The sequence below is a fragment of the Sorex fumeus genome, unplaced genomic scaffold (genome assembly GCF_029834395.1).
Source record: "Sorex fumeus unplaced genomic scaffold, SorFum_2.1 ptg000109l, whole genome shotgun sequence".
In the NCBI taxonomy this organism is placed as follows: domain Eukaryota; kingdom Metazoa; phylum Chordata; class Mammalia; order Eulipotyphla; family Soricidae; genus Sorex; species Sorex fumeus.
In genome coordinates, this window is record NW_026606166.1 from 18,100 (window position 1) to 235,319 (window position 217,220).

The following is a 217,220-nucleotide window of genomic DNA, read 5'->3' on the forward strand; positions in this document are numbered from 1 at the left end:
AGGGGGGAGGGGCACAGCCTCTTCCCTGACCCCACCCAGGCCTCCCCTGGAAACGGGCTGCAGGAAGGAAAAAACAGCCAAGGGTGGGCAAGGCCCTGAGAACCAGCAGTTCTAACTGGCTCCCGCATTCCGTGGGGAGAAGCTGAGCCTGGGAAACAGGTCCTGGTCCCTCTTTCTCCGAGAATTTACTGGAACCTTGGCGGGCCCATTTCCCTTGAGGCAGCTACTGGGGTGCCCTCTGTTTTCCAGAGGAAACCCGGGTTGAGGGGTCAGGAGGCCCGCCCAGGCCATTAAGCTGGTCGTTGGCCAGGCCGAGTCTAACTGCACCTGTGGCACGGCTGTGGGGAGGGGGTGGACAGAGAAACCCCCAGAATAAGAACTCCCAGCAGGTGCAGGCAGGGGAAGGAGAGAGGACAAAGCAGCAGGCAGCTGGGGCAGGAGGAGGCAAGGGGTGGACACAGTGCCCCGACCCCTGAGGGACCTGAAAATCTTGGAGGTTTCCTGCCAGCCCCGGAGTGAGCAGAAAGTCTGTGAATCCAGCAAGACCCTCACAGACAAGGGTGGATGGGCTGTGAGACCCAGTCTTGGCAACGTGTTCTTGCCACAGGAGCACGCAGAAGACTGGGATGATGCCCAGAGGAGGCACTGGCTGGGGTGGAACAGGAAGGGGGGGCGAAGGTCTGGGGAGCTACGGCTTGAAGGCGGGGGAGTGGCCTGAAAAGCATCTCAGAGGTCCTGAGGAGGCCCTCTGGGAGTTTGGGGGGGTTCTTCAAAACCACCATTGTCACCCCCTTGCCCGTCCAACTGTCTGGGACTCAACATAGAGCTGAGTCCCGCAGATCTCGTGAGGAGTTCTGGCCAAGGAGCTGGAGGAGGGTGTGAGTCACTGCTCGGAACCCTCAAGCTGGATGCTCCCAAAGCCCAGTTCCCCTCCTCCCAGCCCCTCCCCAGGAGGAGACTTGGGAGATGGTGGGGACAGGCAGGAGGTGCTGTTCTGGTCCTGACTGCCTTGCAGGTGCTGGGTGAAACTGGACAAACCCTGTCCCTGTCCCCCCCGCCTCAGTTTCTCAGATGTGCCAGGAGTCATTCCAGGGGACACCTAGAACTTGTCAACTGTCCTAATACTTGCCCCAACTAGATATGGGATGAGTCGCAGTTTTGTTTTTCTTTTGAGGACCCGGTAGTACTCAGGGATCACTCCTAGTGGCGCCTGGGGACCGTATGGGGTGCCAAGGAAAAAACTCAGGCCAAGCATCCTACCAGCTGTACTATCTCTCTGGCTCAAACCTCAGCTCTTCTGACTGAAAGGCTTTAAGCAAGGGCCCTTCACCCTTGGGGCCTGAGTTACTCCCTCTGTAAAACGGACACCGAAAGCAAGTCCGATTCCTTCCCATTTCACCTTCAATTCTCTAGCATGGTTCTTTGGGGGCCACACCCAGTGGTGTGGAGCTGGGGACTGAACCCTGCCTCACACCCAGTTCTGGGAGCCTTCCCCAGACTCCGACAAGAACGTGACAGCACCTCAAGGGTCCTTCTGTGGCCTCCATCCAACAGTGCAGCCAGAGCATTCAAGTTTCAGTGACCCCCCCCTTTTTTTTTTGCCACACTGGCTATGATCGGGCTCACTCCTGGTGGGGATCTGGGGACTTTATGGGGAGCCAGGGATTGACTCTGGCTTGGCCAAAGGTAAGTGCCCTATCTGCTTTAATGCCCTCTGTTCACACCCAGGGATGCTCAGAGGTTGCTCCTGGCTCTGCACTCAGGAATTACTCCTGGCCGTGTTCGGGTGGCCATATGGGATGCTGGGGATTGAACCCAGGTCCGCCGCCTGCAAGGCAAACGCCCTACACGCTGTGCTATGGCTCCATCCCCTTGACAGCCCTCTTAAACCTCATCCTGGCCGCTCTGGAGGGGAGATGCCTTGGTTCTAGGTGCTCTTGGGGGACCTGCCGAGTGGAAGGTACCTTGCGTGGTGTCTGGCCACTGCAGACAAACCCAACCCTTGCAGGCTTCCCGCGCGGGCCCGGCGCGCCCCCTGGTGGCCAAGCGCGCCCCGCCCCGGCTGCCATGGAGACCGCGGTACACACTTCCCTTCCCGGGGCCGAGGGCGTCCGCGGGGCACGCAGGCCCATGAACATCAGGGCCTGCAAGGGGCTGGCGGTGGGGCGAGTGAAAGTCTTCAGCCGCCACAAAGGGGAGGTGAGGCTGGGGCTCCGCCACTGTGCGGTGGAGCTGCTGCAGTCCGCTGGGCTCCGGGTTCTAAGCTCTGGTTCCAGCGGGGGTTCGCGGCTCCTGCTCGGGGCACCCGGGTTTAGGGAATGGCCACGGGAGGGGGCGCTCTTCTGGGCTCTGCTCTCCTCCCAGGTCAACTGCTCGGCCTTCTCTCCCAACGGCCACACGCTGCTCACGGCCTCCGAGGACGGCTGCCTGTACGGCTGGGCCACCAACAGCGGCAAGCTGCTCTGGAGGCTGGGCGGACACACAGGTGCGATGGGCGTCAGCGGGCTTGGGCTTCCTGCAGAGCCGCCACACTGGCAACGCCCCTCATCCCCCAAGCCGGGTATCATGCGTGACAGAGGCCAGTTCCTTAGGGACAAACCCAGGAACAGACACACCCCTACCAGGGAACTTTTTTTGTCCTGGATGGCTGGCTTTGGACCACGAATATACCATTCTAATGACCGTCAATCTGGAACTCAAGGGCCAGGGAGCCCAGAGATGCTTTAAGCCTGTGAAGGCCTTTCCTTGCTTCTTCCTAGCTCAAGCGTGGCCAGTGCAGTGGCTGCTTCTGGTTGCTGCCTCCACATGCACAGTACTCAGAAACAGGCCTACGCATGGACCTGCCAGCCAAGCTGGGGTCTGAAAGCCGAGTCTCTTCTTTCATCGGCTATTACACCAACCCCAAGACCTCTCAGGACTCAACTCTTTCCCATAATCCTTCCTGCTGTCTCTGACAGCCCGATTTCCTCTGGCATGTTTGCCATGCTACAGGATGTCAGGGGGACCTAGCATAGGCAAGTCTCATTAAGACACAAAAGAAAGCACATCATCAAGGGTGATGTCCAGGGAGGGAGCAGCTGGCTAGGACCCTAAGGTCGGGTTTGAGGTGCCTGCAAGATGAGGGTGTTTATTTCCCCACATGGGCAAGTGGGGTAGTTTTGGACCAGGTGAGGGTGGGTGAGCGGGGCTGTGGGCTGTCCTTGCTCCCTGACTGGTGTCAGCCCCTGCTCCAGGCCCCGTGAAGTTCTGCCGTTTCTCCCCGGATGGCCGCCTCTTTGCCAGCACCTCTGGTGATTGTACTGTTCGCCTGTGGGACACAGCCGAGGCCAAGTGTCTGCAGGTCCTAAATGGTGAGTGGGCTGGGGTGTCGGAGCTGAGCACTGGCCTGGCTCCTTGGAGACTTGTGTTCTCTGTACCTGTCCCACCCGGTCTGCAGGTCATCAGCGGAGCGTGGAGACCGTCAGCTTCAGCCCCGATTCCAAGCTGCTGGCATCAGGGGGTTGGGACAAGCGGGTGATCCTTTGGGAGGTACAGGTATGTGGAGGGGCAGAGCTCCCCCTTTTGCTCATGCCCACACCGACAGCCAAGAGCTCTGCCATCACCCATGAACCCTCTTGCCCAGTAGGTCCCATGCAGGGCCTGGCCAGTCTCAGGGCTTTCTCCCTCAGTCTGGCCAGGCCCTGCGACACTTGGCAGGGCACAGAGACTCTATCCAGAGCAGTGACTTCGCACCCAGCTCTGACTGCCTGGTGAGCCTCCCTGTTCTCCCGGGACTGCTCATGGGGCTCTGGCTGGCCAGCCCAGGCTCATGGCAACTGTCCACAGGCCACAGGCTCCTGGGACTCCACCATCTGCATCTGGGACCTGCGAGGCAGAGCAGTCATGGCTCAAGAGCTGGAGGGCCACCAAGGCAACATCAGCTGCCTGAGCTACTCCTCCTCTGGCCTCCTGGTGAGCGGTGCTGCCCTGGGCGGCCAAGACTGTGCAAGTCTCATACCCCGTGGTCTAAGAGATCTCTGCCACGCAGGCTTCCGGTTCCTGGGATAAGACCATCTCTATCTGGAAAACTTTCACCTCAAGCCCGCCTATTCAGCTCAAGGGTCACATATCCTGGGTGAAGAGCATAGCTTTCTTTCCCGACGGGCTGCAGCTGGCCAGTGCTGACTACTCCCCCATGGTAACCCACCCCGTGGGACTTTCCTGCCCATCCTTTCCCTCAAATACTCCCCGCAGAGCCCACAGCCTGTCCAGAAACACCTGCTACTGCACCCTCCTAAACTGGAAGGGGAGGAGGGGGCCTAGCGCACAGCCTAAGGTCTTTTATGACCTGGACGGCCCGAAGGAAAGTGTACTGCACTCAGTCTCCCCTGATGAGAAGTGGAGAGCCAGACCCAACAGGTGGGCAGGACCGCACTGCCTTTCTGCTCATTTGCTTCCAGATCAAAGTATGGGACTGCAATACAGGAATGTGCCTTGAGACAGTGAAGGTAAGGCTGCCGGCCACTTCCCGCGGCAGGGGAGGAAGGGCTTCTGGGCAGGATGCAAGGCCCTGGAACCTGATGCCGCACTTCTGCGCAGGGAGTACTGGACGAGGCCCACGCCTTTGCCTTTACCCCAGACAAGAAACTCCTCGTGTCTGGCTCTGTTGATGGCTGATCAGGCAAGTCATCACGTCCACTGCACCACCCACTCACATCAGGTGCCGGGGCAGAGCGAGCGAAGGCCGAGAGGGCAGTTCAAGGCCACCGGCTCAAAGTCACCACCTGAGAGAGCCCGAGGCCCCTGTAACCAAGACACCCCAACCCCACCAGCAACACCCTTGCCCCCACAAACACTGACGAACACCTGCCAAGCCAGTGAGTGTGCTTTATTGTGACCGCGGCTCAAGCCTTGACTGCGTACTTCCGCAGTGGGTAGAGCCGCTCCTTCCGTTGCTGCTTCTTGGTCTTCAGGCTCTCCTCATGCTTGTTGAGTCGGCGGCGCATGGCACGAGTCTTCTTGGGCCGCAAATCAAGGGGCTTGTACTTCTTGCCCTGGGTGAACAAAGGAGAACCTGAGCATGGGGTTTAGGGGTGTCTGCAGTAGCTGAGGGGAAGACCCCTAGGGAGGCGTGGGGCGACAGGGGGAGGGAACTTGATCTCTAGATATGCGAGGACTGTTAAGTCACCAAGCAGGAGACTATCTACAGACACCTTGTTCAAGTTCCCTAAATTCAAGATGGGGGCAGTGACCTGTCCATGCGTGTGGGTTCCCCAAGGAGGACTTTTTGCCAACCTGGCCCCCAGGACCACTCCCAGTCCCGCGGCTGACTAGTCACCGGGCCCAGCTTACACAGATGTGCTACAGGGGAGGTAGTGGGGGGCCCACCAGTCCCAAGGTATTGTCAGGGGCTCGAAGGGACAGTGGTGCGGCCAAGGCAATAGTTTCACTTAAGGGGGAGTGCAGCGCAGGAGTTCTTGCCTTGGACTCCTGCCGACACGGAGCAGTCACCTGATCCACTGCCCTCTCGCATGAACAGATGTGGACCAAGGCAGCTCCTGTGGTCATGCCAGTGCCACAGGTGCAGAGGGAAGGGGATAAGGAAGGCCCCACCCACGGACTGTCAATAGCCCTGAAAGCCAAAACGGACACTTCAAACGGAAAACACCAAGGCCTGGAGTATCAGCTCCAGGCTTCTAGAATTAGCCTGAAACAGAGAATTGCAGAAAAATATCTAAGCAGGCAGGTCCCCCCTGGGGGACAAGCTGGCAGCACAGATGCTGCTGTCCACCTGTGCCTGGAGGGCCTGTCCACCTGTACCCCTAGCCTTGTACTACAGCCCAGGGATACAGGGCTCTTTACAGCATGGGACAAAGCCTGTCACCACAAGCCTCAGGCCAGGCCATGGGAGGCCATGGCTGAGACCTCACTTCTAAGAGTGGTGCCACAACTGTCCCCCCTCACGCTGCCAGGCAGCAGATGAGGTGAACTCTTCCAGCACAGTCAGTCCAGGCACTGTGACAGATACTCTAGCATGGCAAAACCTTCTGGCATTCAAGTGCTAATCTGGATAACAAGGAACCATTTTCCAGGACCAAACCAAACCAAAAAACCAAAACCCTCCAGTTTAAAAATTTATCCTATCGGGGCTAGAGCAATAGCACAGCGGGTAGGGCGTTTGCCTTGCACACAGCCGACCTAGGCTCAATTCCCAGCATCCCATATGGTCCCCCGAGAGTGCATGAACCAGGAGTAACTCCTGTGCATCTCCGGGTGTGACCCCAAAAAAGCAAAAAAAAAAAAAAAAAAAATCCCACCGTCAGACAGCACTGGAGTAAGCATTTGCCTTGCTTGCAACTGACTCTGGTTCCATCTTGGGCACCACATGTGCCCCAAAGTATGGCCAAAGCCAATCCCTCCCGACACAGAACAGGCTACAGAGAGTAACCCCATGCAGGTGTGTCCCCCAGTAAATAAGTGATAAAAACAAGGGGTGAGGAAAGAGCAACAGCACAGCAGGTACGGTGCTTGCCTTGCATGCAGCCAACTCGGAGTGAGGTCCCAGAACCTCATCCGGTCCCCCAAGCACTCCAAATATGGCCCCCAAACCAAAATAAAATTCAAAACGGGGGAAAAATTATCCTGGAAAACCTGTGTGAATCTGATCCACTAACTTAAAAGGCCTAAAGGCAGAGGCCCAAAGCAGCTTCTACCTGTGTGCCAGCCCACCCACAGCTTCCTTTTCAACACCTGCCCTGACTCAGGGCCTTCAGATGAGCCAGCTCCTAGTCATGTAACCTATTCCTAGTAATAAGTCAAGAATATAAACATCTGCTTATACACAGAGGAAAGCCTTCTTGTGCTTATGCGTGTAAGCTAGTGCTCGAACCCCAACTACACTTTTGGGGGAGATCCACACCCAGGGCTCCTGCATGCAAGGCACACCCTCCAGCCTGTTTAGCTCTTCCCTCCCACTTATATACAGACTTAGAAAAAAAAAAAAACCACCAGGAGTGATCCCTGATTGCAGAGCCAGGAGTGTAAGCCCTGGGCACTCTTTTCCAACAAGACTGGAAATGAGACTTTAAATCCTAGGATGAAGGGGCCAGAGCGATGGTAGGGCATTTGCCTTGCACAAAGCAGATGTGGGTTTGATCTCCAGCACTCCACATGGTGCCCCAGGAGCAGTAGGAGTACTTCCCGAGTGCAGAGCCAGGAGTAACCTCTGAGAATCACTGGCGGTGACCAAAACACAAAAAAATCCTAGCCAGAACTAGACACCCGAGAAAATCCCCCCAGTAGCCCTCAATTTGGTCCTGTCACACCTACCATCTCCCACCAATTTGGAATCTACACACATGGTGGTTCATTTGTAGGTGGTCATGAGTAAAGCTGGTAAGTCCAAGGCCTCAGCTCAGCAACATGCTAAGGAGCCGAACCTTAGTCCTCAGTGCCCTCAGCTTGGGAGTCTGGATCAAACCCCAGAGTCCAGTCAGACCCGCACCGCACCTCTTTGATGTCTTACTGCAGCTCGAGAAAACACTCACAGCCCAAACCTAAGAGGGAAAATCCAGACCCACACATCAAGCTGTGAAGCGCTGCCTGCTGCCAAGAGAAAGGCTGAACACTGTACCCTCTGGCCAAACCCTCACTGGAGACCTACCTTGTAGAATTTTCTGAGGTTTTCTTTCTGAGTCTGGTTAATGACGGTGAGAACACGGGCGATGGATTTGCGGACAACTCGGCTACAAAACAAGAGGTATCAGGCAAACTGGGTAAGACACACACACAGGCAAGGAGGACTGATTCCCAGGTGTAGAGACGAGGAACACCCCAAGGCAGCCTGAATCAGCTGACTGGTGGGAATGATGGACCCGGGACCCGGTGGGGTGACCAGGCCAAGCCTACCCCACAGGACACTAGGATATAAGGAAATACAGGGCTGACACTAGCTGCAGGCTGGGTCTAAGTGCCAAGTTGAAAAGGAGGCATATTGGGAATGAAGACCTCCCTCACTGTGGGGCTGGTAAAGGTAGTCTTGGGGCTTTGGCGTGCAGCCTGCCCCAGCGCCCCCCAAATCACCCAATTCTCTACCAACATGGTAAGTTAGGTGACTGTTGAATATGAGTGAAAGGTACTTTGTGGAACAGGAAAGATCCCGAGAGGCACCTTTGAACGTGGATACCGGGCCAGGTAGGGGGCTTGCCTTGTATATATGAAGCCCTGAGTTTGAGCCCGGGGGACCACAAACACACACAGCAGAATACAACAAAAAGACCCAAAACTAAAGAGAACGTGGGAGAAAGGGAACTTGTACCTTCCACAGTATTTTTTTTTTTTTGGGGGGGGAGGTTGTGGCCACACCAGGCAGTGTTCACAGCTATTTTCCCAAGCTCAGTGCTCTGGCGGCTGCAATCAAACCAAACCTGGCCCTCCAGCCCTTTTGCCATCTCCCGTCTGTCCCACAAACCGTAATTTATTCTCGGGCATTTAAAAAAAAAGGTGTCGCTTCGGGCAAGCACTTGGATGAGGCCTTTGAAGGTCTCCGGGGCTAGTTTTTCCCCCGCGAGAATGCAATCAGGGCAAAGCACGTGGGGGCTGGAGGCGCGTGAACAGAAAACACGCCCCAGGAAGAGAAGCAGCGCGCGGCAGCGTTTGCCTGGCGCCCCCTCGAGGCTTCCCCCGGTCCTGCCCGGTGTGCGCCGAACCCCGCACGGCGGGCACCCACGGGGCGCCCCGGGTCCGAGTCACTCACATCTTGGAGAGCTTGGACGCCGCGCCGCCCGTCACTTTGGCGACGCGCAGCTGCGACAGCTCCACCTTCAGGTCGTCCAGCTGCTTGAGCAGCTCCTCCTTCTTCTTGCCACGAAGGTCCCGGGCCTTAATCTTGGCCTGCGCGCGAGAGAAGGTCTGGCTAGGGCCGGGGCTGCTTTCCCGTCAGCCGCTCGCCAGGGTCGCGACGGCGACCCTCGGCCCCGCGTCCAGGCCCACCCCATTATATACACCGGCGGCGCCCGCGCGCTCACCGGCCCACGGTCTTCGGGGCGGAGGGTGCTTGCAAGGGATGCGGGCGTCAGGCCATCCCGCAGGGGGCCTCACGGGCTCGGTGGGCAAAGGGGACCCCCGGCCTCACCCCGCGCCTCCCACCCCAGCCCTCGAACCCCCCTGCAAGGCGGATGGCCCCCGATTTCCCGGCCTCACCATGTCTGATGAAGCCGCCGCCGCCGAGGCCTGCTCCGAGGGAAAGAGGAAGGGGGTGGGGTTGACCTCGGTAATTACTGCCGGGTGATGGCGGCAACAGCCAATGGCGCCACGAATCGCGCTCTGGCTCCGCCCCCGCTACCTGCCCTCTCCTCGCGAGGCGCTCCGGGGTCCGTCCCGCTCGGTCCCGCCCTCCTAGTCCCGCCCCTGGCATAGCCCCGCCTCTGCCATAGCCCAGGCCCCGCCCCTTCCTCTCGTGGCTTCTCTGCAGGTAGTTGCACTTGCTCGCTTAGGTGAGCCTGGCGCCTAGAGCAGCGCCAGTGGGTAACCGAGAGGCCTGGGGAGGATCTGAAGACGTCCGCTCAGTTATTCGTTCATTCATTCACTAACACGCGGCAGGTCTGGTTCGGGGCGGCAGTGTTGCGTGGGGGTGAGGGCAGGGGGAGGATTTTCCAAGATAATCAGTGATCCTGCCTTGGGGAAAATTCAAGGAGGGTGGGGAGAGGTGGAAGCCGACTTCTTAAACGTTCTGCTGGAGGCTGCGTGGAGCATGCAGGGCCAGGCTGTATTTTTACTTTTTTTTTAGTGAAACAAAATAGTTTTTATTGAAAGAAATTTACAGAGAGAGAGCGCAAGCTGGATAGAAAGACAGAGAATAGCAGGTTTCTCCAGAGTGGAAAGAGCAGCACCGACTTTAAAATTCTTATTCCGTTGCCTGGTGCTAGCTTGGCAAATCCTACTCGGAGTCTGTTTTCCTCATAAATGCCCCAATGGTTTTGGAAGATAATGCTTTGGAAGATCATGTAATGCTTTGGAAGATATCTTCCAAAGATAATGCTTTGGAAGATCATGTAAAGCTCTTAACTCAAGACCGCATGTGTAATTGCTCAAAGCATCATCTTTCCCATGGGAAAGGATGGGGGGGGGGGGGGAAGTTGTTGGAGGGTTGTACAGCCAGTAGTGCACTTGAACCCAGGTGGCCCAGGTCCGCTCTCTGGAGCTCCTGATGATTTCCGGGTAGGAGTGATTTTTGAGCTAAGAACCAGGAATTAGCCCCTAAGTATTGCCAGGTATGACCCCAAAACAAGCCCCCCCCAAAAAACCCCACAACAACTTTGGGTGCCGGAAACATAACTAAAAGGACTAGAGTGGATTTGATCCTTTAATACCTGACCTTGCATGGTCCCCTGAGTACCACTAGGAGGAAAATCCTACCCCCAGCCCCCCAGGAAAAGAAACAGGAGTGGGAGCCTGAGAATTAAATGGGAAATTTACATACACAAAGTGTTGTAGGCTGTATATATATATATATATATATATATATATATTATATATAAAAGTACGGTCTTGAACCTAAAGCAACCAAAGGCATGAAGGCCTTTATGACACAGGAACTGTCTTAGGAGACCCAGAAAAACTGGTGAGATGCAGAATTCCAGGCCCAGAGCATGGCTGGATACCCCCTGGAAGGAGAGGCTCCACTGCTGGAACTAAGACCATGCTAAAAATAATCACAAAAAAAGATCAACTGTCCCAAGCTTTCCTCTTTGACAACCACCCTAGCAAGGGTCTGTGGGGGAGGGGAGAGTTTGGGGAAGCTACATAAACTAAATTGGTAGCAGAAAAGGCACACATTTGCCTGTGTCTCTGCCTGAGTTGTTTTCATATAGCACAGTGGGTAGGGCGTTTGCCTTGCATGCAGCCAACATGGCCGACCCGAGTTCGATTCCTCCGCCCCGCTCGGAGAGCCCGGCAAGCTACCGAGAGTATTGGATATGCCAGACACAGTAACAACAAAGTCTCCAATGGAGACGTTACTGGGCCCGCTCGAGCAAATCGATGATCAACGGGAGGGCCTTAGTCTATAGCTTCTTTGGCCCTCATCTGTCTGAGATGTGAACTTTCTTAGGCCCCACTTCCTCATTCTAGAGAAACGGTCTGCACAACCTTGCCTGAGATCCATATTGTGTACTTTCTGCTCTGGAGAAGCCTCTGTTCCGTCATGCACAAATCTCTCATTTTCTAAATAAATTTGTTTTGCTTATTCATCTCTTCCCGCAATTCACGGGAGTGAAGGTGATAACTGTAGAAAACCAGGGTAAGATTTAGGACTGCTCCTTTCCTGTCAAAAGCAATTCCTGGGCCCAAAGATAGCAGGCAGGGTGCTTGTCTCGTACACGGCTGAGCCGGGTTTGATCTCTGGCATCCCAGATTGTTCCCTGAGACCAGTAGGAGTGATTCCTGAGTGCAGAGCCAGGAGTAACCCCTAAGCACTGCCAGGTGTGTCCCCCAAACAAGCAATTCCTTGCTCCTGCCTGGTTCCAGGCTCCTCAAGACATCAGGTGGCAGGGATCATTTCCCATGCCAGACAGAACATGAAATCCAGGTGCAGTTTGCCAACCTCATGGAGCTGGTGAGACAAACTTCAGGTCCTTGTTCAGTGGCACATCCTCAGGGACTCTTCTGTCATCTATTTCAAGGCACTCCCAGGCACTTACCTGAGGACTTAGAATATGGAGTTTTAAACTCTGCCTCTCTCACTGAATGGTAATCCACATTCATGAGCAAGGACTCAACTTCCTTTACCAGTTTACCTAGGGTCATTTCCTCAATTGTCAAGTGAGTATTGCTGATTTAAAGTTAATACAAAAGATCATACAGCAGGGGCCAGAAACATATAGCAGGAAGGGTGCTTGCCTTGCACTGGCACTTGTGGTCCCCCAACCATGGTCAAAACTTATTCCTAAGTGTAAAGCAGAAGTAAGCCCTGATCACAGTCAACACTGAGTATGAGCCCAAAACAGAAACAAATATTCGGGGGGTTGGATAGTACGGGAAAAGGAGTAAAGCATTTGCCTTTTAGCTAATCTGGGTTTGGTCCTAGGCACTGCATATGGTCCCCTCAGCACTGCTAGGAGTGACCCTGAGCACAGAGCTAGGAGCAAACCAGGTGTGTCCCATAAAACATAAGAAAAAAAGAACACGCCCCACCCTAAATTGTTTATTATCTGCAACCTGCCAGGGTCACAGATTCATTCCAAAGTATGTAGCCTTTCAAGGCAGATGGGTTTGCCTGTTTCTCGGATCTGTGGGTGCTCTATCTCTAACATATAAGATCAAGGTAGAGTAAGTAATCTTGTCACATTCATGAAAAATTCTTTATTCATCACTGTATCACTGTCATCCCGAATTATTCGAGCAGGCACCAGTAACGTCTCTATTCCTCCAAGCCCTGAGATTTTAGCAGTCTCTTCTTACTCGTCTTTTCCCAACGATTGGAGGCTCTTTCAGGGTCAGGGGAATGAAACCTGTTGTCGTTACTGGTTTTGGCATATCAAGAACGCCACTGGGAGCTTGCCAGGCTCTACCCGTGCTGCGGGCGGGATACTCTCGGTAGCTTGCCAGGCTCTCCGCCAGGCAGCTTCCAGGAAACCAAAGTCTTTGGGTTCCGGGGGGAGTATGGTTGCAAAGCTGAAACTTTATTAATGAATTTTTGTGTGTTTTGGCCACATCTAGTGGAGGGGGCAATGATAACCATGCAGTGGACGTAATCAAACCCATACTCGGTCCAAACCTTTGCATCATTTCCTAGGCTTTACTTGCATTTATTAAAGAGTACCTTTATTTTTTTTTTTTTGCCACACCCTCCGGTACTCAGCCCGGAAGTGGACTCTGCTTAGGAATCACTCCTGGTGGAACCTGGGAGCCATATCGGTGCTCAGGATTGAGGCCATGAGCTAGGCTAGCGACCTATCAGCTGTACTCTCTCCTGCCCCTAAAAAGGGGCAGTGTGAAAGCAATGATCCATTTTCATCTAAAGCCCATTAACAGAACCCCTCCAAGAGCAGCCCAGACACCTAATCCAGCCCGAGTCCTTGGCTCTGCCCTACCCCCTTACACCCCATCTTTGCCCATCTGACTCAGGGGGTTCTGAATCCGGCCTGGACCTGCCTCTCCAGTTCGGCTGGGTGTGACTTCTCAGCTGCAGGACCTTGTTCTTCCTGTTGGGGTAGTGGCTCATCTCCCCTGCCCCCCAGAGGGACTGCACCCCAGGCCACCTAGAGTCCAGATATTCACTACCTTCTCAGTCCTTGGCACACTCGTTTCCCACATTTAAACTCCCCAGTCTGGGGGGCCAGAGCGACAGTCGGACGGGCAGGACGTTTGCCTTGCAGGTGACCCACTGGGTTCAATCCCCGGCCTCCCATTTGGTCCCCGCACCCTTCCAAGGTGCGCACCGCCGGGTGTGCCTCCCTAAACAGGAAGGGTGCTTGCCTTGCACTGGCACACATGGTTGTGGTCCCCCAACCATGGTCAAAACAAACACTCTCCAGTCTTCAAACAGGGAGATGCTGCTTTGCACGCAGGGGTTTCACCTCTGCACAGAGCACAGAGGCGGAAGCAGCCCCCGAGCGTCGCCGTGTATCGCCCCCAAGCAGGTGTCCCCGTCCCCCGCGCCCTCAGGCCTCTCCCTGCCCTGGGCTCCGTGTCCCCCGGCGCCCCTCAACCCCACGCTCGTCCGCTCTCAGCCAGGCCGACAGCCGCGCGCGGACAGGGTCCCGGCGCCCGCCGAGCCGCCCCTCCCGCCCCGCGCGGCCGCCCGCACTTCCGGTTCCGGCGCGGCCCGGAAGTGGGCGGACAGCGGCGGCGGCGGCGGCGGCGGCGCGCGGAGGAGGTGGAGGAGGCGCCCAGCGGCCGCTTCCCGCCCCGGAGCCCGAGCCGGTGCGGAGCGGAGCGGTGCGGCGGACGGGCGCCGAGCCCCCGCCATGGCCCGGAACACGCTGTCCTCGCGCTTCCGTCGGGTGGACATCGACGAGTTCGACGAGAATAAATTCGTGGACGAGCAGGAGGAGGCGGCGGCGGCGGCGGGGGAGCCAGGCCCGGACCCCGGCGAGGTGGACGGGCTCCTGCGGCAATATCCTTCTCGGACACGGCGGCCCGGCCTTCGCCGGCTCGCACCCCTGGCCCCCGACCCCGGCCCCTCGGAGCCACTGCCCCGGGGGGCTGTCCCCTCCCGCCCGTGGCCCGCCTCCCCGCACCCCTTCCCGCGGCCCCGGCCCCCCACGAGGGCAGCCCCCGGCCGTCCCGCTACCCCCCCCCCCCGGGCTGAGCCCCTGGGCCGCCCCGCTTCGCTCCGCGGGGAAACGGGGTCACCCCGAGCTCGCTCGGCCGGGGCGGGGGCGGGGGCCGGGGCGAGCCGCCTCTGAGTAATGCAGCGGCCGGGCCGGCTCCGGGGCACGGTCCTGCCGGGGCGAGCGCCGTCACCCCCTAGTCACCCTGCAGCCTCGGGCTTCCTGGGAACCCCACCCCCACCCCATCCACCTCCCTGGCCGGGTTTGAGCGCGTCCAACAAGTTGGGTCTGGCTCTCGCGACCCCCCTCCCGCTGTCCCCCCCCGCCCCCCCCACGCCCATAGACTCTTGTGCAGGCAAACCCCTAGAGCTAAGGGAATGCAGAGCGTCCCGTGAAAGGGCCATGTGGGGCCTGGCCGCCGCCGGTGACAGCGCGGGTGGCCACAGAAGACCAGCCTTTCGAGAAGCAGGATTAAAAATAGAGGCGACTGTCACAAATAGAGGTGACTGTCACAGCCTGCTGGGCCCTCTGCAGTTGCCTTTGCACAGGAAACCGACCTCACAGGAAGGCGTTTTCCCTACCGACACGGTGCGGCAGGAAGCGCGCGCCCCTCCCCCTCGCCGGCGGGCTATAAATCAGGTTTTGGGGGTTGAGTCAGCCCCGCCCGGGAGGAGACCGGTGCCGTCTTCTGGGTGGACCCCACCTGGGGTCAGGAGACGGACTTGGGTGGGGCATGGGCGCTGCTCCCTGGGTGGGGAGTGAGACCTGGGTTGCCTACTGGGGTCTGCCTCCTGGCTGCGTCCCCCACTCTGGGCCCCTTGGGGAAGGTGGGTTCTGCCCACCTGGTTGTGGCCTTTGGGTTGGGTACTTGGCGGGGGAGGCGCGGTGTGAAGGTCATTTCCTACTAGGCTCCTTGAGACTAGGCTTACCCGCAGGGCTGCTGGGGTTGCTCCTCGAAGGTGCCAGAAACTGGTTGTCATGGAGAGCCCAGGCACCTCTTGGGATTGGGGAAAGGGAGGTTAGCAGGTGAGAGCCCCAGAGGGAAGAGCGGGGCGTTCAGTGACTCCCCGCCATTGCAGCGCCTGGATTTGATTATTGCCCCAGCTTAGGCTCCAACAGGCCTGTCGGGTCCTGGGGCAGAGTGGAGGGAAGAAGGGGTTGTCAGCTGTTTGGTTGGAGGCAGGAAAGGGGACCTGTCCCAGTGCTGTGAAATGAGTCAGGTGGTAGGGAATGGCACAGTGAAGGAGAGAAAGCGCTAGTTCACACCCTCTGAACCTCGGCCCTTCTCTGGTGGAGGAAGCAGCTGCATCTGCGGACAGTCCCCTGGAAGGCTCCTGCCCGCCACTGTCACCAGGTTGGCTTTGGTTCAGGCCCTGGCTTAGTAACCTTGAGCAGGTCATTCCCATCTCAGCCTCGGGTTCGTTGTCTTTCAGTCTTTTTAGTCCTGTGGGTTGAATCCGGGGGTTCATACATACAAGTCATGCACTTGACTGTAAAGCAAGTGCATCTTTGGTTCCCTCATTTCATTGGCTTTGTAAAGAATAACTCATCACCAGAGTAGGTAGCAGAAATGAGATGTGGAAACTTGTGGCTCGGTGGCTGAGCCGTTTCTCTGTTCAAAGTATTTGTTCTCTGCCCTCACTGAGGCGGTTGGTGGGAGCCAGGAGCAGTGGTTTGGGGTCTTTTTGCATTCTCTCCTCCCCTGAGGAAATCTGCCATTGTTTGGATGTTTTATTGTCAACTTCTGGGTGCTGCTGAACTCCGTGGAGAAGCCGGGAGTGCTATGTCCGTAAAGCATCTGGTCTGAAGTGTCCATAGTGCTGTGGCCAAAAAACCCTGATCTGGGGGAGCCCCAAGGCTGGGGGGTCGCTGGCTACACAGTTGGTCTGCCCTATGAAAGGCGCAGCAGCCAGCCTGCCACACTGTCTGATGCGGGGCCCCCTGTTAGCGTCTGTGCTGTAGGGGAACCTTCCTGCTAATGCATGCCCGCGTGAAGGTCTGGGAGGATGGAGATGGCTCTGAGCAGGGACTTGGCGCCCAGAGACTAGTTACTGGGCGCTCTTCCTGTCCAGAAAGCTGGCCCTGAGTGGAGAGTGTGCCAGCCTTTTCCTCGACACTTTGGGCTCTGCCGCTTGCTGTGGGATATCAAATTATCCAGAGCTGTGAGATAGACATTGCTGGTGGCTGACGCCCGCCTGGGACAAGGCCGAAGCTAGAGGGTGTGGGCTGCTTCTCTGATGGCGCAGGTGGGGCCGGGGCTGGTACTGTGGGCTCCGCTGTGGGAACAGGAGACACCTGATTGGCAGGAGCCCTTCCTTGTTCTATTTTTGAAGCCTTTTGGCTGAAGCCAGTGTTTGAGATGGGGAAATGAAAGTCAGATGATGTAACAGTTTAAAATAGGTGTCACCTTTGGGGACCTAACCCAGATTGTAACTATTTAGAATGTGGTGTCAGAATGACAGCAAAGTCCAGGGTATGTGTGTAGAGGGAGGAGGGCTCGGATCAGCTCAGGGAGTTCTTTTAGATGACTAACCCCCCCTCCGGAAGCAGTGGGGGGCTCACTGGCGTGGGTAGGATTTGTTGCCTGACAGCATTGTTTCTTTAGCAGTCGAACTGAGAGAACATGGGCGGCAAGTTAGACGGCCTCTTTGCCCTTGTCCCCTGGAGAGGCTGAGGATACCACCTGACCTGGTGGCTCAGTGGGGCAGGGGATGCCCGGCAGTGGTGGGCAGCGCTGGTCTGGTTCTGCTGCCAGCTGCCTGTGGTAGGTTTGCTCTTGCCTTTCAGGGAAAGAAGGGGTGACAGGAAGATGAACTTGCAAGCTTGGCAGAGGTGCCCTCCCCTCTCTGTACCTCAGGAAAACACTAGGCTGCCATTTGAACAGCCTTGCCCACCTAGAAGCTGCTGGTGGGCAGTGGGTGGAAGTGGGCAAGGTTCTGACTGCTTCTGAGCACGCGCAGACTGGAGCCAAGTCATCCTTAACTGGTGGTGATGCACAGGGGACATGCTTCGGGCATTCCACGCGGCTCTGCGGAACTCTCCCATCAACACCAAGAATCAAGCTGTGAAGGTAAAGGGGTCTTGTGGCCACCACTGACAGTGTTGGGGCCAGGCTCGGGCTGTCTGTCTCCTCACTGAGCACAAGCTCCCTGGGACGCTGGACCGCAGCTGCTGCTTCTCTCCACCAGTGACTAGCTGCCAGGGAAGGGAATTGGCACTGGGCAGTGCCACAGCCATTGAAGCTGTCAGTGTTGATAGCAAAAGCTCCCTAAGGAACCCACTGCTCCTCCCCAAGGCCGCCGGGTGAGAAGTCTGCCAAGCCTGCGATTGATTCTCAGATCTAGAAATGAGCTGGCCTTGGGGGACTTCCCGAGGTTCTGCTTTCTTAGGCTACTGAATAGATTTGCTCTACACAAGGATTATCAGTGCTACCAGATAATTTGCCCTCAAGGTCTGCTGAGGGCCGAGTATGTGCTTTGCATGTGGGGGTCTGGGTTTGATTCCCAGCACTGCATGGTCCCCCAGCACTTCCACTGTATCCTTCAAAATCTGGGAGGAGAGATGTGTCCAGCTGTACTTAACTGCTTCCGGGCAGGAGTCTCTGTGAAGCTGGAGTTTGTTTCTGTTTTTTAACATCTCTTGATGGAATCACAGACTGCCCCCAAATGTGGACAAGAAGGCACCCCCCCCCCCCCCACCACCCCATTCTGGGTGTGAATACAGAGGGAGGCTGTAGCCCAAACCAGCCTCGTTTTGATTTTTTTTTGAGGGTGTTGGGAGGGAGTCGTGCTACCCGGGTACTCAGGCTCTGCTCTTGGTGCCGCTCAGGGATCACTCCTGGCGGTGCTTTGGGGAATGAGATGTGTCGGAGATCAAACTGGGGTAGGCCGCATGCAAGGCAAGTGCTCTACCTGCTGGACTAGACTCACTCCAACCTTCCAATCTCTTTTTGTAAATCAAAAAGCCCCCCCAGTTGTGCTTTACACAGGGGCTGCCTGGTAGTATCCGGAAACTGCTGCTGAACTGGGAAGGTGGCTCGAAGGGCCAAGTGCAGGCTTTGCATACCCGGGGCTCAGGCTTCACTGCACTGCAGGTTCCTGGTGCACTACCAGGTGTCACCCCCACCTTTCCCCCAAAAAAACTATTGCTGCCTCTCCCCTTTCCCAGTAAACCACATCTTTCACTGTAGAATAATTTGAGTAATAAGGGACACTTTCAGTTTTAAATCAGTAAGAATTTTGACCCATTTTTCTAATTAAAATGGTTTTTAAATTGAACAGTGTTCTCGAATGATCAGTGTTCTGACCCTTTGGCTTGATGTGTTGGGGAGACAAAGTTCCTGAGGTGTTCAGGGGCTTCAGGCAGCCTGGGTCACCCAGACCAGGTGGTTCATTGCTAGGGCCTGAGGACGTGGGGCTGTGAGGACTACAGGGTGCGGGGGACGAGCAGGTCATCCCTGCAGTGCTTTGGGGGAAGAGGGGGTAGTGCTGGGGGACCACGTGGTTTGGGGCTTTGACCTCCACCTCACTGCTGTGGTGTTTGTACCCACCCCAGGGGTGCAGGTGTGCCTGGCCTGACGGCTTTCTTTTCTCTGTAGGAGCGAGCCCAGGGCGTGGTGCTGAAGGTGCTTACAAATTTTAAGAGCAGTGAAATTGAGCAGGCTGTGCAGTCGCTGGACAGAAATGGCATTGACCTGTTAATGAAGTACATTTATAAAGGGTTTGAGAAGCCCACAGAAAATAGCAGTGCAGTGTTACTCCAGTGGCACGAAAAGGTACGTGGACATAACCACTGCACACTGGCTCAGCCCAACCTAGGGGTCAAATCCACAGGCCAGACTCGCCTGGAAGGAAACAGTGGGTGGCTTGGGAGACTTTAGAGGGGACATGGGGCCGGTGGTGTGTAAGGTAGGTCAACAGGCTATTACTTTTTCACACTACTTTGAATTGGTTATGGGTGTCTTAGCAATACAAGGGGGCAGAGACAGAACTCTTTAAACTCTTTAAACAGGTCACTTAAAAGGCTCTCCACTCACTGGAAGCAGGAAAAGCCATGTCCATTCTTTATCTCAATCGGCCCATAAGTAAGGCCAAGCTTGCAGCCTGTATGCCAGTGTCCTGTAGCTGGCACTGCCTTCAAGGAGACTAAGTGGCCTTTTGGAAAGGCTTCTGCACTTGACGGGCCTGGTTGCCTGAGGGGACAGCCACTGGGCAGCCTTAGTCTGACTGGTGGGTTTGTGCTCTGCCTGCCCACTCAGAACATGGACTCCAGCAGTGCTCCGGGGAACAGAGGCAAGCAAGCCCTCTGCATGGTGGGCCAGCAGCCAGGCCCAGTGGCCCCTTAAAGGCACCCTAAGAAGTTAGATCTAATAGACCAGGGCCTGTAGGCTGGAAACTGAGTCTTTTGGAGGGAAAAACTAGGGCCCTTTGTGTGCTTGGTGATAAGTGGTTCTGACAGCCCTGGCTCTTGGACAGGACACTGTCCTGGAACAGGGCCGTCTCCTAAGTGGTGTTGGGTGGCCCATTTTCAGGGGGCCTGTGATACGGCAGGACCTTGGTCAGCGAGTACATGTCCCGGGCCAGCCGGCCAGGTCTCATTTGTTTCTTTTCCTGCCCCACAGGCATTAGCAGTAGGAGGACTAGGATCCATTATAAGAGTTCTTACTGCGAGAAAGACTGTTTAAACAACAAAAAGACTCATGTTACCTGGAGAATTTTGGATGCGCAGGCTGGTGAAGAAGGAACTGACAACCAACCGTCTTCCTAGTAACTTCTAACTGATCTGTTTCAGGACATGCATCTGAAGTGTATTTTATTTTCAAGGTGGAGGGAGAAATCGTCTGTTTCCTAATCCTTTACAGGACCTGATAGTCTATGCCTATGTCCGCAAGTCCTGCAAAACTGACATTGTGACTCTACTGGAGTGACAGCCAGCACCAGTCGGGGCACCTGCGTGCACTGCCTATTGAAAGGGGACTGAGATGAGCAGGGCAGGCGCAAAGCCAAGGGCTGTGGGGAAAGGGAAGCTTGCTTTTTGGGAGTGGAGAAACTTGAGGGTTTTTTAACAGTGCCCTGGCCTCCCAGAGTAGGCGGGCTCTCATGGGTTCATTGTAAAGTGCCTGCTGCATCAATAAAGCTCTTGGCTTATTAGTTCATGTGTGCATCATGTCGTGTCATGTCTGTATATAAGGTGGACAGTGAATGGGATGACGACGCCAGTGGGAAGTTGGGAGAGGGTGGACACGTCCCCCTTTAGCCACCTCCAGAAGCTAATGTCAGTGACACTGTCCTGCCCCAGTAGGAGCTCAGGCCTGGGTTGCAGTGTTAACAGTTGCTTCAGAGAAACGTTTCACTTTTGATTCTGTGGAATTTTGGAGTTAAAGTGCCAAACACTGACTTCGTTTTTCCAATTTTCCCGTTTGTGTGACTGTACTTGGAGTGGAGTAGACCTTGGCCTGCTCCTCATCTGACACTGGGTATAATGATGTGGGCACTCTTACTTGAGACGTGGACAAGTTTTCATTTTTGGTTTTGGGCCACACCCGGCAGTGCTCAGGGCTTACTCCTGGCTGTGCTCAGGGATCATTCCTGGTGGTGGTCAGGGGACCTTACATGGTTCCAGGGATAAAACCTGGGTTGGCTGTGTGCAAGGCCAGCACCTTACCTGCTGCACTCTTTGCCCCTCCCCTCCCCCACCCCCCAAGGCTAATGGGGCCTCCCTCCCACGTGTTTGAGTCTCAGCATCACCCAAATATGCACCTTTAGATGCCACAACCAATGAGCCCCTTGACACTATCAAAAGGGCCAAAAGCCCATCTGTTGCTAGCAATTGGTTTATACATATAAAAACGCAAGGTTTTATTCTCGGAACCAATACTAAGCAGAGCATAGTTTCTTGTTTCAGCACATGGAGCTGCATGCAGTTTGACAAGTCCATCGGGTGATGCCTTCTGAAAGACGTATCCTTTAAGTTAGCTTTTAGTTATGAAATATGTAATGGGCCGGAGAGAGCTCAATGGGCTGGGTGCTTGCTTTAAATGCAGGAGGTCCAGGTTTAATCCCTGGCACAGCATGGTTGTCTGAGCACTGCTGATGTGATCCAAAACCAACAAAAAGACAATTCTAAATTTAACATGTGAAATAAATATACACCAAGCTATCAAGTAAAACCCACTGTAGTTACATCTGGATTGAAGAGCTTTAATCAAAAAGTTATTGCACCACAAATGAAGTTTCTACAGCAGGTTTAGATAGTACAATTGCTATGTACAACAGGGTGGGAGTTCAAGGTCTGACGCCATGGCAAGTTATATATACTGTCACAGAACAATTTGTACAAGTAAAAGTGCATTCAATCACTTTGTATATTTATTTCACGCTTCCTCTTAAAGCTGAAGGAATTTCACCATGCGGGAAGAAAGCCTAATCAGCATGGCTCCTCCCTAAGCAAGTACAATCTTAGTGGGGGCCCCTAAACAGCACGGAGAACTGCCAGGGACGTGGGAGTGTATGAAACCAGCTCAGTGGCTGGAGGAGCCAGAGGCGGTGGCTGGCGCTCCCACAGCTGTGCTGTGCTGCTGCGGCTCTGCCAGCTCCTGAATTCTGAAGCTCGTGGGGGTCTGTCCTGGAAGGCGGAAGTCCTAGTTTATAAATAAAGTCACCTTTCTGTCCAAAGAACAGAACAGAACACCTGGTTCATGACCCCATGAGGGAAATGGGAATGGAAACTAGTATTCTGAACCTGGACTATGCTGCAGGGAGGAACCACGGGAAGAGGTAGGTCACTGAAAGAAAGATCTGAGCCCTAAGCACATTGAGAATTGTCACTTATATCATGGGAAAACTGACAAATTTAGTTCCAATTACTAATTCAGTTTTTCTTAACCGTGAAAATTGTATCAAATATAAACCAGTAAATGGTTTCTCTCTAGGTTTGATACTGTGACTTATCCAGGGCAAACATGTTCCTTTATCTTAAAAATAATGGATACATATTATGTCTCCATAATCCCACTTTCTACAGCCATATATAAATGTAGTGTAATCTGAAGTGCTGAGGCAGGGGGGTCCAGATCAAGGGAGACTGCCTCTAATGTGGCCAAGGCTGCGGGGAAGAACAGTAGTCTGTCCTGAATAGCAGAGAGTGTGATTAGCATTTGCTCTGGGTTACAGCACAGAATTAAGAGCAAAGCAAATGAAATCCCACAGAGTTTCAGCAAAATTACAAGGGGCACAGCCATTCCCATCTCAGAAATAATTTCCATTTCCTCTTGATGCTCTGATTTTCCTTTAAGAACACCATTTAGTTTTATAATACAGAAGACGTTTATAATAGTGAAGAGCTTCAGCTATAAAAAATAGTTTAAAATGGTTTACCAGCAACCTATCCAAGACAAGTACATTCAGTGAAAAGGCAATTGAGTGTATTTGGTACTATTACGATTTTTACACATCTGCTACTTTCCTTCCATAAAATGGGCTTCTGTCACGGAGTTGCATATTTGTTAATCCACACTGGCCCCAGAGAACCTTCACCATAGACACACTGAAGGTTCTCGGTGGTTGGGGAGATAAGGTGAAATAGTATTTTCTTGACAGGAAGGGTTAAGAAGCCTCTTTTACCTCATCGAAAGCCAAACATGCTCCCTGGTAGGGGATCAGAAAAGCTGCCTGTGCTGAGCGGGTTCTCTGTGGCAGCAGCAGGTCTGGCTGCTGGGTTTGGTTCCCAAGGCTGCTGTGCTGTGTTGTGTCATGCCCAGCGTCGCACTACCTGGCAGCTGTGCCTCCTGACAGCCGCTGATGGCTTCTGCTTTAAATGCCAACATGAGAAGTCAGTAGGCTTGGGTGCGAGGGCCCCCTCCAGCCAGCGCTGGCATCTTAACAGCATAGTGGAAATGGGCGGTGTGGCAGGACCCCGCTGGGTGATTAGAATGACACAGGATCCGCTACCTCCTGAGGTTTCTACCAGCCTGCAGGGAAGTGGGCCTCAAGTCTTGTAAACAATGTTTAGACGCTTGTACAAAATACTGCAGTTACAGTGATTAAAAACCCACCCTGCCTATTGTGTCAGTGTTCTTTTCACAGAAAAAGTGTCCGTCCGTGGAGCCCCTGCCTGGGCTTGCTTCCCCTAGGACCACGGGATCCGAGGGCTGGAGATGGAGGGCCGAACGCTGCCCTTGGGAGCTGGCTTGGACCCGAACCATGACATCTGGGTTTGAAAGAGAAAAGACCTTGAGTGAGGAAATTGGGAGTCAGGGGCAGATAGCATAAAGGGTCCCCTAATGCCAGCCTTCCTGGAGATGAGTGGGCAGCTGACACCAAGGCTGGACCTGCCAGGCTGCAGGCAGAGTTGGGAAGGGAAGCAGGAGAGAAAACAGTGGACAGGAATAAGTGGAACTGGAGGCCATTTTACTAAAGTTTTTCTTGTTATGCAAGTAGTTCCGGAGTACTTTTGTTTTTACTTTTCACAGTGCTGGGACTGAACCCAGGGCCTCACACACGCAAAGCATATAATACCTAGTCATCGAATGTTTTACTTGGCTTCTTGAGCACACCCAGCTGTGCTCAGGGCTTACTCCTGGCAGTGCTCAGGGGACCTGATGTTGTGATAAGAGGAATCAAACCAGGGCTACTATGTGCAAGGCAAGCACCTTAACCTCTCTATCACCTCTCTGGTCCCAGAATAATTTCATATTTAAAAACTTTTTTTTTTTTAAAGTCCTGGTCAAGCTGAGGCTCCTGACAAGTGGGATTGGTGAAAAGTGCTCTGAAAAGCATGGTCAGTTCAGTACAGACCTGGGCACAGAGCAGCCCTCAGACAATTCTGCCACAGGTCAGTGGCGAGACAAAAGCTGCACAGGGCATGCTCCCGGAGCGCTGTGGGCGCTGTGCTCCAGCACAGCAGGGCCTACCTTATACTCCAGGGTCTCCTTGAGCATGCTCTCTTCCTCCTGTGAAAAGTTCAGCAACACCGACACGGCTTTTATAAGCTGGAATGCCTGCAACACAGAGGTCAGGCTGCCGTGGGCCTGGGGCAGAGTCTCAGAGGCAGCCTCTGAGTCCGCCTGTGATTCGAGCAAGGCCCTGTGTAGGCAGGAGGGGCCTGCAGAGGCCTCCAGCGACCACCAGTCTTTTATTCCTTACCACCTCTGGCTGGGCCAGCAGCAGGAGCAGGACGCAAGTGCTGGTGACTGGGCCCTGCGCCCTGGGCCCTGGCACACCCCCCAGCTCACTCCAAGGCCCCACCAACTGCCACCACTCAATCAGTGAGGCCAGCAAGAGAAGGGAGCTTGCTCAGGTCAAGTCAGAACATGGGGGTGGAAGACACAGACTTGAGAGAAGGTCCAACAGGCTCAGTTCCTCCAGCCAGGTTCCCCCAACAACCCCTAAGCGCCTTACCTCAGATTCGCGACAGGACATGAACTTTAAAACCACGTGCTTCAGGTACTCGAAGTTGATCTCCCGGGAGTCAGTCAGGTCAGCATTATTGGTCATGACAGGAGCCAGGCTTGGCATCTCGGGTCCGGGCTTCTCCCGGACTTCAAAGAGCTCGTTGTCAGGTCGAATTTTCTGAAAAACCAACATAAAGAAGCTGCATCAATGCTTCAAGGCAGGTCAGGGGTCCCATGAGAGTCTCAGCTGCCTCCCACATGGGCAGGCCCGTACTCCCTCAATCCCCTGCCATAGGAAGCACCAACACCGGGAAATCTTGGCTCTTCCCCGAGTCTATGCTGAGGTGCTAGTACCCCAGCATGTGGCCTAGAGCTCCGCCACCTTCCTGAACCTTGGACAATGGACAGGCCGGGGGCAAGAGAGCACAGGCCCAAGGTTGGGGCCTCTTCATCAGAGCTTGCTCACTCTGCAAAGTCATCTGCAACCGGGGAACCCTGCATTCACCTGACCCGGAGGCACTCACCAGCTCCTTCTGCAGTGTCTTTCGGAGTTCCAGCATCCTCTGTTGCATCTGCTTTATGGTCTGAGACAAAACCCCCACCCCCCGAAAAGAAGACCATTTGTTAAAGGCACATTTAACCACCTTTAAGTTGCAAGGGAGACAAAATGGTTCCCCCGCCACACACACCTGTGAGGGTACCTGCTTCATCCCAAGGTCACCCTGTGCCTGCTGCCCTAATCTGGCCCGACATGGATGGCACTTACTTGCTTTCCTGCCCATAAACCCCTGGACCTAGCTGAGCATGGGGACCTGCACTGGCCAGGCTCAGCTTTGTGCTGGGTGTCCTGTCCCACTGGGATTACCATCGAGGAGCTCCCACCCGCCACCATGTCTACACTGCCAGCCCACTCTGGCTGGTCCTAGCTGGGGAGGAAGATTCGGCCCCTAAGACTCACCATGATGGACTCCAGCTATTCCCTTGGCAGTAAGCTCAGTTAGCGCCTTGGACCTTGGGTGGCATGGGTCTTGGGGTCTTGGGCAGGGATCTCTTTCAAATTAGGGATTTCTCAACCCTAGTCCCTAAAGCAACAGAAACTCAGGGGCTCCCCCAGGCCTTACTGAGTGGCGAAGGTTCACTTCTGTTTTCAGCTTTTGGGCCACACCCGATGGTTCTCAGGGTTTACTCCTCACTCCATGCTCAGGAATCATACCTGATGGTGCTGGGGGATCATATGGGGTGCTGGGAATGAAATATGGGTCCGCTGCATGCAGGGCAAGCACCCTAACCACTGTACTATTGCTTGGCCGCTGAGGTTAAACCCAGCTCAACGAGTCCTCAAGCACTTCTGGTCTCTGAAGTCCAGAAGTACTGGGCTGAACAAGGGCCACATGGTTTGGATTTGTATCCTCAAGCCCAGAGGCTGTACACTCCCCCTGAAAGCACATCTGCTACTTTATCTTGTCTCATTTGATTTTCTAGGTTTTAGGCTCATTAATGAACTCCACAAAGCATACTGAGTCCTCACTATGCCAAGTATCCCTGTCCCAAGGGGCTGGAGAAGAGAGGGAGACAAATAACTGGCCTCAGAGGGCAAGTGGTGTCCCACATACAGAGTATCAGAGGCCTTGACAAGAGGCTTCACTGGCCACATGACACTAAAGAAAGTGAGGGTGATGGGGGGAGGGCCTCAGCTGGGGTCTTCAGTGCAAAAGTCCAGTGGTAGGAGTGGGGCGCTGAAACACACTGAGGGCAGACATGTGTGTGTGGGTGCGCAGGACCTGGGCAAGTGAGAAGGACAAGCCAGAGCAGTGGTGGGGACACAGCTGAGGTGACAGCCAGCCAGAACCATGAGGACCCCAGCTGCCCCCAGGAGTGCTCCAGGGATGAGGTAGGGGTACGGGACTGGCCTTGCTGGGTTTGATTCCTGGCATCCCATTTCGTCCCCTGAACACCTCCGGGAGTGATCCTTGAGTGCAGAGCCAGGAGTAAGCCCTGAACCCTGTTGGGTGTGGCGCCAAACAAACAACAACCCCCCAGAAGAAGTGCTCCAGGGAAGAGCAGGTACTGCAGGATGCGGAGTGCTAGGATATTGCTGTGAGAGGAACAGAGGAGCAGACAAGGACACTGGGACAAGAGCGGATGAGACAAGCCAGGGCATGGGGCTTGGGGATGTCTGGTTTCTGGGTCACACCTGGTGGTGCTTAGGAGTTACTTTTGGTCCTGTGTACAGGGGTGGTTCCCAGCATTGTTTGAGGGACCTTGGAATGCTAGGGATCACAATCAGTCTCTCTCTCTATCTCCCTCTCCCAACCTTCTCTGTCTTATTTTTGGGTCAAGCTTACTCCTGGCTCTGTGCTCAGGAATCACTCCTGATCTTACAGAACGCAGGGGACTGAACCCAGGTTGGCTGCGTGCGAAGCAAGCACCCTCCCTGCTGTACTAATGCTCCAAACCACCCCCCTCTTTGCTTTTCCCTCCTTCTATTCCTCTCTTTCTTCTCCCCTCCCTTCTCTTTCTAGTTTTTTGGCCACACCCAGCTGTGCTCAGGGCTTACTCTTGACTCTGTGCTCAGCCATCACTCCTACAGGCTCAGGGGACCACATGTGGTTCCGGGGATCCAGATTGACCCCGTGCAAAGCAAGTGCCCCACCGTCTGCACTGTTAGTCCAGTCCCTCTTGGATTTTTTAATAGAGGCCACACCCTCTGGTGCTAGAGGTGGTGAGGGCATGTGGTGACAGGATCAAACTCGGCCTGGAATATGCTGAGATGAGTTCTGCCTGGACCTAGCTGGATGGGTGCAGTTTCTGATGCCCTCTAGACACTGGTGCAGAGCTGAAAGTGCAGAGTTCAAGGGTGGAGACTTAGAGTGGGACTGTGCAGGGACAGGAGGGCAGTCTTGGATGCCAGCAGGCTCTCCTGTAGGACTTTCCTGCCTATTGTTTCTATTTCAGTCAGATTATGTGGAGGGAGGGAATCGAGGGAAGGGAGAATACTTTCCCTTCCCCTCCTTAAATGACTGAAGTACCCATGAGCACGTGTGCACACACAAATACACATACACACCACACAATGACACAGACAGACACAGACACACACACAGACACAGACACACACACAGACACACACACAGACACACACACACACACACACACACCCACACACACACACAACGTGGGGCCTGGGGTTGCTTTCCAGCCTGCAGCCTTCACAGGGCTCAAATACTGACGCCAAGGCAGCAGTCTGTGTGTGGTGATGTCCAAGTGTGAGCCACAGGGAAGAGCACTGGCGGCAGTGTTCCAGACCCAGGAGCTAAGTCAAGGCTCTGTGCATCCGGAGCAGAGTCCACGTGGAAGCCAGGCCCTCGGGCAGCACCTGCATGGGCCAGCCAACTGCCCTGCCCTCTGTCAGAGCCTAAGGGGGGTGGGGATGTTGGGGGTGGCTGCAGAGAGCAGGGGAGGGAGCCAGACGCACAACTCTGCGGCTCCGGCCCCGCACCTGGCATCCTGGCGTTCCCTCAAGGAGTGCGGCAGTAGCACAACACAGGCAGGTACAGAAGCCCAGGAAAACCCTGGTTGCTGTAGGGTCAGGGTGCTACTCTGTGAGGGAGAGACAGAGGGTGTGGGCGGGGAAAAGTGAAAAGTGGAGGGAAGGAGGCCACACCTTGTTTTTTTCCAGGAGTTGTTGCTCCAAGTCCCGCTTCTCCTGCTGCAGCTGCCCGAGGTCCGTGATGCCCAGCTCACCGTTGGGTATTTCTGCTGCTGATGGGAGCTGGTCTACTGGATCCTGCAGGGCCTCCGAGGTACCCTACAGGGAGGGGTGGCAAGATGGGCACTGAAACAGCACTGGTGACACGTGCTGCCACAGCTCCTGGGCTCTGTGAGCCTCATGACCACCCAGTCCATTGAGCGTCCCCACTTTTAGGAAAGCAAAAGCCCCTGGGCATTGGCCCGTCCCAGAGCTAGAGATCCCCTCACTGGGCGTCTGCACCCCCTTCCTGCCCTCAGTGCTTCCAGAGTCCCTGAAGGCTGTACCTGAGGTGCCACCCCCTGCTCCTGAGCCTGCAGCCCCAGCAGGTCATCCTGGACCTCCTCTGCCCGCAAACTCTGAAGCGCCTCCAGTTCCCCCTGCAGCCGGTGCATCTGCAGCAGGACCGCTTCGTGACCTGGGCCAAGAGGGACATGCATGTGAGCTTGAGCTGTGGGGGCTGTTTGGCAGCATGTGCACCGCTCCCCCCCGCCCCCCGCACCAGCCCCTCACCTTGCTGCAGCTGCTGGAGCTCCTGCTCCTTCCGGAGCACTGCTTCTGTCTTCTCATACAGACTCTGCTCCTTCTCGCTGATGACAGTGGTCAGGTGAGCCACCTTGGCAAGAGAGACCAAAGCAAGAGGCAGTTGGCAGCAGTAGCTCTCTGCCCAAGGACTTGGCCCTTTCCTCTGACCCATAATCCCTGTGAACTCAAGCACTCAGTGGGCACCTGGTAGTTCCTGTGAACAGCCCCCCAAACCACACCTTGGCAGGGTGTGGTGTCAGCCTGCCCACCATAGCCTGTGCCCCACAGGGTGCGCATCTGAGGCAGTACCATCCCACTCCCAGAACCCAGGGTCTGTTGAGAGGCCGTCTGAGGTTCAGACTCAGTGAGATGGATCAAAGCCGAGAGCCCATCACCGGAGTGTCTGGGCCTGACACCATGTCCTCAAAGGCAGGACTGGTCCAGCTCTGAGAACTGCAGCCCCCGTGTTATTTGACTGTGACCCTGATCCAGGGTCTGTGACTGTGACTCGCTGACTCTCACACTGAATCCGGCACTGTGAGGGTCGGGGCTGCTTTATCCCCCTTCCAGTGCTCGCTAGGGTCTCAGAGCCCTGTGTGGGCCCACCTGCTGCTGGAGCTCTTCCCGCTGCTTCTGCACCTCGTCCAGGGCTTGGGCCACGGCCAGGCTCACCCGTTCCTTCTGGCTCCATTCTTCCTACACCCAGAAAACAAGGAGGAGATGGAGCCCCGCAATTCAGTTCCCTGTGGGGACATACTGCAGGAGTAGAGGGAACAGTGTCCTACAGGGCAGGCAGCATCCCCTGCAGCGGCCTCTGTGACGAGAACCAGTGACTACATTGGCTGTTCAGGAAAGAGATGAGACCCAGGGGAACGCCCAGCATCCGGGAGCCATGTCAGGGCTGAGGAATTCCGGGAAGATTTTCACACATTGTCAAGACGGAATCTTTGCTGCATGAGCGAGGGGTGGAGCCAGGAATAAGCCCTGAGTAGCACCAGGTGTGGCCCCCAAATCAAAGCCGGGAAAAAAAAGAGAGAGAGATCAAGAACCAGTCATGAGAAGAGAGACAAGCAAAGGTAGGAAGCAGCACTCAGAACCCCCCCTCCCCCCCACTGGGAAGAGCATCCCCAGCCCCCAGACCTGGGGCTGATCTGCAGGTGAGCCACTGTAAGTCAAGGGCAATTTGCTTTAGTATAACGGAACTGGATTTCTGCAAAAACCAACTAGTGTGGAAAAGCTGACTTAGATAGTCCTGCAGCACCCAAGAGTGTGCCAATGCCACAGAACCATGCTGGACCTGGCATTCTGCCTGACAGACACAGCTCAGTTTTGCTGCTGAAGCCATCAGGCCACCAAGCTGGTATGCAGAGGGGCTCATGAAATACTTTTTTTTTCTTTTTTGGTCACACCCAGAGATGCTCAGGGGTTACTCCTGGCTTTGTGCTCAGGAATTAATCCTAATGGTGCTCGGGGGATCATTTAGGATGCTGGGGATTGAACCCGGGTCAGCCGCGTGCAGGGCAAATGCCCTACCTGCTATCACGGTATATTGCTCCGGCCCCAAGGAAATACTTATTTTGAAAAAACATGAATACCACTAATTCTAAATGTCTCTACCTAAAAAATACACGTTTCCAAACATGTGCTGCCGAGACTGTTGGGGATGGAGGGAGAAAGGAAAAGTCCATGGTCCCAGCCAAAGGGCTAATGCAGCCCTCCAGGAAGAGATGCAACCAGCACTGCATAGGAGATTTGCAGAGATGGTACCAGGGACCCCAAAACTCTACCTTACCAGCGTGTGCAAACACCTTTTCACCAGCCTCAGACTATATGCTGATGCAGACAGCCAAGGCCTGGGCATAGGAGAAATCTCAATCAACAGACCAGGGGCCAGAGAACAGCAGGTACTCTGTACAGCACTTGCCTTGCACACGACTGACCTGGGTTTGAACCCAGCACCCCAGCTGGTTCCCTGAGGCCCACCAGGAATAACCCCTGAGCATCACTGGGTGGGGCTCAAAAAAACCAACCAAACAAAAAAGCCCAGGTGGAATTATTTAGTATATTTGTTCGCCATCGTGGCATTAATACAGAACCCCAAAATACTGAGAAAATTCCCTCTAGGCTTGGAAATGAACTGCACCTTAGGCGCAGCTGCAGCATCTTGGCCACACCCAGCTTCATACTTGACGAGGAGCCTGCAAGTGCTCTACAGTGCTCTCTGCCCATGTGAGACAAGAAGGGGACGGGAGGGAGAATGAAGACTGGCACTCCTGATATCAGACTCTGCCAGCAACAGGGGCTCTGCTGGCAGCAACATCATCCTGAAGAAACAGCTGCACCCACTGTGCAGTTGAACCTACTCACTGCCCCACCCCCCTGACAATGACTGTGCTGAGAGTCAAATCTGCGGGGCTTCCTCCCCTTAATTTCTACATTTAGAAACTCCCACTTCCTCCGTGGTCCCTTAGCTCCTGCTTGCTGCAGCTGCTCCCTCTCAACGCTTCTCATGCTGTCTGCCCTGGCCACGAAATAGGCACAGGAACCTAAGGCTCTTTCCCAGGCCTGAACCCCGAGTGACCCTGGGGGTGCATCCATGTTGCTGCTTCTGTGCTCGCACCTGCCATCATCTCTTCTCCTCCCTGTGTTTCCCTCCTTACATCTGGAACTTACATCTAGGAATTTATGTTTCCATCTAAAATTTTCCTTTACCCCCAAGATATTCTTGACTGCTTTCTTCAATTGAAATCTAGTGGGGCCGACTGCTGTTGCTTTATTGATTTTCTTTATTCTACTACTCTAGGATTTCTGGGCAACGATTTACTTTCCTGTTCCAGTCTGTAAGGACAGGGACTTCTATATCTTAAGTCAGTGGCTTTTAACTGTTTGGGAAATTTCAACCTTTTCTCTCCTCAATAATTTCTCTTTCTTTACTCTAGGCCTCCCACTGACACAATGTAACATCTTATAGGATCCTCTTTGTCTTTAGTTTGAATTTCTGCATTCAATTCTACTTTCTTCTATGTCACCAATTCTTGTTTTAATGAATTATGCTCACTGCTTTTAAGAACAGTCTTAATGAAGTATAACTGATGAGCTAGCTGCATCATTCTAAAGTGATGTGACGGGGCTCCAGAGCGACAGTATAATGTGCTCAGGCAACACTCCTGACAGGACTCAGGAGACCATATGTGGTGCAGGGATCAAACCTGGGCCAACAAGCACCCTACCTGCTGTGTTATAACTCTGGCTCCATCTTATTTATTTATTTATTTTGGCTTTTGGGGTCACACCCAGCAATGCTCAGAGGTTACTCCTGGCTCTGCACTCAGGAATTATTCCTGGGAATGCTCAGGGGACCATATGGGATGCTGAGGATCGAACCCAGATCGGCTGCATGCAAGGCGAATGCCCTACCCACTGTACTATCACTCCTGTCCCTCTGGTTCCATCTTTAAGCACTTCTGAGATCTGCATTAGCAATTTCAAAATTATATTTGGGATTCTACTTCCTGACCCATGTCTTTTATCTCTTTTAAACATGATAAACATAGTATTTTGTGAATCTTTTTTCTGTCCATGTTGTTTTGTAATTTACCTGATCATTGATTTTGTGCTTGAATTAAATGTTTAGAGGTCCTGGATGGTTTCTTCAGGGAATTTTCGTTTTCTGTTTTTTTTTTCCCCCTTTGAGCCTGGACACCAATCATTTCCAATCAACTTAGTTCAACATTAACTAAGTGAATTTTTGGCCACTCTATCTTCAAGCTAGTACAGTAAAACAGGGCAGGGAAGGGTGTGGCAGGGCGGGGCAGGTCACGGGTCACTTCTGGTGCACACTATGGTCTCGGTCTCCTGTGTAGTCCTTGGAAGCTCCAAATCAACGCTCTTAAGGCTGTCCCAGGCAATTTTTTTTTTTGGTGGGGGGGCATATGCAGCTGTGCTCAGGGGTTGGTTATTCCCCAGTGATATGCCCTAAGAATCACTAGAGCAGTGGCCAGAAGCACGGAGTCATGTAAATCAAACAGGAGATGAGTGCCATTCCCTCCTCTCACTCCTTCTGTCTGATCCACGGCAGTGCTACAGCCCCAGCTCGAAAACTGACCCTAGGCCCTCTTCCCACAGCCCAGTGTCAGAAGTGGACAGGCCTGCTTGCCTGCCTCCAGCTTCTGTCCTGGCCTCCTAACAGCATGCCCATAGAGCCAACTACTCAGGCAAGGAGGAGGCTTATGGGCTGAGTCAACTAAGCCTATTCCTGCCCCAGGCCTTCTGTTTGCTATTTCCTCTCTTCTCATCCTCAGTTGGATCCAGACTCTAAATGTTACCAAAGCTCTTCCCACCAAATAAATTTTCACAGGCTTCTCTCCCTACTCCATTCCTCATCCTGCTTAACTTTCTGCATCTCATTTACCACTTAACACTAGCTTCACAAAGGAAAAACTGCATCTGTTTTTTGTTCACCCTCACAGCATCTTCAGAGGTGCCCTGTACTTACAGAAACTCCAAGGACTATTCAAGTAAACATGAAGAAATGATCTGGGCCTAGAAGATGTCTCAAAGGGCTAGAACACACACTTTGCATGCAGGAAGCCCAGGTTTGATCCCTAGCAACACACATGGTTCCCTGAGCACCCCTGGGAGCTGCCCCCAAACCCTGCCAGAGCTGGGGATGTGGCCTGAATGTCAAAACACATGCATGCAAGAACTTGGATTAGATCTGTAGCCACTGGGCGTGGCTGCCACCCAAGTAAGAAATCCTGACCCCAAAGTACATATTTCCCACAGGGCTTCCAAGGACGTGGCAGGCCAGTCCGGAAAGCTCACTCTGCACAAGCCCTGGACTTTCCCATGGCACGTCAGTCCCCCAAAGAGCCTGGTTTAAGGCTCAGGGGAGCCCAGGGCCTAGGGAAAGTGGCAGTCTCTTTCCTCTTCATCGATTATATACAGGGAATGAAGGGGCAGCATGGACTGAGCACCAGGCTCTTGGAATGGGGATGGGGGGACCAGCAGGACATAGTCCGAGTAAAGGTCCCCTCTGAGCTTTGCTCTGCAGCTCTCTCTGGAGACACCAGCATGGGGAAAGCACAGGTTTCAGGCACTGGGGACAACGATATGGAGGAAAGGCTGGGCCTCAGAGGGAACATGAAAAATCAGACCAAGCACCAACTCCAGCGATGGAACATGGACAATGACTTATGTTCAGAGACCCCAAAACATTTTAATGATCAAATGAGCAAAAGTCTCCCTATTGTTCTGGACCACTGAAAGGCTACAATGACAATTTCTAGCCAGTGCCCAGAAGCATCGAACACACGCTAGGCTCACTCCTTTCCCACTATAGCAGAGAACTGCCACTTGGCCACGGGCAACGTGCAAGTGAAAGACATGGATGCTTGAGAACGGGCCCAATGAAATACATACCTTTAGCTTCTTCAGTTCAAGTTGGTGCTGGTGAAAAGAAAGTTCACATTCATTTTTACTTTCTCTAAGGGCTGCATTTTCTTGCTCCAGTTCTCTCTGCAAATTGAGAAAACAATACAGATAAAGGAAAGTCTTAGGATGGGGGTACAATTCAAGAGGCATAGCACGTTCCTGGCATGTGTGAGGCTCTGAATTCAATCCTCAGTACCACACAGTCCCAACCCACAACCTGTTGGTCCCTGAGCCCCAAATATTTAGGCCTGCACAGCCTCACTATGGTGTGGAAGTGGTCCTGTCCCCACCTCAGCAACACTGGGTGTGATCCCCAAAAGAAATTAATTTGGGAAGGGAGAGACACTGGGGGTTGGAGAGCGAGGACGGCATGGCCTTGCATGCAGCTGACCCCAGATTGGTCCCCCACAACATATGGTCCTTGAGCACTGCTCCCTAAGCACAGAGCTGGGAGTAGCCCCAAAGCACTGCCAGATAGAGACTCAGCCCTCCCATCAAGTAACTGAAAAATAAAGCTACAAGGCCAGAAAGAGTACAGGGCTTAAGGCGCTTGCTTTACACACAGTAGACCTAGTTTAAATCGTGTAGCACTGCATATGATTCCTAGAGCACTTTCAGGTGTGATCTCTGAGCACAAAGCCAAGAGTAGCCCTTGGGCAATGTTGGGGTATTGCAAAAAGTCCCAAAATTTTGAACAAAAAGAAAAAATTAAGCAAAGGGTTAGAGAGCATGCTTTACAAGTGGGAGCCCCAGCTTTGAGATGCAGTATCATAAACACCACCTGAATACTCAGTTCCCCTACTACCAGGCATGATCCCCGAGTACTGAGAATGAAAGAGTCCCCAAGCACTACAAGATGTGGCTCTATGAGGCTGAGGTGCCATCCCTGGTGCAATCATCCATGCAGACCATGATCCTGATGGCTGTGCTGAGCCCAGTAGCACAGGGCCACCGGCTGCACTGCAAGTCCCGTGATGGAAAAAGGATGTGCTAGTACTGTGCCAAGAAATACCAACCTCAGTGAGCACTGTTACGAGCGCCAGAACTAGAGAAGCAAAACCCCTGGTAAATAGCATGATCTGATATGTGAACTTGGCAGAGGTATGTCTGTGACTCCCCCTCTCTGGTGATGACAACAGAGGGGAAGGGAAAGAGGCAGAAACTCATGACAAAGGAATTTGGAAAATAGGTCACAGGACTGGAGACCCAGGGTTCAGAATTTGACCCCCAGCATTGCGTGGTCTGAATTATTATCACGTAGAGAGCCCTGTTGGCCCCCAGGAGGCACCAGTGAGACCCAGCATTCCTGGGTCCAAGCAGTGTTTCCCAGTCAAGCTGAAGCCCTGCACTCACTGGGCCTGCACAGCTGGGATCAGTAGTGCCAGGAGTAGACCGAACCTCCTGAGCACTGCTTGGGAACCCTGCCCAAAACATTAACTGATCCCCAGCACCTCAAAAAAAATTTTTGAGGGCCAGGGTGATAGAGCAAAGGGGTGGAGTGAGTGCCCTCAAATTAACACCCTGAGCATTGCCAGGTGGTTTTGGAGGTCTCCACACAGCTGGGCCTGAGCACAGCTGGGCCTGAGCACCCCTGGGCCGCAAAGCATCTCTGGGGAGGTCACTATATATAAAAAAAAGGGAGAATGAAAGGAAGGAAGGAACAAAGAAAGAAAGAGTGAGCCAAGTCTTTACCACATTTGGTCACAGGAACCTATGTCTTTGATTCTCCCCAACTGGCCGAGCAGGTGGGCATGAGAACGGGACTGGACAGGAAGGACAGGTACTGGACAAAGGTCTCAAAATACAGAAGCACTTTATTCCAGAGGCCAGGAAGCAGCTGGTGGGAGGCACGGTGGCTAGAGGAGCACAGCAGTTGAGAGGCGGCGGGTGGGTCTGAGCATGCCAGCAGTTTCTATGCACCCGAGGAGGGAAAGCTCTTCACCTGGCTCGGTGGAAGGAGACTTTCCGGACAGTTTTGTAAAGAGGCATCTCAGAGGGAAGAGAGACAAGGTCCCCCAGAGTGGCTGCCTGCTCTTGAGCCACGCCACAGGCAGCACAGCTTGTCCCCAACAGCTCCTCCCTTACTCACCATGCCCTGCTCGGCGGCAGTGTGCTCAGCCTCCCGTGCTCGCTTCAGGGCTGAGAGCTGGGCCTCCAGCGCCTGGGTGCGTTCGGTGCACTGTCGCTCCAGAGTCAGGAACTGCTGCTGTGCGTGGCTGCTCTCCTGGTGGGCGCTAGCCTGCGGGCAGAGGGCACCAGTTGGCAGAGTGGTCTGCTTTGGTCCTCAGTAAGTCAAGGATGGGTGTCTAACAGAAACCATGCTCCTTCCTGTCCCTCCTGGCCTGGCTGCTGCTGCTATCCTCGCCTGCAGCAGCTCTGCTTAGCCCCTGGTCTAAGGGTTAACCTGGGCGGGTGTGGATGCTGGGGGAACAGCACTGGGCACAGTCCCGCCACAGGTCACACTGGAGCCTGAGACAGCACTAGAGAACCAAAGCTCTACTGAAGACGGTGTGTTCAGCCATTTACTAATGGGAGAGCAAGGGTGAGTGCCCCAGTTTTCCCAAATAAGGCACCAGTCCTGACCCCCGAGATCTGCTGCAGAGGTGCCAGCGAACCACGTGCAAGTATGCAGCTCAGCGAACTTTGTTTTTTTTCCTTTTTGGGTCACACCTGGCAATGCTCAGGGGTTACTCCTGGCTTTGCACTCAGGAATTACTCCTGGTAGTGCTCATGGGACCATATAAGATGCTGGGAATTGAACCTGGGTCGGCCATGTGCAAGGCAAACGCCCTACTCATTGTGCTATCACTCCAGCCCTCAGCGAACTTTTTATGATTCTGTTTCTGGCCCTGGCTGGGGCCTCTTTTCCCTCTCGCAAGTGGCCTGCCACCTTCTCCCCAGAGCCTGGCACTGTTCCCAGCATCCTGTGTGCAAGCTGCCATCTGACCACTAGTGGAGCTCATCCTTGAACAGTTTCAGGACTAGATCAGTTCTAGTGGAGGTCAGCAGGTGACAGCCCTTCCACAGGTCTGACTTTCAGGGGCCCACCGACCTGCACCCAGCACAGCTGCAGCCCAGGTCAGGTCCAAAGCCCACACCCCAGAAGCTAGGAGTGATTAGCCAAGGCCTGAAGGGAAAGTGATATGGGCTAAGAACCACGTACCAGTTCCAGGATCTGAGCCTCTTGCGTCGCTACCAGCTCGCGGCTCTCCTTCAGCTTTTCCTCAGATACCTGCAGATTCTGTTCCAGCTCCTTCACCTGAGAGGGGAACAGAAGCACTCTGTGTTTAAAAACATCTTGGTACATCTTATGCCAGGGTAGGGAAAACCTGGCCTTAAAGAACAGACCCACTTAAATCATGAAACAGGTACGTTATGAATTTAAATGAGAAAAAAAAAGATACTGTAAATCTACTATGGTAAAACAGGATCATTATAAGCTGGAGAGAGTGCAAGGATTAGGGCTGTTTGCATCGTGGCACCACATATGGTTATATGATCCCCTGAACACTGCCAGCGCTTGTCACTCCTAAGCACAAAGCCAGTAATAGGGGACAAAGCAACAGTACAGCAGGCAGGGCATTTGCATTGCACGCAGTGGACTCGGGCTCAATCCCTTATACTCAGTATGTCCCCAAGCTCTGCCAGGAATGATCCCTGAGCAGAGGGCCAGGAGTATGCCCTGATCACTGCCGGGTATGGCCCCCAAACCAAACAAACAAACAAACAAAAGCCAAGAATAACCCCTAAGCTAAACTTTCCTCAATAAATAATTAGTGGGGCTGGAGCGATAGTACAGCGGGTAGGGCGTTTGCCTTGCATATGACCTGCTCAGGTTCGATTCCCAGCATCACATATGGTCCTCCTAGCACTGACAGGAGTAATTCCTGAGTGCAGAGCCAGGAATAACCAACCCCTGTGCATTGCCAGTTGTGACCCAAAAAAGAAAAAAAAAGTCTTATACTAATGTATTTTCTTCTAGACTACTTTATACACAATTCTAGGAAAACATTGCCCTTTTCTTCTTCACTTAAGTTTTCTTCTGTGTTTCCATGTAGCCTTCAGACCTCGGATTATTTCTTCAAGAATATTTTGTAATTCGTTTTGTAAAACATTTTGAGCCAAGAGCTACTGTGGGGCACTTGGGTATTTTTCTTTTTCCATGTCAAAACATGGGGTGGCTGACACCTTCCCACATCAGTGCCCTGAGGAGTGTCAGCCCTGATGGCAGGCCCCCAGGCATGGAACTATTGCCAACACAAGCCTGGCTTCGCAAGTCCATGAAACCACTGCAATGAGGCTGGCGTTGTTGTCAGGACTGCACAGATGTGCAGCAGTCAGCCAGCCCTGGAGCTCGGCCTGCCAATCTCTTTCGAAGTATGACCTTCGTAAGCTTTACTATACTATGAAAACGGAATCACACGAGGGCTGGATTCTGTGAGGAGAGGTCGGGACTCAATGACAGAAGAATACTTTTAGGTTTCATGGTTCCTCTGGCGAATTCACATTTTTGATACACAGAAAGTGGGAGTGAGAGCCATAGAGCAGCGCCTTTGTGCAGCAGGTAGGGAGCTTGCCCTGCATGCATGCAGTGACCCGGGTTCAATCTCTGGTACCATATATGGTCTCCCGCCAGGAGTGATTCGGAGTACAGAGCCAGGAGTAAGCCCTGAGCACCAGCAGGTGTAGCCCCAAAACCAAAAAAACAACAACAAAAAGAGAGCGCCAGAAAGGGGCCAGGGCTAGTTCAATGGGAAAACATCTGCCTTGCGGGCCTGGGACCATGAATTCAACTCCTGGCACTGTCCCCCATGCTGAGGGGATCCTGGAGGCACTGCTGCCTGTGCTCCCCAATGCCACAGTCGAGTATGCAATCTCTAGATAACTGCAGCAAACTAAACATGCAAGAACACTGCAAAGGGAGGGAAACAGCTCAGAGGAGCCACCACAAGAAGGAATGTGAACACTTCCAGAGAGAATAGGAATGTTACCTGTCCACAATGACTAGTTCCACTTGTGGGAGAATCAGAACTAAAATCCAATGGATCCATATCCCAAAAAGGTTACACAGAATCAGTGCATGGCCTAGCAATCCCCTCCTGGGGAACACCCCGAGGAAAGGAAGGGATGTACCTATGCAAACTCTTGCAAATTAATTTTTATAGTAGCACTATCTATAACACTTTGTGTTGGAGGTGTACAACAAATACAAATCTGCATGTACAAATGAATGGATTAAAAAATATATGGCACAGACATATGATGCAATATTATTCAGCCTTACAAAAATGCAAATTCTGATAAATGCAACAATACAGATAACCTTTGGGACATGTTCTAAAAGAAATAAGTTATGGTAAAAGCACAAATTGCTTTTGTGCCACACCTTGATGTGCTCAGGAGTCACTCTTAGCTGCACTCACTGGCCGATATGTAGTGCTGGGGATGGAATTGAGGCCAGCAAAGTCCAGGGCAAGTGTTTTACCTGTTGCAGTATCTCTCCAGCCCCAAAGCACAAATACTGTATGATTTCATTTATATAAGTGTCGAGAGTCAACAAGTTCAGAGAAACAGAAAACTGATTTAAGATTGCAGAGACTGGGGGATATGGAATAAAAACTTTTTGTTTTTATTTTTTTGGCCACACCCAGCAGTATTCAGGGCTTACTACTGGCTCTGTGCTCAGGGATCATTCCTAGTGGGCTCAGGGGACCATATGGAATGCCAAGTATTAAACTCAGGTTTCCTGTGTGCAAGGCAAGTGCCTTACCTGATGTACTATTGCTCCCACTATTTTAACAGGTACAGAGTTTTGATTTGAGAAAATCTAAAGAGGGATGGTGGTAAATATTGCACAAGAATCTATATACTTAATGAGACTTAATTAAACACTTAGGTAGGCAGGGCTAAAATGGTCACTTTTTGTTATACTTTTATTTTTCTACAATAAAAATATTATAAGGAATATTCAGAAGTAGAAATGATTAAAACAAAGCTTCATCTAGAAAAAAGCATAATTTTTGAACAGATTTAATCAGAAAATAAGAAAGATTTAAAAAGAATTTGTGGAATCAGAGTGATAGAGATTAAGATGTTTGCCTTACACACAGCCTATCTGGGTTTGATCCCTGGCATCTCACAGGGTTTCCCTAATCTCTCCAGAAGTGATCCCTGAGAGCAGAGCCAGGAGTAAGCCCTGAGCACTGCCAAGTGTGGTTCAAAAATAAAAAAAAAAAAAAAAAAGAAGCAATTTCGATGATTTGAGTATCTGTGTGTTGCTCCTCCCTATATTTTGCATTGAAATTCTAATGTCTAGTGTGATGGTATGTGTGGAGAAGGGTCTTGGGGATGAAGCCTTCAGAAGCAGAATTAGGGTTCTTAGAATTAAAAACTCCAGAGATCTCTTGGTTCCTCCACCACACAAAGGACACAGCACAGCGGTGTGAGCTCTGACTCAGGAGGGCTCATCCAGCCAATCTGAAATGTCTCTAAGTTCAGAATGAAAGAACACCATCCTGGCTAGGGCATTTTTTGAGAGCAGCTGAATGTATAAAGGGGAATTCAGCTTAACCAATCTGAAAAAGAACAGAGCAAACTGTAGGAAATATAAAGGGCCGGAGACATATCTCAGTGGGAGAGGACACGTCAAGCGCTGCATGTTGCATTTACGCCCCTGAGCTGCTCTGTGTCCCCGCACCCTTGAATACTGCTTGGTATGGCCCCTATTAAAAATAAATAAATATGAAGTAAAAAATAATAAAGGACACAGGTTGCAGGGGCAGTACAGCAGGTAGGGCTCTTGCCCGGAATTCCATATGGTCCCTTGAGCTGCATCAGGAGTGATGCCCAAGAGCAGATCCAGGAATACGCCCTGAGTACTGGCAGGTGTGGTTCAAAAACAAAACAAACAAACAAACAAAAAACCAGCTAACCAAAGTCAAGCTTATTAAATTAAAAAAAATATATATATATTGTAGTGGACTGGAGAGATAGTAGAGAAGGTAGGCCTTGCACTCAGCCAACCCGGGTTCCCAGGTTCAATCCCCAGCACCCCATATGGTTCCTTGAACCCTGCCAGGAGTGATCCCTGAGCACAGCCTGGTGTGGCCCAAGTTTCCTTGTCCCACCCCCACAAAATTTGCTGGTTCTTACTTTAAAATAAAGGAATAGAACATAATAAATAATAATAATAATAATAATAATAATAATAATAGGTAGATGGTCCAGAATTGCAAGGAAATGACTGTTTTATATAGAATAGGTGTTAATACAATTCACCATACTTAAGAGACTAAAGAAAACTCAATTACTGTTTTTTGCCCCCCAGTCCATGAAAAACTTAAGTTTTTTTCTCTCTTATCTGCAGTGCTGGCTGAAAATCAAACCTAGGGCCTCACATATGCAAGTAAGTCACAATCTTATACAAAACACTGTCCTCCTGTTGTTCATCGATTTGCTCGAGCAGGCCCAGTAACGTCTCCATTTTGAGACTTGTTACTGTGTTTGGCATATTGAATATGTCACGGGTAGCTTGCCAGGCTTTGCTGTGCGGGCGAGATACTCTCAGTAGCTTGCTGGGCTCTCCGAGAGGGGCAGAGGAATTGAACCCGGCTCGGCCAGGCTGGCTGCGTGCAAGACAAATGCCTTACCACTGTGCTATCGCTCCAGCCCAACCTTATACAAAATAGAACCAATTTGTAGTTTATGGGATCAAAACTTGCTACATGCAAAATATGTGTTCCAGCCCCTTAAACCATCTCTTTGGATCCCTAAATTAAAAATCTTTATAAAGTCCTACATATTTATGATTTTAAAAAGCCAACTAAAATATCTTTGGCAACGGGAAAGGGCTTTCCTTAATTCAATAAATATCATATATACCAAAACCTACTGTTTTGTTTTCTCTACACATGCAGAGTGGAATCAGCCAGTAAGCACAGCTACAGGTCCACTGAAGGCCTTGGGAAGCTTGTTACATCACTTAGAATCGCTTATTTGTTCATCTCTCTATTCTTTCTGCAGTGCCAAAGTCTGAATCCAGGGCACACACCTGCTTGAAGGCAGGTACTCCATCACTCAGCCACAGTTCTACACCCTAGAGATGGTTTTGATTTAAGGGCAGAGAAGGTCCTTGAGACTGAGAAGAGGTTCTTGTCCCAGTCTCAGTCCTTTGCCCTTTCTTGATAGATGCAATCCCTGCTCCCCTATTTGTGCAAGAATGCAGTGGTGGAGCTCCCACCCACGGGCCAGTTCATCAAGGAACAGGTCTGCCTTGTCTGAAAAAAAACAAACAAACAAACAAACAGTATTTCACTCTGAAAGTGAACAGAGGCAGCTTCCCTCCTTGTTAGGGGAAGTTTCCCCAGATTCCTGATGTCACAGGAAGCAATACCCCTGGTTTGCCCCACTAGAGTTTATAACCAAGTAAATTCTCCGTGGACATGACATTAAATTGACCCTTCCTTCGAAAACCCTTTGATTGCTTAGATGACTCATTCGGTAGGAAAAGAACCCAGAGGGGGGTGGCCTCCCTGGCACTCTGACATCTGCTCTGCTCGTGGAGTTCTAGAGGCCCTTGCCAATTCTCTAAGGACAGAAAAAAGAACCCAAAGTGTAAAGACCCAAAAGGACAAGATAAAGCTATCATTACTCACAGATGTCTGACTACTTGCCTAGGAAAGTGGAAGAAATGATCCAATACTAGAGACAAGAGTTCAGCAGGCGTATAGTACCTAATATCAACTGAAGAATAAAAGAAGACATTTCTCTATAGCAATGGATAAGATAGACTCACAATATCAATACATAACTCTGAAATTTGTAGGTAAATAAAACGTCTACTGGGAAAAATGTTACCTTCCAATACAGGATGAAAAATAGTAATTTGAGTAAATTAAATTCACTTAAAAGTCTTAGAAGGAAGAAGGTACTTAATATGGACTGGAAAATGACAAATGTTTAGGCACTAAATATATAATGAAATCCTATAAGCCAAACAACCCCCCCAAGAAAAACAAGCCAAAGATATAAATGGGCAATTCCAAAAGTAGAAACCCAAAAGACTAACAGGCATATGAAGAGATGGTCAAACTCATTAGTAACTATAGCAATGCAAATTAAAACATTTAAATATCACTTCACACTCATTAAACTGGCAAGAAAATTACAGGGTTGGGAAAATAACAATGCTGGAAATGGCAGAGCGCAGACACAGGAGCCTCCAGCATGCCGGGTTAGGGGGGGAGGGAGGAGGGCCAGGTGCAGCCCTTCAGGGAACATTCGTGTCCTACTTAGCCCCATTAAGTCAGATGCAGTCTCTCTCCAGAAGGTGATGGGGCACGGGTGCTCACTGCAGTGGACCCTGTGGACAGGAAGGAGGCTTTCCAGAGTCTGGCTTGTCGCAGACAATTAAAGTAGAGAGGTGCACACAGATCTGAGACAGGGCAGTTGAAAGTAACCAAGCAGACAAAGGCAGTTTCATCATTTACCTAAATCAACACATGCACACAAACCACACCCACCAGTTTAAGGTCACCCCACTCTATTAACCACACTGGAATGATTGCCAGGGGAGGAAGGGCAATAGGCGCAAAGGGAATGAATAAGAGAGCAACTTCGTATGGAACAGTGCTGTAACATGGCAAGAATGAAGAAACACACAAACTTAGCTGAGGCGATGGCTCGAAGGGATGATTGCCCCTGAGAACCACCAGGTATGGTCTAAGTTCAAATCCCTCCCCTCAAATTTGGAAATAAACTAAAGGCTAGCGTGCATCTTCTGCACTATGATCCAGAACATAGCTGGTAACTGCCAGGAGTGCCGAGCTAGAAGTAAGCCCTGAGCACTGCTGGTGTGGCCCCAAAACAAAACAAACGGAAGACAGCTGGCAGTTGCCTCTCTATATCTACCCCAACCATACCCCTCATCCTGCTAAAAAGAAGATGACAAATGACTACAGCAACCTTGCCGAGGTTAAGATCCAAAAACATAGTCACTGCAATGGAAAACCTCAGGGGTCAGAGTGAATATAGGGTTAAGGTGCCTGCTTTCCATGCAGCTGACCTTGTTTCTATCCCAAACACACCCAACAAAAGCCCCAGATCAATGCCAGTCACAGCCCCTCCCAACCCCCAATATCCTAAAAGAAAAACTCAGGCCTATGAAGCAGATTCTCAGTCACAACCATGTCATCCTACCAGTTTGTTCACTTTGTTCCACCTCACCCCTGTGTCCCGAAACTCAGAATCTCCAGAAGCAACGTCAGTACCCTTGTCTCCAAGAGGTTGATGGTCCTGGTCTGGCTGCTTCTGGCTGCCGAGAGTTGCTGTCTGGTATCTTCCAAATTCTGCTCAGCAATTGATTTCTAGAAATTGAAAGATGGGTAAACTAAAATAACCATTTCTTCATTAAGCTGTTACTGCTATACTGAAAATATACTAGGACTTGTACTGGAACTAGGTATAGAATAATTACATGCTTTGAAAAGCAGCAAACTGAAAGGCAGGGGAGAGCACTCCAGGTCTGGAGCTCATGCTCTGCATGTGTGGGAGGCCTGTAGATTCTTGGCATTCCCTGGTTCCACCACCTGCCTCCACAGACCCGCCAGGAGTGATCTCCAAGCAATGAGCCAGAAGAACCCCTTGCACTGCTGGGTGTGGCTCCTGTCACGAACACAATTCCGGAATAAATACACTCCATTCTGGAGTGACCATGGCCTCTCCTCTGGGTGAGTAATCTTCTCCCTCTCCTTACAGTGCAACCCAGTGGTCTGGCCCACATCCCTACTCGGCGCATACTTGATTTTACTTTATAAGGTTCTCTTTCCCTTCTCTCTCACATGTACTAAGTAAAACTATTTTGCTTGCAAATTGTATGATCTTGTTTTTGTATAGCAAGTTTCCACCAAGAAGCAGCACAGAATAGAGCCACTTGTCCCTCCGGGAAGCAGGAAGCACAGGGGGAACCCAAGCAAGTCAGGGGAGAGGTCCAGGCAACTACAAACTGCCAAAAGCTAAAGTGACAATACACTCAGGACAAGAAACAAGGTGGCAGGGTCTGGGGATGGCTCAGTGTCAAGTGGCAAAAGCACCTGCTTTGCAAGCATGAGGCTATGAACTTCATTTCTAGTACCACTCAGCATATGCTGAGCTTGGTTTGAGAGGCTCTGTACGTGGGACCACCAGCACTCTGCTGCCGAGTGCAAACAGAGCCAGAGTCATTATATTTTAGTTATTCATTTAATTATTATTGTTACCATCCTTATAGCATGATTCTACTAGAAGCTCTAACATAATTATGAAGATGCTTTAGGGAACGAGGGAGTTAGAAACGCTGTTTAGGAAGATCAATTTGGCAGTGAACACAGCAGACATTCAAAGGATGAAGAGACTAATGTTGGGTCAGCCAGTCACAAACCAGGCTAGAGAACAGTCCAATGGTACAATGGTGGCCGTGGAGATACCCAGCTAACGCTGACTACAGACAGAGTGATGGTTTGATCTAGCCAAGGCCTTGGCTTGGTCACTGCTGCCACAGGGACACAACCAAGAAGGGGGCCAGAATGACAGCAAAGGAGTTTGGGACTTCCTCATTCCCTAAAGCATCTTCATAAATATGTTAGAGCTTGTAGTAGAATCATGCTATAAGGATAGTAACAATAATAATTAAATGAATAACTGAAATATAATGACTCTTGCTCTGTTTGCACTTGGCAGCAGAGTGCTGGTGGTCCCACATACAGAGCACATGAAAAAGCCAAGTGTGTTACCCCTCCTCTTGGTCCCTACTACTCTCACCACAGGCAAAAGACCAGTACATGCAATGGCCTCTATTCACTTAGGAGATATGGGGACTATCTCAGGAAGCTCCTGCCCATACCCAAGGCAGATGTGATTCTTTCCTCAGTCAACTTTCTTTTCTCAGGGGAGGTGAGCAGTGCAGGGTGCTGAGAAAGCCCACAAGGTGTAAAGCACTTGGTGGGGCTTCTCAAGATCCAGGATGGGCTGTCCACCTGCATCTCTGCATAGGCTCCCCCTTTACTAGGAGAGGGTCTCACCCAGGGGACAAGAGGCTGCTTCAGCTGCAGGCAGGACTCCATGAAGCTGGAGCGTGTGCGTGCCTCACCACTGTCTGCAGACTCTGTGGTTCTCAAACTCTAGAACTGAGGAAATTGCCACAGTCACCACTGCCTTCCCCAGCCCAGACGGCCCAAGAAAGCCACTCACCTCTCTCAGGAGCTCCTGCACGTGCTCTTCTCCTGAGAAATTCTGCTCCAGTCTCTTCTCCAAGGATGAGACTTTCTCTTGCAAACGGGTGATGAGTTGCTCTTTCTCCTGAGCTTCAGCAGTGATCTGCAGGTGAAAGCAGGTTTCATGAGAAACTTCTCCCCTGTCTTCCTACCACTTTGGGTCATCCTATATCACTGAAATTTCATTTTCAACTCTATCCTAGATGAATGAGCAGAGAATTGTCCCTGACTATAAAAGATGCAAGATCAGAAGCCAGAGCACACAGCTATCTTTTCAGAACACTGGGGTAGGAGACAAACGGTCATCTTGATTTAAGTAAGTGCCAATCTGAGAAGAACAATGCCAAAACTTCTATGGAATCTGGCAAGCAAAGGAATGGTATTCGTCTTCCTTAAAATAATGGAATAGGGGCTGGAGCAATAGCACAGCGGGTAGGGCGTTTGCCTTGCATGCGGCCGACCCAGGTTCGATTCCCAGCAACCCATATGGTCCCCTGAGTACTGCCAGGAGTAACTCCTGAGTGCAGAGCCAGGAGTAACCCCTGTGCATCACCGGGTGTGACCCAAAAAGAAAAAAAAAAAGGGATAGGGGCTGGAATCTGGCTCAAGTGGCAGGACATATGGTGAGCATGCACATGGCCCTGAGTTTGATCCCTGGCATTGCATGGTCCTCCAGGTAATGCTGGAGGCCCCAAGCACCACTGGGAGTGGCTCTGTCTTCCTTACTCCCAGTACTTCTGGGCAAAGCCCCTATAAAAATATAACCAGACTGTACTGTCATGATCTAGTGGTTCCAGGAATGTTCTTCTTCCCATTTCCATTAAGCAAATGTTTAATCCTATTAAGAAGAGTACTCGGGACATACATCATTACTTCAGATGCCAAAAACCATTACCAGCAACTCCACTTAGGCTGACCTGGGTTTGATTTCCAGTACCCCATAAGTTTCCCCGAGCCCACCAGGAGTGATTCCTGAGTGCAGAGTCAGAAGTAAGCCCTGAGCATCACCAGGTTTGGCCCCAAAATAAAAATAAAAACAAACAGTAGGAACTGTAATAGCAGAATACAGCAAAAATAGCATTTTGCAAAATATATGAAAACACTTTCAATGATCTCCAGTCTTCATAACCATTCTTTGTGTCCCTTCACAAAAATTAAAGTTTAGGACTAGCACAAAAGCACATACCTATGTGATCCTACAAACTGATTCAAAATTTACATGAAGAATCCAAAGACTCAGAACAGGACTTAAAAAATAGCTCAAAAAATGGAAACACGTTTTACAGACGGCCAAAATTTGGTCCCTAGAACTCAAGAGTCCCCAGAGTACCTACTGAACCGATCTTCCAGCACTGAGCTGGGAGTGTCCCTTAAACACGGCCAGATCTGGCCTCCAAACAGGAACAAGCAACAAAAAATGGCAGAACATCTAAAACAACACTGAAGAAAAGAGAACAACTGTGGAAGACTGACACTATTTGATTTCAAAACCTAGGTAAGGTGCTTGTCTTTCACACAGCTGGCTTGTGTTTGATCACCAACATCACACATGATCCTCAGAGCCCTGCAAAGAATGATCTCTGAGCCAGAAAAGTTATAAGCCTGAGCACAGCTGGGTGCAGCCACAAAACCAAAAATCAAAAACCAAACTGTCATACTGGTGAAGGAAAAGAAAAATAGATCAATGGAACAAATCAGGGAGCACAGAAATAACCCTCTAAAAAAGCAACTGATCTTTAACAAAAGAGCAAAGACAGCTTCTTCAATAAGGATGTAGCCTGGCTAGACGAGGAACTAGCGCGATGTGGACTGTAGGCTGACATTTCTGGCGAAATTAGTTTCTATCTCTTCACAAATACCAGGAACCTAGGCCACTTCCCAGTACTCTCCGTACCTTTTGCAAATCAGTGGAAAGCTGCTGAATAAATGCTTGTAGCTCTTGTTCTTTTTGCTCCAGAGCCGTGATTTTATTTTCCGCACCTATGTTTGAAGCAGTCATGTGGTCTCTTCACAGAAAGCAAGCAGAGAATGCACACATTTGAATATCTCATCTAAGATACGCTCTTTCCATAGGAAAATTGCTCATGGTTTCTCTATGTCATGGCTGCAAACATTAGTCATGTGAAATTTATCAATGGAGAAGACTCCTTGGCTCTCACTGAGCAGAAGCCCATGGGGGTGTGGTGGTGATGGTGGGGAGAGTTTTACCCTGGTAAAGCAAAAAATCCTGAACTGCCTTTGGTGACTCAATAGCTTAGAAATAAAACCAGAGAAATGCTTGGGAGGGGCAGGAGTGGTTCTGAGTCTGAGCAGGTGAAGAGGAGTGAGAGGTGGAGGAGGATGGTCATCAGCCCTAGTTAGGACAGGACAAGCCTGGAAGCCTTTGCCAGGACTGAGATCAGAAAGTGCTGCAAAGAGCAGGGGGGAAAGGCAATCAGGCAGAGCCAGAATTACACTAGTATCACTTCCCATGGGCCCCACAGACCAAGCAAGAACCTCTGTTCTTCCAGCGTTGAGCAGTGTCTCTGCAATTCTTCAAGCTTCTGGCTTAAGTCTACAGACTGCTGATTGGACGTCATCAACTCTGCCTGTGTGTGACTCAGTTCTATGGTTCGTGCCTCCAACTCTTGTTCCATTTTCCCCAGAGTTTCTTCTTTTTTTAATAGCTGATACAAAGATAAAAAGCTTTACTAATAAGAAATACACAAAAAATCTGGACCTGTACATCAAACTTTTTACAAAATTTTAGAGTGTTTCAGGAGCTTCATATGCTGAGTTGTTTAAAAATAAAAATGGAAGAATTCACACAGGGCATTTCCATTTAATAAACTGAAAACATACGAGTATAATTAATATCAAAGACTACTAGGGTATTTTTGCCATTTATTAGAGCGATGACAGAATCAGAGTAATGACTCATCATTCAGCTTCTGAATTAAAGATGCGTACCATATGCTTTACTTTACTTAGTTCCTGCTGCTGGAATCCTTCTAATTCATCCATTTCATCTCTCTTTTGGAAAAGATTCAAACTCTGGTTTTTCATTTCCTGTAACTGAGCTGTCAGAAGCCTTTTTTCCTAGGTGGAAGAAGATATTAATGGAGACAACTGTGACATTAGAAATCATTATTTTCACTGTGACATTAGAAATCATTATTTTCACAGAATTGTTTCCTCTTTGTTGTGGGGTGGGGGGAAGCTGGGGTCCCCGGCATGTGAAGCATGTGCTCCACCACTGAGAAAACCCTTGGTCTGTTCTTTGCTTCTCTAAACCCAGCTAGTTCAGGGCACCATGCTGCAGCAGGACTCAGACCTCGGTTTCCTGCAAGCACATTAGGCACTCCAGCCCTAGGACCTATCTACTTGGTTCAAGCTATATGGTAGTTCCCCCCCACCCTCCAATGCCAGAAATTAACCCAGGGTTTCATATATCTGAGGCATGTGCTCTACCACTGATCCATAGCCCCGGTCCTATACAAATGCTTTATGTTGAGAAAAAAAAAAGAAAATGTGAGCTGCTCTTCAAGGTCATGTTCTCCCTTGAACACTATCTTTTTTCTTGTTGTTTGTTTTTGGGTTTTTTGGGAGATACCTGGAGATGCTCAGGGCTTACTCCCTGCTCTGCACTCAGGGTTCACTCCTTGTAGGCTCAACGGTTGGTTGGGCTGTGTACAGTGGTAAGTATCTGACCCAGTGTACGACTGCTCTGGCCACCCTTGTTTCTATGTTTCTTTGACTGCGTATTTCCACTGTGGAGGAGACCATATTTTCTCTCACCTCTTTCTAGGCAAGTTTTGTTGGATAAAAACTACCTTGTTTCACTAAAGAAAAAAAAAAGAAAAAGACATGGGATCTCAGAGAAATAACTCAATTGGCTAAATGTCTGCTGTGCATGCAGGAGGTCCAGGTTTGATCCCAGGCACCTCATTTGTGCCCAAGCAGAGTGCCTAGAGTGGTTCTAAAGCACCACCATGTATGGCTCCCAAACAAACAAAAGTAAAAATAAATAAATTTTAGTTTTGAATAAGAGAACAGAGCACAAACTACTCAACATCTAGAAGTTCTTAATAAAAAACTGCAGATATTCAGGGGATGGAATGATAGTACAGCGGGTAGGGCATTTGCCTTGCACGAGGTTCAATCCCCTAGCATCCTATGTGGTCCCTCAAGCACTGCCAGGAGTAATTCCTGACTGAAGAGCCACTGAGCACTGCTGGGTGTGATTTCCCCCTCCAAAAAAAAAAAAAAATTTAGAGGTCAGAGTGGTAAACTACCACTATTTAAACTGATACTCTATCAAAGACTAGAGCAATAATGAAACTCATTTGTTCAATAAACAGCAAATAATATATTTCATAACTAAACATATCCAAGGAATAAATTTTCTACCATGAAGAGTTACTTATGAGATCACTAATGAAAACACAGATTAGGTAGCAGCATATAATGCAGGCTAACCTATTACTTCATATTAAAAAGTTTTTCTTAATTTTAGGCTTCAAGTTCCATCTTGCTATTCATGTCTGTTAGGCAAGTGTATATTATAAAAGTATGTTTGCTGTGCTATGCAAACTAGTGAAAAGTATTAGTAAATTAATCAATTTTCCTCATCTATGTCTAGCCAAAAAGATTCTTTTTTTACTGGCCCAGAACTGAGCCTTAAGAAATGCACTCCCATATAGACCGAACATGATTGCCATTCAATGTCTCTTTTGCAAACCACAGCACCCAAAAAGAGAGAGAGAACAAAAGGGAATGCCCTGCCACAGAGGCAGGGTGGGATAGGGGGATGGGAGGTGGGAGGGACACTGGGATCAGTGGTGGTGGAGAATGGGCACTGGTGGAGGGATGGGTATTCGATCATTGTATAACTGAAATCCAAGCACAAAAATGTGTAAGTCTACAACTGTACCTCATGGTGTTTCACTAATAAAAATTTAAGGGGGGCAAAAAAAAAGAAATGCACTCCCAGAGCTGGAGCTGTGGCTGATCGGGTTCAATTCCTGGCATCCCATATGGTCCAGACATCAGATGCAAAGGAAGTACTTAAAAGAAAATTTGATAAAATGACTTAAAGCAAGAAAGCAGGCAGGGAAGAAAACCCAAAGGAGTGGCTGGAGAGCATGTTTACAGGTAAGAAGTCAGGTTTGATCCTCAGTATTGCATGTATGGTTGTGGTCTAAGAATCAAACCAAACCAAACCAATCAACATATAATGTACTAGTAAATAAGTGGGCATGATGGGGCAGAGATGAAGTTGTTATAGGAAATCCAAGGAGTCAGAAACTATGTCAGAGGATGAACCAAAGGTCCAACAGAAGCTTCGGTTAAAAGATCCCATGGGGAAGGGCCAAGAGATAGTTCAGAGAGTAGTATAGGGCGTTTGCCTTGTATGATGTTCACACCAGCATCCCATATGGTCCCTGAACCATTGCCAGGAGTGATTCCGGAGGGCAGAGCCAGTAGTAATCTCTGAGCCTTGCTAGGTGTGGTCCCAAAGCAAACAAATAAAACAAGCTCCCACAGAGAGAAGGCTCTTACTCTTCAAGTGTTTCCCCTTTGGTGAAACCCAGTCAGAGGATGGGTAACAGAACCTGGCTAATGCAGGAGTGGGGCCAACAGTAGACGCAACCTGCCCAGGAGGAAGGGGAAAACAATGGCCATGCCAAGTCAGCGTCTAGTTCAACTAATTCAGTTTCCAAGAGATGGCATAGCAATCGTGATTTTCCAAGCTCCACAAGAGGTCAGCATTAATAATAAAGCAAAAATGAAGACAGTAAGATGATGAACTAACCTTTTCAAGCTGCTCCATCTTTTCTGACCATTCCTAAAATGAAACAATAACAAAAATAGAGTTTCCAAGAAAAGTATCAGTAACACCAGGATTTTCAGAAAACAAAATCAACTTACTCTTTGCCCAAAAGCAACAAGTCATAAAAATGGATTATGAGACTGGGAAAAATCTGACTTTCCACAAAGAATTGGCTCACTATTAAGGAAGTTCATAACACTATCAGGAGAAAATGAACTTTAGAAACAATTCTAAACACAAATACAAGTCTATAGACTGTACTGAGTGGAATACCCCATGTAAGTTGTATGTGTTAGTCTTATGTAGCATTGGCAGATCCTCAGTGCTGCCCCAAATGGGCTGGGATTATTTTCTAAGAGTGCATAGATGGGATCAGCCAAACCTGGAACTCTCAACTGATGGTTAGATGGTTAAAAGTGGGCAGAGGGAGGGTCAGTCTTCAGGAGTCTCTGATAATTATTTTCCTCTTCACCTTCACTTTACCCATATGCTTTGTGCTACCTGGTATAAATGAACGGAAAAGGGATTATATCCTTTTTCTTTGGTACAAAAGGCTATAGAACAATTGCCCAGAATCAGAATCTACCAATTTGAGATCCTTTCTTCATTTAGATACATTAAGGCTTATAACTCTAAGGTTTCTTGTTATTTTTCCCCCCACTAGGTTGTACATATTTTTGTGTAGGCTTATAGATTTCTTGAAATTGTGTCACTAGGTGGAATCTTTCCATCAGTCTTGGGCTGGGTCACATATTGAATACCTGGTCCTTTCTGGCTAATGCCAAAGTCAGTCCTTCTGCCATTTTGGCTCTGCTGGCTTGGAATGTCTCATTCTGCTCTTGAAATTTCCGCATGGAAGCTGTTAACAAAGAGGCTCTATTTGAGATATAGAAAAACTTCAAAATAGCATGACAAATAGCCTATGTTGTTACTTTACAAATATAAGGTCAAGGTCATAAAAATGGATTATGAGACTGGGAAAAATCTGACTTTCCACAAAGAATTTTTTGGCTTTAGTACTAGTCCATACTTTTTTTTGTTTCTGTTGTGTTCATTTTTCTGTAGTTGTTAAAAGTATACTTTCACCAAAACACATAAAGGTAATTTTTAAAATAGTATAATAGAGCACTGAGTTATCTTACTAAAACAAATCAATGCTATCACTGTGCTGCTATTACAACTTTATCAGAATTAAAACAAAAATCAAAACAAAGAAAAACAAAAACCTTTTTTCACTTGTTTTCTTTAAAAATTTATATATATATATATACACACAGAAAACAACTTTCTACTTATGTTAACATCTTTCTTGAATTGAGCCCGAAAGAAAACATAAGGTTCAGGGCAGACTAATCCAAGGTTTGTTCTATTTTTGGAGAATTGACAGAGATATCACCCCCCAATTACAAACATAGCAGCAAGGAAGCTGTGGTCAGAACCAGAGTGTCCTGAGCTAGGCTCCAGGACCAGGCACTATATGTTACCAGATTCTAAGAGTGGCCAAGAAACTGGTTAACTGAATGGAGACAAACTGATACATATAACGACACTCTGCTAAGAAACAAGCCCATAGAGCAACATAAATATGAGTTATATGCTTCTAACTATCAGACAAATGCACTCCTGACTAGAGTAAGAAGAAGACTACTTATAGACTAGAGCTCTTGGAAGGAACAATCTTAACCATACACTATTAATTAAAAAACAAACAATAAACCCTAAACCCTAAGACGATTGAAATAAGCAGGAGAAAAATACGTACAATCCTGGTGTTTTTCTAACGCAATTTCAAGCTTCTCTTTTATCTTCTGCAAGTTTCGGACCTGTTCAGCATAGTCTTGGGTGAGGAGGGTGATGCACATACCAGGAATGGACAAACATCAGGAAAGGAAGTTAAACAAAAAAATGAGTGAAAATGATGATGATTTCTCAACCTGAAAACCATTCCTGTTAAGGAAAGCTAGGCAGACAGCCTCTCATTAACAACAAACAAGACGGGCAAACAGGTATATTACAAACTGTCCATGGTCAATGGAGAAAACAAACAGTCACATTTTCTTAGCCCTGGCAGAGAGTAAGAATTGGTCGTCTGATGATCAGAAATGCCCCACTATGAATACCAGAATCATTACTATTTTTTTACATTTCAATTTTATTGTATGTGAGCGTGAACGTGTGTGTGTGTGTGTGTGTGTGTGTGTGTGACGATCTACTCCTAGCAGTACTCAGGGAACCATGCAGAGCCATAGTTCAAACTGGGGTTACTGCATGCAAGTAAAGCACCTAACACCTTTATTGTCTCTCTGGTCCTTATTTAAATTTTGTGTGTTGGACGATGAAAAGGAATCAGTAAACAGCTTCCTTACAGTACACAGAACTGAATAACACTTTAATTATGGTACGGTTTTTATGAAAAGTACACTTAATTCTCTAGAAAAGTTTGATTTGCCAGTGACATATTAAAGATGAATGTCATGTCAGAATTAATTACCTGGCTGGCCAAAGAAGACTGTGTGGTTTAGTGGAAAATTAGACATATTTTAATTCAAACTCCTATTTGTCCTTAGCTGGAAGACCTTAAGCAAACTATTGATCTTAAGTACTGGTTTCTTCATTTATCAAATGATGATCTAAATACCTACATGAAAGGACTCACTGACAAGTAAGAATCTTGTGCCTTAAGAGCCTGTCACACAGTGCTCTACTGAAGGGAGCTCCCAGGGGCTGAGGAGACATTTTAAAGGGCCGAAGTGCAAGTCTTGCATGTGGAGATCCTGAATTTTGCACAGAGCACTGCCGGAAAGGCAAGCCTCTCACCAAAAAAGGGGTCATGATGGAGGGAAATGACCAAAACATACAAGGGATAAATACATGTGCATTCTCTTCCCTATCCTTTTTCTAACATAAGGCAAATTCAAACTATCTTTTCTCTGTATTAGGAACGGTTCATATTATTTTATAATCTCTCCAACATCAAATAAAGTTTTCACGACTGATTACTGATACCACCTACATACAGAGCAAGAGTACAGCAACAAATTAAACTTTCTGGGGGTGGGAGTTGGACCACATCCAACTTACTTCTGGCTCTGTGCTCAGGGATAACTCCTGGTGGGGCTCAGGGATAGAACCAGAGTCACGTGCAAGGCAAGCGCCTTACCCCATCCTATCTCTCTGGCCCCCAACAATTGTGCCGGGGGCAGACTGTTGCTCAGAGCATGAATTTGTACCTAAAAAGTCTAGCTTTGAATCGCATCTTCTACTAATGTAATCTTATCTTTGCTAAACCTAAAAGTGATTGGGAGGACAAAATAAGGACTATCTAGGAGCTGTGAGCTACCTGTGATTCCTTGGATAGCAACATTAACAAAAATGGTTCACAAAGAATTTGGTCAATTTTGTCCTTTACATTTCGGTATTGGCATAAGTAACAGCAAAGGCCAAGGGACAAAAAGAAACAAATAATCAACTGACCACTTCACAGTATGATGCTTCCATAAAGTATCTAAGGACAGAAACCTAGGTGAGGACTCAGGACTGTTCAGTAACAAACCCAGTCCAGGCAAAGGCTATCATGGGAGTCTCCTGTCAGTTATAATTGCACACAAAAGACAAAAAATAAGATACAGCTTCTATATTGAAGCTGATGCTAGAAGTACTATTGGAAAGTGGTGCTGAGACCCAGAGTCCCAGAGTGATTCCAAAAACGTTAGCTGTAACAAGTGGCAATGTACCATTACCCTTCCTGGTTAACATCTGGGAGCCACTCCCCAAAATGCAGTTCCTTTGCCAGCTCCCATGAATGCAAGTTCTGCTGGTAGATGGCAGGTGGTCAAATTTACTCTATCTAGAGTTTCTTTGTTTTGGACCACATCCAGCAGTACTTAGGGCTTATTCTTGTCTCAGTGCTCAGGGATCACTACTGGTGATACTCAAGGGATGATATGTAGTGCCAAGGATTCAAACCAGGGTTGGCCGCATACAAGGAAAAGCACCTTAACTCCTGCATCATTTCTCTGTTTCTCTATGTAGTTTAAACTTTTTATATCCATGGCTAGAAATCTCAGGAGCACAAAGACAGAAGCTGCTTATTTTTGGTGATGGTGGTAGTGATTTGAGCTAAGTCCAGTGGTGCTCAGGTACTTGTACTCAGGAATCTTGTCTGATGGCACTTTGGGGATCAAACCCAGGTCAACCACCTACAAGAAAACACCTTACCCTCTGTACTGTCTCTCTTGCCCCAGAAGGTTCTTTTAAAGAAGTTGCTTTTTGGGGGGTGGAGGGAGTGGGGGCAGGGAGGGGGAAAGGGGTTGGGGGTGGGCATGTGCACAACTGGTGGTGCTCCGGTTGTGCTTACTCTTTTTTTTTTTTCTTTTTGGGTCACACCCGGCAAAGCACAGGGGTCACTCCTGGTTCTGCACTCAGGAATCTCTCCTGGTAGTGCTTGGGGGACCATATGGGATGCTGGGAATCGAACCCAGGTCGGCTGCGTGCAAGGCAAACGCCCTACCCGCTGTGCTATCGTTCCAGCCCTGTGCTTACTCTTGACTCTGCACTCAGGGATCACCCCTGGTGGACCTAGGGGACCATATGGGACCCCAGGGATCGAATCTGGCTCACATGCAAGGCAAGTGCCCTACCTGCTACCTTATCACTCTGGCCCCTAGACATTGCTTAAAACCCGAGTTTTGAATTTATATTACTTATTGTACTAACAGAATAATGAGGGCATAGTGCTCTATTTACCCCCCATTCCCATCTTTTGGGGGAGGCACACACAGTGATGCTCAGAAGTTATTCCTGGCTCTACACTCAGGAATTACTCCTGGCAGTGCTTGGGGGACCATACGGAGTGCTTGGGATCCAGGTCAGCAAGTGCCCTACCTGCTGTACAATCTCTCTAGCCCCTATTGGTCCATTTTTGAATCAAAAGATAAAAAAATGCCAAAATTATTATAACATTTAGCTCTGTGACTGCTTTATGGGGAGAGAGGGCCAGGAAAGTTTCTCTTGTTGTTTTTCTATGAGTTCTTAGACATACCAGAAAGCCTGGCTTCTAATTTCCGTATCTGTTCATTTCTTCTCAAAAGCTGGGATGAAAGATCTTCTCTGGAGCTGCTTCCATCGGAAGCCTATTGAGACAGACATAAGAGATCAGATTCAAACAAGGGTTTTTGACTGTGTGAGACACACTATTAAACCAAAGTGACAACCTGCATTAGACATTTGGTTACATTTTAATGAATTTTGATCATTAAAAAGCTGCTTAACAAATCTGGATCTTAGCATCTTTATGGCAAAGTGTAAGTAACACTACCTCTGTCTACAATGTGAAGGGGGTATACAAAGGTAAAGAGATAATTACATGTGTAGACACACTATTATAATAAATAGTGTGTATTTATTACAATAGTGGCATTCAAATCCATTATAATCACATTATATCAAGTGCATAATACAAAAAAAGTTCTTATAGGGAACAAAGAAAACGGCTTCATTTTTCCAAAGGTAAAGCCCTAGGAAGTTCCTTAGCAAAGGAGCAAAGGCTGTTCTTGATGAAGACTCTGTTACTGATATAGACAAAGTTTTAGTATCTTCATCTATAAAACAATCAAAGCATAAAAAGGCAGAGCTTGGTTGTTAAGCACATGCCTCACATATATGAATGAGTTTGATCCCCAGAACCACCCATACCCAAGCTCTATAATGCATCAAAGATAACTTCATTTCAATAAATCAATATATAAGACATCAATTTTCTCCAACAGGCTAGACTATCTTAAAACATATGGGTATTACTATTGCTTAGGCATAGCATACTATTGTTAATATACAACTTCCCTTTTTTTATGGGGGAAGGGTTTGGGCTCCATGCAACAGTGCTCAGGGGCTTAGGGATACTCCCAGTAGTCCTCTGGGGATCACAAAATGGGTCACATCAAACCCAAGGCACGCACACTAGTCCTCTGAGCTATCCCTTGCTACTTTTTAAAAACTATGACCATAAAATTCATTTACTTTTAAATTTAATTTTTTAATTTTTGTTTTTTTTTGGGCTACACCCGGTGGTACACAGGGTTTACTCCTGGCTGTGCTCAGGGATCACTTCTGGTAAGCTTAGGGGACTAAATATGAGGTACCAGAGATGCAACTTGGGTCAGCAACATTCAAGGCATGTACCCTAGCCACTGCACTTATCATTCCAGCCCTGACTATAATTTTTTTTAAAAAAAATACAGACTGTTTTGAGAATGGCTTAGTGAACATTCCCCATAACAAATGCCGATAATTTCCTGTATTTGGTCAATTTTCATTTTACAGAAAAACTCTAGCAGATATTATAACATTTTATCCCAAAAACTTGAGAAAATATAAGGACACTGTCCTTATAATAATAAAGCATTATACAGAAATAAATTAAAAATATATATTTTTTGCATTTTTTTCCTTTTTTGGGGGGAGGGCTACACCTGGTGGTGTTCAGGACTTACTCCTGGCTCTGCATTCATGGCTCACTCCTGGCAGAGCTTGGGGGACCTTATGAGATGCAGGGGACAGAATTAAAGTGGGCTGCGTGCAAGGCAAGAGCCTTACTCATTTACTGTTTCGTCCTCTAATATCTAATTGTTAGTGATGTTTCTTCTTCATCGTAATCCCTAAATGACTTTAGACGTGGTGAATAATTCATATAAATGTTCAGTTAGCCCTCTAATCACTTGCCCATCTAATATTTACCAAGACATAGGAAGGTATACAGTTAAGAGGTAGTTTCTGTAGGCAGAGGCTTGGGTTAAAATCCCATCCTTATCACTTATGAACCATATGAATTTAGTCATTGAGGGGTGGGGGGGGGAGAGTGCAGCATGTAGGGTACTTGTCTTGTATGTAGCTGACATGGTTTTGATCCCTGCTACCAGATATGGCCTCCAAGCCCTGCCAGGAGATATCCCTGAGTGTAGAGCCAGGAGTAAACTCTGAGGAACACTGGGTGTGGCCAAAAACAAAAAGAAAACACAGCAAACAAAAACAGGTGTAGCTTCACAGAGACTGGCACACATCTGGAGCAGATGTGGGGAGAAAGGGACTCTCCTTCGTTGTTGGTGGGAATGCCAACTGGTTCAGTGTTTTTGGGAAACAATATGAATATTCCTTAAAAAACTAAAAACTAGAAACTGAGCTTCCATATGACCCAGCAATAGAACTTCTGGGAATACATCCTGAGGGTACAAAAAAGCACAGTAGAAATGACATCTGCACCTCTATATTCATTGCAACACTGTTCACAATAGCCAGAATCTGGAAACAATAGCCAGAATCTTGAAACAGTTCCAGTGCCTGAGAACAGGACTGGTTAAAGAAACTTTGGTACATCTACACAATGGAGCTGTTAGGAAAGATGTTAGGAAAGATGAAGTCATGAAATCTGTTTATAAGTGGATGGTCATGGAGAGTACCATGCTAAGTGAAATGAGTCAGAAAGGGCAGAACAAACATTGAATGACTGCACTCATTTGTGGAATATAAAATAATATGAGACTAACACCAAGTAGAGACAAGGGCTAGGAAGATTCTCCATGGATGGAAGCCTGCCTTATAAGCTGGGGGAGAAGGCAGCTGGGATAGAGAAGGGACCAATAAGTCAGTGATGGTTGGAGGGATTACTCGGGATAGGAGATGTGTGTTGAAAGTAGATAAAGGACCAAACATGATGGCCTCTCATTATTTGTATTGCAAACCATAATGCCTGTAAGGAGAGAGAGAGAGAGAGAGAGAGAGAGAGAGAGAGAGAGAGAGAGAGGGAAACTGCCTGCCAAAGAGGCAGGGGGAGGGATACTGAGGACATTGATAGTGCAAAATGTGCAGTGGTGGAGGGATGGGTGTTTGATCATTGTATGACTGAAAATCAAACATGAAAGTTTTTTAAGTATAGTTCACAGCGATTCAATTAAAAAAAGGTAACAACAAAAAAAACAGTGTAGCTACTTCTGTGTATACTGGTATACCTTGTAACTTGGTATCCTTACACAGGATTTATCTCATGATCTACCTCACAGAGCTGACTAGAATGAAATAAAACAGTGCTCGTTGCAATGCTAACGCATAGCCTCATACATGGTTTTAACCCATAACATCTATTAGCAGTAGAAGTCATGATTATTACTGCAAGACATCCTATTCGCAGCATAAACTAAGCACACAAGCCTTGGTGAATCAAGGAGTCCCCACCTAAAACAGCAGCTGCAGCAGAAGCAACTATTAATTATGAAGTGCTGTGGAGAGCCAAGAGCTCTGTGAAGTATTTTACACACACTCAGGAAAGAGTTAACATTTCAGTCCAAGACTACAATTCTTAGCAAGGGCTCTTTTTAGAGATGTAGCTAGCCCACAGCAACTGAGAGCAAGCATTCCCACTATTCCTGGCAAGTATGGCTCACTGTACTGAAAGAGCAGAAAAGACAGGGTGCACACTAAACACCTGCTTTCCTGCAGGGTCTGGAATTTTGCTAAGTGCTAGGCAGAGGCAGTCTACATGATTAACTGTTGAATTACAGGCCCAAGCATTTTACGAAATAACATTGGTTTATCCTTTCTTCTCAACCCTGCTCTCCCTCCCTCCCCTGCAGGGAGTATAGGTTTACTGAGTTACTCCCACTACAGTGCTCCCGAGGCACACCCAATTCCATCTGCACTCCTCGCGGTTGCGGTCCTCCCGTTATTCATCGATTTGCTCAAGCGGGCCCAGTAACGTCTCCATTGTAAGACTTGTTGTTACTGTGTTTGGCATATTGAATACGTCACGGGGAGCTTGCCAGGCTCTGCTGTGTGGGTGAGATACACTCGGTAGCTTGCCGGGCTCTCTGAGAGGGGCAGAGGAATCGAACTCGGGTCGGCCATATTGGCCGCTTGCAAAGCAAACGCCTTACCCGCTGTGCTATCGCTCCAGCCATATGCATGGCTCTCCACTCCTAATCCTGTGTTTATCTTTAACGACTCCTTTGTACTCTTTTCCCTTCTTAATCACTTTTATCCCTAAATCAGACCTGTAACTTATAAAAGTCAAATTCTTCTAAGGGCTCAGGATTTTGCACGTGTAAGTGAAATATTGCTTTTCTCCTCTTTTATGTTCTTTGCATAATTTTAGTGCAGTGTCTTTTTTGTATAGACACAGGAAAGCAGTTAATGCTATGCCTTGTAACTTGGAAGATAATTTACTCCAAATATTTACTCCTGGGCATCAGTCATATTGATTTGACTTAAGCCTCAGTTGCCCATAGTTCCTAACACCCCCCAAAGAGGGGTCCCAGCGAGGGACAAGGATGTACCTAGGGATGCAAAAAAGCACAGTAGAAATACCATCTGCACCTGGATATTTATTGTAGCACCATTCACAAAAATCAGAATCTGGAAACAACCCGAATGCCCGAGAACAGATGACTGGTTAAAGAAACTTTGGTACATCTAAACAATGGAATACTATGCAGCAGTTAGAAAAGATGAAGTTGTGAAATTTTCTTATAGGTGGATGGACATGGAGAGCATCATGCTAAGTGAAATGAGTCAGAAAGAATGGGACAGACATAGAATGACTGCACTCATTTGTGGAATATGAAATAACATGAGACTAACACCCAAGGACAGTGGAGACAAGGGCCAGGAAGATTGCTCCATGGTTTGGAAGCCTGTCTCAAGTGCTGGGGGAGAAGGCAGCTGGGACAGAGAAGATGATGGTTGAAGAGATTACTCGGGATGGGAGATATGTGCTGAAAGTAGATAAAGAACCAAATATGATGGCCTCTCAGTATCTGTATTGCAAACTATGATGCCCAAAAGTAAAGCTAGAGTAAGAAAGGAAGGTGCCTGCCATAGAGGCAGGGGTTGGGATGGAGTGGGGGTTGTGGGAGGGATACTCGGGACATTGGTGGTGGAAAATGTACACTGGTGGAGGGATGGGTGTTTGATCATTGTATGACTGAAACTCAATTGTGACAGCTTTGTAACTGTATCTCATGGTGATTCAATTACAAAACATTTAAAAAATTTTTTTAAAAAAGGATGGACCTAGGGCAAGCCATAAATTACCTGGCATTGAAATCAACAGGTTAAGTGCCATAAAAAGTATAATAAGAGCACAATTATGGAACAAACTCTGTCATGACTCAAAAAGAAGTAACTGAATAAGAACCCAACTGGGTTAGAAAAGACTAACCTGGCCTGAGGACTGTAGTCTGGGATATATGGCGAGATATCTCCAGAAGCTTAATATATCTTTTTCTGTGTCCATACAAAATGGCTAAAATATTATTAAGAAGTAAACTTACGATTATTGTTTAAATGTATACTGGCTAAGAAAAGGAGAAAGCAATACATCCTTACATGGAATTCCACCCTTGGTAGATCTCTCAGCAGGAATCTAGCGTGCTGAGCACTTAGTTGAGATTTTTGTCCTTGAGTATCTCCTAGAAGAACTTCTCCTGAAGGAAGGGCTTTACATCTGCTCATTGTTTACGATAATGTTAGACCATACCTATATGTAATTGCTACCCACAACCCTTCATGATTTCTCTATAACTAATGCTACAAGACTTGAATAAATGACCACTGATTACCAACTAGCCTGGTAGCCCCAGTTTCTTTGGTCATCTTCTGCCATTAGCCGGCCGGGGAGACAGTGATAGGCCCCAAACGTACCAGGTGACACTTGGTTACCATAGGAGAGCCAGTGACCACCTGCCAGAACAGTGACAACCTCCAAAAAAATCTCTGTGTACTGGCATTGGAGAATAACACAGGGATTAAAGCCCTTGCCTAGCATGCAGTAGACACCGGATCTATCTCTAGTACCATATATCCTCAGCACCCAGAAAACAAAAGTCAGGAGTAGCCCCTGAGTACTGTCAGCGTAGCCCCCAAAGCAAAACACAAATAAAATTTTAAAAAATTACTTAGGCAATGGGCCTCAGCGAGAGTGCCTAGTTGTAACACTTCACCATGCTGTCATAGTTCCCTGTAGAGGGAATGACACAGGTCTGTGTAGCTCACTAGGAGCAGATACTTGAAAGCTGATCCTGTTCCCCTCCAGGCTTTGCCCCATGCAATAGTTTCCTTTCAGTTTAGTAATGAGACAGTGAGTAAACCTAAACGCAGAGTCCTATGAATCCTCCCACTGAATAACAGCACTTAGGGAGTGAGCCCTGAATATCCCACTTCAACATACTAATAACGCCAGGTACAATTCCTTTTCCATTCTGTAGATGTATGAATTAAGCTGTAGGAAAGTGAAAAAAACTTGCACCAAGTCACACAGAAATAAGAGAGCAGGGAAACAAATCAGGTCTGACCCATGATCTGAGTTCCTAACTTAGACCCATGATCTGAGTTCCTAACTGCCACACTCAGATCAGCGTGTGAAACGGGTTGAAACTTCCCTTTCAAAAGATAAACAAGGAAATACCAACAATGAAGCAGAATAGGTGCTATGAGGAAAAATGAGAAGAGATAAAAGTCAGGAGGGATTCAGTGCAGAAAGGAAGAGAGGAGCAAGTTGGGTCACTGATGGTGTCCTGGAAGAAACATATGAGCAGTCTTGATGTACAGGAGACTGTCAGAGAAACATGGAGTGAAAGGAGAATAGAGGGGACATTCCAGAAAAGGGGAAAAGGGGCAAAGGAGACAGTACAGTGGGTAAAGCACTTGACTTGCATATAGCAAACCTGGGTTTGGTCCCCTGCACCACATAAAGTTTCTCAAAACCAACCACGAATGATCCCTCAGCTCAGTGCAAGGAGTAAGTTTTTTTTTTCCCTTTTTTGGATCACACCCAGTGATGCTCTGAGGTTACTCCTGGCTCTGCACTCAGGGATCACTCCTGGCTGTGTTTGGAGGACCATATGGGATGCCAGGGATCAAACCTGGGCTGCCCATATACAAGGTAAACGCCCTACCCGCTATACTATTGCTCCAGCCTCAGGAGTAAGTTCTGAGCACTACTGGGTATGGACCCCAAAACCAAAACAAATGAACAAACAAAAAACAAAGAAGAGAAATGGCATATAGGAACATTTGTAAAAGGAAGGAATGTATTTAATTCCAGAAAGTTAAGTAAGTTCAAGATGGCTAGAGTACAAGAGTGTAGGAAACTATAGTGAGATGAGAAGCTGGATGGATAAGCTGGGATAAGACCATAAGAGCTGAACATCATACTATAAAAATAAACTTGTATTCCACCCTGAAGAAGATGTGGAGCCACTGAGGCAGTTTAAAAACTGAAGAAGAAATATGAACACATCTGTTTAGGGGGCAACTGGAAGCAGGGAGCCCTGCCAGATTACTATCCTGGTCCAAGAGACAAAGACTAAAACAAAATGGAAATAAATAATAGTAAATGGGGTACAGAGGGCAAGTTTGAGACATTTAGGAGCTGGAAGTCAAAAATACTTGGTGACAAACTAGATATAAGTGTAGGAAAAAGTGAGAAAATATATACAAGGTTTCTCAGAGGTACACATCTGAAAAGAAAGCCCATGAATTCAGTTTTGTATATTTCAAAATTTGAGTTGTCGGGTAAAGACATCTGGTTAGAGAAATACATGCAGTGGGATAAAAATATCTTGAGATAGCGTGTGAACTGAGATTCAGAATCAAATTATATACAGCAAGTTCAAGAGATACTTTAGATGTCTCAAAGGAAAGTATTTCCCGAATGCGGCCAATTTCTCTATCTTGAATATATTAATGATGAGAGACTGCATTAGGAATGTCAGCATAAAGACAAAGCATTAAAACTACATACTTTAGCCAGGTGATCAAATAATCATTTTATATCATTTAAAATAGAGCAGTCAATGCTAATTTAGATCTGATATTCTTACTGTTCCACTCCAATAACCTTATAGCTTCTGCCAAGTAATCCGACCAGGACAAACAGTGTAAAAGGAGGAGCCAAACTCATCTGACATTGAAATAATTCAAGGATCTGTCACCAGGAGAAGACAGAAATGGTGGCCTTTTCAAATGCTGGAATCTTAGCAATGAAATAAATGAGCCATGGCTTTGTGGAGCACAGATGAGAAATAAAAATATGTTGAATTGAAAATTAAAAAAAAAAGTCCCAGGTTTCCCTGATTATTGTATACTATCTTTTTTTAGAGTTTTGGGTCACACCTGTCAATACACAAGAGTTACTCCTGGCTCTGCACTCAGGAATTACTCCTGGCAGTGCTCGGGGGACCATATGGGATGCTGGGAATCATCCAACCTGGGTCGGCCTCCTATAAGGCAAATACTCTATCTGCTGTGCTATCGCTCCAGCCCCTGTATCCCTGTATACCATTTTTGTGAAGTTAAAAACTAAGCAAAATTAAACAAACTTTTTATATAGACATATATAGAGAGAGAAAGAGAGAGAGAGAGAGAGAGAGAGAGAGAGAGAGAGAGAGAGACCGCGTGCGATCTATTTTAGAGGGCCAGTGACATAGTACAAGGGTTTAGGTGCTGACCTTGCATGTAGCCCACCCTAGCACAGCATATGATCCCTTGCGCACATCTGTGAGCACTCAGGAAGGAACTCCTGAGCACAGATCCAAAAGTTGACCCTCAGCACTACTGGGCATGGCCCAAACTAAAACCCCACCCACTACCCAATTTCTTTTTTTTTTTTAAATAATAAGACAATGATGAATATAAGATGTAGAACAGTGGTTAGCTGGAGGGAAGAGAGGGAGAAAGGGAATGGAGAAGGAGCATGAAACTACCTTCTATAGTATCAATGATATTTTAGTTCTTTTTTTTTTTTTAAAGTTTCATATCTGTCTGTGCTCTGGGGCAAGGGGTTGCTTCCAGGAATGCTGGGGAATGAGTCATGGCCTCCTGCATGCAAAATATGTCCATGCCGCCATAGTGGAGGGGCAAGGGGGACAGTTAGGTTGGAGAAGGGACCACTAAGAGTGTTGGAAATGATCACTCTGAACAAGAACTGAGTGCTGAAAGGAGGTAAAGAGATATACATGATAACCTGTCAGTACCTGTAGTACCTGTATTGTAAACCAAAATGCCCAGGAAGGGGTGGAGGAGGGATGAGGGGGAGGGATGGGAGAGGGAGAGGAAGAGGGGGATAGGGAAAAGGAGGGGGGGAGAGAGAGTGAGAGAGAGAATATGCCTGCTGTAGAGGCAGGCTGAGGTGGGGATGGGGGAATGGGAGGGAAACTGGGGACATTGGTGGTGGGAAATGTACACTGGTGGAGGGATAGGTATTGGAACATTCTATGAATGAAATCCAATCATGAACTACTTTGTAACTATGTATCTCATAGTGATTCAATAAAAAATTTTTTTAAAATAAAAAATGAAACCAAAACAAAATATGTTCGCGTCCTAATTCTTTGGGAAGAAAATGCATGAAGCAGCATTCATTTTATTTATTTTAGGTTTGGCATCAAACCAGGCAATGCTTGGGACTACTCCTGAATCTGTACTTGGGGTAACTTCTGGGTGGTAGGAACTAAACTGGGCCTCCTACATGTAAAGCACAGTCAGTCTGTTGAACTATCTTGCTGGCCCTGCAATTATTCTATACTTTATATTTTACATTTACACCATATATATCTCAAATATTGGAAATCATCTTTGAAAAAAGGTCAACTGACTTTTAAGAGGATATGTCATATGCAAAGACATTCTTTTAATTCTGGCATTAACACTCACTTAACAGAGTAACAGCCTCACATTTGGAAATATTTCCAAACCCAAAGGTACTTTTTAAAACAAAGAACATAACGCAGTTATTACTGACATCTTCCAACAACAATCTCAGTAAATAATATGCATTTACTCCACAATGCAGCTTATACTTTGTGAAGCAACGACGACTTAAAAAGTATATCCATGGAGATGAATGAAACAAAATGTACAGGGCATGTAGAAGGGAAAAAATATAGGAAAAGACTGTGAAGAACACAGGAACTCACAGAAAGAAAAGAAAAAAAAGAGAATAGCTCATCAGAGGAGAATGCTTGCATGCAGTCAACACAGGTTCAATTCCTGGTACCCAATAAGGCTCCCCAAGCCCACCAGTAGTGATCCCTGAACGCAGAGTCATGAGTAACCCATGAGCACAGTCGAGTGTGGCCCAAAAACCAAAACAAAACAATAAAAAGGGAAAGCACCTCAGAGTAGAAAGGATCAGTTATAAACTGTAAGTAAACTTCTAATTTTATTTGATTTTAAAATTTGTATTTAAAAATATTTTGGGGGGAGCCAGAGTCCTGAGCCCTACTGGGTATGGCACACCCTGTCCACCGAAAAAAGTTTCTGTTTTTAGTTTTTGAGCCATACCCAGCAGTGCTTAGGGACCATGTGCTGCTCGAAGTGAATCCAGGCCTGCAGTATGCGAAGTATATGTTTAGTCCATTGAGACATCTCTCTGGCCCCTATAAGTTTATTATTATTTGGGTTTGGGGGCTATATCCAGTGGTGTTCAGGGGTTTCTTCTGCTGGGGAGTGGAGGACTGTATGTGGTCCCAGGGATCAACCTGGGTCAGCAACATGCAAAGCAACTGCTGTACTATTTCTATAATCCCTTATAAATTTTTTTTTAAAAAGAAAATCCTTAGGCATTCCTAAAGCTCTGAGCCGGGAATAAATCTAGCACTGTTGGTGTGGCCCCAAAACAAAATAAAAAGCAAACAAAAATTACTGTATGGATTCCCTGAAATACTACATAAAAATATAAAGACCGTACCAAATATTAAAGACCTGGAAAGATATTGGGAGTACAGCCCCCAGTGTATGCCTAGTAAGCACAAGGCCCTGAGTCTGATCCCCTGTACCACAGGGTGTAGCCCCTACTCAAAAAAATAAGACAAAACAAAAGACGTAAGCAACCACCACTATAAAGATACTTACAAAGTCATCTCCAGAGTCAGCTCCCATAGAGGCAACCGATTCCTTGCTCACTGACCGTGGGATCCTAGTAGTACCTCCAGGCCTCTGGGCAACAGCTGTCTCTTCTGCAATTTTCTTCTTTAGTTTTGCAAACATTTTTGCTGTGTGAATATCAGGGACCAAACACCAGCTCTTGAACTAGGAGACCTTTGGCCAGGAATCAGGAATTCAGAGACAGGTGCCTAAAAAGTTCCAGACATCCACACTTGATGCATTCATTCCCAATTTAATGTAGGCCAAGGGATGGTAGAAACACACAATCTATAAATTAGAAGACAGAGTTATATTAAACACTAGAGAGATTCACATCTGAGTCACTGCATTAAATTTCAGGTTTCAAAAATGGTTTCATTACTGTGTATGTACCTTTAATAGGACACAATTACTGACATTCAACAAGCTCTCAGGTGTTCCCTATGCATATACAAGTAAAGCAATTCAGGCTACAGAAGGTGATGTAACCTGCCAAATTTGTGCAGGGAAATGGCAGGTTTGGACTCTGACTCAACAGTTCCTCCATCTTTCTGTGACACATTAGTAAGGCATAGGCACATTTACTAAAATTTTCCAAAGCAAACATTACCATTACAGATTACTTCTGAATCCTTGTCCCAAGAATACCATTTAATTACTGCTGAGCAATTTTGTAATAATGAAAACAAAACCATGTAACTCAATATGGGGAAAGGGCTAATGCTCTGGACCAGTGGTTTGCAACCAGCTGATCAGAAAAAAAATTTGAACACGCTGGAGACTTGGGAGGCTTTGCAAATGTGAGGCCCAGGAGTCAATGCCTGGCACCGCCTAGTGGAAAAAAAAAACCAAACTGACAATGAGAAAAAAAAAAGCAGGCAGATCAGAACACAAGATATGGGCTAACCTTATATGTTTCTTGGAGATGCTGTGGTTCTGTGGAAGGGTGGGTAAAATGACCTTAAGCCGGTTTCCTCAGAAAGGGTGAGAAGTCGATACTTTTGTGCCTTTTCCCCCCAAAGAGGCGGGGGACACTAACCATCTAATCTCGACTCTTAACTTTCCATATGTGGACGATACCTAAGCTCTGCTCTAAAGATCGACAAAGGCCTTTTTACCTTCTTACACTCATCTAAGTCTGCACAAATTCTCCCCCAGATTCTCTACTTTCCGTGGCTGCGAACCACCGACTCACCTGTCCTAGTCATGAGACTTAAAACAGCTTGGCCGGCCAAAGCATTCTGACCTGCATGAAGACAAACATGAGATGCAGAGGGTGTCTGCTTTCCGGCGAAGGCCAAAATGCTGACAGAGGGAAGGGGGTGAGGAGAGGCGGGAGGCCGGGGCCGACCTGTCACCGCGACCACGCCGCTGGGGCGCCACCCCCACCCAGCCCGCCCCCGAGTCGCCTCCGCATCTGTGATTTGCCCAAGAGTTCCCCTTCCACACGCTCCAGAACACCGACTCCTGTCTGGAGAAGGCGCCGAAATTCACTCCGTTGAGGTGGCGGCGAGGGGAGCCCCGAGCCGAACCAACCTGCAGGAGACCAAGGTTTCTGGGCCAGTTGTGTATTTCTCGGTTGCTTCCGACAGTCACACACTGCTGACCCGGCCAGGCGCGGGGCTGGCGAGCCCTGAGGAAAAGGGGGCGCCGAGTCGGGTCAGAGACAGCTGCCTGGGCGAGGAAGTTTGGGTCCCACTCACTCCGGTGCCTTCCAGCTCCGCCCCTGCTCGGACTGTCAAGGAAGGGAAGGACCCAACGTCTCTCGCATCTGACAGCCGAGGAACTGCGCCGCGGACCCGAGGGGCGCCTGACTGGCCCAAGGTCGCGCGGGGAGGAGGAATCCAGACGCCGCGGGGCGGGAGCGTCAGGCCGGCCGCTCCGCCCGCGCCCCCGCCACAGCCCTCTCAGCGCCGCGGCACCGCCCTCAGCTGGGGGGCTCGGGCGCCCCGTCCCGGCCGCTCTGGGGGCCGACAGCGGCTCCCCGGAGAATGAGGGGCCCGCTCGCGTCTCCGCGCACCTGCCGCTCTCGGGCCGGTCGGCGGGGCCCCGCCTCCGGGCCCTCTCGTGAGCGCCGGCCCGCGCGCGTCACCAGCCCCCGCGGCCGGCCGGCGAGCAGAGCGGCGACCCGGAACCGCACTGGCCCCGGCGCGCCGGAAGTGGCTGCACGCTGGGGCCGGCGCGCCGCACGCATGCGCTCCGGCGGCCCCGGCGCGGCGGCGGTTGGAGCCGGAGCGGCCGCCGGTTGCGGGCGCAGGTCCTGTCGCTGCCGCGGCCGGTTCGCCACGTCAGCTCGCGGTCCGACCCGGGGATGACGACCGACGGGGCGGCCCAAGTCTGTCTTTCTTGATTTTTTTTTCTTTTTAAAGGGACGGCGCGGAGCTGCGTGGTCTAAGGGAACGATCCCAGCTGGTGCCGTGGGGGCCTGCGTGCGCCGTGCGGGGTGGAGGCTCCGGGCGTGGCCGCCACGGGCCACCTGGGGATCTCGACCCCCCCCCCCCCCCGCCCGCCCTGTCGCTCTGGAATCTGGTCCCGGGACCTCGCGCCCGGTGACTTGGGCTTGGCTCAGGTGGCCTCTGTGGCTCGATTTTAGGTCCGAGGTCAGGACAGGACAGGCCAGAAGTCCCCCTCTTGGAACCTCACGGGCCACTCTTGGGAGCTGAAGCAAGCCCAGCGGGGCAGAAGTGCCAAGTTCAAAGCTACCGGGTGAATCAGGATCTCGTGAGTGGTTCTTGGTCCAGCCCGAGGGTCAGCCCAACGCCCCCTCCCCAGCCCTACCCTAGGCGTGGTCCAGTTGTGACACTCAGGAGAGGGGGCGGGGGAGAAGCCGGAGAAGAGATATACAGCCAAAGACTACCTACAATCCCGTCTGCGGAAAGGATGCAAACCACCACAGCCCACACCACGGCAGTGGCCAACGATTCCGCGGAGCTATCAAAAACTTTAAGCAAATAATGTTTATTTTATATTGGTGATACACATAATATATACGTGGATTCAAGATACAAAATTCATTTACAAGAGTTCACACCTGATGGATGTAGTCACATTCCTAGAGAACAATGCAAAGATGTCTTCGATACACTGACAACAAAAATCAAATGTTCTGTAACCATGTAATTCAATAAACACCAAAACAACGCTTAACTGTCATCCTCTAGTATTAAGTGCCCTCAAGGTGGTAGTACCGTGTAACAGAAGAAGAAAACATTGGAAAGACAAGGGCCTATTGATCTCTGCAGAATCACAGTGTTTACTCTTAAGTTCATTTAAGTGAAGTAGTGGAAAGCTTGCTATCCTTTAGGACAAATCACATACAAAAGTCAGAAATGATGAACTCAAGAGAAATGTTTCAATAATTTCTCAATTTCTAAAATCTAAAGAACCATAACAAAGCAGGAGAAGGCTGCTGAAAGAAGGAACAAAACAAGAAAACATCCTTAAGACTATGGCTTCAGCAATTTAGAAACACAACAGACGAGACTTTTACAATACCACAAATGTTCAAGCCAAATCATAGTGACGATATAATTTTCCCCCTTAGTCATTGGTAGTAAATAGCCCCTTCAAGATTTATTCTACTGATAACATATACAAAACTAATGAATCCAAATGGTTTGCTGTCTCACAGAGTTGGGTTGATGGGTTCTTTTCTAGTATTAACCCACAATACCCGAAATTTAACACAAATGAGCAACAAGACTACGTTTCAAGGATTACAGTGATTTGTGAGTAGCTAGATAGGCAACCAAATAGCTTCATCATTTGCACGACAGGTTAGCAGCACTTGGATAAGAACTGTCACATGAAAATTATTGTGCTTCAATCTCTTGAGGAGAGCTAATAGATAGAACTCTATAATCCCTATAGTATTACAATTCTATAACATTTCAGTTACAGACAAGCACAATTTTTAAAAAGCATTTCACATCACGAGAAACTCAAGTAATTAAAATCTCCAAATGCAATTTTTGCTATGATTGAAACAAGTGCATTTCTGCCTAATACCCATAATATAGACAATAGGTTCACCATTATTTTCAGGGAAAAAAGTCAAACTTACTTTAACTCCTATTTGATTATCTTAACTGTTAGTAATGATTTGAATGAAGGTAAAAGCTATCCAACCTTACAATGGAAACTACTCATAGAAAAGAATCTGGCTTGAAATTATAAATAATCCTTAGAGCAAAATAAATGATTTATAACTGCTTCATCTGATTTAATTGAAACCACTATGTATACTGGTGCTACACAAAGAGGATAACCTATTGAGATAACTTCCTTCACTTGTAAGTTCTTCTATGAAAATATTAGGACATTGTATCTGCCTCTTCTATTATCTAAGACCTTTCTACCTCACTGGAGGAAGTCCCCACATACAACTATCTGGCTGTTGAATGTCACGGTTTATTTGCACAATGAAGAAACCAGGAATGTGGCCCATCTTTAGAGTACAGGCCTCTCATGAGTGAGACTCTGGGTCTGATTTCCAGCACTATAAAACCAAACCAATCTAGAGGATAAAGGACCAGATCCAAGGCTGGCCAAGAGGACAAAAGGAATGTCTTCAGGTAACTACTGAAAAAAGTCATAAACGCAAAGTCCTAAAATATCTTACTGAACCTTTAAAAGTTCTTTCAAAATAGGATAAACGAGTTAAAAATGAAAGACTTCAGAAAAATAATAAAACTTCTTATTACCTTAAACATCTTAACTTTTTCCTGTAGATTTTTAATCATCACAATACATACTTACACTCTATTAAAAAAACACCCAGTAATATGCAAAGGAAGGTAAAAATATTTTCTTCATTTCTCTATGGTTTGAAAATACTTATGAATCAAATTGTAACTTTACAAATGTTAACTTTTAGTCATAACTAGATGGTCATGACAACCTCAAAAGAAAAGAGAATATTGATGATATGACATGCAATTTCAATTATTTGCTGTAGACCTATAGGAAGGCTAGCTATCATTCCCTTTTTCTGAAAGTGATAGTATCACTCAGTCTATTTTTTCATTTCAGAAGGCTATCAGAAAAGTAAAAACCCAAACCCTGAAATTACCAATATCTTATAAACATACTACACCTAAAAATGATTGTCTTAGGATATTTATAGACTGGAATTATCCAATAAAATACGGAAATATTCCCAATTTATAGTCTGTTCTGTGACCAAATTCAGGTTTGACTAAATGAATGTGCAGTACAAAATTAATATATTTTAAACAATTTTTTAAAAATTGTTCAAATATGCTTAAAATCACACTGCTTAATTTGACAGCTAATTTGAAAAATAATCTTTAGAAACAAACAAAAATATTTACAAATTAAAGATGGTGCGTCAGTGATTAACAATGTTATGCAGAATTGTAATTCTCAAAAATCAGTACTACAGCAAGTGAAAAAGTCTTAACTTTTGCTTAAGAAAACTTATCTATAGAACTCCAAAAGAAATATTTCTAAGGTATCGAATACAATTTAGTACACTAAATTTAATTCATTATTTTACCCATTTAAGAGCATGGTCCCTAACATCAGCCTGGCACCCCTCTATTTATGGGTAATCGAGCTCTTTCACAGTCAATTATTTTTCCTTGAACACAAAGGGATTTAGTTTAAATAATCTCTGTGTTAAATAAAATCAGCAACACTGGGAGACAATGCAGTATGTTTTGACATTCTAGTTTCAAGAAGCTGAATTGCCCTTTTTTATTGTTCAGGTAAAGTAGTCACAGTGTCCAGGGAAGTACAGGTTGAATAGGTAGGAAGTATCAATGCACAAGAGCAAAGGAGAACAGAGAGAAAGGGCTTGGTTTTCTAAGCAAGTCCTATCTTTACTGCACTGTAACTTGCTGACAACTGTGAAGAGTTGGAGGTCATAGTCACAAAGCCACTCTCGTCTACTGCACTTTTTATTGCTGCTATTTGGCTCAAATGAATGTCTACAGTAATCCTGAGCCATGTCATGAATTTCAAATAAGCATACCCCAATTGCTCAGCTATACTCCAGTTGTAATAAATGATTGTTACTTAAAGAGAACATCAGACACTATGAGACACTATATTTTCATGATTTTTTTTTAACTTTTCAGTTTTTGAGTCACACCTGGTGGTGCTCAGGGTTATTTCTGTTGTGTTATGGATCACTCTTGGTGGGGCTCAGGGGACCCATATGAACCGGGGTTGGCTGCACGCAAGGCAAGTGCTTTACCCACAGTATAATTGCTCCAGCCCCATTTCATTATTAAAAAAATATATACTATGTTACCACATTTTAATATTTAAGAAAAAGGCTAGTATAACTTTATTTTAAATTTAACGCTACGAATGGTTGACTGCAATGAAAAGGTCAATGTAGTATTTTGGGGCGTGGTACTATTGGCTCCTGACTCATCTCTTTCAACTTCTCTCTTTAAAATAATAAGTGATCGGATAAATATAATCATCTTAATAACAGTGGGGTAAAATGTTGCTTTGCAGTTATACTTATCATGCAGTTATTCTACCTGATTTTGGTGGTGAACGTATTCAAGGTATCTCAAATGTCTCTTATACTCTTTCATGCACATAATCATTCCAAGTCGGACAGGAGCAACACGCTGTAAAACTCTTTGACCCCAGTGTGATAGTCTGTGACCCCAAGGATCTACAGATGTACAGTGTCCATGTACTCTGATCCTTCCCACACTGTCAGCCTTGGGAGAAGTTTGAAGGCCCAGATTTCATAGCATGCCATGCACCTAAAATTAAGAACCCTACTTCATGTGTGAATATATCAATTTGCAGAACACAAGTGTCTCATAGAGACAAAGAAATACAACTGGAGGCATTTCATTCACTGGGTGCATTTTCTCAGATGAGCAAACTCATCCTTGATATGTAATTCCAGTAAGAAAAGTCTAGAATTGGAAATGCCATGAGCTGCTGCAAATATACAGATTAACAACATTTCTTTCCTCATTCGATCCCACCCCACCTGGGTAAAGACTTCCCTTAGCAATGTCCCCTTTTCTGCCTCACAGAGACAGATGCAAAATGAGACATACAGTGAAAAAAGGTGTTCCAAAGTTAAAACTTAATATTAGGTACAAAACTGGCAACTAGGAATATATTTCCTTACTTTAGAAGGATATTTTGTCTATTTTGAAATGCAAAATCAAAGTAATTTTTTTCCAGAGCCCCTTGATTCTCAATATAAACACTTTATGATTCAGTAATAATAGTTAACTATGGGTCAAGAAAATAAAGGACTACTAATATAGCTTAAGAACCTGCTGGTGTCTCAGTTTCACATACTTTTTTCAGGTTTATATATTTACCATTAGTTTAAATGGAAATTGGCAGATGGTTTTAAAGCTAAGAATATGCAGCTTTCTGTTCAAATCTTTATATCCTAATTTCAACTCCAAATTAGCCCATTTTACTCAAACACAAGCCCCTCAAAATAGAGGCTCGTGAATGAGATGCACCTTAACCTAATAACAGCAGCATGAACAATGCCACTAGGATGTCCTCACAGAACTTAAATAAATTCAGCCCACAATGGGTATGGGTATATAATATACACATACTGTATCATTGCATACCAATATATTTACAAATATGTACATATATACAAATGTATACACAGAGATTGCATTTAGCTTCACAAAAATATACACATGCCATTACAAATAAAATAAGAATTTCAAATAAATAAGGTCAACGAAAGAGCCCTCAATGTAAATATCCCTTATACTGTCCAAACACACAGGAACAAATATACTCCAAATAGCATTCATTCGATTCATATTCATATCATATCTTTTTACTCACTTAGGGGTAGGAGGTGGTTCTGAATCAGTGGCAAAAACCAAATTTGCAGACCTTGGCAACTTACTCTATTTCCACTTCAGAATGTTCTCTGTATATCAGACTGACTACAGGTCACTGTGGATTAACTAAGTACAAGATTTTTCAAGTGAGTTACAAAGCTCTTCTAAGAGACAAAAAGTTACTAAGTCACACAGGTCAGAGATGAAATTTGGAGAATGCTCAAGAAAGCTCCATAACTGGTACAAAATCAGATTTGTTGCTTATCCCTTTGCCTCAACAAAGTTCAATAATCTGAATTAACTCAGAATTTAACCTAATCAGTTTCAGAGAATTTATTGCCAAGAAGAAAATAAAGGACAGTAGCCACAGTGAAAAAAGGAAAAATTGAAATCCAGATCTGAAATCAGGAAAATTTAGTCAGGATTAGATTACACTTTGCTTTATAATCTCAAAACTTTTCATCTTGGTAAAAATAGAAAGCATACAATAAATTCTTATGTGCTTTTAAAGTTTTTTGAGAGCACCACATCTTAGGAGGAACACAAAATAGATAAACAATACATGCTGGGAAAAAATAAAGACAAAACATTTGCTTAACTTTTTTTTTATAATTAAAATTTTGTCAGGGCAGATTGCTTCACTGGGTTTCATTATTTGATATACTAAAAAAATACCATAGCCTTTTGTGCCAAAAAATAGATTTTTAATTATTTCCTTCTTGCTCATTATAGAAAGCTACCTGAGCTACTAGAAAGACAGGGATGAGATTAGAAGATGTAAGCTTTAGTTCGAGCTCTAACATTATGGATACACAGTTTTGTTTTTATTTGGTCTCAGCTTTCTCTTCTGTAAAATAAGAAGATAGTTGCTTTACCAACTTCACACGTAAGTGGGTAAAAGAAAACATTTCCATTGTGCTTAGTTTTGTTTTGGGTACAAAACAAACCGAAATTGTGCAAAGTTGTACTTTTCATTTAATTAACCATAATTCCTATGGGAAGCCAGAGACTATATCAGAATCTCCAGGGGGAGAGTTTGTGCAATTTGATACCAAAGAAGTGCCATTGCTTTGCTCTTTCCCAATATTTAAATTTCTATGAATCTAAAAACAAATAAGTACAGGGCTTAAAGGGATGGTGTGCATTAAAAAACTGGGATTCCTTGCCATTGCAATCATGAGCCCATCAGGTGATTGTCCTTTTACAGTTCTTCCTCGATTAATGCCTTCATGTTTTAAAATAAATTATGCATTAGATAGAAGCTGGTTGATAGGTATAAGTGGACATTTTAGACCCTGTGTATATTTAAAACTAGCACAAAGGTATCTGCCTCAATAAGGTCTATTCTGATCTTCATCTAAAAATCACATTTTGTCCAAAAGCAAAAGCAAGATTTCCTTGCCATAGTCTAAATTTTCTTCATGCTAGTTATAACTTTCTACTATAAATTTACTTATTTTCTTTATTGTCAGTCACCTACTAGAATGCAAACTTCATAAAGACATTGAGTTATAAGTCTATTTGATTAGATCTAGAATAAAATATGTACTATTTTAGAAGTTTGTTTTATTCTTGTTTCAGGGCCACATCTGGCAGTGCCCAGAGCATATTCCTGACTCTTTTATCAGGGGTTGCTCCGTGCAGGGCTCAGGGGACCTCATGGGGTGCCAGGGATCAAATCCAGGTTGGCTGCATATAAGGCAAATGCCCCACTTTCTGTACTATTGCTCTGGCCCCAGTACGATCTTAGAATTTTAAGCAACATTTTTGAAGGCATGAAAAAGACAACAGTTTAGAAATTTCATATATCCTTTCACTAAAGACTTCAGTTCACTTTTGATTTTTAACTACAAAGAATTTTTAACTAAAATATTTTGATATTATACTACAACTGGATTAAGTGGCCTTGTTATCATCTAAACCCTAGCAGTGATTTCTAAATTCTCATGCACTTGAACAAGAATGCTTCTAGTCTCAAAGTTCTCATTTCTCAGGGAGATTCTCCCTCTGATCTAGTTTCAAAGATTAGATGGGAATCCAGATATTATCTTCAACAAAAACTAGGAATAGGAAAATCACATTCAGAAAAGAGAATTGTTTGTACATTAAAAATCAAGTTTGATAAGTGGCATGAATGGAAAAATCTCTATCTTTTGGAACCAAGAGTTCAAATTATAGAACCAAAGAACTGGAAAAAATTGGGCCAACAACTTCCTTTTACAGTTGAGAGAATTAAAAAGCAGAGACCTGAAGACACCTGTCAGCAGGTAAAGCTAGTTACCAGGAGAGCCTGAATCAGAACTCAGATCTCCTAGTTCTCAGATCCCTGTTCTTTATGCCAAACTTGTGAGTCTAAAGCTCAGGATAATAAATATTATTTTAAGCATCAGAGAGCAGGAAAATACATGATTTTTTTTATTAGAAGCATTTCTGGCACAGAACTGAAGTGGACTTGAAACAAGAGGTCAGGCAACTAAGGCTAATCTACTGCTATAAAGGGAAAGCTATCCAAAAAAGGGTAGACTTTAATACTGAAAAATCAACCCACTAGCAGGAGAAATCTCTCTCCGGGGTAAATTTTCCAAAGCTTTCTGAAATAATAAAAAAGGACAGACAAAAAGAATTTAATATTGAAACACCACAAAGTCCCCCAAACCCAGGAAACAAGAGCCTTGAGACTTCAGATGAAAAATCAGCAAATTAGAATGGGCAGATGAATAACTCAGACCCAAATAACTTTCTATGCCAGAAATGAAAGCTGAGTTAAAAATACTACAGTAAAATTCACTTAGGGACACAGGAAAGAGGCACCAAAAGCAATTACCTCATTTCCCCTGGGACTGTGAGAGGTAGAAGAGCCTATATAGAAAATTAGGAAGAAGGAATTTTGATTCATAGATTTTTGAACTTGAAAGCTGTGGAGTCTTTTAAGGGAGAAATAAAATCACAGATAACTGCCTGTAAAATATGAAGGAGATGATGGGAAGGGGGGCTGGGGGGGAAACATGAAAATCTTTATATTTTATATATCAAGTCCTATTTAAAATAATTAAAAAAAACCTATGCATGAGTATAAAATAGTAAATACAAGGAGTTAAAAAATCTTATTTTGAAATTGTCAATGCAAAAACGACTTCCATTTTTGGTCAAATAACAAATCTGTTACCCCCAACTGAAATGAATGACCTCTCTGACCTCTGGGTAAAAGGATGCCAAGCCCTGCACCGTGCGCCATGGACTTCCGTCCTGACAGCTTCGACGCCTACTGGCAGGAACTGAAGTCCTAGGAAACACTGATTATACTATGAAACCAACCATCTGATTTTTCAGCTGTGATATTTAAAAGCCGTTCTTTCATATTTCCAGCATTCACAGACTACAGAGAAAGAGAATATGCCAATGTTATCTCATGATAACACACGACTCCCACACTCCAAATTAAATTTATCATCTCAAGGCCCCAATGAAAAAAATTAGCTTTCAGGTTCTCAAAATGAGTTCCGTACAGTTTCTGATATGTTGACAGTGTTATAAATGAAGGAAAATGATCTCAAGAACTGTCTTGATTATGCTTCAAGGAATCACACAACGTTCTGTCTACTTTCTTGGAATGAAAAAGAAAAAACTATGGAAAGACTGTTCTTGATCTTAGTAGTCCATGCTGTCTAGGGTCATCTTTGCAAACAATTACATTTTTTTCCAAATCCACACATTTAAGGTCCAAGTACAAGAGCTGGATTTTCCTCTTTATACAAAAATAAATGATTTACTCTTCTCAGGGTGAGAATAGTGATTATTTTGAGTGTAGGATTAATGTTGGAAGTAATCCATACCTCAAAACCAAAAAATAAAAATTCCAAGATTGAGTTATTTTTTAAAAGACCTGAAATACTGTATTTTTAAAACAGTTATCCTAAAAGTGTGAGCATTTATTTTTTCAGTTTGTTTTTAAAATGGTGGTCTTAAATTAAAAAATAAAAACTAAGTAACACCACTATGTGTCTGTCATCACATTAGAAAACGGCACCATTTATAATCTGTGGCAAATGAAAAACTGTTTAAACAAGAGGATGCGAGTTTCAATAGTCATCTATGGCATTCTCAAGGAACACATTTCGCACATCCAGGATGGACGCCAATTCCAAAATATGCTTCTGTAGATGAGGATTCTCCACTGTTTCATCCCTTGGCAGTTGTGGATAGGATTCTGGGTAATTTCGTGTTTCCTGGGAGGCAAAAAAAAAAATGAGAAAGGAGGTATTTTATAGGTTAATGAAAGAAAATTATAGACAGCCTTAATAAGGATATTGTTAGCATGAGAGCTAGAGCAGGCTGGAGCGATAGCATAGCGGGTAGGGTGTTTGCCTTGCACACGGCCAACCTGGGTTCGATTCTTTCGTCCCTCTTGGAGAGCCCGGCAAGCTACTGAGAGTATCCCGCCTGCACGGCAGAGCGTGACAAGCTCCCCGTGGCATATTGATATGCCAAAAACAGTAACAACAAGTTTCACAATGGAGACGTTACTGGTACCCGCTCGAGCAAATCAATGAACAACAGGAGGACAGTGCTATAGTGCTAGCATGAGAGCATAAAGGAGTAATCAGATGTACTTTTCATCTTCAGACTGGTTTGACCCTTACTAACAATAGAGTTGCAGAACATACAAAATCCTTCACATTTGACTATTTTAAAAATTTTAATTGGAGGACGATGTGGGACATACCCAATGGTGCTCAGGGGAGTCATACCCTGACTGTGCTCAGGAGAAAACTCAGGCAGAACTTAGGGATCATATATGGCTCTGGGAATTTAAGCTGGGATCAACATGAGGAGAAGCCTTAACCCCAACACTACCCCTCCAGGTAGGCCTGGGCATAGCAAGAAGGATTCCCACATCTCCAAGGTACCACTGAGTTTTGGCCCTATGACACAGTGGAAACTTGATCAAGTCACTTACTAGTTATTTCACAAGTATTTACTGGGATCTCTCACTTCTGGATGCTAGTGTTATGCTAAGTGGAAACTATGTAAATCCTACTTTCTGCAGGGAAAAAAAATCATAGCATATACAGAATTTCAACAAGTATTTGTAAAATTACTGAACAAACAGATGTTATAACAGAAATTTTAAAATACCCAAGAAGCTCTGCAAAGTCCAAGTATTAGAACCTACTAATTCCAGAAATAACGGCTGGAGCAATAGGGCTGGGTAGGACATTTGCTTTGCATGTGGGTTCAATTCCTGTTATCCTGTGTGGTCCTCCGAGCACTGCCAGGAGTGATTCCTGAGTGAAGAGCCAGCGGTAACCCCTGAGCATTGCTAAGTGTGACCCAAACAGCAATTTAAAAAAAAAAAAATCCAGGAGTGAGAGGCGTCAAAGGGGACTGAGAATGCAGGATTAAAAAAAAATAATAATAAAGTTTATTTTTATTTATTTTGGTTTTGGCATTTGACCCAGCAGTAATCAGGAATTATTACTCCAAGTGGTGCTCGGGAACCCATGGGATCCTGGGGATCAAACCTGGGTCAGCACTGCTGCAAGTGCCCTCCCTGCTGTACTTTGCTTCAGCACCCACCAAATACTGTTAAAGTTCAGTCTTCAAAAGTTAATTGAGAAAATGAAAAGGCAACTCTAGGACTGGAAAAAAAAATAGGGAGTACATTGAAAAGACTATTAACATTATTCACAGGTGAAATGTAAATTGAGATAGCACTGTATAGCACTGTCCTCCCGTTGTTCATTGATTTGCTCGAGCGGGCACCAGTAACGTCTCACAACAAATTGTGAGGCTTATTGTTACTGTTTTTGGCATATCGAATACATCACGGGTAGCTTGCCAGGTTTTGCCGTGCGGGCGCAATACTCTCAGTAGCTTGCCGGGTTCTCCAAGAGGGGCAGAAGAATAGAACGGGGGTTGGCCAAGGTCGGCTATGTGCAAGGCAAGCGCCCTACCTGCTTGTGCTATCGCTCCAGCCCAAAGTTTGAAATTTTGTGCCTTTTTTCAATTTGCCTAACTATGACTCTTAAGGTAAATTGAATAAAGGCACAAAATTTCAAACTTTGGTAACACCAAGTATGATACAGGCTACTTGTGGGAATATGAAACATTTTAACTAGGCTGGGGAGAGAGTTCAACAGGCTGGAGCACATGCTTGCATGTAGGAAGCAAGGGTTTTATCACAGATACGACCTGGTCCCCTGAGCGCCACAAGCAGTGATCCCTGAGGACTGTTCCAGGAGTTGTTCTGAGTATCCCCCACAAAAACCCACAAAATGCTACACCTACTTTGAGAAAAGCTTTGGCAGTATCTTATATGGCCTCTTCAGTATTATCAGGAGTGATTCCTGAACATGAAGTCAGGAATAAGCCCAGAAAACAAATAAAAATGGAATAAGTCCAAAGCACAGCCTGGTATGACCCCAAACCCAAATACATACACACATACATGCACTGTAGCACTGTCGTCCCACTGTTCATTGATTTGCTCAAGCGGGCACCAGTAACATCTCACAACAAATTGTGAGACTTGTTGTTACTATTTTTGGCATAGCGAATACGTCATGGGTAGCTTGCCAGGCTTTGCTGTGCGGGCATGATACTCTTGGTAGCTTGCCAGGCTCTCCGAGAGGGGCAGAGGAATCAAACCCGGGTTGGTCATGTCAGCCACGTGCAAGACAAATGCCTTACCCGCTGTGCTATCACTCCAGCCCACATACATACATAACATATTTATGAAGTATGAGTGCAACAAGTAAAGGCACAGTATTTATGGAAAAAGCAACTCTTACATACTCCTGGTGTGCAACTGGCACGACTTTGCAAATTATTTGGCATTACCCCCCAAAAACGGAATATGCCTAAATCCACTGACTTTACATTCCACTATTAGATTACTATCAAAGACATAAGGTCTCAGAAGAAACTTAACAAAAGATTTCAGCATAGCATTGTTTAATAAAAATCTGAAAAAGTAACCTGAATACCCTTTACCAGCAGAATGGATAACTAGTTTATATATATATGCATGCATTTCATAAAGGCATTTGGGTCCATGACACACTCATTACATGAAAGTGATTCCCTTACTCTGTCCCATACAGACCAAGTGTGGAGCAGATGCAGCCATCTCGGTCTGTATATTTACATTCCAGGATGTCCACACAACAAAATGGCCTAAATATGCCTTTCTCAGAATATATCCTTACCATTAAGTGATGCCTGGTCCAAAGTGGAGCCCTCTATGGTAGTTAAAATAAATTCATGAAAGCTATAAAGTCACTAACATGTTTCAATCTTAGAAATAATACCACAATGAGTGGAAAAAATCAGACCTAAAATACGGACCCATAGATATGCTCTCTGAAAACACAAATGAATGTGGTAAAACTATTGAGGAAAGTGAAAGAAAATTCCAAATTTCTGGGGCTGGAGTAACAGAACAGGGGATAGGGAGCTTGCCTTGCTTGTGGCAGACCTGGGTTCGATCCCCAACACCCTATATGGGCTTCAAGCACCAACAGTGATCCCTGAGTGATCCCTGAGTGTAGAGCTCGAATAAGCCCTGAGCACTGCTGTGTATGGACAAAAAACAAAAAAATTCCAAATTTTATTTTCATCTGGAATGGAAAGAATATCAGAGAGGATCCACACAGAACCTAGAGGAATAAAATGCGTCTCTTAGAGAGGGGTAGGTATTCGTATGTGCTTTATATAATTCACAATTTTACCATTTACAATACATATTTTACCTAAACCTACTCATATTTTACTTAATACAGGTAAAACATAAAACATGATTCTTAAAACATACACCTTAAATACCTAAGATGTAAAACTTTTTCCTTATTAAGTAAATTTTGGCCTACCCGAAAAATCTTGTGCATCCTCATGGTGGCTGAACAAAAGATAAATCTTGTGAGAAGCAAGCGAAGAAATTCATCCCCAAAAAACTGGAGAAATGCCTGATCTGCAAAGAGAAGAAAGGTGACAGTAAAAGGATGTTTACATGGAAAATACTTTTTCAAAGGGGAAAATTTTGGGGAAACCTTTTAAACTTTCCTGTTGGGGATAAACACCTTAAAAACTTCAAACAATTTAAACAGTTTTAAACCTGAATGACACAGTCTATTAAGTGTTCTGTGAGATTAGCAGGGTACCTATTGAACGGGAATGGGTCAGTAGCTGCGCAATATCACGGTTGATTTTTCGAAGATAGTCTTGGCACTTTTCCCATAGGCCTCTACGCATGCTTGACAATCCAGAGACAAATAGGAAGGCCATTAGCGGATTGTTCAAAAAGAGAGTGAAGAGGCTGCCTCTTTGAGATTGATCTGTAATAACAAATATATTTATGTAGAGAGAGACAACATTTTTACAGAAGAGATATATTTGAAGAACACTTTAATATAATGGTAATATATAAAATCAAAGATATGTTGTTAATCATAATTCAACAAAGAAGATTCTGCGTGGAACATTAAAACCATATCCCAGACACAACAGTTGCTGGTGAACAAACTCTGAATTCACCAAGTTTTAGAGTCAACTTCCAAGAAGATAAAAAGCTATTTCCTTGTTTGTTTAGTTTTTCTGGGGGGTTCCCACAGCAGTCCAGGGGCCATAAGGGATATACCAGTCAGTGCTCGAGATGTCCTGAGTCTGGGAATTGAACCCAGGACTGGGTGTACTTCAGGCATTTAGAGCTATCCCCTTGGCCCTGAATATCCTTTTATTGGGGGGCTGGGGGGGAGGAAACGATACTATACCCAGCATGTGTTCCTGGCAGGCTTGGGGTACCATTTTGGGGAGTGGGGGATCAAATCCGGTGTGCTGCATACAAAGCAAACACCCTACCATTGTACTATTGCTCCAGGGCCCCCTGAATATCTTTCATCATCTTTTCCTCTCTCACAAATTTCCTCTGCACTTGACAAGTTGTGGATCATGGACAGTTCAATAGTTCTTGATAGATTTCTTTTCATTTCCCTTTGTTGGTTGTTTCTGTTCTGCCTCTCCTTTAAATATCACTATTTTCTCTGGCTCTACATATTACTTATTTCACCTAGTCTCACGGTACTAGTTATGCTGATTCCCAATTCACCATCTGTAGCTTAGATCGACTTCCTGATGTCCGGAAATCCACTGCTCTGTGGTATGACTGGGGACTCTCACTGGTCCACACTGGGACATGCTGTGAACTGTAAAATATACATGAGATTTCGTAGCTTCACTATAAAAAAGACATATTGCTAACACTAACCTTACACATTTCCACTTGTTTAAACGTGGCAGTCAGAATACTAAAATTACACTTGTGAATACAATTAAATTATTTTATAAGAGAGTTGCTTTAGATTAATAGGCAACCTTACTCTCAACACAAATGTCAGAAACTGAAAAAAAAAATCCCCCACCCCTTTTTAAAAATAAAACTGCTTCTTATCCAACACCGTAGTTGGACCCTTGAAGTGCATCTCTGCTCCTCCCTGAGCGTCCACTGTCAGTTCACGGCTCTGGGTTTGGCATCTCTTGAAGCCAGCTCCCTGGCCGCTGTTGGCACTTTGGCCACCACCACTTCCTTGGTTTCATTAACAATCTTTTCCATGTCATTCTTCATAAGAAAGGCCTTCCATGTATACCCTTCCTTGATTACCTCTGTCATGAAGTCCTGTGAAAGTACTTTATTCCATTTAATCTCTTGACAAATCTTACATGCTTCTCATAATTCAGCCACATAATCTCAACATTACTTTAGTTTCTCTCAAAGTTCATAAACTCTTACCACAGTGTTTCTAGACTAGTCCTTTGTGCGAATACTCTTGTTGAATCATTTTCCATCCCCATCTCATTCAATGTCTTTCAAGTCCACCTATATCACTTCACCCCCTTCTTTGCTTAAGTGCTAGTTAGGAGTTCCTGTGTGTGTTTCCTGGGCTTCCTCCTCTCAGAGTCTCAGCTAGTCACTGCCAGCTCTCTATACCTTCTGCTAAACAACGGGCTATGTGAGAAACTCAACCACGTTTGTCAAGTCAGAGCCTTATCTCCAGTGCCTAGCGCATAACATGATATACATATATAGAACAAATGTTTGTTGAGTGAATAAAGTAACTGTTGGTGAAAGAGAGAACTCTAGGCTTTAGATAGCAAAACTTAATGGAACCTAATCTGACATACTAAATACTAGAGTTATCGGCTAGTTTTGTGTACAGAGAGGACTTAAGAAGCCTGAGTGTATAAGAGGCCTTGAGCCCCAAAATATTAAAGATGTGTATTACATAATAAGGGAATGTTAATAACAATGATAGTGACAGCACATATTGCTTACTAAATACCCAGCATTATTTAGTGAGGTAGATACTATTATTATCTCCATTTAATAAGGAAACTGAAACACAGGATAGCAAAGTAACTTCCCAAGTCACATACTAGTAAATGGCTGAGTTAGGGTTTAAATTCTGTCAATTTCGTCATTTTATTTTTTTGGCTTTTAGGGTCAAAACCGGCGGTGCTCAGGGTTTACTCCTGACTCTATGCTCAAAGATCACATTTGGTGGTGCTCAGGAGCCCATATAAGGTGCTGGGGATCGAACCCAGGATGGCTGTGTACAAGGCAAGTGCACTACCCACTGTCCTATTGCTCTGGCCCCCAGTTTCCCTGCAACCTGCATTTTAACCTCTACACAAAAATGTCTTCCAGAGCAACATAATCTTGACATTAACTCATTAGGCCACACAATTTGAATGAAGTTCTTCATAGAGAAATGGATGGCAAAAGTGTTCTTGGGTAATTGGAAGGGGTTACATTTCTCCAGAAATGAAAAGAAATGGGGTATCAGAGTCCTCAAAGCAGGAGAATTTTACCGTTGTTTGAAGGTAAGTTCTATCCCTTTAGTAACTTGACTTTGGGTATAACAGCTTAATAATTCCGTATGTTTTTCTCTGTGAAATAGCAGAACTTACCTTAAAACAACGGTGAAAAGTCTCCAGCTTCTCTCAGGCATTCAAATGCTGACCATCACTTCCTGTGTCAAACTATGTCAGCAGACAGGACTTCTGGCTGGGAAGTAGCAGTAAAAAGCCCTCTCCCACAGAGACATCCGCACTATTCACAGTCAGGGAGATAGTGAGACAGTGACGGTTGGTTTAGTAGTTTACCTAGCTCAAGGACTGGGACTTAGAATACATTGTCTGTGTTGTTCCTCAAGGACAAATTATTAGGGACAAAAGTGAGTTCACAGCCACCAAAGAAAGGCAAAACACTGACCTGTTCTCTGGCAGACCGAGAAGAGATTCTTTTATTTTAAAAATTACAACCAGGTAAAAAGTGAATAAAAGAAATCCTTTCAGTCGTGCCTAGCAGTTTATCCTCATCCATAGGCATAAAAGCTGAGAAGTTATCTAGACCAGAATTCTTAGGATCTTAAAAGATCCCTACAGTATGGAGCCAGAGATACAGGAAGATGACAAACACACCAAAACTAACACCTGGAAACAAATTTTATTCACAAATCTGGAGTTCCCCAAGAAACCAAATTCACCCTTGGGATATCACTCTGGGATAATGTATCATTCCTATTCGAATGAGCTCAAAACCTGAGGGTAGCACCATTAAGGGAGTCTCGTGTTGGTAAGACTTCCGGGTAAATCTCAGATTGGCACCTGCCACATTAAACGCTATAGATCCATAAGCGACCACCACAGGTGGGGGAGATGAAGAGCAGTATTATTAAAAATGTAGACAGTGTTTAATCGCCATTTATGGACTTAACAGGTAATGACAGAACATACCTTGCAAAGCTTTTGGATATGCTGTAGGAGAAAGCAAGCAGACTAGTGGCTGTCCAAATAAGTTTGTGAAATTCTGTAATATATAAGAATCAGAAATTTTTTTCATTAAAGATTTGACCAAAGATGCTTCTGTAGTAATTAAAAAAACAACAAACATATCAGTAGTGCCTGGATTGGGTCTTATGCTCATAAGCAGATGCAGAAACATCAACAGCTGAAGATACTGCCATTCTTATTTCCTTACCACTCATGATAAGCTGATAAGCTTTCTTAAAACAAGTTTATTAAGTGGACAATTGATTTTACAAATCAAAGCACGCACAGGGCTGCAGTGTTCCAGAGAGAGGTCACCTAGCTATCGGCCAAGAGGCCACTCTGCCTGGAAACACATGCCAGTACTTACAAGAGCAAAATTTTAAAGGCCTGTGGATCTGGGCCTCAGTCCCAGGGACCCTAAAATCTGACTAACTAGTATCGACAGTTATGAATCTTTCCTCACACAGAAAGATGTATAAAACCCAAATGTCAATGTGTTTATTGTGACAATTAAACAGAAAAGCTAGAAATACCCTCGCTCTAAAGGCGGATCAGTTTGGTGCGTAAAATCATGAATGGTCTGGTAATGCCACAAGAAAAATGAAACGCGGAGGAGTTCATTTGAAAAATCAAGAGAAAAAATGAACTTTAGAAGAACCCACTATTCTTGAAAGATAAAAATGAAGACTTGAGCAGAGGGAGAGAGAGATAAAGTTCTTAACAAGGCGCCACTTCTTCAGAAACCACTATACTCATTCACAAACCTTTAAACTGAGGGCCCTGAACCAATACAGCCTTACTGCCCCCTTTTAAGGCAAAAGAAAAATCACTCAATGGTCTCACGGAAATTCTACCTTTTCTAGGTGAACACGAAGAAGAGCCCCGGAATTGCTCTCTAAGTTACTATTGGCCCCCTGAAATATTACAGAGTCCCCCCCAGGGAGGAAGTATCACCCACTTGGAAGACAATGACATAAACTAATGTCAATGAAAAAGGTCACATTTTTCCCTCCCCCTTGAAATGAAAAAAAAAAATTGTTTTATTTACAATTTTTTGGGTCACACCAGTGGTACTCAGACTGCGAGTCTGCGCTCAGAGATTACTCCTGGCAGTGTGAGGGCTGGTATGGGGTGCCAGTGCTGCGGAGCAAGCACTGTCCACTCTACCATCTTTCTGGCTCCCTGGAAACAGTCTCAAATTCATATAGAAAAAAATCGTAAATACTCTGAAAACGAAGTGTGAAGAAGGGGAATAAAGTTCATCAGATAATTTATTTCTCTAGTGGGGGTTTTGGGGTCACCCCCAGCATTGCTCAAGGGTTACTTTCGGCTCTGTGCTCCGAGTGACTGCTGGCAGTGCTGGGGGCCATTGTGCCACTGGGGAATAATGGGTTTGGCTACACTGCTAGGCAAGCACCTTAACCACTCCATTATTCCTCTGGTCCCAGATAAACATACTTTAAGGGCTTAGTGATAAAAACTGAAGACCACTGAACTCAACAAAGCATATGGAATCATCCCCCCAAACAGTTCAAATGGGTGGAAAACTGAGAGGCCCTTGAGAAAAAGTCAACTCTACTTCACACCAAATACAGGAAAAATTCCAAATTAAATCAGAGTTAAATGCAAACAATCAGCAAGAAAATATAGTAAGAGTTTATCTTATAACCTAGAAGATCTTCCTACCCATTATGATTAACTAAGATTTATAAACCCAGTTATTAAAAAAAATCAAAGAATTGTCTATACTGGGAGCCAAGAGATAGTTCAGTGGGTAAGGCACTTGCTATGCACACAGCAAACCCGGGTTCAATTCTATGCATCCCATATGTGGCAGATCCAGGAGTAAACCCTGGTTCTATTCGCTTGTATATGCATTTAAGAAAAAATTTCAAAGATAAGAGACAATGGGATCACTGACACAGAGACAGTAACTGATGGGATGCATAGTTAGAGAGAGCTTAGAGGTCTCACATACTCCATTTTGAAGCATTTTTGGGGTGACTGTGTGATTCTCAGTTAAAAATTAAATACTGAGCTTATTATTCCAACCTAGAGAGGTAGCTCAAAGGGCTGGAGCACCTTCTTGCATGCAGGTGTCTGCAGGGTCCTGCCACACAGCTACGAGCCACCCCGGAGCACTGAGCTCAAAGCAGCCCTCAAGAACTGCTGGGTGTAGTGCAAAAATGGAAGGAAGAAAGGAAGGAGGGAAAGAGAGGAGGGAAGGAGAGGAGAGAAGGAGAGAAGGGAAGGAAAGAGGGAAGGAGGGAAGAAGGAAAAGAAGGAGGGAAGGAGGGAGGGAAGGAGGGAAGGAAGGAGAGAGAGAAGGAGGGAAGAAGGTAGAGAAGGAAGGTTGGTTTTCTGTGATCAATACAGAAGGGATAAGCCAAATGAATCTTAAGAATCTTCCTCAGAGAAGAATTCAGGTAGCTACACCTGAAACAGAACCCACCTGCAATAAATGGCAGCTTCTGGGTCCTTTCCTCATACCCTGGCTCTGGGACTGCGCTAAAATAGACACTGCTGTTATTTATATCACAAAATTTCTTATTTGGTAGCATCTCTTGCTGGCCAACCTCTCTCTTTTGGTGTGTGTTTCAAACTTCTGCATAGAAGGAGCATCAACAGGCCTTCCTGCTGTCCTCCAGGAGCCTCTTACAAGGCTTGGGTTGGTTCTGGAAGCAGAGCTGGGGAGGGTTTTCCCCAGGAGCAGATGAGAGGGGCTCCTGGTTCCCAGACTATGCAAACAAGAAGGCTTCTGCTGACCACGTGCTCCCCGCCTCTGGCCCCAGAGAGAGTGCGGCATTTTGGAATGTGCCATGCAGAAAATGCCTCTGGGACGAGACCCCAGTCCTGGGCCCTGAGTCCTTACCGAGCTTCCCTAGAGGACGTCCCCCCGTCCCGCGTCTTCTCCATCCTGGTTGGGTGACATGCCTCTGTCCTGAATGCAGGGGAGGGGCTCACGGAAGATTGCCCCTGCCTTGCCCTGGCCTGATACTTTTCAGTAGTGAGTATGGTTCTATGCTGGGAACTCTCGAGTCCCCACTGTGACCCGAATCTGGCAGGGCTGGTGGGGAAGGGTGACCTTGGGGATCTTTGACAAATATTTAATAACGACACCTTTTATCAGAGTATACTTTAAATTTTAGACCTAAAGGGCCAGAGAGAGAGTGCAGGGCTTAAGGCACCTGCCTAGCATACAGCAGCCCCGGGTCCAATCCCCAGTGCTATGCGGTCCTCAGAGCCTGTCAGGAGTGATCCCGAGCACAGAGCCAGGAGCAATTCCTGAGCAATGCTGGGCGTGGTCCAAGAATGGGTACCAAATCTCTATGCTTTACAAAATACCAGTGAGATAGATTCAGTTTTTCTTGAAACACAGTAAGCAGGTAAAACGCTTGCTTTGCATGCAGCAGACCCCAGTTCGAATCCCTGGCACCCCCAGCCCTGCCAGCAGCGATCCCTGAGCACAGAACCAAGAATAAACTTGAAATATTGCCAGGTGTGGGTTAAATTTCCCTTGCACGGAATACAAATAAAAATCCACTTTTTCCTTATTATCAACTGACACAATACACAATATTGTCTGATTTTCAAATATTTAACATGACTCAGATCAACCCTTTTGATTCACATCACTAGATATGTTTACTTGTATTTTTCTTTAGAGCTTTCATTTGCATGTGCTTTTCTAGTTTTGTCTCTACTGTTCTTTAGCGTTTACTGAGTGACTGAGTACTTCCTGGTGACTGTCTAAGGCTTCTTAGATCCTGACCTGCACTTGTAGCAATCCTCTAAGACAAGTATTGCCACCCCATCCTACAGAGAATGCAACAAGAGGCTCAGGAATAAGTGAGAACATGCTTGAAGAACACAGAACTATGACTTAAATTGAGTAGGGGACCATTTCCTCCCATTCCTCTGGAACTGTGTATTCCATTCTAAACATTTAAAAATACTTATGAGTAAACCTAGGAAATTTAGACTCTTATGGGAAATGTAAGACAACTCTGAAAATCTTCCTTTATTTCAACCCCAGTGTCTAGGCCTTCCAGATTTCCAATGCTTAGGATAATTTGAATTTCCAATCGGAAATTATGTAACTGAGACTTGAAAACATACAGTCCTTATAAAACAACACACAGTATGCTTTTTTTTTTTAAAGATCTCTTTGCAGCCAGATACTTGCCTTGCTTGTGGCCAGCCCAGAATCAATCCCAGGTTCCCCTAAACACTACCAGGTTCGCCTTGCAGTGTCCCGGCCCCCCTCCCCTGCACCAGTAAAAAAAGATCTCTTTTCTTTAAGAAGCATTCAGTAACCTATGGACGGGGTTCTATTCTGGGCCAAGGAACAGAGTGCCAAGAGAGCCAGAAACAACAGCCACCTGGCACCCTGGAGCTGCCTTAGAAGCAGGTGCATGAGGCAGGTAGAGACCCAAAATAAAGACATTATGTAACATCTTGGCAGGTGACAAGGGCTACATATGGAAACACAGCGCAGGGGACAGCCAGCAGCACAGACTTTCAGATCACACTGCGCTGGAATCCCGGCCAAGCCACACTCGAGCTGCAGGTGGGACCGAAGACGAGTGACTTAGGTGTTCCATGTCCTGTTTCTCTTCTCTGTAACACGGGGACATTGTGGACTTGCAGGAGGATTAAGCGCCCGAATATCTGTAAAGTGCATGGAGTGGTACCATGGTGATGTGTAAAAATTAACTCCTGAAAATCAAGGAAAAATGAAGCAAGAAAGGGCAGAGAAAAAGAGTGGTGGGAAGGTAGGTCTTTTGAAATAAGGCAACGGAAGAGGGAACCAAACATGCAAAGAACGCTGTGGGCATCTCTCCAGGAGGATTTAGAAACCCACCAGGTGGGGGTGAGGACCAGAAGGTGATGGGCGTGCAGGCCAGAACCATGGCTGGGACCCTGAGAAGATCCGGGGAGATGCTCGGTGACAGTGATGGGATCTGACACACAGGCATGCTCCTAGGGGAGCACAGACAGCTAGCCTGGAAGTGATTAAGACCATGTGACACAAGCTGTTGGACTGGGGGGCGTGACGGGGGAGTGGAGCAGGTGAAAGGCTCTGAACATCAATGGGAGTCAAAGGGTTTCTAGAAAGAGGCCGAGTGAGGGAAGGGAGTTGAATGTGAGACCAAGAACTTGGGGGGCTGCTAGAGCAATGGGCTGAGTTGCAGGCCTTGCCTGCAGGAGGCCTGAATTTGACCCTGGTACCACACGGTCCCCTGAGCACCACTGGGGGTAACCCACCACTCCCTATGGTGCTGGGAGTATCTCCCGGACACAACCAGTGTGACGAACAAAAACAATAAATGATGAGCAACTACACAAACACAACCTTTATGACCTGACCTGGTGAAAGCTATGGGTGGAAGAGGGCGAACGCCTCTGTGTGCGGCACGTTTGGGTGGAGAGATAACGAAGAGGCTAAGGCATCTGCCTTGTATGCAGCTGACCCAACTCAATCCCCAGCACCACGGACGCTCCCCCAAGCATGGCCAGGAGTGAGACCTGAGCACAGATACAGGAGTCAACCCTGAGCAGTGCCAGCTGTGACCTAAACCTTTGCTCCACCCAAAATAAGCAGGGAGGAAAGATGAGAGAGGATGGAAGGAAGAAAGAAGGAAGGAAGGGAAGGAGGAAGGGAGGAAGGGAGGATGGGGGGAGGGACTTGTCAAGTGAAAGAGAGAGCAAATGGAATTTACAAGCTAGAATAACAAAAACATGGAAAACGGGCACAAGAGAGCACAGTGACAGGGTGTTTGCCTTGCATTCAGTCGCCCAAGTTTGATCCCTGGCACATATATGGACCCCCAGTACAGAGCCAGGAGTAAGACCTCCGCAAGGCCGGATGTGCCCTGCTCCCCAATCCAGAAACACAGGAAACAAAGGAGAAGTCAGGAGCAGTGAGGCCCTGCTGTGTAAACCATCCAAATTGCAGGGAGGGCCAAGCTAAGGGGGCTGGCACGCATACCTTGCCTGCACAGGGTTCCATCCTTGGCCCTACATGGTCTCCATCTGGGTGTGACCCTGTTCGTCCCCACTAGTGCTGGGGAGAACAGACAGTCCCGGAGGAGGTGATTGGAGTACAGCCAATTATTAAGGGAAAACTGGTGGAGAATTTTCAAGCCATAATGAACAACTGCAACATACCAATTCAATAAATGTACCAAATCCCAACTGGTTACACAGAAAGAAACTAAGCCTACAGATATCACATGTAAGTCATAAAAATCAAGAGATGGTCTTTCCAAGCCAAAAGGAAGCAATGGAACCAGTCAGGCTGACTGGCAGAAGAGTCCTTGCATAACCCTTTATGAAGGTGACAGCTTTAACAGAGTGCAGCAGTCTGCGGCCAGCCAACCGTCAAATATTTTGGGGATGAGGCTGTTTAGATAAATATGTCTGTTCTGACAAATGTGTAAGTCATGTTCACTGGCAAGGGGCCAGCTCTGTCATAAATACTCAAGGGATTTTCTTCTCCCAAAGAAAAGAAAGCAGAACTAAAGCTAGGTTTGCCCAGAATGACTGAGGGAATTTCTTTAACTCTCTGTAGTATTACGGTATTCAGATAAGACCACTTGAACTTGCCTATTTCCAAAAGCATACTTCTGAACATTTTGCTCAATAATGAAATATTCCAACCCAGGGCTTGTAAGATTTTTTTTTTCATTTTCCTGCAAGTTAATAGCGTAAATCCCAATATCCCACTTTAAGGTGTTTCACTACTGGCATTGTTTATGTAATCATTGAAGCACTGCTTCAATTGCCAAAGCCAAGGATTTTCAAGTTAAGATCCCCACTACTCTTTTCAGCATCCAGAGTCATCTGTGTTCATCATCATTATCATCATAAATTAAAAAAAAAAAGTCAAGTGCACCTGAAGCAATCAGTGTTGAGAGGCAATGACATCACTATACCACAGAACCAAAATTTTACTTAAACTACAGTGGCTCAGTGTGCAGGAGGGGAGAAATTGGTAAACCAGAAAATAAAATTTGCCTAGATAAATCTACCTCTAGAAAAAGGAAATTATTCTGAGTTATATAACAAAAATAAACCTCCCACCAGAGATCTTGGAAATCTTGAATTTTTTTTCCTGCAGGAGGATTTATTATTTTCCACTGAGTGTCCAGTCATGCGTTTTCTTCTCGTGTCTATTCATAGCACCAGATCCTGACTAGCATGCACAACCTCAAAAGAAAAGAAAGACTAAATACGAACTGTGTAAAATTAAATGAAATAAAGCAAAAGCAAAAGGCACACATTAAGACTGGTTACCGGGGGTGGGGCCGGAGTGTCTCGCGCGCACGCAAGATCTCCCAGGACTCACCTTATAAGCGACGCTGTTGGATGAGTCCACAATGATAAACAGGGGCTTCCTTGTGAAAGGGTAGAGATCCCCAGGATGGAGGCTGGAAAACCACGACACCACAATGAGAACTTACACAGCGAACGCTTTAGAAATCTTTGTTTGGATCATGGCCACACCTGACAGTGCTCAAAAACTACTCCTGACTTGATGCTCAGGGGACCAAGTGGGGCCAGAAACTGAACCCAAGCCTCCAGCGAGGCACGCAAGTCAGCCCGGAGGGCTCTCTTTCTGCTCTAAGTAATTTTATCCTTCATGAAGTGACGCCCTGCATGTGTGAGGCCCCAAGTTCAATGCTCAGCACTCCAGGGTCCACCAAGCACCCTGGGACTGTATCTACTCAAAAAGAAAGCTAAATCTTATCCTTCAGTCACCTTTACAGCACAGTACTAAGGGAAAACTAAAGAATAATTTAGCAATAGACAAAATGTTTATTATATTTATTGGGAGAGAACTCGGCAGTTTACTTGGAATAATAAATTCATAGACAATTATTATTCGAAAATATTCAAGTTTAAGAGTAATCAATCATAGAATGAAAATCTCAGAAGTCAGTATTGAGGAATTTTCTTACTATCTGCAAGTCCCTTCTTTTATTTTTTTTTGGGGGGGCGGAGAGGGGGTGGTTACTGGGTCATACTGGGCAGTGTTGGGTATACTCTTAGGTTGTAGTTCAGGGACCCATGTGGTGCCAGAAATACAGTATGCAAAGCATGCGATTCCTGCCCTCTGAGTTACCACCTGGCTCTGAAAATCCCTTTGTAAAAACATATTTGGGGATATACAGTGGGTAAGGCCTTGCATGCGGCCAACCCAGGTTCAATCCCTGACTCCTCATATAGTCCTCCAAGCACTGCCAGAAGTGACTCCTGAGTGCAGATTCAGGCGTAAGCCTTAAGTATCACTGGGTGTCATGCCAAAAAGAAAAAAAGAAAAACAAAAGACATGTTTGGGGTCAGGATGTGGTAAAGTTCATACCTGCATGCACAAGGCCCTGATATTTGGGGGGGTGAGAACATGTAAAACAAAAGGAGGTTTGTATTTCAATGAGTTTCAAAATCTATATTTCAATGACCTTAATCTTTCAAATTACATATTAATATTAGAAAAACCGGGGAATAACTCCCAGTTTTGTATTCTTATTTCTGCTAGACATTTGTATCATAATCAGCTAAGGAAAACAATAACTGGTTCAGAAAAAAAAATCTGCATTTGAATCAAAGGCTAAAGTTTGAAACAAACATTTGAGAGTCACTGCTTAGGAATGCTACAATTTTGGTTTGCATGGACTTTTCCCATGGTTTAGTGGATAATGTACTAAGTACGTTACCAGTAGTGTAAATGCAAATATAAACAAAATGATATGTCAATGAGCAGCATCAAATTTCATTATATTTCAAATGCAAGTTTTTCTAATATTAATTATTTATAAATAAGGTCAATGACAACACCAATTTATGACTTGGGGAATAGTTAGCAACTATAACTGTAATCTGAAGCATCTCCTTGTCTACCCTCACTTCCCCATTCTATGCAAAGTACTATTAGAAATGTAGTTACAATTAAGCACAGTAACCTTTATAACCATACTGCTTTCAGCTAAAGAAATTCCAGTCAATAATGGTAAAGCAATGAATGTGCTATTGTAGAAAAATAAATTGTGTTTGTGGATATAGCTCAATGGCAGAGTGCATCATATATATATATATATATATATATATATATGAGGCCCTTAGTTTTATCCCTGGCACTACCCCACATCAGCAAATGCAATCCCAGGCACCATAACAAGTATGATCCCAGCATTGCAAGGAACAAACAAACAGAACAAATTTTCACAAATAGAATCCTATTTAAAAATCACTGACTCATGGGACTGAAAAGACCTGCCTTTCACATGGTTCAATCCCCAGCATCCCATATGATACCCCGAGCACTGCTAAGAGGAATTCTTGAGTGCAGAGCCAGGAGTAATCCCTGAGCACTGCTAGGTGTTATCTCTCCACCACCCCTCCCCCCCGCCAAAAAAAAAATCACTCAATTAGGGCCAGAGATACAGTATAGAAGGCCCTTGCCTTAACTGCAGCTGACCCAGACTTGATTCCTAGCTTCACATAGGGTCCCCTGAGCACTTCCAGGAGTGATCCTTGAGTACAAAGCTAGGAGTAAGTCCTGAGCACCACTTGGTGTAAACCCAAATTATAAAATTAAGTAAGTCAATTATTCACATTTATTTGTGCTATATCAAACAGTAGAACCTTTTACTAGAAAACTGTATTCATGTTACCGCTGAGCATCCCCAGTGTGGCTCCCACACAAAACAAAAACAAAGAACAAAATAAAAAAAAGAAAAAGATTAAACATAAAAATCTGCCAGAATAGTGAGACTCTGAAATTGTTTGGAACTAAAAAAACTGTTATTAATAGTGGTGTGAAAAACATTTCTAATTCTAAAAATACAGTCACTGTTTTTGTTAGTATTTTATGAGATAGCTAAAGCTTTATATTGCGGGAGACCCAGAGTACATACCAGTGCATTTCCTTGTGGGACTGATTTCGTTTGTGGATAGCATCTCCATTGATAATATCCCGGTTACTATTAGTTAGTACCCCTCCAAAATCATAAGGACCTATAAAACCAAAAGGAAGAATCCTAGACTTCAACTGGAGAGTGACATTGATCTGCTGTTCAAATACCCAAGCACTGTGTGATTCTCTCATTGCTACAAATGCAAGTTAAGTGCAAAACATTTTAAATACTTAAAAATTTAACATTTGAATTCAATGCGCTCTTTAAATGATTTCAGTATGTTGCCTGCTTCAACATTTAAAAAAATCATTTAATTATTGGTTAGTTCTTCAAGCAGAGTACCACGAGAAACAAAACAAGCATCACTGTATCCCATTATTCTCGGAGTTAGAAGGGCGAGATACAGGGCTGCATCTCGCTCAGGGAGCACACACACCTTGCATGGGGGAGGCCCTGAGTTCCATCCCCAGCCATGGGAGTGGGTATAGGATAGAATTCTAGAATGTTCAAATAATCTTGACAGTAAGAGCAAAACTGAATTCCCGGGTTTTTTCAGAATTAAGAAAGGTTAGAATAAAACCTTAACACTTTTAACACAATATTAAGTGAATTGCTAGTTGTAAGTTAGAGGGCCTTGTTTTAATAGAACTTGAAAATTCTAATTGGCAATAAAAATTTTGAAACATTTGCTTTTTTTTGCCACAGAGAGCAGTGTTCAGGGCTTACTCCCGGCTCTGCATTCAGGGATTACTCCTTGCAGGCTCAGCAGATCATATGGCATGCTGGGGATTGAACTCAGGTTGGCCGTGTTCAAGGCAAGTGCCCTACCTGCTGTGTTCTCCATTCCTAAATTTTTATTTTTAATGCCAATTTTGTCTGCAAAAATTTCAATACTGTGAATATTATATCAATCTCTATTCTCCTAGTTTTGAATTGACCCCTTTTCTACTGGTCATATCATAACAGCTGAACTCTTGCTCAAATGAAACACCAACTATGAAATGTTCAGAATAATTTCTCATTCAATTAGTAAAACAAGAGTTCAATGTGTAGGCCGAGGCTCAGAAAATCTGATTTTACATATACACTATAAAACAAAAATAACCATAAGTAAAATTATTAACTTTACTTTAAAAAATGAATATAGTTCATGATTTCACCTCACTTTTAATGCTGAGTTATATTTTATCCCTTTAAAGAATCACTACAGAGATAAAATTCTTTGAGACTTGTTTTGTTTTGCTTTGATTTTATATAGTTTCAGAGGATCTGTAGATCATGCAGGGAAGATGGCAGGGACATGCACTGTATAAAGGAATGCAAATTTCAACAAACAGATGAAGAGGAAAATGTGAAGAATAAAATTTTTTGCCCTTAGATAGAATTAACCGTATCTGATGTCTCATCTGCTCTGACCAATTCCACATTATTTTGGACAGTTTTCAGTTTTTATTCTGAAATGGCATCCCAATATTCTACAAGCTGTATCCAGAAAAACCAAATCAATGACAGAAAACGAAACCATGACAAGGACTTGAACTTTCACAGTTACAAAAGTGCACTGATTTCTACAAAGACTTTCAGCCGCGCAAAGCCACTGACCAGATTCCCTAACGTGTTAAAGGGTTAGAAAAAGTCAATGAGGTAATGTAAGTGATTGGCCTTGGTTATTCAATTATCCTTTGCAAATCTGATAGTGAGGCATGTATTTGAGATGTGGATTTACTGATGATTTACATACTTCGACCTACAATATCTCAGCAAATAAAACAGACTGGGTTGTCTGCAAGATTTATTCAATTCTGCCCAATTCAGCAAGTAGACCAGGCTTCAAATTTGGAAGCTTCCCTAGAAAGCTTGAGATGGTCTGTGGGCTGCGGGCCATCGTCTTGTAGAAAATAAAGAGAATTCAAGCCCCGCTCACAACGGGAGCATTCCTTTATTGTACCTTCACTATCAGAACGACCTGTGGGGAAAACGCCAGTGGCTGACAGGTAAATCAGAAGCACACTATTGGCAGGCAGCTCCTGAAATTAAAGAACACAAATACAACACAACAAAGAAAGGAAACAACAGTTTTATTTAAAGGTGGGGATATCTGAATGCAGGGGGTGGGCAGGGGCAATCGGAATTTGTCTTTTCCAAGGAAAGCCATGCTATTATTGCCACTGGTCTGAAGACATTACATTCACTGCTTCTGAAGCCTGATCATTGTGAAACTTGAGAGGGAAAATAAAGTTTCTGAGTACAGGTGTCAGAGATCAAGCCAAGGATGCCGCTCATGGTCACCCCTGGGAGGAAATCCCTATTAATAGATTTTGCTGATGACCAAAACGCTTCTGAGAGCTGCGTGGATACAGAATATGTCTAAGCAACCACCTCCATGTTTTAGCTCTGACAGACTCACACGTCTAATAGAGTTTAGGAATAAAAACCTGCAGAAGGAGAGTAACAGTTTGCCAATACTTTCATTAGTTAATGATAAGGAACACATAAGCAATTTCTTTTTCAAAAATAGCTATGATGACATAGGGAGTGGAGGGGGAAAAAGCCATGAGTAGGCCATTCTAAAGGCCATTTTTGCTTTCTGTGATTTATCTAAACTCTTGACTCAGATATTCAAAGAGAAGCACGGCTCTTCAGGACACACATGCCCCACACAGTACCAAGTCTCACATCACATATACCTTAAAAGAGGCTGCTAAGAATGTGTACAACTGGCTGAAGGTTGGTTTGTAGAGCAGATACTTGTGAGGGTTTTCTCGTCTTGTAGGCTTGTCAGCAGATTCCTACATTTAAACACAGAAGACATTATTCATACAAACTGTATTTGACAGATGAAGTATCATACCTTTTTAATTATTTAATTTTATTTTTTGGTGTCATATTACAGAAATATTTAATTATTTATTCAATAGGTAGAAAATAGTACTTCTGAGTAGGTATTATATATATATATATGTATATGTATTTTTTTATTCAGAAAATCTTTTATGTTATTTTTCTTGTTGAATTTTCAAGTATTTGAGTTTCCCCCATTTCTATCTATGGTTAGTCTCTTTCTCATAGCATCGTGGTCTGAAAGAATAGATATTATTTTTATCATCTTGATTTTATGGAAATGTCTTGTGACTCAAAATGTGGCTTACCTAGAAGAATGTCCCACAATTTTTATTTATTTTTGGGCCACACCTGACTGTGTCCAGGCCTTATTCCTAGTTTTGTGTACAGGGATCACAACTGCCAGGGCTTCAGGAACCATATAGGAAACCCATATTGGCAGTGCTCAAGGCAAGTACCCTGTCCACCGTACTATCTTCTCTAGTCCCTATTTTTTAATTTTTACTTTTTTCTGGGGGTGGGGGGAGACATGGTTAGGCCACACCTGGCCCAGTTCTTACTCCAAGCTGTCAGCACCTATTTTTACTATCTTCTTCATCTATTATCTTTCTTTCTTATTCAGTGTCACTATGATATTTATGTCTCCTGTGTCACATAAAAAAGGAATCTTTATACATACTTGGAACTTTGTTTTTGTTTCTGGGCCACACCAGGCAGTGCTTGGAGCTTACTCCTGTCTCTGTGCTCAGGAACTACTCCTGCAGGTGCTCAGGGGACCATATGGGGTCCCGGGGATTAAACCTGGGTTGGCCACATGCCAGGCAAGTGCCCTACTGGCTGTACTGTCTGGCCCCAAGCAGACACAGTACATTTCCTCTCTCTTTGATTCTCTTTCTCCCTCTCTCTTTCTTTTTTTTTCATTTTGGAGGCACACCTGGAAATTACTCCTGGCTATGCACTCAGGGATCACTCCCGGCAGTGCTTGAGGAACCATGTGGGGTGCTGGGGATTGAAGCCGGGTCAAGTGTATGCAAGGTAAGCACTGTGCCCACTGTTTTACCTCTCCACACTTTGAACATCTGTTGGATAAACAGCATTCCATGAGAAGGGGAAGGAGAAAATGTTACCAAAATTGCAAATGTAGGGAGTCCATCACCTGCATCCCTGGCTTATTCATCTGGGAAGCTAAATTCATTGGCTCCCTTTCCAGGGCTTGTAACATCCGGAACATGTCTACAGTTAGTTCACTGAACTTCACCTGCAAGGAAAAAAACCTGACCGTTAGAGTAGCAGGCTGGAAATTTTCACCCATATCAATCATCATCACTACTTATGGAACTTAGAACACTGGCTATTCCAGGCATGAGCCGGCGGTGACGGGGCAACTGAAACCTCATGGGAAGGGGGACGTTCCCGGCTTGTCCCTCATGTCCTACCGAGGTCACGAGTTGCTCCCCACAAGCGGCTATCCGGCACGGCCATGGCTCCAGAAGCACAAGGACATAATGCAGAGCCCGGCACACTGCAGCAGAAAAGTGAATGGACTATGCGTCAATCCACACTACCATGCCTGCCCAGGAGGGAAAGGGTGTTGCTCCCTTTCGCCTTTTTCCCCCTGGGCAGCAAGATGGTGGCCTCCTTGGAGCTTTTTGGAAAGCCAGGTATGAGCCGGCAGTGACGGAGCAACTGGAACCTCCTGGGAAGGGGAGCATTCCCATCTTGTCCTTCACACCCTACCGAAGTCACGAGTTGCCCCCCACGAGCGGCTCTTCAGCACGGCCATGGCTCCAGAGCCACAGATACCATTCTCGTAATTATCTGGCTCGTGGCAGAAATACCTCCAGACTTAATAAGTAAAATATCAGAAATCCAAGCTCACACGGCCACTATTGTAGCCACGCGACTTCATATGGTTCTCATAACTAACTGTAGAAAACAAATTATTTCACAATGCCTTTTCAGCAGTTCTGATTGTTGGGTGTAAACTGTAAACAATAATGGTGCATCTTTTGTCAAAATAACGTAGTCCAAGTAGATAGAGTGTTAGGTAGAATTCATCTGCCTCACAGGTATTGGGAGGGGTGGCGTGGGGGTATATTGAGGTTCTTGGTGGTGAAAAATAAGTACTGTTGGAGGGAAATGTATTTGATCATTGCATAACTGAGACTTAAACCTGAAAGCTTTGTAACTTTTCCCGCAGTGATTTAATAAATAAATATAAAAATTAATAAATAAAACCACAAAAAAAATAAAAAAGAACACTGGCTGTTCTATCATCCCATACTTTACTATGCAAGATTTCAAAACTTAAAGACTTCTGTGACACCCATGTGTTTAACGTCTCCATTGGAGACTTTGTTGTTACTGTGTTTGGCATATCGAAATCGTCACGGGGAGCTTGCCAGGCTCTGCCGAAGTCCTGTAATATCAACATTTTTCTATAGCTGCTTTATTATTCATCCATTCATCCATCCCTCTATCCTTTTTGCTTTTTGGGTTATGCTCAGGGTTTACTCCTGGCTTTGAACTCAGGTCGGTCGCATGGAAGGCAAATGCCCCTATCCATCCTTCTTTAGATCTATCAATTCTCACTGTAATTGCAAGGGGTCTTTTATGCAATGCAATACTTGCTGCCCCAAACCAGAGAGCTCAGGCCTAGCAATGAGAAACTTCCCTGGCACAATGGTTATAGGGGCCACCAGCCCTACACCTGTGATGTGGGAGGCACACTACGCTGGGATCAGACTCGGGGCTTTGTGCCTCCCAGGATGTGCTTTAGCCATCTGCGCTGTCTTAACGTGATCAAAGAGTCTTCACGTTTCACACATTCCCCACCAGTTACCGCTACACAAGGGAATCAGAAAAGGCCTTCAGACCCACACTTTAGAAGATAATTAAGTGAAACCTCTGAAGGGCTAAAAGTCTACAACTCAACAGCTCGAAAACAAAAGAATAGTGATATTTTAGGCAAATAAAAATGGAAAAATTCATTGCAAGAGATCTGAAAATTTTTTTTTTAATAATGAAAAGAGCACAGATATAGCTCATGGTTGAGGACATGCTCTGCATTTGTGAGACCTTGGGTCTGATCCCCAGCACCTCAGAAAAAATGCAAGAAAGAAAGGAAGAAAGAAAAATACTAACACAGAAATCAAATGATGGCAAATGCAAACACAAAATGCAAAAAAATACTTAAAAAAAGAATTCAGATGAGAGCACGTTTTCTATAGTATAAAATACAGAGAATTAAAAAGCGAAACATAATAATTTTGTTTTACTTTGTTTTAAACAGGGCCTACTCTTGGATGTGCTTTCAGGGATCACTCCTGGCCATCCTCAGGGGACATTAAGTCACAGCAGGACGAACTAGGGTTGAGCATGACAAGCAAGGCTAGTGCTTACCCCCGTGCTATCTCTCTGACCCCTCAGAGTGAATTTGAAACATAACTCCTTCACAATTCTTTACCTGGTTGTTACAATTACCAATAATGAGTGCATCGGCCAGAGACAACTGTCCCACAATCATGCCCTGTTCCAGCAACGGGGCTCCTGTCTCGGCGAGGCGATTTGATGTGATGACAATAGTATTATCATCATTTAATACCATTACAGGATCAGCCTGGAGGAAAAATAGAAATTAACTGATAGCCAAGACAGAATATCAATATAAGCTATTCTTTCTTCTTATCCAGCCAGTAAAAATGTAACCCACATTGGCATTTACTTTTTTTTTGGGCAGGGGATTGGGGGGGGAGTTTGGGCCACACTTGGTGATGTTGAGAGGTTACTCCTGGCTTCTGAACTTAGGAATTCCTCCTGAGGTACTGGGGGACCATATGAGATTCTGGGTCTCAAGCCTGGGTTGGCTGTGTGCAAGGCAAAGTGCCTTACCTGCTGTATCATTCTGGCCCTGCATTTACTTAATTATGACCTTTCTTATCAAAAACTGACCTCAATGAAAGCTGCTACTTCTTGAAGCACCAGGTTCCATTCCACTTGATCTTCAGTATTGAAACGGTGAGTATAATCCTCAATTTCATCTGACAATTCCTGATTCAAAAAATCACAAAGGAAAATGATTATACTAAGAAAAATAAGATTATTGTTTTTTTTACCATATTCTTAAGGGAAACCTAGAGGGATAAAAAGCTTGAGTATCATCACTATACAGTCCCAACAATAGCCAAAAATAGACTAAAAACTATAAGTGACTTTCAAATACAAAGTATAGGATACACATTAGTAAGATCTTCTGAGATTCCACTACCTACTCAGTGTTCATCAGTAAGTTTGTGAAAGCAAACCCTAAATTTTTAACATTTACACTAAAAGAATATTTTTCAGTTGATTCTCTTCGGATTTGCATCACAAGGTTTTTTTTTCTCCCTTTTTGGGTCACACCGGCAATCTCAGAGGCTACTCCTGGCTCTGCACTCAAGAAGTACTCCTGGCAATGCTCAGGGGACCATGTCAGGTGCTGGGGATCAAACCCAGATTGGCTGCGTACAAGGCAAATGCCCTACTCATTGTACTATCGCTCTGGCCGCTTACATCAGTTTTTTTGTTGGATTAATAATAAGACATAGGAAAGAGAGAGAACTTGCCAAAATTATCACAATATAACTGAGTACCAAAAATAAACAAGGATGAAACCATTTACTGAATAGCGTGCAAGCAGAATGTAGAATGTAAGAATTATAGATACTGAGTGGATGTAAATGCAGATTATTCTTAGCTAGCTGAGTTAACAAAGGATTGAGTGATGCAGCCAGGCCCCGAGATGGAAAAACCAAAACACAGAAATATGAAGCATGAGCTCTTCCACTGAACACATTCACAGTTCTTTTTCTTTCTTTCTTTCTTTCTTTCTTTTTTTGGCTCTTGGGTTACACGCAGCAATGCTCAAGGCTTACTCCTGGCTCTGCACTCAGAAATTATTCCTGGCGGTGCTTGGGGGACACTATGGGATGCTGGGGATTGAACCTGGGTCAGCTGCATGCAAGGCAAATGCCCTACTCGCTGTACTATCGCTCTGGCCCACATTCACAGTTCTTGAACTGAAACTTTTGTTGCTGTTATTTTGGGGCGACACCAGGTGGTACTCAGAGACTGCTCAGGATCACTCCCAGGAGTACCACCCACACATGAAGCATGTAATCAGCTCTGTTAACTAACTCTCCAATCCTACATCTTTCTCTCTTTTTCTTTCTCCCTCCCTCCCTCCCTCCCCCCTCCCTCTCTCCCCCCCCTTACACACACACACACACACACACACACACACACACACACACACACACGGCAACGCATAGGGGCTACTCCTGGCTCTGGATTCTGTGCTCTCGGGGGACCAAATGGAATGCCGGGAATTGAACCTGCGTTGGCCGCATGCAAGGCAAACGCCCTACCCACTGTACTCTGACTCTGGTCCCTATCTGCCATTTCTAATCATCATCCACTGATAGGTGGTACAAGGTAAAACATGATACAGGTAAGTATCTCTCACTGGTGAACAACTGAGGGAGAAAACAGAAGGATCTTTTATCAATACACTCAGAAGTTACCATATTTTGAATGTTGTCATAATTTGGTTATAGCAAAAATTATTAAAAACTTTCAATTATGTCTTTCAAAAACAATCAACTTATTGATTTTTTATTTTTGGTTTGGGGGGTCACAATCAGTGGTGCTCAGGACTTACTCCTGGCTCTGCACTCAGGGATCACTCCAGACAGGGCTCAGGGGACCCTACGGGGTGCCACAGATTGAACCAGGATCTGCAATATGCAAGGAAAGTGACTTAACCAGCTGTACCATTGCTCCAGGCTCCTTTAACTTACTGAGGTAAAGTTAGTTTCTCAGAGTGCAAATGTTGAACAAAATGAGTCAGAGGGAGAGGGACAGACACAGAATGACTGCACTCATTTGCAGGATGAAACAAAAACAAAAAACATAGTACGTGAATAATTCCCAAAGACAGTAGGAACAAGGACCCGGAGGACTGGTCCATGGTAGGAAGACTGCCACAAAGGGGACAGAGGGGAGGGGGGAGGGCGGTTAGGACAGAGGAGGAAGCACCATGACAATGACAGCTGAAAATGACAAAAACTCTGGACAAAAACTGAGTGCTGAATGGAGGTAAAAGTGATATGCATGATGCCCCTTTTGTAACAGTACTGCAAAACACACTGTCTAAAAGGAAAATGAGAGTGGGGGGAGGGAGAGGAAGGGAAAGTGTCTACCACAGAGAGGCAGGCTGTCTAGGGAGGGTGGGCAGGAAACTGGGGTCAGTGGTGGTGGGAAATGTGCATTGGTGAAGGGACAGGTGTTTGAACATTCTATGACTCAAATTCAATCATGAACAACTTTGTAACTGTGTATCTCACTGTGATTCAATTTTTTAAAAAATGGGGAAAATGTTTCTATTTGGGGGATTCAATGTTACCACTTAATCTATTAAAAGGACAAATAAAAGAACAAATAAAGAGGCTGGAGCGATAGTATAGGGGGCAGGGCATTTGCCTTGCACGAGTCTGACCCGGGTTCGATTCCCAGCATCCCATATGGTCCCTTGAGCACCGCCAGGAATAATCCCTGAGTGCAAAGCCAGGAGTAACCCCTGTGCATCACCGGGTATGACCTAAAAAGAAAGAAAAAAAGAATAAATAAAATCAATTAAAAGGACAAATTTAATAACAGGAGCCAGAGATGCAGCTCCCTTGCATGTGCAAGGTCCTGGGATTAATCACCAGCACAGGCTGGGGGGGGGGGGGGTGTCAGGAGAATCTCTACACAATTACATATAAGAACTTTAACTGTTTTACAGTGCGTTTACCTTTACCAGATCCTTCACAACATCCATTTTGTTGAGAAGAAGACAAACTACTATAAATCTTGCGTAGTATCGTAGTTTCTTGACTACTAACTCAGGTCTATAGTAGATAAAAGAAGAAAAAAAACATCATTCAGAAGAAAATATGCCTTTTAATATTTCCAACTTTCTAATAGCCTTGAAACCCATTTAGTCTTATTTCGCACTTACAAAGATCTCTGCTGATTCACTATACTGCTCATGTAGCGAAAGTATGATCTGAAAAATACCTATTGCACAGGAAGACTAGGCATCAGGCAGATGCTAAGTGTTAGAAGTACCATAATTAAAAAAAGAAAAAAAAACTCAGACCAAAGTTCAACAGACCGAGTGCATGCTGGAGATATGGGTTCAAGTCCCAGCAAGACATGGTCCTCTCAGCCAGAAGTGACCTGCAGTCACCCCACTGAATGCTAATGGGTGTGGTCCCCAAACAATTAAAAATATTATTATAAAGGCTTATTTCATAAATGATAAAAGGCAACTTATTTTGTTAAAAAATAACAAAATCCAAGATTTTTTCATATTCAATGCAGCATAATAATAAATCAGGAAGTGGCATACGTAGGAAAAGGAATTAATAAATGGTTTAATATATACAAATCTTTAATAAACTGTATTTAATAATCTATATGCAAAAAAAGCAAAAAGATTTAAAAAAATTCGGGAGCAGAAATGCTCCTTTAATGGGCATTAAACCACATATAACAAAAACAAAAACATTACTTTCAAGCTTATATGAAATGAACATTCAATTTTATCTAGCTAATTCTGCTCATTAGACATGGCGCTGAGCTCCAAGCCACCCACATGCCAGGGAGAGACTCTTGCCCAGCCCCTGCGGGAGCGGCCCGGGGCCCAGGCTGGGCACTGGGGACTGTTTCGGGGAGAGGAGTAGCGTGGCAGGGAAGAGAGCAAAGATGGGGGGAGGTAAGGAAGAGGGCCCGGGCCACCGGCCCCCAGATGCTGGGGACTGGAATCTGAATTTCTTCTTGCCATAAGCTGGGTTCCAAGGAGTGGATGCCTTTGGGGAGAGCTGCTCAGGGAAAACAGGGCAAAGTTTCTTTGGAAATTTGTTTGTTTCAGTCACACCCAGCGTTGCTCAGGGCTTACTCCTGGCTCTGCACTCAGAGATCATTCCTGTCACTTCCCCAGGGTGTTGGGGCACAAATTTAGGTTGGCCCCATGCAAAGCAAGCCCCCTACTGGTTGTACTATCATTCTGAGTCCCTGGATTAGGTAATTAAGGCCATGCATGAGGCCCTGAGTTTGCTCCCCGGCACCACTAAATATAAGCTTGGTGATCCTGAGCACTGCCGGCTGTAGTTCTGGTGGCCGGGAGCACTGCAGAGGTGAGCCTGGTGGCTTCAAGCACCAGGAGGCCCAAGCAGAACTGAGACCTGAACAACTGGGCCCATGAGAGCTGAACACGACCCACAAGTGCCCAAGGCAGTACTTGGGATCACTGCCCATCTCCCAAAAATTTAAATGCAAGAAGTATTCCAAGGGGGCTGGACCGATAGCACAGTGGGTAAGGCATTTGCCTTGCATGCGGCCAACCCGGGTTCAATTCCCAGCATCCCATATGGTCCCCCGAGTGCCACTAGGTGTAATTCCTGAGTGCATTTGCCTTGCACGTGGCCAACATGGCCAACCCGGGTTCGATTTCCTCTGCCCCTCTTGGAGAGTCCGGCAAGCTACCAAGAGTATCTCGCCCACACGGCAAAGCCTGGCAAGCTACCCGTGATGTATTCCATATGCTAAAAACAGTAACAACAAGTCTCACAATTTGTTGTGAGATGTTACTGGTGTCCGCTCAAGCAAATCGATGAACAACGGGAGGACAGTGCTACAGTGCATGAGCCAGGAGCAACCCCTGTGCATTGCTGGGTGTGACCCAAAAAGAAAAAAAAAAGCAAGTATTCTAAGCTCCCCAGCTTGGGTAGAAAAAATGACCACAGCTTGCTGACCACACATCCAAAACCCACGTGGAAGTGGCCAACTGAATTCTGCTCTGTGAACCACCAGGCTGAACTGCAGCAAAACAAAGGTGAAATGAATCAGTGCTGCTCACTGACACCGAAGGGCAGCCAGCCCGGCCTCTAGCCGCTCCGCATCCTACTGCAGAAGGAGGAGGCTCCCGCAAGGGTCCCCAAACCAAGAAAGTGCCCAAGTTTTCAAGTCCAGATTCACCTTCCCCACCATCACCACCTTTATGAAAGCTGACCCCTGGATGCTTCTGACAAAGTTCTTTGGGCACCCGGAAGGGCAGCCTCGCCCACCTGTCTGGCACCATGTCACCTGTGAGACATGGGCTCTTAGACAAGAGACACTTCATCCAGGTGCCTAATTACATCTGCCCCTGGCTCATGTGCATATTATTAGTCATTTGCAACAAGCAAGGCTCTCATCTCCTAGCGGCTGTGATTATGCGACAGCAACTCTCAGAAGCAGAAAGGGCCCCGGGAAGGAGAGGTTCTGCGGACGAGGCTTCCCGACACACAGGCCACCAGGGACGGCTGGCGGGTACTGATCCTGCTTAGATACAATCTCAGGCACTGAGACAGCTCAGAAAGCACTTGCCCCGTGGAAGAGATTTCTGCCTTTTGAAGCAGCTATGAAATTTGTAGAATATTTTCTTGTTTTTTCATCTATAGGCAACAAATGACTTACCAGCTGCACCAAGTCTTTCCTGAGACCCAGAGAAGGGCCAGAGCTTACACAGTGCTGTCTTTGCTTCTTACTAAACTGTTGGGTTTTGAGGCTATACCCAACAGTGCTCAGGAGCTACTCCCAGCTCAGTGACTGGAGAAACCTGTTGGGCCAGGGACAGGATCTGGGCTTCCTACATGCAAAGCTCAGGCTCCAGCTGATGAGCGATATCTGTCTTTGATTCCAATTTAGTGGCTTTAGGCAAGAGAGTTTATTATCCTGGTTCCCACTAATCCTGCTCTGTTCATCTCTCCTGCTGGAGGAGGCAGCACAGGAAAAGGATTCACAAGTGCTGTCTGCTTATAGGAAATGATAGGAAATGACTGGAGCTCAGCTAACAGTCAGGTTTTAAGTCAAGGGGTCCAAGGTCAACTTCCTTTTGGCAAATTAGATAATGTAAAGAACTGTATTATCCAAGGTATCCTACTATTGCTTTAAAATAGTTCTCTCCTTACAGATATTTTTTCACAGCAGCAAGATATTGATAGACTATTTGCACTTGTTTGGGCGCCATACCTGGTGGTGCTCAGGGCTACTCCCAATTTGCTGCTCCAATTCCTACCAGCAGTGCTCAGGAAACTGTATCAAGGATGCAGCCCCGGGTTCCAGTGTGCACTCAGTGTGCCGAGTCATCTCCCCAAGGCTCCAAAAGCATCAACTGCATTTCATGGTCACAGTCACGGTCCTCCCGTTGTTCATCGATTTGCTCGAGTGGGCCCAGTAACGTCTCTATCATGAGACTTGTTGTTACTGTGTTTGGCATATCGAGTACGTCACGGGGAGCTTGCCAGGCTCTGCTGTGTGGGTGAGATACTCTGGGTAGCTTGCCGGGCTCTCCGAGAGGGGCGGAGGAATCGAACTCGAGTCGGCCATGTTTTAGAGATGCAATTTATCTCACAAAAATTTGGATTGATTGTACAATATAAAGACACACATAAAATAAAGATTTGGAGGAAATCAATCTGTAGTGAAAATAAGTGAAGCAAACCATAAAATATCTGAGGTTTGAAAAGGAGCCAAGATGGGGCTGGAGCAATAGTACAGCGGGGAGGGCATTTGCCTTGCACATGGCCAACCGGGGTTCGATCCCCAGCATCTCATATGGTCCCCCAAGCACTGCCAGGAGTAATTCCTGAGTTTGCGCTAGGAGTAACCACTATGCATTGCCAGGTGTGACCGAAGAAAGAAAGAAAGAAAGAAAGAAAGAAAGAAAGAAAGAAAGAAAGGAAGGGAGCCAAGAGATCTTCTGATAGAATAAGGTAAAGGTAAAAGGTAAAGGCCCTCCCGTTGATCGTCGATTTGCTCGAGCGGGCCCAGTAACGTCTCCATTGGAGACTTTGTTGTTACTGTGTCTGGCATATCAAATACTCTCGGTAGCTTGCCGGGCTCTCCGAGAGGGGCGGAGGAATCGAACTCGGGTCGGCCATGTTGGCTGCGTGTGTAAGGCAAACGCCCTACCCGCTGTGCTATCGCTCAGGGAACTGCTTAAAGACATTGGAGAGAAACGTGGCATTCAGCATCTATCCCCCTTGGATCAAGCAAACTCCTCTAGAGAAGTCTGAACAAAATCTTTCAGGGAATAAAAGGGGTTTTGTAGGAATGGGGTTTTCCTCCAAAATGACACGGTTCAGCTGAGAAGCGTATGACAGCCAACAACAGAAACTCTAAAAAACATCTTAAAACTACGAGTTCCTCTGCTGCTAAGAGAATATCATCTTTTCACTCTACCAACTGTGAGTTCTGTTGTTGGGAATAGACAGAACATTCGGATCTTCTACGCCTGAGCTTAATCTCCTAATAATTCTTAGAATGTTAGCACTAAAGATTCTTCAACAGCAGCTCACTGATTTCTTCAGCCATCGCATCACTATCTGGAATCAGTGACACCACCATCTACCTGTAACCCATGTCAGTAACTCTCAGATAAGATAACCCTCTAAAAATTTTTAAGTACAACGTTTTCTTTTCTATTTTCTTCTTCCCAAACACCTACCAGAATGCCAAATATACAAATGCTCAACAGATGCTGACTGAGAATGAATTCTATATGGCTTTTCCACCAATAACAGGAGCTGCATAGCTGAGAAACAGAACTGGAATTTTTTTTTTTAATTCTAACAGTTTTAGTAGCCTTTTCTTTAGTCCCACAGGAAAGCTGCTCATAGTTTTTAATGTATGTAAATTAAAATTACACAAGCTAAAAAGAACAAAGATTCCCAGCTAAACTTTGCTTTAAAGTTCTTCCTTTTCTAAGAAACTCTGTGTGACCCCATTCTCTCTTAAACAAATAATCCATCTTCAGTGGTCTGATACTGCCTTGTTATTGTCATGTCAGTTACAACCTTCATAATATTTGCTTTTAGGAAATGTACATCTGTTTGCTTTAGAATGCCAAGTAGCACTGTCCTCCCATTGTTCATCGATTTGCTCCAGCGAGCACCAGTAATGTCTCCATTGTGAGACTTGTTACTGTTTTTGGCATATTCGAATATGCCACGGGGAGCTTGCCAGGCTCTGCAGTGCGGGCGGGATAGTCTCATTAGCTTGCCGAGCTCTTGAGAGGGATGAAGGAATCAAACCCAGGTTGGCCATGAGCAAGGCAAACGCCCTACCCATTGTGCTGCAGGTACACAATAAAGCCCATTAAGAAATGGAAGTTATAAGCACAGAAGTTATAAATGTTACTTTTCTGCACATTTTCTGCGCACACTGAAATATTTGAGTGTTTGAGTTTTCTCTTTCTAAAATTATGATACATACCTGTCCTCCTTATTGACTTGGGAATAATATGACCTCTGTCTGATTGCGGAATAGAATGAGAACGCCTCATTCAGGTAGCTGGTCTCAGATGTGCGTAGGCTATGAGGAAAAAATATCTTTAAAGTTGACAGTGTCTCAAATTCTTCTCCATGATAAAAACTCACACCATCACTCGCTACTCTTATACATAAAGGGGTGGGAGTTTCCTATATTTTATTCAGCAAGACAAAAACTATCACCCTTAAAATGTGTGGAAAAAACAATAATGATCAAGCTGTTTTAAAGGGGAAAAAACCTCCCCACAGCTCCTGGTTCTTTTTTACTTATTTTTTTGATGGCATTGCTAAGGGCACATTATTTTCACACTTGAAAGGGGCTTTCCAAGCAGTGCCCCCCTAGTCTCCTACTGGGTCAGACCTTCCACAGCCTTCTCCAGTTCACAGAGTCAATTATCCTTGGGCTCATTTCTTTACTAGTGTCTTCCCACAGGATTCAGAAACAGACTAAACTTCAGAGAATTTTAATCTCTGCTTAATCATTTCTACAAGGGACTCAGTAATAAAGTTACTTGAGGGGGTCAGAGCTATAGTTTAGCAGGCAGACACTTGTCTTGCATGCAGCTGACCCAGCCTCGATCCATGGCACCCTACAGAGTCCCCTGAGCCCCGCAAGAAGTGACTCCTGAGTACAGAGTCAGAAGTAAGCCCGGAGTACCACCAGATATGACCCCAAAAGAAAACAGATAAAAAAGAATTCAAAACAAAACAAAAAGAGTCAGACTGTAGTGGTGGGAACTTGGGGTGAGTGACCTGTTAAAAGACATGAAGAGGAAGGAATTTCTCACCTTCTAAATGACAAAAGCCCGGGGCCTACTTCATGATACAAGATTTGGATTCCTAAAAGGAGCTTCTTCATACCTTGGCTCTTCAGTAGGATTTTATAGATGTTACTGCTCTAAGAATATAATCAAAACTATCTTTACCTACTGTAAGCACGAGCTACTTTGTTTTATTTATTTATTTATGGTGCTAAGGATTGAACCTGGGGTCCTCACACTTGCAAAGCAAGTGCTCTATAGCTGAGCGACATCCCTGGTTCTAGGCTATGAATTTTATTTATTTCTGATTTGGGGGCCTCACTGGGCAATACTCAGAGCTTACTCCTGGCTCTGTGCTCAGGGATCACTGCTGGCAGGGCTTGGAGGGTCCTACTGGATGCTGGAGATTGGAGCCAGGTCGGCTGCATGCAAGGCAAGCACTCTCCTTGCTGTTCTATCTCTTGACCTTACGAGTTTCAAAGCATTAAAAAAAAACCCTCCTGAAAACCACTCATTCAAACTATGATATGCCTCTGCAGAGTATCAAGATTTAAGTGAAGCCACAAGAACTTTAAATTCATTTAGTATTTACCATTTATTTAAAACCAAGATCACACTTCTTTATAAATGAGTCTTAGAGTAAATGAGTCTGACAAAATGAAGTACTTGGAAAGTAAGCCTTTGAAACAAATGGTGTGACTTTGACTATGAGAGGTCATTTCATGGGGCTGTCTTGATCAATATGATCTAGACTCTGAGGGTATCATTTATAATGAATCAGCATCACCCTCCAAGCAGGTAAGTACACTGTGCATAATTCAAAAGGCTATATATGTCAGGAAAACATTTTACTTTTTCTCCATATGTAATTCACTTACTAATAATGGTAGTATAGCTGCCCAATCTTAGAAGCAATTTCCCCTATTTGCCACCGCTTCAAGCCATATCGATTATCCAAGACTTGTCTGTTTTACACAAGAAATAAGAAAACAGAAATGAGACTATGCATTTCTAAAATACTCAATTATATACATTTCAAAGACAAAAATGCAACTCAGTTCGGTAAGGTTAACAAGGTTTTTTAAACGTTTCCAGCAAAACCATTCAATCACATTTAAAAAGCATTTCTTTTTGTGTTTGTTTTTGCTTTTTGGGTCACACCTGGCAATGCACAGGGGTTACTCCTGGCTCTGCCCTCAGGAATTACTCCTGGTGGTGCTCGGGGGACCATATGGGATGCTGGGAATCGAACCCCAGTCAGCCGCGTGCAAGGCAAACGCCCTGCCCACTGTGCTATCGCTCCACCCCTAAAAAGCATTTTTTACAAAAAAACAAAAGCATTTCTTACATATGTATTTAAAAATAAAAGTAAACAGAAACTTGTGTGCGAATATTAAAAGCAACACCCCCTAAACAGCTTTGGCCATTAAACAGTATTATTGACCTGACTGATTTCAATGCCCAGCATCAAGCCTCAGGCTTCATGCATGTAAGGTGGGACCTTCACCACTGAGCAACATTGAGCAAGAATAAGGGCACCAATGGCATACTTCATCCAAACCATTTCAGAGGTTGTCTTTAAAAAGCAGATGAGAGCATCACAGTTAAAAACATACTGGGCCTGGGAGACGGCTCAAAGCGCCAGAGTACAAGCTTCGCATGTGGGAGGCCTGGGTTCAGGCCTGGCACTTCATGAACCCCTGAGCACCATCAGGAGTGGCCCAAAAGTGCTGCCAATTGTGGCCCAAAAGTTAAATGAGAGTGAGAATGTAACTCAGTGGTAGAATATATGCTTTTTTTGTGTACCAGGTTCCTTGTGTAATCCCTGGCACCATCAAACAGAAACATCACATTTCCAACCCTTAAGTAACAGGGTAAGAAATTCATTGGAGGGGGTGGGGGACGTGGTGTCACAAAAATAAACATGAAAAAGTACCAAAACATTAAAAGTTCTGAGGTAGAAAAGGTCCAACTGTGACTAATATCAAATGGGCCTTCAATCTCTTTAATGGTAAAATCCCTTTACCGATGCTGCTGCTGGAACTTCCAGAGTTTGGTGTAAACATCAAAAGTTCTTCCAAAATAGGACTGCCACTGCTTCTGCCCATATTGTGGCAAATCCCTGAAATAAAAAAAATAAACATGCATGAATTTTAATTTGCTTAGTGTTTTTGAAGTCATCGTGATGGTACAAACTGGATAGATGAAAAACACTTGCATTCAGGCTTTTTCTTTCTTTTTTGAAAAACAGAGTCAGTTTTTAGAACAGGAATAGTTCTATAAGAAGGATGCAGAGTAATTCTGCTGGATGCTTCTCCTCGCTCTGGAGCTCCTTTTCCCGGGTTTTGCCTGTTCTGGTTTGGGTTTCGGGGCCATGGTCAGTGCTGTCAAGGGCCGTGGGATGCTGGAGATCGGGCTGGGGCTCCTGCCTGGGGAGTGTGTGCTGCAGCCCGCCGCCGCTCTGCGCCCCGCAGCTGATTCTACGCTGCTTTGGTAATTCCAGCTCTTCCTTCCCTCTCCTGATCTTATTTGTTCTTAAATACCAGTTGCTTCCCAATGTTGACCTTCAGCTAAGGACCCGGAGAGCTGAAAAACACTGCTTTAAAGAAACATCTAGAAGTGCAGATGGCATAACTGTGCTCCATCCCCTGTATGTAAGAGAAACTATATAGTTCTGCCCTTGGGCCTGTGACTTAACAGTATGTCCCTTGAGACAAATACTTTCCAACCAGAGGGACACTGGACCTGGCCATTTAACTTGTTCTGGTCAAGGAGATTTAATTGTAAATTATCTACACGGAGTCAGAGATTTAAAAAATTTTTTTTTTATTGAATGACCATGAGATACACAGTTACAATGTTGTTTATGATTGAGTTTCAGTCATACAATGTTCTAAAACCCATCCCTTTTCCAGTGCATATTTCCCACCACCATGGGAACAATACTTAAAAGAGATTATATTTTCACTTTTTCTTCTTATGTAAGATCAAGACAGAGATGCTTCTCAGTCTAGAACACAGACAAGAGTGGAGACTTGGAACAGATGACAACTTGGAAGTATATGAGAGCTAGAAATAAATCTTTATTATAATAAGGCACTAAAATTCTGGAGTTGTGGCAGCAACCTTACATGGGTAAGGCCAGTACAGGAACTGCAAGCCAGAGAGGGTATTCACTGCAATAAAGATGTAACCTATGACAGCAGCCTTGGATTGAGTAGCTCTTACTGAAGGTGGGGAAATGATGCCATCATATCATAAATATGGTGGTAAAATGGCAGTTGCTCATAATAACTTGAAAAGCAGATAATGTGACTAATAAGCTTCTGACTACAAAGAAGCCAGGAAACAGTGTTACTAGCTCTGGAGGTTATTTGCTGCACTTAATAAAATAGCGCAGCAAAGAGATGAATTCACCAAAGAACTCACTGCAAGTAGGGCTGAAAAGGAAAAGAGAAAATCCACAAGCCCCATATCTTCCAGGAGAGAAACACTGAGAAATGTTGGCTGCAAAGGCCACTTAACAGAGTTCATCCACAGAGCCAAAGCTCTTAGTAGAAGTCTGTAAAAGGAAGGGGTCCCAAAGCATACACTGATTGGGGCAAATCAAGTGGGCGTGGGGTGGCAAAATGTAAGGGTCGGACGGGTTGCTGGGAGTTTGATCATTCAAGGTGTCCGTGAGAAAGTCTAGAAGAGACTGAGTATAACTAACTTGAATCAAAAAGGTAGCGTCAATAAATCTTGTGAGAGTTCCATGTCAACAATCATTAGTTTTAGAAAGGAAAAATAATCACTCATTGATTATCTATCTCTTCATTCTTATTGATTGGGTTTGTTTGTTCATGAGCTCAGACACAGCAAAAGGAAAAAACAATCACTGGATTCTCAAGGTGGGGATAAAGAAATGCTAGTCCCGCCTGTAAAGATTAGATTTACAGGCACAAGTTGAAATAAAGGACAGAGAGATGATCTAGAAGACAGTTCCTGAAAATACTAAGTCCAGTCACTTACATAACAGAGAGGATAAAGCAGGAGGACAGAACACACATAAAGGGGACTACCAAGGAAGAACCAACACAAAAGAGTCATAGAAACAAGACAAGAAAGAAATGAAGGGTATTTTCAAAGCGGGGAATGTTGCACACTTGACCAGGGTTCAATCTCTACCACATATGATCTCCTGAGCATCCCTGAGTGTGGAGCCAGGAGTCAGCCCTGAGCACAGCCTGGTGCCCCCCCCCCCATGCCTATTACCACATCCTCACACACACCCCCCAAAATAGAGAGAAGAATGTGTTGTTCTGAAATCGGGAGGGGAAGGGAGGGAAGGAAAGGGGAGAGCAGGGGGAGTGGAGGGGAGTGGAGGGGAGTGGAGGGGAGGGGAGGGGAAGGGGGGAGGGGAGGGCAGGGGAGGGGAGGAGAGGAGAGGAGCGGGGAGGAGAGGAGAGGAGAGGAGAGGAGAGGAGAGGAGAGGAGAGGAGAGGAGAGGAGAGGAGAGGAGAGGAGAGGAGAGGAGAGGAGAGGTGAGGAGGTGAGGCAGGGAGAGGTGGGGGAAAGAAAAAAAGGGAAGAAAGGAAGAGAAAGAAAGGAAAGGAAAGGAAGAGAGAGAGAAAGAAAGAAAGAAAGAAAGAAAGAAAGAAAGAAAGAAAGAAAGAAAGGAAGGAAGGAAGAAAGAAAGGAAGGAAGGAAGGAAGAGAGAGAGAAGTGGGGCAGGGTCAAGAGTGAAGTACAGTGGGTAGGGCACTTGCCTTGCATGTGGCCCACCTGGGTTCTATCCTCAGCACCCCATATAGTCCCCAGAGCTCTCCTGGACTAATTCTTGAGTGCAGGCCAGGGTAACCTTGAATAACACTGCTCTGGCCCCAAAGCAGAAAACAAAAAAGGGGAAGTGGGAAGAAAAAGAGGGAGAGAGAGAAAGTAGAGCTGTAATATAATGTTGATGACCCCTGAGCACTGCGAGATACAGCCATTTTCACCTCTAACATCAACAGCGTCAAATGTTCTACCTATGTTTTCCTCAGAGGAATTGTAGATCCAGATCTTTAACTCATTTTTCTGTGACTTTTAGGCATGAGGTTACAGAGAGGTCTGAGCTCATTCATTTGCACGTGAGACCAATTTTTCCAAAACTATTTGTTAAAGGGGCTTTATTTGCTTCACTTCATACTTTTCCATACTTTGTCAAAGACTGAATGTCCATATAATACCCACATGACCTGTCTCTGGACTCTACTCTATTCCACTGTTCTGAGGGCTTGTTCTTATTCCAGTTCCACCCCAACATCTTTTTGGGGGTGGGGTGGGGTGTGCACATCCAACTGTTCTCAAGGCTTACTCCTGGCTCTGAACTCAGGAATAACTCCTGGTGGGCTCAAGGGACCGTATGTGGTACCAGGGATCAAACCCAGGTCAGCCACATGCAAGGCAAGAGCTTTACCTGTTGTACTAACTCTCTAGCCTGCCACACTGTTTTTGATGACTGCTGCTTTATAGAATGGTTTGAAATTGGGGTGAAAGAGGCCTTCTGTCTTCTTTTTCCTAGAATTGCTAGGGTTTTTTTTTCATTCCATACAGCATTTGATCTATGTCTTAACCGTCACAGGTATTTAAAAAGGTACTGCACGGAGTATGTATAATGCTTTGGACAAATTTGCCATTTTGACAACATTGATCCTTCCAATTCATGAACAACAAAAAGGGAGGGAATTAAGAGATGGGAACGGGGGCTGGGGAGGAGAGAAGAAGGAAGAGGGAAGAGGGAGAAGGAAGAAGGAGGGAGAAGGAGGAAGGAGACAGGAGGATGGAGTAGGAAGAGGAAGAGGAAGGTGGAGGAAAAGGAGGAAGCAGCAGCAGCTGTAAAAGAATACCCTCATACTGATATGCATGGCCATTTCTCCAAAGAGGACAAACAGTAACTTGAAATTTTGCTCATCTCCACATGCCTCATGACCATATGCAAATCAAAACCACAATGTTATCACCCCACCTGTGAGAGCAGCCTGTACCACGCAAGTACTGGAGAGGTTGTGGATAAAAAGGAATCCTGGGCCAGAGAGAGTACAGAAATGGAGTACTTCCCTTGCTATGGCTGCTTCAGATAATCATGGCTCAACCCGGGCACAGCATATAGTACCCAGAGCACTGCCAAAAGTCACTCCTGAGCTTCGAACCAGGAAGAGCTCAGAGCAATACTGGACATGGTCCCTGAAGGAACATCTGCACATTGCTGAAAATGTAATATTGGTCCAGTATATTTGGAAATTAGTTTGCAGGCTTCTCAAGATGTGAAAATAAACTTGCCACATAACCAAATAATTTCACTACTAGACATCTATCTCAAGAACACACAACTTGGGGCTGGAGCAATAGCACAGCAGGTAGGGCGTTTGCCTTGCACGCAGCCAACCCAGGTTCGATTCCCAGCATCCCTGATGGTCCACCAAGCACCGCCAGGAGTGATTCCTGAGTGCAGATCCAGGAGTAACCCCTGAGCATCGCCGCGTGTGACCCAAAAAGAAAAAAAATACACAACTTTGAAAGGCTATCTGTACATGTGGTGTGCATGTGTGTGTGTGTGTGTGTGTGTGTGCATGTGTGTTCACTGCAGCTCTATTTACAATGGCCAAGAAAAAAACATACATGTCCAGCAATGAATGACTGAATAAAGAAAATACGTAAGCACATTCATATGGGATGCATGAAGGGATGTAAGCACAATGGAAGGACTCCACTAAATGGAAAGATAAACTTGTGCCATTTGCTACAACATACAGGTGTTTGGAAGGTGTCACATTAAGCAAAGTAAGAGAAAGACAAATACTGGACGATCACATTCATATGTGGGACAGAAAGAAAATATTAAAGGAAACAGACAAAACCAACTTAAAGCCCTTGAATTTGGGTCACAGAACTAAGAATGCCAGAGCAGGAAGACACAGGGGCACAAAAGGTACAACAGATGGCAGTGGAGAGGCCTGGGAATCTCAGGGGTGGGCATGCTGTGAAAAATTACTTTTGAAGATGTTTGAAAAAGTGTTCTTCAAACATTACAAAGTTCAGCAGTGCTCTGGGAACTACAGGGTGCCAGAGATGAAATTTGGGCCTCCCACATGAAAAGCTGGCACTCCAACACTGAGCTAAATCCCTAACTTTTAATCAAATTCTTAGATACTTTTTGTTTTGTTTTGGGGCAACACCTGACTGTGCTCAGGGCTTATTCCTGGCTCTGCACTCATGAATCATTCCTAGCAGGGCTTAGGGGACCATCAGGGATGCCAGAGATTGAACCTGGATTGGCCTTGTGCAACACAAGTGCTCTACCTGTTGTACTATTGCTCCCAAACTCTTGGATATTTTAAGAGTAAGTTGTTGTTAGACTCTTTTAGACTCGTATCAAGCAGTTGCTACTAGGAAGACTATTACATAAAAGCAGTAGGCAGCAATATCAGAGAACTAACAACTCCTGAGTGCCCTTTAAGGATACAGCATAAATGTTAAAGGTATTAAGGGGAAGAAATTTTTTCTTTTGTTTTCTTCTGTTTTGTTTTTGAGTCACTCCTGGCTGTGCTCAGGGCTTACTCCTCACTTTGCATTCAGGAATCCGTCCTGGTGGGGCTCTGGGAACCGTACATAATGCTGGGGATCAAGGTCATGTTGGCGACATGCAAAGGTTAGTGCTTTCCCCCTGAACTATCCCTCCAGCCCCAGGAAAAGATATTTAAAGTCTGAGGAGTGAAAGCACAAAACGTGAGCTAGAATGCTAGAACTGGGCTCCCGCAAATATATTACAATATACAAGTATCTTCTAGTTTATAACTGTGAACAATGTTGGTTAAATTCTCTACCATTTTCTGCAAATGAATTTACAACATCCGCCACTCCAGTCTTAAGAATCAGCTATGGAATAGTACTTCTTTTTTAAAGAGTGATAAAGCATTTTTTAATATTCCCTGAAATATAAGTTGTATGATCACCTCTTTCTAACAACACATATCACAAGTTAAGTTCGATTCCTCCGCCCCTCTCGGAGAGCCCGGCAAGCTACCGAGAGTATCTCGCCCGCACGGCAGAGCCTGGCAAGCTCCCCGTGACGTATTCGATATGCCAAACACAGTAACAACAAAGTCTCCAATGGAGACGTTACTGGGCCCGCTCGAGCAAATCGACGAACAACGGGAGGGCCTTTACCTTTACCTTTAGCACAGCAGTAAGGCATTTGCCTTGCACACAGCCAACATGGCCGACCCGAGTTCGATTCCTCTGCCCCTCTTGAGAGCCCGGCAAGCTACCGAGAGTATCTCGCCCGCACGGCAGAGCCTGGCAAGCTCCCCGTGACGTATTCGATATGCCAAACACAGTAACAACAAAGTCTCCAATGGAGACGTTACTGGGCCCGCTCGAGCAAATCGACGAACAACGGGAGGGCCTTTACCTTTACCTTAATATGATTAGAGTCTAAATTAAAGTAAGATACCTCATAAAGCATTTTAGATAAATCCCCCCACTACTAGGAGACTGGCTCTAAAACCTGAATGTATCATTTGGTCTGTTAGCACTGTTGGTAAAGATAGGAAATTAATGATCCACAGAATTAAATTAAATGGGGCTCTGTGAATAATTCTGTAAGCCAAGTGACCTTATATTTCATAGTTTGCAAAGGTATCTGTGTTAAAAAACTGGCTGCTATACTTTTCCAAGGCTTTAGAGAAAGTGAGGATATGACATTAATCTCCTTTTTAAATCCTCAATTTCATTAAAAGGAATCAGAAAACAACAGTAGAAATAAGCATACTGAAAATGATTAATTCTGAGACTGAGAGGTGTCTCAAATTTAAGGTTGAGACATCAAAATATAGGAAAGGTCCCTCAAGTTTCTACCAATTAATGCTCTTTCCTGAACTGAATGAGCTAAGGGCAGTGACACCTGCTTACACTAAATTCCCAATGCAAGGTGCGTTTAGCCCTTCTCACACCAGCTCCTTCTATGGCCGGGCACTGTCCACCATTTCCTTATCATCTTGTAGGTCTCTTGCCTTTTCTGTTTATTGTTTGTTTGGTTTGGGGGCCGTACCTAGCAGTGCCCTGGGCTTACTCTTGGCTTTGCACTCAAGGGTCGCCCCTGACAGTTCTCGGGGAAACAAACACTGTGCCAGGAGTTGAACCCGGGTCAGCTGCACGCAAGGCAGGCATCTTACTCACTGTACTCTCTCTCCAGCCCCTTTCTTTTCTTGAAATATCCTTCACTAGTTTCTCTTTCCTTGGGCTGGTTCTTAAATGCTAGGCTTCTCCAGGATATGTATGTGCACACCCAAACACAGACATACCCACCGCAGTGAATGTGTCTGTATGTACAGCATTTATGAGAGTTGCCTGGAAACTTGTGGCAAATAAAGGATTGAACTCTGATTCCAATTCAAACCTTCTAAGCATGAACTTTATGCTCTCTCTATCCGATCAGATGGAAAAACACCCTAGACTTTGATTTAAACAGTCAGTGAAGTTCTTTTCTGGGAGCTCATTCTGCTCTAAGTCTTGGCATGTTACTGATTTCCAACCTAACTGTGATCAATGGCTAAGGAATAATCATCACATGTTCTCGCTTACCCAGAGAGCTGTGTCTGCATTAGAGGCAGAGTTCTGCTTTAACCTAAGCATCTGTGTTCACTTGTGTATCAAACAAAAGTGTGCTTGGGACTGGCAAAGCCCAATTGAGCACTTACTTGTTTCAACACCAGCATTTTATTGTTATGAATTTTTTTACTTCGGAGGAGCCACACCCCGCAATGCTCAGGGTTTACTCCTTGTTCTGTGATCATTCCTGACAAGGCTCAGGGTACCAATATGGGGCGCAGAGGAAAGAATCTAATTTGGCTGCCAGACCTGCTGTTCTATCTCTCCAGCCACAGCATTTTAATTAAAAAAACCCACTGTTACATCTAGAGCCCCCACCCACCCACCCCTGGCTTTGGAGCCAAACTGGCAACACTCACTCCTGGCTCTGCACCAAGGGATCACTCCTGGTGGGTTTGGGGACTGCATGTGGGGCTGGAGATTGAACCAGTGTCAGCCATATGTAAGGTAAGCTCCCTACCCCCTGTACTATCTTTCTGGCCCCTCTACTCTATCTTATTTTTAAAGTTGGGTTTCACGGGTCTCCAGGCTGAGAACTTAACTAATTTATGGCAATTCCATTTGCCATTTAGTTGTGATAAACAATATAAAGTGAATTATCTTGTATCTATTAAAGGGGCATGCTTGGGGGTTGGGGGTCACACTGATGGTGGGACTGGTGCTGGAACACTGAATGCCTGAAACAACTGTATTATGAACAACTTTATAAGCCATAGTGTTTAATAAAGTCTTTTTTTTTCCACAGGTTGGGTTTCATAGTAGATCTGTGAATTTTAAAATGACGGGGTTTCAAACAGGCCCAGACTGTTAAGCTGACTGGTTCCTTTTGGGCAAAGATGATGCCTTGATGATGCCACCAAATCAATGCTGACCATGGAACAAAATTCTTTTATCTTTGGTTTGGGGCTACGCCTGGAGGTACTCTGGGGATACTCCCCACTCTGTGCTTGGAAGCTGGTCCAGGTGCTATGCCAGAAAGCTAAGTCAGGTCTCCCCCACACAAAGCTGGCTCAGCCCACTGAGCTGTCTCTCAAGTCCCATGAAGCTCTCTGAGGGTGAGGGGATGGGGGAAGGAGGAAGGGCAGGAAGAAGGGGCAAGAAAACTTGAAGTATACATTTCACTAACGCCTGCATCCTATGCCACTCCCAGCCCTGCACTTACAATGGTGCTGATACGTACACACACTCGACACAGTGCTCTGCCCCTGGAGGCGGCCAGTGAGCTGGAACAGTCTTGAAGAACCCCGCCTTGTTTTGAACTTAGTCATGCCAAGTCAAACCAAGCCAGGGACCATGCGGAGATGCAACCCTTTGGCCAGCTCCAGTGGACGCATAGAAATCCTCTCGTTAGAATTGAGACTTTTCATATTTTGATAGAGCAGGTTAAAAACCAAGTATTTCTAGAATCTTTGGAAATGGGGGCAGCACTACTTTGATTTACTCTGATACTTTCTGAAAAAAGACAGAACAAATAAACAACAAAACCTTTCAGGCCTGGTGTGTCCTCAAAAGGGAGAAGAGGATTATCCAGCAAGACACAGACCAGGCCCCAGGGCATACAAGGCTGATGGGGGCAGAGGGGTAGAGCAAAGCCACCTGCAAACAAAGGAGGCCACAGAGGAAAGGAACGCAGCCCACACTGTGGCCCTGAGTCGTCTCTGAGGTTGTTGCTAGCACTGCAGCATTCAGCTAGGGCAGCCCCAGCGGACACTGGGGGGCTGTGCTAACCCCAAGTTATAACACACCATCTGAAAAATCTGCAGGCAACTGGGTAACTGAGTAACAGGAAGAGACAGAAGAAACACATGGAAATAACTGTTGCACCTATGAAAGGAGTCCCCAAACAACACATATTCTAGAAAAGCCTGGTGGGCCAGAGCGAGAACTGAAGTTCAAAGCAGATGGCAGTGGTGGGGGGAGCAGGTGCTGAGAACTAGCATGGGGCTTAAGGTCCCTGCTTTGCACAAGGCTGAGCCTGGTTTGACCTCTGGTACCACAGGGTCCCTGAGCTTATACAGTGTGGTCCTGGACCCCCCAGGCCCTCCAGGGTGCATGCATACCTCAGACTCACACTGAAGGAATGGCCAGGCTGACCGAGAATCAATGGGAACAGCCCCCAGGCAGCTGACACTGCTTGGAAGCAATTCCCCTGCCCCGCAAAAAACCAACCCACTAGGTAGGAATGTTCTCAGCCTATAAAAAAGGTAAAGGCCCTCCCGTTGATCGTCGATTTGCTCGAGCGGGCCCAGTAACGTCTCCATTGGAGACTTTGTTGTTACTGTGTCTGGCATATCGAATACTCTCGGTAGCTTGCCGGGCTCTCCGAGAGGGGCGGAGGAATCGAACTCGGGTCGGCCATGTTGGCCGCTTGTAAGGCGAACGCCCTACCCGCTGTGCTATCGCTCTCAGCCTATATCTGAGAAAAAAACATGCGGCTAAAAAGCACAGGTGAATGAGACCAGTTGTAGTTACTGGTCTACAGAAGGCAGAATCTAAATGATGGACATGGGAGTCTCCCGGTGGACGATTCCACAACGAAATAGACCACATCATATTCAATCGACGGTTTTGCCTGACTGATGTCGCTGTTGTCCCAAGATTTCGAACGGGATCGGACCACCGTCTCCTTCATGCAAAATTCTACTTCACAGAGCGGGGAGAAAGGGCTGCAAAGTTCAAGAAGAGAACTCCCAGAATGACCACCAACTGGGAACTCTTTGGTACTATTGTGGCAACATGGGAAGATGCCATTGTTGACAACATTGACGAGGAATACGATCGACTGGTTCAGCACCTCCATGAATGTGCGAGGAACGCCAAGAGAGAGATAGCCACAAAAATCGCCTATCTTCGAAAACTCTTGAGCTAATTCGCCAGCGTGGTTTGGCGCATGCCTCAGGCAACCGCAAGCTAACGTCCGAGCTCGCAAAGCAGTGCAGAGATGCGATCAAGGAAGACCTCAAAGAGAGAAGAGCAGAAGTACTGGTAGATGCGGCAGAAGCCGGGAAAAGTATTCGTAATGCCCGCCTGTCCTTCGCCAACTATAAGACCAAGATGACTCCCCTCCAACGTCCTGATGGATCCGTCACATCCTCCAGAACGGCAATGGAGAAGATTATCCATGACTTCTACTCAAATCTCTTCGATAGCCATGTCCACTTGCCGACGTACCAAATTCCACAGGATGGAAATGTCGTTCCCAACATTCTCCCTTCCAAAATCCGACACGCCATTTCGTCAGTAAAGAAACAAACAGCACCTGGCCCAGACAAGGTCAGACCTGAACACCTGAAGAACCTGCCGTCAGTACTCATCAATACACTGGCTCGGCTCTTCACTCGCTACCTGTCTGAATGCAAGGTTCCGTCCCAATGGAAAACCAGCAGGACCGTACTACTGTTCAAAAAGGGAGACATCCATGACATTGGCAACTATCGCCCGATCTGCCTATTGTCTGTCATCTACAAGTTGTTCACTCGAGTCATCCTAAATAGGATTGGCAGAACACTAGATGAAGGACAACCATGAGAGCAAGCCGGGTCCCGCAAAGGATTCAGCACCATCGACCATATCCACACGATAACCAAGCTCATTGAGGTTTCTCGGGAGTTCAAGATGCCGCTCTGTTTAACGTTCATTGATTTAAAGAAGGCCTTTGATTCTGTTGAGACGGAAGCGGTCATTGAAGCCCTAGCCAATCAGGGCATTCAAGCCCAATACATCAGGATCCTCCGTGAGCTGTATTGCGGATTCACTACCAGGATCTCACCATTCTACAAAGAAGTGATCGTTGATGTCAAGAGAGGGGTGCGGCAGGGTGATACCATTTCACCAAAACTCTTCAGTGCCACCCTCGAGAACATCATGCGACGACTGGAATGGGAAGGAATGGGAGTGAAGATAGATGGTCGGCAACTACACCACCTCCGCTTTGCTGATGACATTGTTTTAATAACACCAAACATCAGCCAAGCGGCACAAATGCTGGCTGACTTTGACCGTGAGTGTGGAAAGGTAGGACTACAGCTGAATCTTATGAAGACAATGTTTATGAGAAACAGCCTCGTTCCTGATGCCCCATTCGCTCTCAATGGAACGACCATCTCCGAATGCAACAGCTATGTGTACCTAGGTCGAGAGGTCAACATGACAAATGACCTGGCACCCGAGCTGCGCAGGAGGAAGAGAGCGGCTTGGAACGCCTTCAAGAACGTCGAAGAAATAGCTAAGAGGATGAAGAACCTCCGGCTCCGGGCACATCTCTTTGATTCCACTGTTCTTCCTGCATTAACATATGCCTCAGAGACCTGGGCCCTACGCAAACAGGATGAGAACGCTATTCAGGTCTCCCAAAGAAGAATAGAAAGAGCTATGCTTGGAATATCACGTTTCACTCAAATGAGAGAGAGAATCCGGAGTTCTGACATCCGTCGATGATCAAGGATCAGGGACGCTGTCTCATCTGCCAAGGTGTCGAAAATCAGATGGGCTGGTCACGTAATGAGATTTAAAGACGACCGCTGGACTAGAGCTGTTACCGACTGGATTCCACGGGATGTCAAAAGACCGCGTGGCCGCCCACCTTCCAGATGGTCAGACTTCTTCGTCAAGATCATGAACGATCAGTTTGAGGCCCTTCATGTTCCCGGAGCGAACAGATCCATTGGGCTACACTAGCATGCGACAGGGGCAAATGGAGACGTTACTGGCGCCCGCTCAAGCAAATCGACGACTACCGGGAAGTTAAGTGATTAAAAAGCACAGGAAACATATGTGAACTACACACACATCGGTATAAAATATACTGTGTTCTTCAGAGTACAGACAAAGGATGGGAAAGGTGTATATTACGACTGCATGCTGAAGTCAAGTATTGTGAAAAACTCTTAAAAGCATTATAAATTTTTGTTAATCAATGTCTCTATGCCATGAGTTTCTTCAACATGCCGGGGACAAGGGCGAGCAGCCTGGGGACATGGGACCTCACATACAAGCATGGTCCCCCAAGTTGTCCGCTGGGTTTGGAGTACTGACAGTCTCTAAATAATCTATCCCCTTCCGGTTCCAGGTTTCCGGCAGAAAAATATTAGCTTTTTTTTTTTAAATTTATTTTAAGAAGGAAGAGGGGCGGGCTGGAGCAATAGCACAGCGGGTAGGGCATTTGCCTTGCACGCGGCGGACCCAGGTTCGATTCCCAGCATCCCATATGATCCCCTGAGAACCGCCAGGAATGATTCCTGAGTGCAGAGCCAGGAGTATACCCCTGAGCATCACCAGGTGTGACCAAAAAAGCGAAAAAAAAAAAAAAGGAAGATGAGGCAGAAGAGAGGCAGGAGGGAGAGGGAGGAGGTAGAGGGAACAGGAGAGGGGGGGTGGAGACGCTATATTTCTTGGTTATCCTTTCCTGCTCAGGAAAAAGAACATTAAATAGAGGATCTCAATGGAAACACTGCAAAGTATTTTTTTTCCAATTTCAGTATCTGGAGCAGATTTAATACAGCAATTTATTCTTTTCTTTTTTTTTTTTTCCTATTTGGGGAAGGGGGTGAGTCCCAAGAACGCTCAGGAGGCGTGGGGCCAACTCCTGGAATGTGACAGTCCGATACTCCGTCAATGCTGAGCCCAGGAGACTGCTCGGGCCCCATGGTGCTCAGGGGCCCAGCCAGTCATGAGCTCTAGCCTGCTGAACCACTGCCCCAGTCCAAAAGTGATTTTTGTGGTTAGTTTTACCTTAGGCCACCCACCTCACTTTTGGTGCCCATATACATGCATGGCCTCCAACATGCACTTGGCTTTGTGTATTTTCTCCTATGGAGACAAATAATTAGTGCCTTGGAGGCCTCTGTTGTTCCAAAGCACCAAAAGTTCTGAGTCGGGCGGTGGGCACAGCTGTGTGCCTCCAATCCGTGTCTCCAGAGGCCACCTTACGTAATCCCACCAAGTATTCCATTTGGCTTCCACAGTCTTAGTCACCATGGTAACTAGAACCCTGCAAGCACCAGGCTTTTGATAATTTTCTGACAGAATTCAAAGCTATTTCTAACATTATTCTCACTTCATTACTACTCTAACTATATGCAAGAGCTGTTATAAGTGGAACACCATTCACTTGATCCTGTTCTCATTCTCTGGACTATATTTTCTTACACAGTGAATGGAAAGAAGAGCTTATTTATTATGCACATAGTCTAAGAAGGCATTTTCAGTCAAGAAATACACCCATTGAGACGGCTGGCTAGGAAACGGGGAAAGGCTCTGACCACTCGGAGGAGCAGCTTAATGTAGAGAGACCACCTCCCGTCCAGAACAAGAGGGTGCAGTACACCCAAATGAGGCATTTCAGAGAAAATCTGAAGCCTTTGGTGCACTAATATGCAGTTTTTCATTCTGCTCGGGAAGAGTTAAAGAGCGAGGAAGGAGCTGCTGCAGGACTGTGTGTTCTGTTCTGTTCTCTACCACGGGGCCTGTGCCACATGGACGCGCTGTGTGTGAAAGAGGCACTGATTATGACAGGCTGGCTGTGCTGCTAGAACACATGCTGCAGTGAGAAGTGTGATGCCCCGTGAGTGGACAGAAAGGCAAAACACAGAGGACACCTACTCACGGGACACGCTAACAGTGAAAGAAATGAGGGAGAGAAAGGTCTAGTGGGATGTGCTGGCCCTGTTCCCACAGGAGCTCTCGTCACTCCACTTCTCTCATTACCATGATCAATATGCTTCTTCTCTTTCCTTTTTTTTTGGGGGGGTGGTGGTGGAGTGGGGATAGGCAGGGCACACTTGGCAGTGTTCAGGGCTTATTCCTGGCTCTGTGCTCAGGGATCACACCTGGCGGTGCTCAGGGGACCATATGGGTGCCAGGGATTGAACTTAAGTTGACTGCATGCAAGGCAGAAGCCTTACCTGCGGTCCTATCACTCTGGCCCTTGTGGCTGCTGCTGCTGCCTTTTTTTTTTTCTTTTTGGGTCACACCTGGTGATGCATGGGGGTTATTCCTGCTCTGCACTCAGGAATTATTCCTGGTGGTGCTCGGGGGATGCTGGGAGTCGAACCCAGGTCGGCCGTGTGCAAGGCAAATGCCCTACCTGCTCTGCTATTGCTCCAGCGCCCCCACTGCTTCTTTTATATAAGCATCAGGATTCTATTTTCTATTCAAACCAATGCAATGAGAGGTGAGGTTACTACAACAAAATATCTCCTGATTCTTCTCTAAAAATAGGGAATGTACCAAGTACATATACCATGCTGAAAGAACAGCATTTCCAGGGCAGGGAACATGAGAGCAGTGTCCAACTCTAATCCTGCACACTATGGGAACTCAAAGCATGTCCATTTAAGCAAACCAGCCCAGAAAATACACTCCTCCTTACGCTTCAGACTCAGAAGAAAACCAGAAGACCCTGAGCCAGAAGTTAGAGTAGGGATTTCCATGCAAACTTTGAAATGCCTTCTTAATATTTGGACCTGCATGCAGCCGGTCTGTACTCAGTGTGGGTGCCTGAAACATAGTGCTGAGCACCCAGGGAACACCCAGCTACAGATTTCTTCTGTAGCACAAAAGAGGAAAGAGAATTCTGAGTGGTTGGAGAAAGCCTTCATTTAGTAGAAGGCTATGAAGTGTCTGGACGTGCAGGAGGCCCACCCAGGTACTGGACAATCAAGGACCAAGAGGGGCCAGGCTGGAGGGCCATTTCATTTGAATACAGGAAGGTCTCAAAGCTATAAATATGCCCACATAGAGAGTGCCGAGTTTTAAGGAATAAAGCAAATAAGTTTGAGGGTAAGAGTGGCTGAGAGGCACCGCTTTACACAGACAGCCATGAAGAAGTCATTTTGTGGCTTGCATGGTCTTTAATAGAGGGATCACTGAGAGATGCGGCTCGGTCAGTGAGCACACACCTCACGCAGGTGAGGCCCCAAGTTTGATACCTGGCACCCAGACAGAAAAATGCCACAGGAAGGAAAAAAGGATGGAAATAACATTCTGCCAACACAGGTCTAACCTGGGAAGGCGTCGCTATCACAACAGAAGTGGGGCTAGAGAGAGAGAGAGAGAGCACAGCAGGTAAGGCACTTGCACTGCACACGGCCAACCAGGGTTCGATCCCAGCACCCCAGAGCCAAGAGTAAACCCTGAGCTCTGTCAGTGTGGTCCAAAAAAAAAAACCAACAACAAAAAACAAAGAAGCCAAAAGGGGAAATAAAGAAGAAGAAAAGATGGCATACTTACCCAGAAATAAACTGTACACCAAAAATAATTCACTATCTTTCCAATCACTTACTCATACATAACATTTCCAAATAGGGTCAGGGACACGCTCGCAGACAGAACACTTTCTGTCTGTCATGGGGCAGCCAAGGACTCAACACAGACACTGCGAACAAACAGAACACAGCAGCCCCCAAACACCGCTTGTTTTTTATGTTTTTACCGAGGGCACGCATTTATTGGTGGTTGGAATCAAGTTAATGAGACTTTAGGTCTGAAGTGAGCCTGAATATCCTAAGACTTTCACGTTTTTATTTCCTTCGGTTTGGGAGCCCCAACGTACTAGTGCTCGGGGGCTATTCCTCACAGGGTGCTCAATAGCAGCTCCCCCACAGTGCTCGGGGAACCACACGAGGCTTGCAAAGCACTCGTTCAGAGCTACCTTCGAGCTACCTTGCTTGCCCGCAGAAGGTATTTTATCTAAAGAAAAGGAAAAAAGAAGGAAAGAGACCAACAAGAGCCCGAGACTGGGACGGGAACGAGGCCCACGGTGACACATGCACAGAGCTCTGTGACCTTGGCAACTGCCACCCCCAGTGCATGAAAACTGAAGGCAATCAGGTGTGATGTGCCGCCACACACACACAAGACCATTTCACAAACCAGCTCTTAACAGCTGGAGCAAAACCGGACTTCATTGACCCTTCCTATGATTTTCCTCATCTGAGAATAAAGAAACAACTGTCAAAGGAAGCAAGTCTGATTACTGCTGGTGTGTAACAGTCCAGCCAAAATTTTCAGACTTACTATGTAATAGTCAATTGGGGCACAAGACAGACTCAGGAAAAGGTTCATGATCTCAAGAGTTCATGGAGATGCGTGCTGGAAGTAGACTATGGACCAAAAATGACAGCCGCTTGGTACCTACATTACAAACCATAACACCCAAAAGGAGAGAGAGCGAGTAAGAGGGAATGTGACTGCTTCAGGGGCAGGGGGTGGGAAGGAGTGGGGGTTGGGGGCAAGATACTGGGAACATTGGTGGTGGAGCATGGGCACTAGTGGAGGGATGGGTACTCAAACATTGTACGACTGAAACATAATCACAAAAGTTTGTAAGTCTGCAACTGTATCACACAGTGATTCATTAAAATAAAATTAAAAATAAAAGAGTCCACTAACCTTAGCCCATTGAACAGCTGCTTAGATTTATCCAGAAGATAACAGAAATCTGTCACAGTTTTCCTCTCTCCCTGGGGGATGTCATCTTCAGCACCTCCAGAGGACATGATTTCTTTAAGTGCAAATTCAGTCCTGTAAGAAAACATATGTCCATGTATCCAAGGGGTAAAAGAGAGAAACAGACCTTGTTATATCACCAGATGACATTTCTTTTCAAGAAAGATAAAGAAGTCTTCTAAATATAATTAAATCATCAAAATAAGCATAAGATGATGTAGGGAAATAGACCTTCTCACCCCTCACGGGGAATGAAAACTGGTTATGATATTGGACATGATTTACTATAATACCCTTCCATCCAAAGCTATTGTTTAAATACCTGCTACATACAAATCAAGTATCAAAGTGCTGATCTGGGCCAAGACAGAGTTAACAGGAGTTGTTTTTTATTTTTTATTTTTACGAATATAATCAACTCCCGATTTGATACCAGTTATAACACCTGGTCCCCCCAAGCACTGTAAGGAGTGACTCCTACCACAGAGCCAGAAGCAAGCTCTGAGCATTGTCCAGTGTGGCCCAAATACCTGCCCTGCAAAATGTTAACCCTTTCAACTATTTATCTATTCAATGCAGTCTGCACATTCATTCTAGAAAATGACTAATGTATGAAAAACACTTTATCCAAAGGGCATTAATTTCAGTAACATAATACTTAAATAGAAAACCATTTCAAAGAACCGGGTATCTCCGAATACTGTCACTGTCCTCCCGTTGTTCATCGATTTGCTCGAGCGGACCCAGTAACGTCTCCATTGGAGACTTTGTTGTTACTGTGTTTGGCATATCGAATACATCATGGGTAGCTTGCCAGGCTCTGCCGTGTGAGTGAGATACTCTCGGTAGCTTGCCCGGCTCTCCGAGAGGGGCGGAGGAATCGAACTCGGGTCAGCCATGTTGGCTGCGTGCAAGGCAAACGCCCTACCGCTGTGCTATCACTAATCTCAGAATAGCGAGAGATAAATTAATAAAGATGAATTTTAAAGCTATATTTTATTGAATCAAAACTATATATACAATTAAACATAATAAACTTCTTTTTGGGGGGCAGAGCCAGCAATGCTTAGTGCCTACTTTTGGCTCTACACTCAGGGATCATTCTTGGTGGTGCCTGGAGGAACATAAGGGTTGCCAGAGATCAAATCCGGGTAGGCTGCAAGCAAGACAAGCACCCTACCCACTGTACCATCTCTCTGACCCTCAAATGTGTTAAGCATTTTTTTTTACCTTCCTTTTTCTCGGGGGGGGGAGGTGGTGCTCGGGGGCTACCCCAGCTCTCATGTTTGGGGGTCCAGTAGTACTCAGGACAACACAAGGTAAGTGCCTTAACCCTGCACTATCCTCTCCAATCCTAATAAGTCATTTTAAAAACAACAAGTTGCTGGACAGTAACAGAAAAAAAAACATCATCTGTGTTTACATGTAGACAGAAATTCTAGTGACAATACAGAGAAACCTGCTCCCAGTTAATAGTGACAGAAGTAGACAAGGGCTGGGAAGAAGAAGCAGAGCTGGGAGCCAGGGGCAGTCCGTTATCTTGACAAACATTTTTTTCTCCACACGGTCTGGAACAAGCAATTATAGTTGCGGGGGAGGGAAACGGATGAGTGAGTATAGAACCTGCAGAGGCTGCGGGCCCCATAATCTGAGGGTGGGCCAAGCGGTCACTGCATGCTGAATGTGTGGGTGGTCCATTCCAACCCCTTCTTTTCAACCTCTGTACAACAGGGGGGCTGTCAGGAAACACCTTGAAAATAGCAAAACCAGAGAAGGTGTTTCCCGTGCAGCGATGTCCCCGTGGGCCCCTTCCCAACCTTCACTCTCAAGACCCACTGGGAGAGGCATATGCGAGCCTCTGATCCCAGGGCCTGGGGACTAACATCCCCAAGGCTTAGGGCGTACAGCAGGTAACAAAGAAAAGTTTTAAATGAACTAATTTGGCAAGGGAGAATGTTAGGAAGAAAATGTCTCGTAAAGCAAAAAACAAAACAAACAGAAAATTGGGTATGAAAAAATGTAGCCACTGAATGAAACTTAATAAATGAATAGATGGAAGTACAGAGGGGACACCGTCAAATAAACTGCAGGTTAAAACACCAGGTTGAAGGCATTACCATGAAGATATTGGGAGATAAATACAGAAAAGATAAATTAAGAAGTATTCCATAGAGAAATAAGAGAAATCAATTATGCATGTCTAGTTTATATAAAATATATGGGGGGGGGGGGAGGAGAAATCTTTGCAGAAATAAAGTTCTGGAAACTTCCCAGAATGAGAGGTTACATGAAACCTCAAACTAAAAGAGTTCAAAAAGGAGGCACACGGAGGTCAGTGAAATTCACAATCCTAGAGGGTCCAGGGAAGAACACACACACACACACACACACACACACACACACACACACACACATGCACAGACATATAGACACACACAGATACATACACTCATATATACATAAACACACTCAGGCACATACACAAAGATACACACACACACACACACACTCATACATAGATATAAACAGACCTCAGACACTCACACTCACACACACACTCACTACTCACACTCACACAGACACACACAATGAGACCAGCCAACCACACACAAAGCTCAGCCTGCGAATGTTGGGAGACTGAGTGCAGGGGCAGGCAGAGAGCACAGCACAGTGAGGAGGGCCCCCCGCGGCAGGGTGAGGTGGGTACCCCATCGTAGGGTGAGGAGGGCCCCCTGTGGCAGGGTGAGGAGGAACCCCCGTGGCATAGTAAGGAGGGCCCCCCGTGACAGGGTGAGGCAGGTACCCCATGGCAGGGTGTGGAGAGGCCCTGTGGCAGGGTGTGGAGGCAGCACTAGAGATCTTCGGTACATGTGAGGATTCATCAAACACAAGAGAATAGATCCAAGTTCGCATTGTAAGAGAACAGACAGGAATGAAAAAAGGGAAACAGGATTAGAATGGGCCCTGCAGATTGGAACTGGAGTTACAGTGAACTCTGAATATGTACATAAGCGTGCACACATGCAGTCGCACACACCTCCCACATACATACATGTACATACACCCCTTCATCTGTGATTCTGCCTACTGAGGGCTGGAAGCTCTGACCGCCTCTACTCCCCGTGGCATGAACATGCCCAGCTCCCAAATCTTGCTTGTGATGCCATTTTCTAAAATGGGATCCAAAGTTCCGTGAAGGATTGTGTAAGTGGCTGCGGCAGCACTGGGACAGACGACCTAGAGCAAGCACTGTCAAAAGGCAGGAAAGCTCTCGAAGAACAGTTAAGACAGTTGGGGCCAGTCAGGCAGGACGGCAGTCAGGATGCCAAATTCCATCCCCAGCACCATGGAAGGTCTCCTGAGCATCCCCGAGTCACCCATGAGGACAGAGCCAGGTGTCAGTCCTGAGTACAGCTAGGTGTGGCCCATAAACAAAGCCAAAAAGGACATCTGAAGGCTGCAGGGCCCTTGAAGACCGAAGTGTCTACCAAGAAGTGAGTGAATAATTATTATTCAGCTGTACCAAGGGAAATCTTGCTACTTATTAACAATGTGGCGGGATTTCAGGGGCACTCTGCTATGAGAAGTCAGAAAAAAAACCCAATTTTTTATAATGTCACCACTTATACGTGGAATCTGGAAAAAAACTGAACACATAGACACAAAATCAGAGAGCAGGTATGTGAATGCTGGAAGCAGGCAGAGAGCGAGGAGTGGAGATAGCTGAAGAGGAGAAACAGTAATAAGATAAAGTTCTAGCACTGTAACATACATCACGGTATGTATAAAAATACTACACACACACACACACACACACACACACACACACACACACACACATATTCGAGAGCTAAGAGCAAAACTCTTAAAAGTCCTGTTAAAAATTTTATTTATTTTGGGCTGGAGGGATAGCACAGTGGGTAGGGCATTTGCCCTGCACGTGGAGACCTGGGTTCGACTCCCAGCATCCCATATGGTCCCCTGAGCACCGCCAGGAGTAACTCCTGAATGCAGGGCCAGGACTAACCCTTGTGCATGGCCAGGTGTGACCCAAAAAGAAAAAAAGAAAAAAATTTTATTTATTTTGAGACACTATGATTTACACCCTCGTGAATCATGATAGTGTATGGTAGAACTGTACATTCCATACATACACCATTCTATTATTCTAACACCAGAGTGCCCAGGAGAGTGCCTACTTCCCTCCACCAATGCCCCAAAGACCCTTCATCTCCCCTGCCCCACACCACGGTGCAGTTCTGTAAACCAGTGCAGTTCTGTAAACCAATTCCCCAGTTCTGTTACCTTTGATCAGTCAAAGTTTTTCTTTGCTTTAATTTTTGTTTTTTGTTTTTGGGGCCATATGCAGCTGTACTCAGGGATTACTCCTGACTCTGCACTAAGGGATCACCTCTGATGGAGCTTGGGAGACCACATGGGGTGCTGAGGACTGAACCCAGGTCAGCAGCTTGCAAGGCAAGTGCCTTACCTGCCGTGCACTCTCTCCAGCCCCAGCATTTAAAGTTCCTGTTTTGGTTTGTTTTTAGGTTTTGAGTTTTGGGGCCACACCCAACTGTGCTCAGAGTTTACTTCTGGCTCTGTGCTCAGGCATCACTCCTGGCAAGGCTTGGGGAACCATCTGGAGTGTCAACGATGGAACTTGTGCTGGTCACAAGCAAAGCAAAGCCTTCCCGGTTGTTCTTTCTCTGGCCACTAAAGTTCTCACCGCATCCTTCGTTTTAGGGACATATCTGGTGATGCTCAGGTGTTTCTTCTAGCTCTGCACTCAGGAATGACTCCTGGAAGTGCTCAGGGAACCATATGGGATGCTGGGAACTGAACCTGGATTGGTTGTGTGCAAGGCTAGTGCTGTAGTAGCTCTCCAGTCCCCACAAAAGTTCTTATTTCCAAAAAAATAAAGGGATGTAACTATGAAACAATGAGCATCAAACTTCTTGTGATAATCATTTTGTACCATATGCATAAATAATTATGTTATAATTATGTTATATACCTTAAATGATGTTACATATCTATTAAGCTCAGTAAAACTGGAAATAATAAAATCAAATATCAAAATCCATGGGCTGGAGTCATAGCACAGTGGGTAGGGTGTTTGCCTTGCATGCAGCCAACATGACCGACCCAAGTTCGATTCCTCCACCCCTCTCGGAGAGCCCGGCAAGCTACCAAGAGTATCTCGCCCACACAGCAAAGTCTGGCAAGCTACCCGTGATATATTCGATATGCCAAACACAGAACAAGTCTCACAATGTTACTGGGCCTGCTCGAGCAAATCGATGAACAACAGGAGGACAGTGATACAGTGATACTTGATCAAAATCCAAAAGGCCATAAGAGTCAATCTGAAGAAACTGTCATTAGTCAGACTGGGGGTTATTTCAGTCTCAAAAAAATGATAAAAGGAATTATAAAACCTATTGAGTAAAATAAGAAACCTTGAAGCAGCATTGATACAAATAATAGATGGACAGAAGGGGAGTCTAATGGCAAATAGTTTCAGAGTACTTCCCCATAACATACATATTTGTTACAGGAAATGTGGCAGAACACCACCTTGATGAACACTAAGACTGGAAAAGTTCTGCCCCTCTTGGTAACACTTGCGGAGAGGTGATCTCAGAAACCCTTGGGCCTGCAGGGGTAGTCCGAAGAGTTAGGTGCCAGTCAATTCCCAGCTTTACATATGGTACCCTGAGCCCTGCCAGGAGCAATCCCTGTATGCAGAGCCACCGGGTGTGGCTCTGAAAACTACTGGGTGTGGCCCCCCCAAAACAAACTAAAACAAAACACCAGTGGCAGAACAATAGCACAGTGGGCAGGGCACTTGCCTTGCACATGATCAACCTGGATTCAAGGTCCAGCACCCCATACGGTCCCCAAAGACCCTCCAAGAGTAATCCCTGAGCAGAGCCAGGAGTAACCTTGAGCACTGCTGTGTGTGCCACCCCCCCCCCCCCCAAATAGCCCAGAATGAAGAAGATCCACAACATAACTTGAATATAATCATGAAACAGACAAAACAAAAACATGGAGAGAGTTTACAAAACAACCCATCTTCAAAAGCATCAAGGTTAAAAATGTTAAGGACATTCCTTCCAAGACAGGGGAAGACCAAAGTGTAATACCAATTCTCAGCCACATTTTCCTGCAACCAGGGATGGGACGCACTGAGAAAGCTTGACTGGAAGCTGAAAGTCAAATGGTATCTGTGTTAACAAGACACAGTGTTAAACCTTATACAAAATACAAACCTAACAGATTACAAATGCAGTAGCAAGCGTGTGTGCAATGACTCCAGCGTATTTGCTGGGATGGGATAGCCCGAATTTCACCAGCTGTATCAGGAAATATATTCAATCTATTTGATCCAGTAATTGTATCTTTATGAACATGTAACTATGATGATGGTGACTTACTCGAAACACAAAACGTTGTTAAGAACTGCATGCCAGCTAGATCACCACGTAGATCGATGAGCAAATCTGAACACATTCTACTCATATATCTCAATTCTACAGGTAAGTTTTGCTGCCTCTTTTGTTCACCTGGTAAATTTATATTCATAGATCAAGACATTATTCAAATGACACCTGTTCAGTAAAAGCTTCCGTGAAAATCTACAGTTACCTTGGCACTCAGAGGCAATCAGGTCAGAAGAGGCTTCTGCAGAGACTCGGGGCCAGAGAGAGCATGTGCTTTGCATGCTGGAGGCCCAGTTTGCTCCCGCACCTGCACCAGAACCTGCGCTGCATGGTCCCCTGAGCACAGCTGTGAGCGACAGCCGAGCACAGAGCCTGAGTGGTCCCTGAGCATCGCCAGGCTGTCCCAAAAATAAATGGAAAAGATAACAGCTGTTTGTTTAGGAGCTGGAGATACCGGACAGTGGGTAGGGCATTTGCCTTGCATGAGACCAACCTGGGTTTGATCCCTAGCACCCCATGTGGCCTCTCAGCCCTCTCAGGAGTAGGAGGCTGTGCCCTGAGCACAGCCTGGTGTGCCCCTCCCCCCAAAATATAAAACAAACCAAAAAAAGCCAGCTGTTTGTTTAAATAAAAGGTTTATCAAAACTGCTGTCATTAGCCACAAGTGGACATAAAGCACTTGCAACATGGGTACTTCAAACTGAGATCTGCTGTAAATCTAAAATATACCAGATTTAGAGGACTTAGTGTGAAAAAAAAGGACACATAAACCCCAGTGATAATTCTTATATTTTTACTATTTTTTTTTCTTTTTGGGTCACACCCGGCATTGCACAGCATTTACTCCTGGCTCATACACTCAGGAATTACTCCTGGCGGTGCTCGGGGAACCATATGGGATGCTGGGAATCGAACCTGGGTTGGCCGCATGCAAGGCAAATGCCCTACCCGCTGTGCTATTGCTCCAGCCCCCTATTTTTACTATTAAAGTAGTAATTTTGGGGGGCCGGAGCGACAGCACAGCAGGTAAGGCGTTTGCCTTTCACGCGGCCGACCCGAGTTCAATCGCCGGCATCCCATATAGTCCCCCAAGCACCACCAGGAGTAATTCCTGAGTGCAAAGTCAGGAGTAACACCTGGGCATTGCTGGATGTGACTCAAAAAGCAAAAAAAAAAAAAAAAAAGAGTAATAATTTTTTGTCTTCTTAGTTAAAGATGCTTCTGGTTTGCTTTGGTTTTTGGAGAATTACTCCCAGGGCATCAGGCACGCATGCAGGCAAGGGTGCTCGCCCACCGAGTCACATCCCTGGCCCCGAGGTAAAATCTATTACTAAACTGACATCACACCCTTCTTTTAAACTTTCCACACAGTCTACTAGAATATTTTTACTTTTTATTTTTGGTCTGGGGCCACACCCAGCAGTGCTAGGGGGATACCTGCAATGGTGCTCAGGCCACTGTGCAGTGCCGAGACCAGAACCCAAACTTGGGGTCCTCTGCATGTGGTCAGCCAATGCTATCTCCCTAGCCTTGAAAATTTGTTACACATGTCTTAATTATAATCCTACTGAAAGGCACTGTACTAGATTGTGATTAAGTTGAAATTAGAAACAAACACTGTATTGATTCTCTTTTTAAAATGTTTTGGGCGCTTCCCTAATAGTACCAGCAGTACGGGGGGGGGGGGGGGTGGAGAGGAGGAGCAGAGGAGCCTGAGGGCTGTACCTCATGCATCTCAGGGGACCATGCAGTGCCACAGACAGAATCAGGGTCAGCCAGATGCAAGGCAGTAAAGCATGTGATCTCCAGTGCACTGGAACCAATCAAATGCCAGTGCCACAGCCAGGTATGAGAGCACGTGAGAGCCCCAGTCACGGTGGCACACAACCAGGGGAAAGGAAGGGGGATGAGACCTTATGCACAAGGGGAAAAAAGCTTCCGGGTCTGGAGCGATAATACTGAAGAGAAGGTGTTCGTCTTGCACAGAGCCAACCGGGGTCTGATCGCCAGCACCCCACATGGTTCCCCAAGCACACCAGGAGTGATCCCTGAGTTCAGAGCCAGGAGTAAGCCACTGGGTGTGGCCCCCAAATATAAAAGAGAATAAAAGAAAAAAAAGCTTCCACTATTCTAGTTCACAAATGACAGCTTGTGTGCCCGACTGGTCTGTTTTCCTATCTGATAAGCGCATCCCTCCTCCCATCACTGCCAGATGACAGACAGTTTCCAGGACCTTCTGCTCCTTGTTACAGTAAGGGTAACACAATGAATCTCCTGTTAACATTTATTCATGGTCACCAACAGAGCTTTAAATCCAAGGTACTAACAGGCCTGATAAACTGTATTGCAGTCACAGTCTAGGACAAGGTGAGACAAAGCCTAAACTTTCAAAATACAGTTCAGAAAAGAAGCTACTGGGGCAAAAAATCATCACTGAAATCTTAGTGTACGCTTCAGATAAAAAATAGTCAACTGGCACTTTAAAGGGAGGTCTCCTAAAAGAGATGACTATTTTTTAATTATAGGAGTGATAATTTTATTATTTATCAATGGATTTCTGTATTTACCTCATGAATAATCAGTAAAATTAATATACAAATATGTATTTCTAATCAAATTTTCCACCTACGTTCTCTAAACTGGCACTTTAATATGTCCCATTAATACATTTTGTCAAGTATATTAAAACTGTGACTAGAAGATTAATACTGAGAAGATTCAAACGGCATGTGAAGAATATTATCCTACCGGGCCAGAGCCATAGTGAGTAGAGCGCTTGCTTTGCATGTGTCTGTCCGGGGCTCAATCCCTGGCATCGCATATGGTCCCCCAAACCCCAACAGGACTAATTTCTGAGTGCAAAGCCAGGATCTGAGCCCTGAGCACTGTTGAGTATAGCCCCCCCCCCAGAAGAATATTATCCTTCTAAGAATATTTCCTTTTTTTAAGCAGAGCATTAAATATAACAAAATTTATCATAGTCTTTAGAATAGCTGTCTAGGTAACTGAATAGCTGTCTAGGTAACTCAGACTAGTTACCCACAGAATATAACTATTTTTAAGTTTTTTGAAGGCCTCTCTTTATCAATAAAGCAATAGTCAGTCTGGCAACTGAGGATCACAGGCTCGGGGAAGGGCTAAGGGAGAGTGCATGTTTAGCAACTGGAGGACCTGGGTTCAATTCCTGGCACCACACAGACAGATACACACAGACAGACAGACAGACAGACAGACAGACAGACACACACACACACACACACACAATTAAAGTCTCAGGCTGGTGGTGTCATTTAGTGATTCAGCACATCCTTCACATGTATGAGGCCCTGCGTTCAATCCTTAGCAAGGCAAAAATTTTTCCCATAGGCTTAAGCAAAGCACTCCATGAATCTGTAATACCAGGGAAACAAAAGCAAAAACAAGCAAACTGGATCATTATTAAAATGGGAAGCTTCTGCATAGCAAGAGAGACTATTAATAAAATAAAGAGCTATCTCTCTTAATGGGGAGAAAATATTTGCAAATTGTACATCTGATAAGAATTAACATCCAACATAAATATATATGACAGCCAAAGGGTAGAGTCCCACCAAAAAATGGACAAGAGATGAGAATACAGACCAAGTCAACACACATATAAAAATAAATGTTTATCACCATTACTTATTACCAGGGAAACAAAAACTCCAAACTATAGTGAGTTAACACTTCTCATTATGAGAATAGCCTACACCACAAAGGCCAGAAACAGGAGTTCGTGAGGGAGGAAACCCTCATAGATTTGGGTGGGAATGTAAATTCAAACCTCTTTGGAAATCAGTATGTGCCACCTGGCAATTCTACCACTAGCCCTCAGACCTACAGTTATAAAAACATAGTCTGTGGTGTAGGCTTTGCCTGCACAAGACCCTGGTTCAATCCTCAGAACCACCAGGTAAAGCCAAGATTCCACCCCACACCTCCACCACCATCAGTCACCGCCAGTTGTGGCACTGCTGGCCTTAGACAGCATCTCAAGGACTGAGCACATCTCATTCAGGCCACACACAAAAAATGGTGAAGACAAGGGAACAGCCCTTGAGCCCACGTGGGATGAGCAGATGAGGATGCAAGGGATACACACAGTGGGACGGCACCCCACCTGGCCAGCTGCAACAAGGCAGATATGTTTGGAGGAGACTGCCAAGGCAAACAAGTCAGAAAGAGAAAAACAAATCCTGGAGGGTCTCACCCATACACGGAATGTAAAGCAAACAGACAAAACCAAGTCTAAACCGACCCTGGATCTGGAGCACAGAAGCGCATTCTGTATGGGTGGAGGGCCCAGCAGACAAAAGGAGGGATCTGGGCACTTTGGCGGGGGACATGGTGTGACAAATTACTTCTGAAGATGTATGAAAAAGTGCTCCTGTAACACTGCGATGAAGCAAACCAATTTTACCTCAACTAGGGAGGCGGGAGGGGGAAAAATTACAGGGTCAAGCTGTAGGAAAGAGCAAGCCGGAAAGTGGATCCCTTCAGGATGTGTGTGGGCAGCAGCAGGAACATCCCAACATGAAACAGGTGAAATACTTCCGAAACTCCCAGGAAAGCCTGGGAAACAAGGAGAGTCCACAGGCCCCGGGAAGGTCTATGGTGCAGCCCTTGGGGGTGGGGGTGGGGGGGGATTGAAAACCAGGTCTCAATCATCATGATTCGCCAATCAGATCTCAATCATCATGATTCGTCTATCAGAAACAAAGCAAAATCTTTCTTAAACGCCCACAAAAACACAGAGCAAGTTTTTTTCTTTTGGGGGCACACCCGTCGATGCTCAGGGGTTAGTCTTGGCTCTGCACTCAGGAATCACTCCTGGAGGTGCTCGGGGGACCATATCTGATGCTGGGAATCAAACTCAGATCGGCCATGTGAAAGGCAAATGCCCTACCCACTGCGCTATCACTCCAGCCCCAACACAGAGCAAGTTTTAAGTATTTACTAGCAAATTACAAAAAGCCAAGAGAATGGGACTCTCCCCGCACCTGCCAAATCAAGAGAAACAGATGACAGGAACAAGCCCACAGAGTCTGGATGATGGAAGGCCCTATGCGGTTTCTATGGGGGAAAAAAGGAAGTCCAGTCATGGAACATTCAGTAATGAGGAACCCCCAGCAAGCAGTTAACTGAAAATGCAGCGGTCCTATTAAAACGGAGGGGGCAAGAGCGTCTAATAGAATTCTAGAACAGACACACTTGACACGCTGTGTGAACAAAGGGTCAAGCGAAAGGTGATGTCGCCGCTGGTCAGTAGAGAAATGCAAGTTAAAGGCAGCAATTCCACTCTCGGTCCAGCAGAATGCTTCGCAGCACACACATGAAAGAGACTGGGCAATTTTAAAGCTCGAAGAATCTGCAACAATTGGAACCATTTAGTAATAGCAACTAAAATATACTGTTTCCCCCTCCCCTCCGTTTTGGTTCTTTGGTTCACACCTGGAGGTGCTCAGGCGTTATTCCTGGCTCTGTACTCAGAAATTACTTCTGGCAATACTTGGGGGACCACAGGATATTGAGCCCAGGTTGGCTGCCTGCAAGACAAAAACTCTATGCTCCAGTCCCTAAAATATTACTTTTTGATATAAAATGCATCCTCACTTATATGAGGCTCTGTTCAATTCACAGTACCAGGTGGTTTTTTGGGGGGATTTTTTTGTTTTTTGATTTTTTTTTCTTTTTGGGTCACACTCGGCAATGCACAGGGGTTACTCCTGGCTCTTCACTCAGGAATTAGTCCTGGCGGTGCTCAGGGGAACATATGGGATGCTGGCAATCGAACCTGGGTCAGCTGTGTGCAAGGCAAATGCCCTACCCACTGTGCTATCACTCTAGCCCTAAGGTACCAGGTTTTTTTAAAAAAGAAAAACAAACATGTATATATGCGTAGCAATGTCCTCCCACTGTTCATCAATTTGCTGGAGCGGGCCCAGTAATGTCTCCATTGTGAGACGTGTTGTTACTGTGTTTGGCATATCAAATACATCACGGGTAGCTTGCCAGGCTTTGCCGTGCAGGCAAGATACTCGGTAGCTTGCCAGGCTCTCCAAGAGGGGCGGAAGAATCGAACCCAGGTCACTCAGGTCAGCCACATGCAAGGCAAACGCCCTATCCACTGTGCTATCACTCCAGCCCATGTATACATGTGTATATATAAATATATTTGTATATACATATACATACATATATATATATTTTTTAACTAAGCAACTAGGAACATACAAACAGATATGCACCAGAAGATATTCACAGAAATGTTTATAAGAGTAAAATTTGTGGAGTCGAAGTAACAGTACAGCAGGTAAGGCATTTGCCTTCCATGTGACCAACCGGGGTTTGATCCCTGGCATCCCATACGGTCTCCCGAGCCCCACCATGAGTAATTCCTTAAAAGAGCCAGGAGTAACCCCTGATTATTGCTGGGTGTGACCCAAAGACAAAAACAAGCCAGACCCTGGAATCAAATATCCATCAATAATGCAATGGGAAAAGTGGAAAACTGGAAATGTGCCTGCAATGGGCATGAAGACCCACTGTGACTTGACACAACAGAGTTGAAGCAAACAGAACACTGAGTGAACACAGCGAACTCAAGCCATGGGGAACAGAGATGACCATAGAGACTATACAAAGGGACTCAACTGTGGCATTTTTTGGATTGTTCCAGACAATGGTGACTCACAGTGAGGAGCCAGGAAGGAAGAGGGACACCAGCAACACTGCATTTCTAGAGCTGGTGTTAACACTGGAAAAGTTCAAGAGCTGCACGTTATCAGGCTGCTTTTCTCACTTACTACTGAATAAGAAGACCTAGCAAAATGGAAGGAAGGAGGAGGAAGGAGGAAAGGTACCAGATGTGGTTGCATACAGAAGTTTACCTAGTGTTTAAAACAGCTTCTTGGGGCTGGAGAGACAGCAGCAGCAAAGGTGCTTGCCTTGTATGTGGTCTATCTGGGTTTGATCCTTGGCACCATAAACGGTCCCCCAAAATGCACTGTAGCACTGTCCTCCTGCTATTCATTGATTTTGCTTGAGTGGGCACTAGTAACGTCTCCATTGTGAGACTTGTTACTGTTTTTGGCATATCGAATACGTCAGGGGTAGCTTGCCAGGCTTTGCCATGCAGGCGGGATACTCTCAGTAGCTTGCTGGGCTCTCCGAGAGGGGCAAAGGAATCAAACCTGGGTCGGCCGCGTGCAAGGCAAACGCTCTGCCCGCCGTGCTATCGCTCCAGCCCTCCCAAAAAATGAAAAAATAAAAAGAAAAAACTTTTAAATAGCTGTAACACTGAGTGATCTTCATTTGATTGACGTCAACAGCTTTGAGACCAAAACCTAGAAGAGTAATAATTAGAAGGGCAACGCAAAAAAGCACAACTACAAGCCAACTCCCGTGTGTATCTATGGTCTCACAGATTGCATTATCAACAGATCACATGATTTAAAACTCAAGTGTTTATGTATTGATGTGAATTATGTGGGGCAAACACCAGGGAATCCATAAACAAGGTCCATTCCATAGATTATTTTTTCTTTTTGAGAGGGGCCAGCAAACACCCCACAAGGGTAGGATTAAAAGCAAGACATAGGAAAGGATGTGCATCACTGTGAGTGAAATTGTGTTGTTAAAATATGTTGACATCCTACTCCATTATTTCTCAAAGTGGGTGATACTGGATGTGTTGTGTGTGTCCTGTGTTGCAATGATCCAGAGGGGTAGTAGAAGCAGGGTGCATATGGAGGGAAAAACCGGTTGATTTTTCTTTAATTGCACACAGCCGACCCGGGTTCAATTCCTCCTTCCCACTTGGAGAACCCAGCAAGCTACCAACAGTATCCCACCTGCATGGCAGAGCTTCAAGTTCTTCATGGCGTATTCAATATGCTAAAAACAGTAACAAGACTCACAACGGAGACGTTACTGGTACCTGCTCGAGCAAATCAATGGGATGACTATGCTACAGTTCTAATCTGCAAAGGGAGCAGCCGGCCAAATAAGTCAAAAGCCCTTGTATCTATGCAGGTGATCTGATATGGAAACAGGGTCTTTGCTGATAGTGTTACAATGTACAGGTTAACAGGAAGTATGGCTAGAACAGAAAACATGTAGGTTAACATAAGTATGACTAGAATAGTCCTAATTCCGGTATGACCAGTGTCCTAGAAGCAGAGAAGAGATGCAGGGACACGGTGATCCTGGGGAGAAGGACACAGACGGGAATCCTGCGGCTGTGCGTCAGAACACCAGGGGTTACCGGTGACCCCAGACCTAGGAACAGGCAACCATCTTTCCCTAGAGCTCCTACAAAGGAACCCATTCCACTTCCAGCTTCATTGTAACCTTCCAGTCTGCAAGTGTGAGATCATCAACATCAACTGTTTAAGCCACCCAGTTCTGTGGTATTTTCTTTGTTTTGTTCAGGGGGCCAACTTGGCTCCTGGCTCAGGGATCACTCAAGGCAGGAATCGGGAAACCATATGAGATGCCAGGGATTGAAGCCAGTTTGCAGCATGCAAGGCAAGGGCCTTATTCCATTGTACCATCACTCCAGTCCAAGTCTGTGGTATTTTACAACAGCCCTAGGAAACCAATTCACATACAGATTGCACAAAGGGAACAGAAACAACTGAGGAGGAACAAACTGATTCCGCAAAATGCCCAGCATCTGGCGAATCACTGAGCTGGCTGCTGGCAAGTGCTTCAGTTGGTTTTTTCGTGTGTGTGCGCGCGCGCGCCAAACCCAGTAGTGCTCTGGGGTCACTTCCTGTATGCCGGGGATTGAACCTGGGGCTCCCACGTGCAATGCAGAAGCTCCAGCCCTGACAAGTTCTTTTTATGGATTATCTTCAGGCAAATAACTAAGAGGATGAAGAACCTCCAGCTCCAGGCACATCTCTTTGATTCCACTGTTTTTCCTGCATTAACATACGCCTCAGAGACCTGGGCCCTACTAAAATAGGATGAGAACGCTATTCAGGTTTCCCAAAAAGGAATTGAAAGAGCTATACTTGGAGTATCACATTTCACTCAAGTGAGAGAAGAAATCCAGAGTTCTGACCTCCTTCACCGATAGATTGGACCGAGAATCACGGATGCTGTCTCATTTGCCAAGGCATCGAAAATCAGATGGGCTGGATACGTAATGCATTTTGGAGATGACCACCTACAAGATGGCCAGACTTCTTCATCAAGACCCTGAACGAGTGGCTTGAGGCTTTTCGTGTTCCTGGAGCAAGCAGACGCCTTTGGGCTACACTAGCACGTGACAGGGACAAATAGAGACATTCTGGGGCACACTTGAGCAAATCAATGAGTAACAGGATGGCAAGTGATCAAGTGATCTTCTGGCAAAGCAGTGAGAGAAACTGCTCTGGATTTCAATCTCTGCAAGTGGCTGGCAATAGGAAAGCACCAAAGAAACCCTGAGAGAAAACGATGTGCGCATTACCTTGTCCTGGGACCAAAGGGAAGTCCAGTTTGCAGGGAGGACTGTGGCCTAGCATGAAACCCTGCCCGTGGGACCGTAAACAACACCAGAGCTGACACTTGGCGCTGCAGGTGTTCAATCCACAAAAACAAGCAATTTGCACTTGTTCTTACCTACCTCAGAAAGCTGCTGCGGTAACAGCGAGATTATCGAGGTGTGAAAGACACTGAAGCTTTCTGAAACCATAATGTGTGGTTTAAGAAACATCACATGGGGCTGGTTGACTTTAGGTTGACCTTGCGACCACTCACTACTTTCGGACTAGCCGGCTGGAGCGATAGCACAGCGGGTAGGGCGTTCGCCTTACAAGCGGCCAACATGGCCGACCCGAGTTCGATTCCTCCGCCCCTCTCGGGGAGCCCGGCAAGCTACCGAGAGTATTGGATATGCCAGACACAGTAACAACAAAGTCTCCAATGGAGACGTTACTGGGCCCGCTCGAGCAAATCGAGCAAATCGACATGGGGCTGGAGAGAGCTTCATGGGCTGGAGCACATGCACTGCATGCAATAGTCCCAGGTTCCATGTGTAACACCTCATAAAGGGCCCCAGAGCTCCGCCAGGAATGAACCCAAGCAAAAGCAAGCTTTTGGATACAGACTGCACCTCCCCACATGCCCAAGAGAAAAAAAGAAAAACCTATATAATGGATAATAACACCATCATTATTACTCTGCAGTTTGACGATGTCTCAAAAAGACAAGGATTGACCACATGATTAGACCCAAAAGGGAAACTGGACGAGAGAAGAATAGAAGTACATGGGAAATGAAAGAAAAATATAATAAAAAATTTATTCTGACAAAGAGGAGAATGTATTTATAGAAATCACATGAGAGCAAAGGAAATCATTTTCCTACGTGCTCAGATTTTTAAAAAGATATGTAGATAGACTGTATAATTAAGCATCAGCATAAGAGAGTGTCACACAAATGTGTTTTCAGCTATAAAAACTGCGTATTAATAATAGCTCCCTTAGAAGGCTGTTGGACAATAAAATAACCTAATGGATATCAAACTGCCCTGTAAATTATAATGTACCCTAAAACTGTTAGCTGCATATTTGTTATAAATGCACTCAGAAGCAAAGCATAAATTGAAAAATACCAAGTTCAAAAATAACACTGAACATGTACGTGTCTGTGGGGGATGATGGTGGTGGTTCTGTCGGAGTCAGTGGAAGAGGAACAGGAAGCTACCACTTGGTGCAGATGGTAATCCTATAACGAGAACAAATGGCAGTGCTCAGAGAGCTGCTTCTTTCTGAATGAAGGGTAAAGTATTGTTTTCTACCAAGGATAGCACATACTGCACAACGGTTATTTTCTGAAGACAAATCTTTCTGAAGTATTCCTAAAGGATCAAAGTTAAGATATATACTATCATAATAACTGTAAGAAAAAATACCTAAGTATCAAACTTACCACCAAATAGACAAAGAAACTTATGGCATAGAGAGTTTATAAAAAGAAAGCTAGAGTCAGGGAGATACTACAGGGAGTTATGGCTTTTGCAAGTGGGCAATCCTGGTCTGATTTCTGACACTGGACATGGTTCCCTGCATGGTGAGGAGTGACCCCTGGGGCAGAGCCAAGAGTAGCCCCCCTGAGAACAGCTGGTGAAAGAAAAAGAAACCAAAGAGGTTAAGGCCTAGTGCCGTGTGTGTGTGTGTGTGTGTGTGTATGTGTGTGTGTGTGTGTGTATGCTGTACTTTTTAAAGTGATGCAGTGAAAGGAAAAAAGGCATCTGGTTATAAAGTCATCAGAAACACAATAGATACAGGGCCCAGAGATGTGATTTGGTGTTAGAGCACCTGCTTGCAGGCAGGAGGCTGCAAGTTCAACCCCAAATGCAATCTAGGTGGCACTGCTGTTTCTGATCCCCTGCAGCCGCAACGGAAGAGTGGGATCTTCAGCACACACAACCAGGTATGTATGAGAGGACTGCAACCACAGCGTGCAAGCATCAGGGCACATGCAACCAAAGTATGTGCAAACACATCTGAAGTATCCTACGCTCAACAAGCACAACGAAAACACGCAACTACCACGAGCCCCACAACCAAATGTGGGACCCCACAATGGTGTATGTGACACCTACACACTCGTCACAACAACACAAGGAAGAGGGGGAAAGGGGGGTAAAGTCCTAAAAAATAATTTTAAATTACTTTTTAAAATGAGTATTGGGGCCAAAGAGATAGTACATTGGGTAAGGCTATTGCCTTGCATGCAGCCGACCCAGGTTGGATTTGTAGCATACGAGTTCACCAGGAGTAATTCCTGAGTGCAGAGGCAGGAGTAAGCCCTGAGAACCAGCAGGTATGGCCCCAAAACAAACAAAAAATGAGTATCATGGAGTTGAAGAGAAATGTGTAGGTGTTTTCCCTAAACACAGCCGACAGGGGTTCGATCCCCCATTCACCAGACACTGCCAGTAATGATCCCTGAGCACAGAGCCAGGAGTACTCCTCGAGCTCGACCAGGGGTGATCCCAAGAACAAAATAATTTCTTAAAAATAACTATCAATAAGCTATATGTAACATTTAGAACTGCACAGCATTCTACCAAATGGGGCTGGAGAGACAGCTCAACGAACAGGGAATGTGCTTGGCATGCAGGAGGCCCAAATCCAACCTTCAACACAGTGTGGTCCCCCAACACTTCTCATAAGTCTGAGCACAAAGCCAGGAGCAACCCTAGCATACTACGGAGTGTGACCCCTTAACAAAACAAGCAAACAAAAACCCAACAAAAACAGACAAAATAAAAAGCATCAAAAATGTAAATCTTGAAAACTATGGAAAAAAAACCACGCCTGGAATCAGCCTACAACTCACAAAAACAGAACAACCAACGCCATCTGGAAGGGAGAACTCACAGAAGCAGCAATCCGACACCGCGGAGCTGGACTTAATGGCCATGCAGTCAGGACAGAGGAGGACTGGAGGGGCCAGAGAAGCGCAGGCAAGCGATCCGGCCACCGCTTGGAGGATTCCGGCCGGGTTGGGGGAGCAGGCGGGCCACCCGGCTCCGCGGAGACGCACACTCAGAACAGCCTGGGAAGCATTCGGGGCCACCCAGCAGCTCTCACATTCCCTGCGAGGAGGCGGGCACCCGTGTCTGTGTCAGATCAAATCTGATTCATATGAAAAGAGTTGGGGCTGAGGGGAGAGTGGAAAGAGGCTTAGGATCTATCTACACCTATTTTGTATTCCTAAACTGCATGCTTTGTCCACATTGGATTGGAAGCAGAAGTAAGTAAATAAGTTTCTTTCAAAACCAAGTTACTGTTTTATTTAGTAATAAATGGTTTTATATATATATAGTAACATAAAAACTCTGAGATATGATTCATATACCATATATTTCACTTATGTAAGACATACAAACAAAGCAGTTATTATATCACAGTTATGCAAGCATGGCCACATTCAACTTCAGAACTTTTTCATTACTCCCCACCCAAAAGAACCATCACCATTAACAATCATGTCTCTTCTCCCCTAAATTTCTTGTTCCCGTTCTATGTACCTACTACTCTGCTTTCTGCTTTTACAGATTTAACTGCTGGATATTTCGCAATAATGAGCTCAAATAACACCTTCCCTTCTGAATCTGGCTTCTTTGGCTTCGCCTGTTTTAAACAATCATGCGTGTTATAACAGGGGGCAGCGCTTCACTCTTGTTTACAGGTGAATAACAGTCTACGATACGAAAGAAACACATTTTGTTGCCCCTTCCATCGGTGAATGTATATTTGTATGGCTCTAATTGTTATGCTGTTATGAACATGCTAGTATGAATATTTGTAGGCAAGGCTTTATATGAACCTACATTTACAGTTCTGAGTATATACCTTAACTCGGAGTACGTTTTACCTTGAAGAATGTGTATAAGTGTGAGTGTGCACTGAGACACATTCCCAGCATGTATGTGTGCATGGTCTAAGATGAACCCAAGGCCTCACATATGCAAGCGATGTGCTCTTACACTGAGCTATATCCCTGTTCCATGTGTGACCTTATATTTTGGGCGGGGTTGGGAGAAAGGTGGATTGGAAAGGTTGATTGTACACCCCTGGCAGAGTTCTGAGAATACTTACAGCACAGTGCTCGGGAGTCACTCCCAGCAGCACTTGATCCTGGGGCCTCCAGCAGACAATATTTTCCCTCCACCCCTGTGAACAATCTCTCCCACCCAGGATTTTTTTTTCTTTTTGGGTCACACTTGGTGATGCACAGGGGTCACTCCCGGCTCATGCACTCAGAAATTATGCCCAGCAATGCTCGGGGGACCATATGGGATGCTGGGAATCAAACCCGGGTCGGCCATGTACAAGGCAAACACCCTACCTTTTATGCTCCAGCCCCTCTCCCACCCAGGTTTAACCTTTTTTTCTTTGGCTCTTTGAGTCACACCCAGCAATGCTCAGGGGTTCCTCCTGGCTCTGCACTCAGGAATTACTCCTGGCAGTGCTCAGGGGACCATGTGGGAGGCTGGGGATGGAATTGGGGTTGGCCACGTGCAAGGTAAACACCCTATCCACTGAACTGTCGCTCAGCCCGCCCCCCCCAACCAGGCTTAACCTTCTGAGGAACTAGCATAACTTTGCCAAAGCAGCTGCGTCATTTCACATCTAATAAGGCTGAAGAGAAAATCCTGTTTCTTCACACCACTGCTAACAGATCTTATCCATTGACCCTCTCCACCCCAGCCATCCTATTGGGTGTAAACGAGTATCTCCCAATGGTTTGGATACTGAGCTTCTCTTTCTGTGCTTATCAGCTCCTTATGGGCCTTCTTTAAAGCAGTAGCTACTCAGAATCTTAGCCAAGTTTTAATTGTACCAGTTGAAAGGGCTCATTATATATTTTGGATGCAAGCATCTTAACAGATACATCACTGGCAAATATATTCTCCCTCCCAGTGGGGTTGCCGTTCCACTTCTTATATCAGCAATATTTCTGTTTTTCCTGTGGTCATTTTACATACATTTGGATCGAATAATACACACAAGGGAGAACTGAATAATATTGAAAAACGTTTGAGGGGGGTGCAGCAGCCCACATGCCCACCCTCCCTCCGTTGGCACCGACAGCCTCTGCAGCTCTTCTGGCCCTTTCCCTTGAGTTCCCACACAAGGAGCTGTAATTTCAACTACTTGGTACATATATTTTGCCTCTCCAGACTTTTCTGTAATGAAAACTTGGGCCCTTTTTCAGTGGGGGGTGAGGAGAGACTTCCTGGCAGTTCTCAGGGACATTCCTGCAATACTTGGTCCAGCCTAGTAGGTCTGACAATGTCAAGGCTCAGGCCTCGTGGCCCTGGGGGTCAGCAAGGATACAACCAGTGGTGTTTGGGTGGCCATGCAGGGCTGGGGATCAAACTCAGGGCCTCTCGGAGTCCTCTGAATCACCTCCATGGCCTCATACATAAGGAATTAATTTTCTTATGCTTCCAGAATGCCTCTCAGTATAATTATATCACTTATTCAAGACTAAATCAATTATTTTTTCCAATTCTATCCTTCTGGAACTGGAGAGTGAGAAGAGGGTTGTGAGTGCACGCCATGCCTGGAATGCAGCCAGCCATGTGAGGTCCACAGGCCTGGCCCTGGCCCCACAAGGCCTCCTGAGCATCATGTTTGCAATCACTTCTCTAGAGGGAAGTTGTCAAGACACTGGCCCTCAACTCCCTGGATTTCTGGTCACCTGAAACTGAACGCAGGCCTGAAGGACAGGAGATAAGGCAAGAAAAGCTCAGAGGCACCAGAAAGTACATGAGGGCTTTTTTAATTCTAGAGACCAAACCCGGGCTAGAGCGATAGCACAGTGGGTAGGGCGTTTGCCTTGTACACAGTCAACATGGCCGACCCAAGTTCGAGTCCTCTGCCCCTCTCAGAGAGCCTAGCAAACTACCGAGAGTATCTCGCCCTCACGGCAAAGTCTGGCAAGCTACCCGTGACGTATTCGATATGCCAAACATAGTAACAAGTCTCACAATGTTACTGGACCCGCTTGAGCAAATCAAGGAACAACGGGAGGACAGTGACAGGGACCACACCCAGCGGCAGCTCGTGGAGGAGTTGGGCAAGAGCCAGTGAGGACACCGGCAAGGACCACCAGGGAGACCCTTAGGGCCCAGGGGGCACTCCCTAGAGTACCTGGGATAAAGCTCAGGACCTGGCAATTGGACATCTATCTCATCTTCATCCCACCCCAAGACAGCCCTTGGAACCAAAATCTCGAGATGGAAAAAAACAAAAAAGGCTCAGAGATATTCTTTACCCTGAGTCACAACTGAAGAACCCCCGACTCCTGCTCCTCCTGAGAGGACATGTGAGCAGCAGCGAGGAACACAGAGACACCCAGTGGGCGGTCTGACCCCATCAACCCGCGCTGCAGAGCCCTGCCCTTCCCGCCTCCCTCTCTGAGAACAGGGCTACTGTCTTCCCCCAAGCTGAAATCACCCTGCAAAGAATTGAGAGGCTCTAAAATATCCTTAAGACAATTCATAAAACGGGCCTTCAGTTATTAGCTCTACCCGTCAGGGAATGAGTGTGATTACTAGGAGTTTGACTTTGGGCATGCCACCGAACTTTGCTTGGCTTTGGGATTTCTTCTACTCCTAAAAGGAATCACATTACTTGCCCCTCACATCGTTATGATGGAGATTCAAATCAGATGCCACTAACGATGTCAGAATGTGCAAATAAATAACAGAAGGCAGCAAATCAGAATCAAATAGCCTGACGTTAGTTCATTCGACAAATCTCGGCTGAGCGTCTTCTATGTGTCAGGTGTTTTTCTAGTTGCTGCAATACAGAAATGAACAAAGAAAGCAAAAAAAAAAAAAAGATGGACTTTCTAGTCAAGACAAAAATGAAATTTATCTGGGCCACAGGTATCTCTCCCCAGGCCCAGGTGCAAGAGTTACAGGTATGAACCTCAGGTTTGATCCCCAACACCACTGGAAGTGACCCACCTCCCCAAACACTGAGCTGGGAGTAGCTCCTGAGCACAGAGCCAGGAGTAGACCCCCAGCACCATCAAGTATGGCCCCACAACCAACGTAAATGAATACATACAAAAACAAGTGGAGAGAGAGAAATGCAACAAGGAGCACTGTGCAGGAAGGCAGAGACGAGGCGGGGGCGACACTTCATTAGGAAAAGTGAAGTGGCATCTCGGGAGCGACACTGCCGCGGAGCCCTGGCTGGAGGGATGGGGTGCACCAAGGAGAACTCAAGGGGCTCCGGCTGCCGGCGGCAGGAACCAGGATGCTGCGCCGAGCTGGCGGAGATTTAGCATGCCGAGGAAGAAGAGGTTCTGCCTTATAAACACAGCGCTAAAAAAAGCCTCAGCTCCTCCTACATAAATGCACAGCAGCGGGCTCCCTGACCACTGTGGGCGGGCACAGGAGAGTGAGTCCAGGCACCGGGCCGCACGGGCAGTGGCTGCCCCCTCCCCACCGCACCACAACAAGGGGCCCCATCAGCAACTGCAGCTCCGACATGACTGCCCTGTGGGGGGTAGGGGGGAGAGGAAGCTGCTGGACCTCCAGTCACTTGGTCTTGGTGCAGACAGGCCAAGGATGTGGATGGACATACATTCACTAAGAACGAAGCCGAATGTGAGATAATCCCAGCTACCACCGCTCTGATATTGATTAAAAAAAAAAAGAGTTGTATCTAACAGATTTTAAAAAGGTCATGTGATAAACACTGGACCTTGGTGCTGAAGACCCAAGTAGAATTCTCTATCACTCTGTTTGCCCATTTCTCTTATTCACAAAGAGAATGAATCCGGGTCTGTCTTATCAGACTATTATGATTGCATATCTTCAAATGTAACCTTTTTAAAATTTTCAATCAAGTAAAACCAAGGAAAATTATAATAAAATGGAAAAAGACCTCACACATATCAATACATTTTTAAAAGATTTTTTAAAAATATCAGGGTTTTGGGGCTGGAGCAATAGCACAGCAGGTAGGGCGTTTGCCTTGCACACAGCCAACATGGCCGATACAGGCTCGATTCCCAGCATCCCATATGGTCCCCCGAGCACCGCCAGGAGTGATTCCTGAGTGCATAAGCCAGAAGTAATCCCTGAGCATCACCGGGTGTGACCCAAAAAGAAAAAAAAAAATCAGGGTTTTACTTTTTTTTTTTTTGGTCTTTTGGGTCACACCAAGCAATACTCAGGGGTTACTACTGGCTCTACACTCACGAATTACTCCTGGCAGTACTCAGGGGACTATATGGGGTGCCAGGGATCGAGCCCAGGTCAGCCCCTGCATGGTTTTGTTTTTTAAATTGAAGGTCTGGAGTGACAGCACAGCAGGTAGGGCATTTGCTTTGCACGTGGCCAACCAGGGTGGGTTTGATTCTGGCAAGCTACCCAGAGTATCCCGCCTGCACGGCAGAACCTGCCTGGCAAGCTTTCCTGGTGTATTCGATATGCCAAAAACAGTAAAAAGAAGTCTCACAATGGAGACGTTACTGGTACCCGCTTGAGCAAATTGATGAACAGCAGGAAGACAGTGCTACAGGACAGTGCTACAGTGCTGAAATTGAAATTCTTTACTGAACAGAAGTTCTGCGGGTTCCTGCTGCTCACAGCCCACTGAAAGGGTTAAAATCTGCCATTTGGGGCTGAGAGGTAGGATAGGGGATAAAGGTCTGTGCATGGCACACAGCTGACCTGGGTTCAATCCTCGGCACCACATATGGACCCCTGAGCAATGTTAGGGGTGATCTCTGAATGCAGAGCCAGGAGCCAGGAGCACAGCTGGTGTGACCCTAAAACAAACAAACAAAAAGCCACTTACGGGGCCAGAGAGACGGTTCAGTATGCGTGCTGGAGGTTCAGGTGCAACCCTAGCACCAAATGGTCCCTTGGGCCAAAAGCAAACAAACGCACACAATGCATGCCCTTCCTGGAGATGCTGCCAGACCACAGCCACTGCTGACCGAGGCTGCCCCCACAAGACCAAACAGCCAAAGGACTAAAGTCCCGTGCTGGTCTGGGTTCCTCATGTCTCAATCTTCTGTCAAGTCTCATTCCTGGCAGAGGGACAACCGGACACTGCACAAGGAGTCAGTGATTTTTTTGTCAATTTAGAAGTCCTGAAACAGGCTCCATTGGTGTTCACCTCCTCTGATGTTTCTAGGTCACTCATGTCAGAAGTGATTTGTTTCCACCTTGAACTACAACTTCCTGTCACAGTTACTTATGTACACTCCTCATCCTCTCACAGATAGAAAGCAGTGGCTGTCTGGAAGGCGCTGGACACTGTTCCTTGACGCTTCCGAAACAGGCAGTGAAAGGCAGTGTGTGCCTGCCAGCGCGCACACTCATCTGAGATACCAAACAACCTGAGATGAGGCTGGAGAGTTGGTGCGATGGGCTGCAGCACCTGCCTCGCATGTGAGAGCCCCTTGGATCCTGGTACCGTGTGACTTCTCTGAGTCCTGTCAAGAGCGATCCCCAAGTAAAAAGTTGAGGACTAACACCCAGAATTACCAGATCTATTCCCTACCTACAAAAAAAAAGTGCACACATGTGCACGCATGCACGTGCACACACACACACACACACACACAGAGTCAGAAATGAGGCAAAGTGACTGGAATTCTGCAAAAGCTGGGTATGTTCATCATCGAGCATCTGGGAGGAAGTCCAAGGAGCTGTCCTTAACGGAATAAAAATGAATGGAAAATGTTCAATCTTCTGAAAATGAACCAAATCAGCATCAGAGTAAATGAGGAATTTGCAAGCATTTTTGCTAAGACAAGGAAACCATCAAATCCCCAAAGCCATAACCACTATCCTCCCAAAAAAAAGCAAGATCAGATTTCAGGAGACCACTTAGATTTCAGGAGACCACTGGTTGACCCACACAAATTCCACGAGAAAGAGAGAGAGAGAGAGAGAGAGAGAGCGCACGCTGGAGCAGGAGAGACGGGCAAGGCAGAGAGGGTGAAGGAAGACATGCCATCCTGGCACTGCCCCCTCCCGTGGGAACAGCACACCCACCCAACCACCCACCGGCCCTAGACAAGTCACAAGAGGCAAGACCTCTTGTGTCACAACTCCCCTACGTGTGGAATGGGGACAGCAAGATCTGTTTCCAGGGGCTGGCATGAAGGCCAGATGAGAATATATGCAAAATGCTGGGAAGACAGCCTGACATATTCAAGGGCGTGAGAGAATCATTACCATTCCATTTACCATCTAAACCAGGGCACCTCTGTACGGGAGAGGGACACTGTTAACAATTACATCAGCACTGTGCAAAAACAGACCATCAGCCAAACCAGGACACACGGTTCCTCCAAAGGAGAAGTTCGGAGGGACAAGAGAATCGAGTCACAAAAAGCAGAATTCCCAGCTCCAGACACCATTTTACAGGGAGCTGCCCGTGGCTGCAGGTGCCACAAGCTATCCCCCCAGTCAGAGCCAATCAACAGTGAGTCCCTCGAGAATAATAACACGCATCCAACAAAAATACCGAAGGCATCAGAATGGTCACGGGAAAATCTAAGACTGCTCCCTTCCCTCCCAAAGTTAACCACCAGTTAAACAGTTCTTGCAGGTACTTTTCAGCCGAGTTCACCAGAGGCCACGGCTACAGCAAAGGTAACTCAGAGAAAATGTTAGAAAAGATGAGAAAGGAGACCTCATGACCACAGTTAGAAGAGAACTACACAATTTCATCATTTCAGATAGTATCGCCAAATAGATGAAAGCATTCGAGAGAGAAAAAAAATTTGCCAAAAGTGCAAACTCCCAGATAGCTTTTGTTTTACAAATTTCCCCTTCTTTGTGGAATTATACTGTACAGCTTTTTCATTGTGTGCTAGCTCTTTAGAAAGAGGGGAAAAACCCGCAACTTGAAAGAAATCATAGTGGGTGGGAGAAGACAAAGGAAAAGTGAAGAGAGAAAGAATGGGATAGAAAAATCTAATGAAGACAGGCTGGAGAGATACTAAAGCAGGTAAGGCACTTGCCTTGTGCCATGGCTGACCCAGGTTGCCCGGAATGATCCTTAAGCACAGAGCCGGGAGAAAGCATTGAACAACACCAGGTGTGACCCAAAAAGAAAAAGGATGAGAAAAGAATAAATCTATGAAGAGACTGTTGACTGTTGCAAGAATAGCTCAAAATAGGAGTCCTCATGTTTTAAAGACAGGTGCTGAAATATTTACAGATGAAATGTGATGTCTGGGATTAGCTTCAAAATACTCCCGGGTCAGGCAAGTAGGTGTATAGGGATGAAATAAAATTGGTAATGAATTCAAAACTGTTCCAGCCAGGTGATGAGAACCCAGGTTTAATTAGTCTATTTAGTTTTCTCTACATTTAAACTTTTTCATAAGAAAGATGTCTTTTTTTTAATTTCCTCTACAGTGTGCTCTAAATTTCACAAAATCATTTTTCTCCATTCTTCTATATGTACATGCAAAGATAACTAGAAATTCTTCAACTATTATTTATGAATGTTATTATGGTATGAGATGTGGGAGAGCTTTACTATTCTCATCCTCAAACTTTCCACACAGTTCGAGTGAAGTAGGGATTACATACCATTTTTTCCCCCAAAACAAGAGCATAAAAAATTTTAAACCTGAAGCCAAAAATCAAATATGATCAAAATGTTCACATAGGTTGGAGTTGATCAGTGGGAGTATAGATAATTATCTTCTATTTTTGCATTGTAGAGAATTGCATTGTTTTTGCATTACAGTGATTACCGTCTACTTCTGCACTATCTATCACTAAAAAACCTAATTCAGAGCGGGAGAGATAGCACAGCGGTGTAGAGCACTCGGCTTGCAGGCAGCCAAACTGGGTTCAATCCCCAGTATCCCATACAGCCCCACCAAGCACTGCCAGGAGTGACTCCTGAGTGCAGAACATCGCCAGGTGTGGTCCAAAAAATAAAATTAAAACAAATAAAGTAGCCAGTCCATCCTGCATCCCTTTAAAAAAAAATGAGTACAAGGTCAGAATGGACTCAGTGCTAGAATGCAAATCCACCCCATGAGGCCTCCTTCCAATCCCTGGCTACGCTGCCACCACAGAAAGAGTCGAGTATGTCAAACACCCTCTGACAGGAGATCTCTCCAGCTTGGCAGCGCTGCTGACTGGCGTCTGGGGTCTGGGAATGCTCTGCTGTGGGCACCGCCAGCGCATGCAGCATCCCTGATCTCGAGCCAGAAGCCTGGCAGGACCACCACCCTGCCAATCGTGGCACCTAAAATTATGCCCACATATTACCAAAGTGTCGAGGGAGGTCAACTCGGCCTCGCTTAAGACCCACTCCTTAAGGGTTTCTATGGGGGAGACGGGAGGGAGAGCACTAAGTGGAGGGGTCCAGGGGACGGTGGTGGAGCGAGATGGGCACACGGAGGGGGATGAGCATGGTGCGGTGCCACTGACCTGAGTAGGTGGGACCTGTAGCCCTTAAACATCTGGAGTAAAAATAAACCAAGCTAACTGCAATTTGAAGAAGAAGAAAAAATAAATCAGGGCTCTAACACTTACATCCGATCCAAAGCACTTTTAATTTTACAAAACACAAACTCCTTAGGTACCCAATAATAATTTTCAACTTCATAGCATGTAATGTGGAGCAGCATGGTTATTTCTTATTCTTTGATGACTAAATACTTCCCTTGTGCTTCAGACGACCTCAAGTAGAGGGGCTGGAGCGAAAACACAGCGGGTAGGGCATTTGCTTTGCACACGGCTGACCTGGGTTCAATTCCCAGTATCCCATATGGTTCCCTGAGCACCACCAGAAATGATTCCTGAGTGCAAAGCCAAGAGTGACCCCTGAGCATCGCCAGGTGTGACCCCCCACAAAAAAAAAAAAAGAAAAAAAAAACAGACGACCTCAAGTAGAGGAACCCGTATTAGGCTGCTAGATTTAATGATTCAATGGAAACGATACTGCTTAGGAAGAAACTAAAAACCTTAGGCTATATAGTATGAAAACCTTCAATAAAATGGGGAAGGCATTAAAAGGTTATATAACCCAATCTTCTTAACCTGTATTCAACCTTGGGTCAGACTAAGTTACCCACAGTGAAGTCAGACATTAAGGCCTGCAGTGACGAAAGCTCAGGCTAGTGCAGTTCCCAGCTAACCTCACTCCTCAACGTGAGACCTTGCTGCTGGCACTGGCACCCGGAGCAGAGATGGCCCAGCTTGGCCGCCTCCGCTCAGGAGCCCAGAGCTGCCCTTTACCAAGCGCCGCAGGGGATCTGCATGCAGAGCAGGTTTGAAACAGAGTTCTGGCTGTTTTTATACAGACTTGTTTCACACTGACGTTTTCGAGTCTGTATTTTTGTAATGTGGAGCAGTATTTCTCAACTGGGAACTAGATGCCCTTCCCTGCCTTAGGCCACAGGGTATTCCAGGAGAACAGAAGTGGAAATCAAGTGAGTGCAAGGGGTCTACAAGGCATAAGAGTAGAAGGCCAACCCGGAGGACCAGGAGGTGGTGAGGCAGGGTGACAGGAAGAAAACAGGGTTAGAAGCAAGCCCTGATAGGAGAAAAGTTGAGGCACCGATATGAAGAACTTAAGGAGGAGAAATTTTAAAAACTGTCCAATTACAAATCAATTATAAAGGGAAAAAAATGGACTCCACCTTAATACTATCCAAAAAACTCTACAATCTACAAAATGTCTCAAATGAAAGGCAAATAGCATGTTCTAAAATCAAGCTTAGAAATCCAAATAGTCATGTATAATAGATCCTCCCCATTAAGAAAGATAAATTGACTTAACCCTCCCCCAAAGGATTAAAGCTTTGTCTGAATACCATCGATCTATGGCTCTTAAACCTGGCTGATTATTCTGAAATGTTTGTGTGACATTTAAAGGTTTCTGAGTGTGTGTTTTTCTTTCTTTTTTGGTCTCGTGGTGGGTGGGTCTGGGCCATACCTGGCAGTACTGAGGGATCACGCCTGGCTCTGTGCTCAGGGATCACTCCTGGCAGAGAGCAGGGACTATATGGGGTACTGGGGATCAAACTCAGGTTGGCCATGTGCAAAGCAAGCACCCTGCCCACTGTATTATCTCTCAGATAATTATTATAGAATATAGGCCTCGGTTCTATATTTTTCTGCTTTAGCCATTAGTAGTAATTCATTACATTTGAGGAACAGGGGGTCAGGAAAGAGTACACACAGAGCCATTCGAGAGGGTTCAAATTCATTTTCTGGTACCACATGATCCCCCAGTCACTGCCAGGTGTGGCCACTTCAAACAGCCAATATGTGAAAGACTGCAATAAGGGCCAAAACAGTTCTGGAGGGAAAAGTCTGGAGAAAATCAAGATCGTGGCGCCTTAATCCACTATCTACTCCTAAAAATAGATTATAGTCAGACTACATAGCAATTATGCAAGAAAAGAATCATTTCTGGGGCCAGGACGATGGCTCAAAGGGCTAGCCTCAATACTCCGCATGTGGAGGCCCCATTCCAACCCTGGTGGCCCTAGTCTCTGGAAGCAAGAGAGGAGGAGGAGGGCGCTGGAGAGAAGCACAGGGGTTAAGGCACAGGCCTGCACACAGTCAGTTCCTGTCAGATGCCCGCGTCACGGTCCCTGAAGCATCTCCAAAGAGCAGCCCTAGAGACCCCCAAGCACCAGCAGGGACCTCAGGGCTATGACAGTGAGCCCCAGCTTGGTTAGCTGAGAATGTCAGGGAGGCCAGAAACATTTTTAAAAATTAAAAAGAAAAGAAAAAAAACTTTCCCCTAAGACACAAGTTATCAGTAACCTCTCAGCACCCTAAATCAAAGTCCTCTACACTGGAGTTTCATAACTGGGTGTCTCCATTTGTATTTCTGAATCCCTTCCTTCTTTTTTTTAAATAAATTTTGGGGCTACACCTGGTGATGCTCAGGGCCACTCCCATCTCAGCTCAAAGTTCCTTCTGGCAGAGCTCGAAACCATTCCACGCCTGGGTCTGAACCTGGGGCTCTTGCATGCAAAGCACGAGCTTCAGCCTTCTGAGTCCTCTCCCTGGCCCTGACTCCACCTGGATGGAGGAGCCACGCGATCCTTGTTGGAAGTCTGCGATGACACGGGAGATTCAACTAAGGAGTTCAGAAGTCGTTTCTCCGACACATGAGAGCAGGGCTCAGAAATGGCCGCGACAGTGTCAGTCTACTTGGCAGCTGTGATCAAAAGGCCCGAGCTAGAAGGCTTCGCACCAATAGCATTTCCTTCTTCCGGTCCATCTATCTGTTATTTGTCTGGGGGCCACACCCCAGCAGAGCTCCCAGGGGAGCAGAGCCGGGGGTCAAAGCAGGGGCTCCCACGGGCAAAGCAGTGTGTCTTTTGGTCCATCTCCCCCAGCCAATGGAGACGTGCGGGTGAGGGCTCCTCTGGGCTCCCACACTTCCTGTGTCTCACACTGTGGAGAGAGGCTGAGGGGCCTCTCCAGAGCCATTTTATAGGGATTAGTGTCCACCCTCCTGGCTGAAGCACTTCCCAAAGACCCCACGGATGCACTGACCCTTTAGGAGTGAGAGTCTCAGAGTATGAGTTTTTGCAGGAACACCAATTTTCAGGGTGGCATGGCCTTGGCAGTGCCGCTGGCTCTCTGGATTGCTGGGTTCCTGTCTGAAGCAGAACCTCCCCCACCCCACACCCCGCTCCCCATCTTTGTATCAGCACTGTGAGGGGCCTGACAACCTTCCAAGTAATTCCTTTTCTGGAGCTGGTTGGAATTAGGGTCTGTAATTCTCAACCAAGAACCTCTTCTGGAACAATTCCAAACCTTTTCCCTTTTTCACCAAATGACCTTTCACTCACTCAAATCAGCCTCCCAAAAATAAGTAGCATAATTAAAATGCTGAAATTCTAAATGTCTTCAACCTTACCAGCCTCCTAAAAACAGCTTTCAGAGTGAATCGTTGGTTTTATTGATTAAGGCCAACCCTTCAACCATTGTGAGCTTGCTCTGGGGTCCCTCAATATGGCTAAGGAAATATACGATCCTAGTGATTGGTCTTTCTTTTGGGGGGAACGGGGTGCTGAAGAGGATATAATCAGGGATGCTCATAACTTACTCTTGGTCTGTGCATAGGGGTCACTCCTGGCAGCGCTCAGGATTGAACCAGAGTCAGCTGTGAGCAAAGCAAGGGCCTCATCCCCTGCACTATCCCCTGCCTCACCCCCTGCCGCATCCCCTGCCTCACCCCCTGCCTCATTCCCTGCACTACCTGCTGCCCATGAGTTCATTTTCGATTCTTGAGCTCCCCAGCCAACGTCCCCACCACATTCCCTTCTCCTATCCACCCTCTTACTAGAGCTCTGACTTTCTCCAACACCCAGGACTTCATGTCCCACCCTCATTTCTCATCGGCAACCAATCTACAGTTCACCTTAAAAGAGAGAAAAAGGAGGTAACTGGCAAGGTCTCCCACACACACTGACCACAGCCGGACTGACCTAGCTGCACCTGTAACCAGAAACCTGACTGCCCCACCGGGCAGCCTGTGCCCGGTGCTGGGACACCTGCCCTCCGTGCCCGCTGGTGCCTTCCTCCTGCATGGCCAAGTCTATATCCCAGAGGCTGTTAAGGCCCCTGGGAAATTCCGAGCTTCGCTTTCATCGTGTTTCTACTGCTCTCCTCTCTGCTCGGGGCTGACCTCCCAAGAGTCTCCATGTCCCCCAGACACGCTGCGGTCTACCCTGTCCCACCAGTCCATGGAAGTGCTACACACAGTGACAGAGGATTTCCAGACCATCAATCCAATGGGCCATGTTCAGGTTCCCTGGTAGCACTGGACACCGTCAGGCACCAACAATCCCCCTGAGTCACCATTTTCCCCTTATCTCGGACTCTGCTCCTTTTCTGGTCCACTGGTGATCCGTTCACCCATCACCCTCTAAATGCTGGCATGCCCTAGAAATCAAACCTCCAAGGGGCCAGAGGGACAGCACAGTGGGTACGGCACTTGTCTTACACAAAGCCGACCTCCATTTGATCCCTGGCACCCCATAGGGTCCCCTGAGCCCTGCCAGGCATGATCCTGGAGCCCAGAGCCAGGAATTAGCCCTGAGCACTGCTGGGTGTGGCCCAAAAACAAAATAAAAAGAACTGAACTCTAAGACTGCTTTATCCTCCGAGGGGACTTCCCCAGTGTACAGCCCTAGAATGTGGGGATCCTTGAGCCACCCCAGTGGTGCCAGAGGCCTCCAGAGAGCACAGGAGACCACGGGGTGATAAGGGTTGAACCTGGGCCTGACGCGTGCTGGGCACATGCTCCTGCTGTAGTCCTTACCCCCAGCCCTGGGGTGATCTTGTGACACATTTTGTGGGTGACAGCAAGTACTGTCGAGGCTTTATATACCAACTACACACTGAATTACTCCCACTCTTCGGGAGGTGGGAGCCTCCAGGCATTGCTCAGGGCGCCTGACCTGCCATGGGGTCTGCTGCCCAGTATACAGTCAGCCCATGCAGTGCAGCTCAGGTTCGACCATGCTTGGGCCACTGGAGCCATACCCAGGAGTGCCCAGCGGCCACGTGGTGCTGTGCAGCCAGGTACTAGCCGCTGGGTCGAGGGCTTATAAACAATTCAGTCCCTAAAGCTGCCTCCCCGGGCTGGCACCATGGGCTCGAAATGATTTCAGCTACAAACTAAATCCTTCTCCTTAATTCCAGTCTCCATCATCCAACATCCTACTCAGCAATCTATCCAGCTGTCCACTTGGTACTTCCGTCTTCTTTTTTCTCCACTTGTGGGCCACACCCAGCCATGCTCAGAGCTTACTCCTGGCTCTGCACTCAGGGTTCACTCCTGGCAGGGCTCAGATCCTCTGTGGCGCTGGGGACTGAAGCAGGGGCAGCAGCCGGCAAGGCGGGTGCTCACTTTAGCCACTGAACTGTCTCTCCAGCCCCAACTTACTGTTTCACACTGAACACATCCCAGACCGAACCCTGGCCATCCTCACCTCAAGCTACCGCCACTCTCTCCATCCCAGCTAGAGGGCGCCCCATTCTCCCACATCCCTTGCACCATTCATTCCCAGCACAGCGGGTGGATGAGTCTTTCTGAAAACAAATTCACCTGAGAACTAGAGTGGTAGGACAGCGGAGAGGGCATATGCCTTGAGTGGTGGGCTCCAGCATGCCCAGTTCTATCTCTGGCACCACACCCAAGCCCAGCTACAGGGTGTGGACCCACCCGAACAAAAAAAATTATATCTGGGCTGGAGCAATAGCACAGCGGGTAGGGCATTTGCCTTGCACATGGCCAACCCGAGTTCAGTTCCCAGCATCCCATATGGTCCCCTGAGCACCGCCAGGTGTAATTTCCGAGTGCAGAGCCAGGAGTAACCTGTGCATCGCCAGATGTGACCCAAAAAATAAAATAAATAAAATAAAAAATTAATTATATCTAACCTGATCACTTTTCAACCCAAAAACCTCTACAGGGCTTCCCGTCTCCTCTGGCAAAGGTCTCAAAGTCAGTCCTGTGATATAACTGGCCAGGCACAGCTGGGCATCAGGAACTGGCCTGACTCCCCTCCTTGCTGAGTCTCCCACCAGCCTAGACATGCTGGCCTCCTTGCCACGCCGCAAACACGCCAATCAGAGACACATGCCTGTCACAGGGCTGTCCTGGTAGGTGCCAAAATCCCGCTTGGCGTGCTCGCCCCAGATACCCGCAGAATGGGCTCCATCATGCCACTCGGGGTCAGAGACACCTTCTGAGGCAAATCCCCTGCCCTGCACTCTTCTTCCCCAGAGCAAACATCACCACCTCACGCTTGACAAACGTTCCTGCTTATTTACCATCTCCAGACGAAAGATCTGGGGGGTGTTGTTCTGCCATTTCCCTCACTTCAGCACAGGAACAGAGCCTGGCACGAATGAGCTGCTCAGGAAATGCTCATGGGAGGTGGATCAAGCAAGCCCATGTTTCAGTTATGAAATGATGCATAAAGATCTGTTCACTCCTTCCCCCACAGAGCTGGTCCGGATGGAAACAGCAGCGTACCACCAGACTTGCCATGAGGGAGGATGCGGTGACCCCATTACTGGGATGCTTCAGGGCGCCTCCGGGGATCATCTCTGCAGAGCAGCCCTGCCAGCGGCGTGCTCTCCTGGGGCGGCCCACATTCGGGAATGTGGAGGCAAGCAGGCGACATCCCAGTCCTTCCCGCCTGAGGCTGAGCCTTGCTGAGAGGCCACTGCAGCTACAGCGCGCCCTGCGGTCTCCCCCTCTGGTTCTGTACTGCGCCACAGCCCACCTTCTGCTGCCACCAAATGCAGGCTCTGCCACCCCACCACAGGGATGACCAGCGGACATGCCTTAGCCCCCTTGGCCCCCTATAGTCATCCCCTTCTCCCCTTTTTTTAAAAACTACACTGACTCTAATTCGACTTTCCAGATAGTTAAAAGGAAAATAAAGTGTGCTGTGGTTACAACAAAAGAGCTAGAGATAGCACAGCGGGCAGGGCCCTTGCCTCGCTGACCCGGGTTCCATCTCTGACACCATGTATGGTCCCCAGGTCCCAACAGTGAATGATTCCTAAACACCACTGAATGTGCCCTCCACCCCTGGGGAAAAAAAATCAGGTAGCTCTCCCTTAGCGTCTTCTGATTTAAAGAAGGCTGAAGAGAAATAGCTGAACTGTATTTGTGTTGGCTAACTCCTATCTGAAGTCTCAAGTTTCCAAAAAAAATAGCCTTTTTATTACTAGCAAAATATATTTATTGTATTAGAAGGGTTTGTGTTGAAGCCAGAGAGATAGTAGAGTGGGTAGGGTGCGTGTCTTGCAAGCCCAGGTTTCATCTCCAGCATCTCTAAGATAACCCGGACACAACTAGGAGTAATTTCTCACCACAGAGCCAGGAGTAAGCCTTAAGCACAGTCAGGGGTGGCCCCAAACAAAAACAAACAACAAAAACCAAAAAAGCCCAACTAAAACAGAAGGATTTGACGTTTGAAGACTAACTACTTTCCAAAAAAAAAAAAAAGCAGTCATTATAGATATTTTAGGAATCCATAGAACAGTTAATAAACAGCAGGGAATATTTCAATTACTGACATTGCTGGGATCTATAAACATCCATTTAGAACAATCAAAAATCTAACAATATGGGGCCAAAGTGATAGTACAGTGGGGAGGGCATTTGCTCTGCACACAGCTGACCCGGGTTTGATCCCCAGCATCCCTTATGATCCCCCGAGCACTGCCAGAAGTGAATTCTGAGTGCAGAGCCAGGAGTAACCCCTGAGTATCGCCGAGTGTGACCCAAAAAGCCGAAAAAAAAAAACCACAAAAAACTTAAATTAACAATAAAAATGATCTCTTATTGGATGCCAAACCAGGATTACAAGTGTAAAAGAGACTTGAAGCAGTATAACCTTTTATTTTCCACAAAAAGACTATACTGTTGTAAGACAAATCTTTTTAAAGAGTTACTGTTCCATTTTATTCTTTTGTTTGCTCTGGGGACACAATCAGCAGTGCTCAGGGGTTACTCCTCAAAGAATGCTCTGGGCCCACTCCAAGCTGGACTCAAAGTGTGCAGTCCCAGGGATAAAGTGCAAAGTGGTGCTCCAGCCCTCTGAATCACCTCCCCAGCACTTGCAACAACTTTTATTAACAGTTTACACGACTGTAGGAGTAGAGTTTCACACCTCAGCAAATGTATGACACTCCACTCACCTACCACCAAATTACACGGTTCCTCCACTCCTTCCCTTGGAATCCTCCCCAGACCAACCCCTTCCCACCCCTTCTTCTGTAACCTCAGTTCTGCAATCAGAACCCAAAGTATTTTTTGTTTTGTTTTTGAGGAACCACACCAGGCAGAACTCAGGACTCACTCCTGAGCTCTGAACTCAGGATTACTTCTGGGGGCGGTCAGAATACGCAATACCAGGGATCAAAAAGGGCTGGTCACAGGCAAGGCCAGTCCCCTGACCCCTGAACTATCTCTCAGCCCTCACCAAAGACTTGCTAGCATTTAGTTCTGCATGTTCTCTTGTTTGTTTACTCACAACCAAACATACGGGTAAGATCATCTGGTTTTTGTCTTTCGCTCTTACTTATTTCACTCTGCAAGGCACTTCCAGCTCCATTCATGCTGCTGCAAAAGGCAAGACTTCATTCTCTTAGCTGCGTACTGCTAAGTTATGTGTAGATACCACATCTTGATCCACTCAGCTGTGGTCAGTCCCATGTATGGCTTCTTGTCTGTTGTAAACAGAGCTGCAGTGAAGAGTTGGGCGCAGGGCTGGAGCGATAGCACAGCGGTAGGGCGTTCGCCTTACAATCGGCCAACATGGCCGACCCGAGCTCGATTCCTCCGCCCCTCTCGGAGAGCCTGGCAAGCTACCGAGAGTATTGGATATGCCAGACACAGTAACAACAAAGTCTCCAATGGAGACGTTACTGGGCCCGCTCGAGCAAATCGACGATCAACGGGAGGGCCTTTACTTTACTTTACTTTTACTATCTTTCCAGATGTGTGTTTTTGTGTTCTCCGAGTAGATCCCTAGGGGTAGAATTGCTGGATCATGTCATCAATCTATTTTTAATGTTGAGAAATGTCCCTATTGTTTTCCATTGTATGGATCACTTTACATTTCCATCAACAACATAGAAGAAGCCCTTTTTCTATACCCTTGCACACAGTTGATGTTGCTTCTGGTCTTTTAATTAAGTGAAAGCCACTCTCACAGGTTGGAGGTTTCTTCTTGCAGTTCTGGTTTATTTACAGGACAGAAGTTGCACTATTGGCCATCTGCATGTCTTCCTTGGTGACGAATAAAGGACAAGCTTGTGAAAGACAAGCCAGTCTAACACTCACTCAATGTGACCTCTTAAGAAGGCTGGTGGTCGGTGAGCTGCGACTCTGGGAGTCACGGACGCTGGGGTGCGCCGAGTCCCAGTCACAGAGCTGGGGGTGTCTTCACGAGTGGGAGCAAACAGACACGGTAGTGTTTTTCCTATTTGTGCACTGCAAAGGGAAATCTCCAATCTAGTGATTAAACTTTCAGTCTGCCTGAGGTAATAGCTATTATGCCAGCAGCAATTACCCAGGCTAGACCTAGCGAGGCTGGGCGGTGCCGTGTTAGCAGAGGAAGATCATTTCTGGGCCCGCAATGCGCACCCTGCTCCTTCATCAGCAAGCAAGCACGCAGCACCAGAATGCTCGTTCCTGTTTCCATTTCTTTCTGACAAAATCCAGATTAAAAAAAAAAATTACCACAGGTAAATGAACTGGATGTTGCCTTTGCCGAGAATGTAGATGTTTTCAGACAAACTTTCTTTTTGGGGGGTGTAGGGAATTGATCCCAGGGCTTCCCATGCAAAGTAGGTGCTCTACTGCCAAGTCACACCCTCAGACTAGCAGATCACCGACCACCAACCTCCTCAATAGGTCACCTGCAGTCACAGGAAGGTTTTTTCTGAGATGTGACATTACTGTAGCTCCTTGAAGGTTGTTCTTTCTGATACTACTAGTTACATTCTTGACACCTTTTAAGAACAGCAGTGACAGGGCCAGAGCATTGCACAGTGGGTAGGGTGCTTATCTTGTACACAGCCAACCCCAACTTGATCCCCAGTCCCCCATATGGTCCCAAGCCTGCCAGGAGTGATCCCTGAACACAGAGCCAGGAGTAAGCCCTAAGCACTAAGGGTGTGGGCAAAAAAAAAATTCAAAAAACCTGTTCACAAATCTTGGAGAAAATATATATGTAGGTACTTTCTAAAGTTAAACTTAACATAATAAAAATTTTACCAAAAATCATAAGTTATTACTTTTTTCTCTCCGAATCAAACAACACACATCTTCATCTTCAACAAAATATAACTTTCATTAATACTTGGGATTAAGTTCTGACTGGATTTGAACATTCTCTAGTTCTGTAAGAAGTAGTAAACATGGGAAAAATACATGCCTTTCTGTCAGTGCTATTAAAGAGATATTTAATAATGTATTTTTGCTTATACATGTTCTAACAATCTCACTGGAAATAATGACTAATCTCTTTTTGATTTTGGGATCAAACCCAGTGATGCTCAGGGCTTTCTCCTGGCTCTACACTCAGGGATAACTTTGGGCAGTGCTTGAGGAACCATACAGTGTGACAGGGACTGAACAAGGGTTGGCCACATACAAGGAAAGCACTTTTCCTACTGTGTGATCATTCTAGCCCACATTACTGATCTCTTTTAAAGCTCTACAAAGATAGTAAAGCCCTTTACTGCTTTGTACTAAGAATTTTAACGTGACTCTGTGTGTGTGTGTGTGTGTGTGTGTGTGTGTGTGTGTGTGTGTGTGCGTGTGTATGGTAAAATGTCACATAATGCTCAGCATCTTAGGCATATTTATGTATACAGTTCAATGAAATCAAGTTCACATGTCACCATTATTACCTTTTCTGACCCTGGGCTCTCAGGTGCTTCCTTATCTTGGCTGTTGTCCATAGTGCTGAAATGAATATAAAGGTAAAGGTAAAGGCCCTCCCGTTGATCGTCGATTTGCTCGAGCGGGCCCAGTAACGTCTCCATTGGAGACTTTGTTGTTACTGTGTCTGGCATATCGAATACTCTCGGTAGCTTGCCGGGCTCTCCGAGAGGGGCGGAGGAATCGAACTCGGGTCGGCCATGTTGGCCGCTTGTAAGGCGAACGCCCTACCCGCTGTGCTATCGCTCCAGCCCAATCGAAATGAATATAAGCACGCATATATTGTTGTGAAGTCATGATTTTGCATTCTTCATATAGACACTTAAGGATCCAACTACTGGATCATTGTTTTTTTTTTTCTTCAAGGTATTAACAGTTATTATAAATGAGAGAGCACAAAGTCAAAGAGTTTAGAATTTGAGGATTTTCAGACTTCCATAGACAACACACACTGTGGCTTTCAGAGTGGATGTGTTAAAGCTCTTAGTCAAATGTGGCTTTTGTTGAAGATCGTGCTACAGGGATGGTAAGGTCTAGGGCAAGACTCTCAATCACATTGTGTTTGGCACTTATCTCCAGATCATTCTTGATGTGGAAGGGCATCCAGTACACCATTAGTCATTCAACAGTGCCCTGTGCTTACGCCAGCAGCATACCTCCTAGCGGATGTCAATCAAAACCATGACTAGACATCAAATGTTCTATGGAGGTAAAGTCGACCTTATTTGAAGATCTCTGTGTATCAATAACAAAAAATTCACTATCTATTACTCTCCCAACTAAGCAGAAGTTATTAAACAAGAATTTCCTGGGCTGGAGAAAAGGATAGTAAGGCGAGTAGGGTGCTTGCCTTGCCTGGGCAGACACAGGTTTGATTCCCGGAACCCCATATGAACTCCTGAGCTCTGCCAGGAGTAATCCCTGAGTTCAGAGTCAGGAGTAAACCTGAGCACCGCAGGGTGTTCCCCTAGAACAAAACAAAGAAACCTCAGGAATGCCTTCATTTAGCCCTCTTTGCTTCAAATGCACTTGTCTCCCTCTTACACTTGCAGTCGCCACCCCTACCCTGGCTCCTATCTCTGCATGTCTCAGCCCAGGGCCTGCCCATCAATTATCCCCTGGCCAGGAACTTTAACTGCTCTTGCAGACTGCACACATGCTCTATTTTCTTCTTTCCTAAACAAAACCAAACCCAAGCCCTTTCTCTGTTCCCTTACACTTTCTCTCCTCTACAGTTAATACGTTGTCATGAAGATTCGTCTATGCGTAAGACATCCACTTTCCTCACCTCACATTCACTTCTCTGCCCAACCAAATCTTGATTGAGTCATTTTTCTAATCTCTGAAGGATCAAGACCTGTCACCTACCACTTCAACAGTTTGCTATGGAGGGAGCTGGAGATAGTACAGCAGGTAGGGCTCTTGCCTTGCACATAGCCCACCTGGATTCAATCCCTGGCACCCCATGTGGTCCAGGAGTGATCCCTGAGCACAGCCCCAAAACAAACAAAACCCAAAAATTTGCTTGGGGTTCTTTGACTACCTACTGTCACTTAAGTAGCTTAACATGCTGAACATGCTGAGTACATGTGAGAAACAGCTTAACACACCTACTGCAGGCTTTGCAAGAGGCCCAGGTTCAATCCCTCATATTGCATGGCTCTCAGCCACCACCAGGAGCAACCCCCAAGATTCATTAGGTGTGGCCCCAAAACCAAAACCAAAAATCATGTGATTCTACCAATATATGAGAGAAAGCTTTCAACAAGATTCAACACCCATTTTTAAAAATAAAACTGGTCATAGAAGAACTTATTTCAATATCGTAAGGACCAAAAACAACAAATCCACAGCAACACCATACTCTATGGCAAAATACTGATGAGAACTGGTGCATATGCTGCCCAACCACGTGTGCTGCTCAAGCACATGTAGTGCCCGCATCTTCCATACCTTATGCTGGGGTGTGTGCAGGGGATCTCTCCGCCCTTGGAGAAGCCCATGTTCTCTCTTGAGCGTGTTCCTCTCTCTCACTTTCTCTCCCTCCTTTCCCTTCCTAAAAACCTCACACAAAATCTGCTTTTACTTAAAAAAAAAAAATACTGATGAAAACCTTTCCTTTGGAATCAGGCACGAGACTAGAATACCCAAGCTCACCACAATCATCCAACAGAGCACTGGGAGCCCGAGCCAGAGCAACGAAGCAAGAACGATAGATCAGGGCATCGAAATCAGCAAGCAAGGCAAGCATCACCAATAACCCGAGGCAGAAGTCCTAACTATTCCAATCCTACTAATGAGGCCCAAAACCCAGAGAAACTCAGTAATTGTCTCATATGATTAGTAAAGTGCAACTACAAGCTGGGAACAGACTTCACTGGAAAGTCTATTTTCTTTTTTCTTTCTTTTTTTTTTAATGTAGGAGTATTCCTATTTATTCAGTCATTGATTAGGCTGATTGAATTGGGCATGAACTCCACCTTACCTTTCTTTTTTTCTTTTCCCTTTTTTATCTGTCACTGTCCTCCCGTTGTTCATCAATTTGCTCGAGTGGGCCCAGTAACATCTCCATTGTGAGATTTGTTGTTACTGTGTTTGGCATATCGAATACATCACAGGTAGCTTGCCAGGCTTTGCCATGCAGGCAAGATACTCTCAGTAGCTTGCCGGGCTCTCCAAGAGGGCCAGAGGAATTGAACCCAGGTTGGTTGGGTCGGCAGCGCGTAAGGCAAATACCCTACTGGTGCACTATCCCTTTTTTATAATTTTATTTATTGAATCACCATGAGAGCAGTTACAAAGCTTTCAGGTCTATGTCTCGGTCATACAATGAAACACCCGTATCTTCACCAGTGCCCCCCATTTTCCACCACCAAAAAACCCCAGTATATCGCCCATCCCACACCCTCCCCCTACCTGTGGGGCAGATGATTTCCACATTACTCTCTCTCTACTTTGATTACATTCAATATTTCGACACCAGACCCACCATTATTATTTGGGATTTTACCCCAACACTCAGATCTGCTGAAAAGGCAACAGCAGACAATTTGTTTTTTATTGCTGGTTATGAATAACATCGGGCTGGAGCAATAGCACAGCGGGTAGGGCGTTCACCTTACAAGCGGCCAACATGGCCGACCCGAGTTCGATTCCTCCGCCCCTCTCGGAGAGCCCGGCAAGCTACCGAGAGTATTCGATATGCCAGACACAGTAACAACAAAGTCTCCAATGGAGATGTTACTGGGCCCGCTCAAGCAAATCGACGATCAACGGGAGGGCCTTTACCTTTACCTTTACCTTTATGAATAACATATGATGTCACCCAGCCGCAGTAGTGGCTGCACAATTTTGGAATTCTGAAATTTTAACAATTAAATCGGGAGGGATTTCTTCCAAAATCTGCTGGGTTCCGAGATTTGTTCCTGAGTCTCTTGGATCATGGCCATTAAGCAGCTTGATCAGGAGCCAGAGAGGCCATTCATGGGTGGTGACTCTGGGTCTGGTTGGGGCGGGGAGGAAAGGGCCGGCTCCACCCCCATCCCCGTGAGGCCCTTCATGTCTCATCACTGCAGGCCCAAACCTGACTGTCCAATGGCCTCTGAAGGATGGCAGCCACCAATATGCCAAGGAGGAGCAGGTAGAGGGACAGCACCCTTTCCCCCCTGGGGTGGCCCAGCGACAGTAACCTACTGCAGGGTCCGGACGCATTTCTGCCAAAGGCCACTGGGTTTGGAAAGCCCATTTTCTTACTCAAGTCATATTGTTACATCTTGTCCTTTCCATTTCTCCTCAAAATCTGATTCTCTTGGGTCTTCCTGATTTTTACAAACTTGGGGATAATTTAAGGCCCGCACTATAAAACAGCACACTCCTGGTTTCTGCCATGAAAAAAGACATTTTTCTAAGACTCAAATGTGACTGCTAGAAGAGAGTCAGGGCTGCCTCGTCCGTCTTCAAGTCAGCACCCTTCCTGACAGATGGGAATCTTCTATTTTTAATGACATCTAGGAAAGGAGAATCTCGCCTACTACATTTAGATGGTGAGCCAAAGGAAGGAAGCAGATCTAATTTTAAGCTCCACAGAGCTGCACCTTCACAGATAGTTGGTGGTGCTTGTCCAACAGGAATTTTACCACAAGAAAAAAGAGACTTGTCAAAAAAAAAAAAGACAAAAAGAATGTCGGTTACTGGAAAGGGGTTCAATGGACACGTCAAGTTGACAGAAGAACAAGATCATTCTAATCCAAAAATACTAAAGAGTTCAACAAGAGGAAAAGAAAAAAAGAAAGAGAAAGGGGGGGGGGGGAAGAGAAGAAAACAGGGGGAAAAAAGACAAAAGAGTTGACATCATACTCTTCCTGCAATATTAAAACCCTTCTGGCAAAAGTAACTGGAGAAATGACAAAGAAATTTCTCATATGAGGTACACACGCTATGTGGCTGGACCCAGCTTTATAACATACCTGCTGATCTCAAAGGAGAAGCATTCTGAATGCATTTGAAGGCAGTGACAATTGGAGATCTGGCCCCTACCCCTTCATCACTCTCTCTAGGCTACAAAATTCAGACAGAGCACAATGCCCTCATCTGGCCTGCCAGATCATCTTTGCAGTTCCCAACACATTCACTGAGAAACAAACCAAAACACTTACTAATACGGGAAAGAGATCTTTAATGTTGTACATTACTCAGAATCAGGAGAGGCAGTACAGGCTGACTGAATACAGCCAAGCTAAATTCCATCCCTATCACCCCATACAGTCCCCCAAGCCCCTCCAGGAGTGATCCCTGAGCACAGAGCCAGAAGTAAGCCCTGAGAATAGAAGAGTGTGAACACAAAACAAAACAAAACAATTTTTTAATTACACACACACACACACACACACACACACACACACACACACACCTAAACTAAATAAAACAAATATTACCTGGTATTTGACCACACAGTAGCAACTCTGAAAAGCAACTTTTATTTGGAGCCTGCTGCAGGATCATACAATACTTTCCTCCAGGGCTTCTCTGTCTCACCTGGTCTGGAGGTGACTAAAAGCTTTATGATTCCAATCCATGGACTCATAACACAAAACAACCCATAATAAGTCATTCAAGGAAGCCATTCATAACAGTTGTTTCTTTATAACAGCTTGAGTTAAAACGCAGCTCTTTACCACATATGAATCAGTGGGTTTTAGTATATTCACCAAGTTCTGCATTAGACACTCTTACCTAATTCAAACACTATTATCTAATTCCAGAACATATTCATACACTCAGGGCCAAAGAGAGAGCGCAAAGTGAGTAGGATGCTTGCCCTGCCTGTGCTCACTCGGGCCTGTCCACAATCCAGGGCACCAGATACAGGACTGATTCCCGAGCACAAAGTCAGGAGTAAGCCACGAGCACCACCAGGCGTGGCCCAAAAACAAAAAGAAAAGGAAAAGAGATAGCTCATATTCCAAAGAAGATGCGCTTGGCAGTGTCATGTAAGGGGGCTATGAAGTGCCAGGAATCAAGCTGGGCCTTCTGTGTGCAAAGCATGTGCTCCAGCCCACTGCATTACTGTCCTGGCCTCAGATTTCTTTCTAAGCATGTTAATCTCGACATGTTATTCACGGTTTTGAAGGAATGTTCCTATGTTTCATGATCTTGGGGTGTGTTCCAATTTAGGAATGCGGCACTAAGATGTGATGGGTAGCTCTGGTGTGGACAAGCTTCCCTAGAAGGAAGCATCTCTTCCATCAGGTATCTTCGAATCTCAGGACAGTCTGTTCTCAGACTTATTAGGCTTTTGTGATCAAAGTCTGAGACACGAGGGCGAGGAGGGATATCATTGTTCTCTCCCTCTCTCAGGGCTGTGACTCACTCGTTCCTTCCCAAATGGTCTCTCCTGATAGAGACCCGGCCCCGCCACATTCAGCTGCTTGGGGACAGCGGAGGAGGGTAGGGGAGACAGTGGTCTAGTATGAAACAGGGGACTGGGAGATCTGACCTTTCAAGTTACAGACTTCAAATCAGAGCCCCATTTTCAGCTCAGTGCCTTACTCCTACCTCCGAAAAAACCTGGTGCCTGTAGAAAATTGGTGAGGTGAATCAGTGTGCTTCCTGCAGGCACTGCCTCTTTAGGTAATTCCTGAAAAGTATTTTTAGCACCTGCGTCAGTTACTTTTTCCTCCATCAAGTCTCAATCAAATTTTAATTAAATCTCTAATCAGCAGCTCTGTCCTCACTCACTCTCCTTTTATTCTTATTTTTGGGCCATGTCTGTGCTGGAGGGTTTTCCCAGCTCTGTGCACAAAGGTCACTCCCAGGGGTGTTTTGGAGACTGAACCCAGGGCCTCCTGCAGGCAAAGCATGCATTCATTTCTTTGAGCAATAACTTGGCTCACTTCCTTATGTTTACAGTCTCAATCATTACTATTTTTTTGTTTTGTTTGGGGGCCACAGTCGACAGAGCTCAGGACTTACTTCTGGCTCTACACCAGGGATCACTCCTGGCGGGCTCAAGGGACCATATGGATTGAACCCAGGTCTGCCCTGAGCAAGGCAAGTGTCCTACCCGCTATACTATCACTCTGACCCCCACAATCTTTACTGCTTCTTTAATATCAAAAGAGAAATGTGCATGCACATGGAAAGTATTATTTTAACAGAAAGTAAATTTCAACTTATAATAAATTGGGAAGATGATAATCAAGTACATTTTAGAACTAAAAAACTAAATCTCAAGGGACTAGAGAAGTAGTACAACAGGAAGGGCTTCCTTGCATGCAGCTGACTTGAGATCAATCCCTGTGGTCCCCCAAACCTCACCAGGAGTGATCCCTGAGCACAGTCAAGAGTAATCCCTGGGCATTATCAGGTATGGCCCCTAAACACAGGACAAAAAAAAGAAAGAAACAAAAATGTAAATAAGAGATAAATAGGCATATGGACAGCCAGTAAGCACAGGAAAAAGTGTTTCTTCATCACTTAGGAAAATGCAAATCAAAACAATGAGATATTATCCAACACTAGTGAGAATGGCACACAGCAAAAAGACTGAAACCAACCAGTACTGGTGAGGATGTGTGAAAAAGGAACCCTCATTAACTGTTGGTGAGAATGTTGTCTGATTCAGCGTCTACAGAAAATAGGAAAGAGATTTCTCAAAAGAACAGAACTTTCATAAGACCCAGAAATGCACTTCTTGGGCTCTGCCCCCAAAACACAAAAACATGATCTGACCTTGAAAAGATGGATGCACACCTATATTCGTGGCAGTGTTTTGTATAATGGCCAGCATTTGAAACATGTCTGATGATAGGCATAATAAATAATGTGGTAAACATACACAATGAATACTACACAGCCCCAAGAAAAGATGGGCTCTTGTAGCTCATTAAAACAGAAATGAGAGGAATCATGAAAATGCAATCAAAGAAAGAACAAATGCTGGCTGATCTCACTCACCTGTGGTACCCAGAAAAACAAATCAAGAGAACAGACAATATCAATGGAAACAAACCACTGGCCTGGATTACCAAGCAAGGGGGCCAGGGGAAGGAATGAAAAGGTGAACCTGATGTGACCCAGGCACATAGGTGGAGGGTCTTGGGCTTTGGAGGTAGTGAGGTGTGGGATGTATGCACATCAAAATTAGACATTTTAGGGCCTGAGCAGCGGGGAGGGGGACTGCCCTGCACACAGTTGACAATGGTCCCATCCCCAGCATCCCATACCATCCCCTAAGCACTGCCAGGAGTATATTCTTTTATGTATTTACTTGTTTTCTTTTTGGGTCCCACCCAAAGATGCTCAGGGGTCACTTCTGGCTCTGCACTCTGGAATTAACTCTTGGTGATGGTCGGGGGACCATATGGGATGCCGGGGATCGAACCTGGGTTGGCCATGTGCAAGGCTAACACCCTGACTGCTGTGCTTGTTCTGGCCCCAGGAATATATTCTTGAGCACAGAGCCAGAAGTGATCCCTGAGTATCACTAGGTATGGCCCCCAAATCAAACCAAACAAAAATATGTATATACAAACACATACACATATTTTAATGCTACTATAAATAAGTAACCTAAACTATAATTGAATAAACCAAAATTATAAAAGTACATAAATATAATTAATTTTATGTCTATGCAGTACAAGAAGCACAAGAACACAATAAACTTATATTTTAAAAAATTCGAGCATTGAAGATTCATTTCTGATGGACTAGCCATCCATAAAATTCTTTAGCATCATAAACTTTTCTTTCCCATCTGAAACTCTTAGGGAACTAGGCTGATAGCTCCTCTGTACAATTTCCACCACAGGCCTTCCCTGGCCTCTCCTGGCACATTTAAACTGCTGCTAGGTAATATTTCTTTTGGCAACGAACTACATATTTTATAACAGCAGACCTTCAACTGAACTCTCTCCATTCAAACTCACATTCTTCCCAAACATGTGAATCTTAGACTAAGTCGCCTATTTTTTTTTCTTTTACTCTTTCTGTTTTTCTCTTTGAGCCACACTGTTGCAGCACTCAGGGGCTATGCCCCATTGCACATGGGGGTCAGTCCTAGTGGTGCTCAAGAGACCATGCAGTGCTGGGGACCATTGGTTCTCATGCCTGCCAAGTACATACTCCAGCCTGCTAAGCTTTCCAGGCAAAGACTGTCCTCTAGAACACGATGAACACATTTTATGGTACAAAAAATATTAACTATTCATTAAAATTTCCAATAACAAATTTAATCAAGGTGCCTGAGAGACAGCACAGGAGTTAAGGGGCTTGATTTGCATAAGACCAACCCCAGTTCAACCCCTACCTGTGGTCCTTGAGAACTGCCAGGTGTGGCCCATGACCCACATCCCCACCAAATAATTCAAGATACATTCTCTGTTAAACAGAAACATATTTTTTTTAAAAAAATTGTAACTAAACATGACATGGAAAAATGATGTAATTTTTCTTTCTATTGCCCAAGAATTATAGGCAGATACCAATTCTGCAGGTGTTAGGGAATAAAAATGAGTATAGCCTAGAAAAAAAATCATTGCAGTACTATAAATGATACTTCAAAAGTTCAAGAATTGCATTTCCAATTCATCAATTATACCTTTTTATTCAATATCAGCAATAATAACCCATTTGAGCAATAGGTAAAATATGCCTCATTTTTACAGAGCCAAAATGAACTTTACAGAACCAAAGCAACTATATATTTAAGTCAAATTCTCCCCTTTTAAAATCTTAATGCAAACACTCAGTATACTTCAGTTTAACTCAAGTCTCCATCTGGCCCTAGGCTCAAATTATACCAAGTTTTAACAGATAGAGAACCTACCTGCTGGTTTATAATCCAGTGGAGAGGATACAACTGCAAAGTATATATTATGCTAGCATGGCACAGTTTCAAAAAGGACAGGATTGGAAAGTTTATTCATTATCAGAAGCAGGATCCTGAACATATCATTTGTCTTCCCAGAAAAACAGCAGACTGAAACTGAAACAAAAACAAATGGAGAATCTAAATAGTCCTATATCTGTTAATGAAACAAATCTATAATTAAACAGCTTCCCAAATGAAACCACCACATAGCTTCATTGGAGAATGTGTCTACCCATTTATGGAAAGAAAAAAAAAGCCACCAACATTATGCAAACTTTTCTAAAAATGAAGAGGTAAAGTTTCTCGATCCATTTTATAAAACCCAGATAGCCTTGATGTCAGCCCAAAAGATATATGAATATAAACAGAGATGTATAAATCCTAAAGAAAAAAAGAAAAGTTAGAAAACTGAATACAGCAATACACGAAAAAAAAGATAAAAGTACCATGACTAAGCAAGAAATACAAGAATCGATTTAATATTAGAAAGAAAATCAATGAAACTCAATACATATTTAAAAAAAAAACAGGATTCCTTCAATAAACAAGGAAAAAGCATCTGATAAAATTAAACACCCATCCTCTAAAATATCATGGACTTCTACCACTGGCCAATAAGAATTCATAGGGACTAGATTTTATCCCTCTACATCAACCAATCAAAAGAAATAAATGCCACTGGGGGCATGGAGTTAGGAGTCGCCTGCCTCCCAACCACCCCTCACGCCCCACCCCCAACACACTGCTGGATGTGGACCTTTGGGGGAAAAAGAAAAGCAGGTGAAGGAGACCACATGACTGTAAGGTAGAGAGGGCTCTCAAGATATGAACGTCAAACAACGGGGCAACTGGCCCTCCTGGCTGCGGGGTGACCCAGTCTGAAAGGAAGGCAATGGGAAGGCAGGGGGACCAAGGCAGCGGCATCCAGAAAAGAACACGGCAGAGGAGAAAGCGGCAGAGAGGGGACAGCGTGCTGCGCTCCCTGGCCAGGTGCTGAGTATTCCACTGACGACAAGCAACACACGCATGGGAGAAAATACTGAAGACACACGACAAAGATGCACGAAGAGGGGGGAGCGAGCCAAGACCCCCGAGCCCAGTCAGACGGGAAAGCCCTGAGATGAGCAGGCGGCTGAGGAGCAGGGAGGCAGGAGAAGGCCAACCCAGAATCCACAGAGGGCAGCGCCCGCCTCAGGCGTGAGTCTGGAAGCCTGGACAGGAACCTCGGCACACACCCCCGGGTGCAACCCCAGACACCTCCACAAAGACAACAACGGAGAAGAGAAAGGCAAAAGGTAGAAACAAATAAAAATAAACAGAACACTAAAATAAGACCCCAACCTCTTAACAATGAGCAACCTGTCCTGAGAAGGCATCAGCAGGTCAGTACTCCAAGCTCTGTAAACTAAACTCTGCTGCCGGCTAGTGCTGCACGCATTATCAAGTGACAGAGGGTGTGCAAATAAACACACACACACACACACACACACACACACACACACACACACACCAGAAGCCAGAGGAATGCAGATTCTCACCACCCTGCACCCCTACAGCGCCAGGCACACAGAAACCTGAAATAGATACTCAGGCCTTGACTTCCAACAGCATCCTGGAGCAATGTCTGTCTGGGTGTCCAAGGCAGGCAGTCCAATGAAGGACTGAAGAGACAGGAACCTCCATCTCTCCCGCAGAGAAGAGAGAGAAGGACCCAAGAGACAGGTGCCTGCCTCGCATGCAGCAGACCCGGGCTGGAGCCCTGGCCTCCCAAATGGTCCCCGAGCACTGCCAGGAATGATTCCTGAGCACAGAGCCAGGAGTAAACCCTGAGCACTGTCGGGTGTGGCCCCAAAAGAAAACAGAAGTAATAATTTTTAAATATAGCTGAACTTTGCCTTCAAGAAAGTGGAGCAGAAACAATTTGCATTGCTCTGTGGATGTGCATGGTGACTCCACAGTGCCAAGCAGCAATTCACAGTGACCTTCCTGTGAGGTACCCTAAGAAGACCAGCCCCACCAGGAGCTGCTCTCACTCAGAGACAAGTAACAACTTGATAAATGCTCCTCAAAACTGTGGAGGCTTCTGAAAAATAACAAAGTTCTGAGACGCTGTGGAGATGCAGAAATAAAGGGCCACAGTCACCAGCCACAGCCACCGCCATACCCACTCACCCTTTAGCCCCGCTCCACCAATTCCCGACTGACTCTCCAAGGACACGCAGGTCACCCCGGCCCCCGGGGCTGCCAACTCTGGGCCGCCCTCAGGAGAGCAGCCTCAGCACACCCCACAGCTGCGGACAGGCTTCACTCATGGCCCAAGCCACTGAACCTGAAGCCTCAGGTCTACCCCAACTCCCAGCTCCTCAGTACTGAACCTGCAGTAGGAGCACACCGGACCCAACGGGAAGGAGCAGGGAAGGAAAAGGGAAGCCAACTAAACCCAGCAAACAGAAACAGCAACACAGAAGCCTCACTAGCCACAAGCGGGTTAGTAAATCCTTAGACAAGGACTTAACAACCTCCTGAGGAGATAGAAAATTTTCACATTAAAAGAAAAAATTTTTTGAAGCTTATTGATCTTAATATTGGGGCTTTATTATCTGATCAAGTTCAATTATAGAACTGTATCAATAGTTGTGGCCTTTATCTACATTAGAATAAAAAATTTTTTAAAAATTGACTCGGCAATGCACGGTACTCTGCGTAGAACAGAAAAAGGACATTAGATTAAAACTTAAGACTGAGGGGTGTGGGGCCAGGAAGACAGCAAGAAGACAAAAAGGAAGATCCTTTGCAGAGACGAGCCCCAGGTTCGATTCCTAGTATTACACATCCTCCAAGTACCTTAGAGAGTGACCCTAACCACTGCAGGAGGGGCGAAAAGGTAAAAGAAAATGGAAAAAGGTACAAGGGAGTCCCTTCCCCATTTGGCACTGTGGATGGGTGCTTGGCAGCTGAGACCAAACCAAACAATGTAGAATGAAAAAGGTCCCTTAAAATGAGGTTTCTTGGACTGGAGAGATAACACAGCAGGTAGAGCCCTTGCCCTGCACATACTGGCCCCAGTTCGATCCCCAGCATCCTGTATGGTCCACAAACACCAACAGAAAGAATTCCTCAGTGCAGCACAAGGAATAAACCCTGAGCAATGCTGGGCGCGGCCCCAAAACAAGACAAAAAAAGAGGTTTCCTTCAACATCAGCCAGGATTTTTTTAATTTTATAATGCAACAACATTTTACAAAATAGCATTGTTCAGACCTGCTGAATGGACTTTAGCTAAATAGTTCTCAACATATTATGTATTAGGACTGGGAAGTCATAAAATGTTTCATATATGTATGTGTTAACTTGTAAAGAAAACAAATTATGCCATTAATTCAGTTACCACAGTATTGAGTGCTATATTTGCTATATTTGAATGGCTCAAATTTGCATGCTTTTAGAGAGCCCCAGATTCAATCCCCAGCACCACATTGCTCACCTAAGCCTCATGGAAGTGAGCACCAAGCAATGAGACAAAACACCCTCTAGCACAGCTGCATATGTCCCCAAGACCCAAGAATCAACCAATACATGAGATCAAACACTTATGTCAGCCCAGAAGTGGCTCAGCAATAGGGTCCTTTGCCTTACATCTGTGAGGCTCTTTTAATTCAGGTGTGGCCCAAACCACAACCCGCCAAGGAAAAAAAAAATAGAACCAAAATGTGGGGCCAGGTAGATGGCTCAGAGGGCTGAGCACATGCTTTGCATTTGAGAGGCCTGGGTTCCACAGCACACTGCATGGTCGGTCCCCTGGGCATCACCAAATACAGTCCCAAAACAGCAAGCTGGGGTAAAAAAAAGGAAAATCCAGAAAGTATAAAGAAACATGTGAAACTTCTATTCCCTAGGGGTGACCATGATTCATTGCTATAGCTCATACCATGAGGGCACCCCAACAAATTTGCAAGTATGCATGGGATATGGGATATATTTAACTTTCAGGGAAAACCAGCACAAATTGCAAGTCCTAGGTCATTCTATTTACACCTGAAATCACTCCACGTTCCTTTCAATAATGGCATCACTTCGTGAAGTTGGCCTTTCAAGCAGCTGCAAAGACGATATGAAACCATGTGAAAATGGTGGGATGGGTAGAAATGGAGGTGATAGCACTCAATACTATGGTAACTGAATTAATGACATAATTTGTTTTCTTTACAAAATAATACTATTATACAACTGCCACAATGGCTAAAATGTTTAAATGCCAAGGGCTGGACTGGAGCAACAGTACAGCGGGTAAGACACATGCCATATTATATGAAGCTGAGGAGGTCCAATTCCCAGCACCACAGCCTGAGCCCACTGTAGGATAACATAGCTTCAGGTAGTTTAGGTTTATTGGGTTGTTCCCATCACAGTGCTCCCTTTCCTCTGTGTTTATTTGTAACTTCTTTCTTTGTGCTGTTGACTTGTAAATACTGTTTTTCTCTTCTCCATAAGGCCTTTGTATAGTATATTCAGAGCAATGTCCTTTTTGTATGGGCACAGGAAGATGCTACGCTTTTGTTATGTGGGAATCATTTGACTCTAAATGGTATTTTACCCCTGGGCATCTCAACCTAAGCCTCAGCTGCCCTTCCCAGCACCCCCAAAAGCAGGATCCTGACGAGGGACTGGGTGGACCCAGGGCAAGTGGTGAGCTATGTCCTACCCTGGCATCGAGATGGGCCTGGCCAAAGTGCCTAATGCTTAACTATAAGTAAGAACTTGGTCATGGACAGATGCTGTCATGATCCAAAAAGTAGTAACTAGATTTGGACCCTGCTAGGGTTAGGAATGATTAACCTGACCTGAGTGCTGTAGTCTGAGTCTGTGGCAAGATGTTACCAGGAGAGCTGCCCTATGTATCTTTGCTTCAATGTATCTTTTACTAAATCCATTCAAAAGTAACTAGAGAAAAACACCTTTAGAGCTATTTTGGGCTGCAGGCCATCAGGAAGGGCTTCCTTATGTTGTTTATGCTTCCAGACCAGGTGGGGAGCATGGGCCCGGAGGGCCAGGTGGAGAGATATAAGTAGGGGTAGAGAGAGAAGCAGGGGGGGTCAGAGTCCAGAGGAGTCAGAATCAAGAGCGGAGAAGCAGAGTCCAGGCTGCAAGAAGCAGCAAGGTGAGATGGGCAGGGATGGAGGAATGAGGGGCAAGGAAGGAAGAATGCATGAGATCGGAGAGACAAAAGATTGAATAAACGGTAACTAATCAGCAACCAGCCTGGTCCTCGTTCTTCCTTCGCCTGCCCATGGCCTACAGCCATCTCCATCCTGTCCATACATAACGGCTCAAGAGCACCAAACGCGGGCGCTGAGAGAGCCGCCCGGAGAGCCCTCGAACACACACCCTTCTGAGGTCCTTACAGTCCACCAAGAGTGATCCCTGAGTACAGAGCCAGTACAGAGCCAGGAGAAAGCCTTGACCACTGTCCGGTGTGGCCACCCAAAAATACCTAAACAAAACAAACAAAAACAAAAGCAAGTGCTGGCAGGGACACTGAGAAACTAACTCAAAAGTAGATGATAGTAATGTAAATTGGTACAACCCATAGTGCATGATCCAGAAAGTCTAGAAAACAGTATGAACACATTTCAAAAAACTAGGAAACTCCATAATGCCGAGAGAGAGGGAGACAGGGAGAGGGAAGAGAGAAGAAAAGTGCCTGCCATAGAGGCAGGCTAGGGGGGCAGGGGGAGTTGGCAGAAGGGAAACTAGGGACACTGGTGGTGGGAAATATACACTGGTAAGGGGAAGGGTGTTGGAACATTATGTAATCGAAACCCAATAATGAACAACTTTGTAACTGTGATCCGATTAAAAAAATTAAACAACTAGGAATTGAGCGGCGTATGACCCAGCAATTCCACTTCTTGGCATCTACTCCAAGGGACCTAGAACTACTCAGCTGTCAAGATACCTGCATTCCTACATTCACTGCAGCACTACTCACAAAGCTAAACCTAGAGCAGACCCAAGAACAGGTAACTGGATAAAGAAATTGTGATGCACATACATAATGGAATACTACTTAACTTTAAGAAAAGATGAAAGCAGGGCCAGAAAGATAGTCTTTCTTGCACAAAACTGACCTGGGTTCCATCACAGGCACCCTGTATGGTTCCCTGAGCCCACCAAGAGTGATCCTGAGCACAGAGCCAGGAGTAAGTCCTGACCATCACTGGGCACGGCTAAAAAATAAAACAAGAAAGAAAGAAAAAATAAAACTATGCAGTTTGCTGCTACTTGATGGATCTGGAGAGTATCTATGGGGTGAAGTTAGGACAGATACTGAATGATCTCTCTCATACGCAGGATATAAAGAAATACAGCAGGGGAGTAACAAATGCCCAAAGGCAACAAAAACAGAGACCTGGTCTTCAGCAGGAAGCTACCAAGGGCAGGAGAGGGGGACATTGGAATAATGGTGGAGGGAAGTGTACACTGACAAACAGGTGTGATACTGGAACAGTTTATGTAAGAAATCTTAACATTAACAGTTTTGTAAACCAAGGTGCCTAAAATCTTCTATCAAAAAGATCTGCAATAACATGAACTCTTTAGTAACAAAATTCTTTTCATTCTCAATGATCTTTGTTTTTTGACACTTCAAAGTGAAAAATCACTCCACTCAGTACAGCTACTTTTACCTAATTATCTAAATATTAGGAGAATGCCAGATAAGATTATAATAGCCCAATTACATAAATTGGCCAGTAACAGAAAATAACAGTTTCAAAGTATGAAGCTACTGAAAACAGAGACATATATATCAAGTGTTGCTTTAATTTTACTTATGGGACTTCAATAATCCTCAGAGGAAATTATCTCTTCCACAGTTTTTCTGATTATATTTCAACGTCATTATTTTAACTGTAATAGCAAAAATTGTATAAAGTCAGACAAAAAATAAAAAGTCGCTTGTGTAGCCGTGCCACTTGCTAGCTGTCTCACTGGACTAAATTACTTTCCTGAGTCTTGAGGAAAGACTACTCTTTGTAACTGGGAATAACACTATCTCCTAATGAAACAACAAACTCAAGCCTCATCTACCGAGAAGCACCAGCAAGCTGGGAATTACACTCACTTGGTCCCGTCCTTCCCTTTAGTTCATTTATTCAACTCTATAATCAACCTAAATATGAAACAATTCAGAACTGACAGAAACACAGAACTCAGCAAGAGCTACACAGCTTATGGCACTCATTCTATAACTATAAAGGGTACGTTTGCTGTTTTTTTGCAAAATAAGCTAGTGACAAAGTTTCATGCATTTGAAACATCAATGCCTGATCTATCCCTAAATCCACTCACCCTCCAGGCCAGACTCCTTCACGCACTGTCTTTTCTCTCGGCACCCTTCCACGCTCCCTCCCTATCCTTTCTCCGAAGTGGCCATTCAGACCTCACCTATGCTGGGAGCATTTGAGACTTGAGAAATCTAGGACATGTTGACTGATTCCTCAATGTCTTCAGAACTGGTGCTGCCCCTCTGTCCCTAGCCACTAGGGATCATTTACACCATCACCTCAGAGTACACACCTTCACCTCCCTCCTTTAAAAACACAAAGGGGGGGGGGGTATGGTGCCGCCAGCAGGTCAATCCTTACTTGTGAGGCGAGTGCATCAGCAGCCTGATGATGCCTTCAGACTTCCAGATACCTCAAAATTGCTGCTGTGCCTTTGGCCAGACCTCAAAAACTTAGGGCAAACTTTACCAAGAAAGTAAATGGCCAAAAGTTAGGTATGTGGGAGACACACCCACAAACACCTCGGGTTCAGCTATATAATTGGAGGCATGGTCTCTTTGGTTCCTGATTGAACTGCTTAACGGCCATGATCCCAGAGACTCAGAAACAAATCTCGAAACCCAATGGCTTTTGGCAGAAATACATCTGGTCCCTGCAGTCGGTTACCGGCACTGTGCCACCCCAGGTGGGAATAGGTTTCATGCCTTGGCTTGTTCCCCCTGTTGGCCTGGTGGCCGCCATCCGCCAGAGGCCATTGGACAGTCAGGTTTGGGCCCACAGTGATGAGACACATGGGACCTCACAGGATGGGGGGTGGAGTCAGCCCTTTTCTCCCCATCACAACGAGACCCCGAGTTGTCGCCCATGAACAGCCTTTCTGGCTCCTGATCAAGCTGTTTAATGGCCATGATCCCAGAGACTCAGAAACAAATCTCGAAACCCAGCGGCTTTTGGCAGAAATGCATCCGGTCCCTGCAGTAGGTTACCAATGCTGGGCCACCCCAGGTGGGAATAGGTTTCATGCCTTAGCCTGTTCCCCCTGGTGGGCCAGTGTCCGCCATCCTCCAGAGGCCACTGGACAATCAGGTTTGGGCCTTCAGTGATGACAAGTTGGGCCTCATGGGAGGGGGTGGAGCCGGCCCTTTCCTCCCTACCCCAATGAGACCCCAAGTCGTCGCCCACGAACAGTCTCTCTAGCTCCTGATCAAGCTGCTTAACAGCCATGATCCAAGACACTCAGAAACAAATCTCAGAACCCAGTGGCTTTTGGCAGAAATGCATCCGGACTCTGCAGTAGGTTACTGTCGCTGGGCCACCCCAAGGGGGAAAGGATACTGTCCCTTCACCTGCTCCCCCTAGGTGGCTCAGTGGCCGCCATCCTCCAGAGGCCACCGGACAGTCAGGTTTGGGCCCTCAGTGATGAGACAAGCGGGGCCTCACAGAATGGGGGTGGAGCCGGCCCTTTCCTCCCCATCCCAATGAGACTCCAAGTCGCCACCCATGAACGGTCTTTCTGGCTTCTGATCAAGCTGCTTAACAGCCATGATTCTAGAGACTCAGGAACAAATCTCAGAACCCAGCAAGTTTTGGCAGAAATCCCTCCAGATTTAAGTGTTAAAATTTTGGAATTTCAAAATCGCACGGCAACTACTACAGCCACGTGATATCATATGTTATTCTTAACCAACAATAGAAAACAAAATTTGTCTACTGTTGCCTTTTCGGCAGATCTGAATGTTGGGGTAAAATCCCAAATAATAATGGTGGGTCTGGTGTCGAAATATTGAATGTAATCAAAGTAGAGAGAGAGTAATGTGGAAATCATCTGCCCCACAGGTAGGGGGAGGGTTTGGAAAGGGGGTATATTGGAGTTTTTGGTGGTGGAGAATGGGCACTGGTGAAGGTACGGGTGTTTCATTGTATGACCAAGACTTATACCCAAAAGCTTTGTAACTGCTCGCACGGTGATTCAAGAAATAAAATTATAAAAAATGAAAAAAAAAGTAAGGTGGAGTTCATGCCCAATTCAATCAGTTAATCAGTGGCTGAATAAATAGCAGTACTCCTACATTAAAAAAAAAAAAAAGAAGGAGGGGCCTGAGCACAGGGGTAGGGTGTGTTTGCCTTGCACATGGCCAACCTGACCCGGGTTCAATTCCTGGCATCCCATATGGTCCCTCAAGCACCATCAGGAGTAATTCCTGAGTGCAGAGCTAGGAGTAACCCCCTGAACATCATTGGGTGTGACCCAAAAAGCAAAAATAAATAAAAGGAAATCTCTAGTGCCTACAACTACAGCAAACATTATACACAGCCCAACTTTTTAAAAATCACTTAATCACTTATCACTTAATCCCCGTTATTCATCGATTTATTCGGGCGGGTGCCAGTAACGTCTCCATTCATCCCGGTTGCGTGCTAGCGTAGCCCAATGGTATCTGTTCGTTTTAGGAACATGTAGAGCCTCAAACCGATCATTTAGGGTCTTGACGAAGAAGTCTGACCATCTTATAGGTGGGCGTCCACGTGATCTTTTGATGTCTCGTGGAATCCAATCAGTAATGACTCTAGTCCAGCGGTTGTCTGTAAACCTCATTACATGTCCAGCCCATCTGATTTTTGATGTCTTGGCAAATGAGACAGCATCCCTGATTCTTTTTTTTTGTTTGTTTGTTTTTTTTTTTTTTGCTTTTTGGGTCACACCCAGCAATGCACAGGGATTACTCCTGGCTCTGCGCTCAGGAATTACCCCTGGCGGTGCTCAGGGGACCATATGGGATGCTGGGAATTGAACCCGGGTCGGCCGCGTGCAAGGCAAACGCCCTACCCGCTGTGCTATTGCTCCAGCCCCATCCCTGATTCTTGAGCATTGACGAAGATCAGAACTCCGGATTCTATCTCTCATTTGAGTGAATCGTGATATTCCAAGCAAAGTTCTTTCGATTCCTCTTTGAGAGACCCGAATAGCGTTCTCATCCTGTTTTCGTAGGGTCCAGGTCTCTGAGGCATATGTTAATGCAGGAAGAATAGTGGAATCAAAGAGATGTGCTCGTAGCTGGAGGTTCTTTGTCCTTTTAGTTATTTCTTCAATGCTCTTGAAGGCATTCCAAGCCGCTCTCTTCCTCCTGCGTAACTCAGGTGCCAGGTCATTCATCATGTTGATTTCTCGACCTAAGTATATATAACTGCTGCATTCGGAGATGGTGGTTCCGTTGAGAGCGAATGGAGCGTCAGGAACAAGGCTGTTTCTCATAAACATTGTCTTCGTAAGATTCAGCTGTAGTCCGACCTTTCCACACTCACGGTCAAAGTCGGCCAGCATTTGTGCCGCTTGGCTGATGTTTGGTGTTATTAGAACGATGTCATCAGCAAAGCGGAGGTGGTGTAGTTGCCGACCATCTATCTTCACTCCCATGTTTTCCCATTCTAGTCGTCGCATGATGTTCTCGAGGGTGGCACTGAAGAGTTTTGGTGAAATGGTATCACCCTGCCGAACCCCTCTCTTGATATGGATGATTACTTCTTTGTAGAATGGTGAGATCTTGGTAGTGAATCCGCAATAGAGCTCACGAAGGATCCTCATGTATTGAGTTTGTATGCCCTGATTGGCTAGGGCTTCCATGACCGCTTCCGTCTCAACAGAATCAAAGGCCTTCTTTAAATCAATGAACGTTAGACAGAGCGGCATCTTGAACTCCCGAGATACCTCAATGAGCTTGGTTATTGTGTGGATATGGTCAATGGTACTGAATCCTTTTCGGAATCCAGCTTGTTCACATGGTTGTCCTTCATCTAGTGTTCTGCTAATCCTATTCAGGATGACTCGAGTGAATAGTTTGTAGATGACAGACAATAGGCAGATTGGGCGATAGTTGCCAATGTCGTGGATGTCTCCTTTCTTGTATAGTAGTACAGTCTTGCTGGTTTTCCATTGGGATGGAACCTTGCATTCAGACAGGTAGCGTGTGAAGAGTCGAGCTAATGTATTGATGAGTACTGATGGTAAGTTCTTCAGGTGTTCAGGTCTGATCTTGTCTGGGCCAGGTGCTTTTTGTTTCTTTACCGACGAGATGGCATGTTGGATTTCGGAAGGGAGAACATTGGGAACGACATATCCATCATGTGGTATGTGGTATGTGGGCAAGTGGATGTGGCTATTAAAGAGATCTGAGTAGAAGTCATGAATAATCTTCTCCATTGCCCTTCTGGAAGATGTGATAGATCCATCATGATGTCGGAGGGCAGTCATCTTGGTTTTGTAGTTGGTGAAGGACAGGCGGGCATTACGAATGTTTACGTGCCACACCACGTTGGCGAATAAGTTCAAGAGTGTTCGAAGAAAGACGGTTTTTTGTGGTTATCTCTCTCTTGGCATTCCTTGCACAATCATGGAGGTGCTGAATCATTCGATCGTATTCCTCATCAATGTTGTCAATGACGGCATCTTCCCATGTTGCTGCAACAGAGCCAAAGAGTTCCCAGTTGGTGGTTGTTCTGGGAGTCTTCTTCTTAAACCTTGCATTCTTTTCTCCTCGTTCTGTGAGGTTTTACTTTTATTGTTTATTTTTACTTTTTAAAAAATAAAATAAAAATACGAAGGAAATTAGGGGCCAGAGTGATAGGACAGTGGGCAGGGTGTTTGCCTTGAATGCGGCTGACCCAGGCTCAATCCCCGCAGGTCCTTCATGGAGGATGTGCGGGGCCAGTTTCTCACATCACTTGAGCAACTCACAGCAGAGGTTGGTAGCTGGGTTCCAACACTGAGCATCCTAAAAGAAGGAGCAGGAAGTGTGTGGTGTTTCTGTGACTCAGCCCCAGATGACACACAGTATGTCTGCAGTCATGTTTCCCAGACTCCGAGTGAGGCAGTAATGAAGGTCAGCCTTAGCTAAGAAAGAGGCCAGGCCTGAGCACCAGAAAGGGGCACGTCAAGCTCACGCTGAGTAGACCATGAGGCACAAACGCTGGTGCTGCAGACATGGCAGGGACATAGAGCCCATCCCATGATGGAACGGTTACATGTCAGAATACACTGGTGGTGTTAATAGTATGTACTGCTTTTTGTGAAGCAGAATCTTCCCACAAGAAGGAAGGATAAAGAAACTGAAGACAATAACCTGAAGCTTCCCGTCTCCTGTGATGACATTCTCTCCAGGGCCAAGCAGCAGGGACAACCAGGAAAGGGAGGGGCACGGGAGAGGTACTTTCCAGAATAAAAGAATGATAAAATGAGGAAAGTGAATTATCTCTCACTAAAGAGGAAACATTTATATTGGAAGAAACTTTTGACATCACTCGGCTGCCTGCCTTTGCTCAGCAACCAGTAGAAAGTGCAGCTTTTCTCATGTACTTTAATACTAACGCAACGTAGGTTAGGGAAACCTCACTTGTGGTTATACGCAATACATTTTTTAAAAAATACTCTATTCTAAATTGCATAAATCTTTATTCAATCATTTCATTCTCTATTATTGCTGGCAGTAAAAATCCTTTAAAAAGAAGAAACAGGCTGTTCTCCACCCTGGAGACCTGCCACAACTCCGCCTGAGATATAGACTTAGCTTCCAGCCCAGAGATGCTGGGTTCTCTCTGGAGCACATCTCTCTTTCTCTTCCCTCACACTTTTCTACGTAAATTTCTTAAAATATTTTACTTTACTAAAAAAAGAAAACAAAGGAAAGAGAAGAAGAGAGAAGAAAAGAGAAGAAAAGGAAGAGAGAGGAAGAGGAAGAAGAGGCGTGGAAGGGGAGGGGAGGGGAGGGAGAGGAAGAAAAGCGATCAAATTTTCAGAGTCAAAAAAAAGAAGGAGGGGTTGAGGAGATGGAACAGCAGGTAGGGTGCCTGCCTTGCACATAGGTTCAATCCCCAGCACCCTATATGGTCCCCCAGCACTGCCAGAAGTAAATTCTTGAGCGTAAAACCAGGAGGAATCCCTAAGTATTGCTGGGTATGCCCCCCCAAACACACAAAAAAATTTTTTAGCTACAACCTACAGTGTTCAGGAGACCATGCAGGGTGTGGGGCCTGGAAAGGGCCTGAGCTCCCAGACGGAAGGCATGGAGGCCAGTCCTGGAGCTGTTAGGTTTGCAGGGCCAGGAGATGACTCACAGGGTCGGTATGCATACTCTGCATGGCAGCGGCCCAGGTTCGATCCTGGATAGCGCATGGTCACCCAAGCAACACCAAGAACAACCTCCCCACAAGCACAAAACCAGGAGGAGAACCAGGAGGAGTACATGAGAAAAGCTGCACTTTCTACTGGTTGCTGGGCAAAGGCAGGCAGCCCCTTTGAACTGTCCTTCAACAACTTTAATGAAATGGCAACTAATTCCAAGTCTTCATCTCCCCTCCCCTCCCTTTTCTTTCCCCTCCCCTCCCCTTTCTTCTCCTCTCCTCTCTTCCTCTGGCCTCTCCTCCACCCTCCCCTCTTGCTACCCCCCCCAGATCTATCCTCCAGTCCTGGGTAGAAAGAACTTTCTCCAAGGAAAACACAGGTCCCCAGAACTCAGATCTCATGAACCAGAATAGTAAGTCAGGCTGTTGGCTGAGGCTGTGGTCGTCTCAACGACCCTCGTGGGCACTGGCAGATCCCACTTGGTGACTTGCCACGTGGCTCGCCCGACTCAGGGGCTGCCTCAGTGTCTTCACAACCCGGAAACCCGCTCTCCTTCCTCTGCCCTAGGCTACCTCGTGTCTCAGTGAGGATGCAGTTCCGGAGAAAAACAGCCAGTGATCACCAGCCAGGAAGCCACGTGGCTCCTTCAGGCCTAATCTGGGAAGGAAGAGCGCTCCCTCCGCTGGACCTGCGTAACTCAAATTCGTAACTCAAATTCGGCCCTTCCCAGTGGCACTAACGAACCTACCCGGAAAGGACCAGGCATCCTGTCTCCACTTTCTCACAGGCATGCGACAAGTGTGAGGAAATTCCTCACTGCAGTTTGGATTCACATTTCCCTAAGAAGTGAATCTTTTTAAACGCCAGTTTGTCATCCATGCGTCATCTTGGGAGAACTTTCTAAGTACATGTTAAAATCCATTTTAACTGAGGAAACGGGATTTCCAATACTACTGATGACACTTACCACCCTACATCTTTCCCACACCACACCCATCACCTCAGTCCACCAGTGTCCCAAGGATCCTCCCACCCCACCCACCCACAGGCCCCCACCTAAGTTCAGAGCTACACACAAAATCTTCAGGGGCTTTTTGGGGGATGCTGTTTGTTTGGGGACACCCCCAGCGATGCTCAGGGTTTCCTTCTGGCTCCGCACTCAGGAATTACTCCTGGCAGGGTTTGGGGGACCATACGGAATGCCGGGGATGGAACCCGGGTGGGCCATGTGCAAGACAAACCCCTACACACAGTGTTGTAGTTCTGGCCCTGAAAAAATTTTCAGTGTTGATGATTCTTACCACTTGCTGTTCCCTTACCACCTTTCTTTCTTATCCTACATATGGGTAAAATAACATTTTTTGTTTTTATTGAGGAACTGATGTTACCTACACTTATCTAGATGAACAGAGCTAATCTTGTAAAATTCCACAAAACTGTAAATCAATTAAGCTGATAAAGTAAATGTTTTTCAAAAACTTTTTTAAGATATGTACTTTTTTTTTTTTTTTTTTTTTTTTGCTTTTTGGGTCACACCTGGCAATGCACAGGGGTTACTCCTGGCTCTGCACTCAGGAATTACTCCTGGTGATACGCAGGGGACCATATGGGATGCTGGGAATCAAACCCGGGTCGACTGCGTGCAAGGCCCTATCCATTGTGCTATCACTCCAGCCCCAAGATATGTAAAATTTAAAAAATTGACATTATGAATAAGTAAAGTAAAAGTAAAGGCCCTCCCGCTGATCATCGATTTGCTCGAGCGGGCCCAGTAATGTCTCCATTGGAGACTTTGTTGTTACTGTGTCTGGCATATCGAATACTCTCGGTAGCTTGCCGGGCTCTCCGAGAGGGGCGGAGGAATCGAACTCGGGTGGGCCATGTTGGCTGTGTGCAAGGCAGACGCCCTACCCACTGTGCTATCACTCCAGCTCCGACATTATGAATAATTCTGTGCAAATGTATCTTAAAATTAATGTGAAATAGACAAATCCTGCAAACATAAATTTTAGTAAGACTGAAGATAATTCATGACTTCTACTCAGATCTCTTTAATAGCCACATCCACTTGCCCACATACCACATACCACATGATGGATATGTCGTTCCCAATGTTCTCCCTTCCGAAATCCAACATGCCATCTCGTCGGTAAAGAAACAAAAAGCACCTGGCCCAGACAAGATCAGACCTGAACACCTGAAGAACTTACCATCAGTACTCATCAATACATTAGCTCGACTCTTCACACGCTACCTGTCTGAATGCAAGGTTCCATCCCAATGGAAAACCAGCAAGACTGTACTACTATACAAGAAAGGAGACATCCACGACATTGGCAACTATCGCCCAATCTGCCTATTGTCTGTCATCTACAAACTATTCACTCGAGTCATCCTGAATAGGATTAGCAGAACACTAGATGAAGGACAACCATGTGAACAAGCTGGATTCCGAAAAGGATTCAGTACCATTGACCATATCCACACAATAACCAAGCTCATTGAGGTATCTCGGGAGTTCAAGATGCCGCTCTGTCTAACGTTCATTGATTTAAAGAAGGCCTTTGATTCTGTTGAGACGGAAGCGGTCATGGAAGCCCTAGCCAATCAGGGCATACAAACTCAATACATGAGGATCCTTCGTGAGCTCTATTGCGGATTCACTACCAAGATCTCACCATTCTACAAAGAAGTAATCATCCATATCAAGAGAGGGGTTCGGCAGGGTGATACCATTTCACCAAAACTCTTCAGTGCCACCCTCGAGAACATCATGCGACGACTAGAATGGGAAAACATGGGAGTGAAGATAGATGGTCGGCAACTACACCACCTCCGCTTTGCTGATGACATCGTTCTAATAACACCAAACATCAGCCAAGCGGCACAAATGCTGGCCGACTTTGACCGTGAGTGTGGAAAGGTCGGACTACAGCTGAATCTTACAAAGACAATGTTTATGAGAAACAGCCTTGTTCCTGACGCTCCATTCGCTCTCAATGGAACCACCATCTCCGAATGCAACAGTTATATATACTTAGGTCGAGAAATCAACATGATGAATGACCTGGCACCTGAGTTACGCAGGAGGAAGAGAGCGGCTTGGAATGCCTTCAAGAGCATTGAAGAAATAACTAAAAGGACAAAGAACCTCCAGCTACGAGCACATCTCTTTGATTCCACTATTCTTCCTGCATTAACATATGCCTCAGAGACCTGGACCCTACGAAAACAGGATGAGAACGCTATTCGGATCTCTCAAAGAGGAATCGAAAGAACTATGCTTGGAATATCACGATTCACTCAAATGAGAGATAGAATCCGGAGTTCTGATCTTCGTCAACGCTCAAGAATCAGGGACGCTGCCTCATTTGCCAAGACATCAAAAATCAGATGGGCTGGACACATAATGAGGTTTACAGACAACCGCTGGACTAGAGCCATTACTGATTGGATTCCACGGGACATCAAAAGATCACGTGGACGCCCACCTATAAGATGGTCAGACTTCTTCGTCAAGACCCTAAATGATCGGTTTGAGGCTCTACATGTTCCTAAAACGAACAGATACCATTGGGCTACGCTAGCACGCAACCGGGATGAATGGAGACGTTACTGGCACCCGCTCGAATAAATCGATGAATAACGGGGATTAAGTGATTAAGTGATTAAGTGAAGAAGATAATTGGGGCTGAAAAGATGGTACAGTGGATAAGGCACTTGCTTTGCACATGGCAGACCTGGGTTTGATCCCTGGCATGCCATACAGTCCCTGGCATGTTATACCGCCAGGAATGACTCCTGAATGCAAAGCCAGAAAAACCCAAGTACTGCCAGGTGTGGCCTCAAAAGAAACCCAAAAAAAAAGGATTGAAGAGAAATGAGAAAATTTTAAGGGGGAAATCTGACTAGGCCTATGTAAGTATAATAATGTGAATTATCCTAAGAAAGGGAATATTGGTTTTATATGAGAAAATATATTACAGATACTGAGGCTGAAGAGATACTGCAGTGGGTAGGGCACTTGCCTTGCATGCAGCCAAGCTGGGTTCGATCTCCAGCACCCAATACAGTTCCCTAACACCAACCGAAGTGATCAAGGTGTAAGTCCAGTGCCACATGTGACCCCAAAACAAAAACTATACACACACACACACACATATATGTAGGTATGATATATCTGATATATCAATATCTGTCTATATATCAGTATCTATATTATAGATACCACTTAAGTTTCTGCATTAAAAGATTATAATGAAAATCTCTATGGATATAAAAATTAATCAGGTTTTCTCTGGCTGCCAATGAGTTGTAGATCTTTCTGTGTTTTGGATATTCACATTGTTGGGTAAATAATCCACAAACATCTCCCATGAAGCAGGTTGCCTCTCCATGTCGGTGATGGAGCCTTCCTGGTGCCAACAGTTGCCTTTCCTGGAGCCCCACTGGTTTGGTTTGTTTTTGCTTCTCTGTCCATAAAGACACTGCAAAGACTGTTGTCAAGTAGTTCTACAGTCTATCTTTTCTTCTTTGTATTTTGTGACACCAGTCTTACATTTGCATCTTTAATCCACTGTGAACTAATTCTCAGGGCCTTGTACAAGATAATAATCTAGTTCCACTCTTTTGAATGTGGCTGTCCAGTTTTCCCGTCACTGTTTATTGAAAAAACTTTCTGTTCTCCATTGTATATACTTGGCTTCTTTGTGGTAAATTACTTGCCCATACTTGTGGGTTTATTCCTGGGCTTGCAATTCTGTTCCATTGATCTGTATGTCTGCTTTTCATTCTAATACCATCCTGATTTGATTAGCACTGAGGTTGCAATGGTAAGCAGTACAGCAATTTCTCAAAAACATTAAAAATAAAAATGCTATGACATCCAGGAATTCAACTGCTGGTTATTTATCTGAATATAAAAATACTAACATAAAAAGATGCATACATTGGGGCCAGAGAGACAGTACAGTGAGCAGGGTGAATTACTGCCTTGCATGTGGTCAATCTGGGTTGAGGCCCCAGCATTCCATATGGTCCCCAAGCACTGTAGGAGTTAATTCCTGAGGACAGAGCCAAGAGTAATCCCTGAGCAGAGCTGGGGGTGGCCCCAAAACAAAACAAAAAGGTACATACATACAAACCTATGCATGTACATGTATACACCCACACAGAGACACACACAGATACACACACATACACCTCTATGTTCATTTCAACATTATTTACAATTTTACAATTGCCAAGATATGGAAACAACCTAAGCATGTAGCTACCAATGAAGAGCTCACAAAGACAGGGTATAGCACTCAATGGACAATGAACTACCACTGAGCGAGGGGATAAAACATTGCCATTTGTAACAATATGGATCCAGCGTGAAACAAAATCAGACAGAGAATGACAAATCCCACATGACTTCATTCAGTTGCAGAATAAAAAGAAATAAAGATACAAACAACAACAACAAAACAACTCTTAGAATCAGAAAACATAACTGAAGGTGACCAGAGAAGATGGGGCTGAGGGGGGTAAAGTGGGTGGAGGGCTCAGGTGTAGACTGATGGGTGGTGATAATATAGATCAGAGGCAAATGACAATGCTGTGGGGCCAGGAGCCGGGACAGCAGGTGGGAGGCTTTGACCCCAGCACTGCTCTGTTCCCTATGGTGCACAGCCAGAAATGAGTCTCAAGGATCAGGTCCAAAGTAACTTCTGAGCACTGTTGGGTAGAGCCCAAATAAAAAAAATTTTAAACAGGGAAATCAAAGAATTTATAGACGGGTCTGAAAGACCACTCTGGGAGAGGCAGGGAGATGGCACAACGGACTGAGTGCATACTTCGTATATTGGAGGCCGAGGCTCAGCACTGCTTGGCCCCCAAGGACAGCAAGGCACACCCCTGGGCACTGCACCAGAAGCAGCCTCAGAACCCTGCTGGGTGGGGTCCAGAAAAAACAGCAGGACTAAGAATTACTGAAGGGGAAAAAAAGTCACTGGTTAAACTCTGACATCCATGACTGTTTCATTCTCACTCCCCCAACCCCAGGAAGACAGTCGGCCTCCAGGGAGTCCTGTGTTTGTTTTCTGGAATGCTAAGTCCTGGGGGAGTTGGTCCTGAGGGAAGTGTGGAAAGATACCACCTTTTAGGAGAGGGCAGTTGGGACCAAGAGGGAAAAAAGAAATGGATCATGCAGCAAGGAAGGGAAGGAGTTCTTTGGGGACCTGGAAAAAAATGAGGGTGGGGGGGTTAGGATAAATGACAAGTCATCAGGAGGAAACATGTGAAAAGGAAAGCCGAAAACTACACCAGACCCCCCATGCCTGGCAAAGAACCTTGAGTCTGAATTATCTGTGAGCATGCAGAGCCACAAAGCATCGAGGGAGAAACCTCTTCAACATAGCTACAACGGCTGAAAACCAAGCTTCTCTGCACCTCGTAAGCCTCAAATTCAGGCACAACCACAAAGAGAGGGGGACGCCCATTCTTAATCACTGAGGATGAACTCTTCTGGGAGGGAGGAAGGGAACACACCCAGTGCTACTCGGGGACCATGTGGGGCAGGAGAATGAACTGAGGGCTGCTGCGTGCCAAAATGCACCCAGCCCCTGAGTCACCTTCCCAGTCCAGTGGGTACGGGGTGACGTTCCAGTGTTGGATCGAGTTTCATCAAAAGGAAAGAAAACATTGCAATATTATCTGACCTTGCGAAGATTAGAAGGTCAATTTACCAACTTAATGAGATAGCTCACTAAATGAGATAACTTGATATGGATACTGGACAGTGTCCCCAAAAAAAGACAAAAAATGTTCCAAAGAAAATGCTCAATTGAAACATTAGATTTTTCCAGCAGGGCCCAGTGACTTAGTCGAGAGGAAAGGTACTTTGCATGTAGCCAACCTGCGTGTGATCCCTGGCACTAAATATCTGTGCCCCAAGCCTAGCCAAGAGCAATCCCTAAGCACAGGGTCAGAAGCAAACACTGAGCATAGCTGGAGGTCACCACCCACACCCCTAAGAAAGATTTTTCCATCAATAACATCCCCCAAATTTCCCAGGTCCAACTCTCCTAAAGCTTATAAACTTTTAGGTAATTATCCATATAACCATGTGTTTCTGCCAGGGGGTCTCTAGCACCCTCCCAAAAAAATAACCCTGGCTGAACAGAAAAGCCATCCTTTTTAAGTTAGGGACCTGAAATTCCATAAAAAAATAAAAATATCTCTACCACTGGTCACTTAATCTCTCAACTGAAGCAGTCATAATTAGCACCACAAATTACCTACACTTCAGGATTTAAACATAACGCAAGAGGCCAAGGAGGCTGAGGCTGGCAAGAGGCTGGCATCCTGCCAAGCCCGGTTCAAATTCCTGGCACCACATCTGGTCCCCTGGTTCCTAGCATGCAAAAAAGGGAGGTCATGATGGAAGAGAATTCCACATCTATGAAGCATTCCTTAAAAAAAATAAAAAAAGGAAGAAGAAGAAGAAACCTAAACCTTACCAAGTCTCAAGAGCCAGGTCTACCTGGCAAACTGTAAGAATCACAGGAAATGATTCCACTGGACCACAGAGAAAGAGCCAGCAAACTCAGACTGTGGGAAACTGCTCAGGGGGTGCTAACTGGTTTGTGAGGACAGAAAATAATTTGGGAGACTGAAGGAAATTACTATATAAATGTAGTTAAAATACGTGACTTCACATGCACGCCAAGGTTCACAGAACTGATTATACCAAGTAAAATTCACTGTACACAAATTTTACCTCAACTTCACACAGAACTCAAAATTCAGACTGGAGGAAATTCTTAAAAGTATACATTCGTTCATTAACAAATAAACAGAAAGGAAAACTAGAGTGGGAAAACCATACACTTAAAAATTCTTAAAGAGGGGCTGGAGCAATAGTACAAGGCAAGGCAAACGCCCTACCTGCTGTGCTATCGCTCCATCCCCGCCAGGAGTAATTTCTGGGCATTACTGAGTGTGACCCAAATAGAAACAAAAAAATTATTAAAGAGTCGCTGCCCACAAAGGGGCCCTCTGCCTACTCCACAAGCTGCTAAGCCATGGTTCCCAGGGACTCAGAAACAAATCTCGGAACCCAGCAGCTTTTGGCAGAAATCCCTCCAGATTTAATTATTAAGATTTCAGAGTTCCAAAATGACATCATATCCTATTCATAATCAGCAACAGAAAACAAATTCTCTAATGTTGCCTTTTCAGCAGATCTGAGTGTTGGGGTAAAATCCCAACTAATAATGGTGAGTCTGGTGTCAAAATACTGAACATAATCAAAGTAGACAGAGAGTAATGTGCAAATCATCTGCCACACTAGGGGGACGGGGTGGGATGAGGTGTATACTGGGGTTTTTGGTGGTGGAAAATGTACACTGGTGAAGAGATGGGTATTTCATCATTGTATGTCTGAGTCTTAAACCGAAAGTTTTATAACTGCTCTCACGGTGATTCAATAAACAAATATATTTTTAAAAAATTCTTAAAGCATTTATCTATCTTAGAGATTAACTTGCATCTCAAAATGAGTGTACACTCAGCGCACACATGCTCGCTCGCTCTCGCGCTCTCTCTCTCTCTCTCTCTCTCTCTCTCGTCATTTTGGCCTAAATGAAACTATTCTACTTTAAAATAAATTTAAGGGGCTGGAGCAATAGTACAGCGGGGGTAGGGCATTTGCCTTGCAAGTGGCCAACTCGGGTTCGATTCCCAGCATCCCATATGGTCGCCTGAGCACCGCCAGGGGTCACTCCTGAGTGCAGAGCCAGGAGTAAGTAACCCCTGAGCATTGCCGAGTGTGACTCAAAAAGGAAAAAAATAATTAAAAATTTGAAGACCTTACTTCTGGGCCCAAAGAGATAGTACAGCAGGCAGGCCCTTATATGCAGCCAACCTGGGTTTGATCCCCAGGACCGTAAATGGTCCCCCAAGAGTGACCCCTAAGTGCAGATCCAGGAGCAAGTCCTGAGCACTGCCACGTGCCCCCCCCCCAAAAAAAAAGGATGATGAAAGGAAGGAGAGGAGGGAGAGAGAGGGAGAGGGAAAGGGAGAGGGAGAGGGAGGGATGAAGAAGGGGAGGAGAGAGAGAGAGAGCAAGCTCTATTAAGGCGAGAGAGAGAGAGAGAGAGAGAGAGAGAGAGTACAGGAGCTAAGACATTTATCTCGCATGTGGTAAACCCAGTTCAATTCCTAGCACCTCATATGGTTCCCAGAGAACAGCAAGGAGTGTTCCCTAAGCACAGAGTCAGGTGTGACAACTGCTTCCCCCATGGCAAGCACCATGATCAGGCATGCGTGTGACCCCTGGGCCTGGCAAGTAAAAACAACAAAAACAATAACAACAACAACAAAAGCATGGGGGGATGGGGGGGGATGTTTCCAGAGTACAAAAAGCAATCTGCAGCTCTATACGTGCTCTTTTCTCTCCATAGTCGCCTCCCCCCTTCAATAAAGCTATTTAAAAGAAAACAATAGATATAAATTTAAAACAATTTTTTTTAAACATTTAAAATGGACCCATGTCCCACAGTGTCACCATGTAAACGGTTCAGCTTCACAGCCTCACGAATGATCTCAGAAAAGATGCGAAGCTCAGGAAGATCCCAGGTACCGGGTCTTGGCCCTGAAAACTCTGGGGCCTCCTTGGGAGGGGTCAGGCAGAGATTCATCCCAGTGCTACAGATCCTGAAGCCCTCGGAGCACACAGCTGCCTGAGTCCACAGTACTGACAGCCCAGTGGGAGCACAGCAAGTTATAGAGTAGCACAGAGCCCTGCTAAGCTCAGTAAACAAAAACAAGATCACAGAAGGCTCAACTAGTACCAACCAGCTCGGTAAATCCTCAGACGATGACTTTATTAATTGCATTGTGAGATATAAATTTTTTTAATTTTTCTTTTACCGAAATATTTTTTGATAATTCCTCTTACCATTTTGTTGTAACAAGTAAAATAAAATACTTTATTTTGTCTCTACTAAGGACCAGGCTTAGTTGGTGGGTGGGTCTGTAGCTCTGTAGCACTGTCCTCCCATTGTTCATTGATTTGCTCAAGCGGGCCCAGTAATGTCTCCATTGTGAGACTTGTTGTCACTGTGCTTGGCATACTGAATACATCACAGGTAGCTTGCCAGGCTTTGCCATGCAGGCGAAATACTCTCGGTAGCTTGCCGAGCTCTCCGAGAGAGGCGGAGGAATCAAACAGCTTGGCCGGGCTGGTGGCTAGCAAGGCAAATGCCCTACCGCTGTGCTACCGCTCCACCTGGTGGGTGGGTAATTGAGGCAATGATGGAGGACAGTGGTGGAGGGACTGGTGCTGGAACAGTGAATGCCTGAAATGACTATATTATAAATGACTTTGTAAACTGTCACTGTCTTCCCATTGTTCACCCATTTGCTCGAGTGAGCCCAGTAACGTCTCCATTGTAACAACTGTTACTGTATTTGGCATATCGAATACATCACGGGTAGCTTGCCAGGCTTTGCCGTGCGGGCGAGATACTCTCAGTAGCTTGCTGGGCTCTCCGAGAAGGGCAAAGGAATCAAACCCAGCTCAGCCGGGTAGGCGGCTTGCAAGGCAAATGCCCTACCGCTGTGCTATCGCTCCACCCTGGTGGGTGGGTAATTGAGGACAATGATGGCGGACACTGGTGGAAGGACTGGTGTTGGAACACTGAATGCCTGAAATGACTGTATTATAAATGACTTTGTAAACAATGGTGTTTAAATAAAGTTGGGGAAAATATGTATAAAAAGTAAAATGCAAAATTAAATAACAAGAATGACAATACCAAGTCTTGGCAAGAATATGAAACAAACAGAATCCCATATATTCTAGTAGAATATAAAATGGTGTGGCCACTCTGAAAAACACTTTGGCAACACCGTTAAAAAGTTAAAAAGATACCATAAGACCAGCAAGTTCACTTCTAGACATAGACAAGAGAAATGAAAATATGTGTCTGCTTAAACATGTGTCTACCTAACTCAAATGTTCTCAACAGTTGTATTTAGACTAGCCGAAACTAGAAGCAAGCCAAATGTCCTTCAACTGAATGAAAAAACAAACTGCAGAAAAGAAGAGTCATACTATGGACTACCTCCTCAGCAACAGAAAAGAATTGGCTACATAGATAAACCCAAAGCATTATCCCAAGTGTATGATGCTAGTCACAAGACTATGTGCTACATAAATGGAATGATTCAAATACATGAAATTCTAGAAAAGACAAAACTACAATGACAGGGAAAATAATTTAAAAAAAAATAACCAATAATGGTTGCCAGAACCATGATCACAACAGGCTGTGAGTTTCTTTGGGGTGCAGGAGGGCAACAACTCCAAGAGCTTCTAGATCACAATTAGATTGCTCATATTCTAAACTTTAGAGTTCCTGGAGGTTGTAGCCACAAATGTGGCCACATGACTTATGATACACTACACCACTGACGCATCAAGAGTAGCACACAACATTTGATGGGGCTTAACAAACATGTTTGTAATGTCTTATACAAGGGCTTAGCAGCTCCATAATGAAATACAACAGTCTTCACACACTTTCCTCTAAGGAATCTTTATTGGACCATTTTTAGCAGATAACATAACATAACAAGCAACACAAAATCAATTGTTTCAGTTCGCTTTGAAGGACACAGTTTGGAATTTGGAGTGGAAACATTCAAAATATGGTGGTGGGAAGGAGCAATGGCGGTGAGATTGGTGTTTGAATATTAAATGTAATAAATTATTGTGAACAACTTTACAAAAATAAAAGTATTAGACAACTGAGGAACTATACATAATTCTCAAAAACTTACCAAACCGTATGCTTAAAATTATCAATTAGCCTCAATAAAGCTGTCTGTTTAAGAAGACTTGAAGGAAAGGTAAATAAAAACAATTTCAACAGGCATGCGCATATGTTGCCCAAGCCCATGTGCTGCTTGTGCCCACGTGGCCAAGCACATGTGACGCCCGAGCCATGCGGGGCCAGATGTGTACTGAGGGTCTCCTCACCTCTGGAGAAGCCTGCGTTCTCACTTGAATGTGTTATTCTCTCTCCCTTTGCTTTCCCTCCTCCCCCTTCCTCAAAAACTCTCCAGATAAAAATTGTTTTTACTTCAAAAAAAAGAAAAAGAAAAAATAATTTAAACAACAGTAGTAGCTGGAGAGAGAGAAGACAGGGATAAAGGTGTATATGCCTTGCACAGAACTAACCCAGGTTCTGTTCCTGGCACAGTTGTCCCCGTGACAACCACCAGGTGTGGCCCCAAAACCAACCAATCAATAAGCAAGCCACAGGTGTCATTTATTGAGTCCTTCATAATTATCATGCACTCTACATTCATTATTTCATTGAATCCTCTCAAAAAAAGCACTCACTAAGTACTACAACAAAGAGTTACCAAATACATAGCAGAGTGAGGCACTGTCCTAGGTGCCAGAATAGAAAAAAAAGACAAATATTTCCATGCTTATACAACTTATATGCTACTTGAAGAGAGCAATGATCCTACAATGTATGTAATATTGCAGGAGAATGAACAGACTCAGAGGTTAAATATTCTGCCCACGAGCCAAAGGCAGTTGGAAGAGCTGGGACTCCAACTCTCGCTAGTCCAAGATTTCTCAACCTCAGCATCAAGTGATAATTTTGGTTGGATGTTTCTCAGCTATGGGAGGCTGTGCCATCTACTGTAGGATGCTTAGCAGTATTCCCGGCCCCTACCCACACATATCCCTACTCAGCCACCAGAAATGTCTCCAAATGGGCTAGAACAATAGCATAGCAAGCAGGGCACTTGCCTTGCATGCAGCTGACCCAGGTTAGATCTCTGGCACCCCATATGGCTCCCAAGATACCATCCAGGGGTGATCCCTCAGCTCAGCGCCAGGGTGAGCCCCGAACACAATGGGGTGTGCAATCTCACCCCCCGAAAGTCTCTAAGCATTATAAAAGACACCATGGTGGCATAGCTGCCCCTCAGTGACAACCATGGCTCAATCTCCCCACACCTGACCCAGCCTTGGCTCAGATGCTGAATTCAACTATACCCTGGTCATCAGGATACAACCAGATTCCACTCTGTCACCCCAACAGTCAAACCACTGCCAAAAGCAACCTCTTCAACCTCCAAGGACTACAGGCAATGTTCGTGGAAACCGTTCTGAGGATCAATATGCAGAATTCTGAGAAAGCCCTTGTATTTACACAGAGTCATCACACAGCTTTTCTTCATTTGTCTTCACTAACAAACAAGGAACTATGTAGCTCATTCATGTCTCTAGCCCTAGAACTAGTAAACATTTTTATGTTTTTTAGAATTCAAATGGAATTCAAATTATTGCATACACCAATAACAAACCTAGACTTGCTAATCGTAGTGGCTAAAATAAAATAAGTAACATAAAATCTGGAACATCTGGCAATATACCCACCCTCAACCCCCCCCAAAAGAAAATTTTTTTTTAAACTCAAGATTTCTGCCTTCAACAGAAAAACCTAACCTGGGCCCAGGAGACAGAATAGGAGGGAAGGCCCTTGCCTTGTGTGCACCGTGCCTGCCACACCCTGGTTCGAATCTCCAGCACCACACATGGTTCCCTGAGCTCTACCAGGGGTCACTGCCTGGGGTCCTGAGCACAGAGCCAGGAATAGCCCTGGAGCACTGCAGGGTGTGGCCCAAACCCTTCCTCCACACACCCCTAAAAACAAAATAAGACTAGCCACCCGAATCATTCAGGAAAGCTTTAATCAGTAAGAACCCAACCAAACGGGACATGATCCTCATAAGATCCGAAGGTACCCTGTAACCCAGAGGCTCCCAAATTCACAGGGCCTACTGCCCCCTTTTCAAAAGAGAAACCATTCTGCATCCACACTGGAACGCTAACACCATCCCAACGAGACCCTGAGTCGCTGCCCATGAATGGCCTTTCTGGCTCCTGATCAAGCTGCTTAATGGCCATGATCCCAGAGACTCAGGAGCAAATCTTGGAACCCAGCAGGTTTTGGCAGAAATCCCTCCAGATTTAAGTGTTAAAATTTTGGAATTTCAAAATCGCACAGCCACTACTGCGGCTCCGTGACATCATATGTTATTCTTAACCAGCAATAGAAAACAAATTGTCTACTGTTGCCTTTTCAGCAGATCTGAGTGTTGGGGTAAAATCCCAAATAATAATGGTGAGTCTGGTGTCAAAATATTGAATGTGATCAAAGCAGTGAGAGAGTAATGTGGAAATCATCTGCCCCACAGGTAGGGGGAGGGTGTTGGATGGGGGTAGACTGGGGGTTTTGGTGGTGGAGAATGGGCACTGGTAAAGATACAGGTGTTTCATTGTATGAACGAGACTTAAACCCGAAAGCTTTGTAACTGTTTTCACGGTGATTCAATAAATAAAATTATAAAAAAAATTTTTAAAAAGTTAAGGTGGAGTTCATGCCCAATTCAATCAGCTAATCAGTGGCTGAATAAATAGCAGTACTCCTACATTAAAAAAAAAAAAAGAAAGAAAGCTAACAGATTTCTAGCAAAGAACAGAGAGCGTACTCTAACTGTGCCCAAGGCTATGACAAGCCCCCATCATTCCAGCACCCACCCCAGGCCAAGGCAGGCAGGGGAGCAGCACTGCCCACTTTGGGAGACACTGCTCTAACCCATAACCCAAATATTGCTAGGAGACACACGGAAGACTTCAGCATGTTCCAAAACCACACGGAGATCAAGTTTCCAATCTTAAAATTCCTTTCAGTCTAGCAGTTTATCAGAGGCATGAAATACTATCAAATTATTCTGGACCACCAGAGCCCTATCCCATACTACATATCTCATGCCACCAATTAAGAATTTTACTGAGCACCCCCTCAATGCTGGGGCTACAAATATGAACTAAAACAAGGAAAAATAAGTTTTAGTGGGAAAAAAAAGATACAAGGCAATAGCAGTATGGTGTGAAGTGCTTGCTAATCTCCAATTCCTTAGTGCTTCTTAAACTGCCTTATAGCTTGGTCTGTACCAGGAATGTTCTCAAGAGATAATTCAACTGTGTCAGAGCAAAAAAAAAAAAAGTTTCTTTAATAAAGTAACTTAGTCACTAATGTCTATCAAAAAGAATGACTTAGGGGCTGGAGCGATAGTACAGCGGGGGTTGGGCATTTGCCTTGCACGTGGCCGACCTGGGTTTGGTTCCCAGCATCCCATATGGTCCCCCAAGCACCGCCAGGAGTGATTCCTGAGTGCAGAGCCAGGAATATACCCTGAGCATCGCGGGGTGTGACCCAAAAAGCAAAAAAATAAATAAATAAAGACTTAAAAATGGAGTTGGGGGAGGAATTTCTACCTAGAGGCCCAGCAGCCCGCAGCCACACCAGACACCCTCCAACACAGAAATGGCCCAGCTTTACCACTGAACCTTATCAAGTTGCCAAGACATCGGTTTCACAGTTCCTGGACTGTGCAGCCACATATGTGGCTCACAACATCTTCAAATTTCATAGTACTTGACAGCTTGACAGCCCCGTATTATCACAGTAAATCTGACAGAAAAATTGAACAGAAAACCACCAAGCTCAAAGAACAAAAACAGTAACACAGAGGGCTCAACTAGCAGCAACCAACCCAGTAAATTTTCAATGACTTTAGTAACACCATTGTGAGATAGAACAACGATCACAAATTGACTTTTGTTTATCTAAGTTTTGCTAACTCCATTCGCCTTTGTGTTGTAACAAATATATGAAGTAAAATGTTGGTGTGTGGGGGCTGGAGCAATAGCACAGCGGGTAGGGCATTTGCCTTGCACGCGGCTGACCCAAGTTCCATTCCCAGCATCCCATATGGTTCCCTGAGCACTGCCAGGAGTAATTCCTTAATGCAGAGCCTGGAGTAATCCCTGTGCATCGCCAGGTATGACCCAAAAAAAAACCCAAAAAACTAAACAAGACTTAATACTGCTACCTTAAAATCAAAATTGCAGCACCCCATTTTCAAAGTAGAACAGGATATATGATATTAAACAACTCTACTCTGTAGGTCAACTCAAAGGAAAACTAAAAGCTGTATTTAGCTATTAATTTATTTTTCAGTGCTCATTGCAAAGTCATATTATTTGATGTGAAGGGGTTAGTGATAATAATAAAAGAACTAAGGTCCTTCTGGTTCCTTAGATATGACTGAATCCCTGGTACCACATATGCCCCCCCCCCCCCCCGCCCTCCTCCCAACATACACACACCAGAAATAGAGAGCTTTCTGGTCACCATATGTAACTGTTAATGCCAGTTGTAAAATCTGGGGACAGGGAGATAGTACAGTAGATAAGGCACTTGTCTTGCCCTCAGCCAACCCAAGTTTGATCCCAAACACTATATAGTGTCACCCAAGCACCACCAGGAGTTATTACTGAGCACAGAGCCAGAAGTAAGCCCTGAGCCCAGAAGGGCCTACAAGCCCCCTCACCCCAACAAAAAAAGTCTTAGACAGGGAGAGAGCGCAAAGGGCCGAGAAAAATTCTGCATATGAGAAGTCCGGGTTCAGTCTTGACACCACAATTTCTAAGCACCAGCAGGTTTAAATCCCAGGTCCCAAACTGGGAGAAGGTTTCCAGATCCACCAATCACAAACAAGGAATTCTGGCTATAACTATTAGATCCTTTCATTAAAATCCACCTTATAAGATTTTACCTAGCCACTTTGTTTTTGATTTTTAGAACAATCCCTGCTTTCTGGGGGGGGGGGGGGGGGGGAAACAAACTTATTCTTGTCCGTAATACTTCTTTATCTATACTAGCTATCTGTCGAGGTCAAAGACCTGACCCGAGGAGTATCTGACCATAATCAGACATGCAGAATATGTGCTTTCGTGGTTGCTAGCTGAGAATATAAGCTTAAACTCATTGCTATCCACTGCTTACCAAAATCTGGTTAGAGAAGATAATATTCATGGAATTATTTAAAGATTCAATCATTCAATAATTTAATCAACTGTTTGGAGGTGCCAGGCACAATTTAAGCGCTAGGGATTAAGCAGAGTCCTTGGAACTTATCCATCCTTCTCTGAACCTAGCAAAACCATCAGTGAGCCACAAATTTAAACCACGTTGCTTTAGCTCTTTGGCTTATGTTCACGACCTGAATCTGGATTATGAAGCATTGTTAGAAGCAATCTTTTAAAAAGTTTGTCCTATAAGGTCTGGAAAACTCGTTACTACAAAATCTAAGGCCTTTACATGCCTTGTATGCAGTCAACCACGGTTCAATCCCTGGCACATGATCCTCTAAGCATTACTATGTCGCCCAGGACCATACTCTGAGCACCTCTGGATATGGTCCTGAGCTCCCAAGCACTGCCAAGATGGTACACTCTGGCATGGCAGGACCCAAGCAGCACAGAGCACAACCACAGGAGAGAACCTGGAGCCAAGCTGGCTGAAAATCGCCAGGAGGGGCCCTGAGGCTCCTGAGCATCAACCAGGAGGCCTACAAAAACAGAAACTCACTACTCTATTTATTACTAGAAAGTTTTTCCCCCTACAAAACTAGTCACCACTCTGAGGGATGTCTAACAGTCAAAAAACTGTTGTGCTTCTCTTGAACATGTGTTTGTGTTACTAAACACAAACCTAGAAACTGAATTTTATTACCTTCTTGTTCTGGAAAACAGTCCAATACAGAACCTGGGTCCAGAGTGCATGTAACTGACACTGGCTCTATCTCTGACACCTTGACCAGAGCAGAGGACCAGGAATAAGCTCTCAGCTCAGCAGCATGTAAACCCCACCCCTCAAAAAAAAATTGTGGAAGTATGTGCTCTTCTCTGCAACTTAATGAAAAACTCACTTGTTTAAAGATGACTGTTACTGTGCTATGGCCCAAGTGTTTATTAGACCTTATGTACCTGTGAAAGAAACCTTTTTTTTTTTTTTTGAGTGGGCGAGGGAAATTAAGCAGTATTCAAGGCTTACTCCTGGCTCTGTTTTCAGGAATCAATGTTGGCAGAGCTTCTGGGGACCATACATGGTGCTGGGGATCAAACCCGGATCAGCTGCATGCAAGGCAAGAGCCTTACCTGCTATACTATCTCCCTGGCCCCAAAACCTATTTTTCTAAGTATTTTGAGGGGGCCACATCCAGCAGTATTCAGGGACTATTCTGGCTCTGTGTTCATTTAGATCCCTAAGCGTCATCGTGCTTCGGGATCTAAGTGCAGTTTGCCCAATGCAAGGCAAATGCCTTAACCCCTGTTCTACCTCTCCAGGCTCAGAAAAATATTTTTTAACTGCATATTTATTAGATACATTATAAGATACAAATGAAGCACCCGGGTCAAACTGTCTGGGTTCAAATCCTGGTTCCAACATTTGTCAGACTGGGTAAATATTTGGCTTCCCTATGCTTCAGTTCTCCCCTCAGCAAAACAGTGATAAAGATCCATACTTCCTTGAGTGGCATCAAGGATTACAGAAGAAACTTTGTATAAATCAAGTACACACAGTACTGGTTCATGATAATCATTCCCTGAACACTAGCTTTCCAGAGAGAAGGTGCAGAAGTTAAAATTCAGACTAAAGCGAAAGCCTCGAATTTGTCCATGAATCCTCTCTTTCCCCTTATCTTAGACACCCCACCAGGTGCACGCTTTGCACACACACATGCACACACGTGTGCACACACACGCACACACGCACAAAGTGTACAGGTAGTATTTTGAAGGCCTCTGATGATCTTGCATATAGTTCCATTCATAAGAAAGGAGCTAAATTAAAAAAAAAAAAAACTTGGTCTACTGGCAGTAATATAATGATGCAGGCGGGGAGCAGAGTAGCCGAGCAAGTGGAAAAACACGAGGCACACGGGGACAGCGCTCGGCCTTACCTGCTTTTCCGTTTTCGAGGCGGTTTCTCCACTGTGCCAGTCAGTCTACAGGGCAAACAGAAAACAAGACGGTCACTAAAAGTCACGGCCAGAGACGACCTCCGGCCCTACGGTGCCGTCAAGAACGTGTCTCCTGCAGAGGGACCGGCTCGAAGCTTAGCTCCGCTCCCCGTGCACCCCGAGGGGCAAAGCGGGGCTCCCCGCTCCCCAAACGTCTGCCCTGCCCAGACCCCGTTCCGCCTCCAGGCCCCTCGCTCCGGCCTCGGCGCCTGTTTGTCACAGCACTGCTCCCCCAAACCACCCACCTCCACCTCCTCATTGTCTGCCTCGTCACCCCCGCAAGCCCCTCGGGCCTCCCCGCTCCCCGCGCCCACCCCCTCCGGGCCCCGCCCCTCCGGGCCCGCGCCCCCCGCATTCCACCGCGCCCCCCGCACCCCCCCCCCCCGGCTTGCCGTCACACGCCCCCCGCGGCCTCGCCCGCCCAGCCCGCGCCCGGGTCTCCCCCGGCCCGCCCCCCGCCTCCAGGGCTCGGCGCCCCCGACGCTGGCACGGCCCGGAGCAGCTGCCCAGGGCCCGCGCCCGCGCCCGCGCCCCGACCTCCACCCGCGCCCCGGGCCACCTGGGGGCCAGGCGACTCCGCGGCTGCTGGGACTGCCGGGCTCCTCTGACCATCCGGCTCCGGCTCCGCCGCGGGAGCTGCTCCGGCGGCCGCGGGGCTCGCTCGGGAAGCTGAGGCGGCGGAGGTAGGAGTAGGCGGAGAGGCGGGAGGAGGGCCTCGCGCCTCGGCCAGGCTTGCTGCGGAGCCCGCCCCCTCCGCGCCTCTCCTTGGCCCCCATTGGCTAGAGCCGCAGTGCGGCCGGAACTCGGGAGCTTGATTGGTCGCCCGGGCCGTCACATACCGCCGCCCAGAGTTTGGTTGAGATGGCAGGTGGCGGCGGAGGTGCCTTAGGGAGTGCAAGTGGAAGCGGGGAGACCTACGCGCCACCGTGCGCCAGAAAGTCGGAACTGCACCTCCGGCGCCAGACACCTGCTGGCAGGTTCCCTAACTGAGTGTCCTGCATCCCACACACCTGCTGGCGCCCCCCAACACTGCATCTTGCCAACACGAGAAGTCAGGCTCTGCAATTTCTCAGAGTTCTCGGGCAGGTGCGACCGTGAGGGAGCTCTCCAAATTAAGCTTCGTTTTGAAGCAGCGCATGTGTTCTGCAGGCCCTGTCTACATCATTGGTGGAATGGTCTCTGGGCTCGCAGATACTCTTCATAGAGGACCCAGCCAGAGGTATTGATCAAAATGGTAATTCAGTCCTTTGCGGAAAAGATAAGAAATATAGGCGAAGATTCTAAGAAAGCATGAGATTTTTTTAATTAACATAAAAGAAAAATCAACAAAGCCAACAGGATTGATGCCATAACTAAAAGCAACGTGTTCCATTTTGAAAACTTAAATGAGCTTGAATGTGTGCTAACCGTCCTTGATCCGTATAGTTTAACTTCTACACGCTAATTTTAATTTTTGTTGACAGACCCAAGCATGCAAGACTACCAGCACGTAAGCACTATATTAGCTGCCTTTCTCTTTGACTTTTAATGTCATCCTTGAAAATAAGGCGTAGCTCATGAGTATATGCATTTCTTCCTTTACTCTGGTATCACCTTCAACCTCTCTATTCCTTGGATAGTTTTTGCTTTTCCTTCGCATCTGTTTGGAGCTGGAAAGAGGTACTGTACTTTTAAAATTCCTATTTCATAAGAACTTTATACATCAAAAGTACGAAAGCCTGGAGCTGGAATGGGAGTGTTGTGGGTAAGGAGCTAGCTTGCACAGAGCCAACATGGATTCCATCCCCATCATCCCATATGGTCCCCTGAGCCCATTAGGAGTGATCTCTGAGCACAGAATCAGGAGTAAGCCTTGAGCACTACCAGATCTGACCCCAAAATTAGAAATTAAAAAACTTGGAAGCCTAAAGCAGTGGTCTCAACCACTGGCCCACAAACAAGTGTCAATCCACAGACATACCAAGACAGAAAAGTTTCTGCTGGTTTTATCATCTTGGTTACATCAGCCGACCTGTTGATGGGTCAGCAGCACAGGGGCCCACCCACAGACATAAAACGACTGAAGAACACTGGGCTAGAATATTACACATCAACAACTGGGGATAAACCTCTCACCATTCTTTAGAAATAGCAAAAATGAGGATGCAGCTTTTCACAAAATGACTTTTTGGAGGGGGGGGGGTCACACCTAGCGATGCACAGGGGTTACTCCTGGCTTTGCACTCAGGAATCACTCCTGGTGATGCTCAGGGGACCATATGGGATGCTGGGAATCGAACCCGGGTTGGCTGCATGCAAGGAAAATGCCCTACCCGCTGTGCTATCACTCCAGCCCCCACAAAATGACATTTTAAAGTGGCTTTTAATATGATTTTTTTACATCTTTGATGTTAAAAATGATTTCGTGGGGACCGGAGAGATCGTCCAGCAGGTAAGGCACTTGCCTCGCATGCAGCAGACCTAAGTTCTATCTCCAGCACCATGTTTCCCTGAGTCCCACTAGGAATAATCCTACTGCACTGAGCAAGGAGTAAGTTCTGAGCACCACTGTGTGCCCACTTCCAAAAAACAACCCCCCCAAAAGTTGCATCTATCATTTCATCCCAGTTTTTATTTCACATTTCCTACATCTTCCCCAATTATTCAGTCGTATCAAACATTTCCTTCCCCAAACTTGTGATTATACACAAGCAACATGCTTAGCAATTATTTTCCAAATACGTTAAATTTGGGCAAGTGGTGAAGGCAGTTCTCAGTATGGCAGCTTTGAAACAGGCACTGGGAATTTTATCTGTACTTATAATCCTGGGGTCAATCCTGTGATAACTCTTTAAAATAATTTTGGTGTGATATTTTTGTTTCGTGGTCACATCTGGCTGTGCTCAGGAACTCAGGGATCACTCCTGACAGTACTCAAGGAACCATGTGTGCTAGAAAATCAAACTCGAGCCTCCTGCATGCCAGACATGCTCCAGCACATTGAACTGGCTTTCCTGCCTACAGTTTTAAGTTTCAGAGAATCAGACCTCCTCACAGTAGCATAGCTATCACAAATCAATATTTTTGGGGGGCATAAGACTGTAGTATGACCTATAGAAATAGT

At 46.0% G+C, this 217,220-nt stretch overlaps 5 protein-coding genes across 6 annotated transcripts; 2 read left to right on the forward strand and 3 right to left on the reverse strand.

Annotated features, from left to right (window-relative positions):
- The first annotated feature begins 2,067 nt into the window (after positions 1-2,067).
- On the forward strand, positions 2,068-4,656 carry LOC130042704 (WD repeat-containing protein 38-like). Its single transcript, XM_056134852.1, has 9 exons — positions 2,068-2,199; positions 2,365-2,485; positions 3,234-3,350; positions 3,437-3,534; positions 3,669-3,749; positions 3,826-3,951; positions 4,028-4,177; positions 4,440-4,487; positions 4,579-4,656. Exons 1-9 carry the CDS (start codon positions 2,068-2,070, stop codon positions 4,654-4,656), a joined length of 951 nt encoding a protein of 316 aa, XP_055990827.1.
- A 196-nt stretch (positions 4,657-4,852) lies between these two features.
- On the reverse strand, positions 4,853-9,243 carry LOC130042764 (60S ribosomal protein L35). The gene is made up of 4 exons (XM_056134955.1): positions 9,181-9,243; positions 8,735-8,871; positions 7,643-7,724; positions 4,853-5,033 (listed from the first exon to the last, which is right to left on the reverse strand). Exons 1-4 carry the CDS (start codon positions 9,181-9,183, stop codon positions 4,884-4,886), a joined length of 372 nt encoding a protein of 123 aa, XP_055990930.1. The 5' UTR covers positions 9,184-9,243; the 3' UTR covers positions 4,853-4,883.
- Positions 9,244-13,809: 4,566 nt separating this feature from the next.
- Positions 13,810-20,406, forward strand: LOC130042719 (actin-related protein 2/3 complex subunit 5-like protein). Its single transcript, XM_056134887.1, has 4 exons — positions 13,810-14,095; positions 17,250-17,322; positions 18,850-19,026; positions 19,873-20,406. Exons 1-4 carry the CDS (start codon positions 13,947-13,949, stop codon positions 19,933-19,935), a joined length of 462 nt encoding a protein of 153 aa, XP_055990862.1. The 5' UTR covers positions 13,810-13,946; the 3' UTR covers positions 19,936-20,406.
- Positions 20,407-21,437: 1,031 nt separating this feature from the next.
- LOC130042727 (golgin subfamily A member 1-like) lies at positions 21,438-69,937 on the reverse strand. Its single transcript, XM_056134908.1, has 23 exons — positions 69,857-69,937; positions 69,516-69,566; positions 68,309-68,608; positions 57,450-57,540; positions 54,171-54,245; positions 53,170-53,267; positions 52,391-52,423; positions 49,546-49,674; positions 49,093-49,262; positions 48,491-48,602; positions 46,574-46,699; positions 44,617-44,712; positions 37,512-37,607; positions 36,438-36,587; positions 34,337-34,432; positions 29,522-29,611; positions 28,904-29,006; positions 28,678-28,808; positions 28,307-28,450; positions 25,167-25,226; positions 24,650-24,820; positions 24,163-24,249; positions 21,438-23,459 (listed from the first exon to the last, which is right to left on the reverse strand). The coding sequence occupies exons 3-23, from the start codon at positions 68,441-68,443 to the stop codon at positions 23,379-23,381; spliced, it is 2,274 nt and encodes a 757-aa protein (XP_055990883.1). The 5' UTR covers positions 68,444-68,608; positions 69,516-69,566; positions 69,857-69,937; the 3' UTR covers positions 21,438-23,378.
- A 9,489-nt stretch (positions 69,938-79,426) lies between these two features.
- Positions 79,427-214,830, reverse strand: LOC130042725 (protein SCAI). Of its 2 annotated transcripts, XM_056134907.1 has the most exons (19): positions 214,677-214,770; positions 214,058-214,102; positions 181,722-181,880; positions 132,907-133,038; positions 115,913-116,008; positions 114,765-114,851; positions 113,070-113,168; positions 107,563-107,659; positions 104,682-104,780; positions 104,197-104,349; positions 101,887-101,988; positions 100,577-100,678; positions 99,838-99,916; positions 97,890-97,989; positions 95,321-95,402; positions 87,934-88,006; positions 84,303-84,476; positions 84,012-84,112; positions 79,427-80,369 (listed from the first exon to the last, which is right to left on the reverse strand). In XM_056134907.1, exons 4-19 carry the CDS (start codon positions 133,011-133,013, stop codon positions 80,223-80,225), a joined length of 1,698 nt encoding a protein of 565 aa, XP_055990882.1. In that variant the 5' UTR covers positions 133,014-133,038; positions 181,722-181,880; positions 214,058-214,102; positions 214,677-214,770; the 3' UTR covers positions 79,427-80,222. The 2 variants fall into 2 exon arrangements, with proteins under 2 accessions (XP_055990882.1, XP_055990881.1); XM_056134906.1 differs by lacking the exon at positions 181,722-181,880 and having other exon boundaries at positions 214,677-214,830.
- Positions 214,831-217,220: the final 2,390 nt, after the last annotated feature.

Excerpts from the sequence above, each read along its gene's own strand:
- LOC130042727 (XM_056134908.1), bottom strand. The coding sequence starts at position 68,443 with ATGTTTGCAAAACTAAAGAAGAAAATTGCAGAAGAGACAGCTGTTGCC. Across the intron at positions 28,451-28,677 it reads AGCAGGGGGTGGCACCTCAG|GGTACCTCGGAGGCCCTGCA; the intron begins GTACAGCCTTCA and ends CCCTCCCTGTAG. Across the intron at positions 25,227-28,306 it reads AACTCCTGGAAAAAAACAAG|ACCATAAAGCAGATGCAACA; the intron begins GTGTGGCCTCCT and ends GTTTTGTCTCAG.
- LOC130042725 (XM_056134906.1), bottom strand. The coding sequence starts at position 214,729 with ATGGTCAGAGGAGCCCGGCAGTCCCAGCAGCCGCGGAGTCGCCTGGCC. Across the intron at positions 113,169-114,764 it reads CAGCTATACTACCATTATTA|CCTACGCACATCTGAGACCA; the intron begins GTAAGTGAATTA and ends TTTTCCTCATAG. Across the intron at positions 99,917-100,576 it reads TCTTAGCAGCCTCTTTTAAG|GAGCTGCCTGCCAATAGTGT; the intron begins GTATATGTGATG and ends CTTTAATTTCAG.
- LOC130042764 (XM_056134955.1), bottom strand. Across the intron at positions 7,725-8,734 it reads GCGTCCAAGCTCTCCAAGAT|CCGAGTTGTCCGCAAATCCA; the intron begins GTGAGTGACTCG and ends CTTGTTTTGTAG. Across the intron at positions 5,034-7,642 it reads ACCTCAGAAAATTCTACAAG|GGCAAGAAGTACAAGCCCCT; the intron begins GTAGGTCTCCAG and ends TTGTTCACCCAG.
- LOC130042719 (XM_056134887.1), top strand. The coding sequence starts at position 13,947 with ATGGCCCGGAACACGCTGTCCTCGCGCTTCCGTCGGGTGGACATCGAC. Across the intron at positions 14,096-17,249 it reads GTGGACGGGCTCCTGCGGCA|AGGGGACATGCTTCGGGCAT; the intron begins ATATCCTTCTCG and ends GTGGTGATGCAC. Across the intron at positions 17,323-18,849 it reads CCAAGAATCAAGCTGTGAAG|GAGCGAGCCCAGGGCGTGGT; the intron begins GTAAAGGGGTCT and ends TTTTCTCTGTAG.
- LOC130042704 (XM_056134852.1), top strand. The coding sequence starts at position 2,068 with ATGGAGACCGCGGTACACACTTCCCTTCCCGGGGCCGAGGGCGTCCGC. Across the intron at positions 4,178-4,439 it reads GTGCTGACTACTCCCCCATG|ATCAAAGTATGGGACTGCAA; the intron begins GTAACCCACCCC and ends ATTTGCTTCCAG. Across the intron at positions 4,488-4,578 it reads TGTGCCTTGAGACAGTGAAG|GGAGTACTGGACGAGGCCCA; the intron begins GTAAGGCTGCCG and ends ACTTCTGCGCAG.